The sequence below is a fragment of the Castor canadensis genome, chromosome 9 (assembly GCF_047511655.1).
Source record: "Castor canadensis chromosome 9, mCasCan1.hap1v2, whole genome shotgun sequence".
Classification (NCBI taxonomy): domain Eukaryota; kingdom Metazoa; phylum Chordata; class Mammalia; order Rodentia; family Castoridae; genus Castor; species Castor canadensis.
The window spans coordinates 146,497,506-146,785,863 of record NC_133394.1 but is presented as its reverse complement, the minus strand read 5'-3'; the positions used below and the strand labels follow the sequence as shown (position 1 = coordinate 146,785,863).

Sequence of the window (288,358 nt, the reverse complement as noted above, 5' to 3'; positions counted from 1 at the left end):
TTGGCACAATGAAGATGAGAAAACCTACCTCAGAGAGCCGAGGTAAAGATGGCATCACAGAAGCTCACACTTACTAAGTACTTACTGTGGTCCAGTCTAGAGGCTCTGCTTCTGTTGTCTCATGTAATTTTTTTCAAAATATTAGCATTGAACTATTTCTTACCAAGCAGAAAAAGGAAACACAGAAAGATCACTCAGAGTAGTGCACATAATATAAAATGGAGCTGAGATTTGAACACAAGCAAACTGATCCCAGTGGCCCCTTGAACATAACCAGACCATGGCCCCTCTTCCTAAGTGGTGATCCATCTCATTAAATGATGCATATGCACCAGAGCTTATGACATAATAAATACCATTTATGATCATTTTATTATTAAACATAACTATTACATATTGTTTAAATTATTAGAATTTTTTTCAGGCAATCTTAAGTCTGGTCTTAGCTCTGCCACTACTAGATGGAAAAATTGCTTCCTTTCTCAGGGATTCATTTTTCCCACTTGTAAAATGAAACATTTTCTGTGATTTTGCCTAAGCTTACTTTTTGCTTCAACAGCTTATCCTTCCTATGCAAATGTAAGGGCTATATATTAAACAGCTTAGAGATTCACTAAGCAGACTTTAAAGACTTTCAACCTTGTTTCCCTAGTGCCTGGCTTTAGCAAGGGTTATAGAAAGGATGCCAGATTTGAATTAATGATGCTAGAAATTTCATTTTCAGAATTTGTCTCATATAAGAACTCAGAAGTAAAAGAAAAGGTAAGTGGAAAATCCCATCTTTGCTTTCCAGAAAGAGGCTTAGGGCTGAAGAGGTGGAACAATTTCATTGCCTGTCCTGAGACATCTTGGATGTCCCTTGAAATAAATTGATCTGGGGTCATGACATATGTAATTTCAATTTCAGTAACGGTGGGTCTGCAGCATTTGCTGCAGTTGCCAAAAAAGGATCGGCATTTATTACAGGCTCAGACATGGAGAAAAATGATTCTTCACATGCATACATTCGCCTAAAGCAATGATAGGCTTGGAAGGAAAAGGAAATTGTAAACAGAAAGAAAATACTATTTGATGACCCTCAAATATTGGGAAAGCTACAGAGACTGAAAAGGAATTTGCTTCTCTTTTTCCTTAACTTATTTTAGTGGATTCTGTTGGTACCCTGCCCATATCTCTTTGGAACTTAGCATCCTGTGTATGTGCTGCAAACATCCATGCCTCTTCGTCTGGGCTTCCTCTGGTTGAGCATAGGGCAGGGAGAAGTGCCAGGTAGTTGATAGTCATGGGAGCAGCCCCCATGTAATGCTTCATGGCACTCAGTGGATAAGTATCTCAGATTCCTCATCCCTCAGGCAGGTCAACTTTGGGGTCTTCTGTCCATCACCCCCAGAAGTCCTGAGCAAGATAAAGCCCAATGACTATGTCAATAATATACCACTCAGTGCCCTTTGTATTGGTTTCTGTGATAACTTTGAGAATATACTTGCTAGATCTCTGACTTCAGAGAAGGAATTGATAGAAAACTTCAGCTGCTTTGTTCTTAAATCTAACAGCATGTTAACACCAAAACCTTACTTTTATTGACTGCTCCCAACCAATTACGGAAAGAGACAGGAGACTAAAGCATATGGGATTATTCTGATGGCTTACTATGGCCTAAGGACTGTGTAGTCTTTCCAAACTTTCCTTAGCTGTCTAAGATGCTTCCGTCCAACCCTCCTCCCTTCCCTCTGACCTTCACTAAAGATCATACCTCTAGTATTATCTGACAGCTCCTTAACTCCTCCACATCCCTCCCCATTTTCACTTACACAAGTATTCCAACCTGATTAAATTCTTACTCATTCAATCATGTTTTTAGTTCTGCTTATGACAGGACCTGGAGTAATACAACTTCCTTGACTTCTCTGTTTCATTTTCCTGCTCTCAGCATTTCCTGAGATCATCCAAGACATTTCTTATTCTCAAATGGTGGCCTCATACCCTCCTACTGGTAGAAATTAACTTAAGACAATACCTCCTTCTTTAATACCCTGTAACTTCCTTACTCACCCACACACACACACACACACACACACACACACACAATCACAATGGAGCCCTTCAATATAAAATTATTTATGTCAATGTTGTGATGTAGGTTTACACAGGGTGAAAAGACAATATTAAATGCTGACATATATCAGGAAGCTACAGAGACTTAGGGGAAGGAGCTGAAATAAAAAATACTGTATACTGATCAATTCATTAACTTCTTTATCTACCAGCAGAACCATCCAGTGATATTCCCAAAATCATCCCATGATACTCCTTATCACAACCTTTCCAGTAATCCAAAGAGATCATCAGAAGGATTTATGTAATTTTAGTTTGTATCTGGACCTATAAACAGGACCATCCAAATGGAGTGAATACTTTAGTGATTAAAAATGAAAGTGTCTATAACAGAAGATGAAGACAATGTTAACAAACAAATTTAGTCTTTGTCTTCTGATAATGTGACCACATACCACAAGGATGGTTACTGAGAAGCGTGAATAAGAGAAGTCTGCAAAGCCAGTGCATAACAATGGACTTCCTATAATCTTCTATCATCTTGAACAAAAATATGCACATTTCCAGCTATCTTGAGAATTTGGTTTTCTTCCATAATGTTTATTTGATCTGGACAATACATTTTCATGTGCTATAGCTTATCACATGAATCTGCATCCTCTCTCCAGCACCCTCAGTAACTTAGCAAACATTTTTGCTGGTATGGAAATTCCTCTGGTAACAAAATGTGCTTCTTACACAGTGGTCTGGGATCTCATCACCTGGAGGAATATGGTCATACCAGGTGTATGAGAAAGTTCTTATGTTCTGCCTCATATCCGTTCCATTTGATATTTTAGTCTGGCCATCACTACAGTGGTCAGTTGAAAGAATTCTCCTCTGTTACATCAGCTATCTCACACTGCATTATGCAAGACCCCCCTAGTGATAATCAGCTAAACCACTATGATATATGGCTAAACTTGGAATTAAGATGAAGTTAGCATGCTACAGGGCAACTACCAACCAATGGGAGATTTGAGCAGTGTCTACATACAACCCTCTTCCATCCCTCAGGTTGGCAAGATTGAGGACCATTCAAAAGTTTTTAGGCAGGATTTACCTCAAAAGACCCATTTCAGTGACAATCCCAATTATACACTCTAGGATATTCTTCTAATTTTTCCTTGATTTATTTTTTCCCTGTCCTCTCCACCTCCTCCTTTACTTCCCCAAATAAACTGTATGATGTAAGCCTTTGCCTGGGATTCTGCTCTTTGAAAAAATTCAACTAACACTCAGATCTAGAACTCATGGGAAAAAATTAAGAATCCAGAAAAATCTGGAGAAGGGGATTTGATTTGGCAGAAAGAGATTACATTTTTGGACCATTGGCTATTCCAGACGATCAATATAAATGCAGTAGGTATTTTAGTTTTATTTGAACTAATTTGATATCCATGGATACCCAATAGAATGAGTGGGCACTAAAATATGGAGTTCTGTCTGGGGGTTATCTATAATTTTAGAGAGGTAGAAATGAGACAAGTCTTGGCGGATATATTATTTTTAGCTGAAAATTCAGCCAAGTATGACAATCTAACACTGTCAGGGAGAAAGTGAAATGGTGACTACAGACTGTTCGGAGCCCCATGCCCTTGGTTTTAGAGGGAGCTGTTACAGTCAGAAACATGACTGAGGTCAGCTGAATAAATGAAGAAAAACAAATAACAATCATATGTAATCTTATAAGTATCAAATGGTAGGCAAAAATAATCAGTAGAGAAAATAAGAGTAAAAGACAAATATGAATAGTATGATTTAACTCAAATCCAAATGGTATTCATTGTCCTCTCACAGGGATATGCACCACAGATCATACTCAAACAAACTGATCCTTCTTCTAATAATTTTATCTATATAGCTTCTGTGTTAATCAGTGAATACCTGGAGATCTGGGGTCTAGGTTCGTGAGTGGGAGCATGATTTCAAACTAGGAGAGAAACTAGGATCTCAGTCAAATGCTGTGAGGTTAAGGACAGTGCTTGCAGGAAGCCAGAGTGCTGGGCAGGACCTAGAGCAGAAAGCTGCTTGGATAGATTGGGAAGCCATGCGAATGGGAGACTAAGATGAAGCTGGTAAGGCAATCACCCTTAGAAAACTATATAATGGACCCATGGCAACATGGATTGTCACATATTCCACAAGCAAAAGAGTTCAAGACACACACTCTGTGTCCAGGACTTTCCAGGACCTAGGTGATACCAACAAGAAAGCTGAAGGATTATAGTTCTACCACCAAGTAAAGCTGGAAAAGGCAGGGCTGTAAGGTCTCTCAACCAGAACATTAGAGTACATTAGAGAGAGTTTCATCCATCTGTAGTAATTTAGTAGGCATTATTCAAGGCCCCAGGGAACTGATAAAAGACCAGAGTGATTTTTGTCTCGTAGATAACATTTATCAATGTCTGAATTCATATTTATTTGCCACAGTTGGGTGAGTTGCCACTGATAATTCTTGAGTAAAGACCCGGGTGCTGATAAACATCCTATAGCATCCCACAGCTCTATATCAAAATATATACTCCACCAAGTACTGACAGCTCTGAGGGTGGGAAATCCTGGACTACAGAATTGTTTGTAGATTATTCAAAAATTTTCATAGAACAAAAGACAAAGGACACATGGGACATTGGAGTTGGGGAAAAATTAGCCTTCCTAAGCTCTCAGCATTGTGCCACTTCCAGCACTTGACATCATTCAGACTTCCCAAGTGAGAGCAGATATTGTAATTTATTAGAAAAAGACAGAGTCCTGAAAGAGAAGCAACTACTCAATAACCAATTCATTTTAGCCTCAATGTTAACCCAAAGTTACAAGCCCAAAGGCAAAACTACTCATTTTTTCTAGTTTCAAAATGAAAATCATTTTCATTGATTGCTTATTATTTTTAACAAGGCAAGAAAATGTCACTGTGCTTATGACTGGTTTTATATGTCAATACTTTCAGTACAATCTTAATAAGCTTTTAATAAATACAGACATGACTGGAGCAGTTATCTAATCATTAATGTTTTATTTAACATTGAAATAGTATGAATAACTTTATAGGAAAATAAGATTATAGAATATTTTCATTACCAATTGTTTTTCTGAATTTGTAATTTTTTTTACAATAAGAATATATTAAAAATATAAAACTTTCAAATATATACATATGCAATTATGGTATAATAGAAAATTACTTCAAGGTATAGAGTAAGTGTTATGGAGGACATGGATTCATTTACTTTGAAATTATATGAATTTTTGGCTGTGAAATCTAAAATTCTATTGAATATCACATGAATTTCCATATGTGTTACAAAAAAGGAGGAAAATGGATGGAACTGGACAACATCACCTTAAACTATGTTAACCAGATTCAGAAGGCAAAAGCCACATGATTTCTCTCATATGTGGAATATAGACCTGAAACAAATACAGGTCATGCTAAAGGGAGTCACATACAAGAGAGGGAGGGTAATGGAAGGAAATTAAGAAGGTGAATATGGTTGATGTACTCTCTATAAAAGAATGAATATAGAATTTTTAAACTTGTTGAAATCAGCATAAAGAAGGGGACTAAAGTAGAAAGAGAAAAAATAAAGGAGGTGAACCAATTCGGGTTACAATTCATATACACATGGACGCATCACAAAGAAACTCTCTATAGCTATCTTAAACAAACAAAAATGTCATTTTTTTCATTTACAAAAATCAGAGAACAAGAGGGCAGAAGAAGTCCTGCCTGAGAGGTTGGTACCAATGAGAAGGGGGAGGAGGTGGCTAAAGGCTGTAAGAGGGTGAATACAGTGCAAAAACTGAATACACATGTATGTAAGTGGAAAATGATACCTGTTGAAACTTCCAGGCAAGGGTGGAGGGAGGGATAAAGGAGAATGATGGCAGGAGTGAATGCAAGTACAATATATTTTATATACTGTAAGAACATTCATAACTGCCACAATGTATTCCTACTCAGAACAACATAAAAAATTTTAAAAAGTAATTATAAAAGAAAAAATTATGCAATTTCTACACCCAAGGAGCTTGCAAAAATATGGTTTTATCCAAATTGATCCAAATATTTGGAGTACCTTTTCCTCATCACTGCCTGTGACATTTCTTTGTGTACTCTCACAGCCAATTCTAATTCCCTAGTAGTGACAAATATTCCTTCTATTATTCAATGTAATATCCTCCATCCCTCCTCTCTCATACCTTGAAGCTCAAATTTCTGGTGTAATACTTCCTGTAGTATTGTTATATGCTTCAAAAGCCAGTTTTTATGTTTATCCAACTATATATTCCCTTATCGACTAGTGTTGTATCTTACACATAGTAGAAAGCCAGTAAGTACTTGCTTAGTTGAAATAATTCAGGCATGGGGGCAAGGTGTTAACAGATTGCCCTCATGTAGACAGAGGAGAGGCAGTGAGGTGCGGAAAGAGTGCCTGTGCTTACCTGGCACGTTTCTATTTAGGGTAAGTGGCCTCTATTTTTAACTTACCTGATCTTTCTTCAGTATTGACTTTTTCTCTTAAATAATTCTTTATTTACATCTGAAGATCAAGTCATTCAAGTTGAAGCCCTTCCTACACACATATTTATGAGCTGTGCTCAGAAAATGTTCAAGAACATTAAAAAATCCCTGACATGAAAAATGTGTTGCATCACAAGATTTTAAAATGAAACAAGAAAATAAATACATAGCTCTGCACTTGTGGAGCATCAGTAGGCAAACTGCTGAGGCCGAAAGCTTAAGGGCTGTACCCAACAGGTGTGAGGAAGACCCATCACAACAGTAAGCCACTCCTGCCATCTACAGGCTCCAATGTGTATTGCCACAGAGATGCCCCTGGACCCTGAATCCAATCCTGGGCAACACTCAGGGACAGGAACTCTGAGACATTCTTAGGCTGAGTTACTACTCAATGTAAGCATAAAACAAATATTTAGAACTAGTTAACATGTAACATTTCCCTTAATCCCATGCAGTATGAAATACTTATTTCATTAAATCAGAAATGGTGAGCTTTGATGTTTTTCCCTTTTCATTCTATAGTTAGTTCTCTCTCTCTCTACTTGTGTGTGTGTGTGGAGGAGGTGTCTTGCCAAGTATAGATTAATATCTATGGTGCAGGGGACCCACGGAACTTGTTTCTGTGCCCTCTTGCTGACCACAGTGTCTGATATGTGGTAAATATTCCCTAAGGATTGATGTATAAAAGGTTAAGGGAATAAATAAATGAATAATCAATTGGCACTGTTATTCAAAATTGCTTGTAAATGTGTGAGCAAAAAATCATAGCTGAATATACATGAATATCTGCACATACATAAAGATATGATATGCCATAAATGTATGTGTGATATACACAAATATATGTACATTATAAATATGTGCATCTGCAACATACACACATGCATATATATGTGTGGCTATGTATAATATGTGTTTATATAATCTGCTGTTTTGCAACATTTACAATACATCAAGAGTTAATGCTTTTATTAAAATCCTTAAATCTATTTATTTAAGATCTTGTAAACAGCTTTAGTATCTCAGCTACATCAGTTTATTAGACGAAATATTCTGAAAGATTCATTTTATTTATAAAGTAAACATGGCACCAAGGCCATAGTTATGACTTCACATTTATTTTGTCCTTTCTGTGATTGATGGTCTAGCTCTAGTCAGATGAAATGAGAGCCAAGGAAAATGTTTAGATAAGATCATTATAGATAGAAAATAAGAACGAAAGTGCAAAGTTAAGATTAATATTGTTTCTGCCAATGAACCTGGATTCTTTTCCTAAATTCTTCTCTTACTACCACAATCTCAGGACACCTTCTGGATTTTTAAACATAATTATCTTTAAGGGGATGTACCACAAAGTGTGCCTGTCATTCCCATGAATCATCACATTTAATCTGCCCAATTGCCTCAGTGGTGAAAGACACGAGTTGATAAACCCATGTTATCCACCGTGCAACTGAGTCTCAGACAGATTATTTCTGCAAGGTCACATTGCAGAAGGTACAGTGATGCACTAGAGCCAGCTCACACTGGAAGAAATTCCACACTTGATGCCATCTTGGTAGATTTGAGTCAGAGACGGTGAAATAATTTACAGCATTTAAATAATCATTTGCTATAAATCAGCCCCTTTTCTGCCTCCAAGAGCCTGCTGTTAGGCATTTATACCACTGCTTATGAAGCAGTAATAAAAGTGTAAGAATACTTGATGCCAAAATGCATGTTCTTTAAATAGACACAGTATCCATGACTTAAGATATACTCCATTTAAGATTTATATAGCAATTTGTACTTTAAAAACAATACATTTATGCCCACATTGCATCATAAAATGAACCTGATTGTCTTCCTCCCCATTTTTCTCCCATCTTCCTCTTCTCCTTTTTTCTTCACGGTTCCTGCCACCTAAAAAGGCCTACTATTTTCTAGGTGTTTTATGTGACCTAAAGTACTTACAACACTGAGAAAAATAAAACAGGGATCAAATAAGGGATTTAGACAGAATCGAGAAGAGACTAAGCATAGAGCCCAGAAATACAACCTGAATCCAGATAAAGTTTCCATCCCTTGTTTGTTGTGTGGTTTCCTCTCAGACCTAACCCCTCCTGCTTCTTCTTCTGCAATCGTTCCTTTCTTCAACATGTATCTGAGCAAGGACTATATACTATACACTGTTGTGGGTACTTGAGAAGCACAGTAAAGTTGGGAGAGTTCTGTGTCCTCAAGAGCTTTCCTTCTAGTGAAACAGGACAGGAGCTGCAAAGATAGGACAGCCAGGTAGCTCAGTCAGGGTAATTGGGTTTGAATTAAGGTTCTGCCTCTTCCTGAGTATAACAGGCAGACAAGTACTTGATCTCTGTGCCCTTTAATGTCCTATTATATGCTACAAAGGGATAAAATAGTCTCTACTTCTTAAAGTTGTTGTGAAGATTAAGTTGTATAAGATTAAATAGCATCTGGACTTGATAGCTATGTCCTTTAAACAAACTACTTAATTGCATCCTACAATGCAACACATCCTACAATGAAACACACCAAATACTGAGATTGGGATGAGGTTAGGCTATTTTAGACAGAGTGATGAATAGTGTCCTCTTGGGGAAATTGATAAAGAAGATAAGAAGATCTGTATACTGACACAGTTGGAGGAAAACAATGGTAGAATAAAGAAGTGAAACTTTAGGGTCTGAACTGGGGAACTGTTTAGTGTTCCAGGGAAAGTAAGATCAAGTTCTTGGAGCAAGGTGGTAGCAGGCAGTATGGATGGTTAATGGGCAGGTGGGAACAAATCAGGCAAGGTCTTGTGGAGCCTGTTATGCAGCTTTCCTTTTATTCTAAAAGCAAAGGACAATTTGGAACTTCTCCTTGTAACTTCTATGTCCCTGATATGTTTTCATATAGAAATCAGACTTCTCAAATTCCCTATTTCATTGTCCATGGTGAAGGACTCCAGAGTTTACTTAATTCTAGAGTCATACTGCTATTTCTTTGGTGAAAACACAGTTAGATAATAGGCATTCATTTGGAAACTGATATTTTAAAAATACCAACCACTGAATCCTTTAGGTCTTATATTTTTGTTTTCTTCTTGAACACTGGGCTTCAATTACATCATCTGAATCTGGAATCCATTGAGGGCAAAATCATGCATTAATGCACTTTCTGGAGAGAATTTACAGAGCTTTCACCAAATCTCAGGAGGCTTTTGATTCAAGAATAACTAATAAATATTGGGTTGAATTGTTCAAAACCCCATTCCACTCCTAAATTCACACCTCCCATTTCCCAGAAGTCTCCTATAGGGATTGAACCAAAAAAAAAAGAACAATAAGGGGCCTCCTGACTCCAGCAAGGCACTTAACTTCTGAGGGATTTCTGGCCTCAGATACCAATTTCCTCTTTTTCATGATCTTCTTCTTACAATGTAGATGTCACCTGCTGAGGGTTGCCTCTTCAGGACAGTATTACAATTAGTATCTTTGCTTTATAAATAAGAAAAAGACTTTAAATTTAGATTGACCTGGAAATGCCTTATGTTTATCAGTCCTGTGCCCAAAGAGCAGCTCAGACTCCACAGCTGGTGTCTTAGGCCATCTCTTCTAGTCTACCATTCACCACAGTGAAAAAGATAATTAAGAGTTGACTAAAGAATCTCTTCCATTGGGTTGATAGAGAAATTGGTGTCACCTGGAAAACGTCAGGGCCACTTATGACTAAGCTCTTATATAGTCACATACTTTGTAAAAATTGAAGTGTTCAAAATCATTAACAAAAGTATTCTAGAGATTCTCTATGTCTCTCCAACAAGTTAGCAACAATTCCCCAAATCCCTTCACAATTATCCCATGTCCATGCCTGCTGCTAGCTTTGCAAACAGTCCCATACATAAGTTCTTTGCATCTTCTACCCAAATCTAGACAGTCATATGACTGACTTCTTTTGTAATTTTCTCATTTCATCTGTTATTCAGATTACCTAAAACCAAATGACAATGAACAGGAAATAACAGGGTATCTGAGTGAATAAGCATGAAGTCCTCCTCCTCCCCTACCTCTGGAGTAGTCTCCTCTCAAACCTGTTGAACTGTAAGAGCCCAGCAACAGGAAATCTAAGACATTCTTCTCAGAAGATGAGGATAGGAGTATAGAGAGGTAAAAGTCTCATTAGGAGTAAGGGCTGGAGCCTCTTACATGTTAATTAATCCACTGTCATCACACTGGTGTTACAAAGGCAAAACCCAGGTTAAAGATGTAGTTCTTGGCCTCCTATTAGCATCCTGGTTCCTTGTTGCCACCTCCTCCCTCCCTCTCTCCCACTCTTCCTTCCTCCTTCCTAATTTAACTATGTGTCTGATAAAAATAGAAGTTGAGTTTTTTTGAAACCTACTGCCAATCTTTACTCTCACTGATACCCTATTTTCCAGAACTGTTTTCACAAAGTGACTTTTAGAGGCATTTGTCTGGACAACAGAAGTTTTTTTAATAACTGCCATGGAATGCAGGCTACTGGGTCTCAAAGGTGGAATTGCCTGGGAACATGTCCTCACCAGGTTGCTGTCATCCTGATTTTATGAGCACCACACAGGTGCCTGTCTCATTGGCCTTCTTAAATTGTCACGGATAGAGGTAATGACAGGTTGGTTTCATCCAGTACCTTGAGTTATGAGTAATTTTGCTAGAGTCTTGTCATTTTCTGGCACATTTCATGAAGTTGTGCTGAATTTGCAAACAAAGGCAAAAGGCAAACAGTGGTCTACGTGACTTGGAGTTTGCTTCACTAAAGTGCTAGAAGCTTTTGGCTTACAGCAATGAAGCTATCTGAGCTCTATAATGATGTCACTGCCTAAAGTTCCAACCATGTTGCTTAGAAGAGGGAATAAAGGATCTGCAACTAAGAAAAAATAAAATCAGTAAGGGAAATGAAGAAAGAACAGAAAACTGCTCTAACAAAGAGCACTTCCCATCAGCTAAAAAGCAAATGTTCAGTTCTATTGCTGCCACATCAGCCTGGTCACTAACAAGCAGTTTCCCTGGACTTTCCAAGACTCTATGCAACTGGGATGCACTCCTTCTGTAACAGGTGCTTAAAAGCTATTTTTGGTGAGGACTGACTCCTTACTTGGGCCCATGATTATAAGATTATGAGACTCCTCTTAAATAGAAATGCAACAAATTGACAGCAGAGAAAATGTAACCAGAAGAAGCATTATAGCCAGCTTACTTTTCTGTTCACTTTTGTTGTGCTTTTCTACTCAGGGATTCAAACTCACATTTTTTTCCCTTTCTTTCTCTCTCCCTCTCCATGCTGGGAAGCCCAATGTTAACACTTTTTTCAACTAATACAGGCAATCTTCTCCTCTCTTCTCTCTCTCTGATGGCTGAGAAAGAGTAAACGTCTGTCAAACAAGACATTACATCTTGAGAGATGTTGTGGCAGTAGACTGAGAGATAAGAACCTAGGCCAACAGCTATGTGGAGCATGCATTTTGTCATGTACCCAAAACTGAGTTCCTTCACTCCCCATTAAATACTGGAGATTTTCTCTCAGAAAGAAGACTGTAGTAGCTTTGAAGTAATAGCTTGTGCAGTCCTTATTTTACTTGGGAAAAATAATAAACCTTACTTTCCTTTCCATAAAACCCTGCTCTTGTTATTTGTAAATTAGCATTGAGTTTAGGGGACTGAATATCCAGTAACACTATCCTTTCTCTTTGATGATTCCACTGAACTCTGCAGGTGTCCTCTGTCCAGAGTCAGTGTTTTGTAGCATGCTTGTCAAAATCTTTCTCAATCTCAGAAGTATGCATCTATAAAGCTATGTGAAACCACCTTGAATGTTGTAAGGTTCCAAACAAATGTGAAATAAGGTCACTACATTTTCTATTTGTGATACGCAGTTATGCAGCAATTTATTGGCCTCAATCTCCATGAAAAGAGAACTCCTGTTTGTGACGAGCCTACTTCTCACCAAGCATGTCACAGGACTTTTATGGTTTAATCCCTAAAGCCACTTTATGAGTGAGGCATCATTAGACATTCTTTCACAAGAGGCAATTAGTTGAAACACAAATGGATCAGTATTTTATAAAGTCACCAAGCCTAGAGGCAGGAATCCAAGTATCCAAAATAGTCTTGCAAGTTCACAATATGGGTTTATTTGCTTGTTTGCTTGCCTGTATTAATTTTGACTTGAGAACTGCTAGGTAATTAAACGTAAAGATACTCTATATTATATAACCAATAAGAACAGGGCAAAGTAAAATGAGAACCACACTAAGATGTATGAGAGAATCTCTAAAGACTGCAGTTTCAGTAATGACAAGGTGAAGATCTCAGGTAGATTATTTACTGTTTCTGGCTCAGTTTCCCCATGCATAAATTTTGATGAAATGGCCCAACTACAATGTTAGGAGACAATAAGAGATTCTGATTTAGGATAACCCAGAATCAACAGAATTGGTCACCCCAGGGGGGACAAAAGAGCTATGAGTGTCCAGTCCATTTGAAGAATTTATCCCAAGCAAGCAACATCCAATTTGTAAACTTCTAATAATGGGGTTGAAAGGTAATGCTTAATTTCCTGCTCTATAAAAATGAGGTAATAAGACCTAACTCTTTGAAGGTTAATGTAAGGTTTAGTGAAATACAGTCACATATCTCTTAAGGATAGAGATACATTCTGAGAGTTGCATTGTTAGGCAATTTCACCATTGTATGACTATCATAGATTGTACCTACCAAACCTAGATAGCTTAGCCTACTCCACACTCAGGCCATATGGTATATACTGTCACATTAATATTTCATTTATTCCGATAAAATGCATGTCCTGGGGCATTGTATCTGGAATATTGTTTGATTAATAAATTCTTGCTGTCTTCACTTTTAACTCTTCTATAATCTAATTCCATGCGACTTTAGACATAAAAATAGCACAAAAATCATACATATTTGACAAAGACTGATATTAGCATTCAGGCCATCAGGTTCCCAGACTCTAAGTTCTTAAATTCTACACATCTTAGACAGGTTTGGAACAAATCTGTGTTAGTCAGCTGTCTGTCACTGTTACAAAATGCTTGAGATAATCAATTTATAAGGAGGAAGGTTTATTTTGGCTAATTGTTGCAGAGATTTCTGCCCATGATTGCTTGGCCCCATTGCCTTTGGGCCTGAGACAGGTAGTATATTATGGTGGGGAGTGCATGGGAATGAGCTGCTCACCTCATTGCAGCTGGGGAGGAAAAAGAGAGCTCTCTTATACTTGTAAGACACTAGGGTCCTACAATCCTCTTCAAGGACACACTCTTAGTGACCTAAGACCCCTCAATAGGACCCACCTCTTAAAGATTCCATCATCTTCCAGGAGTGCCAAGTTGAGAACCAGGCCTTTAACACAGGGGCCTTTGGAGGTCATTCCAGATCCAAAAAGTAGCACTCTCCAAGGGCAAGGGCCTCATAGAAGAGTCTCAGACTTGGCCTTGTCCAACTGAAGTTGCTGAAGGACACCTAGGCTTCTGAGGCAGAGGGAACCATGGCAAAATCATCTTTTCTGGCAATATCAGGGAGTGTCTTAAGCAGTGGATCATTCCCTTTCTTCTGCCTCCCTTTGATTGTGCTAACCCTGCAGATTACCCTTGGATTTTTTAGCATGATCTGTTCTCTAAGGAAAAGTGAAAAGTGGATTATTCCTATAAAAACAATTCCTGTGTAGATTCTGCCAAATTATGAAGTGGACTTACTTAAAACTACTTATGGAGTAAGAAAGTCCACTCCAGGGAAGCCTTTCTACGTACAGGTGAGGTGCATACCACCTGCCACTTTCCTGCAAAATAGAAGAAATGAGTACTCCTTTCTGAAACCAGGATGACACACTGACTCTGTTTGAGCAGAGAGAGACTAGTACTTCCCAAGTCAAGTGATCTCCTGACCCAGAACCAAGTCAGATTGCTGAAACCCAAGTCCAGGAATTGAGTACAGGTTCAGCTGTACTAGATCAACTGAGATGACCCCTAGTTAGAAAGTCCACTAACTGTGTAGAACCCAAAAAAAAACTTCCTTAGATTATGTGACTAGATGTGCCTTCTTGTCTAGGCAATGATTGCTGCAGCTTGTCCCATACTGATTTCTCCCAACTTTATCTCCAGGGCAAGATTTTCTATGTCTCATTGGCCAAATATTTCTATTGCTGCTGCTGCTGTGTAAACTACCTGTAAGAGGGATTTTCCTCATCTAGGTCTATGAAGCCAAGTTCATGAAAATTCTAAAGCCATTGATGTTTTTGCAGGTGCCCATCTTTCTGGCTTTGAGTAAGAAACTTGCACCCCCAGCTATACTCTATCTCTGTTTTTGCCACAGACTCCCAGCTACCATTTCCATGGATCTAAATTATCCTCGTCTCATGGGTGGCCACACGAGTTAAACCTGAGACACATCATCTCTTACTTCCCAAATCCGTCCAGCCACTGAGCCCAGTCAGTGGTAGGTATTGGTGCTGCATAGCTGGAAAGAGTTCAAGCACTGCTGTTGCCAAGGACACTGACACATCTATCATGCAAGGTAAGAAGATGTCCTTGATCATCAGTCGATGACTGTGAAGCCCCTCCAGTCCTTACAGTTCCTTCATGTTCTCCAGACCCACTCTGCCTAAGATAAGTGCTCTGCTTATTACATCAAGAATGACTACCACATCTTCATCTGTGACTCCAAGTGAGTCCATCCCAATCTTGTGGGCCAGCATTTTGACATCAAAGTGTTCTCAAACATAAACTAAATCCTGGGTTTATTCTAAACATAAATGCTCATCACTATGACATACCTCTTTTAGAGCAAGTCTGCTCTACCATGGTGGAGAAAGCAGTCTTCATTGATGATTTGCATTTTCCTCAAAGTGACTCCAAAGACACCCTGACCACTTTGTTGAGAAAAATTCTGAAGATGAACAACAAACTTCTTCATTAACCACTGCCTGAGACATGTGGCCATTGTGGCCAGAGATATGGGCATCACAGCAATCAAGGAGAAGAAAATCTGATTGCAAATAAATGTCATCCCTGCCCTCAAATCCTAGGATGTGAGTCACACCAAAAGACATGGGAGTCAGATAGAAAGGAAGTCCTTCTCTACCCATACTGACCTCCTAATAAATACCTTCTTAGAAAACCATTGAGTTAAAAAATATGCAATACTGTATATTTGGAGGGCATTTTAAGAGAAATAGACAGGAAATAACCTATTAATGGTATAATAGACTGAGATTACATTTGCCATGAAAGCTGTGACTAAGTATTAAGGTCACCCAAAACCCTGTTTGGTTTCTAACATCTTGCTCCTGAAAAGCAACGCTTTACATTGGGTCTCAGTGACTGTAGTCTCATTTCATCTTTTAAAAATCCACAGGGGCTTTTTTACAGGTGAGGTTGGAAGCAGAAATGGAATGAAGCTGCAGTTCATAGCCTTAGCTCTCTTTTCCTCATGTTAATGTTTTTTCTTGATCATGTTTCTTTCATTCCACTCTTTAAAGTCATTCTTTGGAATATAAAGCCTATGTCTGCTTCATTACCAATTATTCAGAACCTGTCATGGCTGTTTATGGATGAGATAAACAAATGACTTGTTTAAAAAAACAGAAAGAAAGAAAAGAAAGGGAGGGAGGGATAGAGAAAGGAAGAGAAAGAAAAGAAAAAGTTCCATTTAGTTTGAGTTCTTTGCATCCTGTTTTATTTGTCCTATTTTTATTCATGTTTGAGGACCTTATAGAAAAACAAGCTATATAGTAAGACATAAACTATGAACCATGTGTAAGAATACATCTCAGCCTTGAATCGAAAAAGCAAGAACTGAGGTTGTACAGAAAAATAGGCGTTCTTTTCCTGGGAGATATTAATTAAATATTCTAACATAAAATGATTTAGGTTATACTGTCAAGTACAATATGAGAATCTGCATATTACATAGGAAGATTCTCCCACTACTAACGGACTGGAGTCAGGTTTATTATCTTTTGTAACTTAAACTCATGACCCAAAGCTTATACACATATTAAAGAATAAGAAAATAATTAGGTAAATTGATACATAATGATAATTAGTAACTAAATACAAGTGAACCAAGAGTCATGAGGAGACCAAACACCAAACTAGAAAATGGTGAATATGTAACAGTAATCAAGCCAAAACTTTAGACAAAAATCAAAGCTAAGAGCAAAATAATGGGAACTAATGAAAGGAATAAGGGTTAACAATGAAGAGGGGGATCTCCCAGAATGTCAGGATTTGGGTCAAAACAAATTCAGTTAATATTCCAGTGCCACAATTTATAAACTTCATGGCCTTACTGAAGTTATATACTTTCTCTATTATTAATTTCTCTAAGATTAATTCAGTTTCATCATCCGAAAAACAGCAACAGAAGATGTCATTAAACTGTAATCTAAAATGAAATGTTTATTTCACTTAACTCAATGCAAGATGGGCAATACAGTTGAAGTGTATGTTAATTTCATCTACTGAACAATACATTCCTTACTCCTCTGGTAATATAGCCGTTTTCATCCCCCCAAGTTGTCTTTATAGGATAATCCTACCCATATGCTGGCTTAAGCCAAAGGTAACCAACTTGCCCTGATTTGCCCAGGACTTTCAAATTTTACATCAAAAGTCTCATGTCCCTGGATACCCCTCTCTCTTGGGCAAATGAGGATGATTTTCTATCCTAGTTAGAGTTTCCATTACTCAACAAAAATTCTTTAAGGCAAGGAGACTGTTTAAATATCCGACCCAGCATCAAAGCCAATCATGCATGCAGCACCTCTTCTCGTTACCCTATGACAAAAGGGAAGGAGGTTCTTGTAGAAAATAGGCTAACCAGGATTCCTATAGCAGCCTGAGGATTGCCTGTGAACTAGTGGAATGTTTTCAGGTGCTAACATACTTGAACATAGAAGCCAGGAGGAGAAAATATATGGACTAAGAGCCAAGAAGTCGCATGTATTTTTAGATTGGACAACATGAAACGTATGATATTCTTCCATTTTGATCTACAAAAACAGCAGTGCCTTTATTTCATACAGCCTTGAAGCAGCTGCTTGGCTCATAACAACTTCTCACTTTCTGGCAATAACGCTCACATGACCATGGCTATGTCATTATTTATTACATGCCATTCTCCTTATGGATGCTGCTGATAGATCAAGGTTAAGCACCTTATCCATTCAAGTATCCAACCAAGAGCAGGAAGACTAAGAGGCTGAAAGCTATCAAGGCTGTGTCACCTCCAGGGTAGCCTCCCAGATATAAGATAAAAGTACTTTCATGTCCCAGAATTACCTGAGTTTCTTTTCCTTCCAGATTATTGATGACTTTTTTATTCCAGCAGACACTTGAACATTCTTTAGAATGTTTTCTTTCTTTGCTAAGCTAACCAGAGTCATATTTTACCATGCATTGATAAAGTAATATAAATACAGATATTTGGTACTAAACAAACTTCCTATCTGAAAGCTTTGAACATAAGGACCATATATCCTTACTCACCTTGCATCTCCAATGTTTTTAATACTGATCATATAACAGATGTTTAATAAACAGAAAAATAGACCAATGAATAAAAGACCAATCAATAAATAGATCAATAAATAAAAACTACTCTAATATGTTTTTCTTCACTTGAAAAAGGAAAAATATGTCATTATTAGTTGATTGTAAAATGAATCTTTATCATTAAAACTTTGGTAAGCACTTACTTTGAGAGTAATTGGAAGACTCTATATCAAGTATCTCTAAATTACTTGGTAATGAACTCAGGTAGATGAGGTCTGTGGACTCCAGCCCTATACTGCCAAGCTCTAGCACTGAACACTGGAGGAAAAAGATTTCAACAAATCTCACTAAGAGCTTATAGTTTTTCAAAACCCCAGTCCACAATTACTTGGCCTTACAAATAACCAGGGAAACTTTAATAGATTACTTTAATAGGCCAGTTTTGACAATCACTTTGGAGAGGATTCCACAAAATGTGTGTTTTCATACCTCAATTTGAAACCAACTGAGACAGAGTTAGAAATAAGGTCAAAGGAAATAAAAATATTTTCTCTACTACTGTTAAAAGCTGTGTAGGTGGATGTGGCTAATTGTATAGGAACAGCAGGTCTCCTAAAAGCCTGCCCAGCATCAGGCAGCTTTGCCCAGACAATCTCAAGCAGTGACTGCCTCAGGGCAGGGTCTTTACAACTTGACTTACTGCAGGGTTTCTGGCACACCAGGCCACACAGTCTTTTGGCTGACAGGCAGGTTCCAGAAGGAGAGGAGAGAGACATACTGAGCCAGAACTCCTTCTAGTTCCTTCTAAAATGGACCAACAACAGAGATAGGGTATAGAAATGGGTTACAGGAGAGGGAGTTCACATAGATGGTTTTCCTTCCACATGGGAACAAGAACCATGAGAAAGGAAGTTTCTCATTAAAAGGATAATATTACTGTGCTGATTTTTTTTAGAAGTAAAGAGATACAATGGAGAGGAGGGGTGGAGGCTCTAAAAAGATCTAAAATCAAGTCATAATTTAAATCTTTACCAATTTGCTAGCTTCTCCGAGAATAACTAATTCTGTCTACTCACAGAAATCTTGAGAAGAGAACAGGGGATGATGATTATAAGTGTCAAACATGATTTCTGGCACAGTATTCAAATAAAATCATTGAAAAATAAAAATAATAGCATTATAGCATCAAAGAGGCTGACAAATCAGGGAGAGAAAGGAAAGCTCAGTCTCCTAACCAAATTTACTGCTAATAACATCTAGCATTTAATAACAATTTGTTGTATGCTAAGAGATTGAACTTTGATCACAAGATAAAAGCGAGTGCACACAAGGGGGATATGAGGACAGGTAAGACACCTAAGAAATTAGCTAGCATTTGTTGCCCTCAACGCAGAGAAACTAAAGCAGATACCTTAAAAGCAACTGAGGCCAAAAGGAGAAGGGGACCAGGAACTAGAGAAAAGGTTAGATGAAAAAGAATTAACCTAGAAGGTAATACACATGCACAGGAAATTAATGTGAGTCAACTCCCTGTATAGCTATCCTTATCTCAACCAGCAAAAACCCTTGTTCCTTCCTATTATTGCTTATACTCTCTCTACAACAAAATTAGAGACAAGGGCAAAATAGTTTCTGCTGGGTATTGAGGGGGTGGAGGGGAGAAGGAGGGGGTGGAGTGGGTGGTAAGAGAGAGGGTGGGGGGAGGGGGGAGAAATGACCCAAGCCTTGTATGCACATATGAATAATAAAAAAAAATTTAAAAAAAAGAATTTGTTGTATGCTAAGCAATATGTTGTGAAATGTATATTCCTTGTCTTATTCAATAAATTATTTTGTATAGTTAATATATGCTAATAAGAAAATATGAGAATGAGGAAAAACATAACAACAGATTGTAAATATTTATGTGTACTCCTTTATACAGACACAAACCCTGAAGTTTGGAATGACTTCATGACTAACCAGAATAGCCAAGTGCTTGAACAAGAAATTCAAGGCCAGATAAGTCTGGGCTCAGTCTGCCCATTACTTTATGGTATTTTGTTTCCCCACAGTACATGAGCAAAGGAAAGATACACAAATAAATGAAGAGAAGAATCTCTAGGAAGTAACAGGTCATCCATTTTGGCTCAGAAACAGTAACAGCTAATTTGATGTGTCAACTTGAATGAATTAAGGAGCACTGAGATAGTTGGTAAGTATTTCTGAATGCATCAATGTGGGTATTTCTGAAAGATGATAGCATTTGCATCAGTGGGGCAGGGAGTAATGAGTAGAGATTTTCCAAAACCAATGTGGTTAGGAACCATCCAATCCACTGAGGACCTAGTTAGAACAAAATGCTAAAGTCAGTTTTCTCTCTTTTCTTCATGGATCCCAGCATCCATCTTCTCTTGCCCTCAGATATCAGTTTCATGTTCGTAAGTCTTTGAACTCAAACTGAATTACACTACTGGTTATCATGGTTCTCCAACTTACAGTAGTCACATCATGGAATTTCTCAGCCTTCACTATCCTGTTAGCCAATCCCTATAATAAAAACCCCCTTGCTTATCTATATGTATAGGTCCTGTTGCGCTACAGAGCCCAGACTAATTAGTACATGCACTAAGCCATCTCCATCATCTTCTTATTCTTGACAAAAGCAAGAATCTTTCCACATGAAATTTTCTTTCCTCTATGATATTGCAAGGATATGTACTTACAATGATGTGCTAAATTTTATATGCTTAAAGAGCTCAACAAATAACTCCAAGAATAAAGTTCAGGTGAGAGGAAATACTGATTTATAATGGAAAAGTTCAAAGGTGATGAATTTCAAAGGCATTTCAAATCTTGGCCAAGTGTCAAGAAAAAGAAGGTCTGATTGTAATCTATGCATATTTAAAAGTCTGAAAAACAATGAGTAGAATGCATAAAACTAGTTTTTTTTTTCTCTTATTTTATTTTATTCTTAACTTGCATATAGGAAGCTGGGATAAATCCAGGAAGAGATCACAGAAGGACTACAATGTGAAAATGCCTTCAGATATTTAGACCAGACCCAGAAGTAAGATTTGGCAAGTCTCCCATTGAGAAAAAGTAATGATTAAAAGTCTGGGAAAATATCCTCCATTTTCTCTTTAGGGTTTTGTCATGTTCAAGCTGGATAAAGAAGGCTAAGTCCTAAGTCAATAGCAGGGCTTATGTAAATACTACATTGTTGGCAGGAGTGAGAAAAGGAGAATGGCTAAGACATTCTTAAAGTTATTCTATTTCCACTGAGGGAGCAGTCTTAAGTGACGGCAAGTGAGATTGAGTATAATATCCAGTTTGAGAAAACTAGTATGAATTTATTACTATGGGAATCAGGGAAATTTTAAGGCAAATTCTTCTCATGGGTGTATATGGGAAGAGACTAATGGAAAACCTCTACCAAATAGATCAACATAGACTTAAGGGTCTACATAATGTTTGATATCATATGATTTGTTCAAGGATAATAATGATCTTTGTGCTGAAATTCAATTTCTCCATAGTGAAGTGGGAAATATGTAAGAAATTTCAACACAGGAAAGGTAAAGCAATACTTTATGCTCAGTAATAATAGTTGTTTTTCTAAAGCTTCCATTGTCAAGTGGGTTTCTTGTCATCTAGTGTAGAAAAATAAACACTGTAGATGGAATTAAGGGTTCTGAGCTTGAGAGGTATTTTGATGCTAATTTTCTATGTGTAGAAGACTGTATTGTTTGCTCAAATATTCACTGATCTTTATCTATGTCCTTCACCCATACCAGACCCCCTTGGTGGTCTTCCTGCAAGAGAAAAATTCCCATCACAATAATGTGAAGTTTGGCCATGAATTTGCCCAACGGAATATGATCTCTAACCCAGCAAAATCTTTAAGATTCATCATTCTTTTCTACCATTTCTCTTTTTCATCTGTTGTAGGAAAGACTAGTAATTAAAATCTCTTTCTTTGGCCTGGACCAAAGAATTAAAAACACATATTGGACACAGCCATTAAGCTTCGGCCAATAAGCATTTTGATCAAAAAGTAGACACTAAGATTTTGCACCTTTAAATTTCTCAGTGTTTCTAAAATGTACCTCTTCATAGCTTCAGAAGAAAAAATGAAGGCTGAGATATGCAGAAATCTGAGTATATGTAGAGTCATCTAGGTCAGGAGGTGGCAGAAGCATCTAGTGCCAGACAAGAAAAAAAAACTGTTAGTTAATTTTTCATCACTGTGAAAAATACTTTTCTTCAAAAGGAAGAAAAGTTATTTTAACTCATGGCTTTAGAAATTTCAGTCTATGGTCACATACCCCATCACTTTGGGCTTGTGGTGAGGCATCACAATTTATAGAGGATTGTGTGGTAAAGCTTACCTCATGGTGTATGAGAAGCAGAGAAAAGTGAAAGTAAGGAGAAGAAGGTTCCAATATCCATCTCAAGGACATCCCCTAACTTCCTGTGTCTGGGCCCCATATCTCAAAGGTCTAACCTCCTCCCAAATATTCCAGAAGCTGGAGATCAAGGCCTTTTGGAGACATTTAAAATCCAAGCCATTACAATATTCTAGAATGTATATGGTAGGTGGATCCTTGGGAAAGATACATTAAAAATTCACTCTTTTTTTGTCTCAAGTAAAACTTAAAAAAAAGAAAATTATTAAAGCTCTATTTGCTACTTTAAAGGAGTTTTGGATTTGGTTTTGTCACAAACATGAACAATGAAACATATAGGTATTAAACATTTACCTATAAACTTTCCTGAAACTGAATGGGATGGATAAGGAGGTTTTGATGTGTACAGAGGTTCACTAAAGAATGCAAAGCAATTCCTTCTAGAGAACTTAAAATTTGCCTCAGGCCTTAAATGAACTTTCTTCTCTTTCCACTATTTCTTGTCTTCACTGGAACCATGTCAGAATGTTGAGAAGCCAGATTGCATTTGTATAAGGAAAGAAAATACAGAAGGCTACAAATGTAAAGAAGGAAATTTGGTGAAGCTTTATTTAAATTGTTAGTTTGCATGAAATCTTCTGAATATAGGTATGTCTCCTTTTCACCTGCAGGTCCATATCTTTGTTTAAAATAACTAGTTAGTACTCCAGGGTGCCTACTTAACATAAAATATCTTTACCACCAAGGACATGCACACCTGTTGAAAATGAGTGGAGAGTGGTCAAGAGTATTAGGCTTGTTGAGATGCCCAAGGTTGAACCAAGGCTGCATGAGAGATGATTTATCCTTTTTCAGCTTTCGTTTCCTCAACCATACAAGAGGACCAATAACTGCATTAGAGCCTTGTGAGGATTGAATTAGATTAATCAAAATAGATTGCTTTGTATTTGTAGCAATCTCCTCCTTGATATTTTGACATTATCTTTTTTCTGAGCCCTACAGAGGAAATAACTTTTTCCACCCTATTTGACATGCTTTTGTATACATTCAGTGACAATGTAACTGCCAAAGACTTTCATGTTTTACAATTGACTGAAGCTTCACGTACTTTTTCATGACCTTAGCCCTGTCTGTGAATGAGCTGTCCCCATCACCCGCACTTACACTTGCACAAACATGCTAGCGTACAGTGAGTTCAAGTGACAGAGTTGGATTAACCAGAAAACCTGGACTCCAGGCCACATTCTGACACACATTGGCTGCCTGATCTGAGGTACTGTCTTCTGAGTCTCAGTTTTGTCGTGTGTGAAATGGATTTAATTGTGATTTAACTATGCCATGCAGTTGAAGAGAAGACACAATACAAATTGTTCAACTGTCCAATGTATGCTGCCTCTCTTTCCTAAAAGAAGTTTGTATTTTGTGTAATAGTCGACTTTAAAATTTTATCTTTTGGAAGTTTTTTTTTTTCCTGTGGTACAGGGGATTAAACCCAGGACCTTGTGCATTCTAGATAAGCACTCTACTACTTGAACCACTCCCAAACCTAAAAAGTGTCATCTTTTTTGATGTTATTGTCTCGTTTAATCCAACTTGATGGACCAAGAAAAGAAATGACTAACACAGCAGGCAGAGAGACTCAAGTGGTAGAGCACCTGCTTAGAGAGCATGAGGCCCCGAGTTCAAACCCCAGTATCACCACCCCCCCAACCAAGAAATACTCAACAATTAAAATAATGATGGCAGGAAAAATACATTTCTACATAACATTTTAATATATATGCAAATAATAGAACCCACATTAGTATGAACAAAATAATATTTAGATTATGCATTACAATGATCACAAAATGTATCCATGATACAGATTATATGTAACAATATTAATTGTGTGTTGTAATACACTTTGGGATATAAACATCTTGATATGTTAATGAAATGATACGCACAATGTATTCCTAGCATTTGTACATGTATCAAGACATCTTGGCAAAATTTCACTTAAACTGGGCATAGGGTGCCTATGCAGAAAAACAATACTGTCCTCACTGGGAGCTAAATATTGCTGAGAGAAAGGGACAAAAATATCATGAAGCCCTCACTCCTAACCTTATGCACATACACACAGACATAGCACCAACAGTAAATAGTCATGTGTAAATAGAGATTTACCTGAATGTAGAGGAGCATGTTGGAGTAAACAGGATCAATGTCCAGATTCTTTCTTGACTAAGTAGCAGGTAATTTGGCAACAAGTCTTGTCAGTGCCTCCGAAGCCCAGGTTTCTAATAATGATGACTGAGGTGCTAGTGATCAGTAGAATTATGGTTCCCAAAGATGGCTATGCTCTGATTTCTGAATTTGTAGTTATGTTACTTTACATGAGAAAAAGGATTTTGCATATGTGATAGGCATAGGCAATAACTTCCTCAGTAGAACTCAAATAGCTCAGCAGCTAAGAAGAAGGATGGACAAATGGGACTACATGAAATTAAATAGCTTCTGCACAACCAAAGAAATGGTCTCTAAATTGAAGAGGCTTCCCACAGAATGGGACTGATAACCAGAATATACCGGAAGCTCAAAAAACTAGTCTCCCAAAAAGTCAATGACCCAATAAAGAAATGGGCAAAAGAACTGAACAGAGCTTTTTCAAAGGAAGAAATCCAAATGAAAACACATGAAAAAATGTTCACCATCCCAGGCCATAAAGGAAATACAAATCAAAACCACATTAAGATTCTACCTCACTCCTGTTAGAATAGTTACCATCAAGAACACAAACAACAATAAATGATGGTGAGGATGTGGGGGAAAAGGAACTCTCATACACTGCTAATGGGAATGTAAGTTAGTACAATCACTATGGAAAAAAGTATGGAGTCTCCTTAAAAACCAAATATAGATATGACCCAGTAATACCACTCTTGAGGATATATCCAAAGGAATGTGAGTTGGGTTACTACAAAGTCACCTGCACACTCATGTTTATTGCAGCACTATTCATAATAGCCAAGCTATGGTACAGCCAACATGCCTCACTACAGATGAATGCATTAAGGACATGTGGTATTTATACACAATGGAATTTTACTCAGCCACAAAGAAGAATGAATTTTTCCATTTGTAGGTAAATGGATGGAACTGGAGAGCATCATCTTAAGTGAAGTTAGCCAGAGTCAGAAGGCCAAAAGTCACATGTTTTCTCTCACATGTAGAATATAGACCTAACAATAAATGCAGCAATATTACAAAACATTGTTCACACTAAGGGGAGATCACATACGGGAGGAGTAAGGTAAAAGAAGGAAACTTAGAACTTGGATGTGGTTAATGTACTCTCTATAAAAGAATGAATATAGAAATCTTAAATCATCTGAAACCACCATAAGAAAGGGACTAAGGTAGAAACACTGACTGATGTTGTAATATGTATATACATGGAAATATCACAAGGAAACTCCCTGTGTTTCTACATTTATCCCAAACAAGCAAAAATGTCATATTCTCCTATCTTTTCTTTTTTTTTCTTCAACAAAATCAAAGAGCAGGAGGATGCCCAAGGGGAAGGAAGGAGTCCATACCAGTGGGAAGGGGGAGGTGAAGAAAGGGCATAAGAGGGTGAATATGGTGCAAAAAAATGTATACACCTGTATGTAAATGCAAAAATGATACCTGTTGAAACAATTCCAGTAATCAGGGGAGGAAGGAATAAAGGAGAGCAGTGGAGGGGGGTGAATTCAAGTATGATACAGGTCATATATTGTAAGAAAATTTGTAAATGCCACAATGTACCCCCACCCAGCAAACAATAAAGGGGAAAAAGGAATGTTGGAATGGGAATTCAATCCTGCACTACCCAGTTGAATCCAATATAGTTACAGGAGTCCTTCTAAATGAAAATGGGAGGCAGAAGACTCTGAGAAGGATCTGTGACAACAGAAGCAGAGGTCAAAATGAGGGAATGTGGACAGCACTACAAGTTAGAAGTCAAGGAAAAGATTCTCTTCTAGAAGAGTCCAGAAGAAACAGTTTTGCCAACACCTTGATTTTAACCCTACAAGACCCAGTTCAGACTTCTGACTTCCAAAGTTGTGAAATAACACATTTTTCTTGCCTTAAGCCATGATTTGTGGAAATTTGTTATAGCAGCAATAAGCTAAAAATAGAACACTGTTTCCTTAGCATAAATGTTGCTTGGCCAGATCTCAGTGTCACAGAAGTGTAGTTATAGTATGCTTCATTTATATTCTGAGCTATACCAAAGTGTTTCAAAACTTTCCCTAGCCTTTTTTGGCCTAAGAAAAAATTACTGCTTTTTTCTCTCAATATTTCATGAACTGTGCCTGGTAGCATTCATTCCACTGTTTCCATCCAAGTCACTATCTCTAGATCTCAATCATGAACCTATAAGGAAATTCATCACAGACCCCATGCTGTGTATATAAGCAGCCTTTTTCTCCTGTACTACTTAGGGCCAGAGATCATGCCTATTTTGTCCACTACCATGTCACCAGTGTGCACCAGAGTGTCTGACTTATGGTGAAATTTGATACATATTTATTGACTGACAACACAACCTCGGGACAGCCTTCTGCAGATAAGTATCATGTTCTCTGAATTTCTCCAAGCAGTATCCAGGTACTTTTTCCCCACTTCAAGTACTACCCTTATACACTACTTCATAAGACAGAAAAATATGGACTCACCCTTCTCTAGCGCCCAAACATACTCAGTTCAGTTAGATCCTAAAATGAACAGATCATGGACTAAATTGTGAACCTTAGAATGCTACATTGAAATTCTAACTCCAGGTACCAGCAAATATGCCATTATCTTGAAATAAGATTATAAGATATAATCAACTCAAGATAAAGTCATTACCAAGAGTTTTCCTCTGTTCTTGGGTTTACAGAAAGAGAGAAAGAGAGATCAGAGATCAGAGATATAGAGACAGAGAGATTTCAAGAAAGACAAGAAACATAGTGAAATAATAACCAAGATTATTAAGAATAGTGACAGTAAAGTTTATTAAGAGAAGGAACATGCTCCCATAGAGGAGAACTGTCTCCAGGAGGAAATAGACCACACATTCCTCCATGTTTGGTTTTAAGGGGAAGTTCCTTGAGATTCCCACCCAAACATAACTACTTGCTCTATATTGACAGTTGGATTATATCAGATTTCTAAATCCCTGCTACACATGTTTTTACCCTTAACAACCTAAACAAATCTAATGGGGGAGACAATTTACAACTACAATAAGATTAAAATAATTTGTTAAGGGCCTAAAGGCAACTTTCAGCCATTCTGGCCCACTCAGACTGGATTTAACTGGAACTTCTTTTTGTAGCTATTATAGTCACTGAATTGGGGTGAAGTCTATGTGGACATTCCCTGGTTTTTAGCCAAGGAATAACCTTGGCTCATCAACCTATTAAAGAATAACCTCCCGGAGATTCCAAGATGGTGGCTAGAGGGAGGAAGCAGAAAGCAATCCTCTTATAGTAAAATCTTGGAGAGACACTGGAGACACATTTTGCAGGCATAATCACTGAGAAGAGGCAAAACATTGACCCCTCCACACCTCCAGCCGGTGCAGAGAATCTCCACTTCATATTAAACGAGAAACCAGAAGGGCCCCCAGGCCGCCAGTCGCTGGCGCCCAGACGGCTTGGGAAAACATGGACTAGGTGAGCTTTGCAGTACCATGGTACTCCCACAGACAATCCTGGGCCAGAGCAGCATAGCCCCCTGGACAGACTGACCTCCACCTGGAAGAAAACAGAGAAACTGAGTAATAAGCAACAAGAACAAGACACACAGGGAAGAGGGTGGGGCACACTGAGCACCGAAGATTGGGGGAAGGGAATCCTTCCCGGGACTGTAAATAAAGAAGCCGGGTGGGCTGGAGAGCCTCTGGCGGGAGCAGGGGCATGGGCCCAGCAACCAGGAGGGGGAAAGCTTGTGAGAGTGGTGGAGGGAGGAAAACTCCACAGGAGAGGAGGAAAAACCCACTTCCCACGTGAACTGTAAATAAACATGGCGGCTGGCAGGAGCAGCAGCACCGCCCAGTAATCAGGAGCAGGAAAGCTTTTGAAAGCGGAGGTGGGAGGAGAACTGCACAGGAGAGGGGGGAAGACCCACCTCCCACATGAACTGTAAATAAACACACAGGCCTGAGAATGCAGGTGCAGTGTCACCTTTCCCAGTGCTTGGAAAGGGGAAAGTTGTAGCAGAGGCTCACGCACAGGAGAAATCTGAGCAAACAAAGACTGCAGGGCCAGGTGAGTGCTAAGCTCACCCCAGAGATCTGCATAAATAACGCCTCCAGCAACAGCAGGCTGACAGTAGCAGGCAGGCAAGCCACAGTTGCAGATATCATTCTCAGAACTATCTCCAGACTCTTTTATTTTTTTCTTTGTCTCCCTACCTCTGATGAGAGAACAACTGAATTACACGTGCAAGCTGAAAAACTTACTGAAACTGTATTGCATTTGAACTTGGGACACTTGGTGGGGTTTTTTTTGTGCGTGTGTGTGTAGTTTTGTTCTACTTTATGCATCCCCTTTGATGAGACAACTACAGAACAACATCTGAGGTACCATCTCCAGGATTGGAGACTGAGATGGACACCCAAATTATTAAGACTGAAACTTCATTGCATTTGAACTTGGAGGTTTTTTGGTTTTTTTGGTTATTTTAAATTTTCTATTTTTTCATTTTACTTTAATACATTTTTATAAATAGATTTTTATTTCATTTACTTATTTTTTATTTTTATTCTTACCTTTTTTTTTTGATTTTTGATTTTCAATCCTCTCTCTGTCTCTCTAATGTCTGTTCAGCTTACTGTCGATTAGTACACTAAAGCTCCCTGTTTATACATTTGAAACCTTCTTGTCTGATAACTTGTTCTGTTTTCTCCCTCCAGTCTGTGTATTTGTTTTTCCCATTTCTTTAACTTCTTGCTTTCCATCTCAGCTTACCCTTCCATTCTAAATATTACCATTGTTATTATTACAAGCTAGAAAATACTTAATTGCACACAGTACAGGGACAGTAAAAACACCAAAGACAATGACAGGAAGACAGAAAAAACAGGGAAACCAGTTTCCCCACAGCAAAAAATTAGTACAGGAAGGAGAGGGGAATGAAGAAAACAGGTACTCAGATCCAGACTCCAACAAAATGAAGATAAACTATGCCAAAGGACCCAATAAAGCCCACAAGAATAATTTAAAAGAAGATATACTACAGGTACTCAATGAGAATTTTATAGAGATGATACTGGATAGGGTCAACCAAAATGTACAGGAGACACTCAAGAAATTCCAAGAAAACAAAAATAGAGAATTTGAAAAAGCAAAAGAAGAAATAAAAGAAACCATAGAAGCACTGTATAAACACCAAAGTGAAAGAGAGAACATGATGAATAAACAGATAAATGAACTCAGGACAAAAATAGACAACATTAAAGAGGAAACCACCCAGGATATGGAAAACCTCAGAAAAAAGAACAAAACAAACTGCAAAACAAAACGGAAGGCCAATCCAGCAGAAAAGAACAAACAGAAGACAGAATCTCAGAACTTGAAGAAGAAATGGTAATTAAAGGAAAAACCAAAGAACTATTAATTAAACAACTCAAGACCTGTGAAAAGAAAATGCAAGAACTCACCGAGTCCATCAAAAGAACAAACTTGAGGGTCATGGGCATTGAAGAAGGAGAAGAGGTGCAAGGAAAGGGAATGCGTAATATATTCAACAAAATAATAACGGAAAATTTCCCAAATCTAGAGAAAGATATTCCCATCCAGATGCAAGAGGCCTCCAAGACACCAAACAGACCAGATCAAAATAGAACTACCCCACGACATATCATCATTAAAACAACAAATTCAGAAACTAAGGAAAGAATATTGAAGGCTGTAAGAGAGAAAAAACAAGTAACATACAAAGGTAAACCCATAAAAATCACAGCAGACTTCTCAACAGAAACATTAAAAGCAAGAAGAGCGTGGGGTGAGATCTTCTGGGCACTGAATGAAAATAACTTCAACCCCAGGATACTCTACCCAGCAAAGCTATCATTCAAAATAGATGGAGCAATAAAAGTCTTCCATGATAAGCAGAAATAAAACAATATTTGACCACAAACCCACCACTACAAAGGATTCTTCAAGGGATTGTGTACACAGAAGGTGAAACCCAACTTAACCATGAAAAGACAGGCAGCACCAAACCACAAGAAAAGAAAAAGCAAGACAGTAGAGAGTAACCTCAACTTAGGTACACACAATCAAACTTTCAAACAACTAAGACAACTAAATGACAGGAATCACCACATACGTATCAGTAGTAACACTTAATGTTAACGGACTTAATTCACCCATCAAAAGGCACCGCTTGATGAAATGGATTAAAAGGGAAGATCCAACAATTTGTTGCTTACAGGAGACCCATCTCACAGACAAAAATAAGCATAGGCTTAGGATGAGAGGCTGGATGAAGATTTACCAAGCCAATGGCCCCCGAAAAGAGGCAGGAGTAGCAATACTTATCTCTGACAAAGTAGACTTCAAACCTACATTGATCAAACGAGATAAAGAAGGACATTCCATACTAATAAAAGGGGAAATAGACCAAAAAGAAATAATAATTATCAACCTGTATGCACCCAATGTCAATGCACCCAATTTCATCAAACATACCCGGAAAGACCTAAAAGCATATATAAACATCAACACAGTGGTTGTGGGAGACTTTAACACCCCATTATCATCAATAGATAGGTCATCCAAACAAAAAATCAATAAAGAAATCCAAGATCTAAAATATGCAATAGATCAAATGGACCTAGTTGATGTCTACAGAACATTTCATCCAACTTCTACACAATATACATTCTTCTCAGCAGCCCATGGAACCTTCTCCAAAATAGATCATATCCTAGGGCACAAAGCAAGCCTCAGCAAATATGAGAAAATAGAAATTATACCATGCATACTATCTGATCATCGATGAAATAAAAGAGGAAATTAAAAAGTTCCTGGAAGTCAATGAAAATGAAAACACAACCTACCGGAACCTATGCGACACAGCAAAGGCAGTCCTGAGAGGAAAGTTTATAGCCATGAGTGCATATATTAAAAAGACTGAAAGATCCCAAATCAATGACATAATGATACATCTCAAACTCCTAGAAAAACAAGAACAAGCAATTCCCAAAACAAATAGAAGGAGAGAAATAACAAAAATAAGAGCTGAAATCAATGAAATAGAATTATTTTATTTATTTTAGAATTAGTTTACCTTAACATTTGGGATTTAAATCTGTCTGTGACAGCAAGAAATAAGTAATACTAACCATTCTGGAAAAAAATTTGGAGGCTACTTAAAAAGCTAGACATTGATCTACCATTTGATCCAGCAATACCACTCTTGGGGATATACCCAAAAGACTATGACACAGGTTACTCCAGAGGCACCAGCACACCCATGTTTATTGCGGCACTATTCACAATAGCCAAGTTATGGAAACAGCCAAGATGCCCCACCACTGACGAATGGATTAAGAAAATGTGGTACTTATACACAACGGAATTTTATGCAGCCATGAAGAAGAACGAAATGTTATCATTCACTGGTAAATGGATGGAATTGGAGAACATCATTCTGAATGAGGTTAGCCTGGCCCAAAAGACCAAAAATAGTATGTTCTCCCTCATATGTGGACATTAGATCAAGGGCAATCGCAACAATGGGATTGGACTTTGAGCACATGATAAAGTGAGAGCACACAAGGAAGGGGTGAGGATAGGTAAGACACCTAAAAAACTAGCTAGCATTTGTTGCCCTTAACGCAGAGAAACTAAAGCAGATACCTTAAAAGCAACTGAGGCCAATAGGAAAAGGGGACCAGGAACTAGAGAAAAGGTGAGATGAAAAAGAATTAACCTAGAAGGTAACACACACACACAGGAAATTAATGTGAGTCAACTCCCTGTATAGCTATCCTTATCTCAACCAGCAAAAACCCTTGTTCCTTCCTATTATTGCCTATACTCTCTCTTCAACAAAATTAGAGATAAGGGCAAAATAGTTTCTGCTGGGTATTGAGGGGGTGGAGGGGAGATGGAGGGGGCGGAGTGGGTGGTAAGGGAGAGGGTGGGGGCAGGGGGAAAAAAAAAGAATAACCTCCCATGGCTCACCACTATGTCTAAGTACTATCTCACCAGATCAAATTGGATTAAGGCCATAATCCAATGATTGATATTCTCATAAAAATAAGATTTGGACATAGATTTTAAAAAGGAGCATAGCCATGTACAAGGAAAAACAGAGATTAGAGGTAAGCCACAACAAGCCAAAGAATATCATGGAAGGCTTATAATCACCAGTAACTAAGAGAGAGGCATGAGATGTTTCCTTCTTCTGAGCCTCCATAAAGGATCAACACTACTCAATTTCAGACTTCTGTCTTCTTATACTACAATATAATAAATTTCTTTTGTGCTAACTCAACCCATCTATAGTAATTTGTTAAAGTAGCCCTAGGAAATAAATGCATATGGCTAGGCTGAAGCCAGAATCTTTGTTACTTATGTGTATCTCTATCCCATCATCTATATACATATTTCTATCCACATGCACAAAGTCACTCCACTTTTTGTTGATTTGGGTTGATGAAGATGGATCTGTTTTTGCCATTTCAGCAGGAGGGGAACAGTCTGCACACTCTTCTGCCTGGCAGAGTCCCCACTGGGGTAACCTGCCCTCACTGACACCATCCAGTTATAAAGTGAAAGTTAATGTGTTAGCACAGTGGTGTTCCTGTTAACTACTGATTTGTTTTCTCATTTACGTAAACACAAATTGAACTATCTGTGAATTTAAGGGAAGGAACCCTCATCAGAGAGTTCTCTGTGTTGCATTAAGTGTTTCCAACACCTGGGACTCATTGTATACACCTAATCTTGCTTCTGATCTGCTCATTTTCTTTTATAAGCAAAAAGTTTGAAATTCTTTGCACATGGTATTCATCAGAAGCCCTCAAGGAAATAGGTATCGTGAATTAAAATAAAACTAATCACCCTCAACTCAGGAACCTGACTCAGACTCCTGCCTTGGTCTAATGATGACAGAGTGTGCTGTGATCATACAATCTGAAGAAGGAATACCTGAATTATTCCAAAAGTGTCAAAAGAATCCTCTAGTTCCCTATGAGGTATGTTTCAGAAGGCTTCCCTCTTGATAACAACTATCAGTCAGCAAAAGGCCACTTTTTTTTCTCTCATTCTCTTAACTTTATTTAGATAACAGTGAGATTGCCAGCTAGTAGAATTTCTGTCTGAGGGATAATACCTAAAATGATTTGTCAAGGTTTAGATGTTAAACCTTCCCCCAAAGGCCTACGGTGTTATTGTGAAGTAATGGGGCATAGTGAGAGAAAGTTAAGTCACTGGGGTATGTGCTGTGCTTGAAGGGGATAGTGCAACCTTAGCCCCTTCCTTTCTCTCTTTGCCTCCTGACTGCCATGAGGTGAACAGATCTCCTGTGCCATGAGGTCCTATTGTGATGTACTGTGCCACCATGGGACCAAAAATAGTAGGATCACTTGACCATTGACTGAAAACTCTGAAACCATGAGCCAAAATAAATCTTTTTCTCTTTGAAAGCTGAATATTTCAGGTGTCCCCTCACACTGATGACTACCACAGGAATTCAGTAGCAAAAACTGGAGTTATCTCCAGGACAGCAGTGTGATGTGGTTCAGAAGCCTTTTGGAATTGATTTGTGGGGGGAATTTGCAAAAGCTTGGAGATACAAGCTAGAGAAAACCTAAAATGCTGCAAGGAGCCTAAGGAATGATTCTTGTGAGGACTTGGAAAATCAACATGCTAATGGAAATGACAGTAAAGGATATATTGATGAGGATTTAGACGGCAGCAAGGACTCAATTGGGAATTGAATTAGAAACCACTCACATTACATCCTGACAAGGAATTTGTTTAGTTTGTCAATAAACTGAGACATTGTGTGAGGGTGAGTTGAAAGGAGACAAACTGGTTTATTGAGCAGGGGATGTGTCAAGGCAACACAACATTCAGAAAGTGGCATGGGTGTTACTGGGTGCTTTTACCCAGATTTACAGTGCGAATTGGGAGTAAAAATCAGAATGGACCAAGCAAACTTGAAGTTTGGCCAGAAAAGGAGCTGATTTTAAAGGTGATTCTATGAAGAATGCAGTTGCTAAGAGTTTAGCTCTATTTAAAAGAAGCCAAATACTTTGCATCGAGACAACAGACACCTCAAGAATCAATGAAACTTCACCTATTACAAGCTCAAATGTGTAAATTCTTTTAAAACCATTTCGTGTGAGTAGATTGCCGCATGGAACCCTTCTTGCAAGAACCTCCTAGGAAATTGGCTCCCTGAGATTCACTTACTTTTGCTCAGGCTTCGAAGTACTCAGAAGACACTACAGCCACAGTTCAGGGAAGCAACTTGGTGTCATCCAGGGTAGTGCTGGTTTTGCAAGCATGCAGAATGCATGGAGACATGAAAACTTCCATTAAGATTTCAAAGGAAAACTTGGGACACCACGTGATGTGTGACAGGGTTCGGGTCTTTGCATGCAGCCCCTGATAAGTGATAGCTGACACCAAAGTTTCAATCAAGAGCCCAGTGAAGATGCTAGACATTTGGAACACCTGCTGGGAGAGGCTGCAGACAGCCAACAGAGTCAATCTGAGAGAGGGTAGCTGTGTGAAATGCAGCCAGAGTCTACAGGGTGTGTCGCCCAATGCCACCTTAAACCTGAAATACTAGAAATGGAGTTATAGAATTTAACGCTTGTTCTGCTGGACTTTGGTCTTGTTTTGGTTCAACTCCTTGCTTTGGTTCAACTCCTTATTTTCCTATTTCTCTCTTTTGCAATGGGATCTTTTAATCAGCGCCATTCATTTGGAAACAGATAACTTTATTTTTGTAAGTATTCATAACTCCGTTTGCTTTGAGTCTCAGAAAAGACATTGGATTTCTTTCTTTTTTTTGCATAATGCTAAAACTGTTAAGACTTTAGAGACTCTTTGAGATGCATTTTGAATTGAGAGGTTCAATTCAAGCCTTTGGGAGCCTTTGGGGTTTGAGTTTTAAATGCTCCCCAATGCCCAGATACTAAGGCTTGGTTGCCAGCCTGTGGTACTATTAGAAGGTGGTAGCACCTTCAAGAGGTGGGTTATAGTAAAAAGAAGTTAGGTCATTGGGGGGACATAACTTTGCAGGGGTTGTGGGGATCCTAGGATGTCTGTATCTCTCTTTGCTTTCTGGCTGATGTGAAGTGAACAATTTCCTCCACTGCATCATGCATTGCCTCATGACAGGCCCAAAAGCAAGGGAACCAATTGACTATTACAACTGACTATCATGGAAGCCTCTTCAATTGTCAACAAGATTAAATATTTCTTCTTTATAAGTTGGTTATCTCAGGTATTTTGTCACAGGAATGGAAGGTTTACATACCATCTAAGTTAAAAGTCTTGGCAAAATACAGCAGGTATTGTCTTTCCAAATTGAAATAACATTTTTAGATCATAGGGAGAAAAAATCTCATGCCTGTTTTTCTTCAGATTTTCAAGTCCTAATGCCAATCTCATGCATCATTCATTCAACATAATATTACAATGCCACTATGAGTTAGCTGAGTTTTCTTTCTTTCTTTCTTTCTTTTTTTTTTTTTGTGGTACTGGGACAGGAACTCAGGGCCTCATGCTTGCTAGGTAGGCTCTCTACCACTTGAGCCACTCCACCAGCTCACTGTGAGTAAGATTAATGAAATGTTGCCTATCTGCTCAAGGCAATGATAGTTTAATTTATAAGCTTCAATTTTACAAGGACTGTTTTGGAGTCTGAGAAATGGTGCTTAGGTTTATTTAGGCTGTTGTAACAAAATACCATAAACTAGGTCATTTATGGACAGAATAAAGGTCTTTATTCACAGTTCTGGAGGTTGGAAAGTCTGAGATCAATGTGAAGGCAGACCCTCACTAGAGGGTCAAATGTGTTATGTTCTTACTATGTCCTAACATGGCTGAAGGAGTGGGCTAGTTTCCTGGCCTCCTTTTGTAAGGTCACTTATTCCATTCAGTAAGTTACTGAATAAGATGATTATTACTTAATCATCTTCTAATGGTCACATCTCCCCATACAATCACCTGGAGAAGTACAGAATTAATTGCACCAACTTTGGAATTACACAACCATTCAGACCATCACAAAGTGATAGGCACTGGCAGTCAGAATATCAACATCTATACTTTAGCCCTAGAACAGTATTTGCTGTTAGTGTGGTTGGGGTTTGTTCCTAAAACTCTCTAGCACAGTACACTGATACCAGAGTGGCAGCTCTGGTTAAGAATATAAAACACTTGAAACCAGTTTGGAATTGAAATTACCTAATAAATCTAATCTACATTTGTAATAATTTTTGACAAGTAGTTCCCTAATGTCTTCTTAACTGCTTTAAAATGCTTACATTTCTTGCCAATAGCTCTGAATATTAGACACACTATTGTTATTTTATATAGCATAAGCCATAGCTTGGTTCTCTTTGTTAGAGAGAGGTTTTTTGCCATAAACATAAACTAAGACTGAATATTATCAGAAAAAATTCAAAAATGGAAAAAACTGAATTAATGAGCAAAGAATGTTGCCTGTATATTTTTAAAGATGGGGAAAGAATTCTTATTCACTACAAACAAATGGAATGAATAATGATCTCGGAAATCCTTACATATCTCTATTATCTCCAAAAGCTTGTCTTTTACTCATTAATGTTTTTATTAAGATAGATATATTTTATAAGGGAGATTCATTGTGACAATTCCAAATAGGTTTATATTGTACATTGGTTGGATCACCCTCACTATCTCTCCCTCTCAAACTCCTCCCCACCCCATTTAAAGCTATTGCAAGAGTTTTCTTCGCTATTTTATATAAAAGTATGAAGTCCATCAACCATATTCCCTCACCCTAATCCCTTTTGTTCACCCTCACCCCAAAAGTACCCCCACATATTCACAAACTTATGTATTTACAGTCTTGTCCTTCATTACTAATATCTAAATCTACGTTTAAAAGGGTTTCTCAACATATCCTCTCTGTGAGTATACCATAGTTTGGTCTGTTCAACCCCTTTCATTACTCTCCCTTATCCCTTTACCTCCCACTCCCCAGTTTTCAACAGCTTTCAATACATATCTTTACGTCTTCTACCTACACAAGTGTTATGTTTGATGATGTTGTTGATGCCCTGTCATTCTCTTTTTCCTTCCCTCCTTCCCAGAGTTCCATAGAGTAGTTCCACAATTGCTAACATGATCTACATATGAGTTTGTATAAGGTCATGTTTGTTTTTGTGTTTACCTTTTGGATCTGTCTTCCACATATTAGAGAAGATGTGGCCTTTGTCTTTCTGAACTTGGCAAAGCCTGTTTTGAACACTGGATAATTTCACCCTTCATATATTCAGCATAATCTCTTTGTCTTTATCTTCTTCACTTAAAAACATTCACTTTTTTGTCTCCTAGAAAATATCTTAAGAGGAAGAAAGTATGCAAATACAAGTCAAAAAGAAGAAAAGGAGGAAAAGAAGGAAGGGAGGAAGGAAGGAAAGAAGGGAGAAAGGAGGGGAAATATGAATGGGGTGGAAGAAAGGAAGGAAGGGAGGAAGGAAGGAAGGAAGGAAGGAAGGGAGGAAGGGAGTTAATGATAAGCATTCTTTCATGTGGTTATTGCCCATTTGTAAAATTTTGGAGAAATGGCTATCCAAAATAATTTATGAGTTGTAAAAGTTTTAATTTTGTATAGTTTCTCAGAGTAAGTCCTTCATCAGATACATGATTTGCAAATATTTTCTCCCATTTTATGCTTTGTCTTTCACTTTCTTGATGGTATTGTTTTCAGAACAAAAGTTTTAATGTATTCTAATTTATCTGTTCTTGTCACTTGTGTTTAGGTGGTAATGTTTTTAAAAGTTATAGCCAGGTGTGACGGTACACATCTATAATCCCAGCTACTTGAGAGGCAGAGGCAGGAGAACTAAAACAGCAGACTGAGCCCAGGATTTTAAAAAAGGTAGTGTAACTCTATCTTAAAAACAAAGTAAAATCGAAAGGGCTGGAGTGTGGTAGAGAGTGGTAAAGCATTTCTTTGTAAGTGTGAGGCTCTGAACTAACTATCCATTTCCCAGGGTGTAAGAAAAATAATCTAACAATCCATAGCTTAATCAAAGGACATAAATACTTGTTCCCATATTTCTTCAAAGAGTTTTCCATCCAGTTTTAAGGATGAAATTTAGATCCATGTTCAACTTTGAATTAATTTTTGTGCACGGTATAAACGAAAATCAAACTTCATTTTTTCTCATGTAGAAACCCTGTTATCCTAGCACCATTGATATAAAAGACTATTCTATCTCTATTAAATTGTTTGTCTTAGTATGTTTATAATTCCAGATTCTAAATTCTCTTCCATTGATCTATATGCCTTTTCTTATGCTAGTACCACACAACAGCACTGTCAATTGCTTTACACTGGATTTTGAAATGTGGATATGTTAATATTTTCAACTTTTCCTATTTCCTGAAATGGAAAGTTCAATTATTAATTTGAAATTTATCTTCTTTTTTAATATAGACATTTATCTCTCTGAATATCCCTCCAAGCACTGCCTTAGGTGTGACTCATAATTTATTTTTTCATTAACTTCAATGTATTTTCTAATTTTTCTTTGGATTGGCTTTTTCCTTCTCATTTGAAATTTAGAATTGTGTTGATTAATTTCCAAATGTATATGAATTCTCCAAATTTCCTTCTGTTATTTATTCCTAATTTCATTCTATTTTGGATGTATATGTGCCTTAAATTAAATGAGATTTTACGATCTAACGTAAGGCCTATTCTGTAGAATTGTCCATGTGTTTTGAGAGGTGTGTATATTATCCTGCATTGGATGGGATGCTCTATAGATGTTTATTAGATTTATCTGGTTTATGGTGTTATTCAGTTCCTGCATTTTATTGCTTATCTCCTACCTGAGAAGTGTTATTGCAAGTAGACTTTTAAGTTCTCCAACTGTTGAAATACAAACTTCTTTTAATCTGTGTTCTCTTCATCTATATTCTGCTGTCTTTTGTAATTACCTTACCATTACTGGTGTTCTTTTTGGAAGAATTGAAATCACATAGAGTTACTTGCTTTCACATTAAAGAATACTCTTTAATATTTTTGTAAGTCATGTCTTCAAGAAGTAGACTATGTTTTATTTGGGGGAATTTGTTTACTATATCTTTTTGGGGGGAAGATAGTTTTGAGGATATAATATTTTGGTTGACAATGTTGTGGGAATTTTTCTTTCAGTACTTTGAGTTATCATGTCCCAGTGTCTTCTGATCTCAATTATATTTATGTCAGTTAGCTGTTAATCTTATTGATGGTCCTTTATATTTGATGAGCCTTTTTTATTCTCTTTGTGCTTTTAACATTTTTGTCTTTTTCTTTCAATATTTTCACTATGATATGTTTAAGTGTAGATTTTTTTGTGCTTATTCCATTGAAATTGTGAAAGCTTATTGGAGATAGAAATTAATGTTTTGCATCAAAAAAGTTTTTAGTCATTATTCCTTTGAGTATTTTTTTTCTGCACCTTTCTCTCTTCTCTGCTTGAAATTCCAATTATTCATACGATGGCATACTTAATGGCATTTCAAATTTCTTTGAGGTTGTATGAATTTTTCTTCATTTTATTTCCCCTATTCTGTAGACTTCTAAACCCTTCTCACTGTATCTTAAGTTATATTGGCTTTTCTTTTACTAGTTCACATCAATTGTTCAATTTTTTCTAGTATTCATTCTCTTTTTTCTTTTTCATTTTTGTTATTATACTTCCACCTTCAAAAATCTGCACTTGGTTCTTTTTTTATAATTTTTATTTCTTTATCAATATTCTTTATAAGATACTGTCATCGTGCATACTTTTAATTTTTTAAGCATTTTTTAGTTCTTAAATATGCTCATAACAACTGTTAGGAATGCTTTGTTTACTAATTCACCATCTTGGACCCTTCAAAGGCAGTTTTATTGATTATTAATATTTTGTACTTTATTTCCTTGCTTCTTTACTTTCCTTTGTATTAATCAGACTTTTTGGTTTTGGTATATCATGATTTTGTTTTAAACAATGTATTTTAGATAGTATATTGTAGCATCCCTGGATATTGATTTTACTTCTACCTAAGGAGTTGTTTGGTCATCTGTCAAATTGTCCAGTGTTTGGCTGAAGTGCTTCTGAGAAGTCTACTTTCCCCAGGTTGTATAGTTCCATAAAGTCCTGCTCAGATTTTTTTACTTATTTTATATTTTGTCCTATATTCTGAGGAGCAGCTCATGGATTAGCATAATCCACTTATTGGTTATCAATGATATTTAATCCACTTAACAAGTTACATTTTTACCCTGTCCTTTGAGTGTCTTCCAGACTACTCAAGCTTTAATAATTTCATCCCATGTTAAGTCAAGGAATAGGAAGTAGCTTCAAGTTTCCTTTACCAATCATACCTGACAGGGCGAAGCTTGCATGAACATAGTTTTCCAGACTCTAAGGAGTAATTGCTGTTCCTGGATTAGAGCAGTTTATTCATTCAGTGTTTTTCCAGATTGCTTTAAAGCTCCTGTGCCACTGGTGCTTCTTTCCTGTGTTGACAGTGGTCTTTGTGTGAGACTTGGAGATAGTTTTGAGTCTTCCTTACATCTTGCAATGATTTTTCCTGAGTCTATGCAGCAGCTCAACTCTTGTACACAGACTTTCTGACTCTCAGTATTGCCTCTAAGGCAAGGAGAGTCCTTCTTAGCCTCCTCCTTCCCTACTTCTCTCAATTAAATTTCTAACAGATAGGCTTCCTTGATATTGGCTCTTAGAACACACAGCCACCTCTTAATTGTTCTACACTCAGCCCTTCATTGTTTCTGACAATGCCCTTAGGCATGGAATTCTCTAAGTAAAGTCACTCCCCTAAGGCAGAGTTGTGAAGCTCTGTGAGAATTTAGCCAACTGCAAACTAGAGGCAACAGAGTTCATTCACACAAGACCACTCTTGTTTCTGACACTGACTACTCTCAGCTTCTATAATTGCACTTAACTTCCTGGTAGCTTTTATATTCATAATTGCAGTTCATTATAAGGAAAGGATACATACTAAAATCACCCAAGGGAAGAAACAAAAAGAACAGAATCCAGGAAAAGTGCCTATTCCATACCACTCATACTCCTCTCTCCACGAAGTCACAGGAACATTAGCTTCCAGACATCAGTGCATGATGGTACGCACAGATATCTGCACAAAAATTGCATAAACACAGAGTTTATTGCTTCTAGAGTCATTTTCCGGCCAGTTTGTAAAGAGTAAATTGAAGGTCAGCAACACTGAGACTTTTATTTTACTTGTAGAAATATTGAAGCCACAATAGATGTTATAAACTTGGTAATTATCACCTAGAGTGTGGTGGCAGATTCAAACTAAAGTCCAATTTTCTTAGTTTCAGTGAGTATTAGTGCATAAAAGACTAGTCCAGAGAACATCAGAGAAAACACATTTGTGTTGTAAGATCTTAATTTTTTAGGACCCTTAGGACTGTGAGAAAACAGACTTTTCTATTAAAGTGTGTGTCACCATTTTAATTGCCTGTATTTCTGGCTTCTTTGTCCAGATTCCTGCTGGGTCCCCTCTGCCTGCGAGAATTGCCCACTACACTATGTATCTTAATACCTCCCACAAGTAGGTATAGAATTTCAGCTAGTTGAGAAGATTGTGAACTCTTGATCTGGACCAATCCAGGTCAAGAGGCAGATTATTCATGTCAGGGATATAAGGGGGGACGGACAGCCCACCTGGCTTTGTGCTGGTTTTGCCCATGTGCTTGCTAGCACCCTTCTGGCAGAAGTAAAGTTTTGCATTGCTGAGATGATTCTTTGTTCCTGTGTCTTCAAGGAACATTCATTCTAATAGGACTTGCTTTAAGATATATTGTTTGTCTACTGCTACACTCTCTCCTACATCCATGCAATTCTAGTGTTCATGTTTTCAGTTTTTATGTCCACTTTGCTTATCTCATTGAACATTACTCAGTCAAAACTCCCGTTCACATATAGAATCCTAAAGCATATAGAAGATTGTGATTTTACCAGTGTTACTCCACCTGCTATCCAATTCAAATTAAAAGCCACAAATTCTCATTTTCAGTTTATGCCTCTTTCCAATATGACTGCTTTTACTGACTCTCAATTCTATCATAATCAAGGGAGTTTCCCTACTCTCTTATCTTAAGTGTCAGACTATGAAATCACAGCACTCTAGCTATTTATTCCTCCCACTGGTTCTCAGTTTGATTCAATGTCAGAGCCCTCTGTCACCCTTGATTTTCTTGCATATTAAATAGGACCATGCAGTTATAACTCAACCATCATTTGTCTTAGAAATTCATCCCTTCACTTTTTTCCTGATTGATACTTACCATGCATCTAATTTTGGAATTTTCTGATCTATAGATCCTGGATATGAGAGGAAGGTTAACACCATTTCACAGTTAAACTTCTAAGAAGGGCCTAGAAACTCTTATGTTCATAGCAGGTACAAAAGATCAAAACCATTCCAAAACCTCACAAGAAAGATATCTCTGAGAACAAACATGTTTCAAAATGATAAACTAGTAGGCTGATTTCTTCCCTAATACACATGAGTGATGAAAGAGAAAAAAGCAACTCAAATTAGGAAAAAATTAGACAAGCATGCAAATGTTTTGTTTTGCTTTGTTAATGTCTTATGTAAAATTATGTAAATGAACCTGTTAGAAGTACCTTGAATAGGCACACTTGCTTTTATGAGATGATAGACACAACATCACTATCATTCCTTAATTCTGTGAACTAGGTAATAAAGTTTCCTTCTTTGTTATTATTTACTATTGAGATAGGAAGAAAAAGAAGATAAATAGAGGAGTAACAGTTAAATGGCTAAAAATATTCCAGAGAACTATAAACAAAACACCTACTGGACCTTAAAGAAAAACATAAGCTAACAAATGTATTCCTGTAAAATAACAGCAAGAATTACATGTTCTGAAGTCTGGCCCCTAACTGTTTGAAGTTACAATGCACAACACCTAGAACATTAGTTATTAGGTGTTCAGTTAAAGTAACTCATTAATTAGCCATATGGTCAGTACAAAGAGATCCAATATAGAACAAAGTCCTCAGAATGTATTACCAGAGCTTGTTAAAGGTGGGATAATACATCTCTTTCATGGATGCACTCAATTTCTTTGAGTGTGTACTTTACTTCTAATAAATCTTCTTTACTCTTTCATCTGACTTGTCCTTAAGTTCTTTTCTGTGATAAAGTCAAGGAGTCTCACAACCTAAGTTGAAGTCATTCTTCCTTTCTCTTTCAAATATATCCTCAGAACCCCTTTTCCCAGTGACATTAAGATTTAGATATTCTTTGTCTTCCTGAAGGTCAATATATTTCAGGCTTATTCCACATAGTGGCAGTATTTGGAGGTTGTTTGGAACCTTTAATTGATGGGGCGTAGTGTAAGGTCCATATGTCATTGAGATGTTGCCCTCAGATTAAGACAACTACCATGGCACCCCTGAGTTCTTTCAAGAGCAAGTTGGTGTAAAAGCCTAATCCCAATCCCTGAGTCTCTCTGACTTAGTTTTGGTTATGTGATCACTTGCTCCCCAATAAGCTACCATTATTGCTATTAGCCATTGGATAATGAATCCAAAGGGTCTTTGCAAGAGTCTGCATCATGCCATTTGGACTTTCTAGCTCATCCAAACCTGTGAGCTAGATAAACCTTTTTTCTTCATGAGTAACCTGCCACGGGTATTTTACTATAGCATCAAAAAACTAATTAACATACTCTTTTTCTTCAAAGGTCACAGTTACTAAGTGGATTTAATATGCACATTGTCTCTATTCCAATCTAACCCAGCAAATGAGATGAGTTTCATATGGATAGAAGCAGATATGCCACTAATTAGAAAAATGTATGGGTTTAATAAGATCCCCTGGAAAGGACTCTATGCATGGATTCCTATGATTATATTCCTCTGTAAACTATCTCAAAATAACTGCTTTCAATTGCATTGGTTAAGAAAAGTATCTCTAATTTGACCTAACTTCTGTTATACTTTTATTCCTATTAGATGAATTTAAGTAGCACTTTTGTACTCCATGTAAACAGGAAAACTTGTTGGGCATTCACCTATATCTTAATTAGTTGGATATATTTATACCACTGCTGACCAATTTCTCAGTGAAGGAATGACTTTGAGAAATACTCCAATTGTCCAAGTGTCAATCATTCAATAGGTGATGGGACAAGTCAGGAGCAGAGACTTAAATCAAGATAAATGTGTCTTATGATACTTAGTACAAATGTAGTGTAAGAGATGTGAATGAAATTTGTGAAGCCAGAATTTCACCTGTAAAAATTATTCCAATCATCAGAAAAGTAAATTTATAAGCAGAAGATTCCATTTTCATTGTTGTCTGATCAAATCAGATTTTGCCGTGAGGGAAATATGTTTAAAAATACAGCATATGTAACTAAAGCTACATTATGACTTTTTAAGAAATCTTATGGTAATAACATGGCATACAATTTATCAGAATTCTTGTGTTTATAGTGTGTGTATTTATTATAGTATTATGACCTATAAACACATCTATAACAGCACATGAGTCAAAGAGGGTATTGCCAAATTCTTAAAAAGCCCTAAATATTTATAAAGGAATACATCTAATTTGCTCTTAAACTAGTATATTTCTAAATTGTTATTCATAGAGATGCTGAATATTGAACAATCATACTAGAAAAAGGACTACATTATCTTTTTATTCCTTCTATAGAAATTACAATGTCACATCATATAATATAAAGTGGTGATGTGTATGAAGCCAAAATATACAAAAATATTGCAAAAGATATGTCAGGAAATGAGTAAATGCAGGTGTTATGATATTGTCTAAGTCCATTCAGGTTGCTGTAACAAGCATACCATAATTGTCTGGTATATAAATAACATTTACTTCTCACAGATTTTGAGTCTGGGAAGTCTAAGATCAAGGCAACAACAGATTCAATACCTGGTGAGGGACCAGATCATTCTCCATGGACTGTGTCTTCTCCCTGTGACCTTGCATGGTAGAAGAGGCAAGGAAGCTCTGAGGTCTCTTTTATAATGGCACTAATATGTTTTATGAAACCTCCTCTCTCATGACTTAATTACTTCCCCCAAACCCTTATTTCTTAAAATAATTGTATTGAGGATAAGGTTTCAAAATATGGATAGAGCTGAGGTGGGGAGACACAATCACTGAGACCATAGCAGTTATTGTCCTAGACCTTGTAACATAGGCAATATTTGCCCACTTAAATTTAATGCTTAGGAATTTCTGTCCCTTTAATCATATGTCTTTGTACCTAATTTGTATTCATAATTTATATATTTATTCTTAAAGTATCTCCACATTTTTAAGAACCTTTTGGCTCCTTATATGCTGGGTCTGTTCCTGTATATTAACTAAGACCAACATGTATGTTCCTTACCCTTCTATAATACTCATGACAGGCAAAACCAGGTTCACAAAAGAAAAGTGGAGGGAAGATTCAAGATGGTGGCTAGGGTATATTACCAAAAAGCCTAAGTTCCAAGACTCAAAAAAACCTCCATGAGACATCACAGCTACACTGGGTAATTTTGATTGCTTCTAGTCAAAATAATAACCACCATCACATTAGGTGCATAAAAAAAATTCAAAGAAGGAGAAGCGGTCCAAGCAAAAGGGATTCATAATATCATAACAGAAAATTTCCCAATCTCAAGAAAGCTTTGCCCATTCAGGTGCAGGAAGGCTCCAGGACACCAAACAGATATGACCAAAATAGAACCTCTCCACAGCAGCATATAATCATAAAAAAAAACAAGCACAGAAAATAGAGAAAGAATACTGAAGGCTGTAAGAGAGAAAAAACAAATAACATATAAGGTAAACCCATCAAAATCACAGCAGACTTCTCAATGGAATTCTTAAAAAGCAAGAAGGACATGAAGTGAGGTATTTTAGGCACTGACTGAAAATAACCTCAACCTTAGAATACTCTGCCCTGCAAAACTGTCATTCAAAACTGATGGAGCAATAAAAATATTCCATGATAAGCAGAAACTAAAATAATATATGACCACCAAGCCACCACTATGGAAGATTCTCCAAGGAATTCTGCACACAGAAGATGAAAGCAAACAAAACCATGAGATGATGGGAAGCATCAAACCATAGGAGAAGACAAGATGAGGAATCAGAGATTAGCACTTATTCAATCAAACATACAATCAAACCCTTAAACAACAAAAATAACTAGATGACAGGGATCATCACATACCTATCAATTGTCAATGGACTCAACTCCCCCATCAAAAGAAACTGTTTGGCAAACTGGGTTAAAAAGGAAGATCCAACACTGTTGTTTACAGAGACCCACCTCTGACAGAAACAAACACTGGCTTAGAGTGAAAGGCTAGAAGAAGATTTACCAAGCCATTGGCCCTCAAAACAGGCAGAAGTAGTAATACTTACATCAGACAAAGTAGATTTCAAACTTACATTGATCAACCAAGATAAAGAAGGACACTTTACACTAACAAAAGGGGAACTACACCAAAAAGAAATAACAATTATTAACCCATATGCAACCAATGTCAGTGCACCCAATTTCATCAAACGTACACTAAGGGATTTAAAAGCATATATAGACTCCAACACAGTGGTAGTGAGAGACTTTAACACCCCTCTACCACTAATAGATAGGTCATCCAAACAAAATATCAATAAAGAAATTCTAGAAATAAATCACACCATAGAGCAAAGGGACCTAACTGATGTCTATAGAATATTTCATCAAGCATCCACACAATATACATTCTTCTCAGCATCTCATGGAACTTTCTCCAAAATTGATCCTATCTTAGGGCACAAAGCAAGCCTCAGCAAATATAAGAAAATAGAAATAATCCCCTGCATTTTATCTGATCACAATACATTAAAATTGAACTCAATAATATAAACAAAAGCAGAAAATAACACATTCTTCAATGACCAGTGGGTCATAGATGAAATACAAGAGGAAATTAAAAGGTTCCTGGAAGTTAAAAAATGAAAGCACCACCTACCAGAACCTATGGGATACAGCAAAGGCAGTTCTAAGAGGAGCATCTATACCTATGAATGCATTTGTTAAAAGGACAGAAAGACCTCAAACAAATGACCTAATATTACATCTCAAACTCCTAGAAAAACAAGAACAAGCAAAACCCAAAACAAGCAGAAGGAAAGAAATAATAAAAATAAGATCTGGAATCAATGAAATAGAGACAAAAAAAAAAAAACCATACAAAGAATCAATGAAATAAAAAGCTGGTTCTTTAAAAAAATAAACAAGATTGACAAACCTCTGGCAAATATAACTAAAATGAGGAGAAAAAAAAACCCAAATCAGTAAAATCAGAAACAAAAAAGGGGAGATAACAACAAACACCAAGGAAATCTAGGGAATCATCAAAGACTACTTTGAGTACCTATATTCCATTAAATTGGACAATCTTAAACAAATGGACAAATTTCTAGATACTTATGACTGAACCAAGAGGGTATTAACCACCTAAACAGATCTATAACATGAAATGAAAGTGAAGCAACAATAGAGTCTGCCAAAAAAGAAAAGTCCAGTATCTGATGGATTCTCTGCTGAATTTTTTCAGACCTTTAAAGAAGAATTAATACCAAGTCTTAAACTTTTCCATGAAATAGAAAGAGAAGGAACACGGCCCAACTCATTCTATGAAGCCAATATTACACTCATCCTAAAACTGGGCAAAGACACATACAAAAAGGAGAAATATAGGTCAATCTCCTTAATGAATATGAATGCAAAAATACTCAATAAAAAAATGACAAACCAAATCCAAAAACATATCATAAAGATCACTCACCATAACCAAGTTGGCTTCATCCCAGGGATGCAGGGATGGTTTAACATAGGCAAGTCAATAAATGTAATACTGTTGTGGGAGTTTGCTAGCTGAGATACAAGTCTCTGAGGCAGATTAGCAGGAAGCAACGTTTATTGTGTTGGCACTAACCCAGTGGACTCATGTCCAAAGGCTGATCCCTGAAAACAAAGGGGTCTCACCTTATGTACCCTTGCAAGCAGGTTACAGAAGCAAAAAGCAAAGCTCAATCCACATATGGCTGCATGTGACTTCATTGGCTATTTCATTTCCCCAGTGCTATGTGACCTTCATGTTTCAATTCTTTAAGTTTTACCTCTCTGCTTTGCCATCCCCTCCCCCATCTCGTCGTCAGAACACAGCCTGTCTGTTTCTTTCCTGGTCTCCCCTTTCCTGATACATCATTCCCCCCTTTGATGCTTGGACCCACTCAGGATCAAAGAGCATCACCTTGATCTAGGGGTTTGTATTTCCATAGCATCATTACATGTGTAGCCATTTTGTTTTTGTTTTTTTATAATGGCCTCCATAATAGTCTTGATAGTCTGTAGAACCAGGGGAGCCAGACAGGGCAATATTAAACATGCTCCTAAGATTAGGCCCATTGCCCCTATCAGAGTTTTGAATCCACCTAAAGCAGAAAACCATCCTCCAAACAGGTCATTGGGATTCCATCCTCTCCAAGTCTGGACAGGGACATGGGCAAGTTTTCTCATCTTGTCTGTGATCTTTTCTTTGACCTTTTCTTCATCATCAATCTGTAAGCAGCAGTTGCTCAAGTTAAATTTTCCATAAATTCCTCTCTCAGAGGTCAAAAAATAGTCTAAAGCCAAGCAGTTTTGAAAGATGGCATTTAGCATCTTAGTACTTCGTTTTGCCAGCAAATTGAGAGCTTTTGCAGTTTTATTAGTCATAATTTCAACAACAACTTGCAGCCTGATAATGCAGTTAAGCATATATATAGGGGTGCAATAGCCCCAGGACCCATCTTTTGCCCAGGTGGCAGGACCATGGTATTGGATAATTCGCTTAGGAGGCCATTCATCATCTTTCCAATTCCCAACTTGTACAGCACCCCGTTTTTGTCAATTTAATCTTTCTTCAAATATGGGGACTCCCAGTTTTTCACCTTGTCTGAGGGGAAGCAAGAAGAAAGATGGTATGATTGAGCCACCACAAAAGATCCAAACCAGCTGCTAGGTAGCACCGTATAAGCTTTCTTCCCACAGATCCAATGTAGTCCCTTGGGTGCCTGCCAATCTATATTTGTGGTAAAATTGTTCCATGCTCTCTGGAGATTAGAAAAGATGGCCAGTGGGTGGGGCTGGGGTTCTGTATGGTTTGGAGCTCCCCACCATTGGGTATCTTGGGTAGTGTCATTGTAAAACTTCTGTCCTAAACAAGTTAAATACCCCACTGAGGTGGAGAATTGGCCTTTTGGGTGAGAGACACAATAATTTCTTATTATGGAAGTTTTTAGAAGACAGATGTCTTTCCTGTGCTTTGGAAAAAGCAGTCTCATTAAAAGGTTCCATGGGTTTAATTCTTTTGCTTCCCAAGGCCAATGGTCTTCCATGTTGGTCCCCCACATACATAGCATGAAGTGACATTCAGTGACTGGGCTATAGACTCAGCCAGTGAGAGGAAAAAGCTTTTAGCTTTGGCAGAGATGGAAAATTCATTTCTCATTTCTTCATAAAAGGAGTGAAAAACTTGGCAGAAGGAATTCTCATGGGTAACAGTTCTTAATTTGAGGTGCATCAGACTTCCAGGGTCAAGGCCTTTTGTATCTATCCTTATGCCAACTATATACTCCCATGTCCAATAAGCATAGTGAAATTTACAGGGTTACAGGTGCCACAGGTGCAGTCAGGGGCAGCTTTCCCTTTGTGAAGGAGGGCTACATGTTCAGCCCTCTGCCATGTGGCCCATGAAACACAACTCCAATAAGGACAGTAATAAGAATCCACATCATCACATGGCCAAGAGTTGTCTCCCCAGCACATATACTTATCATTAGATGTACAGGCTCTTTCCCAAGTTAGACCCCCATAGCCACAGCCTGTTCCTCTACACCCACCCTTGTCTATGGCTGCACATACATCAAAGAACATTGATACTGGTTTATCAGGACTAAACACCTGGGTGTGGCTGATGATGTTCCCAGGATTGTGGACACTCCTGATCTCTAACCATTGTTCCCAAGGGCAGTAGTGGGGTTGAAGCAGATATGCTGATTACCATCAGAGCACACTAGATAGGTGGTGTGGTTGTAAGCGCATGACCTGATGACAGAGCCTGTACAGGAATAGTAAGTATGGAAAAGTAAAGTCTTAGTAACAACACTTTCTGCCTGAGGAGTATGTATACATAGGTCATAGGAGGAGGGCTCTGAGGCCATGAAAGGAAACCACATCAGTAACAATAAACAGTAATTCTCAAAAGAGATAGAAGAGAGCAAATAAAAACCTTTCACCGTGAGTCCAATCAGCGGGGGTGGTTTCTGCCAGACCTATGGCAAAGATTATGTTGAGAATTACAGCAACAGATACAAACAAGGGGTGACAATGCATCACAGTGAGATAACTGGTATAAAGACAGTCTGGTTGTCCTGTTGGAGAGTTGATTCCTCAAGCTTCTGCCATGTGTAGACTAGTCAGCTTCTATGGAGTGACTAGTGCAGGACTATTGTCCCGCCTTTCTTCATCCCCTGTTGTTCCCTGGGAAGTGGAGTCCTGCTGGGGAAGGGTACTCATGTTCCCGAGGGGTTCTACACTGTGAAGCTAGATCAGGGATGTACTCCATTCAAAAGAAGCTGTTTTGACTTGGCTGTAGTGAATCCAAGGAGCAATCTCTGCTACCTTAACTGTGGTGGGTATAGTAGACAAGATAAAAACAAAAGGCCATCTCCAATGTGGTTTTCATGAGTGGACATTTTATAAATATATATATATATTATCTAGACAATGTCTTTTTTTTTTAAACTGAGTAGAATTACCATGGCAACAATATATTATCAGTATATATGTCCAAGAAAATGCATTGTTTTAAAAAGTTAAAACCATCATCTCTAAGTATCAAAGGACATGTTTAGAACCAGTAAAAATAGTTATCTTGTCTCTATTTAAGTAGAAGACCCTGTCTAAAAATATGAATTTGTGTCTAGAAGGGCTTTAATGCCAGATAGCCACACATGCATAAGAACCATTTCTTTAATCCTCTCAGCCTTGGTTATTTTTGAGAGGTCTGGCACCAGTGACTCCATTGGAACTTTGATGGCATTCTCCATTTTGTCTCCAAATTGCTTATCTCTTAGCAGTCTCTTCTGAAGATCTGTCTTCCATCCAAGTATTAACCAGGCCCAACCCTACTTAGCTTTTGAAACCAGACAAGATTGGGGTATTCAGGGTGATATGGCCTTAGATTGAAGATTTTTTTTAAGATATCTATATAGAGAGTTTCATTATGACATATATATGTACTGTATCCTGAATTGGTTTGTCCCTCCCATTTTTCTCCTTTCTACCTTAGTCTTCTTATGGTGAGTTTAACATGTTTAAAAATTCTATATTCATTCTTATATAGAAAGTACATCACTCATATTTACCTTCTTTATTTCCTTCTTTTGTGCTCCCAGTTTCTTCCCATCTGTGCCTTTCCCTTAGCGTGACCTGTTTTTCATTCTTCACCTTCCTTGTTTAGGTGTCTGTTCTTTGGTCAGTGGGATTTTTGTTTGTTCATGCATTGTGCTTTAGTCAATATAACCCACCCCTCCAACATAATTCCTTATAAGGGAGAATTCTTTAGGGTCTTCAATTGTATTAAATTTAAAGATTGGGCTTGGGGTGGAGTTCAGTGGTAAGCACTTACCTAGCATGCATGAGGTCCTTGGTTCAATCATCAACACTCAAAAATATTTAGAATAACTTTTGTTCTATGTGACTTTCATATATTTTCATCCATGTTAGTAAGCAAGCAAGGTCCCTTGGGGTTGATGTGGCTGGACTGTTTTTTGTTTATTTGCTTTTTGTTTGTTTGTTTTCTGTCTCACTCTTCATTCAGAACTGGATGAACCTCATGCACATCCACTGGAAAGAGCCTTATGCTTTTAGTGTAAATTTCTGTGCCTTTAGTCAAGCCTTCTCCTTTCCCAGCTCTAGCAACCATATATCTTTTTCTGAACAGAAATTTGGTCTTTCCTTCTATGTTATTTCCAGCATTCTTCATTTTCTTTAGCAGATCCAATTATATTGTTTCTGTTTGATCATTTTCATTTCTCTCCTGATCCCTGGTCCAATGACAAAGTTATCATTTAGGGCATAGTTCGCCAGCCCCTAGAGCGGTATTTTACCCAGACTGTGGCATGATCTTGGGGAGACCTCTTCTTCTGTCATTCTTTCCTTATAGTTCCTGAAACTCCAATGCCTCTGAAAATCTTTTTTGATTGGTCATTGTCAGGATTGGCTTTTTCCTGGATCTTGTTTGTTTGGTTGGTCTTGGTATCATATCGGGAAGGAATAACCAGCAGATCAAGTGGGAGACAATGCCAATTAGAGCCTTTTGGCCAAATTTAAGCAACAAAGAGGCTTAGAAAGAGTGGCTTTTAGGCAGTGGGCTTCTAGACAAGGACAATACAAAACAAAATCTAACAAAAGCAGATGTCTAAAAAGCTAACCTGTTTGACACATAAGTAGTTATTAGAGTCATTTTTTTAATGGACTTGATTGTAAATGCCCCAGAAGGATCAGAACTGTAATGAGAAAAACTTAAGAGTCATGGTGAAAAATTTGACAGACAATTTATCAACTAACAGAACAGTATATCATACCATTAACTTTCTGTTACTATGTTTATCTAAATTTTGTATTTTAGAAGCCTCGATATACTTGAAAAACGTAAATACAAGAACCAGCAACAGCATCACAATTCTATAGAGGTTACATATACATATTAGTTTAGTTGTTCTTGAAGTAAAACCTTAGATTTTTATCAGTGTGGGGGGAGAACCAGGTCAGTGACCCCAAATAACCCAGTCACAGACATATAGGATACCAACTGTATTAGAATTACCCAAGACAACAGTTGTTTAACTATGAGCTCATCTAGAAAATTTTGCATAAACTGTTAGAAAATAAGAGGCATGGTAGAGACAGAGAGATGGCTCAAACATTAGTACAGGGTTTATTATTAAAGCAGGAACCCTGTGGAGGGAGACCCCAGCAAGAGAGCTAGAGCCCATTGCCATACACAGGCTTGGGCCAGATATAGGGGGCTAGTGGAAAAGTACCAGGAAGGTCACTAAGGGATATTGTTGCTGGGCAACCAAGAAAGATAAGTTGTAGTTAGGTCACTGTCAGCCCAATGTCCTTGGCATCTATCCAGGGAGATAAAGGTAAGCCATCTGCAAGGGGGGAGGAGGTCTAGGCCTAACATAGCTCTTCATTGCTAACCTAAACATAAACCAACTCTTAAAAGAACATGACTCAGTTATCTTAATAGTTAAAACCCAGACAAAAGTCACCAGAGAACACAGGTAAATATTTATGGGGACTAAGTGTGGAGTTAGGAAACACAGTGGCCAAGAACAATGGCTCAGATGTTGATAAGGGATCACATCCCAGATTGTTGACATTAACAGATGGCTTGTAACTTGCAGCAAGATCCCACAACCCTGTAGTCAATGGATCTCCCACAAAATAACAGGCCCTATCTGGACATCCCAGGTCCAAAATTCCCTCCATCCAACATGTGGAAGGAGTAGGACTAACACCTTCAGTTTGTTGAGTCCAATAAAAGCTGGAGGTCTTGACTTCCAGTGTAACTTTTTTTTTGAGTTGTTGTTGTTTTAATCCGATCTGGAGGGTGCACTTTGGCTTTATATAAGTAAATCTGTCTTATCAGTTATATCAGTGCAGCAGTTCTCCCTCTGCTTAGCTGCCTTTTATTTTTCTGTGTTTTAATAAACTTTTGTTGTCTTGCCAAATTTGTGGATTAACCTGTTGCACCAAAAATTCCCTGATAGTTCTCTTGACAAAACAAAAACCATTTTAAGACAATTTTTTGTAAATGTTATCAAGAGCAATACAATAGTTTAAAGATAGTCTTGTTGTTATGAGCTTAGACAACTAAGTTTTAGTTTAACCTCAGTATATTAAATTCTGACCTTACAAAACCTTTAATGTAACTCTTAGATTTTAGTTAACTTAGTAACTTACATAAGCATCTATAAGCTCCATCTTTTTATGACAACTTACTCTGTACCTTTATGACAACTTATTTTGTATCCCCTGGGGAAGATTGTCTTTCTTTTTTTAAAGTATTTTTTATCCTTTTATTTTAAAAAAACTCATATTTTTAATATCATGTTACTTGTTGAAATTAATTCAACTTGTTGAAATTAATTCTTTTAACTTAGAACCTTATATTTGTATGGGAAAAAAATAGAAAGGAAGCAATCTTAAAATTATTTTTTGTATGAAAACAATACATAGAAAGCCTATTTGTTAAGAGGCCCCTGTATTATAAGAGAGAATTAAATTCCAGATTGTAATTATGGCAGAATGAAACATGTGAAGGTCATTTCTTTAACTACCCAAATTCCAAGATCTTTGTTGCAAGCTATGGTTCCCTTTTTCTTCTCTTTTTTTCCTCCTCTGGTCTAAGCCAGGGTGTTAGCACCTGAATGCCTGCATCTTAGTGAGACCTGATTGAAATATGTTTCATAACCTGTTTTCTTAAAAGTAGCAGTAGAACAGAGTAATAAGTTTTACATTGACTCTATAATAAGAACTGTTCTCAAGATGTTTACATATTTATGTGTAATAAGCCTAAACAGTTTATAACAGAGATCTTTAAAATAAATACCCTGTTTTTTGTTACCTTGAATATCATATTAACCTTATAGCAGCATTTTAAGAACCATTTTGAAGATGTTTACACACACATACACACTGTGAGCACACCATTAGATAGATGCATAATCTAACCAGCCGTTAGCAAGGGGAACATAAGCATCTCATGACTGTCTCAATATCAGATCAACCTTACAGCACCAAAATTTTGGAACATTTTTTTTTTTACTAGCAACAGTCAAAGTTGCTCCTTTTCTTTTTAACCTTTTAGGTAGGTTCTCCCTGTTTATGTTCCCTAGAAGTAAAGGTGCCAGAAAGTTCAGTATTTCTGGCATATTTTAATAATTCTGAATTGTTTTTTATTTACTTTTTATTATTAAGACATAAAAACTCAACTGAAGGAGTGTATTAAACCATTAAACCTTTTATCCTTTTTTGTCTTTAATTATTTTATAACATTTCATTTTTTTTCTCTCTCTCCTCACTTCATCCATAAAGACCTTATCTTAATTTTGTTTTCATTTCATTCTTCTTTTTTTATTGTTTTATTATTCATATGTGCTTATAATGCTTGGGTCATTTCTATCCCCTGCCCCCACCCCCTCCCTTACCACCCACTTTGCCCCCTCCCTCCCCCTAACCCCCTCAATACCCGGCAAAAACTATTTTGCCCTTATCTCTAATTTTGTTGTAGAGAGAGTATAAGCAATAATAGGAAGGAACAAGGGGTTTTGCTGGTTGAGATAAGGATAGCTATACAGGGAGTTGACTCACATTAATTTCCTGTGCGTGGGTGTTACCTTCTAGGTTAATTCTTTTTGGTCTAACCTTTTCTCTAGTTCCTGGTCCCCTTTTCCTATTGGCCTCAGTTGCTTTTAAGGTATCTGCTTTAGTTTCTCTGCGTTAAGGGCAACAAATGCTAGCTAGTTTTTTAGGTGTCTTACCTATCCTCACTCCTCCCTTGTGTGCTCTCGCTTTATCATGTGCTCAAAGTCCAATCCCATTGTTGCGATTGCCCTTGATCTAATGTCCACATATGAGGGAGAACATACGATTTTTGGTCTTTTGGGCCAGGCTAACCTCACTCAGAATGATGTTCTCCAATTCCATCCATTTCCCAGCGAACGATAACATTTCGTTCTTCTTCATGGCTGCATAAAATTCCGTTGTGTATAAATACCACATTTTCTTAATCCATTCGTCAGTAGTGGGGCATCTTGGCTGTTTCCATAACTTGGCTATTGTGAATAGTGCTGCAATAAACATGGGTGTGCAGGTGCCTCTGGAGTAACCTGTGTCACAGTCTTTTGGGTATATCCCCAAAGGTGGTATTGCTGGATCAAATGGTAGATCAATGTTTAGTTTTTTAAGTATCCTCCAAATTTTTTTCCAGAGTGGTTGTACTAGTTCTAACCAACAGTGTAAGAGGGTTCCTTTTTCCCCCCATCTTTTCCAACACCTGTTGTTGGTGATGTTGCTAATGATGGCTATTCGATCAGGGATGAGGTGGAATCTTAGTGTGGTTTTAATTTGCATTTCCTTTATTGCTAGAGATGGTGAGCATTTTTTCATGTGTTTTTTGGCCATTTGAATTTCTTCTTTTGAGAAAGTTCTGTTAAGTTCAGTTGCCCATTTTTTAATTGGTTCATTGATTTTAGGAGAGTTTAGTTTCTTAAGTTCCCTATATATTCTGGTTATCAGTCCCTTGTCTGATATATAGCTGGCAAATATTTTTTCCCCCTCTGTGTGTGGTCTCTTCAGTTTTGAGACCATTTTTTTGTTGTGCAGAAGCTTTTTAATTTTATGAAGTCCCATTTGTCCATCGTTTCTCTTAGTTGCTGGGCTGCTGGTGTTGTATTGAGGAAGTCCTTGCTAATACCTCTTAGTTCCAGAGTGTTTCCTGCTCCTTCCTTTAGTAACTTCAGAGTTTCAGGACTGATATTTAGGTCCTTGATCCATTTTGAGTTGATATTAGTACTGGGTGATAGACATGGATCTAGTTTCAGTTTCTTGCAGACTGCTAACCAGTTTTCCCAGCAGATTGTGTTGAAGAGGCTGCTATTTCTCCATCGTATATTTTTAGTTCCTTTGTCAAAGACAAGTTGGTTATAGTTGTGTGCCTTCATATCTGGGTCCTCTATTCTGTTCCACTGGTCTTCATGCCTGTTTTTGTGCCACTACCATGCTGTTTTTATTGTTATTGCTTTGTAATATAGTTTGAAGTCAGGTATTGTGATACCTCCAGCATTGTTCTTTTGACAGAGTATTGCCTTGGCTACTCGTGGCCTCTTGTGTTTCCATATAAATTTCATGGTAGATTTTTCAATCTCTTTAATGAATGTCATTGGAATTTTGATGGGAATTGCATTAAACATGTAGATTACTTTTGGGAGTATCGACATTTTTACTATGTTGATTCTACCAATCCATGAGCATGGGAGATCTCTCCACTTTCTATAGTCTTCCTCAATCTCTTTCTTCAGAAGTGTATAGTTTTCCTTGTAGAAGTCTTTCACATATTTTGTTAGGTTTACACCTAGGTATTTGATTTTTTTTGAGGCTATTGTAAATGGAATTGTTCTCATACATTCTTTTTCAGTTTGCTGATTGTTAGTGTATAGAAATGCTAATGATTTTTCTATGTTGATTTTATATCCTGCTACCTTGCTGTAGCTATTGATGATGTCTAGAAGCTTCTGAGTAGAGTTTTTTGGGTCTTTAAGGTATAGGATCATATCATCTGCAAATAGTGATATTTTAGCAGTTTCTTTACCTATTTGTATTCCTTTTATTCCTTCTTCTTGCCTAATTGCTCTGGCTAGGAATTCCAGTACTATGTTGAATAGGAGTGGAGATAGTGGGCATCCTTGTCTGGTTCCTGATTTTAGAGGGAATTGTTTCAGTTTTTCTCCGTTAAGTATAATGCTGGCTATAGTTTTGTCATATATAGCTTTTACAATGTTGAGGTACATTCCTTCTATTCCTAGTTTTCTTAGAGTTTTTATCATGAAATACTGTTGGATCTTATCAAAGGCTTTTTCTGCATTTATTGAGATGATCAAATGGTTTTTGTCTTTTCTTCTATTAATGTGGTTTATTACATTTATTGATTTTCATATGTTGAACCACCCCTGCATTCCTGGATAAAGTCTACTTGGTCGTGTTGAATAATCTTTTTGATGTGTTGTTGAATTCAGTTTGCCATGATTTTGTTGAGGATTTTTGCATCAATGTTCATTAAGGAGATTGGCCTATAGTTCTTCTTTTTGGAGGTGTCTTTGCCTGGTTTTGGGATAAGAGTAATACTGGCTTCATAAAATGTGTTAGGCAGTTTTCCTTCCCTTTCTATTTCATGGAACAGTTTAAGGAGGGTTGGTAGAATTCAGCAGAGAATCCATCAGGTCCTGGACTTTTCTTTTTGGGGAGACTCTTGATTACTGCTTCAATTTCATTTTGTGTTATAGATTTATTCAGGTGATTAATTTCCTCTTGGTTCAGTTTTGAATGATCATATGTATCTAGAAATCTGTCCATTTCTTTAAGATTTTCAAATTTATTTGAATATAGATTCTTGAAGTAGTCTCTGATGATTTCCTGGAATTCTATGGTGTTTGTTGTTATCTCCCCTTTTGCATTCCTGATCCAACTCATTTGGTTTTTTTCTGTCCTCATTTTAGTCAGGTTTGCCAGGGGTCTGTTGATCTTGTTTATTTTTTCAAAGAACCAACTTTTTGTTTCATTAATTCTTTGTATGGTTTTCTTTGGTTTCTATTTCATTGATTTCAGCTCTTGTTTTTATTATTTCTCTCCTTCTATTTGTTTTGGGATTTGCTTGTTCTTGTTTTTCTAGGAGTTTGAGATGTATCATTAGGTCATTGATTTGGGATCTTTCAGTCTTTTTAATATATGCACTCATGGCTATAAACTTTCCTCTCAGGACTGCCTTTGCTGTGTCCCATAAGTTCCAGTAGGTTGTGTTTTCATTTTCATTGACTTCCAAGAACTTTTTAATTTCCTCTTTTATTTCATCAATGATCCATTGTTCATTAAGCAATGAGTTATTTAGTTTCCAGCTGTTTGCATGGTTTTTGTCTTTCCTTTTGTTGTTGAGTTCTACTTTTACTGCATTGTGATCAGTTAGTATGCACAGTAAAATTTCTATTCTCTTATATTTGCTGAGGCTTGCTTATGCCCTAGGATATGATCTGTTTTGGAGAAGTATCCATGGGCTGCTGAGAAGAATGTATATTGTGTAGAAGTTGGATGAAATGTTCTGTACACATCAACTAGGTCCACTTGATCTATTGTTTATTTTAGATCTTGGATTTCTTTATTGATTTTTTTGTTTGGATGACCTATCTATTGATGATAATGGGGTGTTAAAGTCTCCCACAACCACTGTGTTGGAGTTAAAATATGCTTATATGTCTTTCTGGGTATGTTTGATGAAATTGGGTGCATTGACATTGGGTGCATACAGGTTGATGATTATTATTTCCTTTTGCCTATTTCCCCTTTTATTAGTATGGAATATCCTTCTTCATCTCATTTGATCAATGTAGATTTGAAATCTACTTTGTCAGAGATAAGTGTTGCTACTCCTGCTTGTTTTTGGGGGCCATTGGCTTGGTAAATCTTCTTCCAGCCCTTCATCCTAAGCCTATGCTTATTTCTGTCAGTGAGATGGGTCTCCTGTAAGCAACAAATTGTTGGATCTTCCTTTTTAATTCTTTTTGTCAAGCAATGCCTTTTGATGGGTGAATTAAGTCCATTAACATTAAGCGTTAGTACTGATAGGTATATGGTGATTCCTGTCATTTAGTTGTCTTAGTTGTTTTAAGTTTTGATTATGTGTACCTAAGTTGAAGCTACTCTCTTTCTTGCTTTTTTTTCCTGTGGTTTGGTGCTGCCTGTCTTTTCATGGTTCAGTTGGGTTTCACTTTCTATGTGCAGAATCCCTTGAAGAATTTTTTGTAGTGGTGGCTTTGTGGTCACATATTGTTTTAGTTTCTGCTTATCATGGAAGATTTTTATTGCTCCATCTATTTTGAATGATAGTTTTGCTGGGTAGAGTATCCTGGGGTTGAAGTTATTTTCATTCATTGCCCGGAAGATCTCACCCCATGCTCTTCTTGCTTTTAATGATTCTGTTGAGAAGTCTGCTGTGATTTTGATGGGTTTACCTTTGTACTTTACTTGTTTTTTCTCTCTTACAGTGTTCAATACTCTTTCCCTAGTTTCTGAACTTGTTGTTTTCATGATGATATGTCATGGGGTAGTTCTATTTTGATCTGGTCTGTTTGGTGTCCTGGAGGCCTCTTGCATCTGTATGGGAATATCTTTCTCTAGATTTGGGAAATTTTCTGTTATTATTTTGTTGAATATTTTACACATTCCCTTCGCTTGCACCTCTTCTCCTTCTTCGATGCCCATGATTCTCAAGCTTTGTCTTTTGATGGAGTCAGTTAGTTCTTGCATTTTCTTTTCACAGGTCTTGAGTTGTTTCATTAATAGTTCTTCGGTTTTTCCTTTAATTACCATTTCATCTTCAAGTTCTGAGATTCTGTCTTCTGTTTGTTCTATTCTGCTGGACTGGCCTTCTGTTTTGTTTTGCAGTTCTGTTTCATTCTTTTTTCTGAGGTTTTCCATATCCTGGGTGGTTTCCTCTTTAATGTTGTGTATTTTTGTACTGAGTTCATTTATCTGTTTATTAATCATGTTTTCTGTTTCATTTTGGTGTTTATACAGTGCTTCTATGGTTTCCTTTATTTCTTCTTTTGCTTTTTCAAATTCTCTATTTTTGTTGTCTTGTAATTTCTTGAGTGTCTCCTGTTTATTTTGGTTGACCATATCCAGTATCATCTCTATAAAATTCTCATTGAGTACCTGTAGTGTGTCTTCTTTTAAATTATTCTTGTGGGCTTCATTGTGTTCTTTGGCATAGTTTATCTTCATTTTGTTGGAGTTTGGATCTGAGTATCTGTGTTCTTCATTTCTCTCTGGTTTCTGTACTAATTTTTTGCTTGGGTAAACTGGCTTCCCTGTTTTTTCTGTCTTCCTGTCATTGCCCTTGGTGTTGTTACTGTCCCTGTACTGTGTGCAATTAAGTATTTTCTAGCTTGTAATAATAACAATGGTGATATTTAGAATTGAAGGATGAGAGAAGATGGAAAGCAAAGATGTTAAAGAAAAAGGGAAAAACAAATAAACAGACAAGTAGGAAAAAACAAAACAAAGAATCAAACAAAAAATTTCAAGGATATAAACAGGGAGCGTTAGTGTACTAGTTGACAGTAAGCTGAACGGGCATTAGAGAGACAGAGAGAGGACTGAAAATAAAAAATAAAAAGAATAAAGATAAGGATAAAAATAGAAAATAAGTAAATGAAATATATATATATACATAAAATAAAACAAAATGAAAAATAGAAAAAAAAAACCCTCCAAGTTCAAATGCAATGAAGTTTCAGTCTTAATAATTTTGGTGTCCATCTCAGCCTCCAATCCTGCAGATGGTGCCTCAGTTGTTGTTCTGCAGTTGTCTCATCAAAGGGGACACATAAAGTAGAACAAAATTGCACACACACAAAAAAAAACACACACAAAATGTCCCAAGTTCAAATGCAATACAGTTTCATTAAGTTTTTCAGTATGCAGGAGTAGTTCAGTTGTTTTCCCATCAAAGGTAGGGAGAGAGAAAAAAAGAGTCTGGAGACAGTTCTGAGAATGGCTGTATGCAGCTGTGGCTTGCCTGCCCACTGCTGTCAGCCTGCTGTTGCTAGAGGCTTTATTTATGCAGATCTCAGGAATGAGCTTAACACTTACCTGGCCCCACAGGCTTTGTTTACTCAGAGTTCTCCTGTGCACAAGCTGCTGCTACAAGCTTTCCCCTTTCCAAGCACACTGGGGTAGGTGACACTGTACCTGCTTTGTCTGGCCTGTGTGTTTGTTTACAGCTCACGTGGGAGGTGGGTCTTCCCCCCTTTCCTGTGGTGTTTTCCTCCTTCCACCACTCTCACAAGCTTTCCCGCTTCTAGTTGCTGGGCATGCACCCCCGCTCCCACTGGAGCCTCTCCAGCCAGGCCCGGCTTGTTTATTTACAGTTCTGGGAAGGATTCCTCTCCCCCGCCTTCAGTGCTCAGTGTGCCCCACCCTCTTTGCAATGTGTCTTTATTGTTCTTATTGCTTATTACTCAGTTTCTCTTTTTTCCCTGGGTGGAGGTCGGTCTGTCCAGGGGCTATGCTGCTCTGGCCCAGGGTTGTCTGTGGGAGTACCGTGTACTGCTTAGCTTACCTTGTCCGTGTCTTCCCAAGCCATCTGGGTGCAGGTGACTGATGGCCTGGGGGCCTTCCTGGTTTCTCCGTGTAACATGAATTGGAGATTCTCTGCACCGGCTGAAGGTGTGGAGGGGACAAAGTTTTGCCTCTTCTCAGTGGTTTTGTCTGCAAGGTGTGTCTCCAGCGTCTCTCCAAGATTTCACTATAGGAGGCATGCTTTCTACTTCTTCTCTCTAGCTGCCATCTTGTTTTTCTGTCCTCATTTCTTTTAAATTAGAGCAGATCTTATGTATCAGTCCAAGTCCATCTTTCATGTGTTTATTTTTGTTAGAGCTCAGTTAGTACTGAGACTCAGTCCTCCTTTAGGATGCCCATATGGGTGAAGATGTGCAAACTGGGACATCAAGCATACCCATCAAGACTGAAAGACTCTGATTTTTCCTCATCCACCCAATAAATTGGTACCTGAATTTAAATAAACAACAAAAGTCTGGTTTTTGAAGACCTGTTTTAGCCTCTTGGCTTTTCCCATTCTCTTGGGTATTAAGGTTTTTGTTTGTTTGTTTGTTTGTTTACAATTACTCTATAAACTTTATTAATCACAATTTTATCTAGTGACCCTTCTTGGGGTCATCCTACACCAAAAGCAGTCCAATCTACTTTACAAAAGACCTTTAGCTTGTTAGGAGTGAACTCCAAGTCTCCATTAAATCCCTTTTTAAAGTTATTAATCATACACTCCAAAGGAGTGTTTTTACTCTGATTCCCATCCATCATCTCCAGTTACCAGATGGCAAGACAGACACAGAGGAGGAGGGATTTTGGAAAAGCACTTGCTTCATCCATCTCCTGCTGCTCCCCTTGAGGGGACTTTGGTGACTCTTTGGCCTCAGTGAGTCCATATAAGCCTCCAACCAGAGGCCCCATTGGGGCTCACCCTTGACCTTATGAGTTCACCTTGGAACCAAGGATCTGGACTCTTCATTGGCTTTGCAGCTGAGCTGTGTCCCAGTCTTGCACTTTTATACACTCTCACAGGGCACAATATTTCCACCCTGCTTCTTAAACCAGAGAGACATGGTTTCACCCTAACAGGCAGTTACTAGTGGTCTCTGGGAGGTGATCAGGCTCCCCTTCTGCCCCCTGATGCAGGCCTAAATTCAAACTCAGGTTCTTACCAGAATGAAGAGCAGTGCTCCTAAGTTGGTTCCTGAGCCTCAGTGGGTTCCTTTGTGCATCCAAGGCCCTTGCCCTGACTCATCGGGAAAATGAATCCTCCTCTAGATCAAGCTGTCCATTGGCACCTGGTAGGATCTCCTCCTGGCAGTCGGGGGAACACACTCCAGTGACAAGGGAGGTGATAACTCACCATCTCCACAATCCCAGATAATGAGACCCCAAGAAATGTTGCTGGAGTTTGCTAGCTGAGATACGAGTCTCTGAGGCAGATTAGAAGGAAGCTACATTGTGCCGTCACTGACCCAGCAGACTCATGTCCAAAGGCTGAGCCCTGAGAACAAAGGTGTCACCTCATATATCCTTGTAAGCAGGTTACAGTAGGAAAAAGCAAAGCTCAACCCACATATGGTTGCATGTGACTTCATTGGCTATTTCATCTCCCTAGTGCTATGTGACCTTCATGTTTCAGTTCTTTAAGTTTTAGCTTTCAGCTTTGCCAGCCCCTCTCCCTGTCTTGTCATCAGAACACCAGCCTGTCTGTTTCTTTCCTGGCCTCCCCTTTCTTGCTACAATATGGCACGTTAATAGAAGCAAGGACAAAAACCACTTGATCATCTCAATAGACACAGAAAAAGCCTTGGATAAGATTCAACACCACTTCATGACAAAAGCTTTGAGAAAAACAGGAATAGAAGGAATGTACCTCAACATTATAAAGGCTGTATATGATAAACCTATAGCCAATATCCTACTTAATGGGTAAAAACTGAAACCATTTCCCCAAAAGTCAGGAATGAGACAAGGACACCCACTCTCCCTACTCCTATTCAACATAGTCCTGGAATTCCTGACCAGAGCAATAAGGCAAGAAGAAGAAATAAAAGGAATACAAATAGGTAAAGAAATAGTCAAAGTATCCCTATTTGCAGAATTCATGATCCTATACCTCAAAGACCCTAAAAACTCCACCCCAAAGCTCCTAGACTATAAATAGCTTCATCAATGCAGCAGGATAGGATACAAAATTAACTTACAAAAATCCAACAATGAACAAATTGAGAAAGAATATAGGAAAACAATTCCAGATTTTTCTCCTGACTAAGTTGCAGGTAATTTGGCAATAGGTCCTGTCAATGCTTCTGAAGTCCAGGTTTCTAATAATGATGACTGAAGTTGCTAGTGATTGCTAGAATTATGGCCTCCCAAAGATGGCTATGCTCTGATTCCAGAATCTATAGATATGTTACTTTGCATGAGAAAAAGGACTTTGCATATGTGATAGGCATAGGCAATAACTTCCTCAGTAGAACTCAAATGGCTCAGCAACTAAAAGAAAGGATCAACAAATGGGACTACAGGAAATTAAGTAACTTCTGCACAAGCAAAGAAATGGTTTCTAAATCGAAGAGGCTTCCCACAGAATAGGAGAAAATTTTTGTCAGCTATATATCAAACATGGGACTGATAACTACAATCTATAGGGAACTCAAAAAATTAAACTCCCCAAAAAATCAGTGACCCAATGAGGAAATGGGAAAAGAACTCAACTGTGCTTTTTCAAAGGAAGAAGTCCAAATGGCCAAAAAACACATGGAAAAATGCTCACCATTCCTGACCATAAAGGAAATGCTAATTAAAACCACACTGATTCCACCTCACTCTTGTTAGAATAGTTATCATCAAGATCACCAACAACAACAAATGTTGGTAAGGATGTGGGGGAAAAGGAACCCTCATACACTGCTGGTGGGAATGTAAGCTAGTGCAACCACTCTGGAAAACAATACAGAAGCTCCTTAAAAAACTAAACATAGATCTGCCATATGATCCAACAATACCACTCCTAGGGATATACCCAGAGGAATGTGACTCAGGTTATTCTTTTTCTTTTCCATTTTTTTCCTCTAGTAGAGTTTGAATTCCCAAATCTCTTGTTCTTATAGGGAAAACAAGCATATTGGATTAGGGCTCACCCTCATGTATTAAATATTTGAACCTCCCCAAACTCATAAATTGGAACCTTAACCCACACTGTGATGAACTGTGACAATGTTAAGATGTGAGGCCTTTGGAAGATATGTACCTAATGTTGAATCTTTCAAAATGGGATTAGAGGCTTTGTAAGAAGTAATATAAAAACTTGTTTTCTCTCTCTCTCTTTCTCTCTCTCTCTCTCATTCCAAGTGTAAGGACACATCAAGAAGATTGCCAACTGCAAACCAGGAAGTGGAGTCTTGAATCTATGGTATTTAAGTTATAGCAGATCAAATTGATGAAGACACTTCATTTTAACTTAGTTATTTCTTTACAGATCCTGTCTTCAAATATAATCACATTCTCAGACACTGGTGGTTAGGATAAGACTCCAGCACATGAATTTTGGGATTACCCAATTCAGCCTATAATAATGACCTTTGAGGAGAGTATACTATTTCCTTGATAAGTAGAATAATAATCACACTTAACTCAACAAATTTATTGAGTTAAAATATATTCTTAGACACTGAACAGTGCACAAGACAGATAAAATTATTGGCATTGATAAGTTAAGTATAGAGAGACAAAGTGTAGAGAGATAAATAAATAAATTGCCTTGCGGATGTTGATAAACTTTATGGGGAAGGGTCTAGTGGGAAAGGGAAGAGCAAGTATTACAGGAGAGCATATTCTCCCATATTACATATGGTATCCAGGGAAGAGTTCACTGAGCAGGGACATTTAGACATCAACCTGCTTAAGGGTTGAGCATCAAATGATGATAATAACAACATTGTGTATTATCTATTTTAGCAAGTTTTTAGTGATTTAGAGTAGATACAGTAATAAACACTTTATGCTCACATACCATCTTTAGCTATTTCAACTATCTTAGAAGATTATGAGCATTCATTGTCATTTTTTGATAGATGATTAAATGGAAGCTTAGGGAGGTTGACTATTTTTCAAAGGATCACACAGAATAAACAAGATCGCTTTCAAATCCCAACTTTTTTTTTGTATTTTATTTATTTATTTATTTATTTTAATTTTTATTTTATTCATATGTGCATACATTGTTTGGGTCATTTCTCCCCCCTTCCCCCGCCCCCTCCTCCCCCCCCATTCCCTCCCTTATGCCCTCTTACCCCTCACTACCAGGCAGAAACTATTTTGCCCTTATCTCTAATTTTGTTGAAGAGAGAGTATAAGCAATAATAGGAAGGAACAAAGGTTTTTGCTAGACAAGATAAGGATAGCTATACAGGGAGTTGACATGGCATTGATTTCCTGTGCATGTGTGTTACTTTCTAGGTTAATTCTTCTTGATCTAACCTTTTCTCTAGTTCCTGGTCCTCTTCTCCTATTGGCCTCAGTTGATTTTAAGGTATATGCTTTAATTTCTCTGAGTTGAGGGCAACAAATGCTAACCAATTTTTTAGGTGTCTTACCTATCCTCACCCCTCCCTTGTGTGCTCTCACTTTATCATGTGATAAAGTCCAATTCCCTTGTTGTGTTTGCCCTTGATCTAATGTCCGCATATGAGGGAGAACATACGATCAAATCCCAACTCTTTCTGGATCCAAATCTAATGGTCTTCTCATTGTTCTACAGTGGTTCTTTAATCCATCTGAGTTTCCAGACTTTTTGGTACCAGATGGCAAAATCACTGTGTCCCTATATGTGAGGTCCCTGAACCTAGTGCTGCTTAAGAACTATAACCATGAGTAAAATATTTTATTCAAGTCTCAGATTATTTATCTGTAAAGTGGAGTTATTACTTACCTCAGAGGGTAACAGTGTGTATGAAGCATTAATCTTTCTTAATAACTGAACACCATATCTGGTACCTACCAGGAACTTAGTAATGATGGTTCGTGTCATCATTACATCATCATTTATTGTTCTAAAGCTCTGGATAATCTGTCATCCAAGCAATATCACCTCATTTGTGAAATGAAAGAGTTGGAGGAGAAGCTCTCTAAAATACTTCATATTTCTAAGATTCTGTGTCTATTTAAAAATGCTCATTTGAGGAAAAGAATGCTACTGAGATGCTAGAAGTGTAGATTTTTTTTCTAAATAGAATGCAGAGATGTCAAAGGGCCTTTGACACACTTCCTCTACACAGTAAAGATGGTGAAGAAATTATCTGTTGTGAGTCTTTATGTCCATTTCCAATGAAGAGATTGGTGATTTGTGCTCTTTAAGTCAAAGTTGAGAGTTGTACATTGCCAACAGGAACATTTATTCACAAACAAGCTGCATCCAACACAAAGCACATTCAAAATGCCATCCCACTAGTGCATGACACCAGAGACTACTGCTGACATCTCTGGAATGTGCTCAAATGTGAGAGTTTCCATATGCTCTTCCTCTAAGTCCTGCTTTGAATCTGTTTTTCTTCAATTTAATGATATTTTTCTAAAGAAAAATAGAAATTAATTGTTAGGCAAAAAGAAAACAAAATAAATAATGAAAAACAGAAAACTGCGAGATTATCTGTCCCTAGTTTCCACCTGATGTAGAAATGCCCAAAACATAGTCTTATAATATCATCTGAATGATATCAATAGCTTTATGACTTTTTAAATGCTCCCATTTTGTTTTTCAAATTATTAGCTCCTGCTTGGATTTTCAGTTGATATAATTAAATACAATGAACCCTCACCTACCACCCAAAAAAGCATTAAGATTTCAAGATTGTTCCACATGGTAAAAAGACTAGAAATAGAATCATGATGTGAATTGAGCATGAAGTAGCTTGGAAAAGATGCTAATGATTCCTGGAACTGTGGTTCAGGAATGTGCCCAATAATGTATTTGTTCCTTGGGAGTGCGGGGAAATTAAAGTTACGAGTCCATCAGCATTTCTGTGTATGGTAGCTTGCTTTAAAGATAACTGCAAAAATTCCTTTTTGATCTTCTTTCAAGAAGTAAGCAAACATGGGTAGACTTGTACTATACATAGTAGTCTCCACTACACCACCTAGGAGGGAAACCAGCATTCCAGATGGGAGTCAGTACCATCACCAGGCATCAAGAGAGGCTTCCTTCACTGACCCAGTAATAAAGGCTCTGGTGTACTCCTGACTGCATGCAAATGAATATATATAAAGTATACCACATGGGCAAATTCAAGTTGCAGCCAGGCACAAATTACATAATCAGGAGCAAACAAATGATTGCTGTGTAAGTTATCAAGTGTTAAGGTAGTTTGTTAAGGAACAATAGGTAATGCTATGAAATCAAGTAAAAGTCACCAATAAAAGATCTGTTTCTCATCTAGGGAAATCAAGTAAAAGTTTAGGAGCAATCACAAATCCTCTACATAAGAGATTTAAGAATGAAAATAGAAAAGAAGTCAGCAAGGAATCCCTTTCCTCAAGCTGAAATAAAATTTCAATATTTTCCAGGGACACAAATACCAATAAATCAAAGACAATGAGAAAAATTATTCTGGTGAAATGGAAACAATATAATAATCTTCAAATGGCTTAAATCAGTTATCTTCAAAAGTCAAAGAGATAAAAATAAATAAACCATGCACATAAATTAATACGAAAATTAGAAACAAAGAAAGATAAATCAAAATCAAATCCTACAATGTCAAGAATCTATTAGAAATTTTTAAAACTACTATCATAAAAAGTTATTAAATACTTTTGGGACATTTCTCTAATCTAAGAGAAGTAGTAAATTATAAGACATTATAGAGAAATTTACCAAAAAATATACCAGAGAGAAATGAATAAGCAAAAAATGAGAATGGGAAAGTGATAAAAATGAACAGATGGAAAATTTCTAATAAACAATTGTGATGGGCACTGTAAAATATGACTTCAATGAAAAATTTGATGACTTAGTCCTGTTGATATCATTGTCAAACATTCCATAGATATCAGATTCTTAAAGGATTGCCTCACCTACAAAGAGCTGCTTTCTCCAAAGTCTGTAGCCTAATTAGAGTGGCCCTCATCGAATAAATGGTTGATGTGGGGCTCTAAGGGTATGACTATGGTTACCTACATCAGAATGACTCTGAATAATTTCTTCATCTGCCTTCTTTTGTTTCTCTCAACTCCATTCTATAGATATTGTTCCAAAGACACTACTTAAAGGCCATTCTGAATGCTAAATTGCAGCTCAGAAGCTCTTCTTGAGAAACCTACCTGGAGTCATTTGGTTACAGTAGTGGTTCATGAAAGCAGACAATAAGTTCAGATTTTAGAACTGACTCATTAGTCATCTGGATGCCAATGAGGAATATGTTTCTAGACAAGTGACCTAATTGTTATAGCTAATACATCAACAGTAAATGAGATCATAAAAGTACTAAATACTAAAAAACAGAAAAAGAAAAATATATAGCAAATAACAAGTTGATATATTTGACTTATTCATACCAATTATCACATTAAATATAAATGTTCTAAATACCTTGTCAAATTGGAGCTCTGTTTTTTTTTAAATCAAGACCCAACTAATGGTTCTATATTATACACATAATTTTGAGCTTCATGCTATAATAAAGGAATGTTTCTTTAATGTTTGTGTATTTCGGTTTGCTTTTATGATATATTAGGCAGTAATGTGTAGGGTAGTAATGGGGTAGTGCTTCTAGGACTAGTATTTCCCTAACAAGGAAATTCTACTGAGTACTCTATAAAATTGTCCATAGACTATGGAATTTTCTAGTCTAGTGAAAATATTCACATTGGCCTGCATGAATATCAAGCACAGCCTTCAACTATCTTTTTGACTCATCCTCCCCTGGCCTGGAGTAGTTTTATCTTATAACTACATTCTCTGATCAATCCTCTTGTATGCAACCCTTTACAGAGGAGGGTGCTACTCTCTAGAGCACCCTCCATTATTCTGTTCTGCAAATTCTAGCCACCTTTACTTCCCAGGACTCAGCTCTATCTCAGTTCCCCCTCTCTAATTTATAACCCAGAAATTTTCTCTATTCCAGGAATATGAGGAAACCACAGTGCTCAAATCACAAGGATTTCCACATTTCAATATTCACTATCCTTTTTGCTTGCTTGATTTCCAGTGTCCTAAGGACTATTGTTTCCTAGTTTTTCCTTTAGATTTTAGTTGTGTCATAATGGAAGGCAAATCTCAATTTTGCTATTACTCAGTTAGAAGAAGTAGTACATAAAATTACGTGAACAAGAGCAGAGCTCAAAGATTTGTATACTATGTGATCTCAAACACATGGAAAACTGTGTACAAATATTGACAGGTTACACAGCAAAGAGTTAATAGGGCACCTAAAATTCAATGCTCTCTTAAATCTTGCATAACTAAACAACTTCATTTTTAAATCAATGTGCAATGTCACTTAAAATAGCAGATTTCAAAATCCCACATAGCCTTGATTCCCAAACTGTGTGTAGAAATTTCATGAGCTACCACAGAAAACTGTCAGTGCAGAATATATTGCATCTTTGAGAGAAACACAGTGATATCCATCATACATTTGATTTTACACAAACTATAGCATAATGTTAAATATTAACAATGACTCACAGAAATATCATCTAAGATCATGGTTTGATTAGATACAGTCATATGGTCAAGACACAGACAAGTGGACAACAGACATGCTGTTAGGAATGGAACAGGAAAGAAAAAAATAAAAGGTAATGTCTCAACAAAACGACTATTGGGAACACTTTTTTACCAAGTGTAGGAAATCATGATTAGACGAAGACAGGCAATAGAAGTGAGGCAGAGATCCAGATATAAACAAGAGGATTTTTGGTAGTTAAATGAGCCCAAAGTGGAAACAATGATCTCATGGAACACTAAGGCCCAGGCTTGTGCAGGGAATGTCACCACACTGGCATCTTATGTCATACAACCCTGAAACTGTGAAAAACCATGATCTGTTCATGAACTTTAAAAGAAATCAACTTGGGACAGATTTGGGTGTAGGGAGAATGGTTTTCTAGCCATTACCTTAGAAGGTCATGGTTTTGTGGGAGAAACAGGGAAGCAAACAATGATGAGAAATCAAAATACAGGGTTACATACCCTACATTTGAGGCTGTAGCAGCACCAAGGAGAAAATAGCTAATGCATAGCACCTACCTATTCCAAGTACACTACACAAATGACCACATTTACAACTTGAAATACCTATGAAATAGATGTTATTATTAATCCCATTTTATAAATAAAGAGACTGATGCACATAGTGACTCTACAATTTGTCCAAGTTTACACAGCTAATGAAAGGAAAATCTTGAATTTGAATTTAGGGAGTTTTTATTTAGTGTGGCCCTATTTGTCCCTACCTATTAAACTCTGAATTACTTCTTCCCTCATCTTTCTGCTGCAAAACTACCTATTGTAGTATCAGTAGTGATTAATTCTAGTGAAATATTACTGTTACCTATTTTTTCTTTCAGTCAAGACAATGTCTACAGAGGTACTCTTTAAATGTCTTGGATCTGGAGTTCATCTTTGTTTAGTCAGTAGTGATCTGAAGTGATGTGGTTCTGAGAAAAGAAGGTGGATGATTAGTTCAAGCCTTCTAAACATTTTTTAAAAATAAAAGCTAAGATACCCATCATATAATGTATACATTGAGAAAAAAACAAGTTCTCAGTAGTGACTGGAAATATGAACATATATTTGGGATTTTAAGGGAGGGGCTCAAATATCCAATGAACATATATGAGACTTCAGAGTGACTTTTCTGGGAGAAGTAGTGTTGGGGACAGGAACTCTCAATCAAAAAGTCAAAGAATGCAAATTCATGTAATTTCTACCCTTTTCCCTCTTTTTTCACTCATTTCTCTATTTTTCAGTTGTATTTGCATTTGTGTTTATATAGCACATGAACCAAAAAGAGATATCAAATTATCATAATAAAAAATCTGTAGAATTCATAAAGTAGTTAGCATGGATGGGCATGTATAATCACCATTCATTTAGTGAAAATGTCAGAGATTGCAGAAATCAGATGAATTGTGCAAGATCACATCCCATAGCTGATAAGCATCAGAGTCAAAACTCACGAGCCCACTGCATTCTTTACCTGTGATAATCACACGTGTGCTATGCTGTGAACAGTGTTCTCCTGGTATTGGAATGTGTGCTAGGATCGGCGGTAAGTCTTTCACTGAAAATCATGGCATGATAGGCAAGTTACATCAGGAATTACAGGGTTTTTATCTTAATGTGAGAGTTCTTTAAAGATACATAATTCATGCACACAGAATTCACTTAAATGAATAGCATGGACAAGTTTACTTCTTTCCTTCACTCATAAAATGTGATCAATATCATTTTACAGAGGAAAACGAGTTGTCGCAGAAACTGACCTCCCTCGTTCCAAAGTTTTGCTCTGTCCACTAGATGGTGCTGCCTCTATAATACGCAGAGGATCTGAAACGAAGGACCTATGGTAAAGGGCTCATTCTCTGTTGGCCCCTGTTAGAACTGATATCTTGATATGGCCTTATGATTTGTGGCCTCAAAGCACATGAACCTTGATCTTTCACTTTCCTGCCTTCATAGCATTTTAAAACGGATGATGAGAGATTGGTCGAATATGTCAAAAATTCACTTGGTAAACTTAAGATTTTACTGCAGAGTCCTGGCACTTTGGGGACTAGCCACGAATTAACCAATGTTAGAATGCTATCACTGAAACTGAGGTTACACCTATCTTACTTCCCACTGTGCTGAAATACTTGGAAGGCAGGTGGTCTCTTTTGCACCCCGCAAACTATGACTTTTCTCTGATATTAAGTGTAGCCAGGTCTTCATTTTACACCACCACTACCCTCCATCATTACTTATGCAATAAGAAATACTAAATCAGTTTTTCCCCAAAGACCTGTGACTTCTTCAAAATAACTTGCATTCAATTATATTTATCAAGAAGCAGTTAATTCAAGTTCAAGCAATCTTTATTTCTATATGCGTTTTTCTAGTGCTAGGTATTTCCACATTTAACTTGTAGTTTAATCTTAAAGTCAATCACTTGAAAAAAATGAAAATAAGAGAAGATAATTTACTGTCTAAGTTGCAAAGAGAATAGCTGGGACTATGCTCCCAAAGGAAATTTCAGCAAAATATACCCCATGTGACACAAATAGATAAACAAAATATGTGATTTGGGTAAATCTCCAAGGCAAAAATGACTAAATTTCTGAGATAAACTATGCACTATTTGAGAAGAGCAAATCTTTCAACCCAATCTTTCACAAAATCAACAGAAATACCTTAAGGTCTGCAACATGTGAGGCACAGAACTAAAACATATGGTGTGAAGAACTAGGTCTACCTGGGACCCTCCAACCAGAAGGACTAATGAAGCGATAGGATGGGACTTCATTTTTTTTTTTTACAAAGATTTGGAGACAAGTTAGCCAAGCTCAGGTTGGGGTACTAGACAGCCATAACTAGTGACCACTGCTCAGGATACCTTTTCAGATTTGTGTTTATTCTGATTATCAATATGTGCTATGTATCAGTCATATGTTTCTCAGCTTGAAAAATATTTTAAAATCATCTCAGAATCCTGTACATAATGGTAATTGCAATAATTACCTACAGTAATTCCTACAGTTTTGTGCATGTCAAAAATAAATTCATTTCACTCCATTGTTGATATGTATTATAATTTATTTAACTATTCCCCTAATAAATCATTTATAATTTATACCATCGTAGATAATACCACTATGCTGATCATCTTTTGGATTTTGGGGTTTTGGGGCTATACTTGGGGTTGAACTCAGTCTGGAGCTTACTAGGTAAGAGTGCTACCACTTCAGTGAGTCACTGCATCATTTCTATTTGTGTTGACTGTTTTTGAAACAAAGTCTCACTTTGTGTCCAGGCCAGTCTGGACCTCAATTCCCCTACTTGTTCTTTTCTGTACAGCTTGGGATGATAGGTGTACTCCACTGCACCCATCCATTGGATGTGATGAAATCTCACAAACTATTTTCCTGGGTTGATCCAACCACAATCTTCTGGATCTCTGACCTCCAAGTAGCTTGGATTACAGGCTTCAGCCATCAAGCCTGGCTCTTGCTGATAGTCTTTGTCTGCATTTTGACTTGGTTTCAGCTCAGTTCTACAGACATATTTTCAAAGAGTTAAGACAAATTTTAGTCTTTCATAAATGATTGTAATTTTCTTTTTAAAATCAAAATTTGCCAATCATGAGCAAACTTTGAAAGGTGAAGATGGGCAACATTGATTTTATTCCATAATCATGTGTGATTTTCCAGAAAAGAGACATCCTTGTGTTTTGAGAGTCAAAAGACTTTCTCAATAAAGCCGTAATCTCTTAATCTCCCAAGGGGCCCTTTCTCTCATCCCACAATAACCTGTCATGAAATCCTATCTGTAGTAAGTTCTCCAATCACTTTATAATTTCTGGCTTTTGTTTCTCTTCCTCTACAATTTCCCATCTTCTGACTTGTGCTATGCCTACCACTCTGTCCACATTACACCAAGTACAGAGTCTTCTCTGATTCGCTCCCCTTGAATTCATTTAACCATCAGTTTTCTGTCAAATTTCACTTTGTTATTATTGAATATTAGATAAAATTGACCCCTTCATCTTCTACAGAAGCTGGGCTCCGTTTAAACGTTTCAACAAGAAACGATTTAGACACACATTGCGATTTGATTATAGGTATGTGCACACATTTATCTTCTTTCCTGATGGAGCGTTCTCAGTGGTCAGGGCTTATAAATGAATCATCTTAGTTAGAGTCCTCAGAATCCTGCGCAAGTCATGAGTGTCTATACATGGTCAAAAATACCACATTTCTTTTTGAGAAAGGGTCTTACGATGCTGCTCAGGCTGGCCTCAAACTTACAGTCCACCTGCCTCAGCCTCCAAAGAACTAAACAGACAATTATAAAAGCTCTTCTTTTGTAAGTTTTGTAACCAATACTCTATTACTCTTTCTTATTGCTGTATGCATTTCTCTCATGTCCTTCACTATTGATTTGGTTGATCACTATTATCTTGTTTGAATCCTGACATGACAATATCCTGACTTGTTTTCTAACAACCAGTAATCTGGGTACAACCACTGCTTCGAGAAGCTTGGAAAGAGAGGTAGTGCAAATTGACCAAGTCATAGAAAATGAAGAGGAAAAAAATATAATGAGTGGTAATAATAATGGTAGTGAGAGTCTTTTCTATCTTAGAACGCTTTTGTGATGTGGTCAAATAAGACCAGCAGGTGAAAATGTGATGCTCATAAATGGTTTTTCCTTATGAGCTGCTATGGACTGAATGCCTGTGAACACCCACCCTCAAATTTGTATGCCAAAGTCTAATTGCGATGTAACGATATTTGGAAATGAGGCCTCTGGGAAGCAATTCAGTCATGAAGGTGGTGTCCTCCTGATGAGATCAGTTCCCTTAGGAACAAAGACAAGAAAGTCCTCGTCTCTCTTTCCTCCATATGAGGATAGAGCAAAAAAGCAAAGCATATATTTGTGAACCAGAAAGAGAGCCAACACCCAAAACTAAATACCTTAATCTTGGACTTTCCAAGCCCCAGACTGTGAGAAATTAATTTCTGTTAAGTCGCCCAATCTATGGTCTTTTTTGTTGTCACAGACTTACTAAGACAAAAACCAGTCTATCATTTAGCATCATTTAAACATTTCAATCTGTGAAACTGAACCAAGCACACTCTTAGCCTCCACTTGCATGACATTTTGTCAAACTGGTGAGGATGGTTACCACATAATACCTTAGGAGGAAATGTCCATTGTTCTCGCAAATTTAGCATCATTTGGGCAGAACAGTATTAGGTTATGTTATGCAATGGTTGTCACAGTGTTATTACCATGACTAAAGTGAGTCCACTAGTGCTGGTGTAGGAAGACAGAAGTGATATTAATGTACTTCAGATCACTCTGAAAGGAGACTTGGAAGAGGGTGCAGAAGCACTGAGGTGGTTATGGTGAGCATTGAAGTTTCCCAGAACTTGCTTGATATCTGAGTTCTGTCATCTGCCAGCTCTCTGACTTTGAAAACAATATTCACCATCTTTGGGACTCAGTTCTTATCCTAGAATGTAAATACTTATACAAAAGCTGCAGTTAATTGCATAAAACAATCCACATAAATGAATCATGTTTCTTCCAAACTTACATATAAAATCCTAACTCTCGGTACCTACAAAGAAAACTATATTTGGAGAAAGGTTCTTTAAGGAAGCCATAAGGGTGGGTCCTAGTCCAATAGGATCAGTGTCTTTATAGGAGAGAACAGGATGCAGTCATTCATAGCCAGAAGACACAGGGAGAAGATGATTGTCTACAAGCCAAGGACAGCAGTCCCCCCAAAATCAACCCTGATCTCAGAACTGTGAGAAAAGAAAGTCCTGTTGTTTCCACCCCCCAGTCCATGGTACTTTTCTATGGCTGCTATAGCCAACTAATATCATGTCATTAGCACAATATTCAGTACATAGTTCATGCTTCTAGGCATGTTACCTAGTATTTTCATTTACATAATAATACATGTAATGTTGCATAAATAAATTAAAATCTATTATTTAAAATACTATTAAGTGATAAATTATTAAATGATTCTTTGCTTACAAAACTCCAGGTGGAATTCTTCTGAAATTTACCACTTAAGGATTTACCCATTTGCTTTCACTTAATATTTGTTCCAAAATATTTCCAAGGGTGATTGAACATGTTTTACAAATCTTCCTCTTTTGTAAGTTTGGTAAGAAGTCTAAAGCCAAGAAATGCAGCCAGGTGTGAAGGAGAATGCAGTGCCAAGCTCTTTTTGTCTGAAGAAACTGGCATGGTTGTGTCAACAGAAATGATGGATGGAGCAGCCTGGTTGGTACAGTGGCTGAAGAAGCTATCATGGGTAGGACCAAAGGTATGTCAAAGAAAACATTGCCTCTGAAAAAGTAATTAAGAAGACACAGTCCTTGCTGATGCGTAGCTCTCCCACAGCTTTGGCTAAACCTGCATTCTTCACACCTAGTTCCCCAACAGATCATAGAGTCCAGTCAACACTACTGCCCTCTTCCACATCACCCTGGCCCACAGCCAGCTCCAGCCTGACCAATGTTCTTGTCACGTAGTTTATAAAATGTTCTTTGCAGGCACCTATGGTGTTTGGAGAGTGATGAAATGTGCCTTTGAATCTCATTGAGAAACAACTGCATAAGATAACAGGAGACAGAACTGAGATTTGCATCCAGATTGTCTCAATCCAAATTCTGCTCTCTTTTGGGATAGACTGCTGCAGAATTGAGTGTATGGGTGATCAGATAGACGGAATCTATATCTGAATTGTTTAAGTTTGGGAGTGATAAAAATGAATTTATTATTATTATTAAAATATAATAGAATAAAGACTTTTTATGATTTTATTACCATATAATAGTTGTAAAAGGGTATAGATATGTGCTTACAATGTATCTTAGATTTATCCTTTCCATCATTTTTGCTCTTCCTCCTCCCACCTTCTTAGAGCAATTTCAACAGGGTTTATTCTTCTATTTTCATATATGGATGCAAAATACATCCACCATGTATATCCTCATTCTCTCTTTCCTTGTACCCACCACTTTCCCACTCATACCACCACTGGAAAAGATTTATTTTTCCCTTCTGCTCTTCATTGTTTTAAATTAAGTTTCTCCTTGGAACTTCAGGTCTGTATATATCATGCTTTTACCTACTTACCCCCTCCCATTACTCACTCATTCTCTATCACCATGCTCCCTAATACTCAACAGCTTACTGTACAGTGCATTATATTCAGGAATAAATTGGCTATTTCAATATTTTTCATTCTTTAATAGAATAAGACTTTTATTTGTTCTTTTCCTTAAATAACCACTCCTCATTTTTAAAAGATTATTATTGGCAAAAATATGAATATAGAAATGTGAGAGTATGTTTTAGCAAATATTGTGGTTGAGTGGATTGTTGTGGATTTTGGAGTCTCATGATCCCAGATAGAATCACAACCCTATAATCTCCTAAATTTGTAATTATGATAAACTTTCTTAAAGTCATTAAACCTCAGTTTCCTTCTCTGTAAAATAAAAGTCATAAAAGCTTCTTGGCAAGGTTTTATGAGAAATAAATGAAGAACTGATGTAAAATTCCTAGTGTAAAGTTGATACTAAGTCATTCTGATGTCTCTTCCTTCACAATATTTGAAACTGCATTTCTGGACTATGTCTTTCCAGAAGAAAATATGTGCCACCTCACACCATTTTTTACTGTTATCCATTTCTGTCTTCTCTAGAGGGGAGCTGAGAATACTACAGTGATGACTTACATTTTTGGAGTAAAAATTGGAAAATATAAACAGCCACTTTATGGATTAAAAATTGATCTCGAGGCATTCTTATATATATATATATTTTTTTTTTTGGTTATTTGGCATCATAATTTCTTCACTGCATTTCCCTGCCTACCATGTTGGCAAGTGATATGGAACAAGGAGAAAATAAACTTTGGGCCAAAGCATTCTGGAATTGATTCATTTTTAGGTAGCCTAAGACTGCATCTACAATGTGCCAAAACAACCAATCTCTTCAGACAGGAATTCTCTCAAGTTGTTCATTTGCCATCAGCAATCTAATAACTAACTCAATACAGTGAAGACATGGCCTTCATGTCTTTGTCATTTTTCCCTTTATCTGTTCCTAGATTTTGAATGGTGATAATAAGCTCTGTTGAGTAACAGAAAGGAAAAATTCATCTGAAAATTTCATTTCTATTACCTTTATTTTTACCTGGGTGGTTTCAGAGAACCAAAACTTCCACTTGTGTGTGTATATTAAGGATTTAATATGGACCCACCATCTAATCATTGCCAAAATGAGTTTAGCTGTTATAGTAAATCAGGGAAATGAACCATGCTTCATAAATTTCATCACTATTAAAATAAAGGTCACATTTAAAAGAAGGGGCAGGAGCTGAAAATTAATGCCTGGTTTTAAATGTTTAGGGATTAAAATTTTCAATTGCACAGCTCAATTCTGTTAATATTGAAAGCATAATTTGAAACACTGGAATATTCAATAAAGAGAATTCATATGGAGGAGTAAAAGTTTTAAAGGTTCCCACAACTTATTGTGAATGTAAATCACTTGAGAAGCTATTCTTAAATAGAGATTCCTGACTCCCATTCCAAGGATTCTGAATCAGTAAGTTTAGGGTAGGGTGTTGCCGAGAATCACAAGTACAAATTAAATTGCTGTTTGTCCACCACCATTGTTCACTGCCCTCTTGCTAGTGACTGCCACCATTTTTGCTTGACTCAGAGTCTTGTAACAAACTCTGCCCATCATCATAATGATTTTTTAAAATTTCATAATTGTATATCCAATCACCTTTGTACTTAGTATGAATTAGTAACAAATCTCGACTTATGTAAGAAGGGACATTATTGGTAAAAAGATTCATGAAACACGGAGGAAGGAACAAAAAAAGTGGAAGAGATTTCTTGATCCACTCTATGTTGTCAAGATCAAAAGGAAAATTCAAGATCAGCCAATCTTTGCTATACTATATAACTCATTCAACGAAGTTTGAACACCTTCTTTGTTCCTGAAAATGTTATTGATCCTGATGATGAAAATATTCCTATCATCAAGAAGACTGCAGCTTACCAGGAGAAACAGATAGGTAAGCAAATGAATATCTTGAGTTTTATACTTCAAGGATGTGCAGGCTGATCTGGAGGAGAGAAAAACAAAGAAACTTCCATTTCCTTCCTTTCCTTGCAGTGGATGATTCCATGAAGGAGAAATACCTACTTTTTTCAGCATCCTGCTGTCTCAGCGTGTGGTCCTTATTCCTCCCCAGGAGATCTGACTGCTTTCAGAGCTGGAGAGGAGACTCTTGGGAAAAATCTTCTAACAGAAAAATACTGGGTTTTCTTTCTGCTTGTGATAATCTCCTTTGCAAAGTATAGGGACCATTCAAGGAGGGCTATGGTTACTCAACCCTACTCATAAATGGGTGGGTTCATCTGCTTAATCCTGGGTAGGGTGTTGGGAAACAAAAATCCATTACTGGAAAGTTCTCCATCATTTTTAAAATACACCATATTTTTTATCACTGTTTCCCTTATATCGCTGATGTGTCAAATATTTAGCATTTCTCTATGGAAATGTAAAAAGATGATCTGCAGTGTTTAGAGATCTCTTTGATGTAAATTCATCCATTGTTGATTTCTAGCTGCCAACAAAGTTACTATGCACTTTGATGTGACAAGTGCACAATCAGCTCTTACTACCTGATAGGAGCCAGTTCACTTTTATTTTTCTTGCTTGGTGTTTTGAACTTAGAAAAAGGACTCTAGTATTTATTATTTGAACTCTTCAGACAAAACTGGATGTCATTTATCAAGTCTCCTGAATCTCCCACTGGATAATTTCACCAATTTCAAAGGTCAGAAGGAACATCACATTAAATGTGTAATGTTAGTATGTAAGAAACTGTCTGGGGTACATACCAGGAATGGAGAAGAGCATGTATAAAGACATGTATCATGAAAGTCTCAGGTGAATGCAATTTAAGGGTCTAGATTCCACAGTGAGTAAAATATAACATAGTAAGAGATAAAATTTCAAAGGTAAGCTTTGATTCTGCTTATGGAAAGTTTGTGTGCTGTGTGAACCAAAGTGAAGATTTTGAAGAGAATTTTTATAGTTAATTCTAAAGACAGAGTTACTAACATCAACATGGAAAGTATGCTGAACTCAGTACATGGCTGATCTGGCCTTACAGGATAGAGCAAAGTATGCCCCTCTCCCAACAATATGAACAGTGTACCTGTGGCTGGGTTAGAGGTGGAGACTATAAGAAGGGTACATGAACCATGTTGGAACAGATGTTGATGAAGAAAAGGCAGAGAAAGAAATTCTGGAGAGGAATGGTCAAAAAAATCTCTACAATGGTGGTAGTGCCAACAGGGGTGATTGCCATCAAATCAATAATAAATATTCCTTAAACATTTATCATTAACAATTAACTCTTTGAGTAAAATTAATGCTTTCACATCTCACACTGATTTTAACAGGCAGGTGTTTCTACTTCTTCCTATTTTTCTAGCCAAGGAATATACTGAAAGTCATTCTCAGGTCATTCCTCAAGATCATCCAACTGGTATTTGTGGAAACGTGGATTCAATGCATAGCAAAGACAGGATTCAATAGGATTTAGTACTCAAGATTCAATAGGATTTAGTACTTAGAACACGTGGTTGTGATAAATGACTGGCTTGCTACAGTAGGATTTCAAGATGATCAGTCATCTTAACCTGTGATGAACTGGTCTCCTTGTTGTGTTACTTGTAGTAAATAATTTCCAATAATCATTGGAAAGGCAGAGTGATGGGGTGAAAAATGTACAGACTTTGGAATAAGACAGGTGATTCAGCTCAACTTTTCTTACATATAAAAAGTTTCTATATCTATCTTTAAAAGATGTTGCAAATGCAGCAAAAACTAATTTAAAGCACCTAATGTATTACAGGACTTGTGTTTGCATAGATAGCAACACAGTTCAAACAAACTTATAAGGGAATTTATTAGATGAATACAAGAGTGTCTTTAGATGACTTGAACAACCAAACTTCTACAAAAATGGGCCAGACTTGGACCACAGAACTGGAAACAGTCAGAATCCTATTTCTCATTCTCTCTCTACCGCTTTTTCTGGATATGAAGACTCCATTTTCTCCTACCATAGAGTGGCTTTTCTATGTAACAAACTATATGGCCATAAGCAACTCCAGGCTCAGCACAACACGGTACCATCCCATCAATGGGAACGTCCTTTCTTTTGTAGTCCTATTGAGATAAATTGTAGGAAAAAATTCTTGTTCACCTGTCTTGTATCAGATGCAACCATGCCAAACAAAGAGATGGGACAGGGCATTTTTTTAAGAAAAATATTTTAATGGAGAAATTCACAGAAAAATTACCTCATTACATACCTAAAATCAACAAGTGTTCACAAAATCGGGAGCGCTTACTGTGTAGTTATTGTTCAACTATTGTCATAAGGAATGTTTTGTGAACTTCACGTTCTTATCAAATTTTTAAAAGCTATATCCTTATTAGAGATCCTCACCTTAATATCAGCACATTTGCCATTCTTAGATTGGTCAAATATCAAAAGATATCTTTATTAAGAAAGAAATATCAATACTCTACCTTAACAACACTGTTAAAAGTTTGGGATGAGAACAGATTAAGCGTCCCTTGAAAATTCTAATCAGTATGAATGATAGGAATCACTCGCTACTGGAGTTCAAGGCTTAAGGTTTGTTCATGGTTGTAGAGTACATAATTCCTCCCAAACATAGTTGTCAAGCCACTTTACCAGAGGAGAAGTTTTGAACATGAAGACAAAAGGCTATCTTCAGTCCCAGCTTTGAAATCCTAGATGTAACTATGCAAGTATTGTGTAACGTCCACACCAGTAAAATATTTCCAAGGCACAGAAACCCTGGAAGCCCTAAGAGACCAGATGGGTGTAATGAACAGAAAAAGAAAAGATCAGGACACACAAGAAGACAAGGAAATGTACACATCCGCTGAGTTCTTGGTGCAGTCACTTATGAGTGGCTAGGAGGACGGCCTTTCCCCACTATGTCTATTCTCTCTCGAAATGAATCCCAGTGCAGAGCAGTTTTACTCTCCCTGTCTTGGTGAGCACAGAGAAACAATGTGCTTTCTACAACCCTTCCCTGAAGGGCAGGATAAATTGTGTGAAATTTCTTTCTCTGGGCTATGATATAGAGAAATGAGTGAATTTTGTAGCTTTTGCCTTTCATAGCTAACCTAAAAGATTGAAGAATTCCCAACGTTACTTTTCTATCAATTCTTTCCAGCTATTAGAGGATGCTCTCTTCATAACGACTACTTGCATAATCTGAAAATATGGAGACACATTTCTGCCACTTGCTGTCCTCTTCCAGTATGATCCATGGTGGAGTCCAGTGTGCTACAAAGGAACATCCTATAGGAACATACCCTTGCTCCTCATTTCACTGATCACACTTATTTTACTTTTTACAGTGTCATTGAAACATATTGAATTTTGTTCCACATGGCTTAGGTAACATGTATTTTCATGGCATCCTTTCCTAGCTCTGACTCAGACACATCTGTAAGGAAGCTATCACAATGACTAGGATAGCACATGCTAAGAGCAAAAGACTCTCCTCTCTGACATGGACACATTGTCTCTAGACTGTTTTTGCTCCTGGAATATCTTGTTTCCTATATGGCTGTTTCCCAGGAAGCTTGTCAGGGAAACTTCCCCATCCTTTCCAACCTAGTGTAACTAAATTTTTAGCAGTCCTCCAGCACAGAATATAGAGACAGTACCAAGACATTCTTTAAAACATTCTTTTTGAACAAAGCTTTTAAATGAATCTTGAGAACAGAGGTTAAGTTTCATGTCACTGATGCTGACTTTGTTTTTCTAACAGGGTACATTTTGCTTTTCTGTTGATAAGTTCTGTGTTCAAAAGTTGCCCTCCCAACATTGCCTGAAGTTGAATCCAAGATTCTAAAGAGATTATTCTAATACATTCCTTTTAATTTTGCATATATATATATATATATATATATATATCAAAGTTGTGGTAATTGTACACATTGGGATATTTTTACAAATGCTTAGATTTCCATTTTCTTAATGAATTCAGAATGTGTTGTGTTTTTAGTATTCATTAAATATGACTCTTATTCTATAAAACAGAAATATAAGTAAATACAAAATGCCAAAGGGACCTACAGTGAGTTCTCCAGAGGCAATGGTGAAGTGTCCATTTTCCCATGGTATTAAGTAAAATAGTTTCTATGAAGAGAACTTTCTAGCTTGAGAGTGAATTAAATCACAATGTAGAATTTGTTCAACACAGGAATTATTTCAGTCAAAGTTTTACAAGTGTTATAAACAGAATTTTTCATTTTCTCACTTTATTAATGAAATATATATTCACTGGTAAGATTCTGAAAAAATATAAAAAGATACACAGAATATAAAAATCCCACATGACACCATCCCCCTTGCCACAAGGAAATAACCACACCAGCATTTTATATAAATTACAATAAACTTTTCTGTGTTTTATAGGATCTATATTTCTCCTTACTTTTGTTTGTATGAAAACTGATTTTAAAAGTACACAACCATGTTTTTAATTCTACTAATGGATGTTTAAAAATGTCTTTAAAAATGTCCTTCTGCTGGATGCCAGTGGCTCACGCTTATAATCCTAGCTACTCAGGAGGCAGAGATCAGGAGGTTCACAGTTGCAAGCCAGCCTGGGCTAAAAAATACCCAACACAAAACAGGGCTGGTGGCATGGCTCAAGTAGTAGTGTGCCTAATTAGCAAGTGAGTGGCTAGTTAGTGCATGGATGTCTCAAATTCTGTCTATAAACCCAATCAACATTTTTGATCAAGTCCTGAAATACACATGTGTAGGGCAAACTCAACACAGAGCATTTGGGAATGAAAGAATGATTGGGAGGTGTGGAACTACCCTATGACCCTGCTATACCATTCTTGGGCATATATCCAAAGGAATGTAAATCAGCATACAGTGCAGAAACTTGTACCCATGTTTATACCCATGTTTATAACAGCAACACTCACAGTAACCAAACTCTGGAATCAGTCTAGGTGACCAACAACTACTAAACAGATATAGAAAAGGTGGTATATCTACACAATGGAGTGTTCTTCAGCAATAAAAAAGAATGAAATCATGTCACTTGCAGGAAAAGGGATAAAAATGGAGATCATTATGCTAAGTGAAATAAACCAAGCTCAAAAAGACAAACATTGCATGTTTTTTCTCATATGTGGAATCTAAACCCAACATTAGTGATAATAATATGACATGATTGCAGAAGAGGTATTGTTTGGGGAAAACCAGCAGGAGATGAGAGAGAGAAAGGAATGGGTGTTGGAGCGTAAATATGATCAAAGTTACATTACACATATATAAAATGTGTGTGTGCCTGTTTGTGAAAATAGCATAATGAAGCCCACCAAAAACTTTTAAAAAGGAGAGAGAGAGGAGAGGAGGAAGGGAGATAAGAAAGAGTAATATAGAATAGATGAAGTAAATTTGAATGAAGTACATTAGATGCATGTATGTAAATATCACAACGAATCCCCTTTGTACAATTAATTTATGCTGATAAAAATTAATTTTAAAAATTACATAAGAAAATGAAAAACCTTCACTAAAATATGAGATGCTGTCAAAGAGACCAAATTTATGGATCCATCTAAATTAATTGACTGCCCAATTAGCAAAAAAAAAAAAAAAAAACCCAAAACCTTTGGAGCATCATAATAGACTCAAACCTCACAACATTAATAGTCTGCATGTTATGGATACAATCCATAATTATTCAGCATATGAGAAAATAAGAAGATACAGACCACTGTCAGGAGAAATTAATAAAAAAAATCAGCAAACCATGTCTAATATCGTAATTAGGACATAGTAACTTTAAAGAGCTATTAAAATCATGAATTGTGATATAAAGAAAAATTTTGATTTAACAAATGAAAATATAGGGACTCTGCACTGCCCAGAGATGTTTAAAAAATATAAAGTAACAGCCAAGTGAAAATTCTAGAAATGAAAATTATACCTCTAAAATTAAGTTAAAAGTTATTTAGAAGTAGAATGCAGACTAAAGAGAAAGGATAAGTGTATGTGAAACTGGATCAGTGGAAACTGAATACATAGACCATAGAAAGGTACCTTAAAAAGAAAAGCATCCTCTGGGTGCCAGTGCCTCACAGCTGTAATCCTAGCTACTTCAGAGGCTAACCCAACACAAAGAAGGGCTGGTGAAGTGGCTCAAGTAGTAGATCACCTGCCTTCCAAGCACAAGGCCCTGAGTTCAAACCTCAGTACTGCCAAAAGAGAATAGCATCAAGATCATGTGGAACAGCATCAAAATATCTAAGTCACTTAATTGAAATTCTATGAGAAAAAGCTAGAGAAAAATACGTAAATAAGTAATAGGAAAAATTTGTCCATATTTGGTGAAAGACATAAATTTGTACATTGAAGATGTGCAGTGAATCTAAAAACTAAAACAATGCATTGGTAAATATCAGGTAAACTGCTAAAAAGCAAAGATAAATATAAAAATCTTAAAAAAAATTCACGTGAAAAGATGACACATTAAAAACATGTAATCAATAATTTGACTTATCTCTTGCTTCTCATCAAAAATTATAGAGACCAGAGTGTATTGGAACATCTTTAAAAGTGTCTAGGAAAACCAATAATCCAACCAAACCCAAACACACCAAAGAACTCTCAACTTGTTCTGCTATATCAATTAAAAATATGCTTCAGAAACGAAAGCTAGCTGAGCACCAGTGGCTCACACCTATAACCCTAGATACTCAGGAGACAGCGGTAAGGAGGATGGTGTCTCAAAGCCAAACCAGGCAAATAGTTCACAATACCCTGCCACAAAAATACTCAACAAAAAACAGGGCTGGTGGAGTGGTTCAAGTGGTAAAGTGCCTGCCTAGCAAGTGTGAGGCCCTGAGTTCAAGCACCAGACACCAAAAAAGAAAAATGGAGACTATGAAAAAGGCCACCATTATCAGAAAGAAGAAACTTTATGTCTGTTATCAGCAGACTTACACTGAAGAAAATGCTAAAAGACAAACAGAATCTCACATTTTCATGAAGGACACAGATAAAAAAATGGAAGTTGATGAAATATAGATTTTTCTCGATAACTCCTCTAAAATATAAATATATTTGATCCCTTAAAGCAAACGTTATATAGTTTTGTGGTATTGTTAATATATAAAATAATATGTGCGTGTATACATACAGATGCTCCTCACTTATGATACAGTCAAGGCCAAAAAGATATATTGTAACAATAGTAAACAACATATGTACCAAACATCATAGTTCCGCCTCACATAACATAAACATGCCCAGGTCAGGCTCATTAGCTTGCAGTTGAGCAAAATCACCTAATACAAACCTGTTTTGTAATAAAATGTTGGCTGTCTAAGTTATTATTCAAACAATGCTGACAACTCAGTGCATTGTACAGGGCAGTATTGGCTCTTTACTCTTGTTGCCCCATGTTTGACTGGGACCTGTATCTTGCTGCTGCCCAGCATTGAGAGAGAATATTAAAACACCTATCCCTAGCTTGGGGAAAAAATGAAAATTCAAAATTTAAGTATGGGTTCTACTGAATGTGGATTACTTATGTGTTTGTATGAGTTTGTCTGCACGTGTGTGTGTGGAGTTAAGGATGAGAAAACCCATGAGCTTTTATGGTGACAATGTTTTCTACATTTTTCATTAAGTGGTACGATGTATACTCAATATAGATTTATAAAGTTAAGAATGTGCATTGTAATCCCTAAAGCAGGCATTAAAAATTAATGCAAACCGTTGTAACTGAAAAAATAAAAAATTAGTAGCTATCTTAACAAATGAAAGTATAAGAAAATATTTAAATGATTCAAAAGAAAGTAGAGAAAGAAAAGTAGAAGAAAACAGGAAACAGAGAAATGTATAGAAAACAAATAAAAAATGCTAGACATAAATCTAATCAATAATTGTATTAAGTGTCAATAGGCTGATATGCCAATTAAAAGGCATATTGTCAGAATAAACTTAAAAGAAAAACCCAGACATGTCTGCAAAAGACATATTGTAAAAATAAAGACACATGACAAAGTGATTGTTTAGCACCTGCAAGGCCCTAATTTCCATCCCTAGTACCACCAAAATGTAAATTAGCTAATCAATGTAATAAATTAAAAAAAAAAAGACACAGATAAGGTGAATGTTGCTGGTTGGAAGATGATAAAATAAGCTAACAGTAAGCATAAGAAGGCTGAATTAGTCATACTATTATGTAAGATATATTCAAGTCAGAGAGTGTTATTAGAGAAAAAAGGAATATTTTGTAATGGCAAATTCATGTAACAGGAATATAAGAGCTATGCATAGGCACCTAGTAACAGAGCTTAAAATACATGAAAGGCAGAAAATTCCTCCATCACAGTTGAAAATTTTAACCATCCTCTTTAACAACTGACAAACATCTAGAAAAAATAACTCTTTAGAGGATGTAAAAAGATGTTCTGAACAATACCATCATAGTGAACAATTGTATTGTGCCATATTTTTAATGCATGGGACACACTGTACACAATATGTTGGACTGTAAGTCTCAATAAATTTATAAGAATGAAAATCATGCAGAGAATATTTCCCTGATGAGAACAATTCACTTGTTAATCAAATAATAATTGCATGTCTTGTTAAAGAATACATTTCTAAATGATACATAGAGCTATCAGAAGAAAAAATATTCTGAACTAAATGATAAAATGCAAATATAAATATTGTAGAATGCAGTTAAAAGTATTTATTTGAGGACATTAATAGCTTTAAATGCTGCATAGGAAAGAAGAAACTAATGAAATAAACTTTCAATTTAAGATACTAGAAAATTAGAAGATAAATTGAACTCAACATAAGCAGAAAAAATAAATAATAAAAATAAAGCCCAATATCTATAAAACGTTAATGGACTTCTACTAGAATCATCATGAAAAAAGACATAATGCAAATCACCAATATCAATAAAAGAAATTATCACTTTATCTCCTACAGACATAATATTAAAGTAATATCATGTTGATCTTATAACAAAAAATTTAGCGAGACCATGTTTCTCTAACTTGGCCTTGAGTTCTCTCTAAGGTGAATGCTTATGAGTTCTAGCCCTTCCCTGATGAGGTGTCAGTATAGGTGGTCATTATTTTTTTCATAGGATTCTTCTTTATCCCGACTGCTGATCTCATACTTAAGTATCTGATCTGTGACCAGGTTTCCTTTACTCAAGATGCTTGTTTATACTGGAAGATGCCCTCGTAGCTCTTGTCTGACCTATGTCCAGTCATTTATTACTACTAAGGTAGTTACTCTCTAAGACTGCCCTGATCAGGAGGAGAGTTCAGGTTAGGTGTGTTGGTCAGGTGCACACAGAGGAGGCAACACAAGACAACATATGAAATAAGAGAAGCAGTTATTATTACTTAGAGATGCCAGACAGACAAGGGCAGCATGACTCCCAGAGCCAAAAGAAGGGAGGTAGAGTGAGAGAAGAATAAAAGAAAAACAGAGAGGGTCTTGAGGTGCCTAAGTTTTTACTGGAGTCCAGTGCATTTCCAAAGAGAGTTCCCTGTGAGGAATTCTAACTGCTGAATTTAGAGCATGGAAGCATGAGCTCTATGGAGTTAGCAGTGAATGAAAGCTGGCCGCTGTTGCGCATGTGGGTGTCAGAGTCAGTAGGGCGAGGCAAATAGATTGCATCATCAGAAAGTCATTGTCTATGGTTGATATCAGCATTGTTCACTTTTAGAAAGTTGTAGAGCAGAGAACTGGAAATTGTGTCAAGGTGACTAAGCTCTGCTTCTGATGTAAGAACATCCAACTTATATTCAAAATAGATGCCAAGTCAGTATAAATGTAAAAGAATTTGTTACAAGAAACTTAGATTTATTAAGTATTTATTAGAAACTTAGATTTCAAAGTATTTATTAGAGCTTAATAAATACTTTGAAAAATACCAGTCAAAACTACAATAAAATGGAAAAAATTCTGAAAGTCAAATTTCTTTTAGAGAATTTGAACTTATAAACAAAATCATTCCCACAAAAATTTCTATTCCCAGATGATTTCATTTTTCAATCCTAATAAATTTTAAGGAAGAAATAATATCAAACTCAGACAAACCCTCTTAGAAAACAGAGGCACTGCTTCTGTTACTATTCATTTTATAAACTGTCATGACCCTAGCAACAAACCAAATGAAAACACTATAAGGAAATAAAAATATAAATTAAGATCCTTCATGAACATAGACATAAAAATATTTCACATAATTTATTAAATAAAATCTACTGCAATGATAATACCTTATGACTAAATAGTTTATTGCAATAATGCAAATGTTGCCTGACATTTGAAACTAATTCCTATGAGTCATTATATCAACAGAATAAAATAAGAAATGACATATAATCACCACATGGATGAATAAAGATATCTGAAAAAATTAAAATTTATAATTTTTTAAAAACTTTCATAATCAGGTATAGAAGAAAATTTCTGCAACCTAAGAAAGAGGACTTATGAAAAATATGTGGCATCAGACTTAATGATGAAACTTTCTAAGATCAGGAAGAAAGAGAGGGCACTCACTATACCACTTCTATTCACCATTTTAATAAAGGTCCACTTCACTGCAATAATATAAGAAAAAAGAATTTAAAAACATAAAGATCTAATAAAAGAATCCCTTACTATTTGCAGATGGTGAATGGTTGATGTAGGAAACACCAAGTTGTCTTCCAAAGAATTGTTACAAGTAATAAATGAATTCTAGCAAAGAATTCCAAGATAGAAAGTTGATACACAAAATGTAACCTTATTTTAAGGTGTTAAAAATGAAATTTAAAATGAATAATTTATATAAAATATTTAGGAATAAATTTATTAAAAGTTATTTAAGGTATCTTTACTCAAAAATATATAACATTGTTTTAATTGAAAGAAATCTTAGATAATGGAGAAATAGTCCATGATCATGGGTTGGAAGATTCAATTTTGTTATACGATCCTCCTGAATTCATCTATAGATTCATCACAGTTCCTATATGCTACCAGTAATGTTGTCAGATTTTTTGTTTGTTTGTTTGTTTGGTACTGAGGGAAGTACTGGGCTTAGCCTCAGGATCCTGTTCTTGTTAGGCAGGTGCTCTACAACCTCAGCCACATCCCCAGACCTTTTTTTTTTTTTAATTATTTTTCAAATAGGACCTCAAGTTTATGTCTCGGTAAGTCTAGACTTCAATCCTCTTATGCTTCCCACATAGCCAGGATGACAAATGTGACCCATCACGTCCAGCTTTTCACTGGTTGAGATGGGGCAAACTTTTTGCTCAACTTAACCTTGAACTGTGATCCTCCTGATCCCCACCTCCTTAATAGTTAGCATTGTGTGAGTCACTGTTCATGGTCAAGGTCATATTTTTTTAATGAAGTGACAACCTGATTCTAAAAGTATTATGAAAACCTAGCTGGGCATGATGGTGCATGCCTTTCAGCTATGCAGAAAGCATATGTAGGAGGATTATACATGGTACCAGGATGACCTATGCAGAAAATACAGGACCTTATCTGAAAAATAACTAAAAACAAAAAGCTGGTGGCATGACTGAAGTGATAGTATACTTGCCTAGCAAGCGTGAGACCATAAATTCAAACTCAAGTACTGTCAAAAAAAAAGAAAAAAGAAAGAAAGGAAAACAGACAAAATATAAAGGTCCTAATAGATCAAAAACAATCTTATAAAGGAAAAAAATATTGTAGAACTTAAATTACCTGATTTCTAGATTTACAATGAAACTATCATAATTAAGACCATATGTTACTGGCATCTAACTTGACAAGTGCATCAATGCAACATTATAGAGAACCCAGAACCAGATCCACACATATAAAAGAAGATTGATATGTAGGTCTTAAAGCAATGAAAGTGAGTAAGAAAAAAGTAATCAAATAGGATTGAAACAACTGTATAACCATATGGCAAAAAAGGGAATCTTAATAACCTTACCTGCCACCAAACTAAATATTTTATTTGAGGTGGATCAAAGTAAGAACAAAGATTAAAATCAAGAATCTGACAGAGAAAGAATAAAGTGGATACTCTTCTCTCTCCTAGTCAATGGGGTATAGGGTTAGAACATTTTTTAACTGATGTTTTGATGTTGTTCATGGATGCATCTGCAAAATTATAAGAAAACTGAGTTCCCAGGGCTACTCTTTCATCAATCCCAAGAATGGCCACATTTTGACAATGACATGCAGTAATAATGAATTTTCAATCCACTTCAAAATCAACTGCCTACCAAATATAACAGACTCTTGGGCTACTACAAATAGCTAGCCATATGACCCAATAACTAGCAACCAGTTAAAGGATTCTTTGTACAATTTATCAGGTACACTACAGAACAGGGCTTGGAAGTCTGTGTCATGTGCAAAAATGGGCTAAATCACAAGGATTCTCTTTGAAAGAAACAGAAGACAAAGATGTAGTATATGCTCTTGTGACTCCTGCTGTTAAGCTTAGGCTGTGACACAGGGTCATACCGACCTCAGTATATACCCTCCACAAGTGGCACATTGGCTACATTAGACTGCTAGGTCCCAGTCACAGATTCCAGTACTGCCTTTCTGTCATGGATGCATATTTAGGATTTCAATATGACTAAAGCACCCCAAACCACAGCCTAGACAATGCAGCAGTAAACATGTTGCTGCATTCCTGTTATGCCTAGGCAAATAAAGTTTAAAATGCAGGAATAGCCAACTCAAGCAACAACTATTTTAAAGGATATCAAAAGGACAAAATACTATCTACTGGTTTTACTTGAGAAAAGCCATTTAGACATTAACTATTATGCCTCAGTGGAAGAGAAACATAGCATCACATTGCAAGTTGGGCTATGCTGGGCTTCAAGAGGGTAGAAGACCCAGCAGTCACCAGCTAATCAGAATCCCCAATCTTTACCCTTTACCAAAGGGTAAAGCCAAATACCCTTTTCTGTTTTCTGGAACTTACTCCCAAAGACTTGTTTGGGGTCCATGTTGCAGAAGTGTCACCAATAGGACTTCTGGATTCAAACCAGCATGCAATAATGCCTTAAGGTTCCCCTCTTAGGTGAACTCCCTCTGGGATGGGAAAGAGATGATTGACATCAGAGCACGTGGATTCCCATCATTTACTAAGGATTCCCAACTCCCCAGTTCAAGGGGGTGAAGTTAGAGGACATGTCAAATTTACTCAGGTTGTGACTTCTCTCCCTATTGGATTAGAAATGAAATATTGGGTAAAATAATAAGACCAATGGCAGAAGTAATACATAAGTATCTCCAGTCTTGGGAGCTTCATGGAGTAGAAGGAGGATGAAAACATTAATCTTTCTTCTTCTTGTTTCTGCAGAAAAAAAAAATCAGCACAGCTGTGATCAAAGACATAACTCAAATAATGCTGGATTTTTCATTCCAGAGTAAAGTCCTTATAGTATTATACTCCCATCACAATGGCCTGGTCAAAACATAATGACTCGGGTTTTCTTCAAGCTCCAAGACCAAGAGGACTCACTAAATGCACTAACCATGATCATAATGGACCTTGAGAGCTCTCAATTTTCAGCTAGTAGAAGAGGGGGCATTTGTGCTATTGCTACTGCCTCTGACTATGTGTTGGTTAACAGTCTGGGGAAGATAGTAAGCCACCTGGAGAAGACATACACAAAAGCAAGATGATTGTCAGCTGTAAACTCACAGAACCCACTAGACTTAATTTTTAGCCTTTTCAGTTGGCTCAGTCTAGACAGTTGAGTTTCCTAGTTGAGGACAATCCACCAGAGAGGCCTCATCCTGCTGGATCTGTTTCTCCTAATGACTCTGCTGAAGTGCTGTCTCAAAATGATGAGAGACTGCAAACATCCTGCATCCTTAGGCACCCATGTGGAGTCTTCAGAGGCCCCAGGGGACCCAGATTCACCTCCATATTAAGGGCAAGCAGTGTGCCACTAAATTGAATATGCCTTATCTACTATTTCAGGATCAGAGCAGGGGAAAGAACTGGTTGTTGGGAAGGGTAATCACATAAATCTCATGTTCCCTGCACTATCTTCTAAGTGTGGTCCTGGTCTTGGAATGGTTCTTTACTGGCAGATAAATGCACTCACATCCTGTACTGGGCTGGTCCCTTGTGAGGGAGCATCTTCTCCTCCTCGAAGCTTGATGTGTAATTTTTTGTCTTGTTTAAGTGCATATGTCAGTGGCATTCATGCAAACTACCAGATTTCTGTCTTTCAGACCCCAGGAGGGAGGAATGTACCAGGCAAAGCATGATGTGCCCAGCTATAGCACTCTATCACTAAAGAGGGCAGCCACTGGTCAAGGAGCTCACTTCCCTGTCAGAGATGAATCTTGTACACACACTCTCCACCCTCTTGCTCAGTAAATGCAAATGCTGCCTCACGTGAGCATTGTGTCTGTTTTCTATGATCTCAGTAACCTGCATCATGCACAGGTCTCTTCCCTGGGTGGCACTTAACAGCCTTTCAACCTTGGTAGCCCAGCATGGTCAACCTGGGAATATTAAAACACCAATCTTCACAACCCAGTATTATCAAAGACTATGTAGACAAGGTCATAGAAAATAGTATTCCCAAAGAAAAAATATATACATTAGATTTTCTCTAAATTAAAAGTATCTGCTCACCAAACTATATTAATAAATAGATGTATGGCAGAGTAGTTTGAATAGTAAGCCACCTGGCTAGCAAGTGCAATGTACTGAGTTCAAATCCCAGTACCACCAAAAATAATAAAATAAATAGAAAGCTTTAAATTTAAAGAAAATATTTGCAAAGCATGTATCTTATATAGGACTTATAAGGAAGTCCAAAATTCAATATTAAGAAGTAAGCTAATCTAATGCAAAAAATAGCAAAATATGTTAACAAACCCTATGAAAAGAAGACACATGTATGGTCAACAAACACCTCAGTCATAATTAAATTCAAATGCAAGCCACTATACTACTTTACATCCATCAGATGTTTAAATTTAAAAAAAACAGATAACACCAAATTTTAGGAAAGTCAAGAAATAGCTCTCATTTATTATTGGTGAGAATGTGAAAGTTTATAATCACTTTGAGAAAAGTGAAGCAGTTTTTCATTAAAATTAAACATACAACTACTGTATATATTCTCTTTATAGACATTTACTCAATAGAAATGTAATTATATTTTCATAAACACACACAGAAACATTTTACACAGATGTTCATAGCAGACAAACAGAATCAGAAATTAAGGGACTGTATAATAAAAATTTTTTAAATGCCAAGCTCAAAACAGAGAACCACTTGGCATTAAAAAGGAGCACATCCTGATACAATCAATAACAGAGAGGGATATTAAAATACTTGATGGATGAAAGAAATTCTCCACTAAAGACTTTGTGATTCCACTCATATGAAATTGTGGAATAGGCAAAAAAATGTGGTTAGAATCATCTGAAAGGAGGCAAGATGTTGGTTATAATTAAAGAATGGACATGAAGTGATGATAAAATCTTTCATCTTGCTAGGAGTGTGGGTTAATCAGTCATCTGCCCTTATCAGAATTTAGTGAATATATGGTAAAATGTGCTAATTTGTACATCTAAAGACAAAAGTATTTTAAACATATCATACACTGGTTAACAACATGCATTCTAAAGTATACAATATCTGTAATTGATGTTGAAATGTGTCAAAAATAAAATGGATGGATGGATAGGAGATGAGTAGATGAATAGTTACATAATAATAAATATGGTAAAATATAATTCATCGTGTTGAAAATAAACTTAGGCATGATAATATTTCAAGGAGTTTATTTAAGCCTTCAGAGATTCATGAATCAGGCATTACCAGACTTTAGTTTAATGTACCTCTGAGAGGGGTAAGGTGGGAAACTTTTATATAATATTTGAGTTACTGTGACGGAGAAAATATCTCTGATTGAGTAGGGTGGAAAGGCCCTACTTGAGGTTCCTAATTGTTAGTCTCTAGTTTTGTGCTAGTGCTCACATTGAGCTTCTGTTTGCTTATTGAGAACCTAAAACTTATAGTGCTCTCTGCCTAATGGGCTGTTGATAACTTTTTGAATGATAGAATCAAGGTGATGTGGTTTTGGTATTTATTTTTTTATTATTCATTTATTCACATGTGCATATATTGTTTGGATCATTTCTCCCCCCTCCCATCCCTCTCCCCCACTCTCTCCCCCCTCCCCCACTCAGTTCCAGGTAGGTCCTGTTCTGCCTTTATCACTAATTTTGTTGAAGAAAAGAGAAAAGCATAGTAAGGAAGACAAAGTGTTTTTACTAGTTAAGTTAAGGATAGCTAGGAATTAAAGTACTCCTATTTGTGTTATATGTTGGAGTTTTTATGAAAAAAATGTTGGAAATATTTGACACAGTTTTATCATAGTAAATATTCTTAGTTCACAAATGCAGCCACTCTGAATTCAGGAAAGCTTTCTTTTCTAATTCCTTAATTGCTATTCTCATCTATATGGATTGTCACTTCTTCTCTTTTTTGTAGACTACCCCTTGATTTCTGGCCTTATATATCAGCTTCTCTGTCATAATTTTCATGCCCTTCACCATATTCCTATAGCTAAATTTGTTACCCAAAAATTATTATTTTATTTTCTTCATGATTAGTTCTCTTCCTTCCTGTTCCCCATGCTAAATCAAATTTAACTACTGAATTTTTAATTCCAAACTATCTCTTGCTGATTCAGCTCCCTTTTCAGTCCAGTCTGCTTATGAGCCATTTTCTCTTTAATGTAGTGGGTTTTTTCCCTACAGTTTTTTAAATCATATTTCACAGCTTGCACTTTATTGTTCTTCATTGGAAGCACATATGATGTGCTTTCTGTTTTACTTAAATTCATATAAAATTATTTTTAAACCTAGAAGTAAAATTGCATTTCTTCCACATTGTGAATTCAGTGTACTTTCTTTTTTTTTAATTCAACATACATCAAATGCTTTGTAGCTCCACAGTTTGTATGTCAAATCCCTATCTTGAGTGTGATGCTATTCAAAGGTGGAAATTTTGGGAAATTGTTTAAATTATGTTGTGAAAGCAGGACTTTCATCATGAGATTAGTTCCCTCATAAGATTAGAAAAAAAAAAAGAGAAACTTATCTGTCTCTACACACATGTCACATGCAGGAAAGGCCATGTATGGTCATAATGAGAAAGAAGCCACCAGAAAACTGGCAAGAGGGCCCTCAACAGATACCCAATCTCTTAACACCTTGTTTTTAGACTTTCCAGACAGAATACTGTGAAAAATAAATATTTACCATGTGGGACACTCATCTATGACATTTTGTTGTGCAGAGAATTAGGACATTTAATATATATTTTAAGATCACCATTAGACATTTTTAAAGGATTTACACCCATTTTAAAGACATAACCAGAATCAGCATGTGTTAATTGCTGGTGTGCAAAGCCAGAATGCCCAGCTGTCCTTGCTGTGTGCATAATGGTCTCTTTGCTGACACTGATGCACTATCTCCAGATCGATCTTTGCTCCTAGAGCCTGTCACTTTCCACATGGCTGCCTTCCCAGGAAACCCCTGGCACTTGAAACCCAGTCTTTCTGACTTTTTATCAACACAACGCTAGGGTATTCCTTAGAATATTACTCTAAAACATTCAAGGTTTCTAACTACATCTCGAGAACAGCCATCAGCGTTCATGCAACTATGGTTGACTTCAGGTTTTTAACAAAGAAAAGTAATTTTTCTGCTAGCTGTAACCTGTGTGTGTGTGTAGAGTGTGGGAAAAGAGGGTACTGTGTAAGATAAAATAACATTGATTGGAAAAAAGCAGTTAAAATGACACTGATTGCCTCACCACAGCATGGAGTGCATATAAATGTATTAAGATGGAAATGGAGGAGGTAAAATCGAGCAACACTCACCACCTGCTGTCTCCATATTCCCATATGTTAAAAATATTTAAATTCCTATGTTTAATACCTGATTTATTTTTAGGGCACCACCCTGTTCAATAGAGATGATAGCTTTAAAAACTAAGAGAGGCAGAATTGAGATCACGTCCCTCAAAAGCTAGTAATTACAGTTCTTAGTGAGAAAATAATTAATGGTAGTTCACATAAAATACTAAGGAAATACATTCTAATTAATCTTAATGGTTAAGTGCAATTGAATGGCAATTCACTTACGAAGTTATACTTAAAGGACAAATTAAATACCATTGCAAAATTCCAAATAGAAATACTGTGCCAGAAGAGGATAGATGAAAATAACCCAGCCCGCCCTCCTGAAACATGGAACTAAAGTTGTACTCTTTCAGTCACTGTGCGGAACGCCTACACTAGAAGCCTAAGGCAAGAATGTCAGGGCTTATCTCAGGTCTCTTAGCTGGACAGGACCTCCCTGTGAGACCTCTGCTCTGATGAAGTTCAGTGCCTGCTACTGACACCATCCTCACATCAGCAGTGGGAAAGGAAAATGTGTCCAGAATGACTCAAGATACTCAGTGATCCATTGGAGCTATGCTTCTCTCCAAATAACACTACAGCTCAAAGGATTAGGGATTTTTTATTAGGAAGAAGATGGCTTAGTAACCTTATTGTCAGTTTAGCCAGAGACATGTACAGAAGAGGAAATTATCTTCTGAATTCTAATTTCAAGGGTAGAATTTCCATCTGACTCTCTTTTACTTGTTCAGGTGCCAGGGTGTGTTGAATTTCCACCATCCAATCATCAAAGTTCCTCCTGTGCCTTTTGCTCTTTGGAAAAAGGTATCACACTGAAGGGACCAACTTCTTCTGCGCCTACTACCTCAATGTGATTTATTAACAACCTATTAGCTGATGATAGGGCCAATGTGGAAAGATGGGATTGCTGCAGGGTGAATGCAGAGAAAAAAGACAAAGTAGGGAGAGATGAGGCCTTAGAAAATGTTTGCAGTGAGTGACAGCCCTGTAATCACAACTGTGAAAGCAGTATGGTGAAGTGAACAGACTAGACAGAAGAAAAAGTGCATGAGTTCTAGTCCTAGCTTTTTTTTTTACCAACCAACAGAGTTACCATGTACAAGGTCACCTTTTCTCTCCGACTGTTTTATACTACATGAAACAAGACTAATAATAACCACCCTGCCCATCTCAACAGACACTACTTTAGACTCCAAATATCATGTTTTATGGTGACAAAAATAGCTCTGGTCAAGGTATAGTCCTCATTCTGCTGAGATTCTTCCAGTATAAAAATAGACATAAGTAAGAATAGAAACCATAAAACTTTGAAGTAGAAGTGCAGTTTTAATCAATAATAACATATTGACCAGCCAACATACTCTTTCCTAGCATGTTGTGGAAATCAGAAGGAGAAAATACAATTCCTACTTAAGAAAAGCACTATATTCATTGTTGTTCCTACAGCAAACACTTATCAAGGACTTCCTGATGGCAGAAACTATGCTAAATACTTAATCTCCTTCGATCCTCACAACTCATTATGACGTTTACAAACATCTCTAAAAACAGTAAGTTGTAGAAATTCTATTAGCGGCTCCCAAATTTTGATATAGATACAAATCACTTGGTGAGCCTGTTCTAAAAGTGTGTAAGGATTCTGATTCGGGATATCTTCAATACAGCTTGGGAATTTGAATTTTTAGCAAACTGCATGGGTAATCTGAGGCAGATGAGATACGGACCACTTATCCCAAAGCTCTTCCATGTGTTATTAACTATGAGATGCCAGGGGATGCAGAGATCCTAAAAGCCCATATTTTTCCAAATATATTTTTGCAAGCATTCCCTGAAACACTTGTTAAGCATTTAAGGGTTCCAGGCTTATCCCTTCATAATCCTAAATCTCTAAATCTCTGCTGAACTCAAGAATCTGTATTTTTTTTTCACATTGTCCCAAGTGAGTCTTATGACTGGGCAAGTATATAATTTAAGCGAATTGTCTGTGGCTGCCAAGTAACACCAGTCCTCAGGTTTTCAAGGTAGAGTGTTTTCAGTCTTTTGCCTCCTTAAAAAAGAGGTATTTCTGGAGTCCACACAGGTTATTTTATGGCTCTGATGAAGACAAGGGTAAAGCATTTGTTGAGTTCCCTTCTTTTGTGCAGCTATTTCTGGTGTGGTCACCTTATTTTCAGAGCCATTGTCAGGACACATTGTTGGAGTCCATCACAAAGCCTTTGCAGCATGGAAAACACAGAACAGAATGCCTACACGTCAAGTCTGATGAGGGGTAAAAACAAATCCATGGAAACTGTTGTCACAGTCACCAAAACTGCTTAGCCAGCTACAGGAAGCAAACAAACCCACTGAAACATTAACTCAGGCAGACGGTTCCAGCTCATTGAAAGCAGACTCATTTGTTTTCCCATTACTGCTCACCCACACCTACCTGGGCTGTGCTCACAAGGTTCCAGCAAGGCCATGACATAGCTGGGCAAGGCTGATGGATTTACAACACACTGCCTCGATGACATATTTATCAAGGCTCATCTGCAGGAGTCCAGGAGCAGAAGGCTAGGAGCTGGAATGCCTTCTGGAAATTGAGCCCACTGGGAAAATCACAGGTAGGAGGCAATTGATGAGAGAAGTCTCTGCTGGCATGTGTGTTTAGGTAGCAGCCCTTCTATGCATAGAGGTTGCAGAGACAAGATAGCACTTTGCCGGTGCCAGGAGAAGAGGGTGCACTTTCAGCATTGGTGCGTCCTGTCCGGATAGCCATGCAACAGCCACTTGGCTTCTCTGAGCCTCAGTTTCCACATTAGAAAAAATAGGACTAAGCCCCTTCCAACTCATAGAGTTTCTGATGTGAAATACCAAAGAAATATAAGGATGCATTGTTACATATTCTAGTATTGGAAATAGCCCTGAAAAATCCTGCAAATCAAGATGAGACTATTTTTGAGATATAGTCTTATAAAGATAACTCTGGTTATTTTTTATCTTGAAACTCAGGAAACCTCATAGTACTGAGTACGATAGGGCTTGTACTTTTTGATTGATTTATACATCTAAAATTTTTGTTTTATTTTTAATTAGCATACATTAATAGTATGAGGGGATTTCATTGTGATAATTCCTTATATGTGTACAGTGTGCTTTGAAAAAGATTTTAATGTAACACCTTAAACTTTGAAACTATGACAGAAAAAAAGTAAGAAGATATAGGCATAAGTAATTATTTTCTAAATAGAACACCAACTGCCCAGGAAATAAGAGCAAGCATTGACAAATGGGACTGAATCAAATTAAAAAGTTTCTGTGCAACCAAAGAAATAATTACCAGAATCAAAAGACAACCCACAGAATAAGAGGAAAATCTTTACTGGCTATTCAACAAATAAAGGATTACTGTCCAGAATATAGAAAGAGCTCAAGAGACTAAACAGCAAAATATAAATAATCCAATTAATGAATGGTCAAATGAATTAAAAAGAGAGTTTGCAGGAATACAAATGGCTAATAAATACATAAAGATATGTTCAACATCCTATGCCATAAAGGAAATGCAAAACAAACCTACCTTAAAATTCCAACTCACCCAAGTCATATTTGTAATTACTAAGAAAATAAACAACAACAAACGATGGCAAGGATACAGGGAAAAAGAAACCCTCATACACTGTTGGTGGAATATGAAGTAGTGTGACCAGTATGGAAATCACTTTGGAAGTTCTTCAAGAAACTAAAAATAGACCTACTTTATGACTTCACCACACTACTCTTGGCCATCTATCCAAAGGTGTATAAATCAATATGGAAGCAGGCAGCTGCATACCCATGTTTATTACCTCTCTGATCACTACAGCTAAACTGTGGAATCAGCTGAGGTGCCAAATAACTGCCGATTTCCAGTCTTTTGTCATATAGAAGAACAAGGGAAAAGGAAATATCAATTATTATGCAAATCATGCTGAGAGAGTTTTTAATTTTTTTCCACTGATTGCTCATGAAACTCTTAGGAGTTAGAAATTATTATGTCTTCTCTATGGATAAGGAAATGAAGACCCAGAGCTAAATTATGTTATGTGTCACAAATCAGATACCTTATTAGAAGTAGGTCCAGAATTTGAGCTGTGCCTGATATAGCTTATGTATTCAACAAATATATTATTTTTAATTAAAGAGGTAATGAATGCCTCTAAAGCCAGAATTCCTTTTTCTTACGATGGTACATATTTATGGTCATAGCCTTTATATGTTGAAGTATCTATTCATGGTCATTTATTCAAACAGTATGTTCTCCTTTAAACATTCTCATGTACAAGTCCCCTTGGAAATGTAAAGGTAAATCAGATAAAATATATATCTATGAAAGTTTACGAGTCCCTAAATTTCCATTTTTCTTTGATTATGATAGTTAATGAGCCACACATTTAAGCAGAGTCTAGTGGACTGTTTAGGGGGTGGCTGGAGGGATGCAGAGATGGAAGGATGACATAGACATCAGGAGCAATGTGAACATTAACGCAAGCTTAAAGGATCAAACAGTGCAAAGGAAGTGGGCAGTAAGTTTGCTAAGTATGAGAGCTAACTAGATTGTAAATCTACTTATGTGATAGTCACAGCTTCCATCTAGTACTGCTGAAAGGCTTCATTCTGAGACCTGTTCATAGGCCTATTGCAGATGTCTTCTGCTGCTAAGTAGAAAGTGGAAGGGTAAAATGAGCCTGCAAAATCTACATTCTTTAAGATGATCAGGATGTCATTTTGTGATCTCAGGACATCTTATAGGGTTTAGAATATGTCAGAACTGCATTCCTACATGACAATGATCAGCTGTAAATGAAATGTTAGGAAAGTAACAATATAAAGACAAAAAATATAAAAGTTTAGTATGTTGCTATAACATTTATTTGCCTGGTCATCCACATTTTATTACAGAAGTGTGTAGGGAAGGTGAAAATGCAATGATGGTAGTGGTATACATGGAGAACCCAAAATTAAAATACACTTCTAGAAAAATATTCATTTCCTGTCTCAGATGTGTACAAATATTCATGAGAAGACAATCACATTAGGATTGAATGTGATTAACACAATGCTGCCTACTGAATTAAATCCTTTGTGGAACCAAAGGTAAAAATGTTTTTTCCCCTTAATCTACTGTAATAGATTTAGACTTACCAAGTGGATTTATTTTTTCTACATTATGATAAAATTATTAGGTGAATCCTCTCTTTACTCATAGATATATGGAGCTTGTCCCAAGGTCTTCATTATAAATCCCATTATTAGCATAAGCCATGTACAGTAGACCAAAATCTCAGTTACAAAGACACTCTTTATCCAGCAAAATTTTCCAAGAGTTTAGAGGTTAACTTCCAAGACCTGGGAATGAACCAATAGTTTTTTGGAATGTGCAGAGTTTGAATACCCTAGACCTGCTGAGTTAATGACTTACTGCAAAAAAAAGAAAAAATAGAATCTAGAGTCTTAATGCTTAGCCATTATGGTCTCTACAAAGCAAAACTCCAGTCTTATGTTGTTTACTTTCTATGGATCAGCAGCTGAGCCATACATAAGGGTTATGAGGTTGAAAAGTGAAATGGTTTCTGCTTGTGGTAAAATGGCCTGACAAGCGAGTCTATGTTGCAGGCTGTATGTGAGGATGAAAATACATGCACAGTGAGGCAGGAGGGTGAGGAGAACACAGAAAATTGGAGGATGCGAAGAAAAACTCCCATTGAAGGAAGGATTCCAATTAAAACAAGAATTAAATTATGAACAGGAGTCAGAGAAGTCTCTTTAGAAGGATGTGGGAGAGGCAGAAGCATAATAGATTTTAGGACTTAAAAGTCCTAAAATTTTTTTACAACTGCATGTAAATCTACAATTATCTCAAAATCTTAAAAAGGTTTATAAAATATGTTGGTGCTGACTGGAACAGAGCTGAGAGGGAAGAGAGACAAAAGGTAATTCTGGATGAACAAATAGGGCAGATCATTTAGGATATATATAATATATCCTAAATGTATATATAATATATATATTACATATTATATATAATATATATATATTACATAATGTATATAAAATATATTATATTATATATAATATATATTATATAATGCATATATAATATATATTATATATATTGTATATTATATTATATATTGTATATTATATAATATATATTGTATGTTATATTATATATTATATATATATATATATATATCCTTTAGGATATATTATATCCTAAAGGACACAGGGAATGATGGAAACATTTAAATCTTTGGAGTAAGATTATTATATTTTCACTTTCACTTTATTTAAAACTAGTCTAGCAGTTGAGTGTAACTTAGCTTAGACTGGCAAAGTCTTGACAGGAAGTAGGAAGATCAGGTCACAGGGTAAAAATGAATGACTGAACTAAGTCAGTGGTTGCCATGGTAGAAAAGATGAGCATCATGGGAAAAGATATCAAGTGCATTAAGATAGAGTGAAAGATTGAATATGGCAGCCTAGTCCTTGCCATTTATCTCTGGAGCCAAGGAAAAGATGTTATTATTTGATTAGAAGAAAATATAGAAAGAGTGCCAGTTGGAGACTGCGATTTAGACGATATATACTCACTACAATCATTTGCTTTTCCTCCTAGTCCCACAGGAAGAGTGTGTTGCAGATTTGTGTGACCAAGTTCAAAACAATGGAATGTAGACATCAATAGTGCTGGCCACATCTAGTCTATCTTTAAGATTTTTCCACATGTCCCTTCATGCCCTGTTCCTATTTTCCAAATGGAGAACTCCAAGGCATTTCTGGGGCCACAAAATGGAAGCAGCCTTTAATTCTAAAAGAGAACCTCCCAGCACACATGAAACCACAATGTGAGTCAGGAACAGTCCTCTTCAATAATGGATATTGGGCCAGTGAAGACTAGTGCTATTTTTCACAGAATTTAGCCAACTCTGACTAAATTGGAAAACATATCATGAAGTAAGGAGTTGCTGTAAAAAACAAATCAAAGTAACAACAAAAATTAAACAAAACAAAATAAGCTTCATTTAGCTGTCCATTCCATTGCAGTAGATTGGCAGGTGACAAGAAGAAAATCTGGACAGCTAGAGATCAATGCTTTGTAGCAACACATTGTTGGGGAAAATTGTCATGATAATTTTGAGGTCAGATCATGTTCCTTATGAACAGGAAAAGAGTCTACAAATAGATTTTATTAGTATATGTATGTTGCTTTTAGGTGTGTTGGACAAGGATTGAGTTGAAAAAAGAACTTAGGAAAGAATTGTCCACTTGGCAAAGAGAGAAGAAAGAAAATGCCAAGGTGCAGAAATTCAGAGTTGTACTGAGTTGGAAAAGCCAACTGTTCCTAGGCTTAGGAGTGCAAAAGATGCAGTTCTAAAAGGCTTTTGTGTGAACATCCCAGTACAACTTCTCTACTGAGCAAAAAGACTCATTCTGGGTAAAGATCAGAATACGGGTACGGCCCTTGTACAGACTGTTTCAGAATGCCTTAAGACATCAGCTTCCCTTTACTAGAGGACCAAAGAAACATCACAGCAAAGAAACAAAGAAATAAATCAGACTGGAAAATCATGACTTATGAAAGAACTTTGGGTAACACATGAGACTGGTTGGAGAAAAATAAATAAGAAGCAAGTAAGCTTGTAAGGAAGTTGTTTTACCAAAGAAACCATGAAGCTAGAATAAAATAACAATAGAAGGGAAAAAAGAGAGTTTCTGTAAAACTTAAAATAACTTAAAAAAACTTAACCAGTCTTCCATGAATAGCAATCAGGTTGAAGAAGCTGTACAGTTCTCTGTGAGGAAATATTCTCTATTCTCTTAATACATGACCAAGGGAAGTTATAGAAATGAAAGGATCCTCTAGAAAATGAGGCCAGTGGTTTTAGAGGACAGCAGGTTAGTGAGTCCCTCCATCATAGCAGAATGGAAACCTATGGAGGAACTTCTCCCATCCCTTAAGGTAGAAATTTTCAACATTTCTGTCCAGCAAGAATTGGACTTATATTCTCTAAACTAGGAACTAATATGTACCTTCCCCTAACTTGATAAATGCATATTCTATTGTGGCTATCTTGTACCTTTCTATATTAGCTGGAAATGGGGGTCATATCTGGTGTAACAGAGAGGACTATGTGTCATCCATTAACACAGGCCTTGTCATGGGAATAACATCTTTAGACCCTGGGGCTTTAAGTTGTCTCCCTTGAAACAAGGTAAAATTGGCCAAAAGTGTGGGAGAAAAGATCAAGGTTTGTGATCTCCCAGCTCCTTTTCTCTTGTTGCTGGCTTACAAAAATGAATTTAAAGCTTCAAATCTTTCTGTTACAGATAGAGTCATAGCACCAAATGCTTGCCTAAAGGTGGCCTGGGCCTCCTATGACCACTTTTAACTAAGATGGGGTGACTCTGGGTGTGGGTATAAGTGAGATGGGGAAGGAGAGAGGGCATAGGAAAGAGTGAAAGAGGGTGAATATGGTGGAAATATATTGTGTTCATTATGAAAAGTAGAACAATGAGACCTGATAAAATTGTTCTAAGAGGTGTGGGAGGATTGAGGGAAAATGGAGGAGGTATCTACTTAAGATATATTATAAGCCCATCTACGAATGTCATAATGTATCCCCTCTGTACAACTACTATATGCTAATAAAAAATGACTGAGAATTCACTTTTTAGAATTTGTATGCTACAGAATCTAGCAGGATTTATTCTGACTAATACAAGGGTAGAAAATATGAATCTAGCTTTGAACATGATGGCTGCCTTAAGGCCACCATGTTAGAGAGGCCATGTGTTGCTGTGCTGGGCAGTCTCAGCTGAACATTCTACCCATCCCCTTTAAGGTACTGACATGTAATTGAAGCCTTTTTGGATCCTCCATGCATGTCCTTCGGCAGCTGAACACTCCAGAGGAACTACTGTCAAGAACACGTTGGACAGAAGCTGTGGTACGCTGATAAACCGGCTCTCTGGGGAATAGTTAAAAACATATTTTAGTGTTTACTCATTTCTGTAATATAAATATCTCTGCCATGACTGATTCCAAGCATCCAAAGATTTAGCTATAGAGCTCACAAAATTCCTAATTGGGTAACGATTTGTTCTTATGAGTGGAGGCAAGTCAGAATGCCATAGAAGAATTTCTTAGATGAGCTTTTCTCAAATTCCTGAACCATAAAATGATTAGATGTAATAAAATGTTGATTGTTTTAAGCCACTAAGTTTTAAGTATTTTTAATACAGCAATAGATATCAGATCAAATGTATTGCAGTGTCCACTGAATGAAATTATTCTATTGTCCCCAAATTAGGGATTGGAAATGAGCCTAGGAACAAAGGTACATAAAGTGCTTAAATTTTCTAAGGACAGCTGCAAACATGCAGAAGAGAATCCTCCTCAAAGCAATAAAAATTCAGCATCTAGATTACTATCCCCTACTCCCCATCTTTATAAGATGATAACCAGGGCTAAGAAAAAAGATTATGGGAAATTTTTTTAGTTTAAAGCACCAGCACTCACCAAGCATTCAAGTCTAAGCCTCCCATAACCTGGGTTCTAAAGACCCAAGGAAGACAGTATATATGCCATTCTTTGGACACTTGCTTCTAAGAAGCAGACATCTTATTCCATTCTACTCCTACCTGTGCACATGAGAAGAGAACTGGAATGAGATAAGAAAAGAATCTCTTCCATTTGCTTTGTTATATGGCAATTACTTGCAACTTTAGACAGAACCCTCATGGGAAACTGAATAGTCAAGAAACATGTTGCAGTGTGTCAAGAAGACAGCACAGGTTTCACTAGGGAAAGACTGATTAATTCCCCTCTGAGGAGGAATAATAGGAAGGATCTAAGCTTAGCTATAAGGGTTCAGGAAGAAAGAGAGAGCATTAAATATTGTAGGTAACAAGAACTTAATGAAATGGCCATCTACAAGGCACTTGGCAGGGCCCCGGAACCACTCTAGATGAGAAAACACCGAAGCCTAACAGCAACAGGAATGGGCAGAGCCTGAGAACGAGGGGCTCCATGTGTTCTCTGAGGAAGTCTCTCTGGAGACCCTCAAAGACACTCAGTATTTTCAGTTCTTTGGTTTCCAGGTGAGTAGAAATGTTACTAGAGGAGATGTGAGGGGGTTTCCAAGTTTCCATAAGAATCACAGGAACATGAGATCTAAAATAAAAAGCAATTCAAAGATACTCTCAAAAGAGATAGTCTTACAAGGCGGAAATTTAGCTAAAATTAATTTTATTATAATGGGATAAAGTAGTGGGATACTTGCAGGAAATGCAAGATTCAAAATGGTTGCTCTTATCTGGGTCTTCACACATTCTGAGGTGGAGGATTACATGTGGTCATTTATCTAGCAACTACTAATCATTAGAGACAATTATTCCTTGTGGACTTAATACCCAAAACATGGCCCAGATAGACACTACTTATTATTCAAAAACATGGAGATGTGATTTAGGCTTACCCAAAACACAGAGAAAATAAATAAATTTTAAGACTTCCATTTGCCAGACATGACCTCCAATTTTCCATCTCTCTACCTAACTCCTGGAGAGTTTGCAGTTTCTTAACATCTGGAAAGAGAAATCAGATATAGATAGCTCCTTTGTGTCTCCCTATTCTTGTAACTTAACATCTAAAAGGAGCTGATGGATGGCTGGTACACATAGCTCCTGTGGTAAAGTATTTATTTAGCTTGTACAAAGCTCTGGGTTTAATGCCAGCACTGCAAAGGAGGTAATGGGAAGGGAGCCTACTGTTCTGGTTTTTCAGTTCACTTCTAACTCTAATTTCTGAGTCTGGAGCTTTTAATATTTACTACTAGTTTACTTTTCCTGTAGTTAGGTGGAACTTTGTCATTATTTTCAGATAAAGGGTGTGAGTGTGGGTGTGGCTTTGAGACTTTAGCACTCCCCTTCCTTCTGCATAGGGAAGAAACAAATACTGAAAACACAAAGATAAGAAAACCACATCCTCTGTCCTCAAGGAGCTTGCTTCTCAGCAAAGGAAAAATTAATATACCAAGCTCAATGCTAGGTTTCCATTGAGATAGAAAATGAGGCCCAAATCCCCATTCAAGAGAAGGAACTGGGTCCCACTGAGGTAGTTTGAATGGGATAAATGAAAGTCAGGGCTGAACTGATAGTAGCAAAATCCCCAGGTCTAGGTAACATTTCATCAGTAGAGAAAAGTCACATCTACTAAAAGGAAGAAGGAAGGATTAACTAATATCAGAATGATTTCAAAAATACTCTGATTCAAAATAAGGAACATGAAATAGGAACATGTCAACCTACATATGTCTCCAGGGAACTTCATTCACTGTGCAGACCTAGGGAAAGACAGTTTAGTGTGCACATTTTGGCAACAAATGCTCTGTGAAATATGTTACAGTTTCTCTCTGATACATCAGTGGGAACCCAGCATTATCTCTTGGAGAAAAGAGATTGTCCTTGTTTCCTTAAAGCAAAATAGTATTTTTGGAGAGAGAGAACATTATTGAGGGACTAATTAAAAAGAGTTATTGAGCATAGAGAACAAATCCAAGAGCTGAGTAGTAAGAATCTGGGAAGGTGCTTTGTCCTGACCCTGTCTTCATCAATAGAAGTAGGCAGTTTGCCTCTTGGAAGGCCTAATGATCAGGTTTTTTAAGAAATAAACAGAAGAGGCTTAAGGAGTTCTCATTTCTACATTAAAGCTCACTTGAATATAAAAAAACAAAATTAGAGAATTTACTATTATCTCTGGGTGGATCCAAGATCTATTTAGGGCAGAGAATCAGAAATCTTAAGCTCCATGACTCTAGAAACCACCTTGAGACATCAGAGCTACACTTGGATAATTCTGATTGCTTCTAGCTAAAGTAATAACCATCATCACATTAGATGCACATAACATTCAAAGACTTATCCATAAATCTGTCTTTAATTGCACATAACAGCCATGAAAATTCTGAGTGGCACAGCTAGAAAGATGTTTTCCACCCCAGGAAAAAGCGCCCTGGCTTTCTCTTGCTCGCTTTCTCTCTCTCTCCTCTCTCTCTCTCTCTCTCTCTCTCTCTCTCTCTCTCTCTCTCTCTCTCTCCCCCCAACAAGCAGAAGACAGAGCACCAATCAGAATCAAACTCTGCAACATCCTGGACTCCTTACCCATGGAAAGATTCCCTATGCCACAACATTTTTCCCCTCTGGCTGGTTCCAAAACTACTTGCATGAATCTACAGAACAAACAGGTGAGCATCACACACCACACATGACTCTCCTACCCACCCCTTGGGAACATAATCCAGCACAGTCCCTGGGCAGACTGAAGCCCCCCCACACCAAACAAAACTGAAAAGCATAAACAGCAAACTGTAATTTAACACTGACAGTGGAGGTGGGGGTGTAAGGCTGAACCTGCCCTGGAGAATGGGGGGGGGGAAGTAGCAGAACTCTCAGTGAACAAAGGTGAGAGCAGGAGTGGAGTGACAAGCCAACTGCCCAGAGGAGCCCCCAACCAGCAGAGGCTGGGAGAGACACAAAGGCTGAAAGCAGGAGTGGGCTAATAAGCCAACCTCCCAAAGTGGGGTAAGTGGTGGGTCCCAGAGCTGATCTAGTGGGACAGAAGGCAGTATTCAAAACTGAATTGCCCCACCTTGCTGGCGGAGGAGCTAACCACATAAAGTTGTAGCTGAAGGGCAATGCAGCTACTGCCTGGTGAAAACAACAGCTCTGACCACCCTGCATGAACTGGCAGACTTACCTAACCTGCAAATTGCAACTAATCCTGTGGACAGAAGGAAACAAATACTACTCACAAACCAGTCACCTGGTGAGACCACATCAGAGCTCCCACTAGCACACCAATACCAGCATTGGATGCCTAAGGAATAACTCCAGATCTTTTACCAAAAGACTGAACTTTTTGTTGTTCTTATACTTGATATTTTTTATCATTTTTTTTCCTGTATTTTTAACTTCACCATCACTATTCTTTTTTTTTTTTTTTGAGTTCATGCAACAATAAAATGTATTTTCTCGCTTATTTTTATATTTACAACATTCTGTGCAGCTAGTAAGAGGACCAACAGACTCTGACTATAATCAAGGTAAACATTGAAAATTAAAATATATCTGTAACTAGAACTATCATAACTAGTTCTAATAGTACTAGAGGCATTCCAAGTAACAGAGTGAAGAAAAGGAATCTGCACCTACCAAACTTAACAAAGGTGGTACAAGTGAATTACTAGAGCCCATATGCCTAAGTAGACATTATATTAATAATATACAATAATAGTTACATGTACACATGGCTCGTCTATGGTACAGGATTTGCTGAAGAAAGTTTACATATATTTTTGGTTTTCATTTTTAGTACAGAACATTGCTAAACAGAATATACAATGTATACTACCTGAACAAAGAGAGTAAATTTAGGATTCTTAAAATAGTTTCTGGAGCCAACAAGTAATTATAAAATAAATAAACCTAGGAATAAGCCATTGGAACAATGGTGTTCCAACTTTTAGAAGTAATTTGACAACATCAAAGCAAGTTAAAGATACAGTAACAGAAGAAAACATACCAGTATATTATCCAGTATTTTTTGCAATTATAAAAACTAATCATCAGAAAAAAGGATAAGTGAATTGTGGACTATTGAACAATAGATTATCAGATAGTAAGTAAAATGAATGAATTGTCAATATATATGTGAGCCTGGATAAATCTCAAATACACTGAGTGACCAAAGTAAGTGACAGTTGAGTAAATACAATGTGACATTAATTTTATAAAGATAAAAGCATTCTGTACAATATAATGTATCAGTTAGAGAAGTGTGGATGTGCAGTGATAGTATAAAAACACATGGATATGATAAGGATCAAATGCAAGAAAACGATGAATTCTGAGACCATCACTATTCTTATCACCTTCACTTTCCTTCCTTTTCCTGTGCTACAATCCACTGTTTTCCCACCTAACTACTCTTTCTGCCCCTTCTCATCCACTCTCTCCCCCATCTTCACCTCCCCCTCCTCTATTCCCCCAACTTGTCACCACACTACCCCTCCCTCCTACACACTCACCACTTGCTGACTGGCCTACTGTAGCCACTGTACAAAAGTCCAGTCCCCTGCAATCTCTGACACAAGCACCCTCCACTACAACAACAGAAATACACTGGGACACAAGGGCACAAAACCCAGCAGCTCCCATAGCTCTTCCCCTAGCCACTCAATCCTTTTCCCACCCCCCCTTTTTGGTGCCACCTTTATGAATTACCCACATTTCTATATCTAGCCTAAAAACCATTACCCTCCCAACTCCCACTGTTTATAGATAATATCACCAAGGGATTTTCTAGATAATATGTAAACAACTGGTCTGGCATTGAACCTGTGAATTTGTTATTGTTAAATTATACTTCCAAGCCAGGGACAGAAAGAGCACATCAACCTAGCTAACGACCAAGTCAGTCACAACACAAAAAACTGGTTCTTTGAAAAAATAAAAACGATTGACAAGCTGCTGGCAAATGTGACTAAAATGAGAAGGGAAAAGACCCAAATTAACAAAATCAGAAGCGAAAAAGAGGAGATAACAACAAACGTCAAGGAAATCCAGGGAATCATCAGAGACTACTTTGAGAGCCTATATTCCAATAAATTGGAAAATCTTGAAGAAATGGGCAAATTTCTAGATATTTATGACCATCTAAAACTGAGCCAAGAGGATATTAACTACCTAAACAGATATATAACATGTAATGAAACTGAAGCAACAATAAAGAGTCTCCAAAGAAAGAAAAATCCAGGCTTGATGTATTCTCACCTGAATTCTACCAGACCTTTAAAGAACTAATACCAACTCTCCTAAAATTTTCCATGAAATAGAAAGGGAAGGAACACTGCCTAACTCATTCAATGAAGCCAGAGTTAGATTCATCCCCAAACTGGACAAGGACACATTCAAAAAGGAGAACTACAGGCCAATCTCCTTAATGAACATTGATGTAAAAATCCTCAATAAAATAATGGCAAACCGAATCCAACCACATATCAGAAAGATATTTCACCATGACCAAGTTGGTTTCATCCCAGAGATGCAGGGATAGTTCAATATACACAAATCAATAAATGTAATACAGCATATTAATAGAAACAAATACCAAACCCACCTGATAAACATATGATGGAGGAAAGACAGCCTCTTCAACAAATGTTGCTGGGAAAAGTTGTTATCTGCCTGCAGATAACTGAAATCAGATCCATGCCTGTCACCTTGTACTAATATCAATTCAAAGTTGATTAAGGACCTTACTATCAGACCTGAAACTCTGAAGTTCGTACAGGAAAGAGCAGGGAATACTCTGGAAGCAATAGATATAAGCAAGGACTTCATCAGGACTTCCTCAGAAGAATTCCAGCAGCCCAGCAAGTAAGAGAAAGCATGGACTAGTGGACTACATCAACTTAAAACACTTCTGCACAACAAAAGAAATTTAAGGTCTCTAAATTGAAGACACCACCCACAGACTGGGAGAAAAACTTTGCTAGCTATACATCAGACAAAGGACTGATAACCAGAATATACAGGGAGCTAAAAAAAACTAAACTCTCCCCAAATCAATGAACCAATAAAGAAGTGGGCAACTGAACTAAACAGAACTTTTTCAAAGGAAGATGTCCAAATGGCAAAAAAAAAGATGAAAAAATGCTCACCATATCTGGCCACAGAGGAAATGCAATTAAAACCACACTAAGATTGTACCACATTCCTGGTAGAAAAGCTATCATCAAGAACATCACCAACAACAAATGTTGGCAAGGATGCAGGGAAAAACAAACCCTCATACACTGCTGGTGGGAATGTAAGCTAGTACAATCACTTTGGAAAACAATATGGAGGCTTCTTAAAAAGCTAAACATAAATCTGGATCCACCAATACCACTCCTAGGGATATACCCGAGGGAATGCAACTCAGGTCATTACAAAGGCACCTGCACACCCATGTTTATTGCAGCTCTATTCACAATTGCCAAGCTATGTAAACAGCCAAGATGCCCCACTACCAACAAATGGATCAAGAAAATTTGGTATTTATACATAATGGAATCTTACTCAGCCATGAAGAAGACTGAAATTTTGTCATTCACAGGTAAATGGATGGGACTGGAAAACATCATCTTAAATGAAGTTAGCCAGGCTCAGAAGGCCAAAAATTGCATGTTCTCCCTCATATGTGGATTATAGCCTAAAATAAATGTAATAATATTATTGGACACTAAGGAGAGAATGTGCACGGGAGGAATAGGGAAAGGGAAGGAAACCTAAAATTGAAAGTGGTTGATGTGCTCACTGCAGGGGAGTGAATATAGTAACCTTAAACTGGCAGAGGGCACTATGGAAAGGGAACTAGGAAGTAGTGAAGAGGCAGAGATGAACCAATGTGGGTTGCAATACACATGGGCACAGAAGCAACACTGAATCTCTCTGTATGGCTACTTTTATCTCAAACTAGCAAAAATGCTGTTTTCTTATTAACCTTAGGTTTTCTCTTCACCAAAATCAGAGAATAAGAAGGCTTTCTGCCCAGAAGCAGGAGGTGGGGGAGGTGGCCCAAACAATATACACACATGTGAGTAAATGTAAAACTGATAAAATAAAAAAATAAGAAATATCTCTGCAATCCAACTAAAATCCTTCAAAAACTCATCTCCTTTTAAATTAGGTCAGAATAGCAGATAAAGTCACAAATTTCAGTCAGTTATTAAATACTATACTCCAACAAATGCTTATGGAAGAAATGCATGATGATGCACCTGAGTTTGTATTCTCATGAATCTTTGTATTGGAGAGAGTCTGCTGTGCGTTTAATTATTATACATCAAACCTGTTTCGGGGATAGATTTGCTAGAGACGGGTAATTCACAGGTTCTCTCTGCAGGGGATTCACCTCTTGGGGGATAGATGGAAACACAGCAAACAGTTCTGATATGATGTAGGGAAGTCTATTAACAGAAAAAAACACACAGTCTGGGGATGAGGAATGGGAGTTCTCAGGAATGGTGCCCAAAAGTAGGGGAGGATGCACATGCATCATAGGAAAAAAAGAGGTCCGTAAGAACAAACAGGTCAGGCAGAGCAGGGCAAGGCAGATGCTTTCCAATCTTTGGGGACAACATCAGCAAAAGTGAGAAGGCAAACTCTGGCCACAAAGTCAGAGTTCCTGGAGCCCAAAGTACAAGGTAGGGAGTGGTGAACAGCAAGATAGAACAGGTAGAAGATGCCAGATCAATGGGTCTGAACTACTGTGCTTAGATGAGATTTTTCCTGTAAGCTATACGAGCTATTGAAAGGCACGAGACAAGGAACTCAAGTGGTCAGAATTCAAGGGAACAGTGCTGACAGCAGATCTTGAGTAGGTGCAGCAAAGCCCTGGGTCTGGTGAGATCTGTCAGCCATAGCCGACTTGTTATCTTGTTATTACCAGCTGGGTTTATTACTTAACCTCTCTAACTTCCAGGTTTCTCTTCTATAAAATAGAGATAACCAAACTTACCATGGCGATCTCTATAATGGCTCAGTTAGAAAAGACACAGAATGTTCCCTTGAATAAGCGAGTAAAAGTCCTCACACCACGAACAGTACACAGTATGGACAAAGTCAGTGCTTGGCAAATTACACACGTTCATGGGAAATGTGAGATTATGTTTTTAATGGCAATAAAATTATGATTTTTAATGTTAATAACTATGTATTCATTGCATGGTGAAAACAATTTTGACTGTGAAACCAAAGTTTTCATTTATATTAATTTCTATCAAAACTTTGTCTAAATTTGAAGTTATTCATTTAAATTCTATGGATAACAATAGTGTTGCTATTGATGTGATGAACACAACAAAAGGAATTCTGAGGCTGGCTTATGAATGTAGAAAGTTTGGAAAGCAAAAATTACCTAAGGTAGCTTTAAATAAAGACTGTTGAAAGTGGTGCTGATGGACAGGAGGGTGTTTGAAGTAGAAGTAGATCAAAGGTCAAGCGAAGGAGAGAGATTTGTGAACTATTTGGTGGGACAGTCAGCATGAATAAATGATTGTTTTTATGGAGGAGAAGATGAAAAGAAAGTCTGAGGGATGAGAAACTGAGCTGGAGGTTATCCACATGGGCTGTGAAGACCCAAAGCCATGCAACTATTCAGAGATCACACAGGTAACACAGGTTTATATGCAAGCAGTGTGTAGTGTCTGTAGGATGTTAATGTATTGAGTCCATAAAAGTGATACAGTTTCAACTAAACATAAGTGTCTGATTTGCTTTTGTATCTCCATCAATGAACTTTTAAAGGACTTACTCTGTACAGTTATTATACTAGATAATGGATATGCTATCTTATGACAAGTCTGTCTTCCTAGAACTTAAAGTTTGGTATAAGAGAAAAATCTTAAACAAATAACCACATATAATATATAATTTTACATCATAACTAGGGTTATAAGGAAAATCTAAGATTGAGAGTCTCTAAGGTTTAAAAGAGGGCTCTCTGAAACACTCTAAAATAAAAGGCACTTGTAAGAAACATAGAGCCAGATATAGAGGACATGGTATAAAGGTTGGGTTTGAAACTGAGAATAGCTACCAGAGCCTGTGATACAATGAATAAAATAAAAATAGAAATAGATTAAAGATAGATCCTGAATATAGCCACCTACAAGGTGTGACTGATGAAGAAGGTAAGAGGTTGTAGCAAGGTGGTACAAGAAAAAGTCAAGAGAGAATGAGTTTTTAGAAGCCTGTGAGGGAAGCCAAGAGCTTCAAGGAGGAAGGAAGAGGCAGTATTGTCACATGGTTCCATAAACAGCCAACAAAATGAGGCCATTTTTTACTTCCAAGAGAATGAGCAGAGGTTCTGCCCACACCTCCCAAGCCCCATCCCTGTTCCTGTATGTCCTGACCACCCACAGGGCACATGTGAGTATGTGGGGACTTGCTTACAGTCTATCTCATTTGCTCTGTGACCTTGGATGTCTTTCCTCTGCAATACTAGCCTTCCTTACCTGGAAAAAAGGGACAACATAGCATTATCTTAATATAAACATATTATAAATACTAGATTAAGAAAAATATGAGTAGATAGGTGAGAAAGTAAAACTGAGTACACTCGGTGCCCAACATTTAGTACCTGCCAAAAGAACATTAATCCTTCTCTTTTCTCTGCATTATATTGTATAGTACCATCCAAGTTGTTGCTTTAAAGGGGAAATAAAAAACAAAGCACACAAACAATAGCAAAGCTCTCTTTGACACCAGAGCAGGACTAATATTTTCCTTTCCTGAACTGCCACAACAGTTTATAAACACCTCAATTATAATATTGGCAACATTGAATAGTGCTTATCTTTAATGCAGCCATCTCCTACTCAAAAAGAGGATATCTATTCTTCTTTGGATTTGCATTTCTAGTGCCAAGCACTAAGCATGTTTAATTCTCAATTCCAATGGAAAACCTATAACATGTATTAATGAATTTTATGGAAATGCAATTATATCAGACATTTTACTTTGGGAACTTATATAGCCCACAAAAATAATGTAATTCATCCAAGGTCCTCTAGCTCATTTGTGGGAGAGCTGGGATTCCAACCCCATTTCCTTCAAGTTTATGTAGACTGCTCTTTTCTATGACAGCATCCTTGGAGATGAGAATATGAAAGAAAGATGCAGCCAGGCAGGAAGAGGCATGCATATCTTGTTAAAGGGGAGAAGGATAGATGAGAACTGCATGGTTGTCTCAGGGATCAATCTTCTTGGGAAGAGTCCTTCTGCACTGACAACATTTAAATGTCCTTTAAAAAATAATGCGAAACTCTCAGTTTTATTTCTGTGAGAGCATGATAATTCTCTGATAAACTTAACTGGATTTCAAAAACTGACACTTCTCCATTTCTATTTTTTCATAATAGTGATGATAACAATATGTCAACGGTGGACATTTCAGAAATATTAAAAAGCCATAAAAATAAGAAGGTACAGCACAAAGCTGCTGATTATAGCACTCAGATCTCATAGATTTTAGAAAATTTTTTTTGGTAATACACTAAGTAAATATATGGTTTCAGACTTCAAGAATTGACCCCTTTTCCATCTTTGTTCCAGGAAGAGGATAAGCAGATGAAATTGACTCAATGGTGCCACCCGGTGGCACTGTGTCATAATTCATCAAAGTTGGAAGATTTATCTATCTATCTATTATTTTATTTGTTTGTTTTCTCCTATGTTTTAGGTGAGGCTGTGGTTCTCTTGAGCCAAAGCAGTAAACTAACATTTATTGAGAAAACCTTTACTTTGTCCCACTGTATGCCATGGTTTCACTCATTTCTGGCTTTCTGTCTTAGAAGGAAATAAATGGCAAATTGACACTTGTGGAAGTGAGATACATATTCAAAATGAGTGTGCTCGTTCACGTGTTCATATATTTGTCATCAACTGCACAATGCAGAGCATTATGTGAGGTCATGGTAGGGATAGATATTATTCACATAATGTAGTTACTCAGTATCTAACAGTCTAATAAAAAGTAAAACATTCTAAGGAGTGATGAAAAGATAATTGTGGCCACTGTAGAAAATTCACCTTCTAAAATTGATCTCTTGAAAATAATTGAGCAAAGAATTTAAATGACATATACTGATGTGTTCCTTGCCCAACCCATTTGGGCACTTCAACCTGCTTTCCTGTGGAGTTGGACTAGTCAGTTTAAAGCTGACTGCAGCACCAGAGTCCTGGAATCTCAATGGTTGAATACACTAAAAGTTTCCTTTTCATTTTTATCACAATTCGATGTGGGTTCAATAGTTGTCTTTTATCTTGTACTTCTTTCTGTCTTGAATCTCCATCTGGAATACATGCTATAGTCAGCAAAGAAAGGGATGGATGAAGCACACTGAGATTAGCAATCACTTCTGTTCTCAGGCCATTGGCCAAGGTTGGTCAAATGGCCCACTCCAGCTACAAAGGAGGATGGAAAATGAGGGCATAACAGAGATACAGACAGCTTAATTATCTTTATACCAGGGATGAAAGTAACACAAGTAACAAGTCTGTGAATTTATACAATGCTTGACTTAAAAAGATACTTAGCTTATTGGAAGGCATTTGTGAGACAGACATTCTCTGAAAAAATTGGCAAAGTAATTGTGAAGGTCAACAAATGACAATACTTGAGTAGGAGAGGATCCTGGCCAAACTGACTTAACAGAATCCTTGCCAAGATAAGCCAGGAATGATCAGACATGCCTGGGGAAGGTGAGGATGGTGAACCTGAACAGATATTGAGGGTGGGGGTTCTTGATGAATTAACTTTGCAGGGATTGCTAAAATTGGATTTCATAAAGAAGTGCACAGATGGGCTTAGAAAAAGGCTCAGAAGGTTGAATGAAGTTTGACCAAGCAAATAATCTTTGTCAGTCCATTAGCCAAAGTAGGATATAAAATTGTATTTTTCTTGGATTATGCTTAAACAAAAGGAGTCACTACACAGGAATCACCCTGCTGTTACTTTTGAGATTAGATAATGTTGTATATTGCCTTCATCAGTGTTTTCTTCACCAGGTTTTATCACTTAATTTTTACTAGCTAGGGTATCACTTTCTTGTCATAACATAGCAGTACTCACTGGTCTTTCATATTTAATTGTGCCTACTATCTTGTGGTTATGGTAAGGTAGCAAAGAGGTTTCTATTTTCTACCCTCTCATATTTGCTGAAGTAAGAGAGAAATACACTGAGAGAGAAATAGAGGCAGAGCCACAGATGTTTCTGTGTGTAATCACATTCCAAAATTTAAGAGTGGTATAAACATTCTGATCACTTAATTGTATAATTAATTGCTTCTTGAGCTGGGTAGCTCGGTCTTCCCTCACTTCTTCACAGCCCATTTGAATCTGAAGTCTTCTCTTGCTCTTACCGGAAGAAAATCAGGTAGTATTAAAGGACTATCTGCCCTAGGATGAAAAAGGGCAGCACGTCAACTAGAAGAGGATCAGGAGGCCTAAGCGACCATGTGAGGGGGAGGGAAGGGTGGTTCCCAGAGCACAGTGCTTGGGTGCCCACAGAAGGCACCTTGTAGACAGCCCCCAAAGCTGCAGCAAAGCCTTCCAGTTCTGTAGGGTATGTTCTTCTGGATCTAGCTAATCATGGGAATTACCCACTTCCTTTTGATTTTTGGAGTTGAGAGCATAGTGAGAGTCTTACATAAAAAAGGGGAAAAAATCAAGTAACAGTGGTGTGTTGCATACTTGCTTCCCTTTTTTGATGGAATCACCATGAAGCCTTAAAAGTAAGCTAAATGGGAGTCACTAAGCCTGGCTTCAGAGCTGGGGATGGTAACTCAGTGGTAGAGCACTTCTCTAGCACTCAATGTTGTAGGTTCCATCCCCACAGCTGAAAGAAAACAAAATGACTTTATAAGAATATTGTTTTCACTAGTACTGGCAGCAGAAGAATGTTAATATATAATATCATCATACCGTATAGTATTTTGTGTTAACGTATAGTTGAAGTATGTTTTTACTATTAAACTGGAAAACATTCAGTGTTCCTTTGCTGTGGCTGATTTTTGGAAGGACCAACCACATTGAACTGAATTGAGGGACTGACAACTCATTGTTGTCATTGTCAACGGTGATCCAAAAGTACACAATCAGAACAAGGGTTTTATTAATGTCATTATTAAAAATATACATACAAGGATATATAATATGCATATATTATGATATGACATACATCTTATTACACACACATATATATAGCATATATATATATATATATATATATATATATATATACACATTACATATTAAGATCTGGGGGAAACACCTTCAACATGCTGCTGTGATATCATCCTAGCTTCTTGGCTAGGAAATCCAAATGCCAACAGTTTCAGAAATTCTGCTAAGCAGAAGACATCACTCCTGACAGTTCCCTCCTTCCCTTCCTCCCACACTTTACTATTTTCCCTGGAGGAAGCAGAGAGCTCAGCTTCAGGTAACGCTCAGCTGAGGGTTGGGATGATATCATTAGTTCTAAGTCGTGCAGTAAACCACCAATTTGAAGGTAATAAAATAATTATTAAGTCTGCTTGCCCAGGGATGGCATCCTGGTTTTGCTGATCTAAGGGATGAATTTGTGTACTCAGTCCTGAAATAGTGGGACAGTTGACACTGCAGGGGGGAGATTGCCAGAACTGATTACAAAATAATCCCTGCATCTTTGGGGTTTGGGTGGGATGAGGTGGAGGCCGGAGGCCGGGTATCTCTCTCACTGGCTGTTGTCCTTACCACAGTCCTCAAGTATTCCACTGATAGAGACAGAAAATAAGAGAAAATATGTATCACAACCCCCAGTGCTCTCATACTTTTGTTGTTGTTAAAAAGAAAGAAAGGAAGGTGATGAGAAAGTTAGAACACAGTGAGAAAATTTCTAAACCTCAAAGTATCAGAAATTTTCAGCAATGTTCAAGACATTCTCACTTAAAAGTGTTTTTTCCAAAATACTCTGGCCTGGTGAAGCAGCAATTTCTCTCTTGATGATAAATAATTTTATTAATGAGAAAATGGAAAATAAACATTCACAGAGTGACTATCTACAGAGAGAAATATGAAAAAGTAATTATTATATAAACAATTTAAGACTCAAAAGAGAGCATAGACTGTCAACTCACCATTCTATTGCAATCACAGATCTTGGGAAACAAACACTGTTTGATGATTGACTCATTCATTCACTCATTCAGAATATATCATGCACCAAGTCTTTCCCAGATGCCACACTTTTTGCTTAGAGGCAAATAGACTCTTGCTACTAAAGTGTGCCCCTGAACCATATCACCTGGGAGTTTGTTAGAGAAGAAAAACTCAGGGCCCTTTCTACATCCAGTAGCTCAAAGACTGCATTTTAACAAAATACTCAAGATCCCATTTGCACATTAAACTTTAAGAAGAAGTGAGTGAAGAAAAGTCCTAAAATCCAACAAATCAACATCCAAATGTTTGGGTTCCTGCCTTTTTCATCTGCTTCCATTTCTGCCTACATGCATTCCACCTCTTCATAACTCCTGAGACAAAGATGATCACCAAGGCTTCAGTTAACAAGCCCTTTCAGATTCTCAGTTTCTTTATCTACAAATATTGGGGAAAATCCTACCCTCCACAATTTTCCTGAGACTTGGGTGAAACAATACTACAAACATGTGTCGTAGTAACAGATTCATATTAAACTCTCTGTCCTTTAAATACATCTCAAAAAAGTATGTGTTGAGAACTCACTCCTCAATGCAACAGAGTTGAGAGGTGAAACGCTAAAATGATTAGTCCTTAAGGCTCTACCCTCAGGAATGAATGAGTACCATTATCATAAGAGGGAGTTGATCTTATACTTTCCAGTCTCCAGAACAGCCAGACATAAATCTCCCTTCTTCTATTAATTACCAAGTCTCAGATATTCTATGATAGCAGCAAAAAAGTGGACTGACACAATGTTCTTCCTAGTCATGGCAACTTGCTCTTTCCTCTTGCTCCCCCATCCCTGTCAATATTTGTACATGTTACTCATGAGCAAACACAAACTCTCACATCTGTCTCATGGTTTCTGGAACATCTAATAACCCCAACACTTATTTTAGGTTTTAGTGTCACGGTCTTTATCAGCCTAACTCCTGAAGGTAGGACTGTGTTGACTTGCCTTAGAAGTCATTCACAAGCAATGGTTTTCTTCATAAGGCAAGAATGAGACAAGGTGTGTGACTTAGTTATAGGCTGCTTACCTGACTGGCATGAAGATCTGGGTTCGATCTCCAGTACCCCACACACAATAGAAGGCAAGGTGGTGAAATGCCAGGACACAGAACGGAACCACATTGTCTGAGTTGTAGTCACTGCCACCCACTTTTTGAGTAAGACCTCCTTGATGAAGGCATTCATCCCCTCTATGCCTTTGTTCCCTGAAGGGTGTAGTACTAATAGTAGTAGTTATCTGTCACTGCACCATGTGACTAAGTTCCATTCCTTTTTTCTCTCACCTTAATTCCATACACAGGCCAGTGCTTTGATGTTTTATATTATTCCCATGTGGGAATCTCTAGTGACTCATTGGTGTAATATTTGCTTGTTGTCTACTGTGTGACGGGTGTTACGTTAAGCTTTATAGATTTGTGAGTACCTGCACACTCACATACATATGTATGAAGGCATACGCACACACATATGCCCTTGCAAAGAATCATATTAATAAATGAATTACACATAGTATAAATTATCCTTATTTGAAATTAATGACCACCAAGGGTACCTAAATTAAAAGATAAACTTGGCATTTTAATGACATTTAAAAGCATTAAATGCCACCAGCAGAGGGCAGAAGATCCTTACAAAAAGGGACCGGATAACGCAAGTCCTAATGCTCCTTTCTCTTTGGATGCTATTGCCTAGTTCTTGTTCTTTGTGGGATCTTGAGAACACCCTGACAGAATCCAAGTCCTGACTCAGTCCTTGAGGGTCTCTTAGCTGCTTGTCACTGGAGAGTGAATGTAAAGGATAGGTGATCAGATCCAACACAGGCTTCAGTTTGAATTCTGTTATTTCCATTTATTGAAAGTGTGAGTTACATAACCTCTAACCTTCAGTTTTCCATTGTGTGTTGTGGGAGTAACATTGAAGCACACTTTGCTACATGAGGTACAAAGAGTCTCTAAAAGGGATTAAAAACAGTAGTAGAGAGAGATTGTTCTATTCTCCACATACTAGTAGAGATTGTTCTTCTGCTAAATACTGAATAATGGAGGTCACTGTTGGGGTTGACTTTCTTCATCTTCTTATGATGAATTAAAGTTCACCCCCTTCTGTAGGCAACTGGATGATTTGATCTTAGAAGATAAGAAGAGGGAAAAAGTAAATTTGTAGAAGTTCTCTCATATGCCAGGCTCAGCACTAACCATTTATGGTCATCACCTCATTAAACCCTGAAAGGAACAATGACTTTGACAGCACCCTTACTTTATACATGAGAGAACTAAGGCTCAGAAAGGGCAGGTTGTTTAGCCAAAGATACAAAACTAATAAACAAGTTGAAATATGCTTCATCTCTATAAGTGTCAGACTTGAAAACGCATGCTCTTTCCATTGAACCACTAAGACACAGCAACATCAGAGCAGCGTTTCAAAAGAGTAACTCCAATCACTGAACTGCTTCACTTAAATCCTTGCACTGGTTGATTAATCACCTGGGTCACTCATTCACTCATTTGTTCATTCAATCAAGATCTACTGAATAGCTGCTGTATGCTTTGCTAGATATTGAGATTTCAGAAATGGATAAATACATGGTCTTTATTCTTAGCACACTAAATATAGTGGAATGAAAATTATGAACAATTATTATGCAGACATGCAATAAAGGATAAGCAATATTAATTATTTAGTGTCAGATACAATTTTACATGCGAGTTATTGATGGCTCTATAAAAGTGTGTGTCTCGGAGCTCCGTTTAAGGGAGAAGCTGCTATAAGGAGTCTGATCAGTTAATAATCTCCTGATGTCACACCTTTGGAACAACTGTGAAGACCACAGCAAGTTCATGCTCTCCTTAGCTGGGTCAGCCCAGGCCATGCCTACCATCGCAGGACACCACTAATAGGCAGTCTCTGCTGCTGACTCCCTTTGTTCTAAATGACTCTGTTTTGGAGATGTACTCTGGTCTGAAGCTCTTTTTCCCAAATCTATTCTTCCCTTTCTCTTTCATAGGTATCAGATCTTTGTTCTCACCTAAAGTCTCTCCTGAACTTTCTCCTGCTCCCTCTAACCTTCATGCCTCATCATTTCCTCCAATAAACAGCTTGGGCACTAGGTTCTATCATGGAATCTGCGGTTCAGTGGACCAGATCTGTTGCAAAGGCATGTCTTCCTAATCTTAAGAAAGTCAAAGAAATTGTTACAGATGTGAAACCCACTCGAGTCTATAACATGATGACTCCCCCCTTCCCTAAACAAACTGTCAGCTCTGGAAGCCTCAGGGTCTGTGTATATCCTTGGAATGTAGTAGTTTTCAGTATGTGCCTCCTGCATGAAGAAGTCACTAATCACAATGTCTGACACAAACAAGCTTGTCAGTCTTGGTGCCCTGTTTATGTAGCCCTTCTCATCTAATTCACTGTCCTCACTCATATTTAAGACCCATGGCCACTTCCAGAAAATCCTGCCAAATGAGACCTCTCCCCTCTTTAATCTTCACAACACTATATCAGAATTAAACTTAAGCCCTACATTTTACCCTGCCTTGTAGTGTACTTCCCAGCACACAGAACAATCCTTGTATCTCCCTCTAACTCCATGCTCTGAGCAACGGAAAAGTGAGGAAGGAGAGACAGTACATATGATGAGCAGTCTTCAACTGCCAAGGGATGTCAGACCAGGAAAAACTACCTGACCAACCATAATAAGCTGGCCAGTGATGAGGCCTGACATGTAAAGCTCTGTTCAAACAAGGTCAAGGAGGGCCAATCAATTCTCTCAGTCAAGAATCTGAAACAGGAAAACGTGAAAATTGGGGAGTTGGCAGCAGGTACCAAAATATCAAATGGTGAGAAAAAGTCATGAGGGCCACAGGTGTGCTGAAGTTATGAGAAGTCTGTATTTATGAGTAAGAAGAAACCATGGAAAAACAAAAGGTCTGTTTAGTCAGAAATTTTAAGATGGTTAAGTGGTTAATAATCTAGGCCCTGAAATAGGGTGCCTAGGTTCAAATTCTAGCCTCACTCTCAATAACTGTGTGACATTGGCAACTATAACCCTCTCTACTTCAATTTCCTCCTGTATAAAAAGGGAAAATGAATAGCTTTCTCCCCACAAGCTGTTTGGCTTGTGTGAATCAACAAATCCCATCTCCTAGTACACTGTAACTGGATGGGGAATAAATGTGGTCACTGCTAACCAGGAGAACACAGTCTGGTTCTTGCAGAGAGTTGCTGCCCTTCTAGCACCAACTAAGAACTCTAGAGTGGCAGCAAAGGCTGTAACCATGGGGAGACACTGTCTCAGGAGGAAGCCAATACAACAAGCTGAACTGAATCAAACCAGAATAGAGAAGTTGGCCCCGTGTGAAGTATATCTGAAGCCAGTGTAGAACCAAGCTCTTCTAGTATGTGAACCAGTGTGATTTCTAATACATGAACCAATGCAATTTTTTGTGGGAAGTTGAAAGAAATTGGCTTTTCTGTTTCTTGCAACAGTAGAGTTCTGACTGGTGTGGCCAATTTGTAGAGCACTTTGGAACCAAAAAGACTCTCAATGACCTGTCTCAACAATAACAAGTTTCTATATTATGTCTTTAATCCTCTAAGAGTCTTTTCTCTTAAAAATTTTTTTTAAATTTTGCTCTTAAAAATTTGCTCTTAAAAAATTTTTAAATCCCCATTATGTTCAGAAATGATGTAGTGTAATCAACTCTTCTAGGTACCACATTTAAAATTTGATTCACAAGCTCTACAGTCAGGCCTGGGGAATCTGAATTTTTCCTACAATAACTTCTACAGGGTCAAATGTATCCTCAAATTGTATCTATTTAAATGAATGAAAAAGTTTTAAATAAATTAATTTGCTTAAATACACTCGAAGAAAGCATTGTCACTGTTGTGAGTAGATTTAGTCTTGATAAAAAATTACAGATTCAGAAATCCTGTGAGTTAAGAGTCTTTAAGTTTTTCTAACTTAATCCATTTGACTTTCCTAGCGCAGATCCAAAACAACAACAGCAAAAACTGTATATTCAAGCCCAGCCCTTGGAAGTTTGAGTTCAACTTATTTGAAGTAGGCCTTGAGGATTATTATTTTTTAAAGTACCTTATGAGATTCTAGTGTGCAACCAGGGTCAAAGACCACCACACTGGACTAATATTTTCACTCTCACAAATGAGGACCAGAGAGAGGAAGCAACTTCTACACACTCCAGACAGATCAACACTCAGTTGATGGAAGACAGCAGCACACAATATAGACACAGAAAGTCAAGATACACACTTCTGCTCTGTTCCCTTCCAGATGCCTGAGATCAGAACAGGCGGCTTGTCCAGTTTGATGGAACCTGCTGTCCTCACCGAGTGAATCTGGCAAATACTAGTGACTGATTATGTTCTGTTTTCCACTCTCACTTACTCTAAGGAAATCACTACACCAGAGTTACTTCCTATCATCAGACATTAAGACATATGATATTTTAAATGACGGATTAGAGTAAAGGCAATAAATTCATTAATGACTCCAAGTGTCGTAAAAAATGAAGTGTGCAGAGAGAAGGTTGCACTGCACAAAGACACCCCTGAGACCATCTCTTGATAAACACAGCTGAGCTGGTGCTCTGATCACATGAGTATCTGTTCCTTTAGGTTTGGATTTAGCCTCAAGGTAGGTCATGAAAGGTCAGGGCAAGTCAGTTCAGCTTCCCCAGTGGCCAGAGTTAGTCATCTACAGCTTTGAGTTCACAGGTGCAGCATTGAAGAGAACGAAAACAAACAACTAACAGGTCAGCTTCTTTGTCTTCTAGCCTTGGCTATGTGAATTTACTGAAATCCAGGAACATAAAGATGAGAAGAGGAGACAAGGCTTACTTTCCTCACAGTTCTTATTGGTCTGTGTTCTAACTATGTTTTACTTCTCTGCTATTCTCAGTAAACTTTTAACCATCTATCAGATTCACTAATCCTAGCATCTGCAACTGTGAATGAAACATGGAAGGGAACCATCAAGGGCTTATTGAATTAATATTCATCCAGGGATTTCTATATGAATATCATCTCTGTATGATAATGTTCAATGTTTCTTTTGAATGTTAACTTTTTAATTGATTTCATATTTTTCACAGCAAAATTAAGTGGAAAATTCAGAGTTTAGTATGTCCCCTGCCTATCCCCTCCGCACACATGCACAATCTTCCTCTACTATCAACATCACCCACACCAGGATGGTACAGGGCCTCACTCTTTTTAGGCAGGCATTCTAACACTTGGACCATCCCCAGTCCTTTTTTGCTTATTTTTGGGATAGGGTCAGTTATGAATTTTTGTCTGGGCTGGCCTGGACCACCATTCTCCTAATTATGCTTTCCACATAGCTGGGATGACAGGCACCTACCACCATGCCCAGCTATTGGTTGAGATGGGCTTTACTAAATTTTTGCCTGGGCTGGCCTCGAACCACTATCCTCCCCATCTTCATCTCCTAAGTAGATGGTATTATAGGTATGAGCCACCACACCCAGCATGAATTCTATGATTTTTTATATTTACAAATCTTTTTTACTATGGAAATTTCAAAACATGCCCCAAAGTAAAAAAAATGACATAATAGATGTCATGCATTCATCCCCCAAAATCAACAACTGTCCAGTCATAATTAATATTCTATTCCCCCTCACTTCTTTTCTCCTCCCATACATATTTTCAAACAAACCCCAAGCATTCTATCATTGTGTCCATTAAAAATTTCAGTATGTGGCTAGCAGATAAGAACTTTTTTTCATAACATAATCATATGTAATTATCACACATAAATAAGTACAATGAATTCCTTATTATCACATCAATGTTTAAATTTCTAACTTTCATAAATGATAATTTTTGTTTGTTTCAGAATCTAAATAAAGTTCACACAAAGCAATTATTTCCATGTACCTTAAATCATTCAACCTACAGATACTTCCTCCATTTAAATGTATTTTTAGAAGAAAACAGATCAAATGATCTATAGCTTCTGTGGCTTAGGATTTGCTGCCAGTATTCCCATGGTGTCATTTCAGGTGTTCCTATGTCCTCTGTCTTGCCTGTAAATTGCCAGTTGGACCTGAGGATTTCATCAGATTTAAGATCTTCAACTCCTTGCTCTAAGCAGGGATAATTCAGATGTGGTATGGGACGGGAGAGCTGTTCGTGACATTAGCACTTGGTGATGATCGAAGTCTAATTCCATTTACTGATTATAGATTGCAAAATGATGAAATTCTAATCACATCATTCCTTCATCACGTATTACCCAGTCCAATACTATGATTTAAAAATTATACGAAATTTGTACTTGTTACTCACTTTAATGAACAACTTGAAATTTTGTACCATAGCTGCTTACAAAAGCTTTCAAGAAAACATTAGAATAAAAGAATAAACTTCTAAAAGAAACAATTTAAAGGGAAGAAAGACTTACTTTGGATCATGGTTTCTGAAGTTTCTATCCATGTTAGGTTGGTTCCAGTGTTGTGGGGCTGAGGCGAGGCTGAAGCATCACGGCAGGGAACATGTGCAGAAGCAAAGCAGCTCTCCTCATGACAGACAGGAAGCAGAGAGAGCATCACATCAATTTTGACCAATGTACATTCCAATACAGGTGGTCACCATTGCACTGTGATGCAGAATAGTTTCACTATCCTTAAGAAAAGTTCTCTTTTCCCTACTTATTAATCAGTTCTTCCTCCGCAACTCATGGCAACCATAGAAACACCTGATCCTTTTACAATTTTCATAGTTTTGCCTTTTCCAGAACTTGATAGAGTTGAAACCACATGCAATGTAGCTTTTTCAGACTGGCTTATTTTACTGAGCAAAATTTCCTCCATGTCTTTTCATGGATTCATAGCCCTTGTTTTTGTTTTCAGTGCTGACTAATATCTCATTGTCTGGATTTACCATAGTCTAGTCATTCACCTAGTGAAGAAAACCATGGTTCCTTCCTAGTTTTAGTGATTATGGATAAAGCTGCTATAAACATAACTGTATGGCTGGCTTTTTGTGTAGATATAAGGTTTCAACACATTTGGATAAATACCTGTGGTGAGAATATGTTTTGTTTGTACAGAGCTACCTAACAGTCTTCCAAATTGTCTGTAGCATTTTGAATTCCTATCAGCAAAAAAATGAAAGTTCCTGTCACTCCATATCCTTGTCAATATTGAGATATCACTTTTATGGCAAATGGGAAAATATTTTTATGCATTGTTAGAGGAAGCTAAAATGGCTCAGACACTATAAAACTTAGGAATATCTATCAAAATTTGAAATATATATTCTCTGATGTAATTATTTGGTTTATTAAGCATGCACCTTCTTTTGTAGATAAGGGACATACATGTACATGTATATTTAAGGACATCAAATTATTGAGTCGAATGCAAATGTACATCAATAGATTCTTAGATAAATAAATGCCAGCACATTTATACAATAGATAGCTAAGCAACCATGCACAAAGATGAGGGGCTTCCATATGACTGGAAATGAAAGTAGAACAAAGCATAATATTAAGTAGAAAAAGCAAATTTCAAAACCAAAATAAAATATGTCATATTTTTCTAAAGGAATATGTGATGGGAGAGAAAATATGGGAGGCAAAATGGTTTTTGAATATAATTTGTGTTTGTTTAATCATTTCCTATTGTGCCTTATGAACACAGAATTAAATGACTCATAAGTCTCAGTTCATGATTTGTTATTATTATTATTGACTCACACACTGTCATCCTTCCTATTGTGTTATTTTTATTTTTAGTTCTTTATTTAAAGCATAGTAAGTAATGATAAACCCATCATTTAAGCCAAGAAAATTGCCAACAATTTTCAGAGAATGCATATAACATTAAGCATAGTTTGCATCCATATGTAATTTGTATCATTTGGATTTGGGGCTATGCACATATATTGTGTATTCTGAAATTAACGAATTAATAATTTTAAAGATAATGTTATTATAAAATAAAAACTTCACAATAAGGAAAATGTGTTGCATTCAAGGCCCAACTAATAATAATAACATTAAAATTTGTAGTTATTCAATATACACAAATCAATAAAATGATAAAACATATCAATAAATGAATCACAAGAATGAATATTGTTAAAATCATCATACTGCCCAAAGTAATCTATAGGTTCAATGCACTTCCCATTAAGAGTCTCATAACTTTCTTCATAGAAATAGGAAAAAATTTAAAATTCTTATAGAATCATAAAGCTCCCAGAATAGCCAAAGAAATATGGAGCAAAACTAAACAAAAACAAATCAACAAAAAGACTGGAACCATCAAAATGTCTGACCTGAAAACATCCTGCAAAACTACAGTGAGTAAAACAGCATGGTTGTTGCAGGCATAAAAACACACACATAAACCAGTGGAACAGAATAGAGAACATGGAAACTCATGTTCATACAGCCAACTATTTTTGGTAAAGATTTCAAGAAACACTGGGAAAAAGAATGGTGTCTTCAATAAATGGTGCAGCAAAATTAGCTATGCAGATGGAGATAAATGAAACTACATTTTTTTCTCTCACCAGTCACAAAAATTCACCCAAAATGGATGAAAGATCCAAATCTTAAACTTGAAATTATATAATTATTACAAAAGAACACAGGGGGAAAACTTTAAGACAATGTAGTCAGTGAGTTTTTAAATAGGCCCCTAAAAGCACAGGCAGCAAAAATAAGAAAAGACAAATGGTATTACATCAAACTTAGAAGCTTTTACACAGCAAAGAAACAATCAACCTGCAGAACAGGAGAAATTATTTGCAATTATTTCCAATAAGGGATTGGCATCCAGATTATATAAGGAACTCAAAAAGATGAACACCAAACAAACAAATAATCCAATTAAAAAATGAGATAAAAGATGTGAGCAAGAGAATCACATGACAAGAGGGCCCCCTATAGGGTGAGAGTGGAAGGACCAGGCCATGAGAGAGTCCAGAGGGAAGTAATGAATAGTCTAGGAGAAGGAGGTCACTGTGAAGGTAAGTAGGACCAGACAGGAGTTGAGGTATACTTTCAAGATGAAGTCAATTGGGTTCTGATGAACTCATTGACAAAGCTCAATGAAGGCTTGTCTGAGCATGTCAATAATTGTTGCTGACATTTTCTAAGACTGAAAAACTAGAGAGGAGATTCCAAGCATAGTGACTCATGTCTGTGATCCAAGCTACAGAACAGTAGAATTGTTACTTAAGGCCAGCTCAGAGAGACCCCATCCCACCCAATAATTGCACTAAATGCATTCTAATTGATGGACTTCAACCTCAACCGATAACTTTTACATTCAACTTTCATGAAACATTTTTATTTATTTATTTATTTTTCTTTTTTCTTTTATTATTCATATGTGCATACAAGGCTTGGTTCATTTCTCCCCCCTGCCCCCACTCCCTCCCTTACCACCCACTCCGCCCCCTCCCTCTCCCCCCCCAATACCCAGCAGAAACTATTTTTCCCTTACCTCTAATTTTGTTGTAGAGAGTATAGGCCATGACAGGAAGGGACAAGGGCTTTGCCTCAGTCTAGGATTCTCCTACCTCCACCTTCCAAGTGGGCTTTAGGAGTTGTCGTTCTTTGGAATAGTATCTTGACAATGCTTGTGTCCTGGTTAGACTTGAGCTCTGATCTCTCTATCTCCACCTCCTGAGTAACTGAATTTACAGATGTGTATCATCGCACCTTGTTTGTTTTTTGAGATGGGAACTTGCTAACTTTTGGGCGGCCCAGGATGACTAACCTTCCCTTTTAAAAATGTTTCATGAAACTAGATCCATGTATATCACCCTACACCAAGATTAACTCAAAATGGATCAAGGATCTTAATATCAGACCACAAACTCTAAAGATGGTACAGGAAAGAGTAGGAAATACTCTGGAGTTAGTAGGTGTAGGTAAGAACTTTCTCAATGAAACCCCAGCAGCACAGCAACTAAGAGATAGCATAGATAAATGGGGCCTCATAAAACTAAAAAGCTTCTGTTCATCAAAAGAAATGGTCTCTAAACTGAAGAGAACACCCACAGAGTGGGAGAAAATATTTGCCAACTACACGTCAGACAAAGGACTGATAACCAGAATATATAGGGAACTTAAAAAACTAAATTCTCCCAAAACTAATGAACCAATAAAGAAATGGGCAAGTGAACTAAACAGAATTTCTCAAAAGAAGAAATTCAAATGGCCAGAAAACACATGAAAAAATGCTCACCATCTCTAGCAATAAAGGAAATGCAAATTAAAACCATGCTAAGATTCCACCTCACCCCTGTTAGAATAGCCATCATTAGCAACACCACCAACAACAGGTGTTGGCAAGGATGCAGGGAAAAAGGAACCCTCTTACACTGTTGGTGGGAATGTAGACTAGTACAACCACTCTGGAAAAAAATTTGGAGGCTACTTAAAAAGCTGGACATCGATCTACCATTTGATCCAGCAATACCACTCTTGGGGATATACCCAAAAGACTGTTACTCCAGAGGCACCTGCACATCCATGTTTATTGCAGCACTATTCACAATAGCCAAGTTATGGAAACAGCCAAGATGCCCCAGCACTGACGAATGGATTAAGAAAATGTGGTATCTATACACAATGGAATTTTATGCAGCCATGAAGAAGAACGAAATGTTATCGTTCACTGGTAAATGGATGGAATTGGAGAACATCATTCTGAGTGAGGTTAGCCTGGCTCAAAAGACCAAAAATCGTATGTTCTCCCTCATATGTGGACATTAGATCAAGGGCAAACACAACAAGGGGATTGGACTGTGAGCACATGATAAAAGCGAGAGCACACAAGGGAGGGGTGAGGATAGGTAAGACACCTAAAAAACTAGCTAGCATTTGTTGCCCTTAACGCAGAGAAACTAAAGCAGATACCTTAAAGCAACTGAGGCCAAGAGGAAAAGGGGAACAGGTACTAGAGAAAAGGTTAGATCAAAAAGAATTAACCCAGAAGGTAACACACACGCACAGGAAATCAATGTGAGTCAACTCCCTGTATAGCTATCCTTATCTCAACCAGCAAAAACCCTTGTTCCTTCCTATTATTGCTTATACTCTCTCTACAACAAAATTAGAAATAAGGGCAAAATAGTTTCTGCTGGGTATTGAGGCGGGGGGGGGGAGAGGGAGGGGGCGGAGTGGGTGGTAAGGGAGGGGGCGGGGGCAGGGGGGAGAAATGACCCCAGCCTTGTATGCACATATGAATAATAAAAGAATAAAAAAAAAAGAAAATTGTAAGCCAGGTGGAGATGTAAGGGGACCACAGGTCAATACAGTCAAGATTCAAAAAAAAGAAAAGCATGAGACTGCCTGAAAAACTAAAAGCACTGGGCATGTGACTCAACTAACAGAGCACTTTCGTAGCAAGTGTGAAGCCCAGAGTTCAATCCCCAGGATCATCACCCCATCACCAAAAAAAAAAAAAATGGTGAAGGTTAAGGAAAGGCAGCAGACTATATTTCTTTCTCAGCTAGTTATGGCATCGAAACGCTGTATCTAACCATCCTTAGAGAGGACATACCATTGCCCACCTCAGTCAGCTGACCTGTGCTGGCTCCCTTTTGCTGTTAGACATTGTAGTTTGCCTAGTAGACACTGAGGTTCTTAATCTACTTGTAGCCTCTGTGACACAAATGAAATGCAATGTATGAAGTTAATCACTAATGCTTCTTCTTCCCTCCCAGACACATAATAATAATAGCAAATGTGAGTGCATAGATAGCAAGTAAGGAAAAAATAATAGAAAATCAAAAACTCACAGCTCTAAGTGAGAAATGTTGAAATGTTTCACATTTATTTTGACAAAGCCCTGCTTCTTGGTGATTTCCTCACCAGCTTGTATAGCACGTGAAAAACCAATTTGTCCTCAATAGTCCTGAGGACGTGGATGTCATCTTGAATCAGAATCTGCACTAGAACAAAGAAGACAAAGATGTTTCAGATATGCTTACTTTTAAAATTTTTATTAGCATATAACATTTGTACAGGGGGATGCATTGTGACATTTACATGTATGTTTACAATATATCGTAGATTCACCTCCTCCATCATTCTCCCTCTTCCACTCCCCCTTTTAGACCAATCTCAATAGGTTTCATTCTTCCGTTTTTATACATGAATACAAAATATATCCACCACATTCACCCTCATTCTCCCTTTTCCTTAGGCCTGCTCCCCTCCCACTACTACCCACCTCTGGAAAGGACCTGCTTTACCTTCCTATCCATTTTTTAAAAGTGTATATTGATAGTCCAGGGGAATTTCACCTTGGTACTTCAGGCCTGTATATAATGTACATTAATCAAATTACCCTCCACAATTATTTACTCTTTATCACTGTGCTTCCCCAATATTCAGCAGCTTATAGAATCTTGTATTATGAATATATGAAATTAACACTTGTAGTTTAAATCCTGACTTTTCATTCTCAATGGAAATCCTTTAGCCAATTACTTAACCCACTTATATTAATTGAGTTAAATGAGAACAACTTCAATGAGATTGGATACATGAAATTCACAGTGTTACCTGCCCTCCTACCCCCAAGTCATCTCTCGACAAGAATCCAGACTCCCACCTCCCCAGGCCCTTCTAGACAATAACTCTTAGGTTTCAACTCACAAAAACAGACTGACCACTGAGCTGACCATAGGCAACCCCACTTCAGAGACGGACCCAGCTGACAGAGAAAATAAACTGGGAGAGGAGTTGTCTCCAAGGCAGATTTATAAATCAGACCCTTGCTAACAGTCAGAGGAAAACAGCAACCATGTCTCCACCCTTCCCAAACTCTGTGAAATATGGTATATTTTCCAAAGTCAAGTGCTCATGAGTCTCTATTGCCTTAAGAAGCAGGAGGCCAGTCTGGAAAGGGCCATGGGGGAGGCAAGAAGGGGGCTTTCTATGACACATTGTTCTTCACAGAAGGTGGAAGAGGGACAGAGGTGTGTGGTCCTGCAAAGCAGAGGCTGGGCTGATGCCTCTCTCTCTCCCAGAAACTCATTTATCACCTTGATGGTTTCAGCTCATTTGCAGCCAAGTTATTGTCACCCTTAAAATAATGTGCCTTGACAGGCAAAAAATGAAATCCTTGTGAAAAGTTACCTAGTCATCACACTCTGGAGTCAAAATGTAGACTGCAATATCCAAACACCGGGTCCTGGGTGTGCAGGGGTGGTATTTCCTCTCTCCCGCAGGCTTTGGTTTTAGAACAGGACATTAACATTTATGTCATGTTAACGTGCACCTAGGCATGGCGTGTGGCCTCCTGCCATGGACACAGAGAAACACATGCTCGGGCCCTGCCTCTGCACGATCCCCAAGACTTTCCGTATAAATGAAGATACATGCTTCCTTGCCTAGAGTGTTAATAGTGGGCGACGACTTAAATGTTTGGTCACCGCCCCCCTCAGTGCACAGACTCCATTTCAGATGTTAGGAAAGTTCTAAACCTTACTGTGGTATGAGTAGCAGCTAACTTTCATCCCCCAGAACCAATTAAGCTAAAGCATTCTCAGCCAGGAAATCCCAAAATATCCTGGCCACCTCATTTAACTAGCTATGTAAACTTAATCAACTTCTGGTGGCCTCAGTGTCTCCTATTTGTAAAACGGTGACAGTCAAATGTTCCTGCATGTGTACTGCAAAGAGAACATGCAAAACTTTATGAAGAAAAGTTTGTCCTGGCTCCTGGCACACAGAAAACGGAATTTTCATCCACCTTCGGTTTTGTATTTCTTACCTTGCGTACCTTTAAATCTGGTTTTGAAGTACATGAACCTCATAGAGTGATACTAGTTTTGCCCCATAGCATGTTAATTATAACTTGAAAATTGTATCATATGCTTTGTTTCTCATCAAGCACAACCTGAAAAGAGACCAAATTGGTAAAGAGAGGTCAGCCTCCTCTGACACCCAGATTGGCTGAAAGGGAACAGACTGGGAAGGTGGCTTATGTCCTTCCCTGCAGGCTCTCCATTTCACACCCACTCTCCACTTTGGTCTCCAGACAGATTTTAGAACGTTCTATCATTGTTCTTCAGCATCATCTACATGAAAAGTTCAGTTTTATTGTCCCCGGCCAAATTGTTCATCTTCCCACACCAGTCAGAACTGTGTGTCCTCTAGGGAGATGTTGCATTAAGAGGCCCCTGACCATTAGGACACCTCTCTTCTGTCCTCTTTATGTGGTTTCGTCACTTTCTAAAGCATAGCATTGTGCAGGTTGTTCACTCGGCTGTGTCTCGCCTCATTGTTTCTTGCTTTTGCAGGAGGGCAGGACTTCCTCTTTGTTTCTGTCATGACCTTAGCACCTCCTCCAGTCACTGAGGAGAACACCTAGGTTCCTCAGGAAGAGCTCAGGAAAAGACATTTGAGCACATACAATACAAACAGTTACATAAGAGCATGGTTGGTAGAACTGGTCCCATGTGGTATGTGAGTGTGTGCAGCAGCAGCCTTTCCAAATTAATCATGTGAATGTGCATATATAATCAATATCTCTTCAAGCATGGAGAAGTTGTAATACAATTATTTTATTTTGTGAGCTGTATGCTCTCTAACACACCTATTGTGATAATATAAATTTCTCCATATCCATGCATGTTTCCAATCAAATAACAAAGAGAAAAAGAAAATAATAAACAAAACCTACATTACATTCAATGAACAGTGTTCACTGACGGGCACAGGTAAGAGTTCAGGACAGTATGGGAGCGTGTGTTTCCATATGTCCTGGCATGCCACATGGTAACATGAGATAACCATTAAAAATTAGGAGCTAAAATTGAATGTACACCAAGATAGGAATGATGCAAATTAAATATGAATAGGAGAGGTAACAAAAATGTAAAAATAAAAATAAAGTTGTTAGGTTGTTGGTCAATGATACTGGATTTTGTTTTCTACAATCTATTTTGTTTTTTGAAAATATAGATGTCAGAGCATTCTAAAGTTAGGATTTCATACTGTGAAAAGATAGTAGCTTTCAAAAAAGTATTTTTACAATCATTTCTCTTTACATGTTAATATTAAATTGAAAAACCTTTGAACAACCTACTATATTTATATCATTGAAATTTTGCAGAAAGTTATACTTTACTTCAGTAATGTAAATTACACATCAGTATTTTAAGTTCAGTAATTAGATAAAAAGTATTAATTTGAGTAATTGTAAACTTTAGGTAAAATGTTAACATTTTATACTTTAAGCAATATCTTAGGGAGTCTTCTGCCTTAATTCTATCGAAAATTACTGACAAACATACAGATTAATCCAAAGGCAATGTCTGTGTAATGAGAGTTGAAGTGGAAAGCAGAAGGAAAGGGAATCTGCTTAATATTCTGTTGGCTAAGATTTCTTTAGATTAAGAAACATAAGAATTGGAAGTAGATTCACCATTGTTTCACCCAGGGTTATTGCTAGATGAATATAGATGTGACATAGATTGTGTTCTGCCAAATGAAAGAGGACATTGACTGAGAGCATGGATTCTGGGTCTCAAACGAACAGATAATCTAATTACTCTTTACATTTTGTTATTTAAACTCCCTGTACCTGTTCTCTTTCCTGTAAAATAAGGATGATTGTAAAACCCCATTGATTTCTTCTTAGGATTAAATTGATTTAAGTATATAAAGTTTGTTTTGTTTTGGAATAGTAAACACTATTAATACTTCAATAGGATTAAAAAATGAGGTTTGGACATTAATCGTGTTCATTGGCCCTTTGAAATGAACTTTCATTTGAAAAGTGTCTATTCAGTTCAATTTCCTATCTATTGATCGGGTTACTTACTCTCATTTACTTTTTTCAGTTTTTCATAAGTTGTAGATATTAACCACGATCCACTGAATATCTAGCAAAGATTTTTCTACCATTCTGTAGGCTGTTGTTTCACCCTGTTGACTGTTTCTTTTGCTGTCCAGAAGTTTAAAATCTAATGTGATATGTTTCATCAATTCTTGCTTTTATTTCCTTCAAGTCCTTATCAAAAAGTCATTGTCTAGGTCTATATCTTGAAGTGTTTTTCATGTTTTCCTCTAGTAACTTCAAAGTTTCAGTTCTTATATTAAAATGTTTAATGCATTTTAAGTTGATTTTTATACAAAGTGAGAGATAGGAACTCAGTTTCAGTCTTTTATCTGCGGATATCCAGTTTCCCCAGCACCTCTTGTTAAAGACACTTTTCCAGATTATGTTTTTGGCATTTTTGCCAAGAATCAGGTGACTGAGCTAACCTCTAATAAGGGATTGATAACCAGAATATATAGGGAGCTCAAAAAACTAATATTCACAAAAATCTATGACCCAATGAAGAAATGGGCAAAAGAACTGAAGAGAGCTTATACAAAGAAAGAAACCCAAATGGCTAAAAAACACATGAAGAAATGCTCAACATCCCTGGCCAAAAAGGAAGTGCAAATCAAACCCATGTTAAGATTCCACCTCACTGCTGTGAGAATAGCTACCATCAAAAAGACAAACAACAAACATTGATGAGAATGTGTGGAAAAAAGAACACTCATACACTGCTGTTAGGAATATAGATTAGTACAACCACTATGGAAAACAGTATGGAGTCTCCTCAAAAAAAACAAAAATAGAACTGCCATATGATCCAGCAATTCCACTCCTAAAGTTATATCCGAAGGAATATAAGTCAGGTAACAACAAAGACATCTGCACATCAATGTTTATTGAAGTATTATTCATAATAGTTAAGCTATGGAAACAACCAAGATGTCCCAATATTGATGAATGGATTAAGAAATGTGGTATTTATATACAATGGAATTTTATTTGGTCATTTGGGAATAAATGGATGGAACTGGAGAACATCATCTTAAGTGAAGTTAGCCAGATTCAGAAAGCCAAAAGTTGCATGTTTTCTCTCATATGTGGGATATGGACCTAATATAAATATAGAAATTTTATGAAAAACTGGTCACACTAAGGGGAGGCAACATACAAGAGGGATAGGGTAAAAGAAGGAAGTTAATAAGGTGAATAGGTTTGATGTACTCTCTATACAAGAATGAATATAGAATTTTTAAACTGGTTGAAACCACCATAAGAAAGGGTCTAAGGTAGAAAGAAGAAAATAGAACAGATGAACCAAATCAAGCTTTAATACATATATAATAGAAGTGCTATAAGGAAACTTCCAGTGTAGCTCCCTTAAAAAAGCAAAAATGTCATTTTTCTTTTTTTTTTTTATACAAAATCAGAGAACAGGAGGGCAGAACAGGTCTGGCGGGTGGGAGGGGTTGAAATCAGTGGAAGGGAGGAGTGGGGAAATGGTGAATGTGGGTGAATATGGTGCAAATACTGTGTACACATATATGTAAATGGAAAAATGATACCTGCTGAAACTATTCCAGGAATAGGGCAAGGCAGGGATAAGGAGAATGGTGAAAGTGGTGAATTCAAGAATGATATATTCAGTATATTGCAAGAAATTTTGTAAACACCACAATGTACCCCCACCTAGCACAATAATAAGTGAGTGGGTGTGAGTGAGTGGAATTATTTCTGAATCTTCTAGTATCGTCCATTGATTTATGTCTCTAACTTTTGTGCCAGTGCCATATGCTGTTTTTGTTATGATGGTTCCTTTGTTCAGCTTGAAGTCAGGTATTGTGATTCCTCTAGCATTGTTCTTTTTGCTTAGGATTAATCTGTCTATACAGGATCTTTATTTTTTCATTATGAATTTTTAAATTTTTTTTTTACTTCTGTGAAGAAAGTTGATGGAATTTTCATAGGGATTGCAATGAATCTGTGTATCACTTTAGGTAATATGGCCATTTTGACAATATTAATTTTGTTTATCCGTGAATGTGGATTCTGTTTCCCATTGTTTTCTACAATTTCTTTTTTTCCCATTATTCATTTATTCATATGTACATAAATTGTTTGGGCCATTTCTCCCCCCGCTCCCCGCCCCCTCCCTCTCCCTTCCACCCCCCTCGCTTCCAGGCAGAACCTGTTCTGCCCTCTTCTTCAATTTTGTTGAAGAGAAGACATAAGCAATGATAAGAAAGGAAGAGCACTTTTGCTAGTTTGAGATAAGGATTCTTTCTTCAGTGCTTTATAAGATTCATTATAGAGGTCTTTAACATCTTTGGTTAAGTTTATGCCTAGATTCATTTTTTCAAGATTATTGTGAATGGAATTGTTTTTGTGACTTGTTTCCCATTAATTCATTATTGGTGTAAAGAAAAGCAATTGATTTTTGTGTGTCGATTTTGTAGCCTGCTTCTTTGTTGAAAGTACTTATGAGATCTGAGAATTTTATGGTAGAGACTTTAGCCATCAGGGACATCAAAGTCAAAACTGCATTGAGATTCCATCTAACCCCAGTGAACATGGCTGTTATTAAGAAAACAAATAACAACCAATGTTTGCAAAGTTGAAGGAAAAAGGAACCCTATTCACTGTTGGTAGGAACGGTATGGAGGTTCCTCAAAAAGTTAAAAATAGAACTTTCATATATCACTTGTGCATATATCCATAAAGCTTATTATGGAGATACTTGCATACTCATGTTTATTGTGGGACCAGTCCATCAGACAAATTTATGGAATCAGCCTCACTGCCAATCAACAAATGAATGGATAATAAAAATGATATATCTACAAAATGCAGTTTTATTCAGCCATAAAGAAGAATGAAATTATGTCATTTGCAGAAAAATGAATAGCAATGGATACCATCATTTTAAATGAAAAAAGCCAGTCTCACAAAGAAAAGTATCACATGTTCTCTCTCATATATGGAATGCAAGTGGCAAAAGACATGAAAGCTAATAGGGGATTACTAGAGATGTGGTAGTGGGAGGGGAGGCGAAAGACAATAAAGTATTAATGGGGTTGAATATAATCAAAGTACACTATGCGTTCATGCAAATGTCATGATGAAACCCCTTACTCTGGGACAATTAATGTATGCTAATGAAAGATGTGAGGTTGGTGTTTCTGTTTTTTCTTATGCTGCAGAATAGTTTATTTATGAGCTTTAGAAATCAAAGGATAATTAATCGAAATCCAACTTCGTCAGTCGGGGCACTTGATGCAAAATATTTAAGAAATGAAGAAAAGGAAACAAATAATGGTAAACACCAAAGGGAAAGATCAGTAACACTGCCAATTCTGTGATTTGCTCTTCTTCACTCCTGGTCCTGCTGCAAGATAATCACACAGACTAAGCAAATTATCTTAAAACAGAAGTAGAGAAAGGGTAATTTTATATAACACATACTTTTTGTATATAATATGAACTTTTATACATCATTTTTTTCTGTTTGATCTTTAGATTCTGAGGCAAGTGCATTAAATCTGTTGCTATGGTAGCAGGTCTAGCCTTTGCTTCATGCATTCTGCTGCGTGTTGTCTCTGAGTTGCTTTCACCATATGACAGAGTTGACCAGCTGTGACAGAGATCTTATGGCCCACAGATGCCAAAATATTCACTGTCTGTCTCTTTACAGAAATGTGTTTGCCCGTTCCTAACCTATAGAACACCCTTGTAAATATAAATCTAGTCAGAGGAGTTTCTCTAGGACTCTAGATCAATAAATACATTTAGTTGCACTGAATCAAGCATCAGAATCACTTTAGGCTTTAATTAACAGCATTGGAAGCTAGAAGTTAATGAAAGAGATTTGAACAGTCTGAGAGGAAAGCTGGGGGTGCAGTTCAAGTGAATGTACAGGATTAGTTGACCATTTAAACCATATATCTGAATTTGTGAAATAACTAATTTACTTTGAGTATATCAAACATATAGAAAATTCCTTAAATCTTCTGTCACAACTTGATGAATTTTCACAAAGTCAATAGACCAGAGTAACGACCACAGCCAAATCATGAAACAGTTTCTGACACCCAAGCCTCTCCTTCACATTCTTGCCCAGTACTAGCCCCTTTTTAAAGTTTTCTCCCTCCATTTTTCTCATTTCTTCATTTGAAAAATATACACTCTATACATATTTGTTTAGAGACTAGAGGACCATTTGATGAGGTATCCTTGACCTAATCAAGTTTAAAATTAATCAATACATTTTCTTTTAAAGTAAGAATAGCAATAAACCTTGGGTTACTACTATATTTCCATTTTATATTTTTTCCCACAAGTTGAACATAGGTATTTTATGTAGCTGTTTTAAATTATCTACAAAATAACGGATATATTTTCTTGCCATTCCTGTTGGCTCTGCACATTTTTCTGTCTAGGATCTGTGTCTGCTTGACATGGTTGACAAATTCTTATTGTTTTGTCTGTACAACTTCATTTTATTCTCATGCTGAAGATGTAGTTTATATACATAAATCTAGGTTAATAAATAGTGTTTTTTCAGCATATTCAAAAATTATTCCACTGCCTTTGTAACTTTCATTCTTTCTGTTAATACATCCATAATTTGTCTTATAGATAATTCTTTGTAGGTATTTGGTCTTTTTTCCTTTTGCTTTTAATATCTTATTTTTGTGGTGATTAATCTACATTGTGAAGATTTCCTTCCATTTGTTTTGCTCAATGCTCCTTGTGGTTTGGGGATATAAATATGGTATTGCTCAGCAATTCTGTAAAGTTAGTAATCTTTGCCATATGTATTATCCTCTTTTCTAGTACCTCTATTACAACCTCTAACAATAAGAATGTGTTACAACTTCTCATATTATCCTCATACTTCATTGCCTCCTGACTTTTCTTCAGTCTCTGTCTCTTTTTCTCCCTCATCTCTATCTCTCATCTCTCATTCTCTGTATCTTTTACTTATCTGAGAAGAAAATATAATTATAGGTAATTTCTTGATTGTATTTCACTTTAAGATTTCTCTGTTTAATTGCATGTGATTTCTTCTTTACTGTATCCATTGACTTTTTAATGTCATTTATAGATGTTTTATTTCATTCAATTTTAAATCTTCTTTATTTATTACTCACTACTACGGATTTCTTTCATAGTACACAAAGATATTCTTTGGTCTATACACATAGCTATACATTAAAAATAGGTAATTTGGGCTGGCAGAGTGGCTCAAGTGGCAGAATACCTGCATATCAATCTCTAGGCTTTGAGTTCAAACCACAGTACCACCAAATAATACCTATTTTACTTTGGGAACAAAAAAAGTAAAGGTGATTCATATGCTAATGCTGTGATTGCTTACTGGAAAGCAATATTATTTCTCTACCTTCAAATTAGTATTATCTATCTGACTGCATGATTTTAGCTGTTCACTATTACCACCTGAATGTATTAATATTATTGTTGAATATCATTTATTCACAATTTTTAGTTTTCCTTAATTTAACAAGTCATTAAATCAATATCACTAATCATCTCTTCTACCTTGAAAATTTTGGCAAATATAAAATTCTCTATTGCAAGTCTTTCTACTATTGTTTTATTGCTTTCAGGGTTTATGAAAACTGGACCATAGAAAATGAAATTTTTTCATTTTCATCTGATCTCATTAATAATTATCAGAAAAACTAATGGTTAGTGATCACACTTAATAGCTTACATTTGAGAAATTTATTGTTTAGTAATTAATTTAGCTTAGAATAAACATCTTGGAGGATAGTCTGGAAATATACCTTGAAATCTTTTTTTAAAGTTTATAAAATTAGCACCATAAATTTACTTGTATTAATTTTTCCTAGAAAACATTAAATGTACATTAAATTTTATTTAAAAATATGGAAACTATTCACTACAGTATTTGTATATCTCAAAAAATAAGCATTGCTAACTGAGACTGGGAAGTCATTAAATAATATTTATTTATTTATCTATGATCAAATATTTAGCTATTAAATATAAATTATAAGAATGTTTAATTTTGAGAAATATGGTATATAAAGTGATTACACTAAAAGCAAAAATTACATAGGATATTAAACCAGTCCCTTTTCTGTGTCTGTCATCTATCTACCACAGATAAAACTGGAAAGAAAAATGCTAAATGTAATTTTTCTGTATGGTGAAATTTTGCTACTTTTCTTGGTATATCCATTATTTTTCAAACTTTCTATGATGAATGTATCAGTGAAATTGTGCAGAGAATGTTAGTGTTTTTGTTATTATCACATAGTTATGAAAAAGACATTTGGGAAATAGTGCAATTAAGAGAGGGAAAATGAAAGGGAAGGAGAAAAGCAGATGGAAGAAATGTAGACATGGCATGAGATATTCTCTATCCTGACACATTAAATCTCATTTTTCCATATCTAAAGTAAATGCAAACTGAGCGGCCTGGTGTTGGTCACTGCAGGCACTTAAAACTCATCAACTCCAAATCTGCAAACATTTAGGAAAGCAAACAGACAGCCAGGGATTCCAAATAAAAGCATAGGGCAGAAGTCAGCAAAGATCATTATAGCAATCTTCAAAGGCTGGCTCAGACCACACATTTGGGTGGCAGCTCACATGGTCGCCATTCAAGAATTCAGAGGAGGAACAAGAAGGGCCAACACTGGGGTGGAGGAGGGTAGATGAGCTGTTTCCTGTGCCAAATCTCTGTGAACTTAAAAAGAAGCTAAATGATGTTCATATTTGAAAGAGATTAAAGTAATCATGTCTGAAAGTCCGTGATTCTAATGTATGTCTGATACTTAAAATACATTTTTCCTTTATCTCTTTGCCATTGAAGCTTCATTTGTACCATTAACAAATGAGTTCTAGGTATTAGATTTTGGTTTCCAGAAAGAGAATCTCCTCAGGTTTGCCTAAGTGAGGCACTTTATTATACGGACATTACTGTGTCATCCCACATATCAAAGTCATCTATGTTTTCTAAGGGCTGTCTTGTTACCTGTCTTGTGTCTTATTTGAGCCTCTCTGTTTGACTTCTGTCTGCAACTGGCTTTTTCTCTTTGACTAAAATCTTTTCTTCTCCTTCCAAAACCTTTCTGAGGCTTTAGCTACCCATATTTGCCAACATTAGGCCCAACTGTCATTCTTCTTAGTTTGTGTCTACCATTCTAATTAACCTATCCTCTTGGTGCTATTGTTCTCAATCCTTCAGAAAGGATCCCATTGAGTAGGTCGGACCAGTGTTGTGCACAGTACAATCAATACTTGTGTGAGTTATATGTGGCCCTTCTCTATTCTTGGCTATAACTGTAGTCTTTTCTTTAGTAGTACTTAGCAATTGACAGTTTTGCTGTACATACTTGTTAGGAAAAACAAAAGCCATGATGACTTGTCAAAACGATGCTTTGCCATGATGTATCAGACTCTAAAAAAGCATTACACAGGGAAATATTTTTTATCACTATTGATATGGCAGCCCACTTAATTATATGAGACATTAGTCTTCCCACAGTAGATGGGAAGTAATTACTTATCATTTACTATTGAGCACAGATGCTTAGCTGTTTGTCATGTCACCTCATCTTCAAACAAGTTGCTGTGATATTGTTGTTACTGCCTTGTTTTAAAAGTAAGCAAGTTTAATCATTAGCATTTTCTGTCCAAGGATACATAATTGGAATGAAATTTGAAGAAAATTCATGCCTATCTGTCTACATTACATAATGATTTCCTCAAACCCCAGTTCAGCCTACAGTCAAGCACTGATACGGTAAAAGTCATTGTTATTCCAACCTTAATATTTCTCATCCATGAAGTAAGAATATTCTTCAAGATAACACTATGGTCCTTTCAACTTTCTGAAACTTTGATAATGTTTTACTTATTATTTAATCTGATCCTATTTATATCTTAAGTCACCATTTAAAAAAAATTTTTGGCATAATTCTTAGAATCTAAAATACAAATAAACATCTGTAATGAAAGTGAAATGTGATCTTTACTAAAATGAAGAAAAGGTAGTTCCAAATTCATCATTATTAATTCAAGGTTTTTAGACATGCTACATCACAACTATGAACATATAAACATAGAACTGATTACTTTAGTAAAACATAGCCAGCATCAAGTGCTTCTTTTCTTTAAGGCCACTCACTGACAAGGACACTAGGAAGAATCAGAAGTAGAATGCTCTGTTCAGCAGTGCTTCATGGACACAAAAGTAAATATAAATGAAAAGATGGGATGCTAAAAGTGCAAACAATAAAACCACTTTGTTTGGACGTCTGGGGAAGTCTTCTGAAGGGAGCGTTTGAGATGTGTACTGAGCAGATAGCTAAGAATAATTACTCATTTGAGTTCATAATAATCACTGAACTCTTTAAACAAAACCAACTGAACATTTTAAATTGATTTGAAATGATTTGGTTTTCACTTCTTTTTTTAATAAGCCCCTGTTCCACAATAGAGCAGAGTGTTTGTAAAAGAGCAGCACCTAGAGAGAAAACTTACAGAATTCTGAATCCAAGAGCCAAACCAAGCCAGTGCCTTGGGGGAGCACACATTCAGGGCTGAGTGCAGCTGTGAGGCTGTTTCTCTTGACTTGTGTGGCATGGAGCTGAGAGAGTGTAAAGGAGGGGAAGTGATGTGGAACCGGAATTCAGAATGATCCAGGTCCCACTGCAGTAAAAGTCTGCCTGAGAAGCAGCTGAGTACATAAAAGCTCATAAAGAAAACCAAAACAATGATATTCCCCATTGTGACTGTTTAGTCTTTCTGTAGAGACTCATGGGGTCCTGGCTATTATCTATTTTTAATATCACTTGACCTGAAAATTTATGCTACCATCTGGAAAAAGAGGAAAGGGTTTTTTTTTTTTTTGCTCTAATGTGACTATAAGTGAAGAAAAATGATGAGGGAAGAGTCACCACATGTTACAGTTTTTTTTTCAAATCAACAGATGTCACTCATTTCTCAACATCTTACACATAACTAAACACATTAAACATTCCAAAAGTTGATCAATCATTTTGAATATATACACAAGTTCTTATCCTGTGTCATTTAATTCTCAAATGGAAGTGAATTGAATCTAACATTCTACTTCATATATGTAACTTTTTCCCTTAAAATAGGAAAAGAAACTGTTCTTTGAAGAGGTGTTGCTGATTGTTTTATTGATTTCCTTATAAATCACTATTCTCTCACCTCTAGTTTGAAAAAGTCAGACAGTTATACCTTTCTTTTCAGACTGAAATAAAGATCTCATAGAATTCAACTCAATCAATATAATTCAATGATTTGATCAAGAGTCCAGTGTAGGGCCTGATAGATTTGGGAAACTTTATAACACTCCTGGCAAACAAACACTTATAAGCTCTTATCAATACCATCACAGAGAGCAAATGATTGAGGAAATTTTAATGCAAAGTTTATAGACACACATAAGTAGAGTAGAAACCTGGTTTAGAGATGACATAGAGGAGCAAGTGACTAAAAGTATTGGATCAAGAAAGCTGTGAGAGGAGCAGGGGACTAGCATGGTGCTCAGAAAAGTTGTCTTGGAGGAAATAATATTTATTCAGGAGTTGCAAGTATGGACAGTAATTTGCCAAGTGAAAATAGGAGAAAGGTCATGACAATTCTAATTACAAAAAGTGGTATTTCCTTCTTCTATTTCATCTAAGTTAACCATTTAAACTGCAATAAAAGTCACAATTGAGTGTAGAAAACTTAATTGTCCAGTTTTTCAGGCAATGATGGTTAAAATATCATGAAACCAAGTTTTTTGAGTGCTCACTGTCCTGTTTTCCCGGGCTGGAGTAGGCAACAGGAACTACTTGATGTTCCCTTTAAGTGAAAGGGTTATGTTGGCATAATTCTCTTGTTTTTACTTGTATGGATAGAAAGCAACTAATTGTTGATATAGTTACCATATGATCCACAAATTCCACTTCTAGTTGTATATCCAAAGACATTGAATTCAGGCTCTCAAAATAGTATCTATAGTCTTATGTTCTTTGTGTTTTCTTCACACTAGCAAAGATATGGAGATAATGACCACCAAGAGATGAAAGGGCAAAGAAAAAGTGGAAGACAGGTACAGTGGAATATTATTAGGCCTTTGAAAAGGGACTTGACATTTGGACCAATGTGAATTCACCTAGAGGACACTATGCTAAATAAAATAAGCCAGACACAAAAAGACAAATACTACATGATGTCATCTTATAGGATGAATTTAATATAGTCAAATTCAGACACAGAAAATGAACTGATGGTTTTCAGGTGTTGGGAGAAAGCAAAATGGGAACATATTACTCAAAGCATTCAAAGTTTTAGTTATATGCAGCAGCAAGACAGACAATTAATGGTGCTTGCATGCTTCCCTCCATAAGAACAACTGCAATAAAGGATAATCAATAGGTATTTGACTACAAATACAATTCAGTATTTGTTGTTTTTTCAGAACATCAGAGGGCAGTGAAGATGTGGCAGAGATGTAGGGAGGCAGAGACACATGATGGTCTTATAAAGAAGGAATGTAAGTGTATAAAATCTACTGATTAAGAGAAATTGATCAATGGGAAAAGGGTAAGCAGGTGTTCCCCAGAAATCCTCACTAACATGAACACTAAAATCTGCTGAGAATCTTGAAACACTTATAGGCCCTAGACCCAGCTTGGGATGCAGCTTTGTCTACCAAAGTTCAGACAAAGAACCCAGGACACATTGTGCTTCCCCCACCCTGGCTCTTGCTTCACAGGACTGTCTTGAGCTGCTGCCCATTTCGGGTACTGTGAAAGAGTTTAGCAGCCTTACCATCCTTCCTTATCCTAAGAATCAGTTAGGAAGTTCACCCTGAGAGGACTAGGAAGCAGACAAAAGGCCCCACTGACTAACTTTTTACACTAGCAGGCAGCTAGGCAGCCAACACTGGCAGGTTGGCCTCCTAATGCTATGTGAGGGCACTTGTCCAACATCAAACACTAATGAATGTCATGCCCAGGATTGCCAATAAGGTCCAGTCACTTAATGGTCCTCAGACACTGAAATTTGCTGTGTGCCACAATTGCCACCAGATACACTGTACTGCACTATATCAGCCTTGGTCAACAAAAGTGGTCCTGATCCTATAAAGACTCAGGAACTGAGAAGTGTCCCATTTCTGCTACTGTATCAGCTGTACCTCACCTGTATGCACCTCCACCCCCAAGAGCAGTCTGCACCCATGCAATCCATGCAAACTAGTAAGTTTGCTACCAATTTAATGTCCCCAGAGCAACTAGTGAACCACTCTGCCAAAAAGAGTATCTTTATCCCAGCAGGTAGAGCAATCTGACCAATTTCTGTAGTCTAGGGCATTGAAAAAATTACATAAATCATTGCTGTTGATTGCAGCTGAAGAAATTATGCAAGTACTACACTAATGCTCACACCTGGAACCAAAGCCATCATAGTCTATAAAACTGATACCTTAGAACTCATTGCCAGAACAAAGTCTATCACTACAAATGCAACCCTATAAAATTAGTATAGGCAACTGTTCCACTAGATGTGCAAGTATTAATATAGAAACACAAGAATAAAGAGCAAGGTAACATAATTCCTCCAAAGGAATGAACTAATAGACCCCAAAAGGAATCCAAAACCTTGCCCCCCAAAAAATTCATGCCATGTGTGATGGCAGGTGCCTATAATCCCAGTGCTTCAGAAATGCAAGCAGGAGAATTTTGAGTCTCAGACTAGACTTAGGTACATAACAAGACCCTGTCTAAAAAAAAAAGACACATCAAGGCCTTATAAAGATGGAAACTAAGCATACAAAATTTACTCTCAAGTAAAAATGAATAAATAAAAATGAATTCAGGAAAGAAAGAACTCATAAACTAAAACTTCAAGTCTTGGCACTAAATAACTCATTAATCAAAGTTTTAAAATACAGTTGATATCCATATAAGAAATGATCAAGCAGAAGAAAGAAGATAAGTTGAATTTTTAAAATCTAGTCACACAACAATTTATAAGGGTGAAAATAAAAGAGTGAAGAAATTCCATGAGACTTATGAAATAAGATTATGCGAACAGATATTCACAATATGGATGTTCCATTGGAGAAGATAGGAAAAAGGCATAGAAAACTTACTTCACAAAACAATAGCTGAAAAATTCCAAAGATTGGGAATGAAATGGACATCCATGTCCATGCAGCTCAAAAGACCCCTAAGAAAATGTAACAAAATCATCTTCTGTGAGGCATCATAGAGATACCCTGAAAAATACAAGAAAAGGAATTTTGAATACTCTGAGAGAAAAATATTAAATCACATGTAAAGGAAGCACCAATAGAGCAACAGCAAATTTTTCAACAGAAACTTTACTGGTGAGGGGAAAATGGGATGATGTGTCAAAATCTTGAAAGAAAACAATTACCAAACAACATGATTACACCAATCATATAAAAGAAATGAAAAATTTCCAAGACAATAAAAACCTTTTTTTATTCATCACTACCAGATGGGCCTTACAAGAAATGCTTAAGGGATAAGATAATAGCTACCACTATGAAATACACAAAACAACAAAACTCATTAGTAGGCCAGTTATATGAAAGAGAAAGTGGAAAGAATCAAAACTTATCATTACCAAAACAAAAAACAAATAAACAAACAAAAAAACCCCATCATACACTAAAGGTGAATAAGAGAGGAAGAAAGGAACAAAACAACCAGAAAAAAAAAGTGACAGGGCAGGAATATGTGCTTACTTTTCATTGATAACCTAGAATGTAAACAAATTAAGTTTCTCAATTAAAATATCTATGTGATTTAGATTGGCTAAGTGTAGAACAAAACAAAACAAAAACACACGATCCAATGAAAAACTGCTTGCAAGAAACTCACCGCACTTCACTGGGAAAGACACACATGGGTATAAGATGCAGAAAGAAACTAAAAGCAAATACAAGTAACTATATTTATATCAGATAAAACAGACTTAGTTCCAAAACTATAAAAATGAGAAAGAAGTTCACTGTAGAATGACAAAGGGATCAATTCACATAAAAGGAAAAAATCATAAATGTATGTATATATACCTAATGCTGAATCACTCAATTATATAAATCAAATGTTAAATCAAAAGGACAAATAGTCTCCAATAGTTGGAGACTTTATCATCCTACTCTCGTGGATGGGCAGAAAAACTCAGACAAAAAAATCAACCAAGAAACATCAGAGTTAAATTATACTATACACTAAATGGACTTAACATTTCCTGAACATTTTATCCAACAGCAGCAAAATATACCCTTCTCTAATAATTCTTCTGAGAATTCCCCAGGGTAGACCATACATTAAGCATCAAATGTCAATACATTCAGAAAAAACTGGAGTCATAGCATATATCTTCTGTGACCACAATGGAATAAAAATAAGAATCAACAACAAAGGAACCTTAAAAATTGTACAAATATATAGACATTAAATGGCATGCACCTTAATGATCAACAGGTCAACAAAGTAATCAAAAGGAAAACTAAAATTTCTTGAAATCAGGACAGGACTAATGACTAGTAGCTGTAATAGCTACTTGGGAGGCAGAGTTTGGGAGGATAATGATTTAAAGCCAGCCCAGGCAGAAAGTTCATGAGACCTCATTTCAACCAATAACTGGGCCTGGTGGTACATGCCTGTCATCCCATCCCAGCTGTGAGGGGAAGCACAAATAGGAGGATCATGGGCAAACATCAAGACTCTATTTCAAAAATAACCAACACAAAAAGGACAGGGGAAGTGGCTCAAATGGTAGAGAAATAATTTTTAGTGTTCTAACACATAGTAAGCTGACTATAGTTCACCATAACTTATTATATCTTTTACAAAGAACAAGAAGAGAGGTGTTTGAAGATAACAAAGACAGAAATAATACATATTTAAGGAATTAGAAATGCTAATTGTCCTATTTATGATTACATATGCACAATTATATCTCAGCTTTAAAAATATTCCAATATATAAGATGAATATTCTATGTAGAAACTATCTTAGTTGAAAATATTTTACTTTATAGCTCCTCTAAAATTTTAGGTATAAAGCTTTTCCTTTATTCATACACATGAGCATGTATAATTTTATGTAAATAAATGAGTATCTGTTGTTTGCTTTTCTACATTGTGGGCAGCGGATTCTGAAAATCATATGAGAACTGGAAGTAAACAAGGCGAGATGAGGCTTAATTGCTTTTACCTGTAGGCCAAGGTAGGCAGGGCCCCCCTCCCCCCATGAAACAGAAAAAGCAGAACAGCTGTTTCTGCTAAGAAACACAGGTTTCTCCTGTTACAAAAGCCTCTGCTCCACCCTATTTGCCACTGTTTGTAAAAGGACCCCTGAAGGAGGAAGAGGGGCATTTGCTTTTTGCCTTAGCTTTTATTTTGGGCTTTGGGTTGGGTTTTTCACTTTGGGCTTTTTCCGTGTGGGAAGCTTTTGGAAGGGAAAAGAATTACTGAAGGGTAAAGAATAGCTAAAGGGAAATTGATGAAGGGAAAAGTATGGCTAAAGAGGGGTTGATAGCAAGTCTGCACCAAGAACTTTAGCGTAGGCTTCAGAAAAGCTAAGAAAGAACTTCATACATAGGCCTTAGGAAAGCTAAAGAAAAGCCAGAGAGAATATGAGACAGTGCACAGTGCGAGTCTAAGGACGGAGACATTAAGAGTTATGCAGATGCAGATTGTAGGCGTGGATGTTTGCAAGTCTGAGCACCAAGGCTTTGAGAGAGCAAAAGAGAGATGGGACAGTGCAAGCCTGGAGGCAAAAGACTTCAAGAGCAATTAATTTAAAGATAAGCTAAGAGCAAACATGGGACAGTGTGAGCCTAAGGAAGGAGGTTTTAAGCAAGGTTTTAAAGAAGGCTTTAGAAACAAAGTTTTAAAGAACTGCAAGGAGTAAGGCCTTAAAGAATAAAGATAGAGAAGAGAAGCAATTAGGGTTGGGCATCTCCACCCGAACACCCAACACACCTGACTCTGCTGTCTATCTGTCTATTTATCCTGTGTCTTTTCTGAAATCTCCAGTTGCCACCAGTTAAGCCCAGTTAGGTTCGGTAATAACCAGGAGCAAGAGAAAAAACTCGCTCTAACAAGAGAGGAAGGGAGAAAACAGCACCTCCTCCACTACATTCTTATTTTCTAAAAGCCATTCTCTCCCTTTTTCTGTCTACTTTCCCTATATCCCTATTAAAGGACTTGAGGAATAGGATCAATTAATAATAAAAATGACTCCAACTCTTCACTCCTTTTCAAATACACACTTTTTTTTACAGTACTGCAGATCAAACTCAGGTCTTAGTGCATACCGAGTGTTCTACCACCAAGTTAAACCCTGAGCCCTGTATGCACACATTTTGCCGTGTGTTCTGACTTCTCTTTCATCTTCATGAGCCACATGGACTATTTCCCCATGTTGTCAATATTTACTAGCCTTGTAACTTCCTTTCATGAGCAGAATGTGGCAGACTGATGGTATTCTAAAATTAGTTCTCAAGAGATTTTGTGAACTTGTCTTGGGCCTCTTAGGCTCATTTGGCTACCATATAAGAAGTCTGAGAAAGCTTTTTAGAAAATAGAAACCGTAAAGAGAATCACCATAAACCATCCATCCCAGATCATCTAGCACTAGCTGACACTCCTACTGACCTCAAATTCATAATAAGCTCAACTAAGATCAGCCTCGCCCAGTAAAAACCTAAAAAGCCAGATGACTGATCCAGGGATTCATGAGCAACCATAAATGTTTGTTGAACTATTAGGTTTTGAGGTTGTTTTATAATGCAGGATTATTTGGCAATAATTCACTCAGGGAAAGGGAAACCACTCTAGGTGTTGTACCAGGAGGGGATTTATCTCAGAGAAATAGATGTATCCAAAACCCTGAAGAGGTTTGAAGCGTGAATGTTGAATAGAACTATGACTGGCTTTTATGAAATCTGTATGTATAGAAATCACAGGAACCATGTCAATGTTCTCAGTTGCTTTCCCACTCAAGAAAGTGATATTCAGGAGCTTTCCAAGAAAGCCTGACAAATCACAATAGAATCTGCCATGTACCTGAGAGACTCTCCCAGAAAATAATTGCTGCTTCTTTCTATTTTGCAAACAGTGTGCACATCCCTCTCATTTTCAGTCTAAACTGGAAGCTTGTGGATGAGTACAGAAGATTGAGATTAGCAACAGCTAATTTTCTGCTCATTCCTTCCTTTCTATATCATTTATCCCTTCAATTAATTTATATACTCCTCTTTATTGTCTCCATGTTCATGTAATCCTAAGAGGAAAATATGTGCATACATATATCCACAGTAATATCCATACACCTACAGATACACAGAGCACTGCTATCACTTATTTTATGAAATAGAGCTACGCTATGCTTCTTGTATTGTATCTTGTTTCTCACTCAAAAAAAATCCAGTGAAATGCTTCCTGATAAACTAGTAAAACCCTAATTTACTCCCTTTGTAGGGCTGTTTTGTATTTCACAGTATAAATAACTTAGCCAAAATTTGAAGTTTTGGTAAAGATTCATTGTTTCTGCATTTTGCCACTACAAACAGTGTAAGTAAGCTTCTTTCATATACATAGTTACTTGTATAACGTATATTCCAAGATATGGAGTTACTTAATTTAAAGTTGCATGTATTTTTATTTTTAGTAAGTATTTCATGATTGCTTTCACAAAAGAGCATAAAAATTCACATCCATTGATTATATGAGTGCAGTGTCCTCAAAAAGGCCATTAATATATCTCATTAATATTTAATGAATGAAAAGTACTATTTCATGTAATACAATCTGCGTTTACCCCACATAAAGCAGTTAACATCTATCAGTTGGTCACATGGAGCAGCTGTTGACTTTCCAAATTCACTGTCTTCAATAATGTTTATGAATGCAGGGCCTCAGTTAAACAGCTCATGTTTAAATTCTGTGAGATATTTTCTTTTGTTTTGGAAAACATGTTAATTCTTTTTGCTATTAAGTTTCACAAAATTACTTAGGGGTTCATCTCTGATTCTTCTCTGAGCCAGTTAAGAAGCACTGGGAACCAGTTGAAGTCTCACAATTTCCAAAGTTAAAAATAGAAGCATTGGGAAATAAGAGTAAGAACTTGCCCTATTTCCCTTCTACACTTGCCATTTCAGTTTTGAGGTCTCTTCTAACTCAGTGTTCCTAGGTCAGAAGTCTTCCTTTATTGATTCCTTTAGTGACATGAGTAGATGGTAGCCTCGGAATCTTTAAATAGCTCTAAATATCTCTCCTTTACTCTATCAGGGTACAATGTATGTATTACCAGTAAGTCTCAATTCTTTTCTTATGAATATATGTAGATTTTATCCTCCAATTACCTACTTGCCTTTCTCATAGCTGAATTATTGTTTATTTCTGAAGCTGGAAGTATCTTTGAATCTGGAGGCTATATATCTATCATCTACTTATCACCTACTTTTTCATCTAAATCTATGTGTTTATCTATCTTGTTCTTTAATATTGAAGTTCATAAATTTTACAAGGATGTCTCCAGCCATGTATCCTTTTTTGATCAAACTGCCCTTCTGTTATGAAATTTGTGTCTTTATCTGGCTCAAGAAAATTCCTTTATATCATTTATGTGATTAACCCTTGTTCTCCATATAATTTATTTGGTGCCATATAGAAATGTTACTTTTTTTTAATTTTAGGGTATTCATGTCTCATCATTTTCCTTAAGATTTTCATTCCTTTTGGGGTGTTTCTTTGTGTTTACAGATAGTATTACAGATAATCAAGGTCACAAATTCAGATTTTGACTGTTCTTTTTGAAATATGCTTACTATGTGTTTTTCTCTCTTTTAGTTCAAAACCATTACTTTTGCCATATGAAAATTCTGAAATGCTATTATTGTTTTTGTTCTAGTGGTCAGCTGTCTCTAGTAATTCTGTTTTGGTGTGTTCCTGATCTGTTTGATTCTTCTCTGACATTGGACTCCCAAAAAAGTTGGGGTTTTGGAAAGAAAGAAGGTTCTTACTGTGTTTTACAATCCTAAGTAGAAGAAATGCAAAGTAAACTCTCCCATTCCCATGCTGAAGTGGGTGGCTACAAGTATGCAACCAGTTTATATAAGGACTCCAGACAGATGACTCCCTGTTCCCTGGCAATCTTGAGTTTCTAGTACCAGGATACTCAGCAACCTACCTAGTGAACTTCTTTTTCAGATCAAACTAAGGAAGACTAGCTACCTGAAGTGGAGCAGATGTTTATTTTCTTTCCCCATAATATCCCTTGGGTCTCTGTGGTCCAAGCTCTTCCCAGGATTTTCAGCATTCAAGTACTTCCTCTCAGGCTTTCCACTGGTCCTCTGGCTCTATTTAGTCAGTGGGGAAAACATTTTTCTCCATTTCTCTCCACCAGAACAGTGAACAAAAGAATTTTTTTTTTTTTTTTGTGGTACTAGTGTTTGAATTCAGGGCTTTCACCTTGAGCCATTCTACCAGCCCAACTTTTTGTGATAGGGTTTTTTGAGATAGGGTCTCATGAACTATTTGCCCAGGTTTGGTTTGAACTGTGATCCTCCTGATCTCTGCCTCCTGAGTAGCTAAGATTACAGGAGTTGGCCACTGGCACCTGACTTAATTGATGGTACTTTGTTTTAAGAATTGTGAAACACAGAGGACACTTTCTGAATCTACATGGCTCATATTATTCCATCATTTTTCAATCCATTTCCTCCTCCTTCATCCTTGTTTGCCTTGTTAACTCTTATCTAGAATTTAAGACTCAGGTCATGTATTGCTGAGCCACTGGTGCCTAGCAGGCATCTTTTCTTCATAAAAATATATAATAGACCATAGCAAACCCTTCCCCCTTTACCCACCATAATGTCGATCATTTTACTGTTAAAAAGCAAAAAGCTGCTGTAGATTTTTTTCTATAGGCAAATTCATAATTCTAATTTTATGGTATCCTGAGGCGCTTCCTTAGGCTTGGTCCAACATCCATAAATAACTTGTAACTACCTTCTTACCACTTCCTCTGACTTTTGTTACTATCCTCTTGTTCTGGACACCAGCATCTCCCTCTTAAATTGTTGAAATTGTCTTCTAGTGGCCTCCAAACTTGAACTCTTGCCCCTCTATACTTTCTACTCCATAGCTGTGCTTCCACAATGTAAGCTGTGTTCTTATAAACAATATCTACTCAAGAACTGTGATGGAGTTCCATTTCATTCAGAATAAGAGAAAATTTCACTATGTTTCTTTCTTGGCCGCTCTGCTGAACCACATGGACTCTAATCATTTCTGATTTCAAGCTTGATGCAAATACTACTGACTTGATGTTTTGCACTTACTCTTTATCCTCATTCCACCTAGCCTGCTCAGATGTCTTTTCAATGAAATCCAGCCTGAATAGTTTTTTTCCTCCAGTGTCATTGAGATCTAATTGATGTATAATAAAGTGCACATACTTAAAGTGTAAAATGTGTTAAGTTTTTATATATGAAGAGATCGGTGAAGTCATTACCACAAAGAAGGTAGTGAACATAGCCATTTCCCCTTCAGGCCCTTTTCTAATCTCTCCATTCCACTCTTGTTCTCTCTGGCGCTCTTTTCTATCCCTGGGCATGTATGGTTTTTCTTTAATAGATCAGTTTGCATTTTCTGGAAAGGTATGTAAATGCAATCGTACAATATGTACACTATCTTGTCTAACTTCTTTCATGAACCTTAATGAACCTTAATTATTTTTAATTTGCATGTATGTGTGTGTGTCTAGTGTATGTGTATGCGTGCGTGTGTGTGTGTGTGTGTGTGTGCTGATCTCTCTGGATTGTATGTTATTCCACTATAATGAAGTAACACAAATTTGTCTATCCATTTCCTTGTTGGGTTCTTTCTAGCTTTTTGCTGTTGAAAAAGGAAGCTGCTATAGATGTTCTTTTCTTTTAGGAAATTGCTAGAAGTAGAATGGTTGAATAATAGGGTATATGGATATTCAACTTTTTAAGAAACTGCCAAATTGTTTCCCAAGGTAATCAGGCCATTTTACATTCCAGCATTACTATCAATGAACGAGTTCTTCTACTTTCTCTACATCCTTGCCAACATCCATTATGAGTAGTTAGCCTTTATAATTTTAGCTGCTCTAATAGGTCTGCCAATGATCTCACTGTGGTTTTAACTTACAGTTTCCTAACAACTCACAATGTTGAGTATTTTTCATGTGCTTATTGGTCATTATATATCTTTTTGTAAATTCTTGTTAAGGTGATTTCTAATTGGATTATTTTATTTCATTCTATTGAGTTTTGAGAGGTCTCCACACATTGTCTCCCAGATTTTTACCAGATGTATGACTTGCAAACATTTTCTCCAGCCTGTTGCTTGTCATTTTGTTTTCCCTGCAGTGTCTTTTGAAGCAGAAAGATTTTTCTTAAGTTATTTTAATGAAATCCAATTTTTTACTTTTTATTGATTATAGTCTTGGTATATCTAAGAAATCTTAATTCTAAAATCACAACAATTTTGTTCCAGTATTATTCCAGTATTTGTTCTGTTTTCTTTTAGCATTTGTTTGAACCCCGGACCTTATGCTTGTTAAGCAACTGCTTGATCACTTAAGCCATACCTCTAGCCCTGTTTTGCTTTTGGTTGTCTTGCAAATAGGGTCTCACATTTTTGCCTGAGCCAGTGTCACATTGATATCTTCCTACCTATAACTCCCTGTAGCTGAGACTACAGGAACATGAGACTACACTCAGCTTTTTGGTCAACATAAGGGTCTTGCTACCTTCTGTGCTTGGGTGGGCCCTAACCTGCAATCCTTCCTATCTCTGCAGGGGTTACAGGCATACCACTATGGTCAGCCTCCATTGGTCCAGCAGTTTTATGGCTTGGGATCTTCAGATTGAGTTTTTTTTTTTTACACTTGGACAACTAGCTGTTCCAGCACTATTTGTTGAAAGATAATCTTTTCTCTGTGAAGCTGCCTCTGAATCAGTGTCAAGAAACAATTGCGAGTAAATTCCCTGTTTAGCTATCCTTATCTCAACTAGCAAAAACCCTTGGTCCTTCCTATTATTGCTTATACTCTCTCTTCAACAAAATTAGAGATAAGGGCAAAATAGTTTCTGCCTGGTAGCGAGGGGGTAGGGGGGAGAGGGAAGGGACAAGGGAAAGGGAGGGGGTGGGGGAAGGGGGGAGAAATGACCCAAACATTGCATGCACATATGAATAAAAGAAATAAAAAATACAAACTGTAACAAGGCATCTTGGAAGCTTGTTTGGCTTTGACTTCTGGAACCTCAGCTTTTATCTAGATTTCCTTGATTTCCACCCTGCTGGCCAGCCCTACAGAAACTTCCACAGTGAGCAATTCCTCAAAAAGTCAAAGAATGACCAGCACATGTTCTAGAATGAGAAGCAGGGAAGAAGGGAGGTAGACAAAATATTGGGCCTCGTGGATCCTAGACTCTGCTGCCCACCCTAACGAGGACAGTTACAGCATGAGATGGAAAGGGAATCCCCTTTGCTTACTGACATTCATGTCCTGGGATGGCATGTGAGACCATTGCTTTGGACATAAATTTTCCACTTTGGGGAGTTATCAGCCCTAAGCCCCTCAGCTACTAAGGGAATTACAGGTTCCTTAAAAAAAAATTGTCTAAATATCAATCTATCTCTAGTTTGTACTTCATTCCATTATATATTTGTGTGTCCTTGTGCCAATACAATGATGATCTTATTACTATAGCTTTAAAAAAGTTCTGAAATCAAGTTGTTTATCTTGTTCAACTTATTCTTAAACAAGACTCTTAAAATTAAAATCAGCACCACTTCTTTCTGCTCATTTTTAAGGTTTTATACATTGTACCCATTATCTTTTAATGTATTAAAGATTGAGTGCCCTTTATCTGAGATACTTCAGAAGTATTTGGAATATTTGCATATACCTAATGAGATATCCTGGGGATGGCCCCAAGTCTAAATAAGAAATTTATGCTTCATATACAACTTATACACAGAACCTGAAGGCAATTTTATACAATATTTTAAATAATTCCATGCCAGGTTCCTTTCCTTCCCCTTCCCTGGAAAATTGCACGGTTTCCCATGGCTTCATCTACCATCTATCTGCCATTAACACACAAATTTCCATCTCTATTCTGAACCTCTCACCTACATTTCAAAACACTCTCACTGGCGGTCTTCAACACATGACCATATTAATTTCTTATGGTCCTGTTAAAGTCATTATTTGAAAACTGAACTGCTGCTTTTCTCCAAAGTGAATTAGTCATGTACTGCTCCATAGCTCATTAGATGGGGAGGGAGTAAATCTAATCAAGGTACTTTGTTAGCACATATTGAAATGTCACAGTGAAACCCCCCTGTACAACTAATATATGCTAATAAAAATGTTTAAAAAATAGTCCCACCTAAAATCTCATCTCATTCATCCAGTTGCTCAACATAGATACTTGGGAGGGATCCTTGTCTTTTTCTTTCTTGCTCTAACAGCAAATTAAGTATCAAGTCCTACAAATTTTACCTTTCAGAATGAATATGTAAATAATTTTCCAGCTTCTCCATCACACTGAATACCAGCCAGGGATGTCTTTTGGCCAGATTATTGTGAGTCTTCGGGTTTTGTCACTTATACTCTGGTCTGACAACATTCTATTTTGAATAAGTAGCAAGACTCATCTTAGTATATAAATATGATCTTGTTCTCCCCTCAATTAAATTCCTCCAGTGGTTTCATTTTTATGGGGAATGAAAGATATATAATATTTTGCTGGTGTTGCTTATGATGTGGCTTAGATGTGATTTGTTCCCCATTGGTTCATGTGTTGGAAACTTGGCAGTCAGTGTGAAGGGTGATGAGAACTTTCTCTCTCTCTATTTCTCTCTCTCTCTCTTTCTATCTCTCTCTCTCCCTTCCCCCCTCCTTTCTCTGTCCCTCTCCCTCCCTCTCCCTATCTCCCTCTTCTCTCTCTTTCTTTTTTCCTGCCTCCCTCCCTCTTTTTCTCTCCCTCCATCTTCCCCCATCCTTTTTTCTAATTGTCATGCCATAAACCATGAGATCCTCACCAGAGTTAAGCCAATGTTGACACCACACCCTTGAACCTACAGAACTATGAGCAAAGAAAACCTTTATTCTTTACAAATACCAGCCTCAGATATTTTTTACAATGAGAAACAGACAAACTCAAAAAAGTTGGTTACATGAAGTAGGGCTGTTGTTAATAACAAATACCTGAAAATGTGGAAGTAGCTTCAAAACTCAGCAGCAAGCAGAGATTAGAAAAGTTTGAAGGAAAAAGCTTGACGAAGACTAGAATGGTGTAAATGGAGCATTGTGGGTGATTACGGTGAGGGCTCAGAAGAAGAAAGAGACTATGGAACTCATCTCAGATGAAAATGAGGATCTAAAAAGGATTTGGAGTAAAAGCTCTCCTGTTTGATTATTGAAAAAGAACTTGGCTTCCTTGTGCCCATACCCTAGGGTTTTAAGAAAAGACAAATTTAAGAATAATAGGATAGTTTACTTAATAGAGAATATTTCTAAAATAAACATAGAAAGCTCTATATAGGTGCTTTTGGCAACTCATAATGCAATTCAAGAGCAAAGGCAAACAGAGGAGAAATAGTTGGAAAGTTCATAGCTTTGCCAGGGAAAGGGCAAAAAAAGCATATACATGGAAAACAAAATTAGGTTGAGGCCCAGAAACAGGAGTGAAAATCCAGTGACTCTGTTAGGAAATTAGCAAGAATGCTATTATCAGGGCAATAAGAAAAGCCAGAAGAGCATTTCAGAAATTTGCAAGAATACCCCTCCCATCACAGGTCCAAAGACCTTTCAGAGCAAAATTATTTCAGGGAATGGCCCTGAGGTATTTTCCTCAGGGTTTGCTATCCCAGGCCACTTCCAGATTTTACTCCTTGATTTCCAAAGAAGAATTCTGTGTGGCTGTAGCTGTGGTTCAGGAGGGTGCAGGTGCAGCTCTTGCTGGTATCCATACGGTGTTTGTTCTGGAGGAGTGCAGAATGTAGGAATTATAGGGCCCTGGTGGCATTTACTGATATTTCAAAGGGAAGCTTGGGAAGCTTTGCCACCAGGTCAGAGTCAAGACAGGGAGCACCCTCCTCAGGGGAGAATGCATAATTGAGTCCTGAGAGTAGAGCCACAACTGGGACCTCTAAAAGGTAGAGCAACCAGGTATGTAGAAAACCTACCAAGGAAATCTGCAGCCAGCATGTCAGGCTAACTGGAAGAAATAACTTTGTGTCCTACCATCAGCAAAACCATAGGGGCAGGGCTGTCCAATGGCCTTGGGGACCCACCCCTCACTCAAGTTTGCACTGGATCTCAGATTTGGTGCTTTAAAGACTTAATGTCTGTCCTGATGGATTTTGTTCTTTCTCTAAGCTGATGGATTTTGTTCTTTCACCTGCTTATTTCTCCTTCTTAAAATAGAAATGTTTTCCCCATCCAGTCCTGCCATTATATCTTGGCAATATAACTTGGTTTATTATATTTTATTTTTCAGGAGCTCAAAGATGCATGACTTTGTCTTGAATCTAAGGAGAGACCTTGGGTTAGGACTTTTAGTAATGCTGAAAAGAGTTAACATTTTGAGACTATGAGGATAAAATGAATGAATTCTGCCTTGAGACAAATATGAAACATGGGGGTTTAGAGCAGAATGCTATGGTTTAGGTGTCGTTTGCTTCCCAAGGATTTGTGTACTGGAAACTTGGTCATCAGTATGATGAGGTGAGAGGTGGTGGGACTTTTAAGAGGTGGGGCCTAGCGGGAGGTCCTGACTGGTCCTTCCCTACACTCAGGCTTCCTGTTTTGCCTATTGTATCTGTTCCTACCATTGTGGTGGCATATGCCATGAGGTCCTCACAAGAACCAAGATGATGCTGGTGCTATGCTCTTAAGCCTCTGTAAGCAGGAACTAAATAAATCTCAAATACTTTGTAATAACTCTGGAAAATGAACCATACACAAGACTCTAAGAGTCTGGCCCCACCTCCTTCCCTGTCATCATAAAAAACTCCTACTATTGCTCTGGTCTTTAATCTTGTGTTTTAATATCTCTACAGGGACACATTCTCTCTTCATAGAGATGTGCTCTGTGCTCTGTGTTTTTTTCTCTGACCAGCAATCCACATCCCCAGACTCCCTATTCATTATGTTGATTTTGGCTCTGGCCTGAGGTCATGGGGGGGCCTCCAGGAGAAGTTAGTTTCCCCAACTTGTGCTCTCATAGTGTCATGCCTCCCTCCACTGAATATCTCTCCTATTAAAGTCCATTTGTGCAAAGAATACATAGAGTTTTCTTCACCACTGTATCCCCTGTGCCTATCACATTCCCTGACATTTAGTAAGCACTCAAATCCTTATTCATTAAATATATGAATGAATAGATTACTAAACAAATGAGTGACTGCATCTATTATGTTAAGAGTCATAAACTGTAAAGTGATTAAGGCATAAACCTTCAGCTCAAGGAATACTTTGAGGTATTAGAAGCTCAAGGTCTAAGGAGAGGAGACGAAGGCCTTCTCTTTCTGACAATCCCTTCCTTTTTCTCCCCTGGTGGTCCACCTGGACTGCAGCCACCAGAGTCCCCAGAACCAATTTGGCTCACATTATGAACTGATGTGCTCCATAATGTGCTGGAATGCAGCTCCAGGGATTTCATGTTCACCATGAGAACTGCCGCTTTACTGCATTGCATCTTTATTATTTACTTGGAGTTATGGAGCCTCAGGTCAGGAAGAAGTAGAGATCAGGTCTTTAGAGCCTGACTGAATTGCTGCTCGAATATGCTTTTTCTATTTAAGTTAATAGACAGTTTTGTCACTATGGTTCATGTCTTCAATCAATGGGAGCAAATTCCCCCTAAACCAATCAGCAATATAACCAATGAGAGCATATTTCCCATGAATCAATCAGCAAATATTTATTGAATGCCTCCTATAGACTCAAATTTCAATAGGTTACAGTCAAATATTCTTATTTTACAGTAAAAGTAATAGAGTCTTGGCATAAACCCATGATTCCTTGTCTCAAACCCATTAAGTAATTTTATGCATGTAAGGAATATAAAAATAAATAAGGCTCTCTCCTGTCCTCAGTGGGCTGAACATTTTTGCGGGGAGGGAAAGGGTCAAGTAGATAAAAAGGGTAGTAACATATATTTTCACTGCGTACTATAGACTTTCATAAGTGGATATTTAGATGAATAAATTAACTGATCAATCAGAGAAGTACTTCTAAGAATATTTCTTTATATTTATATGATTAAAACTATTTCCTTCATCTGAATGTTAAGCTATTCAGAAAAGAGCAATTTCTGTAATTTGCTTACTATCTGATCACCTATGCCTCACACGGTACAGGCAATTCTTATGATTCATGGAGTCCATATTTGCAAATTCACTTACTAACTTCAGTTTATTTCTAATTCCAAAATGAGTACTCACAGCACCTTCATAGTCTCAGATATGTAGAGGAGTAAAGAAAATGAGTTCTCAGCAAAGGTTAACAGGACAATGCTCTGCCTTCCTTTTCTGCTCTCATACTATAAACAAAAGTCCTTCCCATGGTCAATTTAGTACACATGGTTCATAATTTTCTTGGTTATTTGGTGTATAAAAAAGTCCCCAAGTATAATGCTAATGTCTTGTCTGGAGTTCTTAAGTGCAAGATGTTATCATGGCTTAAGGAAAAAATAACTGTGTTGAGTAAGCTTTATTCAAACATGAGTTACAGCGCTGTTGTTGTGATGAATTCAGTGTAAATCAATAGCTGATATCGAATCAGTTGTCATTAAACAGAAATGCACAAAATGCAAGGTTATGTACTGACTAGTTGAAAATATGACTAGAGGCTTGCAGGCTGTATTTATTTCCCCAGGAGCAAAATTTCAGTATTTACTAATTCAGTGATGTTGTGCTTTTATTGAGTGTACTTACATTGAGTGTTGAAAATTGACTATATATGCTAAATGGAAGGGAAGGGGAAAGGGGAAGGGGAAGGGTAAAGGGAAGGGGAAGGGAAGGGAAAGAAAGGGAAGGGAAGGGAAGATGGGGGAAGTCTACTAGAAGCAAAAAGGGCAAATACTTTGTGAGACAGAGAAGATTTGAAGTGTCAAAAGGGCTGTACATGAAACTTCAGAAATTCATGAACTGTATAATGACAGCACAATTCTCAAACTTAGGCTTTGTACAGGAAGGCATTCCTATGATGTGCGCAGTTACGCCCTCCATAGTTTGAGCTCACAGAGTCTGTACATCTTTAGTCAGACTATTTGCTACTCAAGTTCAAAGCCTTTCCAGATCCTATCTGTGTGACTTATGGCAAATTACTCAAACCTCTCTTTGTCTCATCTGTGAAATGGAGGTAATCATGATGCCTACCTCAGGGTTCACAAGATGTTCAAATGAAATAATAAATGTGAAATACCCCAGGGCTTGACATAAAAATTGCATTGAATAAATATTAACTATTTTTATTTCAAATTACAAAAATCATTGATTTTTGTGATGAAGTTAGAAAAAACATACTGAAACACATTTCTCAACTTATAAAACCAATTCTCTAAACTCATCCACTTTATGTTTGAATGTTCCTTATGGGCTTTTCTAGTGCCAGCACTTTCACCTAAACACATATATTCCAAACTATTAGTTGCTACTTTGCAAACTATGTCCCCCAGGCTCTGCAACTATAGATAATTTGATTATAAGCCCACACAGATAGTGGAAATTTGTAGTCCCTCTTAATTCTTCTGTTCTTGAAACAAATGCAATTTTTATGGATCATATTCCCTCTCATGATGTCATGTCAATTTTCAATGGAGCAGCAATCCCAGAAACTCCTGTCACTTCAGTCCCACTATAAGATAACAGCCCCATCCTTTCCCTTTTGTATTTTACTATTATTTTAAATTTAAAGGGATAAAGTATTTTTTTTAATTTTTTTTCTTCTTAAATTTTAATTGACAATAATTATATAGTTGTCATCAAGGAGCTCTATTTCAGCTCTTTAGTTTTTATAGTCTTACAGAAACTGAATGAAGAAAAGAAACTAGATTTTTTCTCTGGGGTCGGAGACCATATATCACTGTCACTTTCCTACCTGATTTCTATTCATAATTAACCTCAAATATGTTCACAAACCACCTCTCAGACAAAGGACAACTGGACATCTGTGTATGACAGAAGTGATGTCATGCTGGGGAGATTCTTGACACATCTTGTCCACCATATATTTTCACTTTGTATCTATATTATTAAATAATATATTGCTTCTAAGTGAAGGATGACTGGGCTTTTCTTTTGTCTTAAACAAACTAAAAGAAATTAAGTGATCCCTCATTATTTGTGGTGTAGGAATGGGCAAGAACCATTCTAGTAATGATCCAATTTGAGTGTATATAATTGCTTCTGAAATAAGATAGAAGTTTGGTTTTTCTCCTAGGCAAAACAAGTTAGAAACAGGCAGACTGGGCTGGGATAGCAACATACCAAAAATATCAGAGACTCAAGCAACTCCTTACTTTTGCTCCACTAGACTTGTCAAGTGATATCCATTCTCAATGTTGTTTTGCACTACAAGATAACCCCTGGAACTTCACCGACTATCTCTCCTGTCTATGCCATAGGAAGGAGAAAGTACCTACTGAATAAGCTTACCTCCCAGGTAAATCAGTACTCTATAAATGGCTTCACCATAGGCTTTACCCAATAGGTTCCATTGATCACTCACATCAACAATGGAGGCTAAGATGTGTAATTAGTTAATGTACACAATTATCTGTCCACATCAATATCCAACAGAGGACATTAAGAAGCCAATAGATATTTATCCCTTTAAACATTTATATTTGGCCCCTCTTGTAAAGTTATGAACTAATGTAATATCTAGTGCAGCAAGGAGACAAATAAACCTGATTCAGTCCCACTGCAGTCTCAATCTTGTTGATGGGATAGGGTGTTTTAGTGAGTTATTGATGATAGCATGAACAACTAAATAATTCTTTTGTAACTGTACCTATGGAAAGCTCATCCTACCACAAACCCACCTCAAAGCCAGTCTCAACAGGAGATTTTACTAAAGACTTCATGAACATGGGATGGAGATTTAGTCAACCTTGAGGTTTAGTCAATCTCAACTGCTAGAAGAAAATACCATAACCTGGGTGATTTAAACACCAGGTGCCAGCAAACTCAGTGTCTGGTGAGGGTTACAGGTGGCCACTTTTTCAGCATGTGCCCACATGGTCTTTGTTATAGGGACTTCAGATCCTTACCTAATCAAAAACCTAATTACCTTACATAGCTCCCATGTATCAGTCAGGAAAGACAGAAAGGGCACAGGGGATATTAAAGGAATTGGATTGTAGAATAATGGAGGCAGTCTTTCATCTGCAAGCTAGAGACAAGAAAGAAGGTCTCCATTCAGTTTAAGAAGTAAGGGCTGAAAAGCAGGAGAGCCAATGTTTAGGGGTAGGAGAAAATCGATGTCCTAACTCAAGCAAAAGCAAACGCACCCTTATTTTGCCTTTTTGAGCTATTCAGATCCTGAGAAAATTGGATAATGACCACGTAATCTTCACTTACTCTGTCTATGCAGATGCTAATCTTCTGTAAATGTCACAATGTACACCCAGCGCAGCAATAATATGATAATAAAACATTTTTAAAAGATAATTTCTATAGGAACACTCTTTGAAATACCCAGATGTATGTTTTACCAGCTATCCAGGTATCCTCTAGCCCAGTCAAGTTATCACAGTTAGTCATCGCACCCTATCTCCTAACATCATCACATGTAAAGTTGTGAGTGTATACCATATCCATTCTATATAGAAAAATTTAGAAAATGCTTCCAAAATTCTCCCCCTTTGTCCTCACTGTTATCCTAAAATGTCTCTCTTCCTTTCTAAAAATTCTGTTTTCAGCTTTTCCAACTACACCTATTCTTCTTCCTTATCTCTTCAAATTCCAGTAAACCTTCAGAGTTCACTCAGCAATTCAGAAGTTAGTCAAGACTCCTCCATAGATATTGCAGAGGGGGTGTGGCAGAATCTGGGCCCATTATTTCTAATGTGACAACATGGCATGAGGTACTAGAGAACTTCTGAGGGAGACAAACTGCAGGTGACTGGTAAAGGAAAAAAAATTAGACAGGAAGAGCCGACTGTAAGAAACATCGGAAGTAGTGAAAATATGGTTCAAAAGGCCACATTTAAATCAGTTAGCCTAGGAATATTGTTGTCCCTGATCTCTGCTCCCATGGCATTTCAGTGCAGGAGAGTTAGTAAGCAGTAATCCCATAATTACACAAATATGTTCCATGGTTCATATGATGTGACCCCATCTATTTCTGCCTTCCATGGAACCTCCCAATCCAAGCACTGTGCCAGGCACATAGGAACATAAGAAATATTTATGGAATCAGGATTTACCATGAAACCAGAAGGTTACTAGGTCATATTTGGGAGAAGGGTCCAGGCAGGAGAAAGAAGAAATATCCACTAGAGCCAACAAAGTATGAGAGGGCTGATGGCTATTCATACCACTAATGGAAGACAGTGCTGTGAGGAGTTGGGACTCAGGTCAGGGGAAGAGGCTGGAGGTGGTGCACATGCTGGTTGACCCAGTCCTGCAAGGCTCATTCAGGGTTTTGAATTTTGTTGTTCCGTACTTTAAGTGATTGAGTCTCAATGCTAATCCCTCACCTGTGGGCTGGAGATGTGGCTCAATTGGTGGACAGTCTGCTTAGTGAGCATGAGATCCTGAGTTCAAACCCCAGTACCACTCCCAAAAAATGCAATTTCTGAACAAAAATAAGTTTTCATCTCTAATTATACTAATTAGCCTTTTCAGGGTTAGCCTAACATCATCTGCTAATTTAAACAGTCTTTCTCATTTCACCCTTATTAGTGTAAAAAATGCCCTGTTGTACTTTGACCTCTTCTACACATCTCTCCTGAGATGGCTGGTAAGAGAGAAAGCCTACACAACATCAAAGGCATGTGAGGGGTAGGAGACCATAACACCTGTGCTTTGGTTCACGCTGGCTGCCTGATTCTGGGAAGGTGTCCCTGACTTTCTTGGTCACTAAATTCTGCACATCTTAGGCTGAAGTCTCTAACAAGTAAACTCAGGAACCTATTTTCTTTTATTTGGGCAGTGCTTCTTGGGAGTGTTGGCCAGCATAGCCACTGAAGACTTGTCTCTCTCCAGGGACCACTAGCTGAAACCACACAGCCTAAACTTATGATGCCCTTTCCCAAATTCAACTTACTTTTCCAGAGCAGCACCGTGATAAGCCTGTGTGTTTACCTCATCCTCTCAGACACTGAGGGCAACTCAGAGCATTTCTTCTATCTTCTCATGTTGTCAACTTATTGGGAATGTTCCCAACTGATGAGTGCTTAGATTTGAGGACACTTTTCCCCTGAGTGCCACAATGAACAGAAAAGCAAGGTGGATCACCATGGTACAATATTTCAGGGGAATAGATTGTACATTAAAATTTCAATTGTAAACTACAAAATGTATCATATGGAGAGCCTGAGGTGAGGTTCTTTTGATTTCCTTGCTGTCCTCAATGTATTTAATATTTTTGCATCCTCAGAGTTAAAACCTAGGGATGATAAAATTAATGAATGTCTGATTTCTTATTACTTCTTCCACCTACTCAAGTGCAGAGTGACTAAACTTATCAAAGATGATGGAATATGCCCTTTAGAGTCCTCAAGATTCCACTGTTCATGTCAGAAGTAAAAGCAACAAATATGTCTTATGTTCTGTCTCACATTTTACCCTAATGTGTTAATCATTATACCTATCATTATAACAAAGTCTCTGAAATAACCAACTTATAAAGAGAGCAGATTTTTTTTTTGGCTCACAGTTTTGGAGGCTCCAGTACATATTCACTCAGTCTTGTTGCTTTTGTGCCTATGGTGAGGCAATAGATCATGGTGGGAGCATGGGGTGGAGCAAAATTACTCACCACATGGCCTGGAAGTAGAAAAAAAAGAGGAAGAGGAAGAGAAAGAAACCAGTGTTCCACACTCCCCTTTCAGAATACACCCCCAATGACCTGACCTAAAGATCTCTCACTAGGCCTCACCTCTTAATGATTCCTCCATGTCCTAATAGTGCCTTTCTGAAAATCAATCCACTAATAGTATGTGGGCCTTTGATGGGCATTTAAGATCCAAACTACAGAATCTACTTTTATAATCTGGTCATTGTGTCAGCAGTCAGCTACTTATGGGTGTGACCTGACTGTACCACCATATAGACTTTGCCCCAAGGCTTCTAAGCCTCTACAGTTTAGAAAGTCCTGGGAATGAACTTGACCATTCTGATGCATGAACAGCACTGAAACTACTGAACAGTTACTGGCCCTGGGGGAAATTTTTGATAAAGTGGTTTGAAAGGTGAATCATAAAGCTAACTAGGAGGTCCCCAGTTGGACTGAACCCTGATGATCCGACAAATCAATCCAGTAACACAACCGTGATTTGGCTTTCCTGCTTCTCTTTCATATGTGGCAGGCTCACACTTCTCAGAGATTTCTTCCCAAAATAGACCCCTGCATCAACCCTTTTTCATAGGCTCTTTTTGTAGGATCCTAAGCTAAGATAGGAACTTGAGGAATATAATAAATTTATTTTTAAGAAGACAACCTGGCTTAAAATACCGTTTTTACTACGTAATCCAATTTGAATGAAAAAATTTAATATTATCTCAATGCTTCTCTTAGCATTTCTTTTTGTAAGCAAACGGACTATTCATGAAATACAGTTTGGAACACAGTAAAGAGCATGGACCAGAAATTCAGGCAGCCTATGTGAACCCTAGCTCCAGCTGTATGACTTCTAGGAACTTATTTCATCTCACAAGTTTCAGTTTCCTTATCTGTAAAATTAAAAAAAAAAACAAAAACAAATTTCAATATGTTCTAAGAGTTGTCTAGTAATTGAGGTCCAGAAAATACCAATGGATTGCTCAAAAGTCCTAAGGTCCCAGGTCTCTGTCCTATCTCCTATCCAATCAAGCCTCAAACACCAAAGAGAAGAAACAAATTTTCATTTAATTTACTCCTTCTTAGGAATTTCCTCAAAGAACATTATATGGTGAAAGTTTTAGGGAAAAAATGCAACATTAGGACTTCTCCCTCCTTTTTCAAGACTAGCTATAAAATCATTTATTTCTTAGCAGTGCATAACTATTTAGAGGTTACAAAGGATCATCTCATTTTACCAACACAAAGACCCTAAGAAGAATACGGGATGAAAGTTTTTAGTTCCTTTTAGTAGATTAAGTCACATATACACCAATGTATTTATCATTTCACAGCTTTATGACCTCATTATATTTCTACTGTGCCTAGCATTGTGATGGACAATGGGAATATATGGTGAGCAAGTCACAGCTCTGCCCCGAAAAACCTTCACTGTCTGGTGGGGAAAATGTGTATAAACTATATACTTAAAACAACATAACATGATTCTTTCACAGTTCTAGAGGTTAGTATACAGAAACATAGTGTTGGCAAGGCCAGACTCTTTGAAGTCTCTAAAGAAAAATCCTGGCTTGCTCCTTTCCAGCTTCTGGTGGTTGCTGGCAACAGCTAGCTTTCTTTGGCTTTTGGCTGTATTCCTCCAATTTCTACTTCCATCTTCATAAGGCTGCCTTCCTTCTATGCGTGCTTCTGTGTCTCTAAATCTTCCCTTTCTAAGGACACCAGTTGTGTTAGTCAGCCTTCCATCACTGCAATAAATACCTGATATAATTAACTTGTAAAGAGGAAAGGTTTATTTTGGCTCACAGATTCTTAAAGTTTTCAGTCCATAATTGATTGTCCCCATTGTTTTGCACCTATGGCAAGGCAGCACATCATGGTGGGAATATGTGGTAGAGCAAAATTACTCATGTTTTACCTCATGGTCAGGAAGAGTCCCATACCCTTTAAGGCATGCCCCCACTGACCTGAAGACCTCATATTAGGCCCCACCTGTTAAAGCTTCCACCAACTCTCAAACATGCCACCCTGGGGAACAAGCCTTTAAAAACATGGAAGTTTTGGAGATATTCAAGATCCAAACTATAGGTGAGATATAGTTCAGTGGTACAGCACTTGCTTAGCATGTGCAAGTCCTAGCACCACAAAAAAAACCCCAATCATCATATCAGTCATTAGACTTACTCATTCTAAAACAGTATCGTGTCATCATTACCTCATCTTACTTTGGTTACATTGGCAACAACCCTATTTCCAAGGAAAGTCACATTCACACATATGGTTTCAACATATCTTTTTGAGGGGCACAATTAATAGCTTAAAGTAGCTACTAATTCAGGGAAGTGTCTTCTCTGCTTATATGAAATGCAAATGGAAATGCATGGTTATCTACTGAAAGGCTGAGGGAAAATGCAGACATACAAATTCCAATACACCATAAAAAGTACATTTCTATGAGTCTGGTCACGACATACTGTGGGGACACAAAAGAGGAAGGTTATCTCAGTATAAACCAGATGAAAATGATTCTTTAAGGAAAGACCATGGTACTTTCACCTAGAAAAACAAGCAAGAGTGTACCCCCAGAAAGCATGTGTGGCTGGAGAACATCCTCGGCATATAGAACAATGTGGTAAAATGTGTGGGACTGTAGGAAGACCATAGAATTTCATCAACTGCCTACAACACCACATTCATCCATGGTGGGATGCTACACTGTTCACTCAAAATTTAATTTTTCTCTCACTCAACCACCTTGGAGAAAGAAATACTGATGTTGAAACTGTGGCCCAAAGTGTTTATTTTCTGATTGGGTATCTCCTTACTTATTGTCCCATTATCAACCCCCAAAGGCCTTGGAGTCTACTGAAATGCATAAGGTGGGAGCAACGATTAATGTTTCCCAGGCCAAGGATCTGCAGGGTGGGGATGCTTGCCACCTTACAGAGATGCCATTGTTCCTCTCAGAGACTGTGTACTACCCTCTCACACCCTGACCACGGTTTCCCCAAGCAGAGTGTTTATGTGTTGAGTGCAACACTCCGTAGACTTCAGGATCTAATGGGGTGTGAGAGGGAGCCTGGGGTTTTTCATCTTGTTTTCAGCTGTACAAACATGCCACACTTTCCCCTTCCACTCAGGGTTTAGGATCTAGCCTGCTAAGATCCCTGGGCTGCAAGGTGTGAGCAAGGACTCCGCAAGTGGAAAGGGAGGGTTCCCTGTGCTTTCCACCTTAAAGCCAAACACATTCAGTGTTTATTTTCTCAGCCCCCACCTAAACTCCCAGATAAACATTTGGGTGCTGGTTGATATTATAGGACTCCTCATCAGCTTTGTTTAAAGGGAGCAGGATGGGTTCTTCATTGTTTAAAACAAGTAGAACCTGCTTTGCCAAACTGATCAAGAAAGAAGGAATTAAAAGATTTTCTCTTCCACTTATCATAAATTTGCTTTACTTTTTTTGTTTTAAGCCTATGTAAGTTGACTTATGACATCTTCATAAGTGGAACAGTTTAGGAAATATTTAGATTGACTGATTAAGAAGTCCCCACCCAGGAACAGAATAGGGAGAGGAAGGATAAAGGAGAATGATAGAGGTGGTGAATTCAACTAATTTGATATATTTTAAGAACTTCAAATATCACAATGTACCCCCCAGTACAAAAATAATAAAAAAGAAGTCCCCTCCCTGGAACAAAAGTAAATTCAAAAGAAAAGATGTGTGGGGAGAGAAACCAGCATACCCAGGACTCTCCTTAGCCATCTACTACTGCAATACAAACTTAGTATGGTATTGCGTTTCAACAGTGACACGGGAGGCAAGTGCTATTATCCCCTTACTATGGTGAAAGGAATGTTACTTATGATTTCAGTCTAGATCTCTCTTGCTCCTAAACCTTTGCTTTTTTACTTTCAACCATGCTATTTTATAGAAAGAAAGGAAGAAAGGAAGGAAGGAAGAAGAAAGAAAGAAAGAAGGAAAGGAGGGAGGGAGGAAGGAAGGAAGGAAGGAAGGAAGGAAGGAGGATGAAAAGAAGGGAAGGATAAAGGAAGGGAGGTATTAAAGAAATAGATACATAGAGAAGAGTTATGAATGTTATCATGAAATAACTAAGGGTTTGGTCAAGTACTGCTGCTATTGCTCTTCATATATAAAAGAAAACATATTTTAGCAGAAACAGCCAAGAGTGTGTATCATAAGAAATGGCTTTAAATCTCTAGTTAATATGGAAATTAATTTTGGAATAAGTCATACTGTCATGAGTCAATTAGCCATCTATATTATGTTTCTCCTTACTAACTCATCAACACTTCTGTGGGAACTTCTTCCACCTTCCAGTATGGAATCCCAGAGAGATTCCAGGCCACTACAGCAGTCACTATAACTCAAGTAATGCTGTATAACCAACCAACTGCCCTAAAAGTAGTAATGTAAAGCAACAACTACTCATTTTTGCTCAAAGGCCTGTGGGTCTAATGGAAATTGATTCACCTAGGCTGTGCTTGGCTCCAAGATGTAGTTTGTGTCTGAGACAACTCCACAAATAAGAAATTTGAAAAAGAGGCTACTCTGAAAATGTTTTCATGATGATGCCCAAAATAATAGGAGAATGGACACATAAGATGCTGCTTAATATCCAGGCCTATAGCTAGCATTTTCACATTTCTGTACACTTATCACTGGCCAAAAGAAATGATAGAGCTGAACTCAAAATTAAGGAGCAGTGGGACAAACAAGCCCAAAGTTGATCCCAATTATACCATTTCTATTCATATTGTGTGTGTGTGTGTGTGTGTGTATGTGTGTGTGCATGTGTGTGTGTTTCTGTGAATAAGTTCTTCCCTTTGAGTATAGACAGGACCTGTGACTTGCATTTTTACCAAAAGAATATGTCAAAGGTGAAGGATGTCACTTCTGTGATTACATTACATTATAAAGAACTGTGTCTTATTTGAGACTCACACTAGCTCACATTAAGCAGTAAGTAGCCAACATGGGAGGCCTATGTTATGTGTAAATGAAGGTGACTTCCAGTTGACAGGCAGCAATAAGCTGGGCCATCAGCCTTATTCTGTAAGGAAATGAATTCTGACAACAATTCTGCACGGGAGAAGGACACACTTCATGAATTACCCAAAGTCTGCATGCACAAACTTTCCCATGGAGCCCTCTCTCCTTGCTGAGCTGTTATGAGATATGTCCCACCAGTGTCTTCTCCTTTACCATGCTACCATATTATCCTTTCGGCTTGATTAAGTGAACAATCCCTTTGTCACCCACAGAACATGCCATTCTGCACAACTGGTTTCTCTGTAGCCTCCATTACTTGACTCAAAATTTAGGTTGGGCATTTGATAAGGGTAACATAGCTCTCCTTCCTCCTTGGAAGTATTCTTTTGGGAAATTTCCATTACCATGTTCCTTCCAAACAAATCCTTCATCTTCCTAACGTTTCTTGGAGACATGGGATGGGGTTAAATAAGCAGACCCATTTAGTGATGATGTGCTTACAACTTCTGCACAGATGGTCTTCTGTTTGGGGATTTTAGCTAAAACTCAAAATCTAGCAAACCCATTTTCCTATTTTCTTTTCCTAATATGCACTTTGGGACAAAGTAGTTTTCTTGTCACCATCAGTCACATCATCCACACAATGGGAATAATGAACATGCCTGCATCTTAGTGTTGTTAGGAGAGTTGTTGAGATAATGACCCTAGCAATGAGAAAGTGTGCTACAACCCTTTTAGTCCCAAGAGTGGGCAGTCCCACTCTTAGCTGACATAGCAAAGGAGTTAGACATTTAGATGCAAAGAACAGACAGTCTTGAGTTCAAATCTCAAGTCTGCCATTTCCTAGCTATGTTATTTTGTACAATTTAGAGCTCGTTGTGCCATAATTTTCTCATCTGCAAGGCAGGGATAATAATAGCATTTCCATCATAGGGGTTATTGCGATACTTAAACGTGAAAGCACATGTAATTGCTTAGCCAGTGTCAGCCAAATATAAAATGCTCAGTAATAATAGTTGCTATTAATGTGAATACGATAGTTATTATTTCATGAACAACAGTAAGTTATATTCTATGATGTTTTATACAGGATGACCATTCACTTTCTCTGTGATAAAAAGGTTTAATGATTGCAATTTTTATGTATACATAAACCATTCCAAAAAATGGAATAACAATATACTGTAACAACCATGTGACATTATACAATCTCCTGATGGAAATAAACCCATAGAAATCAACATAGTGGGAAATTACTTTATAAAATAGGAGTGCAAAGAAGAGCTATGATGCACAAAATATGAACAATTGCAAAGATGTGAGTGCTGCTTTTGAATAGGATATTTTATTCTTACATTCAGCCAAATATGTCACAGAAAATGATAATACCACATTGTCTTTCATCTGGACATGAATTAAGTTATCATCCCTCCCAGCCTTCTCCTTTAGAAGGAGAAATTACTTGTTCTAGAATAGTCTTGGAAGAGCTCTGTGCAAGGACCAGTGTTCAGCAACAACTTGGCATATGTCAAAAGCCCAAACATACTCAATTGGAAAAAGTCATTTATAGAGGAATTCCATGTATTTGGCAACGTAAATTCCACAACCGGACTCTAACATCAATTCTAATTTAATGTTGTAAGTTTTGAATTTGATTTTTTGTAAGGAAAAGGCCATTATAAAAAAATATCTGGTGACATTCATCAGCATTTTAAGTTTTTACATCATATCAAGCCCAGCATTTTTGATGCCATCTGGATATCTTTGTCTTCATAAGTTTTTTAACATTATTAATATGACATTAAAAAGTAATAGTCAAGTAGTTATTTATATACATTCTATATTATTTAAAAATAGAAAATTATAAAACTTATAAGATTTTGAAAAATATGAATTTATTGCCACTGGTGCTAACATTTTATAGCAGGAATACATGGAACCATCAATGGTTGGATACATCACAGGTATATGGTGGCAGCATATGACAGACGAAAGCTGCTCACTTGGCAAGCAGGAATCAAAGAGTGAAACCCTGCATTTATAATGAGTAAAAAACCAAAAAGTTTCTCCCTCAAAATCCATCAAACTATGAATCCATAAATAAATTAATCCATTCATGAGGTCAGATCCCTTGAGATGCAAACTTCTCAAAGGCCCCAGTTGGGATGCTGCTGCATTGATAACCAAATCTTCAATACATGAACTTTTGGGGAACATTTAAGATCCAAACATAGTACACACGCATAGGAGTTATTCATAAAGAGTGGGAAGAATTTAACATGACTGAAAATAACAACTTCCTGAGCTCCAGAGAGCTGTCTTCTCTTTGATCATCCAAATAGGAACATGTCTTCTGTAGCCCTCTATTCACCAAACTGGCTACTACAGCATTCACAAGTCACATCGGAACATATAAACCCCTCTTATACTAGGGTGTTCTCCTTAGTTCCTGTGCTGAACAGTCAGACTATCATGCTTAGTCTCCCTCAGCACAAAGAACGGACAATCACAGCATTTGACACCAATATACTACCATAGCAGGACAGAAATTATGGATGTTGAGTTTGTTGGATGGACTAAGTCCTTAAGTCTTATTTTAGGATTCATGCAGAACACTGTAGTGTCTTACTAAGTGTGATGAAAAGATATTTTACTTCCTTTTAGCTATCCAATGGATTAATATAATTTTTGCAAATTGTTGTAGTAAAAATTTATCTAGAAGAAATTTTTCATTAATTGGCTCAAAATCAGCTTTTCTTTTGGAGACTATATTTCTCAGTGATTTGTAAATAATATTCCTGCCAATCTTATTCTTTGTTTGATAAATGACCCAAATTCGGAAAGGAAAAATCAATACTGTTTTGAAAGTGTGTTTAAAAATATAGGTAACTTTTTATTTTATAAGGAGCAATTTAGAATGGACCAAATATATTGTGTACAATGTATCTCTTAGTTTTGAGCCCATGTGAATTTTTATGAAAGTTCAATGCCTAGGTTTCAGAATCAGTTGAACTTCATTCTTAGATTTATTTTTTAGTATTGTTTTGTGTCCAAAAGTTTTCTACCTTTGGGGAAAACTTTCTTTGGATCAAAAAAATCATACTTTTCGCTCTGCTGAGACAGAACCAATTCTATTTAGTTTCCCAGGGACTATGGTTTAAGTGCATTGTAAACTTGGTGAAACACAACTTCGAATCTGTTAACCAACACATTAAGTATGGGAGCTCAATGTGTGCTCAAGGATTATTCAAAGTGATGTAAATTAAGTATTTTAAAACAGTATATACGCAGCAAAAAAATTCCCTCAGATAATACACACTGTTTGCCACCAACATAAGGAACGATCATATATGATACAGCTGTGATGGCATATACACTTAATTGCTTCAATACATGGAAATAAATTTTTCTTTCAAATGAGGCTGCAAAGAAATGTCCAATTTTCTGGTCTTCAGTAGAAGTAGATGTTGAGTTGAAGACAGTCAGTGTGAGGCCATACATACGTGAATCCAACAAAAGTGGTTTCACATTTCAGATATCTTCTGCATGGATGTACTACCTTCCAGTATCTGTGTCGCTATAAATATTGAATCTCATAATCCATGCAGGGATTTGTATCAGGGAGCTGATACAAAGAGAATATTGCTGGGTTTTTCCTGAGAGAAACTTTCTCGCTATTATGAACTGCAGCCAAGTTTGCTCCCTACTGCAAGTCATGAATGAGAAAACTCAGCACCCTCAGCTACTGGCAGGCATATTATAATCACAGCAAAACCTTTCTTAAGATGGAGTTGATGGTGACCTCAACAACATTGTTCAATCCACCAAAATCAAAACTCACCCCAACTCTGAATTCTTTTCATTTGAATTTACATGTTTCTATAGCTGAAGTTCATTTGAATTTAGGTATCTACAACTTCCTGCCAAAGCATCACAACAGATACACTTTCTTTTCCTTTCATCCTATTTCTACATCAAGCCAGAAAATAGAGAAGGCTGCCAAGATTTCATCCATATCTGGAAAATTCTGTGCCATTCTCTTTCTTCTTTTACACTTCATAAGAGGAGCATAATTATCTGTTTGGATGTCTGGCATGTGTAAATGTCAAGACTGGAGGTTTCTAGCTCCCTTTTGCAATAATAATGGGAATATTGAGGCCTCCATCACTCAAGCCACAGTGTAATACTATTCTGTTGGATGTCAGCTTTCCCTACAGGCAACTCCCAAATGCTTGTCAGAAGAGTAAAAAGGGGAAATTAGAGAAAGCCCACATTTCCTAGTCAAGCTTTACCAGGAATAAAGCAGCTAATAATGTTTTGTTCTGTTCTGTGGGCATGAATCTAGTCACTATTTTGATTAGAACAAAAGGAAATTAATTTACACCTTCAAATCCCCCCAAAGCTGTTTATATTTGGACATGGGTGAATAACCTGTCTTTCTAAATAACAATAGTGAGTCTTTATTGAGTATCGTTCATATAGTAGGAACTCTTCTAAGTACATTATACCTACTGCCTCTAATGTTCACAAACATCCATGAGATTATCAAAAAAAAAAAAGCCAGTTACCCAAGCTTTAAAAACTAAGTAACTTGTTGACAAGGGTCAAGGCTCAGATTAGAAACAAGATGACATCTTCATCACTAATAGGGTTTCCATGTATTTAGTGTGGGTCCCCTTATTTGGTACAGAAAAAATAAACCCACAGGTAGGAAACAAGCTGGATGATTCTTTATTATAATGTACAGAAAGTTCACACATTAGGATGGCAGGCTTTTTGAGACAAGAGTTTATGATACTGTTCTACATATGTTAACTTTTCTTTCCAAAGATATTATTATTTTCCTATTGCAATAATTCAGTGCTAATACTATAGTATTGTAATCATGCTAATTATTCTACAATAATAGAGTGAGAAAAATCTCAAAATGAGAGAGAAAACTCCATGAGCAAGTATTCTGGAAGCTTGTCAAATGGAGTGTGACAAAGGCTATGGGTACAAGCCTAAGAGAAAAAAGGTCTTGCACTACACATAGCCAAGAGCAGTCCTTATAGGCAACAGTATTATAGTAATATCATTCCTGAAACTCAGGCATTGTTCATGTAGTCCACACACTTATCCTCTTCATGGTTCAGGATTTGTAGTCAAAGACCATGACTGAAGCTCTAACCTACAAGCCATTACATTATGTGACTGTTGGCAGTCATTAATTTCCTCTTTTGGAACTCATATTTATATGGGATCATGATCCTAATTTAAAACATTACTGTGAGAATTCTTTAGAATAATATATGTAGAAAACCAGTCTTTGTACCTGATATATACTAACCTTTATTAAATAGTAAGACTTTTCTATCTCTCTATGAAAATCAAAGTAGTATGTATTTATGATGCAGCATCATTATTGATTGTTACCTTCTATACTCTGCTTTGTAAAAGGTTAAATGAAGACATTCTAATCCAACTTGTTCCATTTACAAACGCATTTCCCATCCCAGGACTAGCCATGCCCCACCCTGCTTTCTTTCTGAGATTAGATGAAATTGTAATTCCATTACTTAATGTAAGAAGAAAACCAAGGGGATACAAGGGAAAAGAGTCATAGAGGGAGTGAATAAGATTACTGTATGTTATATGCATGTATGGAAATATGACAATGAGACCCCCTTACTTCATATAATTAATGTAAAGGAAATTATTATATGATAAAAATGAAAAAAACAGAAGCAAAAAAGAGCATATCATTCACTTAAAAATTTACATATATTTACAAGAAATATATAAGAATAAATAAAGCATATAGGTATAAATGTAATGTACATTTCATGTACGTGCTAAATGCATAAACAGTCATAGCATGAGATCCTTACCGTCTCTGGATTGTTTGTCTATAACATTTGCAATAATGGAAGAGTTTAAAATGAGAAAGAATGATATAATTCCATATGGAAAAGATTATATAATAGCTTAAAAATAAATAACTGAAATAAAAGGGCATCAGGAAAATAATATTTCAATTTGTTTTGTTTTGGTGGAAATGGGGTTTAAACTCAGAGCTTTGCACTTGGAAAGCAGGCACTCTATCACTTGAGCCACCTCCAGTCCAAAACAGTTTTTTTAAAGGGTTATTCTTTATAGCTTCAACATGCTTGTGTAAAATCCTAAAAAAAAAATCAAATAAGGGACTTAAACAGAAATTTCATATAAAAAGAAATACAACCAGGATATAAATATACAGAAACTTGTTAAACTATATTCCATAAATTAAAATTAAAGCAATTACACCAGAAGAACATTTATGTTATTCACCAAGAGATTTAAAAGATACATAAGATTTGTAAGGTTTCAGTGCAACTGTTATTTATGATTGGTGACAGGAGTCAGGGTAACTGTTGAAAAGAATATAGCAGAACACATCTAAGTTCAAACCTTTCAAACTGTCTGTGACTATTCTAGGATTCCATCAGAGAAAGAAAAGAAAAGAAAAGAAGAAAGCTATTTACATAATGAAACTTACAATTGCTAAGAGGGAGCATTTCATTTTACCTGTTCTTACAACAAAAAGACAGAAAAAAAAAAGCAAAGGGACTAAAAGAAACATCTGTAGGTGGCAAGTGTGTTTATTATATGATGGAATCACAGATGTATGCATTTGTCTAAAGTCATCAAATTGCATACATCTAGTACGTGCAGTTTCTGCACATATCAATCCTACCTCAATAAATCTGAGTTAAAATTTACCTGAATTGCCTTAGCAGCGTGGCATTTGTTGAGAAATTAACAGTGAAGCTGAGACTGATTGTATTTCTGTTCTGTCAACAATCTACATCCCTATTAATTACCTGTTACTTTCATTTACTTTTCTACTGAAGATATTATCACACTATCCTTTTAGTGTTGACCCAAAAGAAGAAAGGCCTATGGAAATCATTCATAGTATTTGTTTCCTTCCATTTTTAGGAAGCTTTCTATGAACAGGAACTTGAGTTCCTGTTCTACTTTTTTTTCTTTTTCTAAGCTTCTTTGAATACAAGTATGTATTCAGGATCATATTAAAGCTTTGCCCAGACCTCCACCACCACAGAGCCTGATGGAGTTTTCATTTAATATCCCCATCACCAAGATACAAATAAAAATGCATTTTAGTGTGAAATTTACCATCCAAGTTTCGAAGTGATCTGTCTGTAATTAAGTGCATGTCAACTTGATACACAAACACCAAGCATTTATTTGTGGGATGAAACCTTGTTGGAAATGTGGATGGAAGAGGAAGCTCGATTATATCTAAGGATTGTTTTGACAATTTCTTCCTATATCAAAAGTAGAGTGGACTGGGTGCATGGCTCAAGTGGTAGAGTGGCCCTGTATTCTCTCTGATAGAGAGAATCACAAATATACAAACCTTGTTTGTTTCAGTTCCTTAGATAAATAGTTTCCCTATTTGTTTTTTCTGTCTTTGATTTTGACAGTTTTATTGAGATATAACTTCAAATAACAAAGAATTCACCCACATAAAATGTACAATAAGAAGCTTTTAAAGTATATTTACAGAGTGGTACAATAATGGCCACAAGCTTATTTTAGGACACTTTTATTACACCTAAAAGAAATCCCATACCTATTAGGAGTCACTCCCCATTCCTTCTCTACTCTCCTCTGTCAATTCAAGACAAACACTAACCCATTTTGTATCTTATGGATTTGCCTACTCTGGTAATTTTACATAAATGGAATCACACAATATGTGGCCCTTTATTACTGGCTTTTTTTTTAACCTAGCATAATGTTTTCAAGGTTCAGCCACATTGCAGAATGAATCAGTATTTCATTCATTTCATGGGAAAGTAATATTCCACCCTATGGCTATACTATATTTTGTTTAACCACTCATCAGTTAGTGGACAGTAAGTTGTTTCAACTATGAATAATGACATTATGAACATTCATGTTCCAGATTTTGTGTGGACATTTTTTTTTATTTCTCTTGGTTTTATATCTAAGAATATAAGTGCTGGATCATGTAGCAAAATTTTAAGGAACTGTCAAACTGATTTCCAAAGAGGCTGAATCAATTTATATCCTTATCAACATGTAAAATACATATCTTGTATTTTAATTTCATATTTTATGCTTATGAATAAAGTTTCTTTTTTCCTTATTCATAATAAAAATTAATTTATTAGCTTTCAACTTCTCTATCAAACTTTCATTGTTTTCTAGAATGCAATTCAACATGTTTTGTTATCAATTTTTTCTGTTTTGTGAATTTACCCCCATGGAACAGCTTTTTTCTTGAGATGATTTTTCTTTTTTGAAATGTTTTTGATTACTTTGAATATTAGTCCATAGTCAAAGGGACTTATACTATTTCTGTACTTTGAATATATTGCAGGTTTTGTCACCAAGTTTTGTAAATATCCTGATCTGTATGCATTTTAAGTGTGGATATAAATCTTATTCAGCCACACAGTTTCTCAAAAAGTTATTAATTCAATGCTATTAACTGTATGTTTTCTTTCCCCACTGCCCTTACTTAGCAGATATCAGAGGTTTGTTGGGAAGAGTGACATAGCTCATGATTTGGGGAAGAAAAGACTTGCCATAGAACGAATTCAGTATGACTGAATAAAAATAGCCACTCACACTGATCAAAAACTTACAATTCTGTTTCTAATGACCCCTCATGTACTTGGATTTTGTGCTTTTTAATTAATAGTTACTGATTTCACAACTGCATAATTAAATATCTCTGATATAATTCAATGATACTTTTTATTAGTAACTAATGATTATTTAGTTCTAATAATGGCACCTTTACTTTCCTTTTTAAATGAAAATAAAACCTTGTTCTTTTTTTAAATATTTTTTTCTGATTCACTTTAGTCATATGTATTTTTCTAAGCAAATACTGTTTTATTTTTAATCTGTTGTAGAAATTAATATTTGTTGGCAGGAAAGTTTGGAATAATAATGTTTGTTATGGTGAGTTTTATTTGTGGGCTGTGCCATCATTCTGTCTTCTGATGCTTTACACTTTTGCTTCCCTGCAAATCCTTTTTGCCATCTACTGTATGAATAACAGTTAAAATTTTGATGTGACTTGAAACTTTATTTGTATCCTATTTTGAAAGTCAGAAAAAATTTAGAGAAAGCAAATAAAAATGTATTTCATTTTCTTTCAAATTTATAATCTCTTAAAAATTTACAGGCTGTGGAAGCAGTTACTGGGGACATGCATCAAATATATTTATTAGAAATCACTAGTCACTTGGGAATGAAGGATAAACAACCAAAATTTCCCATGAAAATGCTGACAGATGCTCTTAAAAAAGTCATTTTCATGGAAACTTTACATTCTGTCCATCTCATAGTGACTTATCAGTTTGAATATTTCATGGTAATTTTCCCAAAGATCTGAGGTGGTCAAACTATCAGCTCCTGCTGGCATTTCCCTTAAATTTGTCAGCAAAATGATCTCTAAGTTTGGATTTTCGTAGCTCAGCTTTTCCATAAACAAAAAGGACAATGACATAGCCAACTTAGATGAATAAAAAAAGTTTGAATAATCAGTGTTTTCAGTTAATGAAATCATTGTCTACTTTAAGAAAGTAAAAAAAGAGAATACTAGCCAGGCACTAGTACCTCACACCTGTAATCCTAGCTACTTGAGAAACTGAGATCAAAAGGGTCATGGTCCCAGGCCAGTCCAGGCAACAAGGTTTGGGAGATGCCTATCTCAATGGGAAAACGCTGGTTGTTGTAGCTCATGCCTACCATCCTAGTGATGGCAGGAAAAATAAAATATGTTCACGGGGTTTTTGCCTGGCCTGAGCAAAAAGCAAGACCTGTCTTTGAAATAACCAGAATAAAAAGGGCTGAAGATATTGCTCGAGACTTAGACAGCTTGCCTTGCAAGCAGAAAACCCTGAGTTCAAATCCCAGTACTTCTAAAAAATAAAAATAAAAATGAGAATACTCTTACATCTGAAAACAATTGAGATCCATAAATAAATATGTGCAACCTTTATAGGAAATGTTTCTGAAGTGAAAAGGATAAAATGGGATTGTGTGAGCAGAAAATATAGGTTTTCTACTCTGGAAAAAATTTGGAGACTTCTTAAAAATCTAAACATAGACCTGCCATATGCTCCAGCAATCCCACTCCTGGGGATATACCCAAAGGAATGCAACACAGGTTACTCCAGAGGCACCTGCACACCTATGTTTATTGCAGCACTATTCACAATAGCCAAGTTATGGAAACAACCAAGATACCCCACTACTGACAAATGGATTAAGAAAATGTGGCTCTTGTACACAATGGAATTTTACTCAGCCATGAAGAAGAATGAAATCTTATCCTTTACAGGTAAATGGATGGAACTGGAGAACATCATCTTGAGTGAGGTCAACCAGGCTCAGAAGACCAAAAATCATATGTTCTCCCTCATATGCGGACTTTAGATCTAGGGCAAATACAGCAATGTCGTTGGACTTGGATCACAAGAAAAGGGGAGAGCACAAAGAGGAGATATAAGAATAGGTAGAAAACCCAAAACATGAAAGCGTTTGATGTCCCCACTCCAGAGGAACTAATACAGAAACCTTAAAGTAACAGAGGTTATCATGAGAAGGGGATCAGGAACCAGTGTAAAGATCAGTTAGAGATGAATCAACATGGGTCGTAACACATGGGTATATGAAAGCAATGTTAGGAATCTCTCTGTATAACTATCATTAACTAGCAAAAATGCTTTGTCTTCCTTATTATGTTTTTGTCTTTTCTTCAACAAAATTAGTGATAAGGACAGAACAGGACCTGCCTGGAACTGAGGGGGGTGGGGGGAGAGAGGGTGAGGGAGGGAGGAAGAGGGTGGGGGAGGGGGGCAGGGTGGAGAAATGACCCAAACAATGTATGCCCATGAGAATAAATGAATTTAAAAAAGTAAATATATATACAAACACACATATAGGCTTATGTATATATATATATATATATACATTTATATATATATACATATGTGTGTTTGTGTTTATGTATATATCATATATGTATGAATATGTATCTGTAAGTTTGCTATATATACAAATTAATACCACTTACATCTTGGTACCAAAGGCTGTTATATGTTATCTAAACTTAAGTCTTGGAAGCGTTATCCCCATTTTACAGGGAAATAAACTATAGATACAGAAAAGTTATGAGCCCAGTTCTGAAAGATAATCAGAAGTGCAGACTATTTGTCTTATCCTCAAACCCATGATACTTACCAATAGGCTACAAATGCAGGGGAAAGCAGAGATAGAGAGAAAAACTGGAACCATGATGTAACAGATGATTGTCTCTCCTAGAGATGATTACATACTAAACACCCACTTATCTAGCATTCCTAAAATCAACCAGGAAGTTTATTAATAGGATTTTAATTAGATAAGATGAGATATGCTTTGGTCTGCCTCATCCAACCCCCTAAAAAAATACATATGTATATATGGGTTTTCCCCTAATATCTTCTTTCTGTGCCTTACACGTCTTGAGGGAAGGGGACTCAGAATAGAAAGTGCATGTCCAACCCACCTGCAGTGGCCAGGTGGAAGAGGCATATAGACCACTCGCAGTGGAAACATGGTGGTTTTGGCAAATAAAGTTACAATACTCCCTTTTCACTTTATCTGGTCCTTTTCATTCTCTACAGTATTTGGTTACATATAGCAAACATGGTCTAAAAATACTAAAAAGAAAATGCCAGAAGTAAGCAATTTGTAATTTTTAAATTGTGCACTGTTCTGGTTAGTGTAAAAAAATCATACCATCTAGCTGTGCTCCATTGCTTTGCTCTGTGTTTTCAAGCCATATACAATGTATACAATACTTGCCTGTTAGTAACTTAGTAACTGTCTTAATTTATCACACAATCAGAAGAGTGACTAGAATACATTATTTTGAGAGAGGCTACATTCATGTAACTTTTATTACAGTATATTGTTACTGTTGTTAATCTCTTGCTTGCTTAAATATAGTTTAAACTTTATCACAGGTAGGTATATTTTAGGAAAAGAATAGTTTATAAAGGGTTCAGTAGTGTCCACTGTTTTGGGTATCCCCTTGGGGTCTTGGAAGGTATCCACAACAGATAAGTGAGGTCCACCATAGTCTCTTCTTTTCTTACTGCATACCTCTGCCAGTAATGTGGAGAGTACATTGAGTCATGAAAATAAAGGCTACCCTGTATAAGGAACTAACTTCTCTTCCCCAGCATTGGGCTAGCATAACCACACATTGTCTGGGAAACCTTAAGAAAATTAGTATTTCTGTGTCTCAGTTACCTCATTTGTAAGAGGAGTGATATCATTTCATAGAATTTTGTAAACAAGTAAAAGGGTCAACAAGGGCTGGCAGTGCAGCTCAATGGTAGAGCTTCTTACAAGGCCTAGCTAGCCTCGTAAGATAAGGACCAGAGTTCAAACTCCAGTACAAGTTCTTGACATATAATGGCTGATAAAAATTTTCAGCCATTCTTATTCTTGTCTATTTGCAAGAATGAACTAATCTCTTGTAAAAAGCATTAGCATTTAGTTTTTTTCTAGTATGACTGAGCTTACTTATAATGACCCATCATGCAGCCATCAATTTCAGGTATGATAAAATGCAAGTTTTCATTAATGTATTTGTGGACCCAGTGCATAGGTCTCCCCAGTTTCTCCATGAGTACTATGGGAAACTACTGGAAGAGAAAAGAAAGTATTTGAATATTTAGTGTCTGTATGTCTGTGTTTCTCTGCAGATAAACAATAACTTTGCTGGGTCACCTTTTGCTTCTCCATTCATCCCAAGTTGACCTCTGTCTACGTTATGCTTCCCTTTTTGTATATATCATGTGTACAAACACAAACATGTATATGCTTTTGCACATATATGTATATGGATGTATACATATATATAACCAGGTTGCAGAAGTCAAGCTGTTTCTCCATCTTTGACAATTTATGACAAAATCATAAATTGTTATAAAAATTGGTCAATGGTGTTGTTTCTTTTATTAAAACTTTTTGCTTCTATTCTGTAAGGATACAGAAATTTTATTTTAAAATAAAGTTTTTATTAAGTCTTCAATAACATTTATTTTAAATATATGGTTTCTGTAGCAAAAAGACCAACAAGCACTTATTATATTTTTTGGAACTGGGTACTCACAGCCTTCAGTCTCTCTCAGACTGAGAATTCTTGAAGGGATTTGTCTTATTTCTCTTCCTGTCTCCCATGATTGTGTGGGACTTGCCTCAAAGCTAGTATACAGAGAATAAGTTGTGAATGAATGGATAAATGAATTGGTTTCTGGGCTAGGAGTGACAACATTACACTGGAAAGAAAGCCAAGGCTCCAAAATGTGCAGTCTCAATTGACATCCTGTAGCTGCCTAGTGGTAGGAACAAGTCAAGAGTTCAGGTTCTCTGCATCCCAACACCAAAGAATCTGATCTATCCCATAATATGGCTAAATTTTAGGAGTGGCAGCTTCTAGTTTTTTCTCCTCTTTTACTTTTTCTCCCACTTTTTGTAAGTGGTGCTGAATGATGAAAGAAAGGGGGGAGGGATACAATTCAAACTGCTGGTGATGAAAATAAATTCGTAGGCGGCATCCTGAAGGTCCACCAACTGACTTCCCTCTGCAGCAGCAGGCACATGTTTTTCCTGGCACACTATGACTCTGAATGTAAATAAGCATAGAAGTTGGTATTTCATTACTTTAAGTATTTGTATTAGGGTGTTTTGTATATGTCAGTGGTGTTCAGGGAGAGGGAATGATTAAAAAGAAATTTCTTGTTATAACATATTTTGAAAAGTCCTATATTTCTTCAGCATGGCTTATTTTTGATCCCTTTCTCAGCATGCAAGCCTGACAATTTGAAGAGAAAAATCTCTAGCAGACAAGACTCCTTTCACATAAATCCTATGCGTATAAGATACCTGACTCAGATTGCCTCCATCTGAATCCTGGCTTTACTTCTTTGTAACTATGTGACTTTGGAGAAGGCAATAACATTTGGGGTTCATTTTTCTCATCTAAAACTGGACTGTGGAAATTTTTTAAAACAACAATGGTACCTCCTTCATTAGGCATCAACACACTGGAACCTGTTAAACAAGATAAGATAGGTGAAGTGCCTAGCACATTGCCTGACACATTTTAAATACTACATCAGTTAGCTATTTGTGGGGAATAAACCCACCTCACAGCTTACTCTCTCAAAACAAAAGAACAAGGAGCATGGATCAAGTGGTAGAGCACCTAAATGCAAGGCCCTGAGATCAAACCCCAGGACACCAAAATAAAAAAAGGGAAACTAAAAATGTTTATCTCATAGAATTAGAAAGCAAAAATGGAGTTTACCAAGGTCTGGGTGGCTGGGAAGGGAATGCAGAGATGTTGATTCAAAGATGTAAACTTTCAGTTATAGGGAAGGAATAAATTCAAGAAACCTATTGAATAACACGGTCACTATAGTTAACAATATACTGCATTCTTAAAAATTACAGAGAGAATATAAGTGTTCTAATCACAAAAATTATAGCCATATGAAGTAATACATGTATTGATTATTGAGATTTCATCATACCACAGTATTTATCTGTATCTCAAAACATCCTATTGTGCATAGTAACTCATGCATTTACCTTATTTTAGCATATTATAGTTAGTTGTATAGGAGGCTACATTGTGACATTTACCTATGTGCTTGCAATATATCTTAATTAGAGCCACCCTCTCCATCATTCTCCCTCATCTCCCCTCCACCTTCTTAGAACAATTTCAAAAAATTCCATTGTTCTATTTTCATTCACATGCACAAAATAATACATACACCATATTCATTCTCTTTGACTATCTCTGTTTCCCCTCCCTCATCCCACTAGTGCTCACCCGAGACAGACCTGTTTTACCTTCCTGTCCTTCATTTTTAAAATATTGGTTGTTCACCAGGGTTTTGCCTTGGTACATTAGACATGTATATATTGTGTTTTAATCAGATCAACACCCTTTGTTACTTAATTTCCCTATTCCTCTGCTGTCCTATTACTCAGTTCATAGAGCATTACATTTACTATCTTCATACAGTGGTACATTTTGCTTTGGTATTGCTCACTCTCTATCATTCTCTTTTCCACTGCAATTATTTTCTTTCAATTTTAAAAATAAATTTCCTTTGTGAAAGAAAAAACTAGGCATTTATTATTACAGTTTACTAAGGTGTTGATAGCAGTGTGATGCCTGATGGTCTGGATTAACCTGAGTGACTATTGGTCTTGCGTGTAACATTGCATTGAGACCTTCTCTAGAGTGGGTTGACTGGGCAACTTAACTGAGGCAGCTCTCCCCTCATGTCCTCCATCCTCCTCTCAGTACCAGCTGGCCCCTTTTTACTCTTCTCAAGGAACTGGTGGAAGCACAAGAATCAACACACTTCATAGGGAAACACTTTTCACAACTTTGTTTGCTTCATTTCTGCAAATATCTACTAAGCCAAAATAAGCCTCATGCCAAGACTAACAGGAGAGTTGTACCCCTCCAATCTACTTCTCGTAGTTTGAATGTAGTACATCAATACTAGAAAATATAACAGGTTGGAGCCAATATTACCATCTACTACAAACACTCAATTTTACAATGCTAAATGGTAATTGTTTTATATTGATTTCCCAAATCTTTACACATGAAATACTTCCTATGTTCCCATGCTGGGTAATGACAGAAATCACTTATTTAAATTGTTTCTTAAAGTAAGTAGATTACTGCTTGGAGAGTAGTAATGCTTATGTATTTAAGTACAGTCCCCAGAAGCTGAGATGAGCTCTACCTTTCCTATCTGACAGAACAAGGAAATCCCAAAAACAGCTTGCATTATCTCACTTCCAGTTGCCTTCCTTCCTTTCAGCTCATTGTCCTTTCAGATGTATTTCTTGCCATTTCTTTTGTGTCCAGAAGTTTGAGCATACTCAATTCTATAGCATTTTTTCCTCTCTGTTCATTGGATTCAGTAATTTCTGTTCATTTATCTATATGTTCACCAAATGCTCTTCTACTGATCCTATTCAGTGAATTTTCATTCTTTTTTTATAGCTATAGAATTTTCATTCATTTCCTTACATAGGTTCTGCTTATCTGCTGAAAATTTCTCATTTATACATTAAGAATATTATTACCTGTAATTACTTGAGCATTTATTTTCTTTTAAAAATATACTTATAATATATTTTGAAATCTTTCACTACAAAATAAAACATCTGTACATACTTACTGATTTCTGTTGGCTGCCTTTTTTCCTAAGTGTGTATCATATTTTGTGGCTTCTATGTATCTCTTCTGTTTCTACGTATCTCTATTTTGCTTTTTTTTTTTTTTTTACTTTTAAATAGTTCTGACACTCTTGTATAACTAGTTGATATTTTGTCATGTGTTTCTGATGATGTTTTCTTATTAGGCAGTTACCTTGTTTAAAACCAAATTGAAATATTTATCTCTTTCACACTGTATAGCAACTGAAGCCTCTGCACTTGGTATACCTTCAAAATTCTGCTACTTTGACCTGGTCCCCCTTGAGTCTCCCATTTATGTCTATCATCTTCAAATCTTCAGCAAAGATTTGGATAGCTCTTCTGCTCAGTTTTTTTCAGTTTACTTTTTCTCAGCTCCCTTGATTCTGAAAATTATTCCACCAATTTCCAGCTTTTCACATTGCTGTAGCCTCTGTCCTCTGAGACTTATGCTCTTAAGCCCTCAGATTCTCACCATGCAATTTACATATTTGGAAAATTTATTCATTTAAAATCAGCATACATATGGTAATAAGAAGTCACAGTCTTACTCGTTCAGGTGTCAAAAGGTCAAATTTCCTTGATAAACATAGTTGCAAAAATCCTCAATAAAATATTGGGTTTAAAATACTTGCAAGCTGAATTCTACAACACATTAAGAAGATCGTCCACCATGATGCCATGATCAAGTTGGCTTCGTTCCAGGATTGCAAGGATGCTTCAATATATTCAAATTGATAAGTAAAATACAGATTATGAAAAGAGGCAGGGACAAGAATCACACATTCATCTCAATATATACAGGAAAAGCCTTTGATAAAATACAACATCATGATAAAAGCCCAAAAGAAACTAGGAACAAAATGTTAATATCACAATATAATAAAAGCTACATACAACAGGTCTTGGTGAACATTATATTAATTGGGGGAAAACTGAATGTATTTCCTTTAAAATAAGAAATGAGGTAAGGTTGTTCCCTGTCACCACTTTTATTCAATGTAGTGCTTGAAATCCTAGTCAGAGCATTAAGGCAACAGAAAGAAATAGAAGGGGTACAACTTAGGAAAGGAAGATATGAAACTTCCTGTTTGCATATGATATGACTCTTTACTGAAAAGGACATAAAGACCCCACTAGAAGATTCTTATATCTGATATACACTTTCAGAAAAGTAGCAGGATACATAAAAAGTCATTCTTCCTAAGTGAGTATATCTATTGCTGCTGCTATCACCTGTGGTCCTCAGACTTTCAATGTGCACTACACCAGCGATGTTCTGGGGAGCTTCCAGGCCTTCAGCCTCAGATTTTGGGCGCATAACTGGTCAGCCTTATTCTGAAGCTCATGGCTTCTTGGACTGAGCAGTTTTCAGGTTCTCTGTGTCCAACATGCAGATGGGCACTGTTGGATTCCTCATCTTCCAATCATGTGAACCAATCCAATAAACCTCCTTTTATAATGACACATATAACTATAAATAATATAAATATATCCCATTGTTTTGTTCCTCTAGAGAACCCTGACTGACACACCATAATATGACTGCTGAAAATGTCACATGCATATATTAGCACATTCAGAGGCAGGATGTAGGGGTGGCAAGACACAAGAGGACTGTGAGGAAGGGATGTCTCCTCACAAGGTTTCTTATTTTCATGGAAGAATATCTTTCTCCAAAAGTTTCCTGTTCTCATAGCTCTTTCATCTCATCTTCGAAAACTCAGTTCCATAGGTATACTCTCATGTAAACATGATAGTCTTATCTTTTCTGATATCTGACCAAAGCCAAAATCAGAGTTTGGGAGGTAAATAAATACTTTACCATCTTGGTTTTAGTTTTTTTCCCCTAAGTTAATTTTATTAAAAAAGAATTCAATCTGATTGAAAATTTGTAATTATTTTAGAAGAGATTCTTCAGATTCCTCAGCAGTTAGATGGCTACATTCACTTTATTTTCTCTCTTCCATATTACATGCACTAGCACATACCAGCTTTTGAAGAAACAGTTGAGATTAACTTGTGGATATATTACTTATTATGCTAAATAAAATGAGTGCATGTGTAGATATAAAATATACACATATTACATATAACATACAGAATAAATATAGCATACACATATAACACATAACTACATGATAGTCCTCAAAATCAAGAAATTAACATTTACTTAACATTTCTTCATGATTATATTTAACATATGCATATGGAAAAGCAACACCACAGAAGTAACAACAAGTTCTCTATACCCTAAGAGATGTCATATAATATTTATTTATTCCAGTATTAGCTAGGTAAATTATGGCCATATGGCTAAATGGTATCTGCTAGGTTTTTCCAATGTAAAAGTACTTATTTCTTCCTTTGTAATTAGTAAATATTTTGTTGGGAGAGAAATTGAGATGATAAAAGTTCTCATTAATCTCCACACATTAGTTTCAGTATCCATTGATGATTCTTACTTTAAATATTTCTCATTATGACCTCTATTATAAAGGTTTCAAATTACCTACACATGCAAAATTCTACAGTCACAATTCCACTTAGATTTGATTATATATCATCATTTGATATAGCTGATGAATCCATATTTCTGAAACCCTCATTTCTCTTGGTTTCATTAATCTCATGGGATTCTGGTTGTTTGCCTTACTTCCCTAGAGTTCTTCTTTACTTGTTCTTTTTCCATACTGAGACTCTGTCTTCGGTTTTTGTACTTTCACCTTTTCCAACATCATTGACATATAAAGAATCCAAGATGTTTGGTATCATTTACAACTTTTACATCTGTATACAAGTATTTGGTACATTTTCCTGGTTTCATTTCTTTCCTTTCCCTACCTTTCCTTTCCTTTCTTTTTTCTGTCATTTTTATTCCCTTCCTTCCTTCCTTTTGTTCTTTTCATTTTTGTAATGTTGGGGAGAGAACCCAGGGGCTTGCACATGCTAAGCAAGCTTTCTAGGACTGATCTATATCCCCAATCTTTTCAATTAGTTCTCAATTCTCTCTCGAGTCTTCCTTTTTGGTGCACCCACCAATTTTCTGTCTTAATAGATGGCACCATTATTTTCTCCACTGCATAAAGCTGGTACCTAGAATCTATTCTCTTTATATACAACCAACAATGCCCTTGATTGAGTCTTCTAAAACATTTTCATCTTTCCTGGCTTCTTTTTGGTCTAATCCACCATATTCTACCACCTAAGCTATTGTAATAATTTGCCAACTAGTTTTTCTGTATTCACTCTTGACCAGTATTATCCATCCTCCATGTGTAAACACAGCAATCCCTTTAATTATAAATCAGATCATGCCACGACCCAATCTTAAAGTTTGTAAGTTGGGGTGGGGAAAGTGGCCCAAACAATGTATATACATGTGAGTAAATGTAATAATGATAAAAGTTTTTTTAAATGTCAAAAAAAGTGTATACCTTAAAAGATTCCCATTTCAATATGGCAAGTCCAAACTCTTAATTCTATTTGATCTCTGCTTACTTCTTCAACATATAGAACCATTTTATGATTTTTAAGCCATGTTCCAGAGAAGCTCTCTCTTCTATAGTTTCCTAAATACACAAAGAATGTTCTTCCTGACTGCCACCACTGTTTATATTGCTCTTCTTACTCTTTTCAAGCTGAAGACTTCTTGTCATTCAGATCTCAGTTTAAGTGTGATCTTGCCAGAAATATCTTCTCAACAACCTGTTCTAAAATCACATACAGTCACTTTTAAAAACAATACCTTATATTAATTTTCTATTTATTCCTAGTAATTACCACATAATATTTTCCTTTTTTATTTTTCATTTTATAGTTTGACTCTTCTTGGTATAAGGGAAGGCCTTGTCTATTTTATTCAATACAGTCTACTGAGTGTCTAGAACAATGCATATCTACACAATTAAGATTTGTTGAGGAAGTAGATACTAAATCACATCATCTTACTGACTAGCACAGGGACAAGAAAGGCCAAAATTGTGCTATTGGGGAAAGTTATAACATTTCATCATGAACTTAATATTTTCAGGTCTGTTTTACCTCTTTGGTCCTTCTTAATTTGTTTTTACTCTATACCAATTATGTCCTGAAAACCTTTCTGCAATATCCAGCGTATATACCAGACACATATGCTAATGAGTACCCAAACTATAGCTAATGTAACTGAGGAGCAAAGCATTTAATTTTATTAAATTTTGATTAATTTAAATTTAAATAACCAGGTATGTTTAGTGGCTACCATATTGGACAGAGCAATTCTAGCATGAAAACGCTAACAGGGAAGATTCTCCCTTTTTGTTCATCTTAATATCTGGACTACCCAGCCAGTAGAAAAGTTTCTCATTAAGACACTCTGTAATTCCTGTATCCAGTTATAGTGAGTGATAGGACAGAAAGAATTCTTGGCCTTGTTGAGAAGGGTCAGGAAATTCATGTGATGTCCATCTGTACTAGTACATTTAGGCTTCTAAAACAAAATACTTTAGACTGGGCAATTTATAAAGAGTAGTAATTTATAGTTTATAGTTCTAGAGGCTAGGAATTCCATGATAAAGGAGATAGGGAATTCAGTGTTGTAAGGACCTTCTCTCTCTCTCTCTCTCTCTCTCTCTCTCTCTCTCTCTCTCTTTCTTTCAGCTTTGAGGGTGCTGCCCTTTTGCTATATTCTCAAAGGTCAGAAGGCACAAATAAGCTCCCTCACACCACTTTGATAAGAACACCAATTCTATTCTTGAAGATACAGCTCTCATAACTTCAAAGTCCCTCCTCTTAGTACTATCACCTTAGGGGTTAGGTTTCAACATGTGAATTTTGGGAAGATGCAGTCATTCAGACCATTCCACTCTGTGGCAGAGAGAAGGTCCCTGTTTTTACACTTTCCCTTGAATGTGCTAATGGAAATAGTAAAGGTCTTAAGGTTAGGAGATTAAGATTCAAGATACTCACCTGCTATGTACTAGCTCTGTGGCCTCAGACAAACCACAGGGCCACCTCTGAGCTATGGTTTCCCTACCTATAAAATGTTGACATAAAAAATGCAGACTCTAAATGATTGGATTTTATAGAAATTAAGGCCAAGAATAGGAAAACCAAACTGTAAATTATGAAGTGGTCTGTAAGTGTATGATGTTGTTATTAGTTCATAGATTGGTCTTGTTGGCAGATAAATATGAGGAGTCAGTTATCAAACATCACATCATTTACACAGCCCTGTCCCTGGAAATGTTGGCATGTGTTCATTTTCCTCCATGATGGAAAAAGAATAAATAAATCATAAATGATTAATTTAGACTTCCCCCTATACCTCCCATTAACAGCTCAAAGCCCCCACCGCACAGCAGGCTCAGTGATGAACTGGTGTGGTAGATGGAGGCTAACCCGTCTTCAAGTACAACCAGCTGTGAAAACAAATTTAATTCCACCAACACTGCAAAAGAGCAAAGCTTTTCTGTAGGTTACAGATATAATGTTCACCCCATTCAGAGGAATCCAAACCAAATACCCATGACTTCTGGGGATAAGCATATTAAGTATAATAGACAGATTATCTGCTAGTTTACTGAAGGTGAAGGAAGAGCCATTTGTCATGGTTTTACTAGAAAATGAGACTGTATCAAAGGGAGAAAAGGTGAAAGGTCACCAGTTCTATTGGTGTGATTATTATCTTTACATAGCTGGAGTGGCAAAAGAAATGATCCCAAACAGAGCAAAACAAAACATACCTCACTGAAGCACTTCAAGATGAGCCCCAAGAAGTCATCATACCAGACCCATTGGCTCCTTCTTAATTTATCACCTTGAGCTTGTTGACAAGAGTTGATTGGGTTCCCCATCTAGCCAAGCTATAGCAGGTATCATCACAGAAGACCACATGAAATGGTTATTTTTTAGAATCAATTATTGCAGTAACATCAACACTGTCAGTTTGGAGCCCCTATTACTTCTCTGTGCTTTCTACTTATGTCAGTTGATAATCAACAGTATTATGGTTGCCTTTTCAAATGAAGCAACTAGGGTTTACACACATTGGCCATTATACCTGGCTTCAGGGGTGTCTGTTTTCTATGTTAATAAGTATTGCAATGAATATCATCATATAAGCAACTTCTTACATGAGTAAGTACCTTTATCGGTTCCTTAAAAACTGTGCACATGAGCCACATCAGAGGCAGTGCCTGTTAGCGCTTCCTGACAACACTTTTGCTCACATCTCCATATAGTTTCTTATCCTGGTGAGCTAGGAAAACTTAAGAAACTCTTGTACAGGTCAAGCTTGGATTCCTTAATGCTGCCTTCTGAACCCTTGTGAGAAGTCTCAGACAAAGGGGTGAGTGCTACCCTCTTCAGATGAGGCAATGTCTGCAATTTCCTTTTTCATCCCTCCTCCTCTGTTCTGAACATTCTGCTCTCACCTGGTTTTTTCACCTTCATTATCTCCACATCCAGATACACCTGATCTGGTCCTTCAGATAGGCTTTCACTTATCTGACTTGGAATCCCTGCTCTACCACTTCTACTTTCCCACTCTGAAATGGTGGGCAGTTAAAGTGACCATTCTATGTTTCAGTTTCCTCACCTATAAAGCAAGGATTATAAAATATCTGTTCCAATAGGAGGTTAAGTGTGATAATGTAAAAATGCCTAGCTCCAAGTAAAGAGTTAATAAATAATAGCTAACATTATCATTATAGTTTAGAATTCATTTCCTCATCAATTAAGCAGGGAGAACTAATCTTCCTTATCACAGTGGTGGGGATGGATCAACCCCTGTAAACAAAATCATCCAACAACTTGCTGCATTATTCCTTGCCTTTGGTAGGAGAAGAAGAATATATGTGGAAATGTATGTAGACTTAGTCCTAACCTTCAGACAGATGGTGATATTGTTCTGAGGTTCTTAGTTAATCCACAGTGTTTCTGCCTAGGAAAAAATGACACAGATAGCCTCTCAGATTTGTGGGTGCGTGAGATGTAGTAGAACTAGCAGAGACTTGTGTCAGATGGTATCATTCCTAAATGAATCAGTCAGCTGACCTTTGACATGTCACTTATTCTCTATGTCTGTAAAATGATACCAATCTCCTGAATTATTGTGTCACCTTGAATGTAACACATGTAAAGCTCATAGAAGGATTTTTTCCATCCTCCTTCATTTGACCAAGTGCTCAGAGCCATGTTCAAATCTCTATCTTACATTATTTGTTAGAGTCATGAGCTAGACTTTTCCATTTGAAATGAGAAAAAAATCCATTTTTAGGTAATTTAAGCATATTTGAATTGTAATGTTGATTCAGTTTAACAGTTTAAGTAATGTTTTGTTCTTAAGCACTGATTTCATTTTGATAGAGTATTACCTTAAATATTCAGTGTAAATAAGGTTTAAAAACAGTAGTGATTCAGCTTATGGAAGGTAGAGTGCTCATTCAGCTTCTGTGTAAAACTATGCAAGGTAAACAGTACAGGTCAGTCCACTTATAGGAGAGGACAAGCTAAAGGATGAGGGTAGAGGAAGGGGAGGTTTCATTTAACTCTCTAATCTCCTGATCATTTTATTCACTATTCTCTCCACTGCTACCTCTACCTTCACAACTGCCACTGGACATCAGCAGGAGCCCTGACTCCTCAAAAATTTTATAGAAAAACACGTAATAAAGACTTCACACATGTCATTTAGGCAAACAATGTTTAACAAACACTGACACTATTCTTGCCTTTTCTGTGTTAATTGCTCATGATACCCAACTGCCCCACCCCAAGAAACTCTAAGAGATTGTATCAACTGGCAATTTTTCCTGGACTTAAAAATAAGAGAATTTCATCAAACATGGATTCTTCTTCCAAGAAATATTCTTGAGTCTAATAGGGGAGGGAGAAACTAAGGCACAAATAAAGCCACTGAAAATACCCCTGGAGTTTGGAAAAGAATGTTAGATTTGGGAAGGAGATGTATGACAATGGAAAGGTACATATTCTAGGTTTCCATTCCTTGGGTCAGAGTTGGACTTTCTTGCTGTGTCTTTATGTGGTAGAAGAGTGAGAAAACCCCCTTGTTCCTATAAGTATATTAATCCCATTCATGAGGGCTCCATTCTCATGACCTTCTTACCTCTCAAAGCCCTACCTCCTGAGATCATCACATTGAGGGGTATGTTTTCAACATAGGGATTTTTAGGAAGCACAAACATTTAGACCATAGCAAGTCAAATGGATTAGATGTACCTCCACCTGTGAAAAAAGTTTTTATCGAAATTGGCATATTCACTCCAATATTCCTGATCCATTTTGTGCCTTTCCTTCAAATTCTCTTTTGAAATTAGAATATACTCTTAGTAAGTAACTAACCCTGTGGTCCTAAACTCTCCCATCATCAAATAGGAACCTCAGATACAAGCATATCTGGAAGGTTCATAAAAGCCCTTTCAGCTCTGGCATCTGATGCTAGAGTCTCATTTTACTGAGACTTCATTTGGTGCTTTCTAAAGGTAGGTACACAGTTTCACTAGGGTTGTCCACTCACCACTGAGTGGATGGCTTAGAAAACAGAAATTTATTTTTTCACAGTTCTGGAGTCCAGAAGGCTAAGAATCAGGTAACAGAGTATTAGTTCATTGTTCTGGGCTCTTGGAAGTATCTACTCTATGTATCCCTCTTGGACCTGTTTTTTTGTTTGTTTGTTTGTTTGTTCCTTTTGATTTTTTTCTTGAAATACTGTCTTGCTATATTATTCAGGCTAACATCAAACTCCTGGGATCAAGTGATCTTCCTGCCTCAACTTTCTGAGTAGCTGGGACTACATGTGTGCACCACCATGTTTCTTTGGCTTCTTGGTGGTCATTTCCATGTCTTGAAGTCTATAAAGATCTCTGTTGTCTTTGTGTATCTCTACCTCTACACATGTCTCTGTGCCTAAATTTTCTCTTCTTATAAATAATACCAGTCAAATTGGCCCTCATTTTAAGTAGTCTCCTTGAAAACCGTGTCTTCAAATACAGTCTCATGAGGATTAGGACTTCAACATAAGAACATAGAACTTTAGGATAGATACAATTCACCCCATAATAGTATAACTGAAAAAAATGAGTATGCCAATTTTCTTTGGATTGTGTGTGCTCTTCCAGGCTATTTAACAGATAGAGACTTGCAAGGGACGTTAAAGTGCTTGCTTTCTGTGATGATTTATAATCATATACTACTTAAACTGTAACAAAGCCCCTCAACTGCCCACTCTGTATGATACCTATTGTGCCTGTTTCTAATTTATCTTGTGCAATTCTCTGATAGAAGAGTTCTCAGATCAAGGAGTGTCAAAACTTAGCAAGTCAAATACAGAACACCCTGTTACATTTGAAGTTTAGAGAGATAATGAATATTTATTTTTAGTACAGGTATCACCCTGCAATATTTGAGACATACTTATGCTCTTAATATTGAAATTTTCTCTTACTCTGAAATGCAAATTTAACTAGGCACCCTGTGTTTTATCAATAAATCCTGCTACAATCTATCATCAATGTATACATGCTACTATGTTTAAAATTCTGTGTACCTTACAAATTAATTTTCTGAAACCATAACTCCTGGTGCGGTTGTATGTGAAGACAGGGGTCTCTAAGGAAGTATTTAGTTAAATGAATTCATAAAAGTGTAGTTTCAATATGGTAAGATCAATCATCTCTCTCTCTTTCTCTCTCTCTCCTTTTCTCTCTCCCTTCTCCCTCCCCTTTTCCCTCACATCAAGAGCACATGCCCCTCCAAAAAGATCAGATCATGTGAGCACACAGTGAGATGACAGTTGCCTACAAGCAAAGAGGAGAGATTCAAAATGAAATGTATCTTGCTAGCACCTTGATCTAACTGAGAAATAAATTGCTGTTGTCTACTGTCCCCTACCTTCCACCCTGTCTCCCACAGATTCTGTAGTTTTGTTATGGCAACACTAACAGACTAATACATCTTTTAAGATACGTCACTAGGAAGAAGTGCACAAGGTACAGCACATAGGTTTTTATTATTTACTGAATGAATGACAATTCTAGGCATTTAAGATTCTGATGGGTGAAACAGATACCTGCCTTCTGTCCAGTGAATTAATCTGTCTTAGCCTGTCTCTACTAGAACCTGCCTTAACACATTGCCCATGTTACCAATGCCTGCTCATTTGTCTTGGAGGACAGGAACTGCATGTCAGACACTCATTGTTATTTTTCTAATCTTAACCAAAGACCTTCCCATGCTAAATGCTCAAAATTTCCTATGGCACACACTCACCGGAACTGGACACAAAATGAAATCTAAAATTAACCAAAGCACTTGGGCCTTAGGACTTTCATAGTTCATAAGAGACTAAAATCATTGCCCAACAACCTCTCTCAAGTTCAACAGTTAAAATCTTCTCTCACCACCCAGTTCGGAAACAATCCACATATCTGAGTACACATGTCTGGGCATTGCTTGGATGAGATCAAATGTTTCCTGTAGGAGCTGGGTCTCTGCAGCCCTTGGAGGGCTCTCGGTGACCCCTAGAGCCGGTGTGAGAGTGGACCAGCAGCCAGATGGCTTCACATTTCCACATTCCTTCAGCTTGTTTTCTTACTGTGGCAGATACCCAAGAGCATCCCAAATCCTCAAGAGAGATGATAAAGAATCCTCAAGAGAGTCAGATAAAGAAAGAGAAGATTTAAAACATGTACCATAATATGGGAAAATACCCAACATATTGTGGGTTTTGTTTAATGTCAATATTCAGTTCCACCTGGGGACAAAAGTCCCACACATATCTACTGCTGAGGATTAAGGCAGGTCAGGGATCACAGACTTGTGGCCACACAAACAGATTATCCTGTTTCCTGATGTGTCCTTTATATTGCAGCTGCTTCCTCAGAAGAAGAGCATGAACCATGTTCTTCTCTCTTCCATTTGATCCAACACCATGTAAATAAGCAATGTTCAAGGGAAAAGAAAACAGCTTGAGCAAATGATTTCAATAGAGTTGGAACTGCTTACCTTAGGTAAGCAATCTCTTACTCAGTAGCAAGCTGTGGTACAGAAAAGAGCAGTCCTGAATATGAATCAGTTTAGGGAAATGGATGAGAAACAATTATTAGCACCAATTATGTAATTATGTGACAGGTGTTGTGTTTTATTCTTCTCCACGCATGACCCATGGCATCAAAACAGCCACTCGGTAGGATGTGATAATCAAACTAATTTCCACAGAATTTAAACACAAGAAAACATGCCTAAATCATTCAATAAGATGCAAAGTCATCATTCAAAACCATATCCCTCTAATTCATTTAATAGCCCAATAAATATTTAGTTCTTATTAGCAATGATGATAAACTACTGAAGAAAAGAACAAATGAGTTACCTTATTTATCTTTATTTCATCTATTTTTAAATCAATGAAACTGAGATACAGAGGTTGAAGAATTTACATATTTTCATACAAGTCTCAAAAATGATGGAATCTTGATCTTGTCTTTCTTTTGAGACAATCAAGAGCAGTATATTTTTAAGATGTATGATTATATGATGAGAACGGGATGACAATCAGAAATTACAGTGGGCCCCCATTTGGGATTAATTTGTCTCAATTTCCCCAAATCCTTGTGGTATTGATAATGGCTTCTAGCAATTTTTCATAGCCCTCTCTAGTCATTGACAAGAAATGGCAAGGTATAGATGAAGGAGCTGAGAAAGATACCACTAAATACTCACCAAAATAAACAGGACATTTGGCTTAGATAACATAGCAGTGAGAAATTTGGCAAAATTGCAATACTGTACACACCTTCAATAGCTTCAAATAAAAATTCCTAAAATACAAAGGTAAAGATAAAAATCTGGGCAGGGATAGGTCTTCCTGAGCTTATATCTTACTCTGCCAAATACTAGGTTTGGGTTTTGTGAAACTCACTGGGCTCCAGAGAATGAAAATAAATAATTATACCTACTTTAGTGTTCAGAGAATTTAATAGCGAAGATGTCTACAACACATAGACAATGGCTGATGCATATTTAAATAAATGCTTGAATGAATTAAATAAAAGCAAAATTTTAAGAAATTATATATTTTATACCATATGTTATCATTTGGTTCTTAAATATCCCTCCAAGGCCAATAAGCTAAAGACTTGGTGGTCAGCCTATGGTACTTTGGGAGGAGTTGGACCTTTAGGAAGTGGGGCCCAGTGAAAGGAAATTAGGTAATAGGTGGCATGCCCAAGAACAGGACATGGGGCCCACAGACCTCTTCTCCTTTTGTTTTCTGGACACTATGAGTTAAGCAGCTTTGATGTACCATGTGGTTCCTACCATAATGTTCTGCCTCACCACAGACCCAAAACAAAGGAGCCAACTGAGCATGGACTGAACCTCTAAAACTATGAGCCAAAATAAACCTTTCTATCATTTCCATTGTTTATCTCAGCTATTTTTCCTAGTGACAGAAAAGTCACTAACATGCCATAATATTAATAGTATTAATTTATACCATCATCATTATAGTAGACAACTTCAGATATTGAATTTAGGATTATATCACTATGTAACTTTTCTCTCTTCCCTCTATTAATGATCTTAGGGTTCCTTTGCTTAGAACACCATTATTAGCTAGTGTACTCACTAAATCAAAAAATATCCAATCATTTAATGACATCAATCATTTAATGTTCCAAAGTACCCAATTCTACATGCAAGGGAGATATACAGTATTATCAGAAAAATATTGAATTGCAACTTAGCATAACTTTGGTCAAGTCTTTGCTAAAGTCATATCATAACTCTGAACCTTAGATTCTGTGATTGTTTAAAATAGAGGTTATATTTATGGTCACCCCTATCACTCAAATGGAAGTTATTACCATTTTAGTGTTGTCATGGTAATACTCAAGTATTAGTGACTATTATTATTATTATAAATAATTTGAGGTGTTCTCTTTCCTGAATCACTGCTTTAGTTATTAAACCCAATTACCTCATTATATAAATTCCCATGAATTATAACCATGAAAGGCCTGTATAAGAATGGCTTTAAAGAAACCAGTGTGGCACCTCATGCATTCATAAAATAATCAAAAGTGCTGGGGCCATATGGTAAAAGGTCCAAGGTTCGCTGCCTCCTTTCCCCAGTCTTTCCCTTGCCTTCCATTTCTATCCCACATTTTGCAATATTTATTTATCTTACATTTAGATGAGGCCCTGCAGTCCCTGAAGGGGACATGAAGAGATTCAGTTCTGAAGAGGGACTCAGAAGAAAACCATATTTTATGCCCACTGGCATTTGGGAGGCCGTCAAGCTATCTGTTGGGAAGTTTCTTGCACAGTATAAACAGAGAGTTAGAGGGTGGCCAAGCATTTGACTTCCCATCTGACTTGGGTACATTGTTGAAGCTCTCAGCACCTCCAATCCACCATCTGCAGGATAGATCAGTAGAATGTAACAGACCATTTATTCTGATGACCTTGTTTTTGTGATGTAGAAATTGAGGCCTTGAAAGCAAAGCAATGTTCCCAAGGTCACAGAATGAGTTAGAGTTCCCCAACAGAGACCACATTCTCAACCATCCCTTTCCCTCTTTTAAGTCAAGCATGAGTTTGTGACAAGAAAGAATTTTGGTAATTGTAACAGTGCACTCTTCAGTTACTTTGCAATGCTTTTAAATACACATTGAACTTAGTTTGCTGAAGTAGCAAGATTATGGGCTTCAGTTTCAAGCAGACCTTAATCGAATCCTTATTTTATTCAATATTTACGTGATTTTTGCCTACCTTCTATGTCTTTCCTTATGAAACAAAGATAGTATCTTCGTAAAATGAAATGTGATAACCTATGCCAAGTTGAGCACAAGCACAGGGCTGAACATACAGTAGGGACCCATTTCTCCTACTATAAATAATTGCTCTGAAGCTGTATCTCCAACAGTTCAATGTTTTTCAAGGAATACCCAGCTATCCTTCAGAAGACTGCTGTCTTTCACATATTTTTTCAGTAAAATTGTAGAAAATTATCACTAACAAGGGTTTGCCAAAAAATGAACAGATAATCCTCAAAAGTAATTGTTATAAAACTTCTATTTAAAGGGAGTAGATAGAAAACCCACAAACGTGTATCACATGTGCGCATTCAATTCTAACCTCCTCTCCCAACACTTGCCCAAAAGAAAACCATTAAAAAAATAAGTAAATTATTTTTAAAGGCATAAATCTATAAGGACAAAGATGAGGGAATAGAGCAGCAATTTTGGAAGTTGGAAAGCAGATGCCTGAGTTGTAGTAACTAGCTTAGCAGACCCACACAATAGGTCATAAAGCAAGGAAAGCTAAGCGGTAACTTTATTTATATCACAGAATCCCCAAAGGTTCAGCAATTGGTACATCCTGTACCTCAGAGCATGAGAGAGAAGGCAGGACAACAAGCAAAAGGGGGAGTTGTAGTACAGCCCAACCAGATCCCTTAATAGATTTCCCTTCATGCAACATTGGGTTCACCCTGGAAAAAGTAAAACAAAGGGACCTAGAAAGGTGAAGACTGATAAAGTTAGGTATGAGTATGGGGATGCCATACTGAAAAATGTTAGCTAATTGAAAGTCTGCACACCCAGTGCTGAGATGCTGAGAACTTTCTGCCCTTTCCCCACATGGAGCTTTCACAGTGGTGGCAGCCAGGCAGTACTGTAGATTAAAAAGAGTTCTCTAGAAACTGGATGGCAATTGGACTAGCCTTAGGCAAAGACCTAAAAGTGCTAACTTCTTAGGTTCCCCAAGGTATTCCCAGAGCCAAAACTCCACAGAGTAAACCCAATGAAGAAAAATCTAATTAGCAAACCCAATGACATAACTGAAGCTGCTGGTCAAATGTCAGTGTCTATATTTAAAAACTGGCAGTCACCCAGGTCATCTGACAATGAAGAGTATCTAATATAAATGGAGCTAAATAGAGAAAAAGGAAGAAAGGAAAGAGAAATAGGAGGGATGGGGAAATGGAAAAAGAAACACAAACCACCCAGAGAACTTAAGTTCTGCTATTGATACCTTCCAAGTGATGAGAGAATATTATAAAGCAGAAATAGGAAGTTGTGAAGTAGGAACTCTCAAAGAGGAACAGAATAGAAAATTCCAAGGGGCTTTCAGGAATATAATACAGGGGGTGAACTTATTCAAAATACACTGTGTGCATCTATGGCCTTATCAAAATGAAACCCTCTTGTACTAATATGCTAATAAAATATTTTATAAAGAGAGAAAGTCAGGCCTGACACTTTAGAGTATGCACCCAAGTCAAGCACTGACACAGACAAAAAACCCCATAGAACTCTGAGAAATGCAAAAGAAAACAAAGTCTATAGAAGTATGAGAGAAGAAATGAAAATCCTAATATAGGCTTTTGAACATAAAATTTGGTAAATCTCATAGAAAGTAAAGCAAAATGGTAGAGATGGAAAATGAATAAAAGACTCACAAAGACCCAAACAATGTATGCACAAGTGAATAGTGAATAATAATAATTAAAAAAAATGACTCACAAAAAAACTATGACACACCCGAGATATTCAACCCAAGAATTCCAGTCGGTGAGAGTTGAGGATCTGGGGTAAAGAATTCATAAAAGAAAGAGACATACTTTTCCCATCAGAAGCATGTTGGTTTCTGTTCAAAAGGCTAAACCTATACTAAGACACACATGAAAAAGTTCACAAATACTGGAAAAGAGATAAATTTTACATACAGGAACAAGAATCATATTGCCATTCTCACAATCAACATGAAGCTAGAAGGTAAAAATGATTTGTTCCCCACATACAGACTTCTTTACAAAGACAATTTGTCAATTTCACATGAAGACACAACAAAGATAATTTCAGAGATAAGGTCTTAAAGTTTCCAATTATGCATTCTTTCTCAGAAATAACTTCCTTTCTATGAAGAAGGAAATAAACCAGGGAGGAAGAAGCAATGGCATCCAAGGTTCAAATAGGAGCTGCACCTCAAAAGAGCAGCAAAGTCCATTTCCCAGAGTGAAGGAACACAAAGAAATTGCAAGCTTACCTGTACAGGTCCAGGGAGCCACCAGGCTAGGAAGAGGCAGGCAGGAGGCAATTTATCTAAGAAGATTTTTTTTCTTTAATTGTCTAGGGCATTTTTATGTGCTTGATGGAGATTTACACAGTTGGAGAAGAATTCAGACTTGAATTCATCATAAGTAAATAGAAAATAAGCCAGCAAAAAGGCAACTCATTTATTGTATAGGTAATACTTTGCAGGAAAGTAAAGTAAGCTTATTATATGTCATCTAAGGATAGCATTTGCACAGCAATGATAATGTACTACTAAATATTTAAAAACAAAATTGCTAGATATGTGTAGGGGAGGGTAGAACAATAGAAAATAAGAAGAGTGAGATGAAGAAGGAAATGTGGTAGGGGTTTATGTACAAAAGAGAGCAAGATCTTATCTTCTATTTAGCAAGGTCAATCTAGTGTCTGAAACAAAAAAAATCTAGAAGTATAATCATGTCATCTGAAGATATGAGGGAAAATATCAAAGAATTAGCTCAAAAAATTACAAGTAGTTGCATCTAAGAAGATGGAGCAAGACTGTTCGTAACAAGTCTTGTACAAGTATTGGATACTTTTCAACCATATGCACACTGACTTGTGATAAAAGTAAAAATTACATTAAAAACTAGTGTGTCCTAAGATTCCTCTCCAAGGCTGCTACATCTCTATTAGCTGTAATAATACTTGCCATTTTGAATTGCCCCATTTTTTTCTACTTTGATTATGACCAAACAATATCCATGGCATCACTGGGACTGATGCACTCTTTGTGTTTGTCACAACACACATTACATTTAAATCATCAATAGTAGCATTACAAAATGTTTGTCACTGAACCACTAGACTCATTTTGCCTTATTTATTTACCTATTTCTCCCATATCAAAAGCATTTTTCTAAACAGAATCATGAAAGGCAGGTTGCTGCTCTTAACGTACCACTAGAGGGCAATGTTGGTCTTTTTACTAAGTAGTTATGGTGTAATGGGAAACAAGCTTCTTCAGGCAGTGGGTAGGAATGATAAAAGCCATGGCCTGCACCATTTTCCCCTTCCCAGAATGTAGAATACCAGGAGAGTAAAGGAATCTTGGAGCCCAACTAGGTAAAGTCACTCTTGTGTTAAAAAACACAAGGCCCTAAGATGAACAGAGCTGACTTCATGGAGAATGGAAGCTAGAAAAGCCAAGTGCCAAAGGCAAAGTTCTCTATTTACTGATGCTGGACAAATCACAGATGAAATAGGAGAGTAACTGAGAGGAGTCACTTTTTAGTTCAAGACTATAGCGCTTGGGTATAATAATAATTATCGCGGGCTGAATGTATTGGTGTACTAGATATACGTTGAAAGTTTGACACGTGCTAGGATTTTAGAAGTCTTCATTCTTTAGAAGGTGAATATGGCTGATGTACTTCCTATAAAAGAATGAATATAGAATTTTTAAACCTGTTGAAATGACCACAAGAAAGGAGGGTTCTCTTATGGAAAAAAATAGAGGGGACGACCACTCTGCACTATAATACATATATACATAGAAATGTCACAATGAAATGCTCTGTATAGCTATCTTAAACAAACAAAAAATGTCATTTTTTTCCTTTTTTACAAAAACAGAGAACAGGAAGGCAAAACAGGTCCAGTCTGGGGGATAGGTACAGGTGGAGGAGGGAGGATATAAGGAGGGTGAATATGGTGAAAATATTATGAACTCATTTATGTAAATGGAAAAATGAAACCTGTTGAAACTACTCCAGGAATGGGGGAAGGAGAGGTAAAGGAGAATGAAGGAAGTGGTGAATTCAACCATTGTATTTTGTAAGAACTTTTGCAAATGTCCCAAAATACCCCTAGTACAGCATAATAAAAATAAATTAATAAAAAAAGACGTCTTCATTCTTTATTCCTATCCTGATCAGAGGCCTGTGAGGCAAGAATGACCATTAGTCCTTTTATGTAGACGAGGAAATTATGGCATACAGATATTGGCCAAAATCACACTGCAAGTGATTATCAGAGCAGGGATTCAAAACCAGACAACGTAGCTCTGGGGTCCGTGACCATAGCCCGTCAGTGGAAGACCTGGAATTTATGGTGACCTTGTCCTTTCTTGGGAAGTGTCCTCACTTCACTCTTGGTTAGATAACATGATTTTCCCACTGACTGCAGAGATACTTCAAGATTTATACAACTGGTACACAGAGCTCTTTTAGGGCCAGATTTCTTCCTCTGCCCAGTGTCTGCGAGGATGGTCTCACTAACTGTTAGATCAGTGAATAAAAGTGATCCTAATTACTTCACAAATGGATCAGTTGTGGAAAAATGCTCACGTCACATGTCATAAGTCACACAGTTTTGGAAAACATCACAACATTTATCATTGTCCACTTGGTCTCTCCTAACACAGCAGTGTTGATTCAACCAAAAGCCCAAATCTTTCCAATTTCCTCCCTGTTTTATAATGCAGCTTCTAAGCACATAAAACACAATCATGTCACCGTGTACAGAGCAGGGGCCTATGCCCCCTGTACTGTGTCATTCCGTGAGCTTTCCTGTCACTATTTTACAAAACACCTGCATTCTGTACCATTTATTGCTTTAGGCCTGGCCTCTGCTTCATCCTTCCCCTTATGAAAGGGTGAGCTGGTTTAGCTCACAGTTCTCTGGACGCCCATCCTAGTGGGGGAAAGGCTCCTGCACAAAGATGATAACCATGTTCAAATGAGATGCTGAGCTCGTGGAATTTACATCCACAGAAGTTTCCTCCCAAAGACTGGATGTCTCTGCACAGAAAATCACATTCCATGAAGAAAACCTACAGATTTTCAGTCTTTGTGCTGAAGGTTTTCAGTCATCAGTGCAATTCTAGAAGATTAAGGGGTTAAAACCTCCATGTCTTGCCCTTCTAATCCATACTCCATGCTCTGGTTATTTGTCTGGAGGAAATGGGGTTTGAATTCAGGACCTTGACATTGCTAGGCAGGTCTCTACCACTTGAGCCACACCTTCAGACCATTTTTTGCTTCAGTTATTTTTCAGGTAGGGTCTCATGGTTTTGCCCCGAGCTGACAAGGAACTCATTCCTCCTGACTTCCACCTCCTGAGTAGCTCAGATTACAGGCATGCATTCCCAAATTTGGCCATCTTCCATGTATTTTCTTAATATTGACTTTATTTTGGTCTATGGTTCTGTGAATTTTAGTGTATGCGTAGATTCTTGTAACAACTACCACAATCAAGATGTAGAACAGTTCCAAACAAATTGTTACTTCTTTATAGTCACACATTTTTCATCTCTAACCACTGGCAAACATCAGTTTATTCTTCATCATTACAGTTATGTTCTTTGAGACTGTTCTACAAATATAATCAGAGTGTATAAACTTTGAAACTGTCTTGTTTCACTCAACATAATGTTTTTGAGATTCATCCAAGTTGTCCAATGTGTCTACAACCTATTCTTTTTTATTGCTGAAAAATATTCCACTGTATGGATGTACCACAGTTGTTTATCCATTCACCCAATGAAAGATATTTGAGTTGTACTCTGTTTCAGGCAATTATAAATAGAGCTGTTATACAAACATTCCTATGCAAGATTTTTGTGAGTGTAAGTTTGCATAAACTCTAGGATAAGCACTGATGAGTAGGATTGTGGGGTAATCTGATAAGTGTATGTTAAACTTTTTTTCTTTTTTGGCAACACTGGAGTTAGAACTCAGGACCTCTTTCTTCCTAGGCAGGCACTTTACCACTTGAGCCACTCTGCCAGTCCCTGTGTTTAACATTCTAGCAAATGCTGGCTACCATATTTCCACAGCAGTTGTACCATTTTGTATCTCTATCAACAATGTGTAAGATCTCCAGTTGCTCTGCATCCTCCTCATACCTTGGGTTCTTGGTATTTTTGCTTAGTTTTCAAGAGTCTGATAGTTACATATTAGAGTGCTCATTCACATTTCCTTATTAGCTTAATATGTGGAACATATTTTAATGTAGTTTTTGTCTTCTTTTTGCTCCCTTTGGGGAGGTGTTTGTGCAAATATGTTGCTCACTTTAAATGCCCAAAAGACCAAAAATCGTATGTTCTCCCTCATATGCAGACATTAGATCAAGGGCAAACACAACAATGGGATTGGACTTTGAGCACATTATAAAAGTGAGAGCACACAAGGGAGGGGTGAGGATAGGTAAGACACCTAGTAAACTAGGCAGCATTTGTTGCCCTCAACGCAGAGAAACTAAAGCAGATACCAGTAGGAAAAGGGGACCAGGAACTAGAGAAAAGGTGAGATCAAAAAGAATTAACCTAGAAGGTAACACACACACACAGGAAATTAATGTGAGTCAACTTCCTGAATAGCTATCCTTATCTCAACTAGCAAAAACCCTTGTTCCTTCCTATTATTGCTTATACTCTCTCTTCAACAAAATTAGAAATAAGGACAAAATAGTTTCTGCTGGGTATTGAGGGGGTAGGGGGGAGAGGGAGGGGGCGGAGTGGGTGGTAAGGGAAGGGGTGGGGGCAGGGAGGAGAAATGACCCAAGCCTTGTATGCACATATGAATAATAAAAAAATAAATAAATAAAATAAATGGGCTTTTATCTTTTCATCATTAAATTTTGCAATTTTAAAATATATATTCTTTACAAGTTCTTTGTCAGATACATAATTTATAAATATTTTCTCTCAATCTGTGACTTGTCATTTTATTTGCTTATCAGGATCTTTTAAAAAGCAAATGCTTTTTTTGTTTCTAAATTTTTATCAAGTCCAATTTCTCATTTTCTTAAAAAAATAAAGTTGTGCTTCGGGAATAATGTCTGAGACTTTTTTTTTCTTTTATGTAACTCATGAAGATTTTCAAAAAGTTGTATCATATAATGTAAATCTGTGGTTTGTTTTGAGTTAATCTTTGTATTACCTGTGAGATTTAGGTTGAGATTCATTATTTTGCATGAAAGTGTTACATTTTTTCCAAAATACTATATTGAAAGAAACATCCTTTCTCTACTAAATTGGTTTTGCAACTTTATCAAAGCCTGATAGGTCACATGTGTGTGCATCTATTTCTAGATTTTCTTCTGCTCCATTCATTTATCCCTTCACTGCCACGATGTCCTGAGCTTTATAACTACTAAAATCAGGTAACGTACATGCTCCAGCATTATTCTGCTGATTTTACAATTCTAGTTCTTTCATTTTCTGCAATAATTCTAGAAGCATTAAGTATGTTATTTACCCCTAGGTTATTTGTAGATGTTCTTTGGGAAGTCCCTTTCTTTTTTTTTTTTTTAACTTGCCTGAGAATTCTTATTATCAGTGATTCTGTATTTTGTCAAACGCTTTTCCTGCATCTACTGATAGGATCATGTATGTTTCTTCTGTATGCTGTAGTACGTTGGATTACATTGGTTAATTTCCAAATACTGACCAGCCATTCATTCCTTCCACAAATTCTACTTGGCCATCATGTATTATTTTTATATATTGCAATACATTTGATTTGTTCATATTTTGTCCATTTTTGTGTCCTTGTACATGAGATACTTAGTTTGTGGTTTTCTTTTTTGTAGTGTCATTGATCTTGGTGTTAGAGTATTACCAGTCTGTAACACCAAGATAAGAAGTCTCTGTATCTAGAAGATATTGCCTAAAATTGATAATGTTCTTCATTCTGTCCTCATGTATTCAGTGCACTTCATCAATGTGTCCTTACTTGGAGAGTTCTCATTTGGAAAGTTTATATTATGAGTTTAATTTCTTTGATAATTGCAGCACAATTTGAGCTCTCCAAATGTCATCATAGTTGTGGTTTCTGAGGAATTGGTAATTTTGCCTAAATTAGAATTTATGTGCATAAAATTATTCACAGCATCTTTTACTGTCCTTTTAATATTTGTTAATCCTGAACAATCATCCTCGATTAGTGAGTTCTGCCTAATCTCTTTTTGTTTTTCTGTTTCAGTCTTGATAGATGTATAAAACTTTAATTGATATTTAAAGACAATTTTGTACTTGTTTTCTCACTGTCCATTTCAAATTGAATTGATTTCTCTTCTTACCTCTATCATTTTCTTCCTTCAATTTAATGGGTGCATTTTGCCTTTATTATTTCTCAATGTGGGTACTTAGAATATTGACTTGAGACTTGTTTTTAACCAGGCACACCCCTGCTTAGCTTCTAAGATCAGGCAGGATGGGGCACATTCTGGGTGGTATGCCAGTAGACCTTTATTTTTTTCTTTTCTAATATAAATATTTAATGTTGTGAATTATTCTCTACAAATTTCTTTAACAGCCTCCCATAAATTTTGAATTTTTGTCCAGTTCATAGCATGGTCTTAATTCCCTTGAGACTTCCATTTTATCAAAAGGAAATGAAATGAGCATCTCAAAGAGATATCTGCACTCCATGTTCTTTGAGCTTTATTCACCACAGCCAACATATGGAACCAAAGTGCCTACTGGTAGACACATGAATAAATAAATCATGGAGTACATTATAATGGGATAATATTCCCCCTTGAAAAGAGGAAGGCTATCCTGTCTTTTGTGGCTACATTGGTGAACCTGAAGAACACTGTTATATGTGAAACACATCCAACACAAAAATAAAAATACTGCATGATCTCACTTATATGTAGACTTTTTTTAAGTTGAATACATTGCATAGAGAATGAAATGGTAACAGGAGCAACATGAGCAGTTAGAAAATGGGAAGACACGGGTCAAAGGGATATAATATATAAGTAAGATAAAAAGGCTTAGGGATGCAATATACAAGACAAGGATTATAGCTGTGAGGTTGCATTGTATACTAGAAATGTGTTAAGAAAGTAGATACTAGCTGCTCTAAAAATGTGTAACTATGAATGGAACTGTAGAACATCATGTTAAGTGAAGTAAGCCAGGTTCAGAAAAATAAAAGGTCACATGTTTTCTCTCTTATGTGGAAGATAGATCCAAATACAAATACAAGCACTGTCACACAGAACATTTTTCCAATCATAGGACCTTTTGAGGAGACTAGGGGAAAAGGGGAAGGAGAGGAGAATGAGAGAGAGTGAATAGTACTGAAATACATTGCATATGTGTAGGAATCTGACACAATGAAACACACTGAAAGCAGTTTAACAATACAGGATGGGGGGAAGATAAGAGAGAGTACTAGAGGGTGATTAAAGTACAACATATTTATAGGAGAAATGCAAAGGAAGGGGAATATGGTTGATGTACTTTCTATACATGTCTAAATATGGAACATTGTGACCTGTCAAAATCATTTCAAGAAGGGCAAAAGGGAAAGGAAGAATAATGGAAAGGATGAACCAAACCAGGGTTCTGTTGAGTATATATATGGAAATGTCACAATAAAATCTGTACAATTATTATATACAAATAAAAAGGTCAAAATAAATAAATAAATGAAATATGTAATTATGTGAGATGATAAATGTTAATTTGCATAATCATAGTAACCATTTTGCTAGTATAATTAAATCAGATATGTTATACACCTTAAATATATACAAATTTAAATACTCTAGATTATTTAGAAGCATGTTGCTTAATTTTCAAGGGCTTGAGATTTTTATAATAGCTGATATTTATTGATTGATCTATTATAGAGAAAGAACAAACTTTGTATGATTTCAAGTGTTTTCTTAAATTTACATTTGTTTTTAACTGATACATAAAAAACATAAAATTTTAACATATTAATGAAGTACCATGTGAGGTTTTCACACAGGTATTCACTGTAAGGCTTAAATCAATTTAACTCTGTCTTTTCAAACAGCTACTCTTTCTTAATAATAAAAACATTCGAAATCCTTTCTTCTACCATTTTGAGATACACAGTACATAGTGTACAATAGCACACCAGAACTTCTTACTCCTGTATACCTGCTACTTAGAACCTACTAATCAGCCCTCTCCCTCCTTCCTACTCTCCCAGCCTCTGGTACCCACCATTGCAATCTCAACTTGTGACATCAGTTTTTTTTTTGTATCCTGCCTGAGTGAGTTCATGCCATACTCATCATTCTGGCCCTGGCTTATTTCACTTAACATGATGACTTCCAGTTCCATATGTATTGTTGCTTTTGACGGAATTTTCTCATCTTTGTTGTGAATACTAATCTACTGTGGAGCTGCGCCACATTTTCTTTATTTTTTTATAAGTCGATGGTAGGTAAGTTTCTTGGCTGTGGTGAACACTGCTACAGCAAACATGACAGTGTAGATGTCTCGTTAGCATGCCAATTATATTTTCCTTGGCTATATAACCAGGAGTGGGATTGTTAGACCATATGGTAGTTCCTTTTTTATTTATTTATTTATTCATTTTTCAGTACTCGAGTTTGAACTGAGCCCTTGAACTTGCTAAGCGAGCACTCTGCAAATTGAGCCATGTCCTCAACCCTTTTTGCTTTAGGTTTTTTTTTTTTTCCAGACAGAGTCTGATGCTATTTCCTGGACCAGACTCTGGCTGCGATCCCACTACCCCCACCTCCTGAGTAGCTAACACTGCAGGTATCAGGTACTACACTTGGCCCCTTTAAAAAAATTTTTTGAGGAACCTCCACACTTTTTTTCCATAATGGCTATACTAATTTACATTCCCACAGTGTGATAAATTAGCCTACTTACTTCACATCCTTTCCAGCACTAGTTATCTTTTGTTTTTTAGGTAATAGCCATTCTTAAAAGAGTAAGGTGATATCTAGTGACTTTTTATTTTATTTATTTATTTATTTTTGGCATTACTGGGGTTTGACCTCAGGACCATGTTCTTGTTAGGCAGGTGCTTTACCACTTGAGCTACATTCCCAAATCACTCATGTGATTTATTTTTATTACAAATTTTTTATTTGGATATATCATTATATGGGGGGGTAATTCATAATGACAATTCTGATTAGTCTATATTGTACATTATTTACATTGCCCCCTTTGTCTCTCCTGCTCAGCCCCTTCCCGACCCCACATAAAGCAATTGCAAGAGGTTCTTTAATTCTGTTTCCTATAGGTGTGTGAAGTCCATCAACCATATACCCTCACCTTAATCTCTTTCCTTCACCTTCCCCACTCCCACTAGTACATCCTACCCCCCAAAACACACTGTGCCTATTTTGTAGTCCTGGTTTTCATTATTAATATTTGAGCTGACATTCAAAATGGTGTCTCAGTGCCTGCCCACTGTGGGTATGCTTTACTTTGGTCTGTTCAATCCCTTCAAACCCCTTACCCCTTTACCTCCCACCCCTGGTTTTTCAACAGCTTTCAGTACACATCCTTATATCCTCTACCTTCACGTCTTGTGGTATGCGATAATACTGGTGTTCTATCATTCTCTTCGTGTTTCCCTCTTTCCCCAAGTTCCATAGAGCAGTTCCACTGCTAGAAACATACGCTACATCTGATTTTGTATATGAACACGCTTGTTTCTGTGTATATATTTTTGGATCTACCTTCCATGTAGAAGAGGAAACATGCATCTTTTGTGTTTTTGATCCTGGCTAACTTCACTTAACATGATGTCTTCCAATTTCATCCACTTACCTTCAAACCACGTCATTATTCCTTGTGGCTGAGTAATAATCCATTGTGTATATGTACCACAATTTCATGATCCATTCATCAGTTGTAGGGCACCCGGGTTGTTTCCACAGCTCTGCTATTGTGAATAGTGCTGCAATGAACATCAGGGTACAGAGTGTTTTATGTTCTTTTGGGTAGATGCCCAGGAGTGGTATCACTGAATCAAATGACAATTCTATCTCTTGCTTTTTGAGGAAACTCCATACTGCTTTCCATAGTGGTTGTACTAACTTGCATTCTCACCAGCAGTGTATAAGGATTGCTGTTTCTCCACATCCTTGCCAGCATTTGTTGTTGATATTACCCTTGATTCTGGCCATTCTAACTGGGCAGAGATGAAATCTAAGGTGTTTTGATTTGCATCTCCTTTATAACCAAGGAAATTGAATACTTCTTCATGCATTTGCTGACCATTTGTACCTCTTCCTTTGAGAATTCCATGTTTAATTCATGTGTCCATTTCTTCACAGGAGTGTTGATTCTATGGGGCCTGAGTTTTTTGAGTTCCCTGTAGATTCTTGATATTAATCCCTTATTGGATGAGTAGCTGGCAAAGATTTTTTTCCCATACTGTGGGCTCTCTCTTGAGTCTGGTGACTGTTGCCTTTGCTGTGCAGAAGTTTAGTTTGATCCAATCCCATTCATTCATTGTTTTTCTTAGATACTGAGCTTTTTGAGTTCTGTTTAGGAAGTTGTTCCCTATACCAATCTTTTCCAGTGTATTCCCTACTGATTTTTGGAGTTGTTTCAAAGTTTCAAGCCTTATATTAAGGTCTTTGATCCACTTTGAGTTGATTTTGGTACAGGATGAAAGACAGGGATATAGTTTCAGTCTTCTGTATGTGGATATCCAGTTTTCCCAGTAGTATTTGTGGAAGAAGGTGTGTTTTCTCCATCATGTGTTTTGGGCTCCTTTGTCAAAGATCAGTTGGCTATAGATGTGTGAGTTTATGTCTGGATCTTCTATGCTGGTCCATTGTTCCTCCTATCTGTTTTTGTGCCAATGCCATGCTGTTTTTATTGTTACAGCTTTGTAGTATAGTTTGAAGTCGGGTATTGTGATGCCTCCAGCATTGAACTTCTTGCTCAGAATTGATTTGGCTATTACAGGTCTTTTGTGTTTCCATAAGTATTTCATGATTGTTTTTTTCTATTTCTGTGCAGAATGTCATTGGAATTTTGATAGGGATTGCATTGAACATGTAGATTTCTTTTGGTAGTGTGGCCATTTTTACAATGTTGATTCTACCAATCCGCTAGCATGGAAGATATTTCCATCTTCTGATGTCTTTGATTTCTTTGTTCAGTGGTTTATAGTTTTCATTAAAAAGGTCTTCAGTTTCTTCTGTGAAATTTATTCCAAGCTATTTTATTGTTTTTCAAGCTATTGTAAATGGGATTGTTTCCCTTATTTCTTTCTGAGTCTGTGCATGGTTTGTATATAAAAAAGCTACTGATTTCTGTATGTTAATTTTATATCCTGCTACTTTGTTGAAAGAGTTTATGATTTCTAGTAGTTTTTTGGTAGAGTTTTTAGGGTCTTTTGATATAGGATCATGTCATCTGCAAATAGGGGTAGTTTGACTTCTTTCTTCCCTATTTGAATCCCTTTTATTTCTTGTAAAACTATATTGAATAGGAGTGGAGAAAGTGGACAGCCCTGTCTTTATACTTCACTTGTTCTTATTTAGAATGATGTTGGCTCTAGGTTTGTCATATACAGTCTTTATTAGGTTGAGGAACATTCCTTCTATTCCTAGTTTCTTCAGAGAATTTATCATGAAAGGGGGTTGGATTTTGTCAAAGGCTTTTTCTGAGTCTATTGAGAGGATCATGTGGATTTTGTTCTTGCTTCTGTTTATGTGCTATTTTACATTTTTGGATTTATGTATGTTGAACCATCCTTGTATCCCTGGAATGAAACTGACTTGGTCATGGTGCATAATCTTTTTGACATGTTGTTGAATTCTGTTTCCCAATATTTTGTTGAGAATCTTTGCATCTATATTCATTAAAGATATTGGTCTATAATTCTCTTTTCTGGTTATGTCTTTATTGGTTTTGGGAATGAGTATAATGCTGGGCTTCATAGAATGAGTTTGGTAGTGTCCCTTCCCTTCCTATTTCCTGGAAGGGTTTGAGGAGTACTGGTGTTAGTTCTTCTTTAAAGGTTTGGTAAAATTGAGCCATGAATCCATCAGGTCCTGGACTTTTCTTTGTAGGGAGACTCTATTACTCTTTCAATTTCAATGCATGTAATAGCATTATTTTGGTGATTAATATCTTGTTGATTCAATTTTGGTTGGTTATATGTGTCTAGGAATTTATTCATTTCATCTAGATTTTCCAGTTTACTCAAATATAAGTTTTCAAAGTACGCTCTAATGATTTTTCTGGATTTCATTGGTATTTATCCCCTTTTTCATCTCTAATTTTATAAATTTGTGTCTTCTCCCTCCCCCATTTTGTCATGGGGTCAAAGGGTTTGTTAATCTTGTTTATCTTTCATTAACCAATTTTCTGTTTCATTGATCCTTTGTGTAGTTTGTTTCGTTTTGATCTCATTGATCTTGGCCCTGATCTTTATCATTTCTCCCAGTCTTCTGGTTTTGGGTTTGCTTTGTTCTTGTTTTTCTAGGAGCTTAGATGCATCATTAGATTGTTTATTTGAGAGGTCTCTATTTTTTTTTATGCACTTATAGCTATAAGCCTTCCCATTAGCACGGCCTTGCTGTGTCCCACAGATTTTGGTAGGTTATATTTCCATTTTCACTGTATTCTAAGAACTTTTTGATTTCTTCCCTTACTACTTCAGTTACCCATTGGTTTTTTTAGTGTGTATGGTTCAGTCTCCACATATTTGAATATTTTCTGGGGTTTCTTTTGTTGTTGAGGTCTAGTTTTATTCCCTTGTGATCTGATATGATGCAGGGGGTTATTTTGGTTTCTTGAATTTGTTGAGAATTTCTTTGTATCCTACACTATGATCTATTTTGGAGAAAGTTCCATGAGCTGCAAAAAAGAATATGTATTGCCTAGTTGTTGGGTAAAATACTCTGTAGATATCAACCATGTCTGTTTGGTCTAATGTGAGGAGTAGATCTAAAGTTCCTTTGTTCATATTTTGTCTGGATGACCTATCTATTGGTGACAGGGGTATATTCAGGTCTCCCATTATCACTGTGCTAGAATCTATCTGTCCTCTCGAGGCATTACAGTTTTTTAAATGTAGATGTACATTCAGTGTTAATATTGAGAGGTGCTTGTTGTTTCCAGTCATTTTTGTTCCCCTGTTGTTTAGTTTTACCTATTCTTGTTTACTGGTCTGCTTGCTAAAAGGGTTTATTCTTTCTTGAGTCTACCTGTCTCACTCTAGTTTCTTCTCCTATATGTAAAAGTCCTTTAAGTATCTTCTGTAGTGCTGCCTTGGTGGTCGCAAATTCCTTTAGCTTTTCCTTGCTGTTGAAGGTTTTAGTTTCTCCTTCAATTAGAAAGGATAGTTTTGTTGGATAGACTAGTCTAGGTTGACAGTTGCTTTCTTTTAAGATATGAATTATGTCTTTCCACGACTTTCTTGCATTTAGAGTTTAAATTGAGAAACCTGCTGTTATTCTAATGGGTTTTCATTAACATGTGACTTGTCTTTCTCTTTTGCAGCTTTCAGAATTCTTTCTTTGTTCTGTATACTGAGTGCTTTGATTATGATGTGTCTGGGAGTGTTTCTTTTATGGTTTGGACAGTTTGGTGTTCTGTAAGCTTCCTGCACCTGGATGACTCTCTCTTTCTAGAAGTTAGGGAAGTTCTCTGCTATTATTCTATTGGATAGGTTGTCAATGCCTTTAGTTTGTATCTCCTCTCCTTCTTCTATATCCATGATTCATAGGTTTGGTCTTTTCATGGTGTCCCAGATATCTTGCATGTTCCATTCATATTTTGTTAGCATTCTTTTATGATCTTTTTCTGTTTGGTCTAATTCCTCTACTTTGTTTTCTGTTTCTGATACTCTATTTTCAACTTGCTTTCATCTGTTCACCAAACTTTCTACTGTGGTATTTATTTCGAATATTGAGTTGTTTATTTTAGAGTGATTATTTTTCAGGGTTCCATATATTTATTGATTTCCTCTTTTATATCTTGTATAGTCTTTATAATTTCATTCATCTGTTTGTATTCTCTTTGAGATCATTTGATTGTTTATTCACATCCTCTTTGAGGTCAAATGGCAACTTTTGTCTTTTTTCTTTGTGGTCATTAATCATTTTTACTATTGTTTTTTGTGACTCATTATTTGATAGCTCTTCCTCTACACAGGTGTCTGGATGCTTAGTGGTTGAATTGGCTTTAGTTGGAGAGTGGTTGTCTTGCTGTTTCATTCTGTATTGAGATTTGCATATCTGGAGTTGCTTTTGTTTGTAGTTTTAGTTTTTATTTGTAGTTTTAATCTCTTGGTAGTTGAGTGCTTTCTCTCCTAGAGCTCCAGCAGTATTCCTCAGAGAGTGGTATGCTGGATATGTTTCCATTTGCAGGGTTCTTCTTGTGGTGCCCATTACTTCTTTCCACCCCTCAGTGAGGGGACTGGAGTCCCTGCTCTTTGATGGGAGCATAGGGGCTCTCCTGCTGTCACAGTGGGGAGTGCTGGATCTCTGTACACTGTGAGGGGATGGCCTCCTAGCACCAGCAGAATAATGGATTGCCACTCAGTGGAGGAGCTGAGATTCCAGCTCTTGGACAGGAAAGACACGACTCTCTTACAGAGAGGTATACTGTGAAGTGCTGGGCTTCTGTGTAACTTGGGAATAGGGCTTCTGGTGCCTCCAGAAGAGTAGCAGGTAATAGCTTTCCTCCCCTCAATGGAGAATCAGGCATACTTGCTTGACAGGGGAGCTAGGACTCTCTTGAAGTCAGGGATGGTAAGGAGTGCTGGGCCTCCATGCTCTGTGTGGATGGAAGCCTCCTGGTTCTAGTAGAGGAGCAAGCCCTGGAAACTACTGTTCACTTTAGTGTTTGTGGCAGGCTCCTGGCACTGTGTATCAAGTTGAGGGTACCCGTGGGACAGCAAGGCCAGCAGGCTTAAATTGTCTGGTGCCTACAAGGCAGCGGGAGCCCTGGGGTCTACTTGCATTGGGGAGTGGGCTTCCAGGAGCCAAGGCAGAAGAAGTTCCAGGGCCTCAGGGAATGCTGTTCTGTGGCTCTGCTGCTTGCTCAGGAAAGCAAGCCTGTGGGCAGTGAGAGTTCTGGAGCCAAATTTCCCACATGGGCTTCAGAGAGTGCAGTCCCTTGGCTCTGCTGCTGGTTCAGGAGAATAAATCCTTGATTTCCTGAATGGGCTTCAAGGAGCTCAGTTCTGTGGCACTGCTGCTAGGGGAGCTGAGCCTGCTGGCTTGTGCCTTCTGTTATCTGTAGAGCAGTGGGAGCTGTGGGACCCGCTTACACAGGGGTGTTGGTTTCCTTGGCATTTCAGGCTGAAGGTAGCAGGCATGTATTGGGGGTAGCGTGGAGCTTTGAGTTTCTGTGTGTGCCTGGGAGCAGGACTTACCACTGAATAATGGAGCCTGGAGCTGCATGGTGACTTCAGGAACAGGGGATCAGGAGTGTTGAGCTGCAAGTCATTCTTCCCATTCTTCCTATGGTTAGTTGTATCTCTATTTGTGTATTTGGAGAGGGCTATGCTTCTTGCTGGTTATGGGACCTTGTGAGTGGGTGCCTTTTGGGTCCTCTGATCTTCCTCTTTTGGGATAATTGGTCACTGCTGGGCTGTAAGAATGGCAACAATCTGCCATTTTGCCCTGCCCTTCCACTCATGTGATTTTGATTTGCATTTCTTTTATGAATATTAACAATAAGTATTTTTTCATATACTCATTGGTCATTTGTATGTCTTCTTTTTAGAACTATCTATTATGATCAATTGTCCACTTTAAAATCAGATTATTAACTTTTTGCTATTGAGCTTAGGGAATCCCCTACATATTCTTGATATTAATCAGTTGTCAGATGCATAGCTTGCAATATTCTGTATGTTGTCCCTTCACTCTGATGATTATTTCTTTTGCTGTGCAGAAGGTTTTAAGTTGATAGCCTCTTTGTCTTCTTTTGCTTTTACTACTTATGCTTTTGAACATAAGTACTAAAAAAAATCCTTGCTGATTTCACTGTCTTGAAGTATTTACCCTATGTTGTCTTCAAGTAGTTTCATTGTTTTGGATTTGATTTGGAAGTCTTTAATCCATTTTAATTTATTTTTATAAATGGAAAGTGGGATCTAGTTTCAATCCTTTGCATGTGAATACCCAATCTTCCTAGTACCATTTATTGAAATAATGTCCTTTCTCCAATGAGTGTTCTTAGCACCCTTGTTGAAATCAGTAGCCTATAGTTGCATGGCTTTAAGTGTGGGCTTTCTGTTCTTTTCCATTGGTCTGTTATATGCCCATATTACACTATTTTAACTACCAAGATTGTATAGGATATTTTTAAATCAGGTGGTGTAATATATCCTGCTTTGTTCCTTTTGCTTAAGATTGCTTTGAGTATTTGGCATTTTGTGGTTCCATTAACAGTTTTAGGATTGTTTTTTCTAGTTCTGTGAAGAATGCCACTCGTATTTTGATAAGGATTACATTGAAACTTCAGTTTGATTTGGATGATATGGATATCTAAAAATATTGATTTTTTTTCTATTCCATGAATATTGGATATCTCCATTTTCTGTGTCCTCTTCAATTTCTTTAATCAATGTTTTATAGTATTCATTGTAGACATCTTTTATCTCATTGATTAAATTTATTCCTGCAAGTTTTATTTTATCTTTGGTATTTTCTAGATGGAATATCATGTCACCTATAAACAGTGACAATTTGACTTCCCCTTTTCCAATTTAGATCCTCTATTTTACTTTTTCTTTCTTGACTTCTCTAGCTAGGACTTCTAGGACAATGTGGAATAAAAGTGGTGAAAGTGGGAAAACTTGTCTTCCTGCAGATCTTAGATAGCTTTCAACTTTTCCCCTTTCTGTAAAGTGTTAGATGCTGGCTAATTATATATGGCTTTTATTATTTTGAGGTACATTCCTTCTACACTAATTAGTTCATCACTTTTTCATAGATTGAGAGATAATATTTTTATTTGGTAATATCCTATAAATTGATCTGCACATTCAATGTTATTTCTATGGGCAGAAATAGTGAGGCTGTACTAAACATTCTTAAGGAATTGCAGGGTACCCTCACAGACAATACTGAAAAAGATTTGGCGGTTCACACGTCCTAGTTTTAAATCATAGCACAAAGCAACTATAGTCAAAAAGTATGATAGTGAAATAAGGATCAACAGAAGGATCAATGATACTGAAATCAGAGTACAAAAATAAAATCATACTTCTACAGACAATCCTGAGCCCAAAGCCAAGTGTACACATCCATTATGCTTTGTGCAAATACACAATGAAGAATTTGAACAGAGAGAGGTAAATGTTTAGGAGGGTTTTATTTCTATCTAAATGTTTAATGTCATGATGATTTTAAGGGATTGGTAAGTTTTTCCACAAGGGTTGTGGTAGAGTGTGAGTAATGAAGCTGAGCCCAATATAATTCCACACGTGTGTTTATTTGTGGGAATGGCCAGAAAGCAAGCCCACTGCATTGATTACCACAACCAAATGGATCCTGGCACCTGTCACTCTGGTCATGTGAGATGCTCTCTACCCAGTGAGGGGAGAGTCAGAGTGGGCATGGCCCTCTCAGGGTTGTGGGGAAACTCAGTTTGGCTGCCTGGGGAGGGAGGGGGTCTCTACCATTTGTTACCCCAGCATTTGGCCTAGAGAAATATTACACACATCAGAGCACTCTAGAGGTAAGTATCAGCACTCAGGACAGTCAATGTCACAATATGAGGAAGTGAGCTGCAGTCATGTCTGGTCCTGATGACAGGTGGTCCTATAGGTGGCTGGCGTCACAGTGAGCCAGGCCTACTCAGCAGAAGGAATAGAATGGGCAGAGGCCAGAGTTGGTGGCAGCAGAGTACTGGCAGTGAGATGACACCAACAGCACATTAAAGAAATTAGGCCAGTACAGTGGTTCATGACTATAATCATAGCTTGGATCACAGTTTGAGGCCAAGACAGGCAAAAAGTTAGCAAAACCCCATCTCAACAAATAAGCTCGGCATTCTGGTGCACACCTAGAATCTCAGTTATATGGGAGGCATGGGTAGGAAGAGTGTTACTCCAGCCCCGCTAACAAGTATGAGGTCTCAAGTTCAAATTCCAGTACCACCAAAAATATTGCAGCTGAAAAAATTCTAATCATATAGGATGGTTCAGGAAATGTACCTGGCAGTGCCATCCAAGATGGAATCAGTATGAAAAGAGTCAAAAGATGAACTTAGTAAGTACAACAATTCTAACCTGAGTCCCCAGTGCTAGGAAAAAGAAGAAATAAGCCAGCAGAAAAACAATAAGCACTTTCTGAAAATGAGGCCAGGGAGTGGCAAGGACGCTTAGAGAGCATGGTGTCATGAGGTGAGAAATGTAACCGAGGGCTGAAGCATGTCTTAAGCCCTGCATTCAAATACTAGTACTGTCGAAGGAAAAAGGGGGAAAAGAATGTGTACTTTGCAATTGTTGGATAGGATGTTTGCGGCTGTCTGTTAGACCCATTTGGTCTAGGATGCAATTAAACTCTGTTGCTTTTTTGTTGATTTTCTGTCTGGATGGACGATCTGCCCCACACTGCTGAAAGTAGAATACCAAATTCCTCTATTGTTATTATACTGGGGATTATTTCTCTCTGTAGGTTTATTATGTAAACTTTTTATTTGGGTTTTCCAATTCTGTATCCACATACATTTAAAATTGTTATTTTCTGCTACTGAATTAACTCCTTTGTCATTACACAGTGACCTTTGTCTCTTTATTTAAGCTATTTTATCTAAATAGGAGTACTCCTGCTCCCATTAGGAAGCCATTTCCATGCGGTATCTTATTCCATTCCTTCACTTTGGTTCTAGTGGTGAAGTGGGTTTTGTGTAAGCAACAGATTATTTGGTCTCTTTTTTTTTCCAATTCATTCAGTCATTCCATGTCTTTATTTTTTTTTCAGTACTAGTGATTGAATTCAGGGCCTCATACTTTTGCTAAGCAAACACTCTAACACTTCAGCCATGTCCCAGTTCTTTTATGCTTTTAGTTTGTTTCTCAGATGCAGTCTCATGCTTTTACTCGGGCAGGACTCACACTGTGATCCTGCTATTTTGCCTCCCAAATAGCTGGGATTGCAAGTGTACACTGCCACGTCCAACTCATTCTGTCTTTTAATTGAAGCATTTCATCCATTTACATTTAAGGATATTATTCACAAGTAATATCTGACTATAGTTTTAACTTGTTTGCTAATTTTATTGTAGGTCTTTTCTTTCTTTTTTTCCCTCCATTTTATAGCCTTTCTTATTGACTAAGCAATTTCCTCTAGTAGTATGTTTAGATTCTTTGTTTATCATTTTTTATTTCTCTGTAATTGATTTTTGCTTTATGGTTATCATGAATATCACAAACAGCATATTTTGATTACAAGTTATTTAAAAAGGATGGCAACTTAATATGATTGTAAAGATAAGATGCAAATAAAAGAGAAAACACACAGCTAGAAATTTTACGCCTGCCCTCCATTCTTCCCCACATTTTGAATTTTTTTTCAGATATATTCCTAATGCTTTCTTATTTTTCTAATTTAATTTTATATTTACTCTCATATTATTGTTGTATTGGAATTACATTATGACATTTACAAAAGTGCTTATAACATATCTTAAATTCACCCTTTCTATCATTCTCCTTTATCCCCCATACCCTCTTCATAAAATAGTTTCAACAGATCTCATTTTTCCATTTTCATACATAAATACCTAATATTTCCACCATATTCACCCTCCTTCATCCTTTCCCTATATCCTCCCCCCTCCCACTGGTGCTCAAGGGCATGATTTACCCTCCTCTTCTCATTTTTGAAAACAATATATGTTGTTTAAGATAGGTAGACAGGAAGTTTCATTATGACATTTCCATGTGTATATGATTTATATCCTGAATTATTTCCATACACATCTCTCTTTATTGCCTATCTCTTGACATATTAATACAGTTATTAATTTAATTAATTTTCTTTATTCTTCAAACTAAAGATATGAATCTTTGTGTTTACAGTAGGGCATTCTGAATTTGTGCAGTATTCTTATCTGTGAATTTTATACCTGTGGGTACTTTCTTCTTACTCCCTGGTATCTATTTTGAATTGGTAGAATTCACTTTAGAATCTCTTATAGGACAGGCCTTGTTTTGATATATTATCTCAACTTTTGTTTGTCTGAGAATGTCTTTATTCCTTCCCTGCCCCCATGTGTTTAATGAACAGCTTTGCTGGATCTGGTATTCTTGGGTCACAAGGTTTTTTTTTTTTTCTTTTCATACTATGCAATGTCATGCCAGTCTCTGGAGCCCTGTAAGATTTCTATTGAAATCTGCTGCTAGGCAAATTGAGATACCATGGCATGTGCTTCTTTGCTCTTATACTAGAAATCAGTATTTTCTTTTGTTTGAGACTTTTTGCATTCTCACTTGTTTCAAGAGTGTTTACTTTAACTTGTTGAAGAATTTTTAAAAATAGGTGCTTTACAGTCTGTCAGATAATTCTAGCAAGAACTAGTATCTATGGTCCTATGAGTTGAGATTTCCCTGCTTCTTTATATATTACTTTTGGGGTTGTTTTCTGCACATTTTGAATATTATGTTATGAAAAGCTGTGTCTTGTTTAAATTGTATAGAGATTTTTAATATTTTGTTTTAGCAGATCCATGCACACACACACACACACACACACACACACACAGCCTGGGACATGCCCATAGGTTCAAGCAAACTGGGGGTTGTTTTCTTTAACTCTTCCCTCTTTGAAATTTTCTCAGAACCTTTCTATAGCCTAGAAATCACCTTTCTTGGACTGCAGATTGAAAATTTGTTTATTTATCCTACTCTCCCACAATCCTCCAGAGTGTGTATATGTCTCAGATTACCTGTAGTGGGGAAGAAATTGGAGTTTTCTCTTTCCTCTTTGAAAACCCATTTCTCTGATCAGAAAGAAAAGTCCTGGTTCTTCCGGATTCTAGGTGATTGTGGGAAGCTGAAGGTTGAGGTATTAGGTAATTTTATAAAATGGGATATTTACTCCATTTTCTCTGGCTATTAGGAAATTTGCTCTCATTATTACAGCCAGAATTACAATGAGTCTTAAAAGTTCTCTCTGCCTATACCACTTCTCACTGTGTTGTATGCAGGTTGTGAGGACAGTAAAAAATAATGTAAAACTCACTGCTGGTTCGATGGTACTTTGAATTTTTGTCTTCTTCCCCACTGTTCCTGCTACTATTTATTTGGTATAATCCTCAAAATAGCTTCTACAGGTATTCTGCCTAGGTTTTACATCTGCATTCAAGGGGAAAGCAAGGACAATGCATGCATATTCCAACTTACCATTTCTGAAACTCCATTGCACTCATTTTTCTTAAACCCCAAATATCATTCTATGTCTAGTCTTTGCCCGTCTCTCCAGTTTTCTCTTCCCAAATGTCAGTCAAATCAAATTGCTTTCTGTTTCTCATGTTGTTACTACATTTCATAAATTTAGGGGCATATAGAATAATACCTTAATGGTACTTTTTTTCTTTTTGCAGTACTGGGGTTCGAAGTAAGGGCCTACACCTTGAGCCACTTCACCAGCCCATTTTTGTGAAGGGTTTTTCAATACAGGGTCTTGCCAACTATTTGCCAAGCCTGGCTTCAAACTGCAATCCTCTTGATCTCTGCCTCTGGAGAGCTAAGATTGCAGAAGTGAGCCACTAGAGCCCCACTTAATTAATGGCACTTATTTTTTTTAAGAATTGTGAAACACAAGGGATACTTTCTGAATCTACATTGGTCCATATTATTCCATCAGTTTTCAATCTGCTTCCTTCTCCTTCATCTGTGTTTGCCTTTTTAACTCTTAATTAGAATTTAAGACTCAGATCAAGTATTGCCATGAGGCTGAGTCAGGTGTTCATTTTTTGTTTACACTGTCATAATTTCCTGGACTGGGTTTTTAAGAATGCTTATTTGACTTTTTGTGATTTCTTTCAAGCACCTTGCTCTGTTCACATGTGTATCCCCAATGTCTAGAAGAAGGTGGATATTTTAGAGACCTTTAGTGAATGAATTAATGGAAAAGAAGAATAAAGAATATAGTTTATTGTATGCTCACTTTATAAATGTTGTTCTCATTTACTGAGAATATTTCCAAAAGAACAAGAAGAGCAGGAGACATGTTTTACAAATAACAATCCTGCATATTTCCTGCCCCTGCTAAGGTGAACTGACAGTCAATGGAATTATGGTGACCATTTGTTAAAGTGTGGCTTTGCCAAAAGCTGACTGATGTCCTCTGGTTGTCAAGAAAATATAGGTTAGGTCAATCATTATAGAAACCTGAAGGTTTAGGAATTAGGAAACAAAGAGGAGGTAGTCAACTGGAACTAGAAGGCCACATGAGTTGGGATCAGGGTGATAATCAGAGTCTTGTCCAACTTGAAACTAGCAAAAGGAAAAATAGTATATGGGGAAGAGATAATGAATGCATGTGAAATCAACATGCCTCAGGAGAGTGGCAACAAGAGAGCATTTTACCAGACTTTCATTTATAGCTCTGAGTAACTGACAATACATACACAAACTCTTTCTGTTTTTAAGAGTACTTTGAACACAGTACCCTTTGAACACAGGGCCTCATGTTACCTCTCCAACACTTTTTTCTTTTTAGTTTGTTTTTAAGATAGGGTCTCACTTTTTTCCCAGGACTAGCCTCAGACAGTGATTCTCCTACCTATGCCTCCCACACAGTTGTGATTACAGATGTGTACCACCATGCCAGGCTTTTTTGTTGAAATGGGGGATTCACACTAACTTCTTACCCAGTCTGGCTTTGGACTATGATCCTTCAGATCTTTGTTTCCTGAGTAGCTGGGATTATAGATGTGCACCACCATGACTATCATACACAAATTCTTAATCTCGGGTTCTCTTGAGATCCATAGCATACCATTTTAAAAATGCTTGTGTAGATTTCTATTGCTCACAGTCTTTTTGTGAAAGCAGACATTGATTGCTTCTCCAAAACAACCATTAGGATCACTTCCTCCTTATTAACAAAACCTAGATTTTGTCCAGATTTTTTAGCCTTCTCCATGTAGACTTGTTTTTCAGGAAAGGTTGATATCATTCTCAGCATAGGAATTAAACTTTATTTGGATTGAGCCAGATGTTGCAAATCCTTCCCTTTGCCAGGAATTAGATTAAGTGGGGGGAGGTGGTAAAAGTCTGGCCAATGTAATATGAGAGAAGCAGCTAGAGAACTTCTGAAAAGTAGATTTTCTTTGAAAACATAAAGAGACAAATGAGATATCACAATCAATCTTCTTCCACTTGAAATTGTTGTGTCTGTGGCATCCATCTTACAATCTTTAAAAAGCTACAAAAATACAATGAGAGTGACAAATCAGAAAAGTAGAAGGAAACTGTGTGCTTAATAGTGCTGGCTTAAGTTTATCAAATTGGGTATGCTGTATACTCTACCATGTTCAGATGAGTGAAAATTAAGAAATTTATAAAAGTATCCTTCTTAACATTCTTTTCTACAAAGTGTACAAATAAACAGATGGAAAGAAATAGGATGTTGATTTTCCAAATTGGTTGAAAGCTAACCAAGATATACATTTAAATCTGTTTAGATATACCCAGATGCTATGATTTGAATATGATTTGAGTTTGTAGCCCAAAGGTTTATGTGTTGACAATTTGGTCTTGAGTGTGGCCATGTACAGAGGTGATAGAACCTTTAAGAGATGGAGCTTATAAGAAAGCAATTAGATCAGTAGGATTGCTCCCTTCTAAAAGCTTTCAAGGGGCCACAGTGAGTTCTTGTGAGACCCAGTTAAGACCCATGAGAGGAGTTATTACAAGAAGAGAAAGCATGTCCCCCAAATTGCTCTAGCTTTCTGTCTCATCTTGAATTCCTTCTGCACATGGATGGTTCCCTTTCTGTTTCTCTGCCAGATTATGGTGCAGTCAGAAAACTTTTACCAGGATGCTGGCATAGTTCTGTTTGGACCCTTCTGCCACCAGGATTACTAGTTATATAAAGTTCTTTTCTTCATAAAGTATTGAACTTCAGGTATTTGGTCATATAATAGAAATGGGCTAATACTCCAGGAGAAGAGTAATCATCCCTAATTGATGAAGATCTATGCAGTAGAGTGTATTGACATTTATTTTTCCAACATCATACTGATGCTTTATTAAATAATAACATCATAATAATAATATATTTAGTAAGTGATTCATCAAGGATAAATTCCAAGTTTTATGCATGGCATCCAATCTGTCTCATAACATTGCCTATGAGTTTCTATTGATTCTTGTGTTAGTTTCCGATCACTATAAGAAAATGCCTGAGATAATCAACTTACAAGGAGAAAAGGTTTGTTTTGACTCATAGTTTTGGGTCCATGATTAGTTGGATCCATTGTTTTCAGGTCTGCGGCAGGGCAGCATCTCATGGTAGAACTGCATGGCAAAGCCATTTACCTCGTGGCCAGGACATAAAAGAAGGAAAGAGAAAGGGGCCAGGGTCCCATAATCCCATTCAAGGTCATGCCCCCAATGACCTAAAAGCCCCCCATTAGGCTATTCCTCTTAAAGCTTTTACCACATTCCAGCATTGCTACACTAGGGACCAAATCTTTATCATATGAATCTTTGGGGGATATTCAAGATTCAAATTATGTCAATCCTTAACTCTCCCCACATCTGGTAGTGAGTAATGTTGATGATGAAATGAAATCTCCTCAAATCACTGATCTCCATTTGTTTGTCCAACCCTATACTACTCCCAGTTAATAACCAAGGAAAAATGGTGGCACCCCAAGTCTCTGGTCTTCCTTGATGGAGCTACTCTGATGTATAACAACTACTCTAAAGTTGCCCTCAGAGTAAGACTATCCTTAGTGGGACTTTAACCAAAGATTTTGCATTCAGTTGGCTATCTCTTCCTCTTTGTTTTGCTTTTCAAAAAAAAATCACTTAAATAAGTTCTCATCCCAGAATATATTTTCAGGAAACTCATAGACAGACCCTTCATATCAGTCAATCCATACTAAACCCTTATTGCTCATGCATCTACATGATTCTTACCTTTCCCTATCACTCCATCCTACATGCATGAATGTAGTAATTTATTAAAAATTATGACTAAGGCTATGAGCTCACCTTAACTTTTAAAATATACCTTTTATCTCCTATTATTACAGCAATAGTCATTCTTATCCCATTCCTTTCACTTATATGAAGATTTTGTACTTGAAAATTTTCTTTCTCTTTTGTGCAATGTTTTCTCTTCTTTACCAGCTAAGATTCATTAGCTGACACAAATAATCCATTTTGTCTTATCTTAACATGTAACATTCCCTTGATTTCATATTCCTCATTGCTCTGGCTTATTTGTATATTTCCCACTAGAGTAAAACCCTGAAAAGCTGACTGTCATCAGAAGCAACTCCTAGAAAAACCAGGAATGACTTCTGCATTCTGCCACAAAAGTTCATCATTATTTCATTTTCTCCTGTTGTAGAATTAGTTTCTTCTCTTTCTTTCCACCTCATTACATTGACTGGTTCTTCTCCCTCATCACTGAAAAAATCTTCTTCATTTGTCCATTTTTCACTTCTCTTCATCTTCATCTTGTCCTTTTAAAAAGCAGGAACATAAGTCCTGAGCCACCTTCTTTGTGCTGCTCATGCACTCTTCCAAGGCAATCTCAATCAGCCATTTAGATAAATGCCATCAATAAGCATGTCTCACTTAATATCAATATAACATGCCAACTTGGAGGCTATAATTCATAATTTTATTTATTTTGACCAATTGATTTGCTCCTATCTAACAGTAACTTGGTACCCTGTGAAGAGTGGATTATGAGAAGCCTCTGAGAACTGGACATAAGCAAGGCAAGATTCAGCTCAACTGCTTTTCCTAAGATGTTTATCTTAGGCTGAGATTGGCACAGCCCCAGCCACAGAAGAGGAGAATGCAGAATAGCTGCTTCTCCTAAGTTGTTTACCTAAGTTGTTTATGTTCAGAGAAGCAAGAACACAGGTTTCTCCTGTTACAATGTCACACCCCTCCCCAAGAACCACTGCTCAATCCTGTTTACTACTAGATATAAAAGAATTACTGAAGGAGGACACAAAGTTTTTGCTTTGGGGCTTTTACTTTGGGATTTTGCCTTTGGCTTTTGGCTTTTTGGTGTGGGGGGCTTTTGGAAGGGAAAAGAATTGCTGAAGGGAAATGAATTGCTGAAGAAAAAGTGCTGGAGGGAGATTGCTGAAGAGAAAAGAATTGCTAAAGGGAAATAGCTAAAGGGGAATTGCTAAAGAGGGGTTGATAGAAAGTCTGCACCGAGAACTTTATACATAGGCTTTAGAAAAGCTAAAGAGAACATGGGACAGTGCAAGTCTGGGGGCAAAGACTTTAAGAGCGATTATGCTAAAGAACAACTAACAGAAAACATGAGATAGTGTGAGTCAAAGAAAAGAGACTTTAAAGAACAGAAAAGAAGACTTTAAAAGCAAGGTTTTAAGGAAAGACTTCAGAAGCAAGGTTTTAAAGAATTATAAAGGAATAAGGCCTTAAAGAATAAAGATAGAGATAAGAAGCAGAGTAAAGAGAAGAGATTAATAGATATAAGCAATGAGAGTTGTGCATCTTCACCCAAGCGCCCAACACACCTGATCCCACTTTCTGTCTGTCTGTCTATCCTACGTCCTCTCTGCATCTCCAGTCGCTGCCCAGTTAAGCCCAGTTAGGTTTGGTAATAACAAGGGAGTGAGGAAAAAAGTCACTCCAGTACCCATTGTATTCATAATTTTAAAGAAGATTCTGTCAATCTCAAACCCACATACATTTGCTAAAGCATAATAGAACAATATAAATTGCATCATTATATACAAGTAAAAAAATATTATGTTAGAGCATAAAATGCTTAAAACTATGGCTCCTGGTGACCAAACCATTAAAATGATGTGGTGTGTACTTTCTTTGTCTTGCAATAGCACCTTTTTATCATCCAAGTAACATCTCTACCTGCTAACACTCAGAATATTTCAAAATATTTCTTCATGTGTGTCAGCTCCCCAAAGCTTTCCTTGCACACCTGACTTCTTCCTTACTTGTCCTTCATATCCAATTCCTTCTGCTTTGCTTTCATTCTCTGTTTCTTCCACATACACAAGGCACATACACAATACATGTGCATACACAATACACACACATACACACTGCTTGTCTCCTGCATTTTTCCTCTTTAGCCAAAGTTACCATCATCCACCAAGTATTCCAAACAAAACCGTAGGCATAATTCTTGATCTTTGTTTTCCACTTCCTCACAACATCTAACCTATCAGCAGATCCTGTTGGTTGCATTTAGAATGCACAGCCCATATAAATTCCAGTCTAAAACCTCCACTAGAGTATATGTGTGCCACATAGTCCAAATGATTCTTACTAACATGAGTTACTAAAAAGACTATAAATGGAGATGTCTATGATGTCAACTCCTGCCCTTGACCACCTATGTCCATAGAGCAGAAGGAAAATACACTCAAAACATTCAAAAGAATTTTCATTTTATGATAAGATCACTGATTATGAAACCACAGCATAGCTTTAAATGGTCTTTTATTTACTTCCAACAATGGACTTTAATTATTGTTACACTGGATTGGAAATTCTGAGAGAAATATGAAAGAAGGCAAATTAGCAATTGCTAAGACTGGGTTCTCATCAAGTTCCTGGGGGAAAATAAACTGAAATGGTATAATCAGGTCCCAGATGCATTATGCACATTCAATATATGGCTGAAAAAGGCAGTATTTAGGCACTAGCAGAAAATTCTGATATGTAACTCAGATTAAAGTGGAGCAAGTGTGAATGGCATAAGGGAGAGCAATCCTGTGTCCTGCTCCTTCTGCATCAGCATTTGCTCCACCCCAAGGCCCCAAACTTGGTGGATTTCCAAGAGGCCCAATGACTCCATGAAACACACTGTAAAAAGTCATACTTTTCCAAACTCAACCAAAATTATGATCCAAACAATATTATAACAACAGATCCCCAATATCAACAAAAATGTAAAGTTCCCTGGAATAAATCTGTCAAAATACATGAAAGCCCTTAGTAGAAAAAAAATACTTGGAATTTACCCAACAAGGAAAACTTTAAGCTTGAATTGAGAAAGACACCACAATCATGGGTTAAAATTTTGAACATTATAAAGGTATTCTCTTTAAATAAAGCTATAGTTTAAGTGTAATAACAATGAAAATACAAACAGAAAAGTTTTTAAACCAAAATAATTGATGCTGAAATGAAGAGCAAAACCTATATGCTCAAAAATATCTAGGACAACTTTGAAAAAGAAGAAAGAAAAGGATATAGGCACCAGTTATCAATATTTTAAGTTTATAAGGTATTAAAACATGAAGTTCAAGTGTATAGCTAAAATGATTAGTATTTCACAGCCCAAATAACCATGTCTGTATAGTTCATGTGAGCATGGATATAACTGGGCATATGACAGACAGCCAGTCATTGATGTTTAGTGATAATTAAACACATTTTTGGTTGTTTATCAAATAATCAACTGAACAAATCAGCAGAGTGAAATTATAGCTCTGTTATTTATGCCCAATCCAGACTACTTCAGATAACTGGGGTTCAGAGGTGAATACTCTGCTTCAAAGTCCCATCTTCTGAGGGGAAGAAGACATGATGTGTGGAGGAGTACAGCATATGGAAAATTTGGAGAACGAAGAACTTCGGAACAAATTTCATATATTTAGTTTTGCAGGCAACCTGAGCTGTTAACAAATCTGAAATGCTACTGAAGATTGATTCTCCTGCAAAGCCTGAGGCCAGCTTTGTGTCAATCATCATAGGTAATACTTTGCCATAAGTGGAGGCCTTTGGAAATATTGAAATAACAAGAGTGGGAGAGAGACAAAGACAGACAGAAATCACTATTTTATTTATTTATTTTTGCTGTGACTGTGACTGTCCACGAAAGCTCTAAGATCAATTTTCTTGTCATTAAAATCAGGACAGAGGCAGTAAAGCACTACAGTAAGAAGTGAAGATGCTGAGTCCTTCAGCCTGTGTTTAAATCCACTTTCTATCTGTGTGAACTTGAACAAGTTGTTTAACCCCTTGGAGCCTCAATTTTAACATGCACAGAATGGGAGAAATAAGAGTACCTTGACAAAACGTTGTTTGAAACAGTAAGTGACTTAATATATAAAACTTGCTTAGAAATTTATCCAGTCCATATTAAGCCTTGCTACTGGTAGTAATAGTCACAGCAATAGAACTTACCTGTAACTGTCATGATGAGGAGCAAATAAATAACAGATGTAAAGTTTTAGGTATAGTGCCCGAAACATCCAAATTGTCCTGTAAATGTCATTTCCCTTCCATCCCGTAAGTTACCTACAAACGGAACAAATGTCCCTCAAGAGGTAGTGAGTTCACCATGACCAGAGGTGTTTGAGCACAAGTTGGTTAACCACATCTGCAGATGCTAGAGCAAAGCTTTGAAACTAGGGGAGACCAAGATTAGGTGAGGAACTCCCAGAACATCCCTTTAAATTAAAGGTTCCATGATTAAGTCTGAAACTTTTGGAAAGCCTGTCAAATGGGAATTGTGGGTAACCAAAACTTTTCTGAAATTTCCAGCTCATTTTCCAGGGTAAATGTAACCCCCATCATCCTATACAGCACACCAAATATTAGCAACACACACACACACATAAACACACACATGTACACAGAGGTATCATTCATATGTTGTAACATAAATCTTTTCACCACAATGACCATGGTTGTCAGTGAAAGAAATACTCTTGTTCAGTCCAATGCACTTAGGTAGCCCAAATAAACAATGGTATAATACCCAGCATTTATTCCATACCCTTTGGGGCAAGGACTCACACTTTATGCCTATTTCTCGTTTATCATGGCTACATTCCTGGGAGACAGGCTGTTCCTCAGAGAGGCAATGGTTTTGGGCTTTTGATTTCAGGCTTTCCTGGTGGAGTGTTGCTTTATCTGTGTTACAACATGCAAGACCTAAATGTCTTCCAGCCTTCTTTCCCTGACTGAGTGGCCTTTCTTGACAGATTTCAGAATTCTCATTGGGACTCACAGCGCCTCTGGTCTCAGCTGTTTCCCGTCACCACCAGGGCATTGACTATTGTAGGTTAAGAACACTCAGACTCTGAATGACAATTCTTGTGTTTTGGCAAGAATATCCCCTTGAGTGTACTGCAGCTTGTGGGCAACCTACTGTAGCTCGTGGAAGTCAATGGGAATCCCTGCCTGTGCCACTTATCAGTTGTGTGATCTTGAAGAAATTACCCTCTCTGAGCTACCTACCCTACAAAACAGGCTAAGTAAGACATAATTTGTCAGGTTGTTACTGAAATAATGTGGAATAAAACATAAAGGTTCCCCAGCACTGGTGGAACCTAAATAAGGAATATCTATATTGACTATAGGCATCACTTCTCCTCTACTTTACCAAGATACATGTTTGCAAGATGTGTGATATGCACACAGTGTTACAGACTCAGTTGTGATCCCTTCCTCTCCAAACACATATGTTGAAGTCCTAAGACTCAGTGCTACAGAATAGGACTTCATTTGAAGATAGGTTACTTAACTAGGTGACTGGGTTAAAACAATGTTATTAGGGCAAGTCCTAATTCAACATAATTGGAGTTCTTATAAGAAGAAAAGATTAATGCACAGAGTGAAGAACATGTGAAGATAGACAGGGAAGGTGGCCCTCTGCAAGTTAAGGAAAGGAGCCTCAGAAGAAACCAATCCTTTCAACACCTTTATTTCAGGCTTGTAGCCTCCAGAATTATGGTAAAATAACTTTATTATTTAAGTTACACAGTCTGTATAACTTTGGTATGGCTATGCTAGCAAACAGATCCTTCCAGCTCCAGTTTGTAGTCATAAGCCCCAAACTGCAGGCCAGGAGACCAAGTAACTAATGTCCACAGATTCAGAAAGATGCTTGAGCAAATGAAAGTTATTATTGAATATGTAAGTGGCTTATGCCTTTGATGAGAAAACAAAATGAAAGCCTTTCCTCCATAAGTAGCATGAATCAGAAAGAACACCAGAAATGAGTCAAAGAATTCTACTTGCCAATAAGTGTTGCTATTATTGCAGTAGAAAAAGGGATATTATGGTATCACAGTGAAGGAAAAACTCACCTCAACATATTCTAATGAGATGCATTATATAGGAATAGACAGAACTAACATTTTAAATAAATGTCAAATTTTCTTATCTTAAAAGTTTTAAACGGTGTAAAATAAATTGAATAAAATTCATAATTCTCAATAGTTTCAGAAAAAGTGATTTCCAGAAAAATGACCATATGTTTGTTGAGAGTCAATAGTTAACCTCACTAATTACAGTGCAAGGACCAACTCTTTGGCATTTGATATACTGTTGCTTTATTACAGTCAATTACCTAACAAAATAATTTGCTACCTACCTCATGAGTTGTGAGAGCTAATTAATATGCTTTAAATGCTTTGGGATTCTGAGATGAAAGTCCCATAAAAATTTCCAACTGTTATTTTGTCTCAATCCAATAAAAATCAAGGGCACCTTTGAGCCTTTGGGACTTTATAGTAAATGCAGAGCTCTCTTATCCCACATTTCCTCCCAGGACTTTGAGGAATCCTCAATGCCAGTCCCACATAATGGAAAAGTATTATGCCTTACTAATTTTGGCAACTAATGTAACTTTGGTATGATACTTTAAGTCTTAAAGACCTAGTTTCCATTTTCTGAATTAGTCAAATGCATACAGTAATAAGACTGACCTCACTGGGCCATTATGAAGAGGAGACAGTGGAGAACAAGTGGTGTGTGGCTCACAGGGTATATTGAACTCTCTTGCTTTCTAGAAAGAGATCTATTAAGTGAAAGTATAAGGATGCTATTTATTAGATCAAAAGTATAAAGGAAGCCTGGCATTGTGGCTCACACCTGTACTCCCAGCTACTCAGGAGGCAGCAATCAGGAAGACCTTTGGTTCAAAGCCAGCCTAGGCAAATGGTTCATGAGACCCTATCTCTAAAACACCCATGACAAAAAAGGGGCTGGTGGAGTGGTCAAGATATTTGCCCTGAGTTCAAACCTCAGCACCACAAAAAATGTCTAAAGTATGTTACTCTACAAATGCACAAGTGGACTTGTACGTATTATTAAATACACAGATGTGTATGTCACAAAGCTGTCTAGTGTACTTGCTGCCTCAGTGTTCATTTTTAGGTCTGATATTAATTTTTGAAAGCTGGAAACATCCCATGGCTGTTAAGCCTATTGGTCCATGCCAGAATCATGTAAATAAGTTCCTTCTTCATGAGTGTTTTCTTTACCTTAGCCAATCTGCAATTCCCATGGGATAGCCTCAAGGCTAATGCCCATGGATCTTAATACAAGCAGAGACCCATAGTTCCTCTCTCTTCCTGCTCTCACCCACTGCTTGTGCCCCTGTGTTCTCTGCACTTCCTTGGCCCTAATGGGCACCTTTTCTCATGGACCTGTGAGTAATAAAATGCTTTTCTTACTTCATGAATTTTGTTGTGCTGTCTTCTCTGGGTCCAGAGAGTAACGATAAAACCAAATTAGGGAAGCATCACCATAGTAAAATAGACCTTCACTACATCTATACATGTAGTGACTGCCTGCTCTCAGAAGCTCCTAACCTACTCAGGAAGGAACCTTATATACCAGGAGCTGTTGTGAGTGATGCTTTCAAAGGGTGCCATCTGTTTCAGACAATAGAGTCCATGCAACAAATGAAAATAAGCACACTTACTGAGTTTATAGCTTAATGGGGGAAGACAGAAAATACTCAAGGTAAATGACTGAATAGATAGCATGTGAAAAAGTGATTCATGATCAGGGAAAAAATAAAGCTAAGAAGGAGAAAAGAAAGTTCCAGGCATGGGTTACAGGTTACAATCTTAGTTGGAGCAGCAGGAGGAGCCTCACCCTGAGAGATTTAAGTGTGTGAAAAAGTAGTCTTTAATTGTGGTCACCCTCTCAGTGCTACATTATGACGAACCCCAAGTGAATTCAGATGCTGCCAACACTATTGCTTCACAGCAAAGAGCCTGGAGTTGGTCACGTATCTGCTCTGGAGAGTGAAAAGGTAATATCCACTCATTCATTTTTACCCAGCTAGAAGTTGCTATGGTCCTTTCAGAACCTGTTCTCTGTGCCCTCTCTGTGACTAGTACCATTGAGAGCTAATTCTGAAGAATTTGGCTATTCATTTCATGGCTAAATGGTCTGTACTAGAAACATTTAAAAGCACATGCTTGGGTGAGGATGTTGAAAACATTGAGTTAATCACTAACATTCTGAAACCTTAGGGTTTTTTAAACATATGTATATATATATATATATATATATATATACATATATATTTGCATATAACTTAATGGGAGTAAGTTATATGGAAATCCAGAGAAATTTGATGACTGGTTTACCGTCATCAATCTGTTCTAGAGCAAAGGGCACACTCTGAAAGAACTCAGAAAATAAGTGCTCTGAAGCAAGGAAATAGTTCTCTTCAGCTTTTCTTTGGAAAAATTTGTGTGTTTCAGACATCCCATCCCATAGTAGACTCAACCTTGAAGGCTAAAACACAAGACGTGATAGATTTCAGTTTCCCTGATCCTTCAACAGATTCTTGGTCTGCAGTCTCTGGTTAGGCTACTTCACCTGGGCCTGGAGGAGTGGTAAGAAAGAACGGATTAGAAGAAATGTCCCCGTGGGGTTGGGTGGCCTGTGCAAGCTAGGTTTTCTGCACAGCATGACTGTGGTTTCTGCTAGCTCTGAAGATTGCCAGAATGCTTGCTGGGATTAAAAACAGGAAATCCAATGATCCACATAAATGATATTTTCCTAATGGTAATATTCCACACATTTAAAGGACACAAACACTAGAATTGTGCAGGGAAATGGGACCCTGCTGGTCTTCCTTTCATGTCAATAACTCCACTATGTGAATCCTATATCATTTTTTTTACACCCACTCAACTTATGATATGTTAACTTAAGCAATTTGGGTGCTGAGAGTGTTGCCTTTACGTCTTGTCCCAGACTTATAGGGTCATTCCTTGTATGACCACTGTCATAGGCTACAAACCAAAGTAGGTTTATGTTAAAGATCTGGAGAAAAGGTTTAGCTTTGTTTCAATGGCATATGTCCCAGCTCAGAACCCTGTGTTCTCCCATATCTATGGGGAGTTATGGAGAATATTGCACATGGTAACATAGGGGTGGTGAATATAAAAAGCTATGCCTACTGTAGTATACAATCTAGTATGCAATTCAATTCAAACATCTGTCATTTTCTGATGGCACTATAAGCAATAAGAGTATTTCTAAAGGTCAGTTTGTGAAATGATCAAGAGACTGTAAATGCATTCTTCTTCTACCCAGAAGCAGGGGTGTGGGAAGGTGGTCCAAATAATATATACATATGTAAGTAAATGTAAAAATGATAAAATAAAATGACAAAATCCATTCTTTCTTTAATTTACCTAATCTACTGCTATAAACCTGTCCTACAGAAATTATCAGATAGGTAGCTATAGAGATATGTGAACATGCATTTCACCATTATTCACATACAAGAAAAAAACTGGAAAAATTTAAATATCCAACTATAGGGAATAATGAATAAATTACAGAAGATCAATAAAATGAATCACTGCACAGCTATTAAAATTATGTTTTTCAAGAAGGTATCGTACCCAAACTCACATGTTAATAATGTAACGTGGAAAACATCAGGATACAAAATTACACATGTACAGCAAGATTTCAAATTCACATCCTTGACTAGAAAGAAGTATGTCTACGTGTGTGTGTGCGTGTGTATGTGTGTGTGTGTGTCTGCACTTGAGAAGTTGGCTGATGATGTCTTTGGGTGTGATGTCGGTGGTATTTATTTTTATTCTTGAAGGGAAATATTCTTTTTTGCTCAAAGTAAGTATTATAGCATATCATATTATTTCATATAACTCAGTATTATATGACATTAGGCCATGTTATTTCATAATGATATAAATCAGAGGGCAGCACCTTCTGTTTTTATGAATAAAGTTTTATAGAAACACAGACATGCTCATTCATTTACATAGGCTTTACAGCTGCTTCTGCATAAAGAAGGCAGAATTTAGTAGTAGTAAAAGTAGTAATTATATGGGCCTTTGGCAAAAAACCCCTATTATAAATGCAAATCAGTAATTCTCAATGGGAGTAATTCTGCCCTCATTTTTAAATATCTGGAAATATTTTTGGTTATCAGAACTGAGCATGCTGATTGTGCTACTAGCATCTAGTGGAGAGGAGCCAAGGATACTGATAAGCATCTCGCAATGCACAGGCCAGACCCAGAGACTTGTCCAGCCCAGAACGTAAGTAATACCAAGTCTGTGGAACTCACAGAGATCAGGAGTTAATTCAGTCTAGCAATCAAGTCTAACAACCAAAGTTGAACAATCTAAGCCTTTTGAGATCTCTTCATGCAATGAACTCCTCATTGTTGTTGATAAAGACTCAGTTTAGTTCTTTGCACTTCTGAGCCTTTTTAAGGGCATTTTACTTATGTGTGTTGCCACTACTTAAATGGAGCTCCTCATTCTGACTCTTCAAAAATGAAGTTGTCTAGGAAGGGTCAATCACTAGACATAAAATGCTACTATGGCAATAGGTTAGCTTTCTTCCACACATATTGAAAACTGAGGGAAGAGGAAATACACATTTTTGAAAAAACAAAGTAAGACTGAAGCATCCTGGCATTTCAAAGTTACCTTTGAAAAGGTACTAGTTCATCTGTTAGACTCAAAAATCTTAACCAAGGTTTTTTTCTTAGACAAGAAAGACTGGGCAGGGGGCCCAAACAATGTATACACATGTGAGTAAATGTAAAAAAGGTAAAAAATGTAGGCAAATGACTTGAATAGTCTTTCTACCAAAAAGACATAAAAATGTGTAACAAGAACATGAAAAGGTACTCAACAAGTACCTTTTCAAGCAAGTCAAAACATGATCTGATGCCACCTCACACCTACGAGGATAACTATTATAAAAAAAAGACAGGCAATAACAGGTGTGGCAAAGGTGAAAAGAAAAGAAAATCCTTTGCACTTGGTGGGAATGTAGATCGGTGGAGCCATTACAAAAAAACAGTATGGCAATTCTCAAAGAAGTTAAAAATAGACTTGTCACCCTACAATCCCTTTTCTTGGTGTACATATATAAAGAAAATGAAATCACCAACTCAAAGAAAACTGTTCTTTCATGTTCACTACAGCCCTATTCACAATACCCAAGATATGGACATGTGAGACTTAGTTGTTAATCAATGGACAAATGGATTAAGAAATTGTGGTGTATGTATGCAGTAGAATATTGTTCATCTATAAAAAGGAAGAGATACTACCATTAGCTACAAAATGAATGGACCTGACAACATGATAGAAGTGAAGTAAGTCAGACACAGAAAGAAAAATATTCATGGATTCATGGGTTACCAAGGTTAGAATATGAAAGGGATGAAGAAATAAGGGGAGATGTAGGTCAGAGGATACAAAGTAACATTTATGTAGATGAAAAAAATTAAAAGATCTAATTATAAAGATGATAGTTGATAATAGTTCATTATATTTAAGATTTTTGATAAATGAGTAGATTACAGGGAGTAAACAGCTGATTAACTATGTAAAATGATGGATATTCCCATTTGTTACTATTCCCATAGTAGCCATTTTATTATATACATATATATAATAACAGTCATTTAAACAAAAGAATTATAATTTTTGACACATTTTAAGTGTTTATTGAAAATGGATTCTCCTTACCAAGGGAAAATTGCTTCATTTGTAAGTTTATGTTTACCTATGACTATAAAAATTTAATCATTAAGAAATTAATATAATAAATTACCATACCTAAAAAAAGTAAAAGAAAGATTGCTTAATGTGGCTCTAGGATCATGTGTGCAAAACCTGGGAGAAAGTGATTATAAATGCTGTCAGAGTCCAGCTACTTCTAAGAAAGGACTCTCGATTATTTTGGATAATAACCATGCAGTCATTCTAGCCTCAATCTCAATAACTTGCCTAATCTTTCAGGCAAGTAAATGAACACATAGTTCTAAAAGTGTTAAATTGGAGTAAGCATTGGTTTTTTCAGCAACACCCACTACCCTGTGGGTTAAGTAGATCTTGGGACACAAAGGTCTCAGGACATCCCTATAGACACCAGCTCCCACCTCTGCCCAAGGTAAGCACAAGCAGAATATGAAAAGTTTTCTCATTTACAAAATAGAAAGTTGTGAAAGGCAAACATATTTTGTGGTGTGAGGAATAAATTAGTTAATATATGTTTAACTTGTATAGTTCATTGTGTCATAAGTTGCAAGTGCTACTTTTCCCACTAATGCTGAAAGTGACACTGTGAGGGATAGCTATTATTACATCTATATTCACAATGTGGATATTGAAACTCTAAGAGTTTAAGTGGAATGCCAGATTTCACAGCTAGTAAGAAATGAGATCAATATAGTACCATTTCAAAATCCAAAATCCAAGAAAAACAAATAGATTGTCAGTTTCAGAATAGTATCAGCAGCCATCCAGGTGACAGACCATGAGAAACTGATAAAGCAACCTTTATGTCCTTCCGTAATTCTTGTGTTTCACTGCTCAATCCTTTCCCAACACACCTCCCTCAGTGTCCCTGTGGGACACAAAATGGCGACCTGGGTCCATGGTGATATCAATCCAGCCCTGCAGTTCTTATGTTCTTAAAGTCTGCCCTTACTTGAAATTACTTCACTCTACATGTCTTGCCCTCATTTCAAAGGCTTCTAAGGCCCCTATTTTCAGGTTACAAAAACAATCCTAAAAACCAACTTCTGCCAAATCACAAGTAATTGAGCAAATTATGCTTCCTAATCACCCATCTTTCTTTGCACATCAGCCGTCAAAACCCTCCTCCTGACATGCTCTGTGGAGGCCCCCAGCTTTCCAGCCTCTTCTCTGGTGTCATTCTAATTGGCACTAATCGCTTCAGTAAAATACAGGCATCAAAAAAGTTCTCACCAATCAGTGTATCCTTTGACCCTGAGTTCTGGCTTCTCCGTCAAATTCAGGCATTACTAATCCAACTAGTGGTTTATCTGGACAGCTTATTTTGTCTGTACCTTTTCTTCTATTAAGAACTAAAATATGACCAGCTGCACTGCACTCATCACAATGTCTCTTCCTTGGTTTAGACCCATCAGGCTGCCATATGAGACTCCCATGTGTGTGGCTGTCCTTTGCAAGCTGTGTCCAGCCGAGTGACTGACTATAGCATGCGAGGCATTCCTGTGACATCCTCCCTTGTCCCAGCCCTTTCTTCCTCACACCTGGGAGGTGAAAAGCCAGATTCTGTTGATGAGCCTTCAATTTCATCATTTTTTTTCTGTCCCAGGGTGAAAGATCAGACAGGTGACAAGAGCGAGTACATAGCCAGTGCTGTCAGAAAGTGGAAAACAGGGGCCTCAGAGGGGAGGCTTAAGAGGATTGTTTTGTGCACTGCATGCCCAAATTAATCCATCCAAAGCCACATCATAAACAAAACATTTTCATTCTTGGAAGGAAAAAAATGCATCACTTAAGACTCTCATTTTCTCCCTTAGAGCAATCATCCTGCTTATACCTCTGAGGGTGTCCTTTCTTGCTCCTTCCAAACTCCTAGCAGATCCAATTCATCACCAGCCTCATTAATGTAGTTTCCTTCTTGGGCACCACCACTATTATCTCTCGCACAGAGAGCAAGGATGAAGAGATTGTATTCTCCTCAGAATATTAACTCTTTGCATTAACCCTTGGGGCAAATGATATTTTGACATGTCAGGAAAAAAGTCACTTCTGTAAGAGTTATTGTCATATCAAGGACTAGAAAGTAATGACAGGAATGAGAGTCTGAGTTGGAGTCCAGACAGCAGCAGATTCATGAATTTCCCAACATAGCCATGGCAATATTTCTGCTGGTTCTTAAAGAAGAGAAGATATACCACCAGATGAAACATGAAAAAGAAAGGTGTGGAGGAAGGTGTTAAGAGAGAGAGAAGATCAAGAGTAGCAAGAGGGAAATTCCTAGGGATTCTTCCTGGACCCCACCCCTCTCTAGAATGAAGGAATATCAGAAAAGTACTGGGACTTTAGGCTCAATATCCCTCTCAGATAAATCACCAGTCTGTTCTGAAGTAGCTTCTCTTCTCTGTCAAATAAGTGCTAACATTCTCCAGATAGGAGCATTGAGGACTGTAGAGACTGCATGAGGTTCAATTTCATTTATTTCTCACAACAGCTTTAAGGGAAAATACTCTAATAATTACTCCTGTACTACACATGACATGATTGAATTATTAAAAAGGTGAAAAGGTAGCTAGCAAGTTGTGGGTACAGATCTGTGCAGAGAGACCCCAGCTCTAAGATTCCCACTTGTCCCTCTTCCTACCCTTAAAGTCTCCAAAAAGGAACCAGTACAAAGGAACAAAACAGCCAGAACAGTGCCTGAGAACCAGCCTGCGCTAAGTAGTGCTAACTTGTGCTCCTCTTTCACTTTAGTTTCTGGCGATTCTTTCCACAGTTTACTACCAGCAGGAGTCTTCTCTGAATAAGCTGTCTGGGAAAACTTTACTCTGACCTGACGTTCAACTTATCCCTGATAGGCAGGTATTTGTTATGGACTTAAATGTTGCCTTTCCTCCCCAAATAAATCTGCTCTAACAGAAGAAATTGAAGAAGTGGAGACATTTATCCTGAGAGCTCAGTTAACCTAATCTGAATTCTGATTAGACTCACCAACTATTTCTTGAATATGATCAAAACCCACACATAATTCTTAAAGACAAGGAAATTCCAGCACAATAAAGTCTATGATACATATACAGACAGCACACACACAGACACATGCAGAAACACCCACTGACACACAGAGACACATATACAAGGCACACATAACAGACATATGCATAGACACACACATACACACCAATATACATAGACACCAATACAAACACAAACACACACACACACACACACACACACACAGACACAGTGTAACACAAGATGGCAATCGATGGTAAGTGATATGAAGGAAGTAGAGCTTAACATGGAAGACCAACACATTAGAGAGGCCAAGGGAGGGAGTCTGTACTACAAATCAGGCAACGATATAACAGACAATAGTGTGATTTGACAAATAGAATTTGGATGTCTGTGATAAGGAAGAAGAAGAAAGAGTGAAAGAGAGGAGTCATGGGTGTCACCAGGTTCTTGCTGAGGCACTGAGACAAGGACACAGTAGAAGCCGGGATATGGGGTGGGGAGACATAGATGGAGGGAGGATGATGAGATCTGTTTCTGACAACTGAAATATGAACAAGTCTATGACCTCTTGAAGATGTCTTGTGACCTCTTAGTCTGGAGATCAGATGTGAAGGTTGGGCTGAGGATGGGAATGTAGGACCCATCACTGAGCACAGAGGAGGCTACTGACTTGAGTTTGATAAACATCATTCTTTAGCACTTTCTAGGAACTACTGATTTGTGTACAGATCAGCTCCAAGGAACGGTCATCAGGAAGGACTGTCAAACTGCTTTGTTACATAAAATTGCTGTAAGAAAGCTGGCAGATCTTCCTACTGATGACAGGTGCATAAGCCCCCACACTAAAGAGTTACCATCCAAACCTCCTCATTCCTCCTTAAATGTGAATATTCTGAGGCCTCCCCAGGCAAAATATATCATCTTGCTTCACATTCTACCAAAGGTTTTAAGTAAATATCAAAGAAAGTCCAAGTTTATCCGAGATAGCCTCACTGAATTTGATAAACAAATTTGCTTTCTTTCTCTGCCAACTGTCCTTTTTCCATAAAATCCTTATTTTTTTTAAATATTAGAATTAAACATTAATAATAGTGGTGCCTAATATCTGGTTATCATGCTTTAAGCTCTGAGCTAAGCAACATACAAACTAAATGGGATTGATTCAAGTATCATTTAGTTATTGCCTGCATAATGCTGTGTAACAAGTTATCCCAAACTTCAGCAGCTTAAACCATGATTATTTACTGTTCTAACTCTGCAGATCTGCTGGGCTGTTCTGCTGCTGTTTTCTGAGCTGATTTGGGCTGTTTTATGTCTGTAGGCCCAGGGCCCATACAGGCCTTCATACCGCAGTTGAGGATACAGGGTTAGTAGAAATTAGTACCCAGAAGATTGTGTCTCATGGCAGTGGCAGAAAGCAAATGGTGAACAGAAATTGTGATGTGTCTTAAAGCCTGGGCTTGTGCTGACATCTCATTTTCACCCATATGCCATTGGCCAGCACAAGTGACATGTCCACAGAAGCACGGAAGGAAGAGGTAGAGAATTTGGACCAATCATTTGATTTATCACTATAGGTAGACACCACAATTCCTACCACTACCTTTGTCATTCCCATCTCACAGGCATGAATTCTATACATAAAGATGTTCAGGTTAATATTTCATACTTTCACTTATTCTTTCTTTTTTATTTTATTAAAATGTTATAATGTTCCAGATAATATTTTCAAATCTGCCAAACCAGAATTGATGACGCTGACTCTGTCTTAAGGATTCCACAGTCCATGTTGTGGGAGACAAGTGTGGCTCAGGGTAGCAAACTCCACAAGGGAAGTCTTTACAAGATGTTGGAGAGAGGAACATGGAAAAGGATGAGTCACTCTGCTTGGAAGAGTTGGGAGCACTCCATTGATGAAGATGATTATGGCTTTGAGAGGAAAATAAGTTTTTCCTAAAAGAAGGGTGATAAATAAGTAAAGGGCATAAAGTGCCACATAATAAGATTTCTAGACAAATTAGAATCCATGAACAACACTCTTGATATACTGGAATCGAAGAAAAAGCAATATAGAGAGGGCTAGACATCTAGCAGAGCTATAACAAAATGAGGTCTGAAGGAAGTAACTGAATTTAGCACACAGGCATGTGCAAGTATGACCACACACACACGTGTGCACACACACACACACACACATACATCCATTCCCCAACACTCTCAGCATAGATATTTTTAGAAGGAGAAAAATAAACATGGAAGCAATTTCAACCACTTTCTCTAATTGCTCACCTGATGGTCCTGTGGGATAGGATTTCAGCCAGAGCGTCATTCATAGTAAAATTCACCCCATGCCCAGTGACCTTTGCATTTCTCCTCATTTCTCAGGTGTGTGTTTCACTCTGCCACAGATGTCTCCCTTACATTTACCTCTGATTTCATATTGGCACCTCTGTGCATGACTGCCAGCAGGTGAGTAAGCCACAGAGTCCAGCCAAGGTGGCCCAAATGTCATGTTGAGGTGTTCCATCAGGACTTTGGACTCAGCCCTGGTGGGACACAGGTGTCAGGCATCAGGGGCCATAGCTGTGCACCAAGGTGATATAAATAATACATAACTCTGTTTACCTTTTCTGAGTGTGTTATGTGCCAGCTGTGGTGCTGGGCACTTTAACACATGATCTAAACATGTCTCATAGCCTCAGAAAAAAAATAACTCCAAAACTACAAAAAGTTTCACATGTCTATTTAAGAAAAATTTGTCCTGTTTAGTAAACAACCACTTGTGTCTGTTTCTGAAGCCACAGACCTTTCACTAGAACGGACCCTTTCCCAAGGATACCCTTGTCTTCAGCCTGAGCATTTTGCTAAGCAGGCAAGAGAGTTTAACAGGAAGTGGGGGGTGCAGACAACTGGACTTTGAAACTCTGTGCCCTCATTTCGCTGAGTTTAGTTCCCAGTCCTTGAGGGAAGGTGATTGCAAATACTTTTCAAGCTATTGTGAGAACTAAATGGGGTGGCACACAGAGAATACTACCTGGTTCTAGCAGCACAGCTTGATTTGGGGAGTTTTGTGCTCTGATTTACTGGTAGAGCTGATTTTGGAAAGACTTGTAAAGGAGAGAGATACAAAACAGAGAAGGGAATAGAGCTATGCAAGAACATGGGGTTGGGGAACGTCGGGGTTCACTACGGGATTTGGTTCTCCCTTGAAATAAGGGAGTATGGCTTTTGTACCCCTGCCTCATCCAGTGAGGGATGACAAAGGAGAATGGACCTTGGTTGAGCAAACGTACTCCTCTAGGCAAAATGGCTTCATGGAAGGTCCATCTCCCATCAAAGGGTTCAGTGTGAACCATTAGCTACAGCACCTACACACCGGGAGGATGTATATCCTTACATCTCGGGTAGAGTGCATCTGTCACTATCTTCTCTTGTACCATTTAAAGATGTGAAATTCCCATATTGGTTTACTTCATGCTGCAGTGATACAGGCAATTTGGATGGTGTCTGCAATAGTTTGAATCTTAAGTGTTCCCTAAATGCTCAAGTGGTAATGGTTTGTCCCTCAAGCTGATGATATTGGAAGGTAGTATATACTTTAGGAGGTGGGGCCTCGTGGGAAGTCTTCCAAGCCTTGGGGCTGTGCCTTCAAAGGGGATAGCAAGACCCTAACCTCATCCTCTTTTTCACATCCAGTTGTGAGGCAACTGGCTTTGTTCTGCTGTGTGCTCCCTGCCATGATGCACTTCCTCGCCACAGGCCCAAAACCAATATAATCAACTGATCGTGGAATGAAACCTCAAAAACCTCAAAAGCTCCTAGCTTGAATAACCCTTTTCTTTTTATACGTTGATTCTCTCAGTTATTTGCTATAGTAACAGAAAGATAACCTAGTCCAAATTTGTTGTCCTGTCCCCCAACAGTGAAACAATAAAAGAGAAAGAGAGTTCAGCATAGAAGAGGCATATAACTGTGGTCATGAAAATCAGGATCTCTTGATTCAGACACTGGTGTTCAAGGCTTGAGTTCCCCTTTGTGACTTTGAACAACTTAAGTGAGATTTTGTTTCCTTATCTATGAATTTAGGACAGTAGTGTGTTAATAAGGACTATAGTATGTTCAGTAGTGGCCCCTCAAAGTAAATGATAATGTGGAACTTCAGCATGTGACCTGATTTTGAATAAGGTACTTTTCAGGTATAATTAAGATAAGAACCTCCAGATAATATCATTCTATATTCGGGTATCCCTAAATCCCATGGCAACTATCCTTCAAAACATAGGAAAAATGTCTCAGAGACACACAAATGAAAGGGTCATGCGAAGACTGGCAAAGATTGGAGCATATCCCCAAGCCAAGAAATGCCAAGGATTTCCTGAAAGGTACCAGAAGCTAGGAAAGAAGCATAGAACAGATTCCCCTCTGAGCCTGAAGAAGGAAGTGTGACACCTTGATTTGGGCTTCTGTTCTTCATAACCATGAAGGAATTAATTTCTGCTATTTTAAGCCCCTAAAATATGGTCATTCATTAGGACATACCTAGGAAACTATTACAATAGCCATGTAAAATGATATAAAATTAATTAGTACCAGTAAAATGCATAGGACAGATGTCAGGTACTGTTGCGTGTTTTCTCTTTTCATAATCATTATAATTATTTAAATGCAAATATACCCAGAAGCTATGGTATATTGCTATTGATGACTGTACAAGTCTGTTTTTGGTACAACCATAATTAATGTATCTGGGAACTCATACACAATTCCAGTCAGGATAAGAATGGTATTCATGTACTTGAACTTTGCAGTTGTCCATTCTTACTAAGTTTCACAGAAGAATAAACATAGTACTTGCTCTCAACAGCTGCTCAGTAAATGTGGTATCTACAACTGGAGCCAAAATTTACTGTTTGTGTAAATTCAAATCTTTGAATGCAGATGCAAGGTACTTGAGGGTCTGGGTGGTCTCTACAGAGATTTTCTGAAATAGAGTAGGTTTAAATACCTTGTATTACCCTTTCCAAGAATGAAAGTCTGCATGTAATATGCATGTTAATAAGCCAATGTGTCCATGGTTCCATAATCTACATTTTGCATAATGAATTCTTCTAGAGATGAAGGCCAGAAGCAGGAGAGATTTGTGAAAAAGTTCAAGGGAACCAAAGGTTTCTCTGGGACACCAGACCTGCTCCTTTTTGTCTGCCAAACAGCAGTGGCCTTACCCTCTTTCCAAAGTGCTAGAGATTATTTAGGTAAACTCAGTTATTGGCAGTAATGAAGGTCTCAATTCAAAACCCTCTTTTGGGTAAAGTGATTCAGAGTGAGAAGTGTTTGATTTCTTCTCACTATGAAATCCAGATTTTGCACGGCTATAATATTCCCTTTCCAGAGAGGTTGGTGGGGCCAACATTTAAGTCTAGTTCAACCATGCTTAATGCTATATCCTGCCACTTAATTACCCCCTCCCATTTTTTCTTTTACCCATCATTTGTCCCTCAAATTTTGCTAGTGAGTATAAATTAAAAGATCATTCTTACCCTAGGATTTAGAGTCTCCTAAATCTGTTTTGGATGTGTCCAGAGGCACTACAGCATTTTTAAAAATTTAATTTGTGTTTACCAAACCTCTATCATGCACTCCATTGGACAGTGGGCTCCTCTGGGTTCTTTCCAGAAAATTAAAAACATAAATTAAATATAAATGACCAAAGCCACAGAACAAGCAAAGCCTTCTTAGCATTCACAGAGAGGAGTTCTATTACCACTACTTGCTTTAGAGTACAGGGAAGTTACCTGTATGTAATTCTTGTTCTCTTGAAGGTGTGTATTTTATCATAGGACCCCATTCACCACCCTGCCTTCCCTGAGGAGTTCTTAGCTGCTTGATTTTCTTGGCTGCAGAAGAACTGGCAGCCAGGGGTTAGCACATTCTTATGAACCCCGGGGTAGATAGATTGCAGTTCTAGCAAGAGTTTTATACTCTCTTTAACTATGTTTCTGGATTTTTTGCCTTACACTATATGTTAAAAGGAGTCCTCTCTGATACAAGTTTGCACTTAGGGAAAAATGTTTCCCTGAAGACTTCACATCTTTATTCAAAGAAATTCACCTCTTTTATTACAATAAGACGTAGAGGAAACTTGAACACTTTTTAAAGCCCAGGCTCCCCCACGCTTCTTTTCTATTATCTTGAACCTGAATTGCACAGATTAACAGACATAAAAACACATTTCAGTCTCTCTCCCCTACCAAGACTAACAACCTTTTGAAGCATGAGTGCCAATTTGTTTAGACTCACTGGCATCTCCTACTGATTGATAGTGGCTGTCTATTGAGAAGTGGAGGCCAGGTGCAGACTCAGCAGGAAGGAGTGTGGTAATTGATTAATGATGTCTTCTGTGTTGGAGGACAAGGAAGTGGAAGCATATGTGCCATGTACTTGCCATTCCTGGTGAAGACTATGTCTTATTCATCTTTGTATTCCTGTGCCTAGCATGGTGCCTGGCACATAGCTAGTGGGTGCTCTATAAATATTGGTTAAACTCAATTGCACTAGACTCTCCACCCAGTCCCTCTATAGACAGTGGCTTTCTCTGAGTCAGAAGGAATGGCAAGAGCAATGTCATTGTCCATTGGTGGAAAGCAAAGGACTGAGAAATTCTTAAGGGTTGAGTTGCTATGGGATCAATAGTTCCAGTTGCCCCATACTCTGTTCAGTTACTTGTCCATGAACCAGATGTCTTATTATATGTGGCTTTTATAATAATCAGTTCTTTGCTGTAAACTTATTCTTTCTGCCTAGAACTAAATAAGGTTCTTCATTAGCTTCTGGTAGATGTCCTGCTCAGACAGGTCTCTTAGCTCTCCAACCTGACTCTACATCACTGACATTCAGCAATCTTTTGCTTGTATGATTCATATTTTAATCCATCCTCCATTGTCTATCCTACCTCTGAACCTGGGATAGCCTATGACACTGTGCTTAAAATTAACTGTAGAGTTGCTTTGCAGCAGTCTCTAACTTCTGAGCCTACTCAACACCACTTTTTCTCTCTCCTCTCACCCTCATTGCCCTTAAGTATTATGAATCCTTCACTTATTATTTCATGTACTGGACATCCTTACAATAGCAAAATTTCCATGAGATTTGGCACATAAGTGAGGTGAATTGGACACCTGGAGTTTAATGGTCCTGGCTTGAGACTTTTCACTGTTCTTTCATATCTATATGACTCCAAACAAGTCATTGACCTGCTGTGTGACTTGTTTCTTCATTAAAAATAAGATAACAATGGCAATACCTTCAAAGCATTGCTGGGAGAATTAGTAATAATTGTATATGTATGTATTATATCACATTTAATAAAAATTCAATAAATAATAGTAATTATTCTTATCTAAGAAGATAAAATATATTAGGACTAAGGAAATATATGTAAGCCACAAAAATCCATATACAAAAATATAGCATCAGATCTTAAGATAATAATAACAAAAATGTCAGAAACCCTTTAAGACCATATTCATGAACCACCATTGACTTGGCAAATGATAATAAAATTTACCAGCAGAAAATCAATACAGATTATTTACTAATAGAAGGAAGTAGAGGAATAGGAGGGAAATTTGGAAAGTGTTTTACCTTTGATGTATATCACTCTTTATTCTTTCCTTCCTCTTACTTGGTCTTCACACAATGTCCCCATTTTGCAAGGGAAGACTGAAGTTTGGAGGTATTAGTCATCTGAGCCATGATTAGACTGCCCACAGGTTATGGACCTCAACCCTGTGTTCCCGTATCTGCCCAAGTCCTCATTCCACATCACCAAGTTGTCCTCTTAGAGATACCTGAAGTGAAGGTCTTAAACATAATTGTCACCAAGAAGGCTGGGAAAGCCAGTCTTCTTTAGTGCAGAGTATGGGACTCCAAGGGTTCCCTGACACAGCTCATCACTTTCCACACAACCTGACAGCCTTTCCACAGGGCACTGACAACTGAGGGAGCCTTACTATCACCCCACAATCAGACTACAACCAGGCTCAGAGCCTCTGCCTCAAACACACACCTGAATAAGCATCTGGAGAAGGTGAACACCTCTCCCCAGCCTGGTGTGAAGTGTTTGATGGAAGAAAAATAACAAATGTGTCCGCCAAGAGGACGCAAACTTCAGCTGTACCTATTAGAACAACACTGGCCTTTTTCAAAGGCACCCAGAGCCCAACACTTGGGTTTTTTAGCATTCCCTGAGAAATGTGTTCATAGAGAGTGGGAGAACAATGCCTAGATGGAAATTTCTAGCCTTTCCATGAAGGAGACATCATTTAATAGTTTTGTTTCACAGCTGATTACCCAGGCCTCCCTCCAGCAGTTTCCATATCCAGTGTCAACTTTACCTTTCCTCTTGAATGTCCATTCAGAGAAACACTGGTCTCCATAAAATAAAACCCATGCAAAGCAGCTACACTTCATGGGAGGGAGGCTGGTGGTGTTGTAATTAGCGGAAAAATTAAAGAAATATTGCATGACAAAGAAAAGCAGAAAATGTAGCTGGGCTTCCTATGCTGCTGAGGTTCATAAAAGGAACATTTGCAGAATTGGGAACTTTCTATAACATTCATTCAGCTTTCTTGGAGATTTTTTTGGTGTTTTTTTTTTTTTAATCTCTTCATTTTTGCCATTCGCCTTTGTTTATGGTTTTTCCCTAACTCTGAAGCAGGAAACCCTATACACACCCCCAATTAAGGTACCATCAGAGATTGGCTAGAACCATGTGCCCCAACAAATATTTATGTAAAATATTAATTTCTTTGGTTAGACACACATTCATGAACTCCCAAGGATCCCTGAAACACAAGAAGCTTATCTGTTCATCTACAAGATATGTCCCATTGTAATTCATACAACAATTCTCAAGTATCCTAGAAGCGTATTGCCTTCTTAGCAGAAGACTTTTATGAGAAAAGAGATTTATGAGTACATGGAATCAGAACAGGGGTATTTCCTATATAGCTCAAATGTTTCAGCTTCTGTGGTGGTGCCCTGATGTGACTATCTATATAATTAGGATAGAACTGCTCCTAGGTCCTGGCAGGTTGTGTCCTGGGGTCTGGGAACCCTCTACTCGGGCAATTCTTAGAAGCACATCACTAATGCTTGTCTCTATGACCCTCCTTTCCTTAACTTCTGCATAGCAAGCCCTTTGTAAGTATCATGTTCAGTGCCTGCTCTTTCATGGGAAATAATCTCTTTGCACATTGATTTTTCATATCTGCCTTTGACCCAGTCCATTTCATGACTTCTTTCTCCAAGGGAAATCTAGATCTTTGGGTGCTCTTCTTCTTGCCCCTTGAGCCTACCACCCAAAACCAGATCTGCATATTTAAAATGCAACTGAACATTTAAGTCATTACAGAAGCTTTCCAAATGGGCAAATATTTGCCTCAATTATTCTATTTACAATTCCAAAAATATTTCTTCTGTTGAAGTCTGTGTACAAGAAGTGGCTCCAAAACCATTTTTAAGGGAGTTTTGACATCAATGAAACGTTATGCTGGCAGGGAGAGTGAAGTGCTTGATTAATAAAGAGTCCCAGTGTTTTCAAACACATATTCCAAGCAGCCTCATTTGAAGAAAACCACAAACGGAGAATGCTTTGCTGCTCACAGTCACAAGGGGGTTGTGTATTTCATTCCCGCTTACACAGTCCGCTTACTTTGGAGCTCAGATAGGAAAGAAACATGGCCAGCAGAAATAAGGCTACATTCAGTGACCCTACCCTTCCATCCATTGGCCTGATGGGAGAACTTTTTTTACCCCCTTTTGCCACTGTTTTCTTAGTTTTTAACCTTTTAATACTTAATAATTCTTTAAAAGACTATCTTGAGAAAACAGAAGGAGCATCTTAGGATTTCATTGTGCTAGCAAACAGGGATCCTGAGATTCCTAACTTCAGAATTTCCAGGCAGTGGTGTTGGCATGGCACACAGAAAAGTAATTGAGCATGTTCATGTTAATTACTTTGAAGTGCTTTCCTCTTTTCCAGTGCTTTACAAAAATACAGCAACTTAAATTGGGTCATTATTTCATATGTCTAAGATTGTACTCAGATACTTAAGAGAACCATAGAAATGTAGTCAGAAGAATTAATTTAAAATTATTCCTATAGTTTCCCATAAAGGAAAAAAACTGATTAAAAATAAAAAACATAAAAAATATATTAACAATATAATTACTAAAACCAGGATTTACAATAATGATAATTTTTTAAAACCTCGCACAATATCATCATGTAATCACCAATTCATTCCACTGATACATTTTAGATACCAGAAGTGTGCTAAGCATATCCAGTTTTATTTACCAATACATTTCATTCCATTCTCTGGAAAATCCCACAAAATATAGAATCAACTTCTCTATGCAGAGAGATAGACATATCTGAAGTTAGACAGCTAGCTAAGGAGAGAGCAGATCTATAGTTTCAAGTCTTTTAAATCCTTCATCAATTCCTCTGACATGTATCAAATTTATCAGAAGCTAGATGTAAGTTGGCAGTTTTTGAGAGAAAAAGAAATAAATGGTCTACTATTAACATTACTCTTTTTGCACAAATTCTAATCTATCCCCACTATAACACTGACAAAAATAATTATAACTAGTAAATAGTAAATTTGAGTGTATACTTATGCATGTATATGTGTGTATTTGTGTTTAATTTTTGTTTCTATGCTCTCAGGAGATGACAAGTGGAAAGAAAAGGGTAAAGCAAACTTATTAGTTAACCTAGTCAATAGATAGGTCACCTATGATGTCCTGGACATCATGTTGGGTTGTTAATTCATTTTTATTTGATATTTCCCTAATTCAGGCCTCATCACTTTATTTGGAGTATGACAATAAAGACTCCTATTTTCTACTTTCATTAACTCCCCTTCTCATTAGTGAACTACTGCCAGGTGTGTTTATTCACATGAAGTATCATTTATCTATTGAAGTGCAACAAAATTACCTCTAAATTCAATGTTTAAAAACAAATTATTTCATTTGCTCACTACACCAAGTCAGGAATCCAGGCAGGTAGGGCTCAACACAAAGGCAGAGTGGATAAAGAGGTAGAACACCTGCTTGGCAAGCCTGAGACACTGAGTGTAAACCCTGGTACCACGAAAAATCCAAAGGCTCTTCTCTGCTCCATGATAATGAAACTTTCAATTTGGATGGTTCAGGACTAGCTGGGAAGGCTGGGTCTCTTTCTTTTCAAGATGTCACCTTAACTAGAAATAGAAAATCTAAGACAGCTATCCTCATGCTTGCAGTGTTGGGGCCATGTGTTACCAGGAATGCTTTAGATTCTTTCTTCTTGGTCTATCTTTCTGCCCATAAGTTCTCTCGGTAGCAGGATGGCTGAGACTTCCTCACATAGCCCATGAGTCCCCCTCCAAGCAGAGCTCAAAAATATAAGTCCTCTTAAGTCTTATATTTAGATATTCCAGAACTTCATTTCTACCATATTACATGGATTACAGAAAATCATAAGATTAGAAAGGTTAAAGTTATGGAGAAATAGATTCTACCTTTTCACAGGAGGAAAAGGATGCTCATAAAGCATCCTATTACAAAACATAACTTCTTATTCAAATATCTTCAGTGGTTGTTTATTGCTTAGATAGTAACAACAAACACCTTTGTGAGGCATTCCAGAAATTCTGTTATATGAGCTTATCTTCTTAGTCATGACTTATTTATGGAGTCTTTGTTCCAGTCAAACCATCAATTACACAGAATTTCTGTATTGTTTTAGTAGTGCTTTATCTATTCTATCAATTTTTTCATTATATGTGTGTCATACTTTAGGAGATGCCTGCTCATTGCCTTGAGGCCTCACCTCTCACACTCTTTATCCTTTCTCTCTTCAGTGTTAGGCATCTGAAACAGGCCTGTTCAATCAGAGGACACCCATCTCCATGGCTACAGCATTGTTCAAGGATGGTAATATGGCAAAATGAGGACAAAAGTCTCCTTGAAGTGTTCAACAGTTTTGGAAAGACATGTCTATATGTTCTGAGATTACACAGACATAAAAGACAAAGAAAGCTTGGAGCTGGCAGACCCATCATCAATACCACAGGATTGTAGCCTACCTTGAAGTGAAGACAACACAGTAGTAAACAGAGATGACAGATGAAGAACTGTATGAGATGGATTTGCCTCAAATATCCTTGACCCTTAGATAGTGTTGGTTATAAGAGCCAATCCATTTTCTAGGGCTAATTTGGCATACTTGTTATTTTTGAAAACCCAAAGAACCATGAATAACATGCCACTTCTTTATGTCTACCTCTTTCATCTACAGAAACACAGAACACTGAAATATTCCTCAGAATCCTCCCAATACCCACTGTCTTGGTTTGCAACCTTCTACCACTCTTCCCATTATTTCTTGACTCAGTTCTACTTTCCTAGCTTCTGACCTTCTTAATTGCATGTAAGGATGATCTTAAGGCTTTAATTTCTTAGCTCTATTCTTAGTGCTTCCCCTTGACCTGTACTTTTACTCTATTTCCAGCATTTGTAATTCCAAGCTACTTTTCAGGTCTAGTGCATTAACTCTCAAATACTAGCAGCTCCTAAATTAACCCAATAACCCTCCTCTACCTTTTCATCCCTCTCATCTCCTCTCCTCTCCTCTCTTCTCCTCTTCTCTTCTTTTCTCTCCTCTCTTCTCTTGTCCTCTCCTCTCCTCCTTTTCTTCTCTATTCTCCTCTTCTCCCCTCCTATCCCTTCTCTTCTCATCTTGTCTTCTTTTCCCCCTGTTTCCCCAGTCTGTGGAATTTTTTTATTTAATGAAGTGAACAAGTCAACTAAGTGGTTCGATCTGATTCACCCTGGAAGGTGAAATCTCAGTTAGCTAGGCTTTCATTCCTAGAGTTTTCTCATGTCTTTATTTTCCAAAATCTCATTTTGAAGCCCTTTCAATCTATGAGCTACCTCCAAATCCCTTTGAAACCCATTAATATGCATTAACAAGTATAATAAAAGTAGTTATTCAATTAGTAATTGGTGAGAAAATTATTGATAAAGAGAAAAATCATTAAAACCTGAAAGAATCTGAAGACAATCTTTTTCAGGAAAACATTTTGTTAAAGTGAGTCAGTGTATGTTTTTGTCACTTGCACAGAATACCAGCTGTTAAATCTGTACTTTAACTGATCTCAGCTAGAACTCATGTCCTTTCCAACTTAACCTCCACAACCCATAAGTTGACCTTTTATGTGGGTTTTACTTACCCAGTATCCTTGGTCTTCATTCCCTTTCCTTTCCTTCTCTGCTACTTCCCTAGTTAAGTCAGCATTACTTCTTGCCTGAACAATAGCCTTCTAATCTGTTTTTCTTGCTGTACTCTCTGCCTATCAAACCCATTCTCCCACCATTTATCATATAATTATTGGGTGACAAATAGCTTTGACAGTACTTCTACTTTGCCTCCAATTTACTTTCAATCAGATCATCCAATCCCCCAAACAAAAACAACCTGATAATCGTGTACCTATACATATAACCTTAATTTCACTTCTTTTATTAATGATTCCACATAACTCAAAGGAAATAATTTGTTGTTCTCTTCAAGACACTATGTATTCTGTCCATTTAACTGACCCCAAATGACTTTTCCCTTCCCCATATCTTGTAATCCTCTTATAGTCAAATCTTTCATATATTTAGAGACCAATCATAAATGCCTCTTCCTCCTGAAACCTTTTCAGAGAGCTAAAAGACTCATCTCTACCTATCTCAGTATACTTGGCACTTTCTGTTTCTATTATATTTAAATATGATTATATTTAGCCTTTCTCTAGACATATACATGCAAACCATGTGTCCTGTTTTTTCAGGACAACCTGAATAGGAAAAGTGAGTGATTAGAGAGGAATGGAATGCTATAGCCAGAACAAGATATTCCCTAAACTCAACTCATTAAATGTTGGAAGATAGATAGGGCGTAGTCACTGGGAGTATTTCTAAGAAGGCTTTGTATGTATGAAGACTCCTTTGAGCTTCTAACTCCATTTGTGAATTGTGTGGTCATAGCCTGGTGACCAATGTGGTCAGCTGAAAAAGTACACCCATGGCCACACACATGTATGATGGACTGCCAAGGATGAGTGACAGCAGCACCATTGTTGAATGAAGCCGAATAAAAAATGTTTCTCATTCTTAAGACTGATGCTTCTAAGACTTCTTTGTTTTCTCATGGATGACATGCCCCAAGCCTCCAAAAGGCCCTAATACCAATGCTCATGGAACTCCGTAGACAAGGCATAGAAAACTCCAGTTTAGCTGTGGATCGACTTTGCATTAATCACATGGTTTATCAATCTTTTGTTTTAACTGTAAAATCGATATAAAAGCATTAAGATGTGTTGTGATAAGAATCAAATGAGACTGTATATGTTAAATATCCTTCACAATGTGTAGCAATTTTATGAATTCAAGCTAAGTATTGCCTCACTACTGTACATATGTTCATCTCAACTTCTTTTAAAAGATATGACATGAGATGCAGAAATCTTTGACAATATGTGTCTCCTTTCCACAGGGGTTGGGTTACATAGAAGGATGACTAAATGGCTCCAACTATATCAGGATGCAATTTCCGAAACCTTTGAATGTTATCTTGTATAGAAAAAGCATTTTTGAGGATTTGGTTACATTAATGATCTTGAGACAGGGAAATTATCCTTACGGGTTCTAAGAGTGATCACAAATGTTCTTATAGTAGGTAGGCAAAGATGTTTGGCACATAGAGAAGAAGAAAAGACACTATAATGATGGACACAGATTTGAAGTGATGAGGTCACATGCTAAGAATTGCAGGCATCCAGCAGCATGTGAAAGAAGTAAGGAATATATTCTCTCCTATTGCCTTTGGAGATCATACGGTTCTACTGACTCTTTGATTTTGGCTTGGTAAAAGTGATTACATACTTCTAATCCCAAGAACAATAAGAGAATAAATTTCTGTGGTTTTAAGCCACCAAGTGGGTGACAATTTATTACAGTGACCACAGAAGACTAATGGTTCCAGAAAGTGGGGTACTATAACAAATATCTGAATGTGAAGAACTGGTCTCAAAATTGAAAATGGTATAAAGGCTGTAAACAAATTTTGATTGAGATTTGAGAAAAGAAAACCTAGATTGTATTAAACATGCTGCTGATAGGCTTATAAATAGCAAAGGTACCAATGGCAAGGGCTCAGAAGGAAGGAAAGGGAGTGTATTTTTGAAAACTGGCTAAAAAATAATTCCTGCTAAATAGGGGCAGAAAATTTTCGTAAATTGAATGGGAATCAGAACTTGTAAGCAGTGAACAACAAACTTGCATGTTTTACTGAACAACTCTTCAAGCAAAGTATTGAAGGTGAAGTCTGGTTTCTCCTTGCTACTTATAATGAAATTTGGGAGGAAGCTTTTTAAAAAAAGGAAATGAGACCTGATGACTTGAAAAACCCTCAACCTATCCATATTGTGAATGATGCTAAAATTCAGAGATTTACTGTTAGGAAGTGTGTTCAGAGAGAAAGCTTGCTTAAGCAGAATAATATATTGAAGATGGAAGATATAATAAAACATCAAGGTATCATAGAAAAAACATTCATCTGAAGGCAGTGTGAAAATATTGAAACATAGAAATTTAAAAGAGAAACCTTTTTTTGGCAGTACTAGGGTTTGATCTCAGGGCCTCACACTTACTAGGCAGATACTATACCACTTGATCCACACCCTCAGCCTGGAATTTTTTTTTTTCTGATGAGAGGGGCAATGAAGTTAGGAGGATTTGTGAGGATTGGTAAATTGATCAGTAGTAAGGAAAGCAGAGTGATGTATTTCATATCTGATGATGCTTTCTCTGTGGAATGTGGGGAAGCACTATCTGCTAAGAGAAAGAAGGTAGTTATCTAGGTAGAAAACTGTAGAAATAAGGTCAAGGTTTGAATTAATCTTTATTGGAATAATAATGGTGATGATATGATTATAAGAAGAAGAAATGCTTATAGAGGCAGCAAATATTACTTAGGCATTTATCATATATTAACACAACATTGAGCATTTTATAACTATCACATCAGCTTTACAAATTAGAACCCATTATCATTTTAAATTTTTATTATTATGTTATATTATGTATACACAGCATAATGTCATATAATACAGAATATAAGGTATTATGTGTAACACTGTATATTATATATAACATAGTAAATACATATTGTATAGATATATGTACTATATATAATTTATGTTCTATATATAATTAATATTAAAATGTTTGCTTTTACTTTATTTTTTCTTTTACAGAAGACAAAACAGGCTCAGAGGGGTTAAGTAAATTGACCAAGAATACATAACTAATACAAGGTAAATTATGAAATCAAATCATTGTCTACCTGCTCTGGAGTCTATTTTCTTAATTGTGAGATTACTCTACAGCATTAACTTAAAATCTTTTCTTTAAAATGCCCTCTCACATCAGATATGGTGACACACACTTATTATCCCAAAATTTGGAGGCTTAGATAGGAGGATTGTGAGTTCAAGGCCAGCATTACCTACCTAGTAATACTCAGTCTGAAAATAGAAATAAACCAGAAGAAAAAGCCCTCAGAAGCCCATAAAACTCTCCATCAGTACTCATCAGCACATAAAATCAACATTATTTGTCCATGTTCCCATTTCTCCCCAAAAAGTTTTCCTCTCAGCTTCATGTAACACTCCATGGCCAAATCCACCAGAAACTTCTGTCTTTACCCATTTGACATCAGGTGTTGTGTGTCACTTTTCAAGCACTTTGCTCCATCTTCTCTCATGACACCACTCTCATGGACACTGTTGCTTTTGTTAGAGCCAGGTATAGCATTTTGTTACAAGCCCATTATTAAGGCTGCTATAAAGAGAACATGGACTTGGACAACTCCAGAGCTGGTCCTCAACTCATCGGATCTCCAAACCAATTGCCTTGGGCAATTTCTTTATTCCCTATATGCTTCAATTTACTCAGTTTCAAATCAAGAAATGATCCATAAAGTCTGAATCAGCTCCCACAGTCTATAATTCTAAGTTCATAAAAAGGACATTGAGAGAGAGAAATCTTGGCTGTCTGCCTCAGGGAAAAAATAATTAAGATATCACTTTGCAAGCAGACTAAGTGAATTTCAATAGCATCATGCTTGCCTTTGCCTGGAGTTGGCTGCCTCTCCAGGCCTGGGCTTCCTATAAATTATTTAAGGACATAGGCTAATTGACATAGCTGAGGGGAGAGGGACACAAATAGTCCCAGGCTTGGGAGTGAGATCTCTGTGGGGAAGTTAATAGAAGTGGAATGGCTTAACCTTGAGGAGGGACTGCAGAAGGGAGCGATCACTCTACTGACACACTCATAAAAGACGTTGTGAAAACCAGTTTTCTTCTTAACCAACAAGGGCAGAATGAGGATTAACAAGTTGTAAGCTGTAATGGGGAATATCAAAACTAAATATCAAGGAGAATCTTGGACCTCTGGGAGCAAGTAGACAATGAAACACACTGCTAGGATAAGCCACAACGTCACTGTAATTAGAAGCATTCAAGGGAGAAAGAAGAAATAGACATATGTCACAAAAGAGGGGATTTCTGGGAAAAAATAAAAGGCAGAAGTGTAATGAACCTCAGTGACCAAAGCATAACAAGGGCTCAACTTGAATAGCCAATCACATTCTAAAGTCTAGTATGAAGACAGGATGGGGAGTGATTGAGGGCTGTTTGATGAAAAGGGACAGAGTAAAGCTGGTAGAGATGTTGAGATCAGGTTTTTTTATAGTTTTCATGAAATGAGTTCCAACCTTGCTTTGCTACCTATAAATCTGGCACAGTTTCTCTCTGAGATTCAGATTCTTGGGGTATAAAATGAGGAGCGTGATGACCAGCCCATAAAGGGTGTATGAGTATCAAATATGGCCATGTCCAGGAACCACTGAGCATAGAATCTGTGACCTGGGATATGTGGTAAATGATGCTTATGATGAAAACATGAGTTCCTATGACAGGAGGTGAAGCAGAGGGTAGGCTCCAGCCTCAGATCAATTTGGTGGCAGGTCCTCCACCTTAGAGGATGGCAATGTACAAAATGGGTAATATTAAACTGCTGGTTGTCTCCCCTACAGAGGGCTCAAGGTAAGGAGGAAGCCTCCTTGAAAGTTCATGGGGACACATATGGGAAAGGCAGAAAGATTTTCTGAACCATTTATGTGTTGGAGAGTGGCAGGTGTCAGAACTGGAAAAGGGGTTTGGTTACATGGTAACAGTAAAGATTTCTGCACGTAGCAAGTGTTGTCAGTACCCCCACAGTATCTCCTTTCAATATGCTTTTGAGTACATCTACAGCCACAGATTATAGTAAATCTCACCTCTGGTGCAAGTCTTGCCCTGGCTGCTTTAGAAAAGGGCCCTTTTGAGTGGGTTCAATGAGGCCTGTATAAAGGTAAAGCACAGACAGGCAGATGTGTTACATTCTGAAGGCAACCCTCAATCAATGCAAGGTAGCAGCCAGAACATAAATGTTCTCAGTTTCCAATTTTGGGGCAGAAACTCTGGGATACCTTGGCTTCTCAGAGGTACTAGTAGAAGGAAGTTACCACTGCCTAGAGTAGCAAGACTCCTTCTATTGACTTTCACTGATCCCCTGCCTCACTTTCCCCACAAACTCACTCCTGCTTCTGGAGTTCACTTTCCAAATAGAACATCAACATGGGTCTGATCTTTGCAATCCACAAAATGCTCTATCCCTCTCATAACAGGCAACAATGACAATAATGATAACAACAATGATCATTCATGAATCAATTATCAAATAGCATCTTTTTTTTAGTAGTTACATGATAAGTTTTGGCAGTGCTAGAGATTGAACCCAGGGCATTGCACGTACCAGGCAAACATTATACCACTGAGCTACATCCCCAGTCCCACTTGTAAAAGTTAAGCATTGCCCCTCTAAAATGTGTCAACCTCCTTACTAAAGTGGAACCCAAAATTTAAAGCCTACAATCCTCTCTTCACATATCTCTCGACCCAGGTTATATTCTGGTGCTTTAATTAGAATTTTTTTAGTTCAAACTATTGCAGTATCTCCCTTAAAGGAATTTTTCAGAGTAATTTAAACTCAGAAGCAGTAACCTATTGAATTATTCTCTACTCCCTTTGTAAATATACCTTACCTTCCTAAGAAATAGGAATGACATCAAGATACCTCTCACAGAGTACAGCGTTTATGTTCTTAGCTATATCTTGGTGTTAGCAATACACCTAGCTGCAAGGGAAGCAAGACTTTTTTTTCATATATAGTGGAGAAAAGCCAGGAGAAAGGAGCATTTAGTCAGTGAGTAACATCTCCTGTAAATGTATTAGTGACTTAAAGATTTGTAGGAGGTATAGATTTGCAAAAACATGACAGAGGCTGAGAATTTCCATATCTTGCCATTTGCAAGTCAAAGACCCAGAGAAGATGTAGTTCAAAATCTTTATAGCTAGAGAACTGACAGTAGATTTCAATCCTGATCTGAGGGCTTGGGAACTAGGAACATTTCCAAGCTCAATTAGTCCTGGTGAGAACCTTCAGCACTATCTTCCAGCTGTGTTCCTCACTGCTTCTTCTAGCATAGCAGGTTTGCTTTCATCTCCTTTAAATACCAGGTTTTTGCTTTAAGACTGTGATTAAAGAAAGGTACCTATTTATAAAAAAAACAAGCTTTTCTCTGAAGTACACAAACCAGTTATATACCCATCAACTCACTTTATCTTCACAATAATCATGAAATACTGGTGTATAATTTTGCATATGAAAGAAAAAAATAGCCAACTTGCTCAGTGGTCAGGAGCTAGCTAGTAAATGATGGGGCCGACATAGCCCAGGCCTGTGGATTCCACACTCAGGCCTTTTGGCAGGTTGGCAAGTATGAGAAGAAGTCTATAGTTTCTTGCTGATTTTTTCTTCTTTGTAAAGTCTTAAGTCAAGAAAAGATCCCTAAAAAATACATTTTATGCTCAAGAAAATCAAATTATACTTTCTAAACAATAAGCATCAGAAACATCTCTCTACTGAGGTTTAACTGTGTATGTGCACTGTGTGTGCACGTGTGCTGTGAAGCCAATAGAGTCCCTCCCCAAATTCATATATTGAAGCATTAACACACCTGACTTTAGAAAGTGACTGTATTTGGAGAAAGGATTGTGAACAAGGCAATTAAATTAAAATTAGGTAATTGGGGCAGTCCCTAATCCAATATATCAATGTCCTGATTAGAAGAGGAAAATTGGACACAGACACAAACAAAGGAAAAATTGTGTGAAGACACAGGAAGAAGATGGTTATCTCCAAGCCAAGGGAAAAGCCCTCTCAGCTCTCAGAAAGAACCAACCTTGCCAACACCTTGATCTCGAAATTCCACACTTTAGAACTATGAAAAACATATTCCTATTATTCAAGCCACCTGATCTGTGATGTCTTGTTATGGAAGCCCTATCAAACTAATACAGATAGGGTATAATATTTACCATACCAGTTTGTGGATTCATACAAATTACTTCTAATATGCTTGGCAACAAGATACATCATAATAGGGTTTTCCCATAGATCCAGGAAAGGCAAGTCACACAATTTCCAGCATTTTTTTTTCCATTTTGAATTCTGCATTTTCATATGTGTTGAAACTTCATACTTAGAAAGGCTCATATGCAACTACTTTGCTAAAGGGAACTGAATCTTTCTTTGAGGCTTGCAAACTGGGTTTCTGTGCAGACATTTGCAAGGTATTTGTCCTCTATGGACTCTAATGTTTCATCTACATAATGGGGGTTTGGAGAGAATGATCGCCCAGGCAGTGTTTTGCTGTTCTAAGAGCACTGAACTTTGAGAAAAAAAAGTATGTCCAAGTCCCGACTCTGTCACTATCTAGCTATGTGGTGTCAAAAGATTCCTTTACTTCTTTTAGTTTTTACATACTTTTTTGTAAAATGTGGATGATAACACCCAAGTTACAGCATAGCTATGAAAACATAGTGGTATAATGAATATGAAACACTGGACTCTTTGAAGAATCCCAATAAAAGTTGGCTTTGTTTTCATTTCAGCTCCAAAATGCTGTGCCTATAAGAACTTGGACTGGATCAGAGAGTATCTCAAAACACAATTTGAACTGACTTCTAAAGAGCAAGCAAAATTGCCAAGAGAGCTATTGCTCTTCCCACTTGCTCAGATGCATACATGTAGAAAAATCACTTCTGTCATCTTGCACTTTTATTTCTTACCATTTTAAAAGGCAAGAATGATTGGTTTTGGACATCACCATGACATGCCAAAACATGATGTCATTTAGTGTTGAAATCATTCATCATCTCCTCTAATATCACTTCTGCTGGCTCAGATGTTTTGGATATGTCAGAAGTGATTTTACTTAATCCAAGTTGTTAGTAACAAGCATCTCTTAATTCTGGGTCAACAGAAATCCACCCTGAAGGAGTTTAAAATGTAGCTTTAGTTGACAATTATATAACTCAAAAACCCTTCTCTAATTTTCTGCTACTGAGTGTGAAGGCAGATGAATTCAATTTTAGTTAAAGGTGCTAAGAATTATCAATAAAATATTAAGTCCCAAGAGGACTCTTAATAATCACAACCAAGCCTTTGTGATTGTCTGTTAGAGCCTAAAGCGTGTATCTGTGGGGAATCAAATTCTCTAGAACACACTGGTCCCTGAAGCAGAGATGGAAGAGATGGAGGTAGAGTTGAGTTAGCAAGTCAGGAAGAGTGAGATGTTGCTGATCCAGTCACTCAACAGATACCTGTTAAGCATCTATTAGATTTCCATCACAACGCTCTTAAGAGGAGCAAACTGTAACTCAATTCTTCTCTCTCAGGAAAATCCAATAAACTCGTTGTTGGCCAAGTATGTGATCTGCTAGAAATGAAGTTAAATGTAACAGCGTTTCCCTTCAAGAATGCATAAAGGAGAACTACAAAAATCACTTATTGTATAAATGAGTAAATAAAAAATGAAACTACTATGTGACTCAGTGAAAAAAGATAAGCATCACTGAGCCTGTTGAAGGTTCTTTAGATTCCATCAGTGATACTCAAGAATCCAGACTTCCAATTACACAGCCCTCTTCAGATCCACACCTTGACATCTTACCTCCTTTGACCAACAGCAAGAGAAAAGGGATCTGTAGAATCTCCAGGGTTCGTTACTCCACTTCAGAGAAGAAGAGAGAGAGGGAAACAAAGAAAAAACAAGAGCGTGGCAGAAGAAATTGAGAGGTATAACAGGAAGAGTTTTTGTTAATTGAACCAATCAGGTTAAGAATTTCACCTCCCTTATCTGAGAATTAAAGGAGAGCACCAGCGATAGGAAAATTTGTTAATACTTTTACTTACCTCACCTATCAGAGAAGAAGATGGAAGAGAAAATTGTTGCACCTGGCCAGTTCAAGGGCCTCCAAATGATGTTGGTGCTATAAAGGCTGGAAATTTAACCGAGAGACTGTGTTAGAAAAATCTATAACCATGGAGACATCCAACAGAAAGCCTTAAAATGATGTCACATTTTATGCCTTGTCATTTCAGGCAAAGACTACTCATTTACTCAACAAATGCTTTTGAGCACTGACTATATCCATTTACTGCCCTGGCCTTAGTGATTCACAGATAGAGACACAATCCTCAACCTTAGAACACAGCATGGAAATTGCTGTAAGGGACAGACACAGCAGGAGCCAGGGAAACACAGAAGGGATACCTTGCTATACCCAAGGATGTGAACAAAGCCTCCACTAAGAAACAATTTGTGATCTGACTCTTTGAAGCAGGAGAAAGAGATGTTGAACAAGTAGACTAAGTGGAGGGACAGATATTGACTAGAGTAAAGGAAAAGAAGCACAGAAGAAATACCAGTACCCTGTTAGCCATTTATTTATGTCTAGTGAGCCCCCAGAGTAGATGTAAGAGTAGATAATAAAGAAAACTCTGCTCTCATGAAGATATCATTGTAATTGTGGAGAAAGAGTAGCACAGACAATCAGCAAGTAAGTAAATACACTGTCATGACAGTTTTGGAAACCAGCATGCAACATAAAAAATAGAATCTGCTAATGAGATAGCTCCAGAAGACTTAGTTTATTTGGTAGGAAAGAGTAATTATGGAAAGTGTCTTTTAGCCATGGAAATTGAGTCTAAACGTTAAGCAGGATTGTGTGAGGACATAGGGAATATACTCTACAGGCAAAGAGAAAGGTGACAGAAAACATTCAGAAACTAGAAATTGACTTGGAAGATTCCAGAAATAAACAGGAAGCCCACATGCCTGGAGTTTGTAAGGGGTCAGGTTTAAGGAAAGATGATCAGAAAGATAGGAAGTGGCTAGGCCATATAAAACCTAAAATGTTTGCTACTTAGGCATAGAGAAGTTGGAGTAGTTGTCAACAAGGCAGGCATAAAGAGCTAAATGTGTCCACTATGGAATTAAGACTTTCACTGGTGAAATGGTTAATTTTATATGTCAACCTAACTGAGCAAGGGGATGCCCAGATAGCTGGACATTATTACTTGGTATGTCAGTGAGAGAGTTTCATGAAAGATTAGGCTTTGAATTAGCAAGCTGAGTAAAGCAAATGGTCCTCCCCAAGATGAGCAGTATTATCTTACTCACAGAGGATGGAGACAAAACAAAAAATCAGAGTCAGGGTGCATTTATCATCCCTCTGCCTGCTTGAGAAAGGACATTGACCTCCTTTCCTCAACACTCCTGGTTCATGGCCCTTCAGATGTGGACTGGAATCTGTATCATTGGTTCTTCAACTCTCTGGCCTTTGAGTTACACCACTGGTCTTCTGGCAGGTGATAAGACTTCTCAACCTCCAAAATCATGTGAGTTATTGCCTTATAATAAATATCCTTACACATTTGACAAGAGAGGGTGGAATAGAGTAGAAGATGTACATAAATATTGGTTCCTGTTTATCTGAAAAAAGTTGGAATAACACACCCTGGAAAATGACACGGTCATTCCATTCTCTGACATTACAGCCTATTGAAAGGGAGCAAGATAATGGAAACACTCCCTTCATTAGCTGAACGAGTGAAACACTACCACCCAGATGTTACCTGGCCTCTCAATGTCTTAACAATGCTCACTGGTTGATGCTCATAGCAGAAAAGTTTTGGGATTAAGTAGCAATAAATTGTCCATATGAGCTTAGAATCCAAACCCAAAAGATATCCAAAAAGAGCAAATTCACAACAGTTTTTTTTTTCCCTTTCCTAAGCCCCCTGGATACAGAATGTCCTCTGTGAACTAGCCAGGAGAAAGAAATCCGGCTTTACAGCGCATGCAATCTGGAAAGCAAGGAAAGAAACATTTAAGCTGTTATTCAAACAAGCTTCATTCAAATTACTACTTTCCTCTCTGTCAAAATCAATTATTCTCACCATTGACATGGCCATTGCTGTGCAGATGATTGGAAGATCTGCCTCCATTTTTTCTCCTGCTGTTTTCTTTTTTGGTTGCTTTTGGTTGTGGTTTGTTCTATAGTGTTGTTGTTGACTTTCCAGCTGCAGCCAGCGCCACAGAGTTGCTTTTACACAGCCATAAAATAAAATGAATGTACACAGGAAGAGAAGCTTGCTCCAAGTCAAGTACTGGACAGCTTAGCTTCACATGCACTCAGCTTCACAAGCAGGGAGCTGTTTGAGGGACCTGTTTACTCTTGCTGTTTAAAGACACAGTGACCATTGGCTTGGTGACATCTCCCATGTCTACACTGGGTCCCAGCCAGCCAGGGACTGACGAACCAGCTCATTTTTGCCTTGTGACACTGGGAAAAATGCTGGTCCCCAGATGACTTTGAGGGGCTAATTGCAGCAGCACACTGAATTAATCACTCTGCACCACAGTTGGGTGTCTGTCAGCGCCTCCATGACGCTATCAACTATGCTGCTAAGTCATGAAATAGAAAAAAGGGGAAGTGAAAGGAGAGAGCTTAAATATTCCCTAATATGTGGCTGTTAATTTGAATTTGACCATTGTTCATATAATCTGGCTAGGTCTCTTTTTGCCCCGTCATCTTGGGTGATCCTGTCTTTGCTCTGTCTGAAAGTCAGACAGAAATTACAAAACAATGACCAGTATAATTAAAATTTTTAAAAAATTTGTTCTGCTGCAGTTTAAGAAATATTTCTTAAATTACATATTCCTTCTTGTATGTGCCCTGACAAATCCAAGAAATATAGGTTAAAACTCAGGGAGGTGGTCGTGGGAGTGATGTGGGAAGAGTCAAGAAGATTATGCATTGGCACTGAAATGATGACTGGAGGTGTGGTTCAAACAGCAGAGTTCTTGCTTCAAGTGTGAAACCCTGAGTTTAAGCCCCAATCATACCAAAAAAAAATCCAAAATGAATTTATTTCTAGCTTCTTTGTGTCTGCTTTTAATCACATTTAAGATTTTCCTCAGTGGTGGTATGGAGCTCAGTGGTGGAGTGCTTGCCTAGCATGGGTGAAGCTCTGGGTTTCATCCCCAGGCCTACAAAAAGAAAAAAGAAAGATTTTGCTCAGTGTTCTTATGCACTGGATCTCTGTTTTCATGCTACTCCAACAACTCACATGTCCAATTTTTACTAATTAAAAATGCCACCATTTCTCTAAGGTAAATTCCCCAGCAATTAGCATTTCTTTTTGCTATATTCTGATGACAATCATTCATTCCTATTTTTTAAAATACAGAGATCAAGAATCATACTATGTTCTCCAAATGATTTATCTCTAGCACACAATCACTAGCATTTAAACATAGTGAATTTGTGTTATATAAATGTTGAATGCTGTAAACTCGTGATACATAGCCTAACACATTGCATAACAACAGATCATGAAGAATCATGAGGAATATGCCTTCTCTATTGACTACACACACGTGCTTTCTTCTGGTTCAATTTAATTCACCCAACTTTTTTTGTGTGTGGTACTAGGACTTGAACTCAGAACCTACACCTTGAGCCTTTTTTTAATGGATTTTTTTGAGATAGGGTTTTGTGAACTACTTGCCCAGGCTGTCTTTGAACCTCAATTCTCCTGATCTCTGCCTCCTGAGTATAGGATTATAGGTATGAGGCACTAGTGCTCACTGTGCTTCACTGTGCCATGCAGTGAAGGAAAGAAAGTCAGAGATGACTCTAAGCATTCGTATGTTTGATGATGATATTCTGATTAATTTATCCACATATTCACTGGCATTATACCATATGACTTTTTTACAGAGTGCATAAGAAATTTATGAAAAATGTAATATAAAAAACTTTGTCTTAGACATTTTGCCATAAGAAAGTATAAATTCTTTCCACTGTGGAGAGGAGAAAGAAATTAGTTCTAACTTTGGAGATGGGATAAACTCTAACTAGGACATATGAACCAGATCCTAAAAGATATTACTGAGCAGCATAGTGAAGGAATGATGCTCCTAACAGAGGGGTAAGAAAGATAGGGGACTGATTATCTCTGCTTTAACATGTAGTCTTCACTTTCCAGTACCAATTGTGTTTCTCACAAATGTGACACTTTCCTGTGTTCATTTAAGATTACAAGGGCCTTTGAAAGGCAAATATGGTGCTTCTAGCTCTGTATTTACATCCCTTGTGATAGCAACATGTCTCACATATGTCAAGCCCAACTGATTGCCTAGAAAAAAGCCAATCATTGCATTCCCAGGGGTTCAATAGTCATGAACCCCTTCCATCACTCTCCAACTACTGCCAGCACCATGACAAATTTGAAGTTACAGCCTTATTAACCTTTCTAATAAATTGTTACACACTCAAATATGACACTAACAGAGTGGTTGAGGCCAGATCACTAGGCTGTGTGACCTATTCTCTAGGCTTCCAAACTAATTCTAGACATACAAACGACTTTTTTCTTCTCCTTTTATGAACTGATATCTCTTCAGTCTTACTAGTTTCTAAGCTTCTGATTTTTTTGTTCCTAGGCTAGCTCTGACTTTAATCTCTTGTCACACTTCTTAGCTTCTTGCTTTCAGGCACTCAATAACAATGGGATTGACTTCACAACACTGTCCATTGCTTGTTAGATTGGAATAACCAATAATTAATTAGAATATTTCTTCAACAAATACATACTGAGTATGCCAGCCATGCTCACAGGTGAGGATATATAGAAGAGCAAAGTAGACATAGTTCCTGGGAGTGTGTAATCACTTGTAGTTCAATGTATCCCACAATAAGAGTTTCTTGAATATCATCTGTTTTAATCTTGGTTTGATTTCTCTTTCGCAATTCTGGAGATTAAGACATTAAAGATGAAGGTACCTGAAGATTCACTGCCTGGTGAGTTTTATCTCTCTGGTATCTCTTCTTATAAGGGCCTTAATAGAATTGATGAGGGCTCCCCCTTCATGACCCAGTTGCCTCTCAAAGGCTCTACCTCCAAATACCATCACACAGGGTACCAGGACTTTATCACAAGAATTTGAGATACAACTATTCGATCTATTAGCATTCTTTCTAAGGTCCCCCAAAATGCTGAATTCATTTGAGTATATACTCTAAAAATATAAACTTCAAAGTCTCATCAAAATAGCATCTAAATCAGATATGGGCAAGATTCCAGATATGGGTGAAACTCAAGATATGACTCACCTGAGGTAAAATTCTTTGCCATTTGTGAACCTGTGAAGCCAAACAAGCTACATACTCACCAAATACAATTGTAATATGGGAGTAGGGAAGATATTCCCGTATCAAAAGGATGTATTAGAAAGAAGGAAGGAGCGATTTCTCCTAAACAAGTCAAAAGCCTAAGAAGACAAACTCCATTAACTTAAGGTTCAGGTGTCTGCCTCTGGGATCCATTGGAACAGAGATCCTGGCCCTTATCTCTATCACATGAGACTTGGATCCCCAGGACTCTGCCGGGGGTCCCACCCCTATGACTCTGGGTGGCTCCAATCCAAGACTTTAGGAAGAAACCACTGCTTGTTGGTATGGTGGCAATGGTTCCACATTTTCACCATCTTGGAATTTACCCTGATGATTTCTGAACCACCTTTGGGGGTCTTAGTTACAGCCCAGTACCTCTAAAGACCTTTCCTGTAAAATCTAAAAAGCCTAACAGTTTTCCTTCATTCTGTTCCATCTCAGTCCATTCAGTTTAAACTGGCATGTCCCTGCTGGGCTGACTGACTAGATCCTGGGTTCTTATTCACACTAATATCCTTATCAAGTGTTTGACATACCACATTCTTAGTGTTTGTTTTCAAACATTCTGTCCTCCTTTTGATAATATAGAAAGGCTAAGCATTTTTTAAAACCATAAGTTCTTATCCCTGTTCACGTAACGATTCTAACTTTAATTCATTTACCTCTTCTCACATTTTACTATAAGCAGTCAGGAGTAAATCAGCAACTCCTTCTACATTTCTCTTAGAAATCTTCTCAGTGTTGGCGAGGATGTGGGGAAAAAGGACCCCTTATACACTGCTGGTGGGAATGCAAACTAGTACAAACACTCTGGAGAAAAATTTGGAGGCTTCTTAAAAATCTAAACATAGATCTGCCATATGATCCAGCAATACCACTCTTGGGGATATACCCAAAATAATGTGACACAGGTTACTCCAGAGGCACCTGCACACCCATGTTTATTGCAGCACTATTCACAATAGTCAAGTTATAGAAACAGCCAAGATGCCCCACTACTGATGAATGGATTAAGAAAATGTGGTATTTATACACAATGGAATTCTACTCAGCCACGAAGAATGAAATCATACCAGATAAATGGATGGAACTGGAGAACATCAACCTGAGCAAGGTTAGCCAGGCCCAGAAGACCAAAAAGTGTATGTTTTCCCTCATATGTGGACTTTAGATCAAGGGTAAACACAACAAGGGGATTGGACTTTGATCACATGATGAAGTGAGAGTACACAAGGGAGGTGTGAGGATAGGCAAAAAATCCCCCAAAAAAACCAAGATAGCATTTGATGTTCTCAATGCAAATGAACTAATGCAGAAACTTAAAGCAACAAAGGCCAATAGGAGAAGGGGACTAGGAACTAAAGAAAAGGTTAGTTCTAGAAGAATTAATTTAGAAGGTAACACACATGTACAGGAAAGTAATATGAGTCAACTCCCTGTATAGCTATCCTTATCTCAACTAGCCAAAACCCTTGGTCCTTCCTATTATTGCTTATACTCTCTCTTCAACAAAATTAGAGATAAGGGCAAAATAGTTTCTGCCTGGAAGCGAGGGGGTGGGGGAGAGAGGGAGGGGGTGGGGGGGAAAGGAAGGGAGTGGGGGGAAGGGCAGAGAAATGACCCAAACATTGTATGCACATATGAATAAAAGAAATATAAAAAGAAATCTCAGTTAGATATCTAATTGTATTGCTTGCAAGTTACACCACCCATAAAACACTACACCATCAATATAGCATTCAGCCAAGTTCCTTGCCACTTTATGACAAGGATCATTTTCATTGCTTAATAAGATGATACTCATTTCTGTCTTTGCCCTAATCAGAATATCCTTTCTCATCCATGTATCTACCAACATTGTTTATGGTTATTTATGTACCATCTAAGAAGACAGACATTTTCTCTGCAGCTCTCTTCTCTTTTCTGATTCTTCACTCAAATTTCTTTTAACAGTCCCTTAATGTCAGTCAGTTTTTTATAGCATTCATCTCAAAACTCTTCCAGCCTCTACCCATTACTGAGTCCCCAAGCCATATTCACATTTTCTAGATATTTGTTACAGTATCATCCCCACTCTCAGTAACAATGACTATCTTAATCTGTTCAGGATACTGATACAGATGCTATAAACTGAGAGGCTTAAACAGTAGGCTTTTATTTCTCTTAGCTCTGGAAGCTGGGAAGTCCAAGATAATGATGCTAACAGATCCAATGTCCGCTGAGTATTCATATCCTCACTGTACATGGCTGAGAAAAATCATACTGTTATACCTCTTCCTATAAGACCACAGAGTCCATTCATGAGGACTTCATCACATGGGACCTCCCCAAGACTCATTCAAATACATTGGGAACTAGGGCTCCAACATATGAATTTTGAGGGGATATAAATATTAATTCCATAGCAAAGGAATGAAAACAGATATTAATTTCTACAGTTTACTTGAAGCTGGAGGTTTATTGTTATTTAAAGAGGTTTCTTCCTTATACACACACACACACACACATACATTTTTGTGGTACAGGGACTCACATGTCTTGGACAAATGCTCTACCTCATGAGCCAGGCCCCCAAACTCATTTATTTATTTATTTGTTTATTCATTCATTCATTCACTTTTGCTAAATATCAGAGCTTCCTTATAAGCTATGGTGGCATTGGAAAGCTTGGAAATTAATGGAAAATTTTGTGTTTATTCTGTACAAATGCCAATATTTTACTGTAATATATAAGCTATTTTCTGAATCTTTGTAATTTTCAGATTTATTTATGCATGCATATGTTGACTATATTTGAAACAGCCACCATAAATTTAACTTCCATATCCCAAAGTTAACATTTTAAAAATTTTCCAAAAGAATTTCTGAGACTCACAGAAGTGAAGATCTTTTCTAACTTGTCATGTACATAAAGAAATAAACTCACTCAAAGCAATAATGTTATACTTACTTAAAAACTCCTAAAAATTATTAAATTGTCAATCAGTTCATTCACTATGGAAGAAACTAACGGCAGCTCTCACAGCCTGAAAAAATCTCTGCACTTTCGTAAACGTTAGCCACTTCTAAGATACCCACCGAGAAACCCAGCAGCTAGATGGAGTCTAGCCCCAAGTAAGAGGCAGACCTCCACCTCGGAGGTGTTTATTTTTCTTTTAATCAGCTAGTGAAGCAACACAGACATGCAGAAATACCGAGGGCCCTCTCCCAAAGCACCAGCAGAGTGAAGCTAGAGATTTTGGGAGGATCCCCTGGTGAGTCTTGGCAAAGTTTGAGACAGCCCTGTATTTTCTCAACTCTGAGCTCAACACTCAAAAGCCCACCATAAGTCCTTCCCAGTGAACTCTGTCCCACTGATATTGGACATTCCAGGAAAAGATAATAATCAACATTACAGGTCTCTGTAGTATGGGAAGGATGGATAAGGATATGAGCTGCCATTGAGCTGCCAGCTTCCCAAGGTTGCAAGGACAATGAGCAAGCCGACACCACTTCTTCTCTAATGGCCTCAGAGAGGAGTCTGTGACAGTCTTCAGTGAAAGCAGTGGAGTGAAACAAGTTGTCTCTGCTTCCTTTCCTTGATTATCTTCTGTCATAGCCAATGACTCCTGGGATGAGAGCTTGTCACATTTCTAAGGCTGCCACTTCACTTCCTTAATTATTTAAATTGCTAGATATACCTATTTAAATATAACCTCAACTACCCTCACATTGCTCATTGTCCTGTCCTATAGAAGCAAAATAGTTGGAAAATTACTTTAGTTTCCATAAGAACTCATCAAATAGTTTAAGACAGCCATGAGCCTTTTTTATGGGATCAGTGACTTCACTCCTCACCCTGGGGCAAACCAGGTATTGTGCTCACTGAAACTAGTCAAAGTGGCTACCAAGGAATTTCCATGTTCTGGAACATGTGAATGAATTTCAGTTCTGCCTTACTGAATTCCGTGTATGCACCTGACAGGCAGAACGGCTCCATCTTGGAATGTCTGTCTAGGTAAGTCTTTCCCAGATTTCCACAAGGACATTTATTCTTCCTTAGTCTCCTTTACTGGCCTTGTTAATCATTCATTAATCTTTTTTTGGTGGTATTGGGGGTTGCACTCAAGACCTCATGCTAGCTAGACTAGTCAAGTGCTCTACCACTTAAACCATATTTTCAGCCCTTTTTGCTTTAGTTAATTTTTCAGATGGGGTCTTATGTTTTTGTCCAGTCTTGGGCATAATCATCTTATGGGATTACAGGCATACACTACTGCACCAGCCTCACGCATTAAGTTTTGACCTGCCTCTGCTGTCTGGCTACAGCTCTCTTCTGCTGTCACTTTCTAAACCTGCCTTCGGTGAATGCATCCACGCCAAAGCTTCAGCTGTGATCTGAACACCACTGATATGATATGATTAGGATACCCAAGCTTCATTTCCTACTGGAACATCACACACCTATACTCAACAACACCAAAACCACTCCACAAGTTCTCCAACTCTGTAAGCACATAGCTAAAATAACTACCTTTCTCAAAAAAGTGAGTTCCTCCTCTGCTGTGTTTTCTTCCTATTCTGCCTCTCCCTCCTCTTCTTCCTTCTTCTGTATTCTCCAACTTAATAAATGGCTTCCATCTAGCTCCTCAATGACATAGAGGAAAAAAGCTAGAAATTAGTCTTAATCTAAGTAATGCAAGCATGATCTTTAAGCAAATAAGGAAACAAAGGTACAGTTTAAATCCAAGACTCCTGATTCCAAACAAAACGGCTTTTCTTTGTATATTTATACAACTTTTATTCTTTGTGTATTTATCTTTGTATATTTACTGAAGTAAACAATGGCAAATACAACTTTTCAAGGACTATTAGAGAATATTGATTATATGTGATCGTATTAATTTCAGTGATGTACAAATGAATAATATTTTTCATTCCATTCTGTTTTGTCATCTTTGTATAAATATAGAGCTTTGATACATACTACAATTGCTTGTAAAGTCTATTTCTGTCAATGAGGCAACAAGACAAAGTTCAAAGCTGAGGCCAGGCACACTTTGCCAACAGTTCACTTAAACAAGGAAAACTTTGACACTTGCAATAAGGGGGGGACTTTTCCATGAATTGCTGCTTTATTGAAACCTTGCCCAGCAGATGCAGTTTAAGTGGAAAGGGAATTTCTGTTGCTGTTTATAGGACTGTGGGGGTCAGATGTCAACCAGGGCCTTCTTAAAATGGAGTAGAAGAGTTTGCCTCTTCTATGTGAGCCTCTATATTCTCACTTATGACAAATATTTAGGAATTAAATCTATTAAGGAAGTCAAGATGCTTTTTACAGCCTGTAATCCTGAGGGTTGCCATGGATGTGAACTTCAGAGTTTCCACAGCATTTCTAAATATTTGCAGAGAATCATTTCCTGATTCAAGAATGACAAAAGTCTAACTTGGAGATTGAACACTTTAGTGTTGTATTCTGCTAAAATCCATGCTCAAATGTGCTGTGACAACATTTTGAGCTTGGCAAGCTGGGTAAATCTAGAAAGTTCAAAATGAAGCCTGAATACTCCATCCTTGGAGCACTCGGCTAGGGTCGGATAGTGCAGTGGGGCAGCTACAGAGGAAACCATGTTCTGTAAGCAAGTGGTGGAAATTGGGCATGAAATCCTCTATTCAGGAGAATACAACCTGGTATTATCCCGAAATGTGCATGATGAGGTGAACACACTCAGATAGAATAACATTTCTCCCCATTCCAGCCTCTTAACCTTCAGCCGCCTCTCAAATGATTTCATTATTCAGATTTATAAAATTTAACTTATTTGCCTCCTCTGACTGCCAAAAATTTGCAAACCGTTGCTAGAATCTGCTAGATATTCTGAGACCTAATTGTCGAGTTTCTCTCTCATCTTAGCATAAAATACCAAATATATTCACTCTGCAGGAAAGAAATAATAGTTGCCACTTATTAAATGCCTTCTATGTGTCATATTCTATATGAAGTTCTTTGCAAACATTACCTCCTTAATTTTCATAAAGCTTTTGTGAGGAAGGAATTATTTTAAATATTTTGTGTACTCTCCTATATTCCAAAAGGATTCTAAATAAAGGAGATGCTATTAAACTTACTCTCTGGAGAAGAATTTTAAAACTCAGAGTAGTTCAATAAAATTTTCAATGGCATACAGCTAAGAAGTAATGGAGCTATAGATGTCACTCAAATAGATTCACTGTAAAGGTCACACTAGGGGCCATCACACCATTAATAAGGACTGTATCCAGCAGTAATGTGACAAGGGCTCATAGCAAAACTGAGTGTGGCAGAGCAGACTAAGAGATGGGAGATGGGGAGAAGTATATGCCACGTGGAAAACATAGAGCCAAGAGAGAAAAACCTCGTGTTCTCATGCATTCAATTCAGTGTCTCACATGTCAGTACTATGGATTTCTGGATGGGGTATCAGCTCACTGGGCAGGACTATTTCTACATTGCATTGCAGGATGTCATTTAACACCCTCCCCAGACACTCAGTGTCCTCAGCATCCTTTGTCATTGGTACAAAAAAACCCCAAAAACCCAAGCTATATGTTTCCAAATGTCCCAATGAAGTTATACTGCCCCTAGTTGTGACCCACTGTATAGTGGAAGGGGAGCTATAACTCTAATAATTATAAATATCATTATTCTCTATTACAGATGAGAAAACTCCAAATTCAAATTTATACCTTTGTAATGGAACATATCAGAGAATAATGCTAAAAGTACTCATTTACCCCAATATCGCCATTGTCCTAAGTGTCTTGCTGTTTCTCTTCTTGCCCTTGTAATATCCCTTACATAAACAACCATTTGATAGACATACAAGAGGATCTTTACTATCCTAGAGGAAAGCATAGGTTTTCTACATTCTGAGAGGCTTTTTCTCATTATGGATCCTCAATCTGCTAAAATTAATTTTATATTTCATTAATTAATGATAAGAACACAATCCTCTATCCCAAGTCTGTTTCTGTTCAGGAATTTGAAAAGAAAAAGCTTCATGAAATAGGTGTTAGTCTGGGGAACACTAAAGAAAACATTTAATTTGAGAGTGGATTATCATTTGGAAAAGGCATTGTGATGGAAAGCAAAGCAAAGTCTTTGTCATGGGAAAGGATTAAGAAATGATCATCCTTACCTGAACCAATTCTCTATGGGTGGAAGAGTATACTACCATTTCTGCAGAGTCCAGGAGGTATACCAAGAAGATCTAATTCTAGCAAACATGGCCCATTTTTATCTATTTCTGCCATTCTCCAAAATGGCAGCAAATGACCATATCTTACCTCCGAAACCTCCAAACGAACACACATTTCTATTGAGTATTCAAAAAACATGAACTCCCAATAAACAGATCATGGGAACATTAAGGGAGAAAGCAGACTCCCAAGCCATATATAATGGTGCAAAGCTGTAATCCCAGCACTTGGGAGGCTAAGACAGAAGGATCTTGAGTTCAAGGCCAGTCTTGGCTACATAGTGAGATTATATTTCAACACACACACACACACACACACACACACACACACACACACAGGGCAGACTCAGAGTGAGCCAGATTTTATTAAGGTAAGAAGGGGACAGCTTGCACTCTCTAAGATATATAGTACAAACTCCAAACCTTCTTGTCTCCCACCCAATTGTAACTTAGCCCTTCATTATCACCCTTAGTCTGATTGCCAGCCTTCTCTTTCCATCCCTCTCTGACTCAGTCCTCTTCCTTCCCCTCTCTGCTGGATGATCTGTATTTACCTACCACCACCGCCCACATTCATGCTTTACCCTTTTTTGCCTCACTCTTGACCTAGAAACAAATTCCCACTAAGGGCAACTCCCATACTCTCCTGCCTTCTGATTTCTAGTTGAGTATTGGCTATTAGATGATCCAAGAAGAAAATCTGAGACAGGTAGAAAAAGCAGAGCATATTTAACCCCCCTAGCTGGTCAATAAGGTTCTGCAGCAGCTTTGTTCCTTCTGTTCCCACAGGGATTACTTCCTGCATGGTTCTGGCACTCAACAGGCTTTTTAATCATTTCCTGTGTGCTTGCTTCTTGGAACTGATAGTTAGTAATGACCCGACACCATTACTGGTCTCTGGATGCTTTAACTACCCTTGTTGGTAGGACTACCTGCCTACACCTCTAGTCAAACCATCTTAGTCGAATTTGGTTTTTAGTCAGGACTTTGTCCAATGTATATTTCTTGTTTTTGTTCATGATGTCTTGGAACTACCCGTCTATAATCAGTAGGCTATACCTCTTCCCAGAATATCCATTCTACCATCTTGCCTAAAAATCCTCCTGACTCTTTATGAGCTAATTTTTCCAATAATGTTTCAAGTAGAGAATGTTTTATCTTATCTCTCATGTGACCTAGGAGGTGGGTCATAATTGCAGCCTCCAGATAATTATCCATTCCTACATACACTCAAAGCAAAAGAGTACCTGTTGCTTAAAAGGGTCATGCCATTCTGTTTATTTCCATCTTTGACAATTTATTGCTATCATCTGCTGAGCTCCATGTCAATTTTTTCATTCACAAAAACCTTTAGCTATTAACTCATTCTTCCTCTACAGCTTCAGTTTTGTCCTCATTGCTGGTAATATCATCATTAATTCATTTATCCAGCAAATATTAACTGAGCACTTGTTAACAGACAATGTTCTAATTGCTAGGATACAATGCTAAGCATGACAATAAAACAAGGTCCTTCTACTTTTATATTCTTGTGTAGATCTATAAAAGGAAATATATGTGGATAAACCATTCTGGCTTAGCCCAACCATGGTCATAGCTGACTACATGAAGGGCCAGAATTGTGCAAAATATTGCCCTTGTTAGCCTCTTTGGATACTCCGTAGGTCATACACACATTGTCATCACCAGAACTCTCATGGCCTTCAAATCTCCACTTAAATATTGAGTTTTCTGGTCCCCATCTTCCATGCTTGAACTCACTTGGTCTAATGACCCTCCAATCAGTTATTCACCTTCACTAGACATTCAAACTATTGATCTCATTACTTTCTCACCATTCCTTAGCCTTCTTCTGTCTTTTGAACACATGAGAGAGATATAATCACAAGACTGCATTAAGCTACAGAGTCTCAAAGTGAGTAAAGTGCTCTGTAATAAACTTCCTCTGTTTAAATCCTTAAAGTCATTTTTGCATTTCTCCCTTAGATCCTGACTAAAACATAAATGCTTAATAAGACTAAAAAGATAGCCAACTTCAATAATAGCAGGGAGAAATGAAAATTAAGGCAGACACCAACCAAATTCACAGAAAAAATTTAAAGTGATAGACATGGTTATAAAATTTAAAAACCCTTGTACACATCTGCTGGGAGTAGAAACTGAAATGAGGAATTGAACTTGAAAGACAATTTGTATTGTTTTATATTTGTGGACATTTACATACCCCATATTTCAAATCTTTTACTTAGAGAAGCTCTTGCAATAGAATTGTATAATAATTGGTATTAAAAACAGTTAATCATAACAACAAAAAGCAAAGAAGGGTAAATGACCACTAACAATATTACAGAAGATAATTTATGAGATAGAAGTCTTCCTTATCCCATAGGGGATATGTTCCAGGACCCCTGGTTGATATTTGAAGGCAGGAACAGTACCAAGCCCTACACATAGTATGGTTTTCTTATATACACATACTTACGATAAAGTTTAATTTACAAATTAGACATCTTAAGAGAGTAACAACAATAATGCATGATAGAACAATTATAGCAACATACTATAAGAAAGTTACCTGAAACTTATGAATTATTTACTTCTGGAATTTTCCATTTAATACTTTTGGGCAGTGGTTGATCATGAGTAATTGATACCATAGAAAACAAAACTGTGGACAAGGGGGAAGAACTAGTGAATATATATGTGTATACATGTATATCTCTATATATACATATACATGACTACTGAATATATATATATATAATATTCTCTAAGTGAAAATGACTAAAGTACAATGCTCTTACAAAACATAATTTAATCTAGGAAATGAGATCTTAAAGTAAAAAGGTCAAAGACAAACATATAAAATCCCAGTACCACAAAAAGGAACATATAAGGCCCCAAAATATGCTAAACTAAACAATATATTATTTATACATAATATATATGCAATGACATTATATTATGTTTTTAAAGAGATAGAAAAGGAAGGATACATACGTGTGATTTGGTGATTTATTTTTTAATCTAGGCTAGGTAGACAGGAGACTGGGTCAAGGTAAGAACCCCCAAGAGAATCAAAGGCTTAGTTGATGTACTTGAACTTGATTAAGGGGATTATTTAGAATATATATATTATATTCTAATACAGTATATGTATATTATATATATTACATTTACATATAAATGCAAAAATAAATTTCATAAAGTTTTCATGTCTATCAAATCATTTTCCTTACTTTAGTTTTGATTAGCCATTGAGAAACATCTCTCTAAGGAAGGCATGTTTTAGTGTGGATATCTCACATTTTACAAAGTCTGAATATTTTCAAGATGGATGGAAAGTTCTGTACCACAACTGGCCAGATACCTACTGATTGCCTCTTAGTAATATCATCTCTTAAATTCCATAGCATTTAATATGAGGGCCTGTTATCTCTTAGTGATTGTGACTTCACTGCTCTATCAGATGAAGAAATTGGTGCTACAAATTTCATGAGGGATTTTGTGAGGATAAAATCAGATAATCTAAGAAAGTATTTTGCATAAACAAACAAAATACAGTAGCTCTTACTACATTATAATAAAAATAATATTTTTGCAAAAAAAATTACTGTGCAGTAAACATAGTATAGCTGTCTTGGAAAGTGTGGACATTACAGTTTTGCAAGAGGACCTCATTCCGTGAGAAGACATAGCTATTCACATGACTTATGCAGCCAACATCTCAAGTAAACCACACACAAGGCATGAGCAGAATTTTGTGTTGCACGATCATCATGTCTGCCAAAAAATTCCCAAAAGTAAGCAAAGTACCCAGAAGGAAATAGGCTTGTGGTCAGAATTAAAGTGTAAAAAGAAATAAATTACATGTCATTAATGAAAATGAAAGTCACTGAAGTTCCACTTCTTCCTCCAGCAAGTTGGGCACGTAGTTTAGCCTGTCTGGATCTTCATTTCCTAAACTACATAGCAGCTTCAAAGACTGGGTTTTGCAGTCAAACTCTCCCATTTTTGAGTCTTGGATCCACTAGTAATGAACTTTTTGCCTTGATTCAGTAAATTATCTAAGCCTCTGTTTTCTGATAAGTAAAATAAGATAGCAACACATACAATAGTTGAGAAGATTATGCAAGATAATGACTACAAGGAAGTTTGCCCAGTAGCAAGTAATGTAACTGCTGAGAAATGTTTTGGGCTGTCATCATTTTCTAGCACCATCACTGCAGGAATTTGAAGCCCAAGACTCCCGTTCTCATCTCTGTTCATAAATCTAGATCCCAACACATCTGATACATACATAGGGCATGTCCAATGGACATTTTTTGACTTGCATTCCTGATGATTTGGGAGAACTCAATCGAGTCTTCAGTGTTTGTATGAAACCAATATGGAAAACTCTTTTGAGTTAGTTTGCCTGTGCTCTTGGTTAAACATGGCTTCCATGGTAGCAAGAGGGGAAAAGTCTATATTTTAAAAGGTTTCATGGACTGCCAAGGACTGTTATAAAACAATATTTTGATGAGTTATACTGTAAATGAATCAGAAACATGTGAGCTTAATTTCCCTGAAAATACATGTGGGTTTAAAAATGAAAGGAAAGGAATGTTGGCACAATTTGCTATGCCAAACCCAAAATGTTACAAAAATATTTTAAGATATTAGGATGCACAAATCCTGAATGCAGCTCAATTTGCTCCTCTTTCAGTGGTCTGCTCCCAGTGTACCTGTTGAGTCTGGTCTTCCATAGTCAGAAT

At 37.2% G+C, this 288,358-nt stretch overlaps 1 long non-coding RNA gene across 2 annotated transcripts; it reads left to right on the top strand.

Annotated features, from left to right (window-relative positions):
* Positions 1-101,089: 101,089 nt before the first annotated feature.
* LOC141411009 (uncharacterized) lies at positions 101,090-264,730 on the top strand. 2 transcript variants are annotated; one of them, XR_012435872.1, is made up of 5 exons: positions 101,090-101,289; positions 107,551-107,655; positions 110,819-110,952; positions 115,259-115,346; positions 260,506-264,730. It is a non-coding gene; the product is annotated as an uncharacterized lncRNA (long non-coding RNA). The 2 variants fall into 2 exon arrangements; XR_012435871.1 differs by lacking the exon at positions 110,819-110,952.
* The last annotated feature ends 23,628 nt before the right edge of the window (positions 264,731-288,358 follow it).